Source organism: Mytilus californianus, unplaced genomic scaffold, assembly GCF_021869535.1.
Source record: "Mytilus californianus isolate M0D057914Y unplaced genomic scaffold, xbMytCali1.0.p SCAF_21, whole genome shotgun sequence".
In the NCBI taxonomy this organism is placed as follows: domain Eukaryota; kingdom Metazoa; phylum Mollusca; class Bivalvia; order Mytilida; family Mytilidae; genus Mytilus; species Mytilus californianus.
In genome coordinates, this window is record NW_026262670.1 from 2242179 (window position 1) to 2481677 (window position 239499).

At 33.1% G+C, this 239499-nt stretch overlaps 2 protein-coding genes, 1 long non-coding RNA gene and 1 pseudogene across 11 annotated transcripts; all 4 read right to left on the reverse strand.

Annotated features, from left to right (window-relative positions):
- Positions 1 to 10217: 10217 nt before the first annotated feature.
- Positions 10218 to 15857, reverse strand: LOC127731968 (uncharacterized). Its single transcript, XR_007995920.1, has 2 exons — positions 15642 to 15857; positions 10218 to 11160 (listed from the first exon to the last, which is right to left on the reverse strand). It is a non-coding gene; the product is annotated as an uncharacterized LOC127731968 (long non-coding RNA).
- Positions 15858 to 19142: 3285 nt separating this feature from the next.
- Positions 19143 to 202926, reverse strand: LOC127731964 (furin-like protease kpc-1). 8 transcript variants are annotated; one of them, XM_052240902.1, is made up of 24 exons: positions 202667 to 202926; positions 200718 to 200834; positions 195369 to 195449; positions 193575 to 193703; positions 193216 to 193283; positions 191985 to 192073; positions 190972 to 191156; positions 187075 to 187278; positions 186520 to 186623; positions 184454 to 184563; positions 182846 to 182963; positions 180799 to 181106; positions 177072 to 177128; positions 174628 to 174737; positions 174081 to 174154; positions 172187 to 172362; positions 171550 to 171667; positions 170966 to 170982; positions 169881 to 169991; positions 147846 to 147981; positions 145907 to 146089; positions 143963 to 144133; positions 21639 to 22058; positions 19143 to 19446 (listed from the first exon to the last, which is right to left on the reverse strand). In XM_052240902.1, the coding sequence occupies exons 1-19, from the start codon at positions 202829 to 202831 to the stop codon at positions 169891 to 169893; spliced, it is 2331 nt and encodes a 776-aa protein (XP_052096862.1). In that variant the 5' UTR covers positions 202832 to 202926; the 3' UTR covers positions 19143 to 19446; positions 21639 to 22058; positions 143963 to 144133; positions 145907 to 146089; positions 147846 to 147981; positions 169881 to 169890. The 8 variants fall into 8 exon arrangements, with proteins under 8 accessions (XP_052096862.1, XP_052096861.1, XP_052096860.1 ...); XM_052240901.1 differs by lacking the exon at positions 21639 to 22058 and adding an exon at positions 142904 to 143323; XM_052240906.1 differs by lacking the exons at positions 19143 to 19446; positions 21639 to 22058 and adding exons at positions 137314 to 137849; positions 142946 to 143323.
- Positions 35159 to 49164, reverse strand: LOC127731967 (uncharacterized). Of its 2 annotated transcripts, none has more exons than XM_052240935.1 (7): positions 48941 to 49164; positions 47537 to 47692; positions 43318 to 43459; positions 40666 to 40848; positions 37644 to 37814; positions 36838 to 37239; positions 35159 to 35425 (listed from the first exon to the last, which is right to left on the reverse strand). In XM_052240935.1, the coding sequence occupies exons 2-7, from the start codon at positions 47669 to 47671 to the stop codon at positions 35193 to 35195; spliced, it is 1266 nt and encodes a 421-aa protein (XP_052096895.1). In that variant the 5' UTR covers positions 47672 to 47692; positions 48941 to 49164; the 3' UTR covers positions 35159 to 35192. The 2 variants fall into 2 exon arrangements, with proteins under 2 accessions (XP_052096895.1, XP_052096894.1); XM_052240934.1 differs by lacking the exon at positions 43318 to 43459 and adding an exon at positions 43514 to 43655.
- Positions 73123 to 85547, reverse strand: LOC127731907 (neuroendocrine convertase 2-like; annotated as a pseudogene).
- Positions 202927 to 239499: the final 36573 nt, after the last annotated feature.

Here is a 239499-nt window from a genome sequence, read left to right on the forward strand (position 1 = left end):
TTTTCTGAAACAATAGTGTAACATCACAACATAGAAAGACACACTATAAAATATCAACTGAAATAGCTTAACTCAATCAAAGGACATATTAACACCATTGAACATACACTGAACAAATAAATTTGACCTATGACACAATGTAAATACAAAATAAATAAACTAAGGGAAGAATAATAAAAGTAACATGTTATATCGGTAAGAAATGTTAAACAATTATGGAAAAACAATATACTCGAACAAAAATACTATCCATTTGCAATAACTTTAAACACAGGTAAATGAAAATAATTTTGTTGTAAGGTATACGTGTACAGTACCAATAGAGAAAGGAAATATTTTTACAAAATAAATAATTTTGATACAAAATAAATAAACTAAGGGAAGAATAATAAAAGTAACATGTTACATCGGTAAGAAATGTGAAACAATTAAAGAAAAACAATATGCTCGAACAAAAATACCATCCATTTGCAATAACTTTAAACACAAGGTAAATGAAAATAATTTTGTTGTTAGGTATACGTGTACAGTACAGTCCATTTTTTGTAATATTCTTTTGGCGTGACTCGGTACTTATGCATCCCTCCAATGTGTTGTTGTGCTGTGGTAATTTTTTGTATTCTTGTCTTTCATTTTTGCTTATGTGCTTTGTTTATATGACATTTTGTTTTTCTTTGTTGACAAATTTGTTTGTTTTTATAGTAATTAAGATTATAACACAATGTTGACTGCTGTACCCTTATTTTTAAATGTATTATGTCTGTTTGTTTTGTTCGCACATTGATGTCAATATAATGGAATTATATATGCCTGTCATACAAGTGAGAGGTTTAGCTATCTTAAAAACAAGGTTTAATCCACCATTTTCTACATAAGGAAATACCTGTACCAAGTCAGGAATATGACGGTTGTTTTTGATACGTTTGATGTGTTTGAGCTTTTGATTTCGCCGTTTGATAAGGAACTTTCCGATTTGAATTTTCCTTGGAGTTCGATATTTTTGTTATTGTATTTTTTTTAAATGCATAGGATAGGATCTATGAATGATATTACATTCAAATGTATTTCTGCAACGAGAAACCTTAAACCAAGATGGTTGTATTTCTGCCAAAATTACACAAACTGGATCCTGAACTAATAGAAAAAGTTCAACAAAATCCAGCGCTGTATAACAATGTCCGAATTTAAGGGAGACCTATTGTCTCATTATCTTGAACTGCTTTACAGAGAATAAGAAGTATTTGAATAAATTCAAGCTCTGTAGTTTTAAAACCAAAAACACATTCAAGAGACTTTAGAATTCATTTATCTTCTTCAGAAATTTCTGGTAACATGTGACGCTTACTACGTCAGTTTTAGCATAAAACAAATGAACAATATGTCTCATGTAGAACTGATTGATGCAATAGTCAAACATGCTTGGCCGATGATAATTAGAGGTAAAAATACGATATTACCTTTCCTGAGATATACATTGGAACTTCTAAAGATAGTAAAAGTACTTGAACATAACCAAATTATATTCAATACTTAATTTTACAAAACTACAACTGGAGTTCCACTGAGAAATATCTCCCAATTTACCTATCTGAGAGTTTATGAAGTCTTTAAAAGCACGTAGGGACTTTCAAACACAGACAAAACATATCAAGCCTAGAGGGTTTAGCTACGATTTTTTTTTTTAAATTTAAATTGAAGGTACATACGATGAAATAGCAGACTTTTTAAGCATGTTTACAATTTGCTTGCTTTTGTAGTGATTCACTTGACGTGACTCGGTACTTGTACATCACGTCATTGTGTTGTTGTGCTATGGTTAATTTTTGTATTCTTGTCTTTCGTTTTTGCTAATGTGCTTTGTCTATATGCCTTTTTTGTCTTTGTTGACATATTTGCTTGTTTTTGTAGTTATTAAGATTATAACACAATGTTGACTACTGTAACTCTATTTTTGACATTTTTACCTATTATTTCTGTTTGTTTTGTTCACACATCGTTGTCAATATAATGGAATTTTATGCGACTGTCATACAAGTGAGAGGTTAAGCTTGCTATAAAACCAGGTTTTATCATAAGAAAATGCCTGTACCAAGTCAGGAATATGACAGTTGTTATCCATTCGTTTGATGTGTTTGAGCTTTTGATTTTGCCATTTACCTAAGGACTTTCCGTTTAGAATTTTCCTCGGAGTTCGGTATTTTTGTTATTCTACTATTTTCATCATGCTTTACTAAAATTTGCATACGAGAAATCGAAAACAACTAAACTGCAGTTTTTAGATGTATTGGTATTCAAAGGCCCAAAACAGGTTTCTAAAAACTTCATCACAATCCATAAAATAAACTGAAAATTATCAGTACTTAAAGAGGACCTCGCGCCATCCCTAATCTTCTTTCAAAGGAATGAGTAAAAGGTAAAATGCTAGAAATTATTTTGTAAAATGTATAAACATATTGTATTTAAGGTGGCTGGGGTGTCTTCCTCGATCTTGGATTTTGAAGTAGCAGATAACAATTGTTCAAGGTCTTTAATGAAATGTGCAAATTTTGAGAGTAGTATGTAATTCATGTGTAAGACTTTTCATGTTAACATAGAAAATTACGTTATTTATCATATTAACGGCTGTATTTTCTAAAAAAACACAATGTTTTTGTTTGATTAATTTTTTTTCAACTTTGCCACATAAGGGGAGATAACTCAGATAGAAGGTGAGATAACTCAAATAAAATAATTTTTATAACAGAAAGTGTTGTGAATTTACCTATTTTATTATGTAGCAAGAAAACAAGTCCGGTGACCCTTGTTTTTCTTTTTCTTATCTGAAAGCATGTTCTTCTCACATTTTATCTTAAATTCTATGGTGTGGTTTTCTTTTTATCACACAAAATTGGATTTTCCATGCATAATCTATACAAAATTTGACAATTTTGCACAACCTGTAGCATGAAAAAAAGTCCGGTGACCCATACTTTTTATTATATTTTGGAAAAAAGCCTGATAAAAACTACATTTTGACAAATTATTAAAAATTTTTATGGATTTTAAATAAGACCCCCCCTCCTTGTGATCTTTGGAATTGGGATGCTGGAATAATATAAATGCATGACAATGTGTTATTGAAATATTTGACCTTTTATTACGCTACCAGGCTGAAAATTGTGTAAGTTGACATATTGTTTGCTTTAATGATCTCCTTGTATCACAATGCTGTGATTACCAGGTGCGTTTTGAACATTAAAATTTCCTTAATATGTTAATAATGTTTCTTTTGTAAGTCCGGTTGGATATTGTGTTATGTCTTATCGCGTGTGGTTTGAATACTGTATTTTCGGTACATTTCACATATGTCTTATTTTTTTGTAAATTCGAGTTACTCGTGGTTCGTCTACAGTGTTTTTGTTTTAAGGTGTTTGTTATCAAGTGTGCCTTATATTTACAGCTATTTTATTTTTATTTTTTATATGTATGTAAAACTTAAGATAAATAATCAGCTATTTCATTTTTGTCATTTTTAAGTTTAAAGCAACTATATTCACATGATGTTTTGTTTTTGTTTATACACAGTAATGGTTTAGAAGACAAACCGACATAGTAAGAAAATACAAATAATAACACCATTAGAACTAAACTTAGATCACGGAAAATAAACAGATTGTCTCATAATGGATTTCACCAAGGCATTCACTACAAACAAGTGAAAAGATATAGGAAGATGTGGTATGAGTGCCAATGAGGCACCTCTCCATCCAAGTAACAATTTATAAAAGTAAACCATTATAGCTCAAGGTACGGCCTTCAACACGGAGGCTTGGATCACACCGAAAAGTCTGAAATGGCCTATATCTGTAGTCGACTGTACTGATTTTTACTCAACCAGTCTGAATTGGTCTGAATTTTACTTGATATTACTCGACCCTAATCGTTACCATACTCGACTGTACTGATTTGTATTTGACCCTTATCTTTGCCATTGAAAAAAGTCTGAACTATTACTCGACCAGTCTGAAACAGTCTTAACCCATTCTCGACCTGTACTCGACCAGTTCTTGATCTTTTTTTTTCAGTCTGAACCATACTCGACCAGTCTGAACCATACTTGACCAAATAACTTCTACTTGTTTAAATTTTAACTGTTTAAATAACTTTCTTTTTAACTGACATGACAACAGCCATAATAAAGTAAAGACAAACCGGTAATTTTAAAAACCGATTTTTACATCCTTGCATGATTATCAGATTTTTCAAATAGTCAAATTATCTAATTTTAAAGTCTGAGTCTTAATGTTAAATTATATTTTTCTTTTACATGAAAAACACACCTGTACTGAGGATAATACAAACTTATGAAGGTGCATCTTGTTTTGCATGTGTTTTTTTTTTTGGAAACAAAATTTAATTTACCAAAAATTCTTAAATAAAAACTACATTGGTTTCATGGTTACATACAAAGTGTAGTTATATTAAAACTATCTTTTAAACTGAGGTAACAACAGCCAACAAAAACACTGAAATTGTTAAACCTTACATCAGAAATATATCTTTTTACATATAATTATATCTAAAAGGGATAAAAAATTAAAGAAATGATAAAAATTGTTCTTCTGATTAGGGCCAAAATATAAAGTAATACTTCCTGCTTGGGGCAAACTCTATCACACTCATTAAAAAGATCACACCTGGTCAGAGAGTAATAAATTGTAAATAACATCCATTGAAAATTAAAGTACATCCTGTAAAACTTAAATCACAAGGCCTTTTGAATTCACTAGATATATAATACACGAGTTTAAGAAAAACAGAGTTTACTCTTTACCAGTAAAACACACCTGTACTGAGGTAATTAAACCTTATTAAAGGGGTTCTTGTATGACATGTCTTTTAAATTTGACAAAACTTAATTAATTCATCTAAAGTTTTACTGCAACTTTGGAACACTATTCCTTTGTTAAAAGGTTATCAAGGATTGCAATCGAAGTTCTATAATATTATATTCTTGGTTTTATAAAACAAAGGTGTTATTTTTAAAATTAATTAAGTTGCATTACATATAATAAAAAAAATGTCCACTGCGAAATTAACTTAGCTGTTATTCAATATGTGGGACAGACGGGACGAGAGTATTACAAAAGAAATCAAGAACACCTTTACCGCTTTCGTAGACCCAAAAAATTCAAAATGTATAGTTTTATTGTTGATATTCACCCCATATGTACCAAGTGTTAGATTAGTTTAATTGATATTAAAGAAATTTCTTGGTATTCCTAAACGGAAGATTTTATACACACAGAAGAGAAGAAGTATACTTAATAACAAAATTATTTTCATTTACCTGTGTATAATATGACGCAGGTTTTTTCAAAAGTGATGATTTTCTAAATATTGTTTAACATTTCACAGTGGTATCATACTTTAACTTCGTTTCAACCTGTTTATTTACTTTTGACCTTAGTAATTTATCCCTTATAATTTTTATTAACTATGTATTTGCATTCAGGTATCACAGATCAAAGTTATTCGTTCATTGTGTGTTAATTTACGTTTTTGATTGAGTTAAGCCTTCCAATTGATATTTTATAGCGTGTCTTTCTATGTTGTGATGTTATACTATCGTTTCAGAAAAAGGGAGAAGGTTTGGTACCATTAAAACGTTTAATCCCGCTGCAAATGTTTGCACCTGTTCTTAGTCAGGAATCTAATGTACAGTAGTTGTCGTCTGTTTATGTAGTTCATACGTGTTTCTCGTTTTTATATAGATTAGACCGTTTGTTTTCCCTTTTGAATGGTTTTACACTAGTAATTGTTGGGGCCCTTTATAGCTTGCTGTTCGGTGTGAGCCAATGCTCCGTGTTGAAGGCCGTACCTTAACCTATAATGGTTTACTTTTATAAATTGTTACTTGGATGGAGAGTTGTCTCATTGGCACTCATACCACATCTTCCTATATCTATAAAACAAAAGCTTTATATGTCTCTTCATATTTTATAGAAAAGGTTATATAATTGTGGATCAGAAAGTATACACAAACGAAAATAGTGTGGGATCATTGCTTAAAGCTTGTATAAATTTATTTTGAATACCATTTAAGATATTTGAATAATGGTCGAAAGTTCTAGTATCTTTTATGTACATAATGCAATGTGAACATGATATCATGTATATACAAATTCATCTAACCGAAAACTTTATTTATTTCATAATATTGTTTTCAATCCGACCAGAAATTACTTCCTTTATTCATATTGTTTTATTTTAATTTTAAAAGTGATATAATGTGTAAGTGTTGATAATTATATTATGATTATTGTGAAAGTTTGGTTTCAATGCCATATTAAACTCATTTTGGATTTCAAATTGATGTTCAAATTTCTAGCCAAGGGAAATAGCTGTTGTTAAAAATAAATCCTAAATTGATGAAATACAATAGATAGATACAGAAATAGGTATTATGATAATCTGATGTTCAGTAGTTGTCGTTTGTTGATGTGGTTCATAAGTGTTTCTCGTTTTTTTATATAGATTATACCGTTGGTTTTCCCGTTTGAATGGTTTTAAACTAGTAATTTTTGGGGCCCTTTATAGCTCGCTGTTCGGTGTGAGCCAAGGCTCCGTGTTGAAGACCGTACTTTGACCTATAATGGTTTACTTTTATAAATTTTGACTTGGATGGAGAGTTGTCTCATTGGCACTTTATGGGATAACAGGTAAAACAAATGAGTGGATAAAGAACTTCCTCAGTGATAGAACACAGTCAGTAGTGGTGGAAGGTGAAACATTAATTTCCATACCTGTAGAGTCAGGCGTAACACAAGTATCTGTCTTAAGACCTAGTCTATTTCTATTTTATATAAACGACATGCCCCAGGGAATTCAATCAACTGTACGACTGTTTGCTGATGACACTATTGCCTATGTTACAATCTCATCAATTGCAGATTCAGCAAACCTTCAAAGGAACCTTGACAAACTAGCTGAATGGGAGTCGAAATGGCTCATGAAGTTCCATCCTGATAAATTTAACGTACTCACCATCTCCAAAAAGCGAACTCCAGCTAAATACAGTTAAACACTACATGACCATAACCATGCTAAATACATGGGATGCACCATTGCATTAGACCTAAAATGGGGTAAACATATAAGCACAATCTGCTGCAAAGCAAATAATACCATCAGTTTTCTGCAATGGGCATATCAATACCCACGTTACATCAATTTTGAAAGACCCAAATGTTGCAAAACACTTGTCCTACCTCCATGACAAATATGTTGTTGTCCCCGCAGATAAAGCCCCAAACAACATCGTTTTTGTTTGTAAATATCATTACATAAACTGCTTGATAAATGAATTAGGTATTGACAATTCACTTGGAAACTCAACATATACCCTCACGACACTTACCAAAGAGGAAATCCTGGATAATCATAGGTCTGTTCTATGTTCCTTTGGAATTTCAACCAAAGATGAAGAACTGGATCTTCCATCAATGTATTGGATACCTAAACTACATAAGTGTCCTTACAAACAACGGTATATTGTTGGGTCTTCCAAGTGCTCCACGAAACCTCTTTCTAAATTATTAACATCTATTTTATCAGCAATCAAAGCCGGGCTCCAAAGTTATTGTGAAACTGCCTATTCTAGAGGTGGCGTGAATCAGATGTGGATACTAAAAAATTCCAAAGATATTTTAGAGTACATACAATCTAAGACTCTCTCATCTTGCAATAGTATTAAAACATTTGACTTTTCTACACTTTACACAAGTATTCCCCATTCCAATCTAAAAGACAAATTGAAAGAGTTGGTATTACTTTGTTTCATTAAAAAGAATGGCGAACGTAGATACAAGTATCTTGTCTTGGGGAGGGATGAATCCAACTTTGTAAAGAATCACTCTGATTTTAACAAAAAATTCTCTGAAACTGACATTATCAAGATGCTTGATTTCTTGATTGACAACATATTTGTTATGTTTGAAGGACATGTTTTTCAACAGACTGTCGGAATTCCAATGGGAACCATTTGTGCCCCTCTTCTTGCCTCGACTTGTTTCTTTATTATTATGAGGCTGACTTCATACAGGAACTTCTTAGGAAGAAAGATAAGAAGTTAGCAATATCCTTTAACTCTACGTTCCGCTATATAGATGATGTTCTCTCACTAAATAATACAAAATTTGGTGACTATGTTGAACGAATCTATCCCATCGAACTAGAGATAAAGGATACTACAGATACAGTTAAGTCTGCCTCATATCTTGACTTACATCTAGAAATTGACAATGAGGGTCGGTTGAAAACAAAACTTTACGACAAAAGAGATGATTTCAGCTTCCCTATTGTGAACTTTCCATTTCTATGTAGCAACATTCCAGCAGCGCCTGCATACGGAGTATATATCTCCCAATTGATACGATATTCCCGGGCTTGTGTTTCCTATCATGATTTCCTTGATAGAGGATTGCTGCTCACAAGGAAGCTATTAAGCCAAGAGTTCCAAATGGTGAAGTTGAAATCATCCCTTCGTAAATTTTACGGACGCCATCACGAGTTGGTTGACCGTTATGGAATAACCGTTTCACAGATGATATCGGATATGTTCCTTATGTCGTAACTACAATACCCTTCCCTTTTCACGAATGTGACTTACCGAATTAGACTATTTACCGGATTTGTAATAACATAAGCAACACGACGGGTGCCACATGTGGAGCAGGATCTGCTTACCCTTTCGGAGCACCTGAGATCACCCCCAGTTTTTGGTGGGGTTCGTGTTGCTTAGTCTTTAGTTTTCTATGTTGTGTCATCTGTACTATTATTTGTCTGTTTGTCTTTTTATTTTTGGCCATGGCGTTGTCAGTTTTTTTTTTCGATCTATGAGTTTGACTGTCCCTCTGGTATCTTTCGTCTCCCTTTCTGAAAAGGAACTTAAACATCTCCAATAAGTCTATAAAGGAAAAAGCATATATGTCCCTTGTCAGACCAACATTGGAATATGCCAGTGCAGTATGGGACCCGTACCAACAAAATGATATCCATAGATTGGAAATGGTTCAAAGAAAGGCAGTAAAGTATGTTACTAACAGATATCACAACACTTGATATGTTAGTAACATGCTTGAACATCTAAAATGGACTTCCCTACAAGAACGAAGAAAACAGACCCGATTGTTAATGATATATAAGCTTAATAACAATTATGTGAAAATTGATACATCAAATAAGCTGATACCAAATGAACGCAATTCCACAAATTACAACGAAAAATGCAAAACAACAGTTCAGAAGGAGTCATTCTATCCTAGAACAATCAGAGAGTGGAACATTTAACCCAACTGTAAGGTCTCTACCCCGAGTCCTGAATCTTTCATGGATCAGCTCCGTCAGTAAATTTAATGACATGTTTTTATTTGCACCTGTATATAAATTTCACTCAGTTTTTGTTCTTGTTATTAAATTTCAAATTTGTTTTCATGCTCGCACTCCAAAAAATGTGGCAGGATAGTCAACCAGTTGACGATGGCCACGTGGAAGAAGAAAATCATAAATCCATTTTAATATTCTTGTCATGATTAGAAAAATATAAAATACCACCACTACAAACTCAATCTCAATTTTATACTTTTGTACGTCTAATCTATCTTATTCTTAGAAAATCACCTGTGGTAATTTACAAAACTTACGTCACTTTTTTTTGGGGGGTTGATCCATTCATGTGGCGCGCAGTTTATACTTCGTTTGTGGTGTCCTGGTGTGCTGTCGTAAATTCATGGGAGTGTCCGTTTTTATTCTGCGGTTTACATGTTTTAATGTACTATCATATTATTTACTTATGAATTTCTCTGTGCTGAGTGTTCTTGCGTTTGTTTGTAATGTATTCCTATCACGCATTGTTGTCATTTTAGCGGTATTTTTAATATTGACATATAAGCGGGAGGTTTGACTAGCCATAAAACCAGATTCAACCCACCATTTTTTCCTAAAATGTCCTGTACCAAGTCAGGAATATGACAGTTGTTATCAAATAGTCCGTTTCTATGTATGTTGACGTTTGTTTTTGTTGCAGTCATTGTTTCTGTTGTTCCGTTGTTTTCCTCTTATATATGATGTGTTTCCTTCGGTTTTAGTTTGTAACCTGGAATTGCTTCGTTTAATTGATTTATAACTATCAACCAGCGGTATACTACTTTTGTCCTTATCAATAAACAACAGAAAAATATCTATCACCAGCAATATTGTTAAATACTGGGTTTTCCAAAATCATTTGCAATCTGACACTTTAATGGCAATCCCAACTAAGCTGTCTTAGATTAACACTTAATTTCACAACGTCGTTAGATAAAAGGCTCTAATTCTTATTTCTATTAGAAACTTGATATTATTAGAAATAAACTGTCGGAACAATTCTTAAATGGAATCTTTGCAATGTGTGAGGAACACTACATATGCATGCTGTTCTTCATAACACTTCTTTTGAAAGGTTAGAGAAACAATAGGACGCGGAATTTCAGTTGAGGGTGCACTTCTCCAGAAGTTAACAAACGAAGTTAAAGACGAAAAAAAGATATATGGAATGAACGTTACTTACGAGCAATAATAAATATGTCGGCACCGAGTTTTGTGTGGGAAACAACAGAAATTCGACATTTCTGAATATACAATATAAGGAAAAAGCAGAGATCTTTGAGCATGATTCAATACTACTTTTTGAAATCATCTTAACTTTACAAGTTTAATTTCAGCAGATTATTCGAACAATTATTGGATCTTATACATGTATATGACTATTTTTTTTATGGCAAGAAAAGCCGAAAGGAATATATTATTTTAAGATAATGAATAATTTATATATTGTACTGGTATTAATGAAAAGTTTCCCAGGGAAATAGAAAGTGCGTTGATATTATTGTAAGCGTAAATATTTGATTTTCCGATATTTATAGTTTCTCAGGGAAATGTGTCTTAATGTATGGTTTCCCAGGAAAACAAATTGAAGACAACTTTAGTCAGCTGCACAAGAGCATCCAATATATATTCGTGAACCCTTCAGGATTCACGCAACAGAGAAATGTATTGCAAGCTGTCTTCTGTGGATTTGCTCCGTTCTGTGTAGCATGGGGCATGAGGATTTTGAAAATGTCTATCCTGACCTGGTAATAACTGAAAATAAATTATATAGATTATTTAAGACATGATGAAAATGAGTATTCTGCAAAACAAAATGCATGAAAACATTGTAATCTAAAGTGAAAAAAAGCATGAGTAGCAACAGATGTAAATGAATATTCAATTCGCAAAAACTTCTCCTGTCCACAACATGCACAATCAGAATATCAAATTTCGTCCCCTTGTCTGACTATGTATATCTGTCATAAAGCGTAATATAAATTATGCCGAATGGCGTATTATCAGACTAGTCTTTTTGTTGTACAAAGAGATTATCAAAGATTAGCTTCCATTCTAACTGATTTTAAAAATTAAATAATACTTTATTCTTTTTCACTAACTGATGTACTGTCATGTTTTGTACTTTCGTGTTGATTTGACATGTTGATACAATTTGTAATGTATTTTTGTTATTCAATGTTTACTTATTTTGTGTTATATCTCGTCTTACTATTTTAACTATATACCACTTTTGAAGTATTTAGTATGACGAACAATTTTCACTTCTGTTCTCGTACTATGAGCAACAAATTTATTTATTTTGTAAAAAATATTTCTGTACTCCATGTACTCCTTACAACAAAATTATTATATTTACCTGTGTACGTTATTTTATTTAACCCTTTTGGCCAACGTTATAGTTGTCTTTCTGATATTGTTTTACATCTCACCCCTTTTTTTTTTAATTAATATTGTATATACTATGTGTCATAGATCAAATGTATTCGTTCAGTGTATGTTTACTTGTTTTTGTTAATATGTCTTTTGATTGAGTTAAGCCATTTCAATTGATATTTTATAGTGTGTCTTTCTATGTTGTGATGTTACACTATTATTTCAGGTTAGGGTAAAGGTTTGTGCCTGTAAAAACGTTTAAACCTGCTGCATTTGTTTGCACCTGTCCTAAGTCAGGAACCTATTGTTCAGTGGTTGTCGTTTGTTGATGTGGTTCATAAGTGTTTTTCGTTTCTCATTTCTTATATAGATTAAACCGTTGGTTTTCCTGCTTGCATGGTTATACACTTGTCATTTATGAGACCCATTATAGCTTGCTGTCCGGTGTGAGCCAAGGCTCCATGTTGAAGGCCGTACTTTGACCAATAATGGTTTACTTTTACAAAGTGTGACTTGGATGGAGAGTTGTTTCTTTGCCACTCATACCACATCTTCTTATATCTATGAAACTAATTCTCAATTTATATCAAAATCGAATCTTTAAACTTATAAGGCAGCACAGTTTGTGCTAAAGATCACTTAATATTAAATTGCTAGACGTAATGTAATAAATATTTTGAATATTTCCCAGAAACTTGTGGATAAATTTTAACAAATTCCAACAAAATGCCGAAATATACAAAGATATTTTGGAACGCGGTTTGTACTAAGGTTCATTAAATCCATTATTTGTAAGAAATTTCTAACAAATATATAGCAGAAATCTATGATGTTTCAAAAATTGTTTTTATGTGGTCATAAAGCAACTATAGTTCTACGTATTTATGAATTACTGGCTTAAAACTAAAACTTAGTTTTGGCGTTACTTGTGAATGAAAATCCAAACAAGAGCGTTGAACGCAAAGAATCTATAATGTGTTACTTATAATTTGACCACAAAATGCAGTAATCTACCACCTAATCTAAGGGTTTAATAGTTTGAGGTAAAGTTTAATTTTATGTTATATAATATGAATATGAAAACGATCAAATATTTTTGTTTTCTAAAATCTTTGATTTGTATTCAATTTTTTGGTTTATTTACCCAAAAAAATACAGTTAAATTGAAATTGAAAAATGCCTGTACAAATTCAGGAATATGACAGTTGTGTTCCATTTGTTTGATATGTTTGAGCTTTTAATTTTGCAATTTGAAAAGAAAATTTCCTTTTTTCATTTTATTTGGAGTTCGGTAATTTTTTTTTATTTCCCTAATGAGAAACTTACAACTATTAAGAAATCCCTTGGATAATTTCTTTATTGATGAAACTTTATATTATATAAAATGTTTCTTTAAATTCAATTTTTTAGTAAAAAGACGAACAATGAATGATAACAGATGCTTCATTTATTGTTTTTGACGTTATGAACGTCAGAGCAATTATATATTTTTGTTCCCAAATAATAAAAAAAGATCTCAAGATACCTAGCAGGATCATGATTTAGTACGTCAGAAGGGCGTCGCATCTAAGACTCCTTAGAATCTGTTTCTCTAAACTTTATTAAATACATTTTCATTTTTGATAAACGAAAATCCCGTCGAGTGCCTTCTACATTCCACATGATCCACAAAGATGTCATTTTCATTAACACATGAGATTATCAGCAACCACACGTTGAGTAAATTTGTTTATACATTGGGTCCGGAAAGGGTTTAAATGCCAAAGAATTAGTGTTGAAAAAATCAATTAAACCCCGCTACATGTTTTTGATTCAGTTCAATGTCAATAATGTCGTGCATGTTAAGCTTTAAATTATCATAATTTGTTTTGTAAGTTAAAGTATCTAGTATTGATGATAGGTCTTTGATATTTTCTGGAGGCGATTAAATGATTGACATTTTAAATAGACACATGTAATTTGTTGAAAACATAATTCTGACCTTATTATGTTTTCATTTTTTCATTTTTTTGTATCTTATTGTTGCTTTCTTTGACGTCCATGTATAACAGCACCAGCCTTTTATTCATATTCGCTAGCTGGTGTGTAGAATTTGATAATCCATTTCTTTGATTTGGAACTGTCTGCTTACAGATATCTAGAAGTATTGATCAATGTGAGCCGATAAAGTTATGGAATGTATTGAATAATTTTGACAGACCGAAGGATAGAACACCGGTAAATCTTAATAAATATGATGATTTTTTCGAAAACATTAATACTGACAACGATCGAGACTATTTAGATTTTGAAATATAGGATTGCGATGACGAACGGGTTAATGTAATTTAAAACGGTGAGATCACTGAATATGAAATTTAGGCAGCTGCAAAAACGTTAAAGAACGGAAATATCGCCAGGATATGATATTGTCTTAAATGAATATATCAAAGCAACCATTCATTTCATGATGCTATTGTATCTTAAGTTATACATGTTATATCTAATATAATATTAGATTCTGGAGCCATTCTTAAGACCATGAGTATTATCTTACTCTTTTTAAAAACAAGGGAGACTCTTTTAATCCCATTTAGGTACAGGATCGTGTAAAAGTTTCTAATGTTCGCCATCTTCCGCCAGCTTTTACGAAATCATTCTTGAGCGCCAAGTTCACCAACATTATTTTGTATGTACTGTTCGCAAATTTTGTCTATATCTTTATTATTTGATGTTCTCAAATATTAATTCTAGATTTTAACAAAAAAAGTTTTGACCTTTAATGAAAATATTATTGTGGTGATCCAGGATTTTAAAGGGGAGCGGGGTGAATGCGCTTAAAGCACCTCCCCCCCATGAAATTTCACGTGATATATTAACAATGAATGTGTTATTTATGTGACTTCATCAGGCATGGTGTCCTCTTTTTTTACGTCATAATAGGATTTTTTTGTAAAACAATAGTAAGTTTCTTTATATACAGTAGGACAACCAGAAGCATCTGAGTGAAGATTTCGGTGCTCAGTGATATAAACGGTTAACTAGACGACGTTGTCATCACGTAATAGAGGCCATTGTTTGACGCTGGTTTTGGCATTCCACTCTGTCAAGTTGCATTAATGACATTCGTGGATGCTTTAGCTTTATGCTACACAGCATAAAATATTAAGGCTTATATTATTTTCAAATTAGTGTTCTGTCAAAAAATGATTTCTGGTCAAGTTACAGTAAATGGGCCATGTCACAGATTTTGGTAAAATTTTCCATACAATTTTAGATCATTAAACTATAGCTGAAAATCGAAACATGGTGCTCTTTTATCATTTGAAATATTACTGATTGAATTCTTTCAAAGTAGGTTAACATTGGTATAAAAAGCACATAAAATCGAAAAAATACCTTCTTGAATTTGTCTTAAAATCATCAAATGTCTAATTTCGAATACACAGATTTTTCTTAAAAATCTATACGTTGTTGATACACACATTTCGGTTTAAATGACGTAAAATAAGATAGGGTCACCGACTTCGTTTTTAAACAAATTTTACACAATTTTACGAAATATTCTGAATAGATGGGTTAGGGGATTTGCAACAACAGAGCCCGCGTAATTTTGAAGCTGCCAATAGGTTTTGTAAAATGTAAGTGAAAGGGAAATAATAGCTATGTTTATGTTTGTTGAATGAACAAAAAATAAAAAAACAAAAATACCGAACTCAAAGGGAAATTCAAAACTGAAAGTCATTTATAAAATGGAAATAACCAAAGCTCATCCACATCTTACGAATGGAAAACAACAAAAATATTATGTAACCATGTTTACATACTTACATTCCATCTATATTTAATATGTACAATGATGTATCTATATATCCACCTACCGAATTTCTAATATTATTCTCCTCTCAGAAATATATAAAAGGAGATTGCACTGATCATACTGAATATTCACAGTCACCAACTCATATCTATTTCTATTTTATCACGTCATTCGGTATTTATTCTCTCTGACGAATGTTCTTGTGTTTATCCCATCCAATCAGAACTTCACAATACGTTAATGTGATTGCTTCAGTGAGAAATTATATTGCATGACTGTCATTGTTAACTAAAAGACAACTGGTCATATGATTTAATTTCTAAATATAACTTTCTGTTTTAAATAAACATAAACACTATGACGTATTTAACATATTAAACATTTATCACAGTGGAGGAACAGGTTATCGGCACATTGTCCGTTTAAAGTAAATATACCAAAGGTGTCAACGAATTGAACGTTTAAAGGTCAGTTTTGTTTCTGCATAATGAATTGCCCGTACCTTGTCAGGAATATGACAGTTGGTTTCAATTTGTTTAATGTGTAAAAAGTAAATTATCAAAACTACCGAACTTCGAGGAAAATTAAAAACGAAAAGTCCATAATCCAATGGCAAAATCAAAAGCTCAAACACATCAAAGGTATGGATATATTCCTGTCATATTCCTGACGTGGTACAGGCATTTTCTAATGTAGAAAATGGTGGATTAAACCTGGTTTTATAGCAAGCTGAACATCTCACTTGTATGACATAGAATACCATAATAATGTGTAAACAACACAAACAGACATACTAGTAATAGGTAAAAAAGTCAAAAATAGGGGTACGGCAGTCAACATTTTGTTTTAATCGTAATCACTATGAAAACAAAGAAATATATAAAAAAAATAAAAATAAATAGGCAAAGAGACAAAGCAAACAAGCAAAAACGAAAGACAAGAACACAAAAATGTACCATAGCACAATAACACAGTGACGGAATGTATATAATTACGAGCCACGTTAAATGGACAACACCAACACATAGACTAAAAAGTTAAAATAATGATTTACGTAGACAAATAAAAGAACACTATAACATGTACATAAGATGAAAAACAACGTCAGTACTTAAAATCTATACCATTCTTTGTGAAGTTGATTCGGAAATTTTTATCAACAAGGTCTTGGTATCTTCCGATGAACTTTTTTAGAAAAAGGACGAGACGTTTTTTGACATAACCCTGGTTCGTCAACTTTCTGCTTAGAAACTGGTGACGTTTAACAAAGTCTGAGTAGCAGCTCGTGAATACCGAATGAGTTGGGAAAAGTATAACCCATATGCAAGTGACGTTGTTTATATTGCTTGTTTGAGCTATTGATTTTGCCATTTGAAAATAGAATTTACGTTTTCAATTTTCATTGGAGTTTGGTATGTTTATTCATTAACTTTTTGAAACAGCTTTAAAGAAATTCCTATGATAATTTCTTATTGATGAAATTTTATATAAGATAAACATTTTCTTTAAATTAAAGTTTTTAGTAGTGTTGTCAACGATTAAACGGTTAACCTGTGGAAGGACCGAATATCGAATGCCGTAAACGCTAACCATTGTTCAAGGATTTTGTCATACTTTCAGCAAAATGCCGACACAAAAAAGGTAAAATGCAAATCATGTGAATAGAATTAATGTTTATTTGGTGGTAAAACGCTAAATCATCTCAAATTGAAACATCTGAGACACCAAAGGAAACAATCAACGGTTTTAGACAATGTCAACTCGGCGAGATCAAAAAGATTTTTATATTCTCAATCTGAACTTATAAACTTCATAGTAGATACGGTGTAATTGAATTATTAAAATGAAACTTCACCAGGCACGCTCAAAACCTAGCTTTATTATGCCCAAGGATAAAGTTTAATTTGTCGTATCATAGAAACGTACATATGTAGGGTACTATCAACAAGGTCTTTCAACATCAATTGAACTACCAGTTAACCGGTTAATCGGTCGAAAGATTATCCGAGTAACTGGTCAGGAAAAACTGTTAGATTTGACAACACTATTTTAGAAAAAAGATGAATAATGAATGATAACAAACGCTTCATTTATTCTTTTAGACGTAATGTACGTCAGAGCAATTACATGATTTGTTTCCCAAGTAATAAAAGCATCTCGAGAGACCAAGCAGTCTGATGATTTAGTACGCCAGACTGGCGTTGCATCTACCCAAGACTCGTTAAACTACTCGAATCAAAACCGTCGTATGGCCAAATCAATTACAAAAATTGAAACGATACATTATCAATTTGTAGCGTCCGAAGCGCTTACCTTGAATTACCGTCATCGGGAATGATCATACCCACAAAATTAAAAGCAAAGAATGTTAGGTCTCTAAAGGTGTAATACCACCAAATCATAGTACATCACATCCGGTTGCCTTCAAAAAAGTGTCGAACAAAAAATATTCCCTTGAATTTGACAGTTGTAGGAAATTATTCCTTCATTTCATTGCAGTAAAAAATTTCTGGGTCATAGACATATATCTTGGGTGTTTCAAAGCACCATTCTTTTCTTATTGGTGTTTCTATAAAATATTTTGGGAATTTGAGGTAACATGGTTACCAAAGCTTGTAAACAGGAAAAAAGGGGTGAACATTTGATTCAATATCTTCCAGTGATGGTTCTTATCTTATATGCAATTAAATGTCATGTGAAATTTTGTCTGTAGTCCGGGACAGGATAAAAATTTACTCATGGCAAGTATTTCTTTTTTTGAAACAAAGATAAATTCTGCACAATTATTTTAAAAGTGCAAATTTAACAAAGATTAATAGGGGAATAAAAGAACAGAGTTCCAATGTCCTGCGCGTTGCACATATTTTATAAATCCACAGGGCATAACTCTTTTTTAAAAAGTCGATCGTGCACAATTATAAAACTTGTCCGAGATATTGCTGATATCAACTATAGTTTAAGTTTTATAAAAATCTGAGAAGAATTGTACCCGTGAGAGCGCTAACGAGGCCATTTTCCATAAATTTACTATTTCCAAGGGGCATAACTCTTTTAGTAAAAGTCGACCGTCTACCAATATATAACTTGTCCCAGATACTTCTGATATTAACTTATAGTAGAAGTTTTATACAAATCTTGCAAGAATTGTACATGTGAAAGCGTTAACAAGACCGGACGGACGAATGGACGCCCGAAATTTCCATGTCCTAAGCAACGCGTGACTCGGGGGACAAAAACAATTATGGTATTACACCTAAACACGTGTAGGGCTAAATAACCAAAATGAGCCAAAAAACAATAATCAAATTTATCTATGGTCAACATTCCCTGTCAACTCACCCGGTCATTATCCGTTTGGAATTGATATATTTCTCAACAGTTAAAAGGTATTAACCGTACTCCAAGGAAAATTCAAAAAGCGGGAAGTCCATAAACCTGTCAAAATCAAACGTTCGACTATATCAACCAAAGAAACGAATGGAAAACCACTCTTATATTTCTGACTTGGCACAGACATTTTCCAAGGAACGTGGTGGGTTAAACCTGGTTTTATTGCTAATTAAACATTATACGTGTAAGACAGTTATATATAGTTTATTTATTAAATACAGAAAAGTTTACATTAAGTCATTTAGGGATATGTCCACACTGAATAAACTTCAGAAGTCTTATTGATTCTATTGATTTAAATCCGAATTCTTCCAATGTCGTGTTATTGAACTCTTTTAATATTATTCCATCTACGAGTGCTCCTGCAAAGGAGTCCACATACTCATGAAGATTGAGACGTTCCAAGATTTTCCCAATATCTGTAATGCTCATGTCTGTTATTTGTTTACTATGATCAGCGGCTTGAGTGGTTTCCTCTGGAATTGTAATAATAAGATTTTTAATATAAATTTGAATATATTTCAAAAGTGATAGTTCAAGACCTTTTGTACTAAAAACATAAAAAACACGAAAGATTCAAAAGGGACATTTAAACTCATGAGTCGAACACAATTTGCCAACACCATGGCAAAATAAAAAATACGAAGAAAAAAAGTATACTAAACATTACAAAGAAAATTAAAGACTGACAAACATGAACTCAATTTAGAACCGGTGGGATCTAAGGTGCGCTAGCAGGGCGAGCAGATTATGATAGACATTTGGTGACTGTCGTGCTGCTCATGTTAGTACATATTCGGTGATCAATCTCAGTTGGGGATGAAGCACATTGGCATAATGAGGATTGACTTAAGGATGTTTGCTCCTTTTGTTTTTTAATTTTTTAATATTCGGAATCCTCTGGTTTTATCCATATAGTGCGATTAAAAACATTTCCCCGCTAACCCCTACTTTTCTTTTCATAATTTTATTACATATAGTTTAAAAAAGCCATATTTGAAAATCCTACAAAATCCTTGATATTTTTCATATTTTTTTAAAGAAAAAGTGTGCCAATGTTAAATGTATCAAAAATGTCTAGAGACAATTATTTCCCCAAATTTTCAATGGCTTTTATTTCGAAAACAAGCACACGGACCTTTCATTTTTTTTTCTGCTTTTTTAGTTCCTTTATTTATATACTATCGATATATAACAGTCTTTTAAAAAGCTTGTTATTATGATCAGAGTAGCGAACATCCTTAAGGAAAACATGAGGTATTCGGATCAATCTTTTTATCGATCTAAACGGAAGAGTTGTCTTAAAAAACCTCAAAAGGTCAATGCGATTTATGTGATAAATACTTGCCATTAGTTGTGCGATAGGTGCCACTAGAGAAGCAAGATTTCTTACCCTTCAGCATATTCAGTTGGCATTTGACATAACCTTCGATTATTCGTGGGGTTTCGTGTAACGCAGTACTTGATTTCTGTATTGTGTTTGATGCACCATTGATTGTCTTTTTTTTGTCATGTTCGTTTTTGTTCTTTAGTTTTTGATTGTCCCCCTGGTATCTTCTGTCTCTTTATCAAAAGTGAATTTTAACTAAAATTGGCAAAAAAAAAAAATTACACGATGTTACAACTTCGTATAAAAAAGAATATGGTATATAAATTGACTATGAAAATATGGGTATGTTAACAGTAATATTTAAATGTTAATGACTATCTGGTAGAATTATCGTTTTTACCAAGAAAACGTTCATGTAGTCAGGCTTTCAAGTTGTTTCACGTTTCCTTGTTTGGAAAAATATTGTAAAAATATAAGAACTCCAATCAGAATGATACATGTAAACTGACAGGTGTTGCTTGAAGTCATTGAATATATACCAATGAACACTACAAATATTGGTTCCACTGATGTTATTGATACGAATATTTTGGATTGAGGGTATAATGTTTTTATCCTCACCAAAAAAAGAATAATAATACATAATTAGGAATTTCATCATAGCAAAAATTCTCCTGTGCTGAAACCTTAATAATTTTCAATGAAAAAATGCAAACCCCAAAAAAACGAAAAACGACGAAAACATAAACAAAATACTACATATAATATTGAAAACCGAGCATCAAGAGCCCCACAAAATACAAGGTAGAACACTGAAAACCGAGCATCAAGAACCCCACAAAATACTACATATAACATTGAAAACCGAGCATCAAGAGCCCCACAAAATACAATGTATAACACTGAAAACCGAGCATCAAGAGCCCCACAAAATACAAGGTATAACATTGAAAACCGAGCATAAAGAACCCCACAAAAAATACTACATATAACACTGTAAACCGAGAACAAGAACCTCACAAAATATAAGATATAACACTGAAAACCGAGCATCAAATACCCTACAAAATACTACATATAACACTGAAAACCGAGCTTCAAGAAACCAACAAAATACTACATGTAACACTGAAAACCGAACATAAAGAAACCTTCAGAATACAAAAAATACCACTGAAAACCAAGCATAAAGAAACCAACAAAATACTAGTTATAACACTGAAAACCGAGCATCAAGAACCCCACAAAATTCTACATATAACACTGAAAGCCGAGCATCAAGATCTCCTCAATAAACCCACAATCGAGGAAATATTCTGGCATAGTAAGATATTATACCTGATTCTAAATGTGTTGTGTTCGAAGCATGACACTTCTTACCAAAACCATCATCTGGACATAATTCACCCTTATGTCTGATAGGTTTGCGAGGTAATGGGGGTGGTACTTTTGTTTTTGTTGACGAATTGCTATTCGGTAACTTTTCTGCATTTTGTAATGAACTTCCGGTTGAGTCTGTATCATCTCCTATATTTAACATCTGTTTCCATTCCAAAGATTGAAATGATAAATATTCACAATTATTATCAGGTATGGTATGATAAATATGTTCCTGTGAATTGTGTAAAGGCTTTTGCTGTAAACTGACGTATTCTTCTTTTTGTGCAGTCCCTTGTGAATTCAGGGGATTACAATAAACATATTCATAGGTGTGTAAGGTGTGTGTTTCATCGTCGGCATCCGGAAGTGCAATTATACCTACAATTATACATAAACTTTGTACAATAAATATGCATTGTATCGGAATATCAAACTTTCTTGTTTCATATAAAGATATGTCGATACATTGGACTCCATTTTGAGTTGTTGCGATCAATGATTGTTTATTTGTGCACATTTCAATGTAACCATCGATATTGTTAGAATATCAGACGGATAAATAATCGATATCAAATACAAGGGACGAAATGTGATCTTAAATACACAGGACGGACAAAAAGTGATATCTTTTATGATATGACGGACAAACATAATTTCCTTGCTTTTTATATCTTTATAGATTTTCTCTGATATAAACAAAAAGATTAATAGAAATACTGAACTCCAAGGAAAATTCAAAATTGAAAGTCCATTAACAAATGGCAAAATGTTCATTCCTGACTTGGTACAGGCATCTTCCTATAGTGAACATAGTGGATTAAACCTGGTTGTATAGCTAGCTTAAGGTGGTACCCAACACCTTGACTAATATTAATTTGGCTCGTTTAATTTTCCTAAAATTTTGACAAAATGTTTACTTTAACCCTTTGACAAAAATATAAAAATTTCAAATAATTTGAACCAATCACTTTATCAGAAAATTTTCACTGGTTATATAGCAGTTTGACAAACACTAATTTTGATCATTGAGAAGCTTAATATTTCCTTGACAATACAACGTGATTAAAACGTTTAGTTGATTTTTACAGAGTTATCTCCCTGTAGTGTTAGGTACCACCTTAAACAGAACAGTAACATCCTTTGATATCAGTTTAAGGCTTAACTACTAATGTCACTAACTGTTAGTCTCTTATTTACGTAAAACTAATATAAAAATGTCAATCTAATTTTCACCTTCCGAGAAATTAAAGTTGTCAAAATTTATGTATGTTTGTACTACTTCTACCATATAGGTTTGTAACTTTTTCCACTGTTCTGTGTTCAATCCTTCGATACCATTTACAACAGACAAACGTAGATCTTTTAAATACTCTGGTAAAACTATGATACGATTCAGCAACTCAACTGCAATACATGATTTTGAAAAAATTAACAAATTAAAAACAAATAGTAAACTGGCATTTACAGATATCAAAATTTATCTCTTAACGTTTCCGTTTATCTCTGGTTGAGTTCGAATAACAAATAACGATTTTTTTCCTAAAATATTAGTGTGGCTCGTATTTAAGATAAAATCACGAAAATATCTACTCGCTTAACTTTTATCTTTGAGTTACATTATTATCAGAGTAAAGAATATGAAAAAAAACCCAAACAAGCTGGTATTATCACTTGACATTTAAAACACCTAGCAGTATTTGTTGGTATTTTTCTACAGAAAAAACCTCCTTTGACTGGATTACCGAGAATAAATCGTAGCTCTTCCTGTCTCTAGAGTAGAAGTTGTATTGACTTACCTCCGCTGACAGGATTACCCAGGAGAAAAAGTAGCTCTACTTGTCTCTCGAGTAGAAGTTGTATAGACTTTTGATGAAACAAAGAACTGTCATCATATTTGCTTTGGTGATCATCGTTAGCTAGATACCCTTCACATGGTAGTTGTCCTTTACGTGTTATTTCTCTAAGTGACTTCCGTTTCCCTGTTAAATGATTATTGATACTTTTAATTCTATTTATCGCAAATAAAGGATTGAGGCTTAAGAAAAAATAACATTCTCCCCATTCTTCATATTCATTTAATTGTAATTTAGGTAAGTATATTTGGTTATTAAAAAAGTATAGTTCCTGCTAAATTTTCATTTGTTTACTAGGGGCCATTTAAACTTGTGTAGTATAGTTACTTGTATGTTTATAGATCGTATACTAAATTCTTGATGTCTTTGGTATTTTTTGTTACAAATATTGCTGATGCATTCACATCTACCTAGTGAACTTTAAATAATCTCTTCGACAATTTTATGAACGCCATCATGATTTGACTGTTCTTTGGTATCTATCATATATATATTTAACATGTTGTAGCCACAATATCATCCCTTTGTTCTCCTTTGTGTTGTTTTTGGACATTTGTTTGTCTTGTCGTCGGGTTTCTTAGTTGTAAAGAAATAGTTTCAAACGATTTACTACCTTTCAAAGAAAAGGTTAAAGCTACTGGGATATTAAGTGTGTACGCCAGACACACGTCCTCGTTTATGCAAAATCGTCAGTGATACTCGAATCACGTCAATCAACGATTTTGAGGGCATTGAGAGTAAAGAATTCCGTAAATAAGGCCAATTCTGATTTGGTTCATCTACGCCTATGGATGCTTATTGGCGTCATCACAGGTGTGTAAACTGGCCTATTGATGTTAAAAAGGAGAGAAGTTACCTAAATAGGAATACAATACAATTATAATTAAAGGAAAAACAGACAAAACTATAGCCAAATCAAAACGACAAATACTACCAGCAGTCTACAAAAAGACTGTTTACACAGAAATCACAAAATTGAGTTTTACAAAAGACCGGTGGCGAACAGGTGTGTTCTGGAAGATTAAGTTGTTATTTCTACTTGTGACGACCACCATGCTACTGCTTTTAAAAATCATTGATAAATCATATCCGATGAATATTCGTCATGCACCATCGGATAGGTTAATGTCTCTTGACTAACCCTAAGAAATCAACAAATTAATAAATCATCGATATATGTATATTCTCGAAGCTTCAAATTTAACTGTATGTGAAAGTTTGCAATAAAACAGGGTTTTCTTATAAAAGGGTTAACAAATCAAGGCGACAGGAGTTTACTGATGTTCAAATCTCGTCAATTAATTAAGAAGAGACAAATCAAGGTAACAACCAAAAACTGAGAGAATCGCATGATCACCAAAATGAATTGGACCGGTTGCATCGACAGGGTTAAATGTTGCTGGTAGTAACAACACTGACATGAAATAATAAACAGCACTGAATACGACAGCAAGGTTCTGGAGTAGGATCTATTTTACCAGTCAAGAAAACCTCAGATCATAACCGGTTTTTGGTAGCATTCGTGTTGCTCATTCGTTAATTTTCTATGTTGTGGAATGTAGACTGTTGTTTGTCTTTTGGTTGTTTTTCGCTTTTTGCCCTGGCATTGTCGGTGTGTTTTCAACAAATGAGTGTGACTATCCCTTTGGTTTCTTCCGCCTCTCTTTTATACCGTTACTTCTTATGCCATATTTCATCTTATGTAGAAGAATAAATTTGGTTACCATATAATGTTATTCTAGATGGTATGATACTTTCAAATGTTATTACTTATTGTTTTTATGTTGACCTTGAAAGATCATATCCTTATTTCCAGATGTTCATTTATCGTCATTTGGAAATATGTACGAAAGAAAAAAACCAACGTACGTTTTACGGATGTTTGTTACAGACGTTTGTTAACCGACTTTAAGTTCATTGGAAACCTACTTTGAAAATCATAGGTTTTTCGGAGGAAAGACGTATATTTTATAAACGTAAAATTACAAGTTTTACGGTTGTAAATAATGTGATAACTTACGTTCAATCGTACGTTTTACGGTTTTAAATAATGTGATTACGTACGTTCAATCGTACGTTTTACGGTTGCAAATAATGTGATTACGTACGTTCAATCGTACGTTTTACGAAAGAAAACATGATAATGATAAAACATTAGTTTGATTGATATAAAATACGCATGCAATAGAATTTCACTGCAGATAGGATAACAGCTTAATTGATACCTCTTTTCTCTAATACGTACCATTTTCCATTCATCGTACTAAACGTACGTTAACGAACGTTTGGTTAGGTACGAAAACTGGGCATTACTTTTTACTTGTATACTACAGTTGATAAATTCTAACGTTAGATTTTGTCAGTTTTTATGGATTCCCTTTCTTTTAATTAACCTTGAGGTTCTGTTTCTTTGTTAATACTTTCTTGCATGATTCGAATATTTACGTTGGAGACTATCCTGTTAGATTTCAATGCGTTTTCCTATATTATGGTGTTTTATATCTTGTTCATAGAGTCTGCACATCTATTTACTTATAATAATCATTGAATGGTTGAACTTATTACCTTTACTTGTTTTAATCCAAATCTCTCTGTCCGCTGATAATGGTAAGCTTAAAGCCTTTGTGTTTCGGTAACATCCACTTTTTGCATCTATTTTTCCAATAATTCTTGAAACTGTCTTAACAGAATGTATCCTTAGTACCTAGAACAAAAAGATATCTTCATTTAAACGTTGATGTTACCATCATCATTATCTGATGTCAAATGCATGAACTACGATCTTATTTTTTCGTTCAGCAGCCTGTGCTTCGGTATAGACAAGACTTATGTTACGGATGTTCGCTGATCTTGTTTTTGATATTTTTTCAGATATTCGGAATCCTCTGGTTTTATCCATATATTGCCATTAAAAATTTTACAATATAGTTTACAAAACATTTTTGAAAATCTTATAAAATCATTTTTTTTTTTTTAGTTTTAGAAAGAAAAAAGGTGCCAATCTTAAATTAAAAAAAAAAGCAAAGGAAGAATCATTTCCCGCCACATTTTAAAAGGTTCATATCTCTAAAACAAGGACACGGACCTATCATTTTTTTTAGTTCCGTTATTTATATACTACCAATTTATAACAGCCTTTTATAAAGTTTGTCATTTTCAAACAGAGCAGCGAACTTCCGCAATTTGCTAATGGTTGTGAAATTGACCAACAACGATTGTTGCTGTTCTACTTCGGCTCGTATTGTGCTGTTTAACGTTGTCGTATCTTATAGTTTGAAAACGTTTAGTCTGGCGGAATAGATAGAGGTTATGCTAAAAAAGTGTATATACCTGTTAAACATACCACAAATATCTGGACTTAAACGGTGCTTAACCAAAAATGTCCATAACATATGTTAGGGTAGGCATAAAAAAGTAAAGATAGGTTGGGGGGCAGGAAACACAACTATAATTGATTTTGGTCTTATTCTTGATTACCGCATTGTACGTAAATCATTTCATATGGTGTTTTGTCAACAATTGGCAATTCAGTTAAGAAACATATGACTCAAGTTTTCAAACATAAAGCAATTTATGTACTAGATGATGGCTGGAACGTTCATTTGTAAAATAAAATTTGAAGTTGTTTATTTATAAAAATGATAAACCAAACACTAAGTTTTTTGTTTAACTTGGTGAATTTGCTAACATAATACTGAATAAACATTTTTGTCTATAGTTTGTTACAAAGGTCATTTTCGTGGGTATCAATCTATTTTACGTGAATTAATGAAAAGTTGTATTTTCGATGATACTTGATGTCGTGATTTTGCCAAAGTCAGTATACAAGCGAAAAAGAAATTTGAACTTCGTTGAAAATTTAAATTCGTGGTCTACGTATAGCTACGAAATCCACGCAAATTGGTACCCACGAATAATTATAAATTCACAGTAACAATAGGAAAACAAACTCATAACAAATGGGAAACAAATAAAAAAAAAAACCAATCAAATTCAGAAGAAAAACACTAGGACGCATAAAACAAGAACAAACAAACAAAAAAATAAACAAATCAAATATGACATACATTTATGAAAACATTAACGAGTTACTTATCCATAAAGTTTAAAAAGAAAAGAAGCGCTCTTAGTTGAAGGCTTGAAGTATTTTAGGTGTACATATATTAGTTCCGGGTTACAGATAAAAAAAATTGTTTTCAAAAAGAAGACTATTTTGTGGATTTTTGTTTAACAACAAACCATAAACGCATACAGAATATAAGTGAAGATTATAAAACCTAATCACATTTTATATTCATTACAGACATCTCATATTTATAAATATTGTTATGTATGAACTCGTTATCATTATATTATCTTGAACAGAGATAAATATTTATATGTCTTCATAAAATACAATTTTATTGGAGATTATAAAGTTGAAATATGATTTTGTGGCTGATATCTTCTCACACAAGCTTTATAATGATGTTTACTGTTTTTGAAACACTCCTTGTAATTTATTTGGTATAATGTGAATATGCACGAAAATAACTTATCAATAAAATGATCATAGATACTAGGATTCAAATTTTGTTCGCCAGATGCGCTTATTTTCTACAAAAGACTCATCAGTGACGCTCGAATCCCCCCCCCAAAAAAATGCCAAATAAATTACGATGTTAAAGACCATAATCACGTGTTCTCATGGTGATTCGTATGCTTCGAAAGGCATACCCGAGCAGTTTTGAACCATTCCGATAAGGTGTCCAAGTTAAGTCTACAGTATGTTTTTAATTAACTAAGTCTGATGTCAAGTATAGAACTATTCCCTTTTTATAAAAAGTTTAATGTACTTTCTTAATTAGGATGTGCATTCAAATAGTGTAAGCACAATTTTTGAATGTTTTGGTAAAATCCAGGGAGATTAACCTTTTGATATCCAAAATCCTAGAATAAATATGACATAATTTAAGGATGTTGTTTTTGACTTTTTGTCAGATGTTCCGAATCCTCGGATATTATCATTTAAAATTTTGCCCACTAACATAAACTTTGCTTTTCATAACTTTATTGCATATATAGTTTAGAAACCATTTTTGAAAATCTTATCAAATCATTGTTATTGTTCTAAAGTCTTTAAAAGAAAACAAGTGCCAATATTAAATGTATGGAAAATCATTTCCCGCCAAATTTTCAATGGCTATAGATAAATAAAAAAGAACACGGACATTTAATGATTTTTCTGCTTTTTTAGTGCCATTATTAATATACTATCAATTGATTTGAAAAAGAGCAGTAAACATCATTAAAACAAATAAATAATATGTCTTTGTCGCAATTACTTTTAGGCAAGTCGGAGACATAGTGATATTATTGTGGCGAGAGAGGGAAATGATTGGCAAAGTATATACCAATGAATGATAACATCAAAACAGAATCAAAAATAATCAATAAAGCATATAAAACCGATATAATATGGAAATAAAAATGTGTTTTATTTGATATTGTTATGAATTTCGAAAAGAGGAAATTGTCATTGAACATTGAACATGAATATCCGTATTAATCGACGATGAGTGCAAAGTAACATTTAGGTGATGTTATAAAATTTCGAATTGTCAAATATAAAAATAAACCGTTTAATATGATTGTTTCAATTTTGAAATTTCATTTAACCCTATAAGGTTCTTATCAGTCAAATGACCGATGGGCCAAGTTTTTGGACAAATAGTTCACATATATAAAATGTCATGTACAATATCAAATAGAATCAACTTATTACAAAAGATTCGAAAGTATTTACCTATGCATATACATATTATTTAATTTAATGCTGATATTCTGCTATTGCTTTATTGTTACAAAATATGGAGTAACTGTAATGAAAGTGCAATAGATAAACTCAATAAGTTATTAAGGAAATCTGCTTGAGTTATAGTAGAACATGACATAATAACATCCTTCACTTAATTGTCTAATTAATTGTGGACCAAGATCTGCTTACCATTCCGAAGCACCTGAGATCACACCCAGTTTGTGGTGGGGTTCGTGTTGCTCAGTTTTTAGTTTTCTATGTTGTGTTTTGTGTACTGTTTGGTTTTTTTCTTTTCTCGCCATGGCGTTGTCAGATTATTTTCGATTTATGAGTTTGAATGTCCCTTTGGTATCTGTCGCCTCTCTTTTTGAATAGTTTAATTGGGTGAATGTGGAAAAACGATTTCAATATCAAAAGGCAGGCCTTGTATTTAAATCATCAAATGATACGGTTCCTAACTATTTACGAGAAAACTTTCATTTTACTGATAATCAAAATTATAATTTACGTTCAGCCGGTGAAAAACTATTGAAACTTCCGAAACCCAAAACTATTTTTTTGGGGAAAACTTTTATATATTCTGGTTCTAAAATATGGAACAGTTTACCAAGTGAAATAAAGATGCGTAATACGTTTGTATCTTTATGACAGGCAGATTAATATGCTTTTTCATTAATATCTATATACATTCACATTTGTGTATATATCATTATAATATTGTATATGCTGTATGTATATGCTATTATTATGTTGAGGACTGTCATGGAGATTAGTTCTTACTGATATGGGATTATCTTCTTGAAACAAAAATTGTTTATTTTTTTATTTATTTTTATTTTTTTATTTTATTTCTTTTTTTTTTATTTATTTATCAATTTTTTTTAATATTTATTTATCTTTAACCTTTTTTTGACGTAGAAAGGTTGTATAGGACTCCAATACACACTCGTTACACTATGTGCCTGATACGTCTATATATATATTTAATATGTAATGGCAATTGCAATAAGCCTCTTATTGACAAGAATATTTTCTGCGAAAACTTTTTTTTAAATTTTGAGTAGAACAGTTTCACATAGTATTGTAAAGTAAACCCATGATTTGAAAAAGCAGTAACAAAACATTGTTTCTATAGTGCTTGATTATGTGTATGTTGGAAAACGTGTCGATTAAATGAAGGAATACGCACAATTGACAGTCAGAGTTTTGAAATGCATTTATATTACAAAAGTGTTTTCGTTGTTTTATAAATGACAAAAAAGGTTTACTTTGTCAACATATCCAGTCTGTATACGTACGGGTTACAAATAACCAAATCCATCTAAGGTCAACTTTGCATGAGGAAGTTGAAACTTAGTTTCTAAATTCAAATTTCTTATTTCCAAATTTATTAACGGACAAGGTTTGTTATAAATCATGTCAGTACCAAAGTACTAACTACTGAACTGATGATACCCTCGGGTACTGATAGTGTAAAGTATTTTTCCAAAGTATTTCTCAAATGTTAGTGTCAAAATCAAATTCAAGAGAAGTCCGTAATTGTGCAGAATATTGGCTGATTTATTTTAAATTATTTATCAAACCTAGTACTTTCAACTTTATAAATAAGCCTATGATGACTAACCGTGTTATATATTATGTGTATTTAAAACGTAACACATTAGATGATATATATTATTAATTTATTTATAAAATGTCAACGTTATAATATTTACCTGCCCGGTAGCGAATGTGTCCAAATCACTGCTTCCATGATAACCTTGAGTAACGACTGCTAGGAGTGGAAACTTTGTATGATATTTGGAAATAAAATCTTTCACAGAATATTCTGTCCTGTAATTTCTATACATATTTGTCACGTGATAGATTCAGGAAGTAATTTTGTCGTGGAATACTTTTGTGTTCGAAAAAATCAATATCTATTACTAAACAATTATTAAAAACAATCGAAGAATTTTTGCGACTTCTTGCATTTTTTTTCACTTATACAAATTGTTAACACTATACTTTTGGCAGTAATAAACAGCGTCAAATATGATTGCATCTACAAGTTAAAAAGTATTTTGTGAGTAATATTTTGGCTAATTGTTAGTTCATTAATGTTGAATTTATTCTACTAAGTTTACATATGTTAAACACTTTTTGAAGGGTTCAATGTACTTTAAATCAGTTATTAAATTCCTATGATTCTATCATTTTCTATTTGTATTCACAATGTTTCTTTTGCATTATTCATACCATGAATATCTTTAGAACATTCTCAGCCATACTTGTCCAATGAATAATGAGTGTGTTCCCTTCTACATTTAGTGAGAACCGTTTTGAACTCACAAAAGGATTCATCTTTACGTAATTCTCTTCTCTTTAACAACTGTGAATGGTGACATCAACAGCCACCTAGCCCGTTAATTGAAGTAGCTCTTAAAGGAAACATAGAAAGACAGATGGACTGATGGACAGGGTGATACCTATGATCCCACCAATTGTTTGAACGGGGTATTATAAAGCATTGCTTTTCAGCTACTATAATTACGAATACATACTGAAAACTGCAAAACCTATAATAGTTTAATAACTAATACTCTATTCAATAGTTATTTTAATCACAAAGAAGGAGAGAGCAGATATCAAGAGGACATCAAAATATCATAAGTCCAATAAAACCTGACAATACTAAGGCCAAAACTAAAACAACGAAAGAACAAACATTACATAGAAAACTAAAGACTGAGCAACAAGAACCACAAAAAATCGGGATTGATTTCTGGTGCTCTTGAAGGATAACTTGTTCTTGCACCACATATGGCATCCATCGTGTTACTCAAGCAAGTAAAAAATCCGATAATGAGTCGTTTTCGCTAATTTCTTCATCGAAAAAATTAGAGCAGATATTGGTTAGGACAAGTTTTTGCGGTCTTAGATCTTTAGATATTCGAAAAAGGCGTCTGGTCTGATAGTGTCCTATTCCCTATTGTAACATTATGACTCAATGTGGACTCACAATACAGGAGATGCATACATACGAGGAGAGGTTTACTTTGTCAACATATCCGGTCTGTATACGTACGGGTTTTGCGATTTCCTCCGTTTTTTTTGTTATCTTGATATGCACATTCTTAATTGAGTTACCCGATTTGTACATCAGCAAACTACTGTTGACTTTAACATGTTTTATCTAATTCAACAAAATGTTTACAGTGACAAAACACCGGAGAAATGTACCTTATGATATATTTCCCGACAAATCTTATTCAAGTAGACACGGCCATTTTCACTATCATTGTGAATCAATAACAATTCATACAGAAAAACAAATATATTTACTGAGAGAAGCACCTTAACTCCAAAAAAAGTGAGACCTGGGGTCAGGGTCCTTAAACTTTATTTTGTCTTCGGAGTACACAAATTGTGCTCGAAACACAAAATCCAGTATTTTGATTGGTTGAATTCTGCGTCTCAGTACGATAACCGTACTCCAAGTTTTTATAACCGATAGGCCAGTTTGGTTGACATGATAAGCATCTCCTGCTATAGACAAATTACCCGCCATACACAGTTTATCTCTGAAAATGTCATGATTGATCAACCAGCTTGTTAAGGTAACGGTAAAACATGTATAGTGTCGGTATCACTTGTTCTTCTTCATAACTCTTCTCGAGCAGTTTTTGAATTCAGAGTACAACCCTAATAATAATGCCCGATTATCGATTATATGAACTTGTACGGCCTTAACGAATCAAGTGATATTTATAAACACCATACCATTGACCAGAGTGTATCATTTTTCTGAAAGTAAAAATCTGACAATACGAAACTGAAATCGTCACGTTTGAAGTGATCCTTTTGGAGCGTTGCATGTCTATGTTGTATTTAGGACTTCTTGTAAATCCTTTTTATGTTAAACCCAAAGAATTGATTCTCATTGTACTTCCATCACTGTAGCGACATTACTTGTGTAGTAAGATTGGAACCAGTAATGAGTTTATTATAACTTGGTCGATACCGCTGCTTATGACTGACAGTAGCCAGCATTTTAACACATACGAAGTACTGGCTATGAAAATACGGATATTGTTAGAATTTACAATTATAAAATTTGGAAATCATTTTAATTGCGGTATATATATATATATATATATATATATATATATATCTGTCTTATGCATAACATTGTGTCATACCCGGGCTTGCTTTATGATCCTATTAGCACTTGAGCTTTTGCATTAAATTTTAGATTTTCAAATATTCAAACATCCCCGAAGAGACAATGATTTGGTACAAACAAATTATTACCTTTAATGTTACTATAGAAATAAGTGGACGTGGTATGATTGCCAATGAGGCAACTCTCAACCAAATACCAAATGGCATAGATGTTAACAACTATAGGTCACGCTATTAGAAAACATCAACTGTCTACTTGGTGCACGCTTAACACAATTGCTGCTCCATGAAACCATTTCTCATTTTTCTATTGTTGAAATTTATTTTGACCTGTAAATGAGTTCTTATTTGAATGTGTATTTGGTTTACTGTCTAAATGACTTATGGTCATCACATTCTTTTTTTCAGATTTAATCTTTTAGCTTTGAAACCAAGTTTCAGATTATCATTCGTCAACATTGACTTATTGATTAGAATGTCATCAATTGTACAAATTTCTTGTTTAAGGAAACAGCAAATAATATTGAGGGTAGATCAATTCTAACATTGTGAAAAAAGCAAATCACAAAAATACCGAACTCCGAGGAAAATTCAAAACGGAAAGTCCCTATTCAAATGGCAAAATCAAAAGTTCAAACACATCAAACGAATGGATAACAACTGAGAAAGTTCTCTTAAACTTACATCACCGTTTTATTTTCTATTGACAACATATTGTATACGTTCATTGGCAATGTTTTGCAACTTATATTCCATAGGTACCAACAGATGATCCTCTTTTTTGTCGATTTGTTTGTTTATTCGTATGGGACAAGAACGCTTCATTGATATGGTCATAATAATAAATTAACTGTTTACAAAACTTTACATTTTTGAAATACTAAGGCTTTTCTACCTCAGGAATAGATTACCTTAGCTGTATTTGGCAAAACTTATAGGAATGTTTGGTCCTCAATGCTCTTCAACTTCGTACTTTATTTGACCTTTTTCACATTTTTAATTCGAGCTTTTGTGGACGAAACGCGCGTCTGGAGCAAATACAAAATTTCAAATTGGTATCTATGATGAGTTTATTTCAAAGATCAATGAAATTTGATTTAAATTTTCCTCTTTCTTCACATGATATCCCTTCACTTAATACTACGAAAGTTTTGTGACTATGTTTCATTTTTTTTTCACTATGCACTATTTAGAACTTTATGTATTGTAATACACTGAGTAAGACGGAGCGGTTGAGTTGGCCGAGTTGACCCCTACTGCTTCACAAATGAATTTAGTTTGTTCGTGTGACAATATTTCCCTCATTTTGACGAATGTATATTGGTAATATTTTTGAGAATATTCCTTAAAGTTAAAAACGGTTAAAAATGACTATTATGACTTTCTTACGGGACTTTCAGTTTTGAATTGTCCTTGGACTCGGTAAATTTGTTATATTTTTTTTCGAATGGTTTACGAGTAATTTTTTTTTCGAAATGCTGAAGATTTTCTACTCTAGAAGAGATTACCGTAGCTGTATTTGGCAAAACCTTTCTGAATTGTGGTTCCTCAATGATCTTTAACTTCGTTCTTTATTTGACTTTTTGAACTTTCTTTATTCGAGCGTCACTGTTGAGTCTTTTGTAGACGAAGCAGATGTCTGGCGTATAAAATTTTAAGCCTGGTATCTATGATTAGTTTATTTCACAGTCTATACGCTTACTTTGGGACATGACCGCACTGAATAAATTTCATAAGTCGGATGATTTCCAGCCGTGAAAATCCAAAATCCTTTAGAATTTCCTCGTTGAATTCCTTTAGAATTACTCCATCAACAAGAGAGTCTGCAAACATGTGAACATAACTATCAAGATTCAATCGATGTAAAAGTCTGCCAATGTCTGCTATTGTCATCGTATCAATATCAGGTAACCTTTTTTCAAACATGTCACCTAAAAGTATATATATTAAATCAGGTATCGCCTCACTATCAGGTTACCTTGTTTCAAACGTGTTACCTAAAAGTTTATATATTAAATCAGGTATCGCCTCAATATCAGGTAACCTTGTTTCAAACGTGTCACCTAAAAGTATATATATTAAATCATGTATTGCCTCAATATCAGGTAACCTTGTTTCAAAAGTGTCACCTAAAAGTATATATATTAAACCAGGTATCGCCTCAATATCAGGTAACCTTGTTTCAAACGTGTCTCCTAAAAGTATATAATTTTAAATCAGGTATCGCCTCAATATCAGGTTACCTTGTTTCATACGTGCCGCCTAAAAGTATATGATTTTAAATCAGGTATCACCACAATATCAGGTAACCTTGTTTCAAATTAAACGTGTCACCTAAAAGTATATATATTAAATCAGGTATCGCCTCAATATCAGGTTGCCTTGTTTCAAACGTGTCACCTAAAAGTATATATATTAAACCAGGTATCGCCTCAATATCAGGTAATCTTGTTTCATACGTGCCGCCGAAAAATATATTTATTAAATCTGGTTTGTATATTATGACTTGTAAATATTTAAAGGCTCTGGTTGTCGTCAAGTAATTCAGTATAAACCGGTGAATGTGATGTATATTTTAGATGCCGACGGAAATGTTCCAATTGTCGTTACCACAATCCCGTCCTCTTTTCTCCGAATGTTAGCTGTACAATTAGACTTATATTACTTACATGAGCAACACGAAGGGTGCAATATGTGGAACAAGATCTCCTTACCCTCCCGTTGCACCTGATACCCTCCCCCTCCCCCTTTTCCCCCGCTTTTTGGTGGGGCTCGTTGTTACTCAGTCTTTAGTTTTCTTCGTTGTGTTTTGTGAACTATTGTTTTTTCATATAGTCTATTTCGTTATTTTTTGCTATAGCTTTGTCAGTCTATTTTCGACTTATGAGTTTTAATGTTCCTTTGGTATCTTTGACCTCTCTTTTATATCTTTCATGTTGATTACAAATATTTGATAATATCTTTTAAAACTATTCACAACTTTTTTTGTTTTGTATTTTGTTACAGAATTTAGAGACCTATTGATGTCTTTGAATATTTTAACATTGGGTTGGTATCTCATTTTACTTCTCTTGCTCTTCATAGTTCTTGAATGTCGTCAGTAAGTACACATTTGCTTATTAATTGGCGATTTAAATGGAAAACCGATGGAGCTTATTCTTGAAATACAAAGCTGGGTTTTTGAACGGATAGATGTGAAGAAAATTAATCATAAAATTTAAGTTGTATATATTTAGTGTTTGTGAGTATGTGGATATATATCAACCTTAGAAGAGATAATCTGATCACAAAAGTACTTTTAAATTGTAATATCCCGTAATCATTATGAAATTGAAGAAAATACCTGGATTAGAAATTTGTTTGTCCCGTCTTGGTAACGGTGGTGCTATGTTTTGGGCTACAACTTGTCGCGAAGAAACTTTTGGAGCCTTCTGGTTTAAAACAGACTCGTTGGGCATAGATGCTGCTATTGCTTGATGCCCAGTATATTGAATTTGAACTGGTTCATTTTTAACTGTAATATTAAGTCTTTGTTTCCACTCCCTGGATAGTGTAGATAAGTCAGCATGTCTGTTATCTGGTATCACATCATACACATTTTCACTTGTTGCGTGTTGTTTTAAGGGAATATAAGAACTCAGAGACGATCCTTGCCGTTTGTCATATTCTGACGGTATGCATTGTAAATATTCATTTGTATGGTTAGTATATGTAGAGGTGTCTAACTCGGACAGGGCTATCAGACCTGAAAAATCCAAAATTCTAGGTAAATTTAGATTTTCACTTTACAACACATGACTTGTCGGGCAATATCTTTTGAATGTAAATACATCGAAGAACCTAAAAATATTACGCAAACTAAAAAGTAATAATTAATAAAAAAAACCCATCAAAAACAGAATATTCAATATGACAAAAAAATAAATTACACAAACGAGAAGGCCATATAATATGTTGTTACCTTTTGATAAATCTCATCCATACTTTATTTATGGATTAACGGACACATTTTCGAGACTATTCAATGTAAATTGACAAAATGTTTCGAAAAAATAATTTTCGAGCCCAGATTAATGAAAAACTAGTCTTGGTGCATATTTTGCAAGTTTAAAAGTATTCAATGAAATAAGAGTATTTTTAATTATATACCTCCGAGAAAAGTTTCCTGTTCAAACCTAACATATCTTTTAACAACATCGGACATATATGTTTGGAGCTGTTGCCATTGTTTGTAATCAAATCCTTTGATTCCAATTACCGCTGCTAATTCCAACTCTCGAATGTACTCCGGCAATATAACAGGATAATTTAGTAATTCCACTAAAAAATGTGAAAACATTTCATTGCATAATAGTTTTGCAATTGAAATAAATATTATTGCAATTCAAGAAGACAATACAGTATTTGCATGTGATATTTAGTTCCAAATATTAGTTAGATAAAAAGATAATAATAAAAATAGGAAAAATACAATAAAATCATAAAAGTGACAAAATGAATGTAACAATTATGTAAATAAGAAGTTGGGGTATGACAACACTCCATCAGAGACCAGTTACAACTATAGGTCACCGTACGGTCTTCAACAATGAACGAAAAAACCATACCTCATAGTCAGCTATAAAAGGCCCCGACAAATGTAAAACAATTCAAACGAGAAGACTAACGGCCTGATCTATGTACCAAATAATGAACAAAAAACAAATATGATATAAAGCAACACTCGAAAGCCACTGAATTACAGGCTCCTTACTTGGGACAGGCACATACAGGATGTGGCGGGTTAAACTAGTTTGAAGGCAACAACCCTCCACTAACCTGAGAAAGTGGTGTAACAGTACATACGTACATGACATAAGAACAAACTATAAAAATCAGTTGAAAAGGTCTTAGCTCATCATTTAGATACAAATCAGAAATACATCTAACAAAAACGCAGGCCGGACGTGGCAGGGTACTTATACATCCCCATAACAAAAAATAAACTAAGTACAGATCTGAGCGTACTCGCAGTTATATTACAATGTTGACTGCTGTACTCCAATTGTTGAAGTTTTTACCTATCATGTCTGTTTGTTTTGCTCACATATTGTTGTCAATATAATGGAATTCTATGCGAATATCATACAAGTGAGAGATTTAGCTAGCTATAAAACCAGGTTTAATCCACCATTTAATCTACATAAGGAAATGCCTGTACCAAGTCAGGAATACGACAGTTGTTTTCCATTCGTTAGATGTATTTGAGCTTTTGATTTTGCCATTTTATAAAGCACTTTCCGTTTTAAATTTCCGTTGGAGTTCAGTATTTTTGTTATTTTACTTTTCACTGACAGCTAGTTCAAAGCCAATAAAAACTAATAAAAAAATCATTCATCTAGGACTAAAATATCAATCTGTACACATCCAATATGCAATGGATTTAGTGAAAAGACGTCATTATCAGTAAATTAAAACCATAATAAATATTTACACATATTTACTTTCACGGTACTACAATCTGTCGATACCTATAGTTTGGCATCGAACAAGGTCATGTTTTTCTCTGACTGTTAATGACGTCTTTACACTAAATCCATTGGATGTTGGATGTGTACTGATGTATATTTTAGTCTTAGATACATGATTTTTTTTTATTAGTTGTTATTTGCGTTGAACTAGCTGTCAGTAACTGCGAGTACTCTCAGATCTGTACTAAGTATCTTTTTGTTGTGGGGATGTAGAAGTACCCGTCCACGTCCATTATGTGTTTTTGTTAGATGTATTTCTATTTGTATCCATCTGGTGAGTTAAGCTTTTTACAACTGATGTTTATAGTTTGTTCTTATGTTGTACTATTACACCACTGTTGCAGGTTGGGGAGGGTTGAGCGCTTACAAACATGTTTAACCCCGCCACATTTTTTATGTGCCTGTCCCAAGTCAATAGCCTGTAGTTCAGTGGTTGTCGTTGGTTCATGTCTGTCGTATTTGTTTTTCGTAAATTGTTTTGTTTTAAATTAGGCCGTTAGTTTTCTCAATTGAATTGTTTCATATTTTTCATGTCTAGGCCTTTTATAGCCGACTACTCGGTATGGGTTTTTCTCATTGTTGAAGGCCGTACGGTTGCCTATCAATGCTTACATTGCACTTCATTTGAACTTTGGTGGATAGTTGGCTCATTGGCAATCATACCACATCTACTTATTTTTATAACGAAAAAGAATGATTTTGTGCAATGCCAAGATACAGGTATTGACAAATTATAAAGCCTTGGATGTGCATATGTATATAACAATACCATGAATACTATTTAGTTAGATTTTAATTTACTGATATCAAAATTAATTTTTATACCAATAAAACAATGTACAAATTAATTACAGTGTTGAATTAGTAACCTTTTAGAATAAGTTTATTTAAATAAAGAATCGAAAATCTCCGTAAATATTAGGATGTGCTATCCAGTTTGAAATAAGTTTTCTACAGGTACAACCAAACTCTCAAATCAATTTTTTGTATTATGGAAGAATTTAGTAAAGGTTTTAAGTATTCTGTGGTAACGAAATCCCTGACTTAATAATTTATCAGTAATACGTAGATAACGTTTTCTGAAATCGAAAACGTCACAACAGACACAGGCATAGCGAACGAGTTGTGATATATAAACACCGTAAGATGGTGCCAAAGGAACATCCCCGTTCAAAAAAAGAAAATTAACAATAGGTAACAAAAACTCGTTCCTTTTTTCGTAAATGTAAGTGTAGAGTTTTCCGTGTATAACTGAAATATCGAAATCTAGGAAAGGACAGTTATTACCGTTTATATTTGATTTATTTAAAGTTATTCTCTGTGGGTAAATTTCGGCAGTATATTTAGAAAATTGTGGCTGAATTCATCAATTAAATGCAAATAAGACGGGTCTTATTAGTTGTTTTTCTAGATCTGCTGCCATAAGAAACGCGCAAATATATACATGTATTTAACCACTACGGAACATCAAAAAGATAACTTAGCCATACATTTCTCAGAATTTACAATAATCGTCAAAAAGTGTACACGTAATGATCAATATATAAACAAGAAAAAAAGAAAAAAACTTAGTATCTACAAAGACCACACAAAAAAGATTTAGAGATGGTTTTTTTCTCCAATTTTTGGCAAACAGCAGTCATAGTTGTTGTAAGACTCACCTCCGGTAACCGGATTGCCCAGGAGGTATCGTAAGTCGGCCTGTCCTTCTAACACCAGCGATACAGAGGGATCTATGCGCAAAGAGGTATTATCACGTTGATTGAGATAATATGTGTCTGTTAATGTAATCTTGCAAGGGAATTCCCCTTTCTTACTGATCTCTATCAGGGATTTGGTTTTACCTAAAATCGCAAAAATATAGATATTTATACTCAAATGTCTCATATCTACTCAATAGAGATACAGAAGATAATAATGGAATAATTGAAAATCATAAATCCAATAAAAACCGACAACACTAAAGCTAAAAATAAGCACTTCGACTAACAAACAAATATTTAGGAGCTAAATGCTTCTTTTCATAGTTGTTTTTGGTGTAAAAACGTTGACCGAAGCACGTGGAAGCGCTTCATTCTAAAAATGTACGATTTTACAACTCTATAAAATTATAAAATGAAGCGTTCATTTCCTATAATTACTTTTCTATGCTACAAACATGTAACTAAGATTTATATTAAGCTTTCCGTTTGTTTTTCTATGCATTGTCTTAACATCGTCCCGTAAAGCACGTGCACTCATTAGTGAAAAGTACATGTGCTTATAATGTTTTTCCTACTTAATTTCTTTTACAATTATTCCTTTTTAGGATTCCTGACGTATGAACAACGAAACCAAACCGAGGAAAACGCACAAATACACAATCAAACATAAACGAAATGATAGAGTTACAAAGGGGTCAATCGAAAATCTTTGGTCCAATAAAACCCCATGTCAAAAGAGGACAACAAAAAGACAAACAAAATTAATAAAATATTACACAGAAAATTAAATATTGAGCAATACCAACCCTTTAAACACTTCGGTGAACACAGGTGTTCCTGTAAATGAAGCGCTCCTAGTCTCAAATGTCGCGTTACTTATTCAATATAACAAGCTACATTTGGTAAAGTCACAATTAAAGAAACCAAAGCGGGATTGTGGTAATAACATATGACGTTCATCAGTAGTCATCTGTTTCACAGCTCTTCCATAACGGTTCAATAAAGTCGCCTCAATAACAATCCATAAATATTACTTCATCTTTACAACTCATTACTCTTGGTGCAATAGCTTCCTTGTAAGCAGTACTTTTTCACCAAAAATGCTACAACAGCAAATTTATTTAAATGGCCGTCAATTTCATCAGTTTATTGTTCACTGGAAAAAAGTAAAATCACAAAAATACTGAACTCCGAGGTAAATTCAATCGGAAAGTCCCTAATCACATGGCAAAATCAAATGACAAAACACATCAAACGAATGGACAACAACTGTCATATTCCTGACTTGGTACAGGCATTTTCAAATGTAGAAAATGGTGGATTGAACCTGGTTTTATAGCGCTAAACCTCTCACTTGTACGACAGTCTTATCAAATTCCGTTATATTTACAACGATGCGTGAACAAAACAGACATTATAAATAAAATAGTCAAAATATGGGTACAGCAGTCATCACTGTGTTACAATATCAAAACAAACAATTATTTACAAAAAAGCACAAAAGCATCTATCAAATTAAAAACCACATTCATTGCTTGCTTGTCTGACGTCAGAAAATGTAAACGTCACATAAGAAAAAAGTTTGTCATTCAATGTTTATTCAAAACAATTTTATAATTTCACATGGGGAATGTTGGTATACAGGGTTAAAAAATCAAAAGTTATGTTAGAATTAATTTCAGAAATAGACCGAGATTTAAAATTGTCTAGAAGTACTTTAGAATTTTTAAGAATCCACATGTGGTTAATACCAATACGCGAGTAAAATAAATTTGTCGTTTGTCGTTCAAAGTATTTTCAAATTTATAATAGAACAATAACATAATGACATATAATAGAACAATAACATAATGACATATAATAGAACAATAACATAATGCCGGGATCTTTTAAAGTACAGAGTCACGTTATAAGAACCACAGAAACACAAAAAGTCGCATATACAAAACACACCAGCAAAAATGAAAGATAATACAAACACATTGACGGGATGTATAAGTACCTAGCCACGTCAAATGGATATCACAGAAAACAAACCAAACAGTAAAAGTAATATTAATAATAGAACACAGACAAATGAAAGAACAATATTACACGTTGTTAAGATGATAAACAACGTCAGTATGCAGAATCTATACTTCAAGACCATCATGTATTATTTGTGAAGTTGATACGGAATACTTATCAACAAGGTCTTGGTACCTTCCGATGAACTTTCTTAGAAAAAGGACGAGACGTTCTTTGACATACCCCTGGCTCATCAACTTTCTGCTCAGACACTGGTGACGTTTTACAAAGTAAAAGACTTTAGAAAAGAAAGGCGAACGATAGTAAAGTGTTTTTTTCAAATTCATAAGACGAAAACAAACTGACAATGCCATGGCAAAAAATGAACAACGACCAAAAGACAAACAGTATACAAAACTCAACATACAAAACTAAAGACTGAGCAACACGAACTACACCAAAATTATCTTGTGATGTCATGTGCTCTGGAAGGGTAAGCATATACTGCTCCACATGTGGCACCCGTCGTGTTGCTCATGTAAGTAAAATCCTGGTCTTGATCTTATTGGTGTTTTTATATTTTGTATCAGTATCGTAACAAACCTTTTTTTGTTTGCACATAAATTGGTTGTTTCGAACTCACAGGTAAACTTATAGTTTTTATATTTTGGAAACGTCCTTCCTGGTCATCAACTATTTTAGCTTTGACTCTTGGGATCGTTTGTACACAGTGGATTCGTAGTAACTTGGTCTTGATCTTATTGGTGTTTTTATATTTTTTATCAGTATCGTGACAAACCTTTTTTTGTTCGCACATAAATTGGTTGTTTCGAACTCATAGGTAAACTTATAGTTTTTATATTTTGGAAACGTCCTTCCTGGTCATCAACTATTTTAGCTTTGACTCTTGGGATCGTTTGTACACAGTGGATTCGTAGTAACTGTAAATATATTTTCAAGAAGATGGATTACAAATATCCCTAGAAAGCAAAAGGAAAAAAATTCTTCGGTACATGTTTTAAAGACATATGCTACATAATTATTTGAAAAAACAAGCGTTTTTGTAATAATCTTTATTAGGTAAGTTCCCTTAGAGTGAGATTTAGAATTAAAGTTTGGATGACAATGGTACGTGTTTAAAAAAAAAATAACAGCATCTGAACAGGCAAACATTTTAAGGTCAAATACCGATTTGATTTGAAAATATCTAAAATCCCATCTCCTTTTCCCCGAATGTGATCTGCCGAATGAGAGAACACCGGGTTTGTACTTGCATGAGCAAAACGACGGGTGCCACATGTGGAGAAGGATCTGCTAACCCTTCCAGAGCACCTGAGATCACCCCTAGATTTTGGTGGGTTCGTGTTGCTCAGTCTTTGGTTTTCTATGTTGTATTGTGTGTTTTGTGTACTGTTGTTTGTCTGTTTGTCTTTTCCTTTTCTAGCCATGGCGTTGTCAGTTTTATTTTCGACTTAAAAGTTTGAATGTCCCTTTGATATCCTTCGCCTCTCTTTTAAAGACATATGAAACATAATTATGTGAACAAAACACACGTATTTGGAATAATCTTCATCAGGTAAGCTTCAGAATTAAAGTTTGGATGACAATAGTACGTGTCTTCAGAGCAAACAAAATAATATCATCTGAACAGGCAAACATTCTAAGGTCAAATACCGCATCAAGTTGAAAAATATCTACAATCCCGTCCCCTTTTCACCGAAATTGACTTGCCGAATTAGACATCACCGGATTTGCACTAACATCCGTTTAAACGAAAACTTTTTCAACCGATTTTATTATTTGTTTTATGTTTTTTATTAAATTCCCGGTACAGTCAAAGGGGAGAGTGTAGTACATGCGTTTACAAACATATTTACGTACTTTGCATGCTTTATATGCCTGTCCCAGGTCAAATAAAGGCAACAGTAGTATACCGCTATTCGAAATTTATAAATCGATTGAGAAAAAAATAAATCCGGGTTACAAACTAAAACTGAGGGAAACACATCAAATATAAGAGGAGAACAACGACACAACAGAAACGCAACACTAAAATGCAACACACACAGCAACGAACTATAATATAACAATGGCCATTTTCCTGACTTGGTACAGGACATTTTAAGAAAAAATGGTGGGTTGAACCTGGTTTTGTGGCTGGCCAAACCTCGCACTTTTATGGCAATGTTAAAGGCTGTAGTCTTGTTGTTAACAGGATATATGAGGGCCCATATATCCCGTAAACAAAAATGAAAATCAGAAAGGTTATCAATGTTGAAATCAGGACACTCACATATAATTTAACTGTTATTCGGACTTCACTAGGAACATGACCTCAGGAAATATAAAACACTGACAGGAAATATATGCCCATATCCTCTCTGAAACCCGTATACCATATAATATCGTGTAACAGAGTCAATCATCATAATGTGTTACCGTAAGTTAATTGAAAAGTATTTGGAGTTCAAAAGTCATTAGTAACTAGAATCATACAGAGAAGTATCTCGAGGATCTAAGTCTATAAGAAAGTATCTTTGATAACTGGTGAAAATCAATGACAGATATAACAGCACTTTGCAAGGCCTTTGGCCGTATAATAAAATTAGTATATCAAAACATACCAGCCTCAGTCACAAAGGATAAAGAAAATACCTGTTGAATGTATACTCTAAAAAACCCGATTTGATGATCTTCTGTTTCACACAGTTAGGCTTAAGGTAGCACAATACAAAGATTTTTTCACCTCCAATCAGACAACTTCAAACTGATGTCATTTCTTTCATCCAGCTTTAGATTTTATAAATGAGGTACCAAAAGAAAAAGAAAGATTAATCTTTCAAATGGTGAAAACGTCATAATAATTATTATGTAATTAGTTGCTATATTGAGATGTCCACACTTGAATGAAAATAGCTTCTTTGTTATTCATTGCATCCCAAAATATTTTATAGATTCTTGTATTCTTGTATAACACAGTTTGATCTCCAAAAGGGTGTCTCAGATTTTTCCTATTGTATTTCATTCTATCATAAAACTTCAATGAAGTTTGCAACCTAAATTCATAAGAGATCACTAAATTTAATTGGGTATAAAATTTGTTCTATTGGTGTTTTTGGAAATCTGAGACACCCTTTTGAAGATAACTGGTCAAGGAACAACATGAGTGAAAATCAGACATATAGGGGCACCCATCTAGGAGCTAAATTCATTTAAAACTACATTTTCATGACAAAAATGAATGTGTCACAATTGAATAAATAAGGATTTTCCTACTTGTACCCCTTTAACTTCATTATAATTCACACATGTTCCATGTGGATACTTCAGGATTGGCCTTCAATCATAAATCAGTTAGGTTTTGACCAGTAAGAAAGCATTCAATTTCAGCAATTCTAAATATACAGAGAAAATGCACACCATATGCATCAAAAACCAGATCTGGCGGGAGATGTAATATCATTATTGACCTTGTTGTTAGTCAGTTGCTACTGATATGGTCAAAACTCCGCCCACCATGATAAACCTTTACTACTAATGATCTCAGAAGTTTAATTCCACATTGCATTTACTTTTTAAATATGGATTTTATTCATTCAGTACATAATATAATATATTTTTTGTTTTCTGATTGTTACAAAAAGTAAGTTATGCATGTGTTCACAAAATGATCAGTTGGTCAGTTTAGGGGATCCTTATGGGGGATTTTTAGAATTGTAATTGTATACAAGGACAATATGGTGTTTTACACAAAGTAGATTTTGTTCAATTTTGCAGTTTGAAAATGAAATATTTAATTTGTATTTCCTTTTAAAAAGAATTCACATTTAAACATTCTCCCCCAAGAAATTCCAGTACATTAGTTGTTATACAATTACATTTGTTTAATTTCTGTACATTTATGTTTTGATTCCCTCTATATCTCCAAATTGTTACTTTGTTTTTTTTTCTCCTGGCAGCTCCATTAATGAAGTGTATTTTTTTTTGGAAATCATTATCTTCATTTTTCCATTAATCCCTAATCCACCTCTTTTTCGTAACTGTTATTTGTGTTGCTGGTCAGTGGTCATAAAGCTATCAAATGATTCTATTAATAAACCACAAAGTACTGCCCACATGTTCTTATCTTGTATCAGTCAGACACGTGCATTTGTAAATAAAACTAATTATCATCAAAACTCATTAACAGTTCAAGATATGTAAATGAATTTTTCTTCTGTGGTTTTGAAATATTAAACAGCTGAAAATCAAATTTTGAAAAAATTTTGTTGCTTTTGTATTGTGCTACCTCAAACTCCCTATCACAAATCTATCATTGATTTTAAAGTTTTACCTGCATCTATTTTTGTCAGTCCAGCTAAGCGTTTGAAAGCATAAAGTTATATTACCTGACCGGTGCTGACAGTTATATTACCTGACTGGTGCTGACAGTTATATTACCTGACCGGTACTGACAGTTATATTACCTGACCGGTACTGACAGTGTTATATTACCTGACCGGTACTGAAGGAGTTATATTACCTGACCGGTACTGAGTGTTATAGTACCTGACCGGTACTAACAGTATTATATTACCTAACAAGTGCTGACAATGTTATATTACCTGACCGGTGCTGACAATGTTATATAACCTGACCGGTGCTGACAGTGTAATATTATCTGACCGGTGCTAAAAGTGTTATATTACCTGATCGATGCTGACAATGTTATATAACCTAACCGGTGCTGACAGTGTTATGTTACCTGACCAGTACTGACAGTTATATTACTTGATCGGTGCTGACAGTTATATTACCTGACTGGCGCTGACAGTTATATTACCTGACCGGTGCTGACAGTATCATTTTTAGTTCTTCCAAAGAAACCTTGGATTACCACTGCCATCATAGGAAGTCGCATTTGGTATTTTTCTATGAAATCCGTTATGGAATATCCAAAGTTGTCACTCTCGTACATATTTATGTGTTAATAAAACGCCTAACAGGAAGTGAGAAAAAAGAAAATATTGTAACGATTAATATATAATTTGAAGGCATAGTACGTCCTATTGTCCGTAAACTGTAATATATCAATCGGATTTGATGAATGATCGGTCCTAGTAGATTGCAAAGAAAGTTACTGCAAACTTATCTTACTGCTTCTGTAATAACACAGATCAACATTAGTTTAAATATCAATGTATTTTTAAAATTCAATTTTTGTCAACATTTTTGTTCAGTATCTTTGTGCAGTGTTTCGAAGCTTAGAAGAGTTGTATATTCCAGATGTTTAATTTTTATTATTGACAACAGTTGTTATGGGTGAATGACGTGGGTTTTTTTTACAGATAATTGGCATTCCTGTGAATATGTACTGTGCTACTCTCTAACCGAATTTTTCGTTTGTTGCTTTGACAAAAACTTTGTACAAGAACTTGACTTACATCTCGAAATTATAGTCAGGTTCAGTTTAAACCTAATCATTACGAAAAATAAAAACAAACAGAATTTTTTGTTCACCTGTATTTGAATTTCAGATAACTACAGATGTTTTGTTCTAGTTGTAGTAAAAATTCTGTCCCCTTTTTTTATTGTACCATCTGCTTTCATTTTGTCGCATTTTGACCTGTGGTTAATTACACTACTTTCCTTTTGTTTTTGGTGAGTGTTGTCTTTTGCTCATTGTCTTATATAATTTTTTCTTTTATTCAAGTACATAAAATCAGGCTTCTGCATTCTATCGTGTTTTGTTATCCCAGGCTTGTTAAAGTGAATAAGAGTAATATTTTATTCTAAAGCTGACTGCATGGTATAGGTATTGTAAATTTTGAGGACTCAACGGAAAAACCCTTTCCGTTGTTGACAGCTGTCGCCTTGTTAATCGTACCATATTTCTTTGGTTTTAATTAAATATCAAACACTGACTTCTATATGTATTTTGTGTGTCCGCTGGTCTCATTCAATCACGGAATTTAGTAAAATGTATGATTAGTAAAACTGTTAGTTTCGCGATAACTAGGGAAAAATGATAAAACTATTAATGAAAATATCGAACTCCAAGATAAATTATTAAATTTGGGAAGTCCATAAAACTTGGCAAAATCAAACGCTCGACTATATCAACAAACGGAACGAACAAAAAACAAAAGTCATATTCCTTTCTATAACAGAGTCATTATATTATTGAAATAATATCCGAGTTATTATTCTTCCTTCTACAATGTAATGAAAGATATATGATACTTACGGTGTTTTGAACAGGTGTCCTTTCATCAAATGATTAATTTTATCTACATACGTTTGACAATAAATATAGATAAACACATATTTAAATCTGAGCAATTTCTATAAACACAGTAGATAAGGTGTCCTGTGTAAACATTTTTTTTAATTTTGTTTTTTTTAACGAAAATACTTAGTTTTCACATATATACGCATATCATGCATATTTAAATGCAAAAAGAAATGTATAAAAAATAGATCGCATATCAATTTATTTGTTGGACACGGATATATAAGTTACGATGAGGAACAATATACAATTGACAAGTGTCATAAATAACAAAACGGTTCGAAGAACACCGTACAAAGAACGTAAATCATTCAATCGATTTCATTGTTTTTCCATTTGGTTACCCGTGTTCAGCCCCGCGTTTTAGCGGATAGAAGGATTTACATTAAATGTTTTATCGATTATTTGATTGGTACGGATTAATTAATTTGGCATGATCCACCGTTTTTCTGCTTTCATTTCAAAAACCATATAGATTTGTCTCTTTTGACCAAATCTTGTTAACAAAGTTTTACGAAGACCAATGTTAATAGTTATTTAATTTTCCGTCTTGAAGACTGTCTTGTTTACATTATATTAAAAGTTTCAAGATTATCAATAACCAGAATTCGAAAACTTTCTATTCAAGTGTTTAATATTGTTCTGAGCTATAATTTTACGAGTTGAATATCCATTAATAACTTCATTATATGTATGTTTCATTATAATACGTTATTTTGATTGGCTAACATCAATCTCGCGTCATTCTGAAATTAATCTTCATTTCAAAATGAAATGTAATATTCATGATGACACGGTCTTCCACAATACAGTGCGCAGGTAAATAACAGAAAAACTTGATAGAAATCGTGTTTTCATGATCCTAGCAAACAATGTAATTATAAGTATTGAATGCTTCTTTTAATAATAATATAGGATTGTAAAAGCGTTGACTGTGCGCACATTTTTAGAATGAAACGTGTCCGCGCTTCATACAAAATGTACTTCGGTCAACACTTTTACACCCCAATAAATTTACAAAAAGAAGCATTCAATTCTTAAGTATATTGATCATATTTGGACTTTAAAAAATACTAACTGTGTAAACTATCATTTTTGAGATTTAGTAATTAATATAGAATAAACGTTATTCGTCTGTCTTTCGTCGTTTTTCGATTATTGCCATAGTATTGACAGTTATTCATTGACTTATGAGTTTGAATGTCCCTTTGGTATTTTTCGATTCTCTTTTATTTGCATATATTGAGTTATTTGCTTCCAGAACGATACGTCTTTCTTTTGAAGTAACAAACTGAACGATACCAAGTTCAAATGAAATGGGTTTCCGGGAAAAAATTTTACGTGTGTAAGCTGATTATATTCCTTCCCTGATTAAAATGCAAACTAGAGTTAACTAAATCATTAAATTCATTTGATAGTTATCCTGTGTTGTTGCTTATTGGGGTTTTATTTTTTACTTTTTCCTCTTTTATAAGATGTAGGCAGAACAATCTTTTTCTACCGAAATACTGAAGTTTTTGGACTGAAATACCCGAAAAAGTCGTTAAGGCACATTTTAACTTTCAAAACAAATAATGCGAAGTTTGTAAATTGTTTGTTACAATAAAGGGACATTATGAGAGATATTTTAATAATACAACTCTTTTCATAACACTTTTGAAGATTTATCACATTGTTGACTAAGTAGGATTTTTAAAAAACAAAAGTATTCAAGTTTTTTTATTATAATTGTATTGGAATCGTACTATCACCGATTGATGTCCGTTTTTTCGTGTTACATTCCTGTCAGTTCTCCTTTTACTCATCAAACTTCCAAATATTCTTATTTTCAATAGGAAAACAGTCATGTACTTGTTGGTAGGGGAGTGGGGTTATAATATGTTATCCCAAACATAGTTCCTTAAAAATTGTTGAAAAAATAATCTGCTTTTCCGCGGTAAGATTGGCATGAATGAAGAGAAGAAAAAAAATAGCGTATTATGAATTAATTAAAAAAGAGGCAAAAGATACCAAAGGGACATCCAAACTCATAAGTCGAAAATAAATTGACAACGCCATGACTAAGAAAGAAAAAGACAAAAAGACAAACAATAGTAAACAACACACAGCATAGAAAACTAAAGACTAAGCAACACGAAACCCACCAAAACCTGGGGGTGATCTCAGGTGATCCGGAAGGGTAAACAGATTCTGCTCCACATGTGGCACCCGTCGTGTTGCTCATGTTAGTACAAACCCGGTAATAAGTCTAATTCGGTAGGTCACATTCGTGAATAAGGGACGGGATTGTAGTAACGACATTATGAACATATCCGCTATAATCTACGACGGATATTCCATAACGGTCAACCAACTCCTGATGACGTCCGTAAAATTTACGAAGGGACGATTTCAACTTTACCATTTGGAACTTTTGGTTTAATAGCTTCCTTGTGAGCATCAACCCTTTATCAATAAAATCATGATAGGAAATACAGGCCCGGGAATATCGTATCAATTGGGAGATATATACTTCGTATGCAGGCGCTGAGATGTTGCTACATAGAAATGAAAAGTTCACGATTGGGAAACTGAAATCATCTCTTTTGTCGTAAAGTTTTGTTTTCAACCGACCCTCATTGTCAGTTTCGAGATGTAAGTCAAGATATGAGGCAGAATTAACTGTATCTGTTTTATTCTATATCTCAAGTTCGACGGGATAGATGCGTTCAATAGTCACCAAATTTTGAATTATTTAATGAAAGAACATCATCTATATAGCGGAAAGTAAAGTTAAAAGATATTGCTAACTTCTTTTTTTTTCTTCCCAAGAAGTTCCTGTATGAAGGCAGACTCATAAGAATAAAGGAAAAAGTCGTCAGGAAGAGGGCACAGTTGGTTCCCATGGGAATGCCGACTATTTGTTGAAAAATACGTCCTCCAAACGTAACAAATATGTTGTCAATCAAGAAATCAAGCATATAGATAATGTCAGTTTCAGAGAATTTTTTTTTTTGAATCAGAGTGATTTTTACAAAGTAGGAGTTATCCCTTCCTACGACAAGATACAACAAAGCAATACCAACTCTTTCAATGTGTCTTTTAGTTTCGGATGGGGCAACTTATGTAAAGTGTAGAAAGGTAAAATGTTTTAATACTGTTGCTAGATAGATTAAAGAGTGTTAGATTGTATGTTCTCTAAAATATTGCTGATAAAATTGATGTTAATAATTTATAAAGAGGTTTCGTTGAGCACTTGGGAGACCCAGCAATATACCGTTGTTTGTAAGGACACTTATGTAGTTATCCAATACAGTGATGGAAGATCCAGTTCTTCATCTTTAGTTGAAATTCCAAAGGAACATAGAACAGACCTATGTTTATCCAGGATTTCCTTTTCGGAAGTGTCGTTGGGGTATATATGTTGAGTTTCCAAGTGAATTGTCAATATCTAATTCATTTATCAGGCAGTTTATGTAATGTGATTTACATACAAAAACGATGTTGTTTGGGACTGTATCTGCGGGGATAATACTATATTTGTCATGGAGGTAAGATAGGTATTTTGCAACATTTGGGTCTTTAAAGATTGATGTAGCATGGGTATTGATATACACATTCAGTTTTTTAATTCTGATTTGTATCAATGACCTTACAGCCTTAATCCATTCAAAAAGAGTACCTGCGTCTTCTTTATCGCGTTTAACCTATTGCCTGGCATAATCCTCGACTGAATTCATCAGTATTTTGATTTGTGTTTCCAATTGATTGATTTAGGCTCACGATATTTCGGACCTTTGGATAACACATTTCGCAGGGAAGTGTTATTGACAATGATGAGGTCACCGATAATAACGTGGCCAGCCGGAATATATATGAATGGGGATCTAGCACAGGTGCAAACAGGAGATTTCGACTTGAAGTCGTCAATATTGAGATCCTGCAACACTGTTTATAATTGAAAATTTTAGTTGCAATTGGTTTGGTGAAGGTATAAGAAATGATAGGTACAGACTGATCTTTAAAAAAGGAAGCATTTTCGATTGAACTGATTTATGATGAAGGGTATTGCCCAAGTTGACGGCATTGAGACCTTTGTTGGCAAAGGAAAATTCAAAAAGGATCTTTCCTCTTTTTCATCTTTTCCAATGCAAATGGGTTTAAAAAGTCTGTGACTTGCAATATCCGAAATGATAACTGTAAGTTTGTTGAATGAAGGTTTGTAACAGTGGTTTCCAAACATAAGTTGTACAGAGAATAAAGTTTTGAAAAGAGTAATGACTAAAGCGTCGTGCGAATGTGATGAATGCCTAACGGCTTTTGTATAAATGGCAGCAGGTCATTAATAGAGACATCATGGAGAGTAGGTGATGTACAATGACGATGACCATGACTGCGTCTGCGCCCACGTCAAGGAGTAGAGTTGAAAATGTTCATCACATTCACCGAGCTACAGGAAGGACTAGATAGAATACCTATACTATCAATTTTGTCATTGCCACCATATGGTGTCGCAGTTCCCAATTGTCGAATCCAGTAGTCATCTTTTTGTTTACGGAGAGGCGTTGCAAGATGAGGATTGTTAGTCCTGTGGTATATTTTTTGGAACTTGCATAGAATGGATTGAATGATTAGGCTGGTTGAAATGTTGGTAAAGAATGTCGCTTGCACTACTATTGTTGATATCTGATATATGGCCGCACATACGTTTGTTAAGCCTTCCTTTCGTTTCACCGACGTATACCAATCCACAAAGGTTACACTCTAATCCGTAGACAACATTTGTTGATTTACAATTCAGATTCTGGTAAACTAAGACTTTTTAGTTACATTGCTAGTGAGTAGAGCATCTGTTATTAAAATTCCATAGGTTTTGCAGCCATTTGCTTGACATTTCGAAATGAGACAGTGTTGTTCAGAGTCATCAAAATCCAAAATGTCTTGTAAAAGACCTGAACATGGCTGTGTACGTAGATTATTGCTATTGTCATTGGTATGATGAAAAAGTGACTTGTATTTTTTATACGATACAATTGTTTCTTGCTTCATGCAATTACAGTAATATTTGTATTGTGACTGGACAGTGATTTCTGAAGTTTATATCTAGATTAATTAGTGCGTTTTATTTCACATTATAAAGAAAGGAGTGGATTTATACTTATACGCATAAGAAAAGAATATCCAACTTGATCAGTGAAATAAGAAACAATCCTGCAAATTTTTGCAAATTATAATACTTGTTCATGGTATATAATTTAGGATAGTATAAAATAAAGGAAATGTGGTATAATTCCCAATGAAGCAACTATCCACCAAAGTTCAAATGAAGTGGATGTAAGCAATTATAGGCAACCGTACGGCTTTCAACAATGAGAAAAACCAGTACCGTAAATTGTGCTATATAAGGCCCCGACATGAAAAATATGAAATAATTCAAATGAGAAAAGTATCGGCCTAATTCATAAGAAAAGAATTTACGAAAAGCAAATATGACGGGCATGAACCAAAGACAACCACTGAACTACAGGCTCCTGACTTGGGACATGCGCATAAAAAATATGGCGGAGTTAAACATGTGTATTAGCGCTCAACCCTCCCACTAAGTACAGATCTGAGAGTACTCAGTTACTGAAAGCTACTTCAAAGCCAATAACAACTAATAAAAAAATAATCTATCGAAGAATAAATTTGGTGTCATGTTTGCACAAAGAAAGATCTCCCTGCGGCAGATCTTTCATTTAAAAAATCATGACACCCTCGGTGTTATACGACAAGAAAAACCTATAAATACACAATATCCATAAAAGAATATCATTATCATGGTCTAAACTTTGTATACCAATATTATCTTTGTTCAAAGTTTCACTTTGATCTGCGTTGTGGAATCATTTTGTTTATATGCTGTTTGATTAAGATTTCATATATGTAATGATTCCTACACAAAGGACACGGACGTTATGCAATTAATCTCAATCAGATGAAGAAAAATAACTATGTCAGATGAGAACATCAAAATACATTATACAGGTTTGCGTCCGGACACGGATTAATCTTATCTCTTACATTGAACCATTTATTTATCAGATTTTGAGAAAAAAGGATTAATATGATACTACAGGCAGACGTAACGGATGACTTACAAAAACAAAAACCAAAATTTACGCGCATCATTTTCGTGTCAGAAAAGTTCATTTTGTCAGCAATAAAATGAAGAAATTTCTCCTAACATAAAAATAGAGAAATGCAAAAGTGTAAATTATTATGTAATGTGCAACTGTTCAAATGAAAAATCTCTTGTGATTTATTATATCAATATTTCACTTCTAGGTAAGTAAAGAATTTTTACCTGCCATAGATAAACAAGCCTACTAATGCACTGTAAAAATATTACATCGATCGGTGATTGTTCTGTTTCAGCTCTTAAACTTTGTCACATATAAATCACTCTCGCATATAATACACATAGAAAATTCCCGAGAGAAAAAATTTACAGTGTATTGAAAATATAGCAATTGATATTAAGTAGAATTCAATAAAATGTATCTTGTTTGCTCGTGTGTCAACGTTGTCGTATTGTTGTTCACCGTTTCCTCTTTATTTTTCACATTAACCTTTTTGCAGGATATGACACTCTTTAAGTAACTTCGAATAATTTCAGTATTTATAATTAATGACACTGAATACTTTCAATATTTATCAATAATGACACTGAATAATTTCAGTATTTATAAATAATTAACTGTCCACTTAAATGAAGAAATGTCAAGGCAAGTTTGTTTATAGTTGTTATTTCCTGATTGATGATGATGCAGACATATATTAACTGAGTGTTTTCGGGGTTTTCTGTCTCATATGGTGTTGCACGTTCTCATTCCGTTTGGAATCCAAGCATTTTTCAAGAGTTGTTTTCGCTTTGTAAGAACTATCACTACACATGTTTTTACGGTCATCATCACCGATACGATATGTTGTGTTTTAACTCATGAAAGACCTGTTAAACGGTCCAAGATCTAAAGATACCAGAAGAGTCGCTCTCAGGAAGATAACCGATTGTTTCCAATCCCTTTCTTGATATTTTGACTGCGTCTGGATTCGCATGGCGGATGATGCACCCATAGCTCGACATGTTTTTCTTGTCCATGCCATGCGTCTCTCTACTTTTAGAGTTCATGTGAATCCCTCAAATTTGTCACTTGAATTGTAGGTTAGAATATGAATTGGGGTATTTGAGCATCATGACGATTGGCATATCGGGTGCACAAATAAATAAAAATCGATGATTTTTGTAGGTATGATGCTCGTTCCTTAGTTTACCCTTTATTGTTCTCTTCTTTTCTGACATTTTCCAGTGAAACGATAAAAACTAATTCAAATGATTATTTTGAATTTGGTTATTCTCATTTTTCACCGCCTTTTGAAGAAGCCTTTTCACGTAAAAGGTACAAGAGCATTCAAAATGGTAAATCTGTATCGAGGATAGGGCAGAACTAAATCATTTCATTCCTTTTTGTGTTATCTTCCTGAAAGCCGAAAACATATAAACTATAACAGGTAGGGGAAACCCGAAAACACGGGGATATGTCAATAAATTTGATCGAAATAACTCGACAAATCCTTATGGAAGATAATTCCGCTACAATTCTGCACCGATTTCGTCAAACGTCAACCGTAGGTCAAAGTTCAAACATTCACCATTGGTTATCCTGACACTCTTGAATCACAGGATAAATACTTCACTAGTTTTGACCGAAAAGCTACGACTAATCCGTAAGGGAACAATTCCTAATTGAAGATTCCAGAAATGTCGTAATTGGACTTAACTTGACATCTGGACAGGTCCTACGATTTTCACCCTAAGGCTCCTTAATATTTGAACTTTAAAACGTTGACGATTTAGGTCAATGTGACCCACCCACATCAGAATTTATTTTATCGGATGTCCTCGCAAACCGTAAGAGCTTGTGCAGATGTAAATGGTAGAGAAATGTCTATTTTTTCGAAAGATGAATTATCATTTTTGTGCTTTTAGCGTTCCTGATAAAGGTAAATCCATAAAAGCGCGTTGAAGGCATTAAAATTAGTAAAAAGTTCCTTTCATTTCCTTCAACAATAAGATTCCCGAAAAAAGCTTATTACTTAAGTACACATGTTTTGATGTTTTGAAAATAAAAAAAAATATTGCAGATTCTAAAATACAATTAAAGCTACAAAGGGTGAAAAAGTATCAACAAAATAAAGAACTCCAAGGTAAATAAAAAGATTGTGGAAGTCAAATGTTGTAGCAAAATCAAAGACATATATTGTTCCTTTTTAATATGTAAACACATTAGAAAAACGCATATAATACATCTATCTAAAATATTGAATTGTTGAATCGTTAAATCATTCACAAATGTAACAATGTATGCTACGAATATTATATCGAAATATTGGGTTAAGATGTATTCACTCTTACAAATATCAAATACAAATCATCTATTCAATAGGTATCTTGACTATCAACAGTCATAGATGAAGGTCGTAATGGGGGTACATTCATGACGGATAACGGTAAAAATTCTTGCCAAATGACGTTAACGGTAATTTTTGATGCATGACGATAAAATGTACACTTTCTTTTAAACGATAAAAAAAATTGACTGATTTTGACGCATCATGCTAAATTTTTTCCAAAAACAACGGTAACGATAATTATTTGAGACCTCTGACGAATCACGATAAGGATATTTTGACGAATCACGGTAAAATTTTAACCAATTTGACGCTAACGGTAGCCGAAAATGACCGTTTGACGCCTGACGGTAAAGGGCATTCCTACCCTCATAGATGTATAAACAAAATGGTTTTTTTTTATTCGTATGCTATTCAGTGACGCTTCTTCTCTATCCAAATATCAATAATGCTGATAGATGATTAGCGCTGCTAAAATGAAATTTATCAAAATGAAAAAAAAAGTTTTCTCTAAGGTAAAATGAAAACCTAAATTTGACAAAATTAAGAAAAGAAACATTGTTGTTGTTGCCTCTTTGTTTATGTGTTCAAAGAAACAAAAAGTACATATAACCAATAATTATAATAATGTCGAATAACAGCAAAACGAAAACAACTTTGTCAAACTCAGACACACGACAAATACAAACTATCGTAAGGCTGTCTAGCTTACAGGACATAACAGGAGTGAATTTATTATGTATAAAAAGAGATGTGGTATACGTGAATGGGATAATACAATAAAACTTTTCAAAAAATTAAAACAAATCTATATGAAATGGTCTATACATTGTATTACAGATGAATCAGAGATTGAATCTGAGACTGATGGAATTTTATCCAGAACTTTAAAAGAAGTTTAATTTCGTGAGAAAGTTATAATCTTAACATCTATATCAAGGCTACCTTGTGGTCTTTATTTATTCGATGAATGTCAATATTATAGTTAAGACCTTCTTAAAAACTCCTACAAAATGCTCAAACAGAGTTATGAGGAGGAAAGATTAAAAATTTTATGGACACCATCACGAATTGATTGATCTATACGATGTGTCTGTGTCTAAACTAACTAACGACATTTTTATCACGTCTTGGATTGTGGTTTACCATCTACGTCGTCTGGTCTGCTAAGTACAGAACGTGACCTATTCCCGAATATAACTGTTTTCCCGAGTGTGAATTTGCATTGCTATTAGACGTGTCTCAGTATTCATACATCCAACATTCATGTATTTAGTTATGATTTTTCGTTTGTAATTCCAGTTGGATATTGTGTTATGTCTTATTGTTTGTGGTATGAATTCTATTTTATTTTCTACATGTACGTAAAAGTTAGGATAATTAATCAGCTAGTTCATTAATATAATTTTTAGTTAAAAGCGCATGTATGCACAGGATTTATTTGTTTTTACAGTTTTGATTTAGAAGAAAAACTGGACAGTTCCTAATTCTATTGTGATGTAAATGAGAGGTGTCCGTTGTTATTCTGTGGTTTACATGTTGTAATGTACTATTATATTATTCATTTATGTATGTCACTGTCCTGGTTGTTCTTGCATTTAGTTGTAATGTATTCCTGTCACGAAATGTTGTCGTTTTAGCGGTTTTTTTTACATTGCTATATAAGCGGGAGGTTTGGCTAGCCATAAAACCAGGTGCAACCCACCATTTTTTTCTTAAAATGTCATGTACTAAGTCAGGAATATGGCAGTTGTTATCAAATAGTCCGTTTCTATGTATCTTGGCGTTTGTTTTTGTAACAGTTCAGTGTTTATGTTGTTCCGTTGATTTCCTTATAGTTGATGTGTTTCCCTTGTTTTTTGTTTGTGACCCGGTTTCAGTTAAATCAATTTATGACTATTGAACAGCGGTATACTACAGATGCCTTTTTTTACAGAATCGCAAATTCAAACATCATACCATCTAGATAACATTTATCCCCTTTCACATATGAAAGAGAACATCTTCAAAATTGTTTCCAGTGAGAATAAAAAAAATAAAACTTTATTTTAACATTATTATCAAATAAGGATATGTGGTATGATTGCCAATGATACAACTATCCACCATAAACCAATTGCAATTGACGTAGAAGTTAGCAACTGAAGGTTGAAATACAGCCTTCAACAATGAGCTAAATCCATACCTCATAGCAAGCTATAAAAAGCACTGACACATACCAACATGTAAAATAATTCAAATGAAAAAAATGGTCTGATTTATGTACAAAACAACAAACCAAAAACAAATAAAACATACAGTAACAAACGACAGCCACTGAATTACAGGCTCCTGGCATGGGACAGGCACACATATTATGTCAAGTTTTGAGTACAAGTTATTCATTGTGGATCAAAAGGTAATATAACATATTGACTTTGAAAAAATCGATCGAAAAATATAATTTTGCATAAATGCATAATGTTTTGTTTATTGTTGAAAAATGTTTTATGCTCCAAATGTTAGCAGTGTGACATACAAAATGTAAATACATGTGTTGAAATTAATAGTTTGATTGAAATCAACAATTACATGCATTTTGCAGGAAGAGGTTGCAAATATATATTTTGGATGATGATGTTTCTTCATTTTTATCATTCTTTGTACTACAATTAAAGATAACCTGTTTAAATTATTAAAAAGTAATCAACCATTGACAAATACAATAGATTTAATGAACGTTTTTACAATTCATTTCTGGCTTTCAGGGATTAGAATTGTTGAATACCATGTGAAGAAGGTACTGCACTGTAGAAAGTGTAATGTAATGCCATATGCTATGTATTTAAACACTACTTTTGATTTGATGAATTATGTCGTCATTATATATTGCCTTAAATTTCCCCCTAATGATTCTATAGGGAACTACATTTTGTACATCCTCTTTTAAAAAATGATCAGAAGATACGGACATAAACAACACGTTTCATCAAATTCGTTGAAGCAAATTGTTTTACATCCGATGGGGACTGTTACTACCCTTGGATATCACCAGCCAAGTAGCAAGTACTTCGGTAGTGGCATGAAAATTAAAATATTGTTGTATTGAAATGTACTGTTAGGCAAAAATCATTAGATTGAGGAATGTATATTTTTAGCTCTGGTTCCTGGTCCGGGTTTGACTTTCATTTTAGTTCTGTTTTGTTTTGTTTTATCAGCTTATCAGTGTATTAGGCTTTGACTGATTAAACAGTTGGGCCTTGGGCATCACTGAAGGAGAAATTGATTATCAAAATACGCATGTGGTGCAATAAAAATGATACAGTTATTATCATTACTTTACAATGATAGTATTAAGTCTAAACTTTGCCATTTGGATGTTATTGTGGTTGTGTCTCCAAAATATACTAAAAGACTTGTTTTCGAGCTTTCCTCAATCCTCAAGTTAGACATTTTGAAAAAAAATATTCAGTCAGGGCATAGCCCTCTTAGAAACGTCCGAACTTTCAACATAAGTTATATTTTACCTGCTTATCGGACCAATCTTTCATACTTGCAATGCATCGGTATTGGACGATAGAAAATATGAGTTATTTTATTGTGCAGTTGCGATATTTCTGGCAAACGAAAGATAATCCAAACTGAATACTCTTCCATCGACGAACAAATGCATTAAATGTATGGATTGAAAAGTATGTCTTATGCCGAAAATCCAGACGTCTCTCTCATGTGACTAAACTATTAAACAGATATACTTATGTAATAAGAAACGAGCAAGCGCTTTTCTTAAAACTTATTAGGAATTAAATATGAGTAACTAAACTCGTTCCCTAGCTACATAACAAATCAAATACGTTTATAATACCTTGATTTAACTATTCCCGTCTTTGTTTCCAATGTAGATAGTATGCACCAGCTAATGCTAATGCAGTAGCAATACCTAACACTGAATTATGGTGCCATTATAAAAAAACACATAACAAAACTTTTAGACATGTTATTTAAAACATAAATGCATAAAATATTCCGTTGTGTATCAATTAATCTCTCGGAAAAATAAGTCAAAGAACAAAAGCTTGTTTCCACAAAGATATATTTTGTGTTTAGATAGATTTATACAAGGAGTAATTTGTAAGCCAACTTAAAGATATAGGATCCATTTACAGCAAGTTATAGACTGGTCTGTGTATATTCTCCCCTGAAAATTATTCTTGGTTTTCAAGAATGCTCTTTAGATCGGAGTCGAACGCACCTGCAACGAGTGGGGTTCGAGGTTACAGCCTATTAGCTGGTTAGTAATTGTAGATGATCAAATTATACCACTCTGTTATCGGAACAAGATTATATTCCGGAGCACCTGATATTAATTCCTAGTTGTTGGTGCGGTTTGTGTTGCTCAGTCTGTTTCCTATTTAATGATTCGTTTTGTTGTTTGTCCGTTTGGCGTTATTATTTTTGGCCACGGTATTGTCTGTTTTGATTGTATTTTCGATTGCCCCCTGATATCATTTCTTCATTGTTTGTGCATTGTATATTTGCGAATTATTTACGAATGAACACTCTTCTCAGATAGATGTGGTAAATGTACATACCTGTTGAAGCGGATGACCCAGAGAAAAAAAAATGAAATACCGGTATTTGCTGGAACAACAATATAAATACCTGGACACGTACAAGAAGTGTATTATTATGTGTGGTAATTTCCCAAGATAAGCACGAAATAAGACACAGATTTGCTGGAACTGTAAACGATATTGGTTGAATTTTTTTCAAAGTGCAACAGTAAAAGAAATATAAAAATCCAAATTATAAAAATTGACATTGACAATTATAAGAAAATAAATCAAAATCCGTAACAGATTTTACTATGAGAGAACAATGATACACTGTCATCAAATAATAACATTTAATATTTCAATAAAAAGAAATTGATGAACTTATGGCACTAGAATTGGCGAAAGAGAAATATATGTTTACATGACTACAAAATACAATAGACATTACTACTGTCTTTGCTGATATGATAACTTAGTCAGGAATGTCTCCGATTTTTTCTAATTACTCATTAATAATATATCAGTGGGCCATTTTATGAAATGATGATTGTTTACATCTCAAATTCAGCAACTACTAAATAATATACAAACAATACTTACTTGGAGACACACGATGGGTTGCCATTTAAAATGTTACATTCAAGTTGAGAACTGCATGGTGATAATGTAGTCCGAAATGAACACAGTTCATTTGTCTGTGTCAGGTTTGGTATTTCCACTGAAAAGATCAACCGACGATATGAATAATCCTACAGATTGTTGATATGTTTACCTCTAGATGTATAGATGTATTCCAAGAATTTCTTTTAATAAGTTATATTCACAACAATAAAAATGATCATGTAAAGTACTTTCATCTATAAAAAAAATATAATTCACACGTTCGAGCTCACAAGCAGTAGGAGTCTGGAATAAAAAGCCATCAGCATTTGTGGCGAGGACACTACCAGGAGACAACCGAAGACGTGAGTAAATGATTGTCTTGGGTAAATAGTTGTCTCATTTTATATCAATTAAACGATGGATGTATTTACAAATATTGTCGTATTGTTTAAACATCATTGTTGTGCACTGATTTAGGTTCAAACATCAAATTTGTCAGGATAAGGATTAGGATAAGAGAAGCTATTATTACCGATATGTCATATATTTGGGAAATCTAAGGGTAATAAGTTTACAAATTCAATTATGTGATGTTTAATTTGTATCACCTGGTATTTTAAATCAACACAACTTCAATAATTTTACTTGAACTTGCGATACTTCTAGACCACTTGAGTTCTCTCCGGTTTGCGGAGAATTCGTAATGCGTAATATTAAGTTTTCTATGACGTTGTTCGATGGACTGTTGTTTGTCTGCTCCATTAGACCATTTGACCTTTGTATTGTATTCATTTCTTCAACTGATTGCTTTTGACTACCTTTTGATGTACTCTTTATCCATTAAATTTAATAGTGTTTAATTTCAATTTCCTGTATATATATAAATATAAGGTGATGTTGTATGATTGCAAATGAGACAGCAATCCACCAAAGTTCAAATGCATTGGATGTTAGCAATTATAGGGAACCGTGTACGGCCTTCAACAATGAGAAAAACATATACCGTATAGTCGGCTATCAAGGCCCCGACATGAAAAATATGAAACAATTCAATTAAGAAAACTAACGGCCTAATTTATAACAAAACAATTTACGAAAAAAAAATATGACAAACATGAACCAACGACAACCACTGAACTACAGGCTCAGGACAGACACATAAAGAATGTGGCGGGGTTAAACATGTTTGAGATCTGTCAACCCTCCCCTAACCTTGGATAGTGGTGAAACAGCACAACATAAGTACAAATTATAAAAATCAGTTGAGAAAGGCTTATCACATTAGATCGATATAAAGCAGAAACACATCTAACAAAAACACAGACCGGACGTGGCAGGGTAATTTTCAATTCCTCACCTCTCACAAGATGGTTACAGATCTGAGAGTACTCATAGTTACTGACAACTAGTTCAAAGCCAATAACAACATAAAAAAAATCATGTATCATTGAGTTTGTGTAAAGACGTCATTAACAGTCAGAGAAAAACATGACCTAGTTTGTTTTTTTTTTCACTTGATGAAAAGCATAAATTTGCACAAAGCGCATTTTGTACTGTAAATTCAGAAATATTTCCATGCATTTATTATTTTAATTTTGTCATTTTTAGCTTAAAATGCTATTTTAATTTTTGCGATATTGAGAAAAATTCCTGTTTAATTCATATAAAAAATTCAAAATGCGAGTTTAAGTTATTGCAATAATAACCCTGTCGCATTTTTCGCAATAATAAAAACATCGCAATAATTTATAAACACTTATAAACCACATCAACAAACTACAACTACTGAACATCAGATTCCTGACTTAGGACAGGTGCAAACAATTGCAGCGGGTTTAAACGTTTTAATGGTACCAAACCTTCACCCTTATCTGAAACAATAGTGTAACATCACAACATAGAAAACATGTATATTATGTACAAAAGTTAGATCAAAATTGTTCCGAATTCTTGTAATCAATCAAATAACGATGTGTGCCATAAAATTGGTTATTGCATGCTATACAGTCGGTAAAGAGGGGCGAAAAATACCAGAGGGACAGTCAAACTCATAGATCGAAAAGAAACTGACAACGCCATGGCTAAAAAATAAAAAGACAAACAGACAATTAATAGTACACAAAACACAACATAGAACACTAAAGACTAAGCAACACGAACCCCACCAAAAATTGGGAGTGATCTCAATTGCTCCGGAAAGGTAAGCAGATCCTGCTCTACATGTGGAACCCATCGTGTTGCTCATGTTATTACAAATCCGGTAAATAAATTCGGAAATTAACAGTTGTGTCAGTACTGCCAAATAAATAAAAACACGTTTCGTTTTCATTGTATTCGATTTGAACTTTTTAAACAATCTTCACGGGAACAATCAGAACAGACCTTCGGAGAAGCTAAAAACATATACAAAATATATAGGTTTGTATATAAATGAAGGGTCTATAAAAAAAAAATACATCTTTTGTCAAGTTTACCTGATGAAGAGGTAAATATTATCTTTTATCTAATTAGATTCATAGAGACAAAACTTTCGAAATGTACGTAACGTTAAATTGCAAACGACAGTTGCATATCATTGTTTATAAAGTTTGACGAACACAATCCTTAAACTCCTTCGGGTATTTGAAACGAAGGAAGGTTAAAAACAAAAAGATTTTTCAAACCAAATCAAAATGATAATGTACTTTTAAAGTGTTAAAGATAATACTAATAAGCAGTGTGAAGTTACGGTATATATATGCATTAACATGACTATATTTCGAATATATAATCAACTGATTGAAAAAATGCAGACTGAAGACGCCTTCGGTCCGAGGTTAGGGGGAGGATCTCATCCCAACAAATTGATTAAACCCATCACATTCTGTTTGTTCCTGTCCCAAGTCAGGAGCATGTAATTCAATACTTGTCGTTTGTTGCTGTGTACAATATTTTTGTGTGTGTATTGGTTGTACATAAAACCAGACTGTTGGTTTTCTCGTTTAAATTGTTTTACATTTGTCATTTTCGGGCCTTTTATAGCTGACTTGCGGTATGGGTTTTGTTCATAGTTGAAAGTTGCAGGATGACCTATAGCTGTTAACTTATATGTCATTTGGATTCTGGTGGAGAGTTGTCTCAATGGCAATCATACCACAACTTTTTATTTTTGTGTTAAGGACAGACGAATTCACGGTGCTCATACCTTATATCTATCGGTAGGAGACTAATAAAAAGACATGTACAGTTCAGACCAATGAGATATTACCTTTACAATATGTGATAATTATGATTGATATCCTTATAAGTGATAGTATCGTTACGTACTCAGTTGGTGTTAATCTATTTATAGCTGTACTATAAAAACTTGTTCCAAGCATTGTGGACCAATATCTTTCAAGCTTTGAATATAAGAAATAGAAACAAAAAGTGAATGTACTTTATTTGGAATAATTGAATGTCATGGATATGGTCAGGATTATAGATTAAATGTTTTCGAAATACTATGGATTTTTTACACCAGGAATAGATTACTTTTGCTAGGATCTGGCAAATCCTTTCGAAATTAGAGTCCTTCAACTTCGAACTTAATTTGGTTTTTTAAATATTTTGCTTCACTGATGAATATTTTGTAGACGGCACTCGCGTTTGGCGTACAGAATTTTAATCTTTTTATCTATGAAGGGTTTAATTTACCAATCGCAAAACCGAAAAATTGATGGATCTCATGTGTCACATTTTCTTGTACGGGTTTGTGGAAAGTCTTACGAAGTTGAAAAGTTCGCTTGAACTCTCTTATTGTGGGACTGTCATTTGAAGTAAAAAAAACAAAAAAAAAATCGGGCTCGTTTCGTCAATAATTGAGATAATGAACATTGATAGATATTGGAACTTATTGTTATAGCTCACTTACTTCTGCCTTAATATCTTTGAATTTGTCGGATGATGGATTGTGTAAAGTAGTTATGTCTGAAGATTGATAGGCTGATGTCTCAATAGCAAGAACCACTCTGTAGATAGCAGCTGAAATATAGAGGATCATAAACTAATATATTTTGTTGACATTTTCAAAACAATAAAATTTGACTTCATCACATTTAACATTTATTTTATGATTATTATTTTTCTTTTATATTTAGTTTTTTGATTTTGTGATTTATTTTAGATTTGTTTTCCAAAACAAATTGAGACTAACTTGATTTAAATTTTTTGCATTTTTTATTTGATATTAGTTGCATGAATGACAAAAAGTTCTTGAAAACATCCATTGCATAAGTTAGCATAAAATAAAATTTTTCAATGACACGTATTTAAACGAGACGCTTGTTAGGTTGACAATAGTAAACGCTATGTTCTATTAAAAGATGCTCACGTTTAGGAAATTTCACCCTTCTTGACCCGCTATAAATTGGGGATTTAAGGTAAGAAACAAAAGGCTAAAACAGGCTGAATTGTTCAACCGGAAAATATATGCAGTATTGATATTTGGTAAGTCAGGATACAAAATATGTACAATATCTACCAAGCCTTTCCCTCCCTAATTAATTTTTTATGTGTCTATCTACATGATCTATCTATATAAGTTTTCAGGAAATACATAACCCATAACCACTAAAAGAGAAACATTCTTATATCACAACAATAATTCATATTTGTAGTTTGCTTAAATTTTAATCATATTGGCATGTAGATCATGTATTGCTAATCATTTTAGCTCTTAATATTTTCTATCCATCTATTATAGTTTTCGAAGTGATAGGCAAAATACTTAAATGTGTTAAGACAAACACCGTTATTGAAGTGCAGACAAGCCTATGTTGCTGCCAGTTATTGTTAACCGATAATAGCTTTCATGATAAACTTGCAAAATAAAAGAATGAGTCAACAATCGTCGTTTAAGAAAAACAAAAAACCGTCCATTTATAGTGTCAGTAATAATTACAAGCAATTTTGTAGATAAATGTTTGATTTCATATTGCAGTCCTAAGTATGAAATCGTTCAAATTATAATGGCACATTGTTATTCGAAACTGTTTCCAAAAATTGATCGCCCTGAAGATCATAAAAAACATTTTATTAAAATAAAGTATGCCAATAAAGGTTTTGATTTTGTAAATATTGCCGGTATTTTTAACGACCATTCTGTTAAAGAACAAATTCCTGGATATTTTGATAATACTGAACTCCCTCTTATTTGTTATATTTACAAGAAATCTACCCGAAAATTTGTGTTTAATTATAGCCAAGTCTGTAAAGATGTAAATATCAGTGAAAATACACCTCCGTCATGTAATTGTAGTTGTACGACTTTGCCCCCAGCAGAGCTATAGAAAAACAGTACATTAACGGGTGTTACACGGACACTTTTTAGATGATACACAGACACCTTTTAGTTGTTACACGGACACTTGTTATGAATAGAATCACCCGTGCATGATCTACGAGGTCATTGGGCACTTTAAATTTCAATTAGATTTGAACTTTTTGTTTCACCGACATATTTCCTGTCTTTTTTTATTAAAATATTTACTTTGGCATCAATAACTATATTCTTTTCAAACAATTCCAGTATATTACTATTCATATCAGTACAAAGAGATTGACCATTTAACTTCAAAAGAGGGGTTTTGGTTTTTTCCTAAGAAAATATTCTGATCCCCAATTTTATGAGAAAAATATATTGTGGTCAAGCAGATGACAAATAATGTTCTGATTCTTTATTTTCCGAATATATAATAGTGCTAACTTGGAAAAAAAATATTTGGGTGATAGCGTTGAAAAACTAAATAATTTTCTTACTCAGAAAAAACATACCCCCCTTTTGAAGCTAAATGGTCGGTCCGTAAATGTATTTTTTTCTCTCAATATATGGACATGAATAGTATTCTGGACAATGCTGAAGGTAAAGAAATGCTGGTACCGACGTTTATATTTCAATAAAAAAGATAGGAAATATATATAAAAAAAATCAAATCTAATCAAAAGATAAATCCCTATCAACTCACCAATGCACGATTGATCCTATAAATAAAAAGTGTCCGTGTAATACATGTTCAAATAGGCAGCAAATCTTGAAGAAAATCATTCAACTTATGTCACCAATTTTGGACGGTAAGCTGCGATTGGATCATATTGTGACACGTGTCTAATCCTGATCAACACTATTAGAGACATATAAAAACCTATAAGCATGAAGATTTTTTTTTTAAATCCAAAATATATGCCTATATATATCTAATAACAAGACAAAATTCATTTTTCATAACATTTCATTCACTAATGAAATAGGAAATTCATTCTTTTTATACATTTATATTGTTATTGAATTCATATATATTGAATTCATATATTTGGGAGCAAACGTACGATTTTTATTATTTTTTAAGGGGGAATGGGGGAATGGAATGGCACATCCTGCATTTTTTCAACAAAAAAGGATCAGCCTGTTTATTTTAAATTTATTTTATTCCCCCCTCCCCACCCCAACCCCCTTTTCCCCCAAATAAAAATCAAATGTTAGCTTGCTTACCTCTGAAATGTTTTTCATACATTACTTACTTGCGAAGTTGCATTTTAAAAAGTCTCAAATGTGTACGACATTCATCTTTTACTTGACATGGTTCTTTTTATAAAATTATTGGATTCTTGAATTTCTTGAGAAAAAAACACTCTGCTGAAGGGAAGTGAAAAAAAAGTTTGTTTAAACTGTAACTTACATTAACTGGTATATGGCCATTTAAGTTTCTAATCTGTTTAATTTTGATACCGCTTCTAAATGCAAAATGTACTTCTTCTTTGTTGAAACGTCGTACAAGTCAGATACAAAACAAAGGTAACAAAAAAACAGGCCGGAAACAAACTGCCGTATAGTTCTTCTGCACTTGTAGTCAGCTCAAGGTCCTCGGCTATCGCCTCGGACCTTCACCTGGCTACTCGTGCAGAAAAACTACCCGGCAACGCTTGTTACCGGCCTGTTTCTTTGTTACCTTTGTATTGTATCTAATACTAATTCCGAATACACTTATGGCCCAGTTCCCATATGTTATAACAGGAGACCTTAACATCGTTCGCGACCGAGAGCTAAAATCATTTCTCAGTAAAGGACCTAAATATCGTTCCCCGTCAATTATTAATTGGAATGAGTGTCGTAATATCATCCATGACTCACTTCGTGCTTACTGTTTGAAATGGATAAAACGGGAAAAAGCTGACAAAAAATCTTTGGACTCTTTTTTTAATTCAGTAATGAGGATAGTTGATATACGTATACAACATTTTAAAGAACATTTTACTCTTAACAACAACCATAAAAATCCTATTTCTCGTATCAAACATAAACTAAAAGAACTAGCCAAGGAATTTGTTTTTGTCCCGGCTGATAAAGCTGCTAATAATATTATTATAGTTTGACGTAAATTTTACATTGAGGTTCTGCAAAAGGAAATCACGAATTCACCAACATTCCAACTGACTTCATTTTCAGAAAACGATGTCTGTAACAAACATAAACTATTAGCTACTTCTTTACAAGCAGAACCAAATACAATGAAAGTCCCAACTATGTACTGGCTTCCGAAGCTACACAAATCACCTTACACATATAGATTTATTTCGTCTTCAAGTCATTGTTCCACTACTAAGTTGTCTATTCTACTTACTAGTACACTTGGTACAATCAAAAACCTGATAATAAATTGTTCAAATAAGGCCTTTGAAAATAGTGGAATTAACTACTTTTGGAGTGTCAAAAACTCGTTGGAAGTACGTGATAAATTGCATGCATATATTGGTGATTTTTAATCTGTTCAAAGTTATGATTTTTCTACCCTATATACCAATTTGCCTCATATTCTTATTAAGAAGAAATTCACACACCTAATTAAATGGGCATTTAAAAAGTCGGAATGCGAATACATATGTTCAAACTCTTTTAGGTCATTTTTTTAGTAGCAACAAACAAAAGAGCTATGTCAGTTGGACATGCTTTGATACTATATCTGCCCTTGAATTTTTACTTCATAATATTTTTGTTCGCTTTGGAGATTCCATATATCGTCAAGTTATCGGAATTCCAATGGGGACTAACTGTGCACCACTAATTGCGGACCTGTTTTTGTATTGTTATGAGTTACAATTTATGACTAAAATCAGCAAAGACCCATCGAAAAAACATGATAAAAGAGATGATTTTTCATTTTTAGATGGTGACGTTCCCTTGTTCGATTCGCTCGTGTATGTAACAACGTATTAGATTTTAGCGAGAGAAATTTGTGTATTACTGAAAAATTATTACACCAGGGTTTTCGATATCATAAACTAGTCAAAACATTTACTAAATTGTATCATCGGTATAATGACATCATTCGTAAATATAACTCAACATGCAGACATCTTATACGTTCGGGTATTTCACATCCAATCTTTTATGGTAATATTCTTTACAAAGCACAAAAATGTCAGTATTCACCTCAAAAGCTAACAAAACCTTTAAACAGACTAATTAAGAAGGGATATAGTTACGATACTGTTGTCAGGTCATAAAAGATTGCATATTTTGGCTTTAATATTGATTCACTTATAGGGTCTTTACATCGGAATTAAACATATTTATTCTAAAACCAGTTGTTGGCATGACACGGGTTATGTTCTTCTCATATATTTTATGATGGTATAATACTAAACCCCTAAAAGGAGGGATTGTGCCTGATATTCATATGATGAAGACATAATCTTTCAATCAGTCTAATTGAGGTCTGGAGCTGGCATGTCAGTAACTGCTAGTAGTCTGTTGTTATTTATGTATTATTGTCTTTTTGTTTATTTTCTTTTGTTTCCTATTCTGACATCGGACTCGGACTTCTCTTAAACTGAGTTTTACTGTGCGTACTGTTGTACGTTTGTTTTTTCTACATTGGCTAGAGGTATAGGGGGAGGGTTGAGATCTCAAAAACATGTTTAATCCCGCCGCATTTTTGCGCCTGTCCCAAGTCAGGAGCCTCTGGCCTTTGTTAGTCTTGTATCATTTTAATTTTAGTTTCTTGTGTATAATTTGGAGTTAAGTATGACGTCCATTATCACTGAACTAGTATACATATTTGTTTAGGGGCCAGCTGAAGGACGCCTCCGGGTGCGGGAGTTTCTCGCTGCATTGAAGACCCATTGGTGGCCTTCGGCTGTTGTCTGCTCTATGGTCGGGTTGTTGTCTCTTTGACACATTCCCCATTTCCATTCTCAATTTTATTGATTCTAACAGTTTCTGTCTTTCTATAATAGTTTCAAATATTACAAAAAGGTAAAACTATTTATTTCTCCCACATGTCCTATACTGATTTTTTTTTAATTTTAATTTTGTATTGCTGATCATTTTTGCTCATAACTGCATGAACTGTTTTGGTCTAAACTTTTAAAAATAATAACAAGTAAGGTTTTATTTCTTTAAGGATCACCATTTAATGGTAATTACCCTTATAAAGGGGTAAATCTAAGGTTTTAATCATATTGATTTTTCGTGAATCTTATATTGCTGATCGTGCTTGTGTTTCAAGTTTTTTTCAATGGTTTTCAAGTGAATAGGCTAAAATTCTAAAATTGAAAAATCTCATAAAGAGGCAATAACTCCTGAATTAATTTGGGTACAAATCCAAAGTAGAAAGATCTTGACATTCGGAGCATATTTACCCAGTTGGATTTTCTATGTCTATAATGGTCTTCACGATATCAAACAATAAACTGTTTTTATCCTTAGGTTCTACTTATATTACTGTTCGTTAATGGATTAGAATAAAGTTAAAACTTTTACATGTTTAATCCAGATACTCTAAGGATCAACCATGTTAAATTGTGTTTAAATTCGTTTTGTAGGTTAATATTCTTAAACAAATGAAACAGATAATGGAAGGATGGTATGCAAATATTTCGGTGAGATGAGCACAACATTGCGTAACAAATTTAAACAAAATTGAATGCCAATTCTAACATGATTACTGATTTTTTTTATATTTAACTATCTTGCAATACAACTTACTCTCCCATGGATCTGTTGTAGTACCGTAAAACCTCAGAGACCACCGGATTAATGTTACTTAAAATATACAGAACATCCTCATATTAAACTGTATAAACAAATAATACACTTATACTTTATTGCGATGCTTCTTTTGAGCAGAACATTTCAAAGCATTAGAAATTGTACTCTCGTCATAATGAAAAATGGAAACAAAAGAATTAGACCAAATTGAATGTTTTCATTTGACAACTCATTTAATAGATCAATTTATTTATATACAACTGGAAACACCACTATATTGACAACAATGTGTGAACAAAACAAACAGACATAATGGGTAACCATATCAACAAAAGGGGTACAGCAGTCAATATTGTGTTATAATCTTAATCAATACAAAAACAAACAAATATGTCAATAAAGAAAAACAAAAAGGCATATAGATAAAGGGCATTAGCATAAACAAAAGACAGGAATACAAAAGTAGCACAATGACGGGATGTATAAGTATTATTTATATTTGAATGCAATCATGTATACAATATGTTATGACGCATATGTTTTCTACATTATAATCATCAGTGTCAAACTAACTTAGATACAACATTGTTTACATTCAACATACCTTTAAGTAACAAATTCAATATTGACTAAATCAAAAAGAATTTTAATAGTCGATGATATGTATTAATGTATCTATCGTATTCAGTCTTTACGGAGTCGTCATATAATACAATACGTCGCCATGGTTACGAGAATTTATATGCTTTTGTACCAAGTCAGGAATACGACAGTTGTTATCCATTCGTTTGATGTGTTTTAGCTTTTGATTTTGCCATTTGATTAGGGACTTTCCGTTTTGAATTTTCCTCGGAGTTCGGTATTTTTATTGTTTTACTTTTTGATATGAACAAATAGTTTTACCTCTAACATTATTGACTTTTGGACTTATCTGCAAGGTCCAAATTCCAATTGGAGTTTCTCCCCAAAAATGTACTGACATATAGGTCCAAGTTAATCTCCCAGAAGATGGATAATCCTCTGCATCTTGAGTCCTCTGGTGTAACAGGTTGCTCATTGTACCAGCTTGTGAAATTAGGTACAATTGAGTAACACCTCTCTTTTTTGTATAAGAAAATGTTACATCGGCTTCTACATGTTCCAAATAGTTTATTTCTGAACAATCTAGAACAGTTATATCAATGAAATCCGATGTTGAAGATGGTGTGCTCCTACAAAAACAATCTTGTTCACATTGATTCATTGATCACTTGCACCATTTTAGTTTATAATTCTATTTGCATTTATTCATATTCATCATTTAAAATTGTCAAAAATAAAGAAAATCTGTACACGTCCTTAAAAACAATGATACATAACACACACACAATGTGTATGTATCATCCATTTGTACGAACTGAGAATGGTCGGTAAACGAAAGGACTGACATCAACTAAGAGTCTTAAAGGAGATCGTTCATCTGGCAAAATTATGCCATACTAATATCTGCCTAGAACCAGGATAAAAATATTTACAATAGATTTTAAAGTTGATAGGATTTAGAAGTTTATTTTCTAATTACTAGTACTATACAAATAAGGAGATGTGTTGTAATTGCAAGTGATACAACTATTTAACAGAGACCAATGATGTGGATGTAAGCAAATATAGGTTATTGTACGGCATTTTAGAATAATCCGAACCTATACCACATTGTGTGCTATAAAGGCCAACGATATGACAAAATGAGAAACACTATATACGAGAAAAACAACTGCATGTTTCATTTCAACAAAATAATAATAACAAAAAAATAAAGAGAGGTGTTGTAATTGCAAGTGGTACAACTATACATCAGAGACCAATGATGTGGGTGTAAGCAAATATAGGTCATCGTACAGCTTTCTAGAATTAGCAGAACCTTTACCGCATTGTGTGCTATAAAAGCCAACGAAATGACAAAGTTAGACACACTATATACGGGAAAAACAACGGTCTGATTCAATTTAACAACATAAACAAAAAAACAAGTATGACAGACAGCAACCGATAACCACTGGATTACGGGCTTCTGCCCTAAGAACCAAAATCATCTCCCTGTCACCAACTGGAATATGTTTCTCAATAAACTACCGACTGACATTGTCCTTTTCTCGTCGACTTATGAGTTTGAGTATCTCTTCGGTATCTTCTGCTTCTTTTTACTACAGAAAGTTAATCTTTTCGTAAGTTATGGTCTGTATGGTATTTTCAACGGTTTGGACACGTGACAAATGTTACTTGAAATGCTTACACCGTCAAAGCACTTGACTTCAGTGTTTTTACAGTGCTTGCGATAACTTCAAGATTGTCTATTTGTACTTTGAGTAATTTTAATAGTATATAGAGGCAACAGAACTTTACAGATGTTAAAATCCTTTAAATCCACAAAGACATAAAAAGCACGGCAAACACAAATCTACCGGAATTACATGAACACAGGAAATACTTACATATATGGAAATTTGTTCCTTGAAGCACAAGTCTGATGTTGTGGTACTGATTTCTATTTTGAACCAACAGATACCATAGTCTCAGCATTCATAAGACCGAAGCCTAGAACCTGGCTGACTAATCATAAGAACTATAAATTATACAACATAATAAGAGGAAAATATATCAAAATTATTTTAAAATCATGAATGAACAAGATGCGGAATTATTAACTTTCTTCAAAGTTTCGTGTGAGAACGACAATACCCACATTTGCAACAAAATTTCAGTAGAGTATATGTTTTGATTTTTGTTTTTTTAACATACATTTTCCCTCCAAAAATGCAATATCGGAGATAATAAATGTATATGTACAGAACTGTAACATTAATATAGTCTAATTGCAAGCAAATTCACGCATTTAGGTCTGTTTGAATGAAAAGAGTATTATTATGTGTGTCTTTTATTTTCGTTAAATAGATAAAAAAACAAATGTATTCCTATAAAAGAATAATTTCATGACCATTAGTTGCTCGATTTCAAATGTAGATTTTATCGGGTCTAGGTTTTATCAACCAGAAAATGTAAAGATAGCACCAGTTGTTCATCCATAATTCTAAACTCATTATTTAGTTGTCTTATTCTTGTTATGGTCTTTCCAATGAATTTGAAATAGTACTGACACTTACCGATTGTTGAAGAGCGAACATTGGCCTTTATATTGTTTATGGTTTAAATGTAATGTCATTGGCGTATTCTCCTCATATATTATTTAGAATGATTTTTCGAAAGGTTCTGTGATCCCAATACTCCAGGCTGTGTTTGAGACAAGAAAAACCTTAAAATATGCAACATCTGACGTACATATCGTCAAAAATTGTTTTCTTCAATAATTTGCAGAAAATGGTATCCCATTTTACCCTAACATAAAAGTGGGATATTGTTTTCTTATTTTTGGATTAAAAAATGTCCATCGGATGAATTATATGGTGAAATAAAACTCACTATTCTAGATAAAAACGTTATCGATTACTGTCTAATTAAATTATAATTTTATAGTACAAAGTAAAATCACAAAAATACCGAACGCCAAGGAAAATTCAAAACGGAAAGTTCATAATTAAATGGCAAAATCAAAAGCTCGAACACAGCAAACGAATGGTTAACAACTGTCATATTCCTGACTTGGCACAGGCATTTTCTTATGTAGAAAATGGGTGGATTAAACCTGGTTTTATAGTAAACCTCTCACTTGTATGACAGTCGCATAAAATTCCGTTATATTGACAACGATGTGTGAACAAAACAAAGAATAAAATCACAAAAATACTGAACTCCGAGGAAAATTCAAATCGGAAAGTCCCGTCATATGTAACAAAGAAACATAAAACGGCATATACACAAAGCACATTAGCAAAAAATGAAAAACAAAAACTTACCATAGCACAATAATGGGATGTATAAAAGAGGAACGAAAGATACCAGAGGGACAGTCAAACTCATAGATCGAAAACAAACTGACAACACCATGGCCAAAAATAAAAAGACAAACAGACAAATAATAGTACAGATGACACAACATAGAAAACTAAAGACTAAGCCACACGAACCCCACTAAAAACTGGGGGTGATCGCAGGTTCTCCGGAAGGGTACGCAGATCCTGCTCCACATGTGGCACCCGTCGTGTTGCTTATGTTATTACAAATCCGGTAAATTGTCTAATTCGGTAGGTCACATTCGTGAAAAGGGAAGGGTATTGTAGTTACGACATAAAGAACATATCCGATATCATCTGTGAAACGGTTATTCCATAACTGTCAACCAACTCGTGATGGCGTCCGTAAAATTTACGAAGGGATGATTTCAACTTTATATAAGTACAGAGCCACATCAAATGGATATCACCAAAAACAGACTAAAAAGTAAAAGTAATATTAAGATAAATAAAAGAATACTATAACACGTTATTTAGATGATAAACAACGTCAGTACGCAGAATCTATACTTCAAGACCATCGTATATTATTTGTGAAGTTGATACGGAATATTTATCAACGAGGTATTGGTACCTTTCGATGAACTTGTTATTGTCTGAAGCAAGAAACAAAGCAATTTTTCGGTATATGAATATTACTAGTAATTGTGTAAGTAATCTATTATATTAACTTTTTAAAAAGGGGTTGCTAATTATTTGGCATTTTTACCGCGTAAAAGCAAATCATTTTTTTTCAATAATTTAAAAATAAACCATGAGAATCAGGTTAGAATATCACATGATTTAGATCTTATAACGCCTTTATTAAAGCGATTACCTCACATTTTTTATACGAAAGTTAAAATGTGTTTGAAGACGTTTTCTGGTACTAGTATTTCAATTTAACTTATAAAGGAAACCACGAAATTTTTTTTCTTAAAGCTTTATAAAATATTTACGATGAACATTTAACAGAAAACCACCACTTATCAATAACACACGATTACCACTAAACGAATTAAATGTTTTAGCAAACTGCAGTAGCATTTAATCGGGAAAAATATTGACCTTACACAGGTCATTATTGTATGCATTGAAGTCCTTTTGACTGAAGCTTGGTATCGTTTTGTTTTAAAGAAAAAGCCCTATCGTTCTCAAAGGAAATAGCTCCATATAGGTATATAAATAGTTAATAAACTTACATTCTTGATTTGCTCCATTTATTGACCAATCAGAAAAGGTATCAATGAAATTGTTCCTGTTTGAAGTCAACACAACTAGATGTTGTATATCTCTCCATGTCAGATTTGGACTGCAAATTCAATTTGTTTTTATATTGAAACATAGACTTAGCAAAAACACAACGAACACACAAATATCCATTTTCAACTATTTTCTATTTGCTCCTTGTTGCTCCATGAACTCGTACAAGGACAAACAATGATGGTATTTAGGGCACTACAAAAGCGTTGCAAATCGACTCCACGTCCAAACGTGAAAAAAAGGAAAACAAGAAGACATCCCACAGTCAACAAACAAGTATGAAAATATTGAGCATAGATGCCCTCAACCTAATAAAAAAAACCAGGATAAACCCTGGTGTACCAAAAAAGTAAGAAGTTTTTTTCCTTTTCTAAGGAGAAACACACATTACTAAGATATCCAAGGGAATATTATTTCGACCCTTTTTCGTATGCAACCGGATGTGACGTACTATGATTTGGTGGTATTACACCTATACAGGAAATCAGAAAGTGAATTATGTTAAACACTAAGGATACCGTAATCGTGCGGTATTTCGAATATTTTTAATTTAAAATATTAAAATTTTAAAATTATTTATGCAATATGAACTTGTTAAACTGCACCTGAATATCGAAAAAATATACACTATAAAAAAGAAGATGTGGTATGAGTGCTAATGAGACCAAGTCACAACGTGTAAAAGGTAAACAATTATAGGTAAAAGGCCTGTCCTAAGGCATCATATCAGTCTATAATTTAGAAGTTGTCGTTTGTTGCTGTATCTTATTTTTCCCCTTTAATGTTTTGTACCTTACTCAAGCCGTAGGTTTTCTTGTTTTATATTTGCCATGTCAAGGCCTTTTAAAACTTGATATGCAATATGTGTTTTGCGTATTGTTGAATGCCGTACGGTGACCGTTAGTTGCTAGTATCTACGTCATTTGGTCTGCGATTGATAGTTGTCTCATATGCAAGTGTATTTACATCTTCTTATTTTATCAATATATTTAGCTTTTAGCTCATGTTGTAAGTTTAGAAAGCGTATCACTGGAAGGTTGTATTGCTCTTAGTTTGCGTTGCTCCAAATGTAGGACTAACTTGGCTTCAAGCACAGAACTTACTTTGCTTCAAGCGTACAACTTACTTTGCTTCAGGAGTAAAACTTACTTTGCTTCAAGTGTCATGGCAATAATTGCAGATGCAATAGGCGCCGAAAAAGAAGTCCCCTGAATACCGTCGTTTGTACAACCTGACTTAATTTTTGTTGCTGTCTGAAATATACAAGTCATTACAAGATCAACGGTTTTGTATAATATAATAAAACTATCATTTACCATTCTTTTTATACGAAATAATCAATATATAACCACTTTTACGTAATACAGAGAATCAAAGAAACACATACAGATGTTAATGAAGAACTTGAGTTTATATGAAAACTTAATTACCATAAGATATACAAGTGAGAGGTTAAGCTAGCTTTAAAACCAGGTTTAATCCACCATTTTCTACATAAAAAAATGCCTGTACCAAGTCAGGAATATGATAGTTGGTATTCATTCGTTTGATGTGTTTGAGCTTTTGATTTTGCCATTTGATTAGGGACTTTCCTTTTTGAATTTTCCTCGGAGTTCAGTATTTTTGTGATTTTACTTTTTATATATCAATGATTCACTGTTTTTTTTCAGGATTCGATGGAGAATAAGCAGTGTTTTGACAGTTCTCTGAAACGAGTAATGGCATTCTTATAACATTCTGCCCGGTGGAACTGTATCAAATATAGCTCGTCATCATATGTTTTAACTGTAGGTTAATAGATAAATGAGAGTTATATAATTGTTAGTTAAATGCTTTCAGAATAAATGACACCGTTATCATCCATGGCTTTTTGTTTTTGAAGCGAATCACCTACCAAACATTTATTGTGTATATACTATTTGCATACTCGTCAGCATTACAATTATCATTCAATCCCCATTTCCTGCTGAAATAACGTAAATGGCGCCCTTTCCATTTCTACCCTAGAATTTAAAAAAAATATAAATATGCGTATTAAGAAGCACAAAAAAAAGTTAATTATGTTGCTTCAATAAAAGACTATTATGACTATCGTTATGATTGGGTTTTTTTCGATTAGAAACTTGCTATGCAACGTCAAACCAAAAGATTATGTGAATCATTAAAGCATTTAGATATATAAGAATCATAAAAAACAATAATATCTAGTTTGTCTTATCAAAAACAAAGTGTTGCTCTGAAAGCGGCATTAATGAGTTACTAAATGTAATTAAATCATGGTATTTATGTTTGTTTTTTTTTTTGGAAAGTGTATCTAGAACAATATATTCACATGTTTGGGCCGGGATGGGTGGGGGTAGTTAGCTTCCGTGTTGGCAGAGACCTTCCTGCAGAAATAAGAACGAAGATCACAATTTCGAGTTCAGAAACACGCACTTCATACCAAATCTGATTGAATAGCATTATCGAAAGGGAAAATATGGTAACTGTACAGAAAAAATGCCTGAAGCAATTTCAATTGAAACATATACCGTTTATCGTTTTTTTCGCTCGTGTATAATTTTCGCTTTGTTCGCGGTACATACAGAAACGCGAAAAGTTGACCCCGCGTAAATTTTTCCTGCCTATTCCTAGATTTACAGCTGCTCTTTAAACGTTTCAAAGATAACACTGCTAATTATTGAGTTACATAAAATTTATATGTAAACTCATTTAACCCTAGTGTAAAGGTGAAATTGCATTCTATATAAAATCAGTCTTTTGTGTTGCTCGGTAGATCACAAGTGTTATATTTAATTAAGATATCTGTTTCTATAATAATAAGATTGGCTAATCATACATGTCATACCTTTTGACCACACTGAAGTCAGTGACATGTTCAAAAATGTTAATTACCGATATCTATTGATTGTTGTCATAACCCGAACATTTTACATTTAGTGTAAAAATTACATATTTACACACATATGCTTTCAAAATGCTCTGTTATACCCGCACAAACTTGATTAAAAACTTCAATTTTTACCATATGTGTATTTTAGTTTGTAATACACGTATTTATATGTAATCGATTATCTGTCGTACATTCAAATTTATGTTGTTTACACCTTTAACAGTACAATACGGAGATTGTTTTTCGCGTGTATTTTCCAATTCAGCGAGAATTGAACACATCGAAAATTTTACCTGCTCATTTTGTCATGAAATCGCGAAAAAAAAAACGCGAAAAAAAACGCGAAAAAAATCGATATACGGTATTTGTGTTCTCTTTCTACGAATATTTGAATAGGCATTTGTATTTAGTAACCGAACATTTCTGTCGAAGGTGATATTTCAGCGAAAACAACGAACAAATCTTGGTTAAGACAGTTTCATTTTCCTTTTTGAACAATCATTTTATCATTTGTCTTAAACTGTATTTATAACACTTTAAAGAATATGAGAACATGTAAACACTTTGTTTTACTTACTGCTGATACACTTTGCTTTACTTACTGCTGATACTCCATTGAGGAGTGCTTTCTCTGCTAAATAGCCAAGGCCTTTAAATCCACTACCCAGCTATTTGAATATATATCAACATTTGATAAGTAATGCAGAAAAGCTGTAGCCTCATCTGAATCAACTGTATTATTTATATTATCTTGGGTACCAAGCAACTGAACTCCTGTAAAACAAATTAATTTTAAAGTGTTAGGAAATCGTGGATGAAATATATTCTATTCGGAATTTTGGGGTCCTTAACTTCGTACTTCCGGTTTTTGATTGGGTTCGTGTTGCTCGGTCTTTAGTTTTATATGTTGTGTGTTGTATAATGTTGTTTGTCTTTTTGTCTTTTTTAATTTTTTGCCATGGTGTTGTCAGTTTATATCAAGGAAACATTTTTCGTAATATTCATTTGAAGTGGTTCGGTACTTTTACATCCCGTGGTATGAGTGCCAATGAGACAACTTTCCACCCAAGTCACAATGTGTAAAAAGTAATCAGTTATGGTTCAAAGAAGTGCCTTCTATTTTGTCTGTTTGTTTTGTTCACACATTGTTGTCAATATAATTGAATTTCATGTGACTGTCATACAAGTAAGAGGTTTAGCTAGCTATAAACAAGGTTAAATCCATCATTTTCTATATAAGAAAATGATTGAACCAAGTCAGGAATATGACAGTTGTTATCCATTCGTTTGATGTGTTTGAGCTTTTGAATTTGCCATTTGATTGGGGACTTTACGTTTTGAATTTTCCTCGGAGTTTGATATTTTTGTTATATTACTTTTTATTTCGACTTTTTTGCATATCTTTTGGTATCTTTCGCTTCTCCTTTATTATGGTTTATATAAGACATTTGACCAAACATATTGTTAATTTTAAAAATCATAACGATTTTTCATGGTATAATTCGTTTTTGAAACATTTTACTGACGAGACCTTGTTATGTTGAAGTAGAAATTTCCTTAGTTTCCAAAGATATTCATGGCACCAGTTCCCATGTTATAACAGGAAACCTTAACATCGTCCATCACCGAGAGTTAAAATCATTCGTCAGTAAAGGACCTAATTACCTAAATAACGCTCCCCCCACCGCCCCCCCCCCCACCCCCCACCACCCCCCCCCCACCCCGTCAATTATTAATAAGGGTCCTAACATCATCCACGACTCTCTCCGTTAGAGGATTTACCATGTTTTTCTTGGATACCTATTCTTGAAAAGGCCGGTCTAGACAAAAGGAAGTTGAAAAAGTATCGACCCGTCTCTAATCTTCCGTTTGTATCTAACGTGGTCGAAAAGGTCGTTGAGACTCGCCTTGAAAACCATCATACGTCAAACTCTCTTCACGACAATGTACACTCAGCCTACAGTGCGTGTCATTCGACCGAGACAGCATTACTTCGTGTGCATTATTACATCACTGTTGCACTTGATAACGAACGTTGTGCCGTTTTATCATTGCTAGACCTGTCGGCTGCTTTTGATGTTATCGATCATACTATTCTGATAAAGCGGACAAAATACTCTTGTGGGATAGCCGGTACAGCACTTAGTTGGTTGAAGTCGTATCTCGAGACGCGGACTCAACGAATCGCTATTGGTTCTGTTCTTTCGGATGAGATTCGTCCCCTATTTGGTGTTCCTCACGGATCGGTCCTTGGAACAAAACTTTATTGCATTTCCTCAAGACCAATTGGCGAAATATGTAAACGCCAAAATATGAGCTATCACTGTTATGCCGACGACACACAAGTTTATCTCGTATTCAAACCACTTAATAATTTGACGAACAAATCAAAGTGACTTGAGGCTTGCGTAGCTAACATCAGCATTGGATGTGCTCTAATATGTTAAAATTAAACGAGGATAAAACGCAACTGATAGTATTTGCTCCGAAAAATCCGAGTGAAGGAATTTTCAGAATTGCATCTCAATTTTGGTGGGAACCATGTCAGTAATGCCGAGTGCGTAAAAAACCTAGGCATTTATTTTGATAAAACTTTGGCAATGGACAAACAAATTAGTGCTGTTTCAAAATCATGTTTTATTCAGATCAGAAACATAGGACGAATTCGTCCATTATTACCGAAAAAGCATGGAAACGTTAGTATGCTCTCTTGTTACCTCTCGTTTGGATTATGGGAACGCATTGCTGTATGGGCTCCAGGCAACATCGATGCAAATATTACAGCGAGTCCAAAACACAGCAGCCAGGGTCATTACAAGGAAGAGGAATTACGACCACATCACATCAATCCTGAAGTCTCTCCATTGGCTGCCCGTAACGTATCGGTGCCAATATTAACTTCTTGTGTATGTGTTCAAGGCTTTGCACGAGGAGGCACCGTTCTACCTACAACATCTCGTTCTTTAAACAAACCAATGTGTGCACTTAGATCTGAAAATGCCATGATTTTTAACAACATCACGTGTGAGAACTAAAAACATATGGGAAAAGAAGATTCGACAAAGCGGCAGCCGTTCTGTGGAATGATTTGCCAAGTGATCTACGAAACATCCATTCTGTAGACGTTTTAAAAAAAACCCTGAAAACTCATCTATTCAGACATGCTTTTCATAGTTCTTAAAATATTTCTATATCATTGTAATTTTTGAATTTTTAAGCAATTATTTTTTGAATTTTTAACTTATATTTTATATCTACCTGTTTGACGTCAAACGCGCGAGTCTACGCGCCAGGACTTAAAATCTTTCAATCCTTTATGGGTGGATTTTACATAGATAGATAAAATCGTACAATAAAAAAGCAAAATGAGGATGTTTAATTTGATGTATGCTTTTTTGTGCTTCTTGGTTACATTTGTTTGTTTTAAAGTGATTAAGATGACAACACAATATTGACTGCTGTACCCCTATTTTTGACATTTTTACCTATTGTGATCGTTTGTTTTGTTAATCATCGATGTCAATATAAGGAAATTTGATGCAACGGTCATACAAGTGTGAGAGGTTAAGCTAGCTATAAAACCAGTTTCAATCCACCATTTTCTACATAAGAAAATGCCTGTACCAAGTCAGGAATATGACAGTTGTTATCCATTCTTTGATGTGCCTGAGCTTTTGATTTTGCCATTTGATTAGGGACTTTCCTTTTTGAATTTTCCTCGGAGTTTAGTATTTTTGTGATTTTACTTTTTATTGGTAATTTTAGAATTTTTTAACAAATATTTTTGAAGCTTTAACAATTACTATTATTGGTATAGTTTTTAATATCCTCTTAATTTTAATATGCCCATTTTATATAAATTTTATTGTTTATCAGTAAATTTAATAGTATAGTTTTATAGGCAATATTTTAATACTAATAATAATGAATATGTGCATGAAGAAAAATTATTTTAATATTTTTGCGTGTTTATTTAAGAAAGTCCGCACCATGATATTAACAACAAATGATTGGCCATTGTAGTAGGTTACATAATTATCTGAAAAAATATCATATAAGAATTCGTGTTTTTTTTCAGAAATCATATCAAAGAGAACAGAAATGTGTAAACAGTCTACAGGAATGTCACATCAATCAGAGGAAGCTTGTGTGCAAAACACAGAGATGATCACTCTCCCTGTTACGCTTCCAAAGCAGATATATAAAAGGTCTAATAGTGTTATAATTTGCAAGGGTGAGCTGGACCAACATGAATATGTTCAGTTACGACAAAGTATATCAAATATGAAATCAAGTACGTCACGAATTCGTCTGAAATTGAAACGACAGACGATCACAAATATAGAGGTTTTGTAATCTTCAATGAAGACATAATTATTCGACAGCAAAGCAAAGCCAGGAATTCCGACGAACTTGCAAGAGGAACTTAACACAATCAAAGAAACATTAGACGAAGTGGAAACATTAATAGATGTTTAGTCGGAAAGGAAAGAAAACGTTTGTGCAAAATTTCATAATTACTTAAAATTTGAAGTAGAAACCAATAAAGAATCATCTAAACGTTCCAAAGGTCTGTTCGACTTGTTAGACTACTTATTCATGCTTCAATGGATACCAAAGCAGTATCTAAATATATTGCCAGTGACTTTGAATACTTATTTTGATAGCTTGTCTTCTGGTTGTGCAATATCTACGGACGAATCTATGTCAAATAGTCTTCTACGACTTCATTCATTTAACAATTTCCCTCGATCAGTAGACATTTTTGTAAGTAATCTATCTAAAGCAGGATTTTATTTCACAGGAAACGACGATAACGTACAGTGCTACGCATGTGGAATAACATACCGGACCTGGAAACGTGACGATAATCCATTAGAAATACACAGACGATTCTCACCCTCATGTCCACATCTTCGTAACAGTGATATTGTTGCTATAGATACAAATGGACAGCAACACATGACTTCTGGGGATGCAAGATTAAGTAATATACCAACACAATCTGTTTTCATACAAAGCATTAATTTACAACAATCTATAGGAAAACAAAAAAGTGGTGGTTTGTTTGATGACCGAACTTTAAGCCACATAACGCAAAATTCTACAATTAATTCAAACGGAGCAACAGGTCACAATCAACTAATTGGAAATGATACTATCAAACATGTGGAACAGAAACCAAGCAGGAATGCAGTCAATACCACTTTGGAATATACAGAAAACAAAAAAGAAACATACTCAGAACCGGAAATGAATAACACACTTAGACATGAGCATGTGGCTGTTATGAATCAACAAGTTCAAGCCGAATAAGTAACAATGACACTTCTTCATTTGGTATCGATCTTGATAATCCCAGATACCCAAATAACGCTGTTTTAGGGGGATAGATTTATAAAAGCCGTCCAAGATAAGCATGAACACTTGGTAAGTAAATTAAAGAGGCATGCTATTCAGTTAGGTTAAACCATAACATTCATTTTTCAATATCTTTTTTTGCATCATTTAAATTATTAGAAATTCATTTCACATTAACATGTTAATATTATTTAATTTAAGAATAAAGAAGAAAGTAATAAAAGTGACCAAATTACATTCTTTAAAACGACAGAAACAACTCAAAATGTCCCCCATTTACATTCACACAGCAATCCACAACAAAGTAGCAGTACCAGCTATCTTGATACAGCAGCAGCAAGGAGTGTCCCAGAGATGGGATAAACACAAGAACAGGTGCTTCGAGTTATTCAGCATTTTTTACTGGATAAACCAGGTATATGTATAAACTATAACTCAATTGAGGAGACTATTACAAGCTATAACAACGAATGTCGAGTATTTTACTCTAGATTAGAGTAAGTAAGTAAGTAAGTAAATTTTATGTATAGTCGGGCATGATATGTACAATTCAACAAGGTAAACATGAGCTCTGTAGAGCTCTTAACCGACTTGATATTTAAAAACAAATAACAAATTATAAGCACATTTGACAAACTTCACATACAAATAAAAACACATGCATAATATAAATTAATAGCTAAGCAAACATGCATAAATCAAAGCAAACAATCTAAAAAGAAAAGAAAAGCAAATTTTGCTTTAACTGTCATAAAGACAAAAGCTAAGCAAATAAATAAAACAAAAGCAAGCAATAAACAAAAAACAAAACACAGGGCCAGAAGATTCGAGCTGTGAGACAGCAAATTTATTGTCTACAATTATAGTAATACAAAAGCGGGCCGTAACTCTTTTATTATTTTTTTTTAGTTTTGAGAATGCTTTTAAGTAGTTGCTTATGCAATATAGATATAACTCCCAATAAGGTTTGTATGAAAAAAGTTTGCTGCATTATATATAAGCATACATAATATGGTTAAGAGGCGACAAAAAAAATTTAGCAACTTCAGAAATTATTGTTTGCATTTATGTTAGCGTTTGTTGAACAATCGATGCAATTTGGGCGACATCTATCTTGTCGCAGTTTTCGCAATGATAACGACATCGCAAAAAGTTCTAAATTTACTGTAGTTGCGTTTAGATATACGTTATATTAAAGATAAGCTAGAGTTTTCTTTGTAGTTCTTACGTTTAGATAATTTTCAACATATAAAAATAAGAATCCGTGTTAAAAATAATTTAAAACCTAATTTCTTACTTTGCAAATTTTTAGTTCTTCCCTCGCCAGGATTCGAACTCATGCTACTGAGATATCGTGACACCAAATCGCCGGCACTGTATCCGACGCGCTAGACCACGCGACCACCTAGGCTTCACAATAATAAAGCTTTCGGTGGCCGGGTGTTACCTTTCCTCGTCAGTTTCAATCTAGCGTCGTAATACATTACATGATATATAAGGCATGAAGATGGAATTGTTACAGATCAGCTCAAATATCTATTGTAAAGGATCCTACAAATTAATGCAAGATACAGTCACAGAAATAATTATATTTATATGTACGTCTGAACCAGTGAAAACTCTACAACAGATTTATCCATCGGATCACCAGCAGTGATGGTGATACAAGGCTGTGCACATTCTGTATATACAACTCGTTTAAACATCAGCCCAACAATGTTAGATCTGTAAATTTGTTCGCAAATTTTTAGTTCTTCCCTCGCCGGGATTCGAACTCATGCTACTGAGATATCGTGACACCAAATCGCCTGCACTGTATCCGACGCGCTAGACCACGCGACCACCTAGGCTTCACAATGATAAAGCTTTCGGTGGCCGGGTGTTACCTTTCCTCGTCAGTTTTAATCTAGCGTCGTAATACAGTACATGATATATAAGGCATGAAGATGGAATTGTTACAGATTAGCTCAAATATCTATTGTAAATGATCCTACAAATTAATGCAAGACACAGTCACAGAAATAATTATATTTATAAGTACGTCTGAACCAGTGACAACTCTACAACAGATTTATCCATCGGATCACCAGCAGTGATGGTGATACATGGCTGTGTACATTCTGTATATACAACTCGTCTAAACATCAGCCAAATAATGTTAGATCTGTTAATTTGCTTTCGCAAATTTTTAGTTCTTTCTTCGCCGGGATTCGAACTCATGCTACTGAGATATCGTGACACCAAATCGCCTGCACTGTTACTGATATGGGAACTCATAGAAAAGTAACAAAAATAAAGCTAAATTACAGCAAACATGAGATCACCCTCAATTTTTGGTGAGGTTCGTGTTACAGTCTTTAGTTCTCTATGTTGAGTTTTGTGTACTATTGTTTGTCTGTCTGTCAGTCTGGTTGTCTGTTTCGTTTTTAGCCATTTCATTGTCACTTTATTATCGACTTATGAGTTTGAATATTACATAGAAGATGTGGTATGATTGCCAATGAGACAACTCTCCACAAGAGACCAAATGACACAGAAATTAACAACTATAGGTCACCGTACGGCCTTTAACAATGAGCAAAGCCCGAACCGCATAGTCAGCTATGAAAGGCCCCGAAATGACAAACGTAAAACAATTCAAACGAGAATACTAACGGCCTAATTTATGTACAAAAAAATGAACGAAAAACAAATATGTAACACATCAACAAACGACAACCACTGAATTACAGGCCCCTGACTTGGGACAGGCACATACATACAGAATGTGGTGAGGTTAAACATGTTAGCGGGATCCCAACCCTCCCCCTAACCTGGGACAGTGTTGTAACAGTACAACATAAGAACGAACTATAAAAATAAGTTGAATAAGGCTTAACTCATCAGATGGATACAGATAGAAATACATATAACAAAAACACAGAGTGGACGTGGCCGGGTAAATGTATATCCCAACAACAAAAAAACAATAAGTACTGATCTGAGAGTACTCGCAGTTACTGACAGCTAGTTCAAAACCACTAACATGAATTAAAAAAATAATTATGCATCTAAGACTCAATCAGTACACATTGAATGTCCATTTGGTATCATTCGCCTTTCTTTAACGATTCAAATGTCTGCAACAGTTCACAAGTTGACAATAAATGTCTCTTCAATGGTCTTTGGGTAAAGATACAGTATAAAATTAAAAAAATAAATAAATAACAAAATTGGAGAGCTGATAAAACAAATAAGGGCCATGCATGAGAGATATACATTTCATTAATGAGAAATGATTTTCAATTTTAACAAACGTTTAACGATATATGTATTTTCATGCCACTGCTGAGGGACTATCTACCGGGCTAGCAACACTTTCGGGGACTTACGATCCACCAGCAGAGACGGCGACTGGTTACCGGTCTAGAAACACTTTCAGGGACTTATGGTCCACTAGCAGAGAAGGCGACTGGCTACCGGGCTAGTAACACTTTCGGGGACTTACGGTCAACCAGCAGAGAAGGCGACTGGCTACCGGGCTAGAAACAATTTCGGAGACTTACGGTCCATAAGCAGAGAAGGCGACTGGCTACCGGGCTAGTAACACTTTTGGGAACTTACGGTCCACCAGCAGAGAAGGCGACTTGCTACCGGGCTAGTAACACTTTCGGAGACTTACGGTCCACCAGTAGAGAAGGCGACTGGCTACCGGGCTAGCAACACTTTCGGGGACTTACGATCCACCAGCAGAGAAGGCGACTGGCTTCCGGGCTAGCAACACTTTCGGGGACTTACGGTTCACCAGCAGAGAAGGCAACTGGCTACCGGGCTAGCAACATTTTCGGGGACTTACGGTCCACCAGCAGAGAAGGCCACTGGCTACCGGGATAGCAACACTTTCGGGGACTTACGGTCCACCAGCAGAAAAGGGGACTGGCTACAGGGCTAGTAACACTTTCGGGGACTAACGGTCAACCAGCAGGGAAGGCGACCGGCTACCGTGCAAGCTACACTTTCGGGGACTTTCGGTCCACCAGCAGAGAAGGCGACTGGCTACCGGGCTTGTAACATTTTCGGGGACTTAAGGTCCACCAGCAGAGAATGCGACAGGCTACCGGGCTAGTCTTACTTTCGGGGACTTACGGTCCAACAGCAGAGAATGCGACTGGCTACCGGGCTAGTAACATTTTCGGGGACGTACGGTCCACCAGCAGAGAAGGTGACTTGCTACCGGGCTAGTAACACTTTCGGGGACTTACGGTCCACCAGCAGAGAAGGCGACTGGCTACCAGGCTAGTAACACTTTCGGGGACCTACGGTCCACCAGCAGAGAATCCGACTCAGAAGTAGAGATCATATTAAACTAACTATGACGCAAGTGAAGCAATAGTAATCAACAGGTTTTCATTTCTCTTAAATCAACACAGGAAATAAAAATCAAGATGAAAAAAAAAAGAAACGAGGGAATCACATGAACAAGTTGAATTGTGATGTGTATATCACACATTAATGTTTGTTTTATCGGTCAATCAAATATACAAGAAAAGGTTTTGTTTTACTGTTTCTAACATTGCTGTATGAAATCTATTATGTTGTATTGTACATTGATAGAACACTCAGCAGGATTCCATACCAGCAGGTTCAATACGTAGGACTTGACTTTGGTAGATGCAAACATTTTATCACAGTATATTGTTAATAGCTGCTCCTTTTTCACTGTTAGCTGTTGTCTTTAAATACCTATTACTATAGGGTTCCATACTGAAATTTGTATTGCATGCATTTGTGTAAAAAAAATAAAAAAATGTGTTTTGATTGCCAATGAGAACCTTATCCTTCAGAGATCAAAACGACCTTGGTGTACTCAATTTAAGGTCAGCGATGTGCTTTTTAGTTTCCAATGAGATTAAATGGCGGGTAGGCCTTTTTTCTTTTTAAAACATGGCGTTGTTAGTTAGTTTTCGACGTCTGACTTTAAATATCTCTTTGGTATCGTTCGGCTCTCATTTGAAATATAATAGAAACTACTAACAACTCCGCCAATTGTTGTGTCTGTTGTTATGTTGATGTAATTATTATGATTACTTATCTTGGCCTTTTCGTTTGGTGTGGCCTTATAAGTTGTTTACAAAATAATGTTATAACTGTGCAGTTTGGAAATCACTGGAACAATCATAGATGCTGATGGAATGATTAGAATGTTCTATTTGACTTACTTAACGATTCAGGAGTGATCATAATCTACGATGCGTAATTTAAACTTCTAAAGTGTTCTAGAAGTTTTCGTGACAACTATATCATGTATATATACAGACATCGAAATGAGACTTATCATACATTAATATACTTGGATTTTCAAAAGGTTTCTGAATCTGGAGGTGTTGGATTACCACTTTTATCTACTTTAACGACACCATACTAGATAGTGAACTTATTGGACATATTCTGTTAAACTTACATGTAAGAGAATAATTCCGGATAAAGAGAGACAAGCAAAGGATCGGACATATATGTTAACAGTTATGCTGACATTTCTATTTGAGTTATATTTCTTGTCTTGTGAAATTTCATAATAAACTTTGTTCAATCTTATTATTGATTTGTGTCTTTTGTTGCTACAATTTAAAGAAAAAAGTTAAATAACAAAAATAATGAACTCCGAGGAAAATTCGAAAAGGAAAGCCCCTAATCAAATGGCAAAATCAAAAGCTCAAACACATTAAACGAATGGATAACAACCGTCATATTTTGACTTGAAAATGATTTCTGGCATAAACACTGTTTAAAGTCAGTTTTTGTCTTTTAATTTTTCATACATATTTATTTTTTGTCATTTGAAGAATAATCTTTAATAATCCCTGAATAAATTTGATCAAATGTATTTTAAACTCTGGGTTTACTATAGATTGATATATCGTTAATCATGTCTTTTGTTGAATAATGTTTTTGATTTCTTTTGAATTTATTTTTCATAAAGTTACTGTACCATTGACATATACCCCACATCTTTTATTTGTTTATATTGTTAGATAGTTACAATAATTGTTTAGTACATGCTTTTATTGTATCATCTGTATATGCTTCTTTACTACAGCTATCCATGGATGTTGGCATGATATATACCAAGTCAGGAATATGACAGTTGTTATGCATTCGTTTGATGTGTTAAGCTTTTGATTTCTTTTGCCATTTGATTACGGACTTTCCGTTTTGAATTTTCCTCGGAGTTCGATAATATTTTTATTTTACTTTTTTTCTGTATTACAATAATAAATCAAATGCACAAGACTAAATTTGTCAACTGTAACACGTGATAATGTTGAGGTGTCAACATAAACTCGAAAAGGTAACAATGTATTAATAACTGGGTGCTTTCGTTTAATTATTCTAATATAAAAGGTATTGTGAACATATTTTATTCATGGATACACACTGAAACACAGATTAAGGAAAGTAAATACAATTCTAAATTCAATCGAATATTTTCATATCCCCGACTTTTGACTCCGATGTTTATATGTTTTCGACAGACCTAATTTGCGTTAGGAAATCCTGGTACTCGGTCTAGTAAGAGCAACTTAAAGAAGTAAAATCAAGCTTACAGTCGGTACAATTTGTGGTGATGATGATCTGTTATATGAATATACACGACAAAATCATTAGAAAACAGTAATCTTTTCCCCCAAATTGCAGCGAGTACCAGGATGTCCTACCACAGAGTAGGTACCCTGTCGAACATTTTTTTAATCCGGAGTAAAAGTCGTTAACATGACAAAAGTCTACAATAGATTTTAAAATAAACTAAATAGCTGTATTTAACATATGGTTGATCAACTTCCCTTATACGTACATGTATTTTTTAGCATACGTATGCTCCCGTCAATGCATGTATTTGTGTATATAAACAAATAAAGCATTTGCGATTGACCAATCAACTGAAGGAGTTGAAATTCATGATGTACTGCTATGCGTTTACTATTGTCAATAACTGACTCGATTTTTCACTGATTGCAAGAAAAGAATATGAATTACTTTTTTTTATTTACAGTTTCAGAACACGATATATAATAATATTTAGTTCTATGCTAAACAAGTATGTAGGAACTAAACGCGTAAAAAGTGTTTCATTATATAAGCACCTCGATAAGCGATGAATATGAAAATATTTCAAACAGCAAAAAATGTTCCAATTAAAAATGACAATCCATTTCATGAAGCTCTTATTTGTTGTTCCTAAGAAATATGAGACGAAAATTTCATTCATTGCTTTAATAAAAAAATACATTAGTATTTGATAAAAAGGAAGTTGACCACATCACATGGTATAACTTGTTCATATGAAGACTTATAACAAATTTTAGGAAAATCTGATCTGTAGTTCGTGCGTAAAATTGTGACTTAAATTTCATACGTGGTCATTTTATGTTAAGAATATTAGTAATTGGTAAACAGGAAGTTAACAATCGACAAATTTGAAACCACATTACTTGGAATAGCATATTAAAAAATTCAGCAAGATCAGATTTGTTGTTGAAGATAGCGACGTATTTAAGAGACAGTGGTAAAACAATTGACACCTCCTGCGGAGCGGGCTTATAAAAATAAGTATCGACAAAAGGAAACGGTTGTCCCTTACATACAAAAGTGCTCATACATTACAACAGATCACAGTCGAACTGCTGAAAAGAAATTTTATCAAATTTGCAGCATAGAAAGTTAAATCAATGTACTCGAATAAAATACGTAGTATTGTTGATTCATACATAGATTACGTGTTTTTAATGGTCCTTTGAGTTCGGTTGATTGTTTCGGCTTTTCCACTCTTTACGCTACACTTCCTCACAACCTTATCAAACAAAACTTTTCCTATTAAAATTTGTCCTATTAAAAATCTAAGTGCAATCTTTTTACTTTATCTTATAAAAAGTCCTTTTCTCTAATGAGAAAGATTAATACTAGTGTTCTAAATATACTTACTAGAGGTGTGATGAGATGATAAAACACTACAAATGTTCTCCTTGAAACTCATTCATGTATGTTTCGGCAATAAAATTCATCGACTAGTTGTTGCTATTCTTACGGGTACCAATTGCGCCATTTTAATAGCAGACTAGCCCTTTCACATTGTTTTTTACCGTTTGTTCTTATATTGTAAGTTATGTAAGATGGATGGTTTGTGCCTTCAAACATGTTAAATACTGCCACATTATGTATGTGCCGGAAGCCAGGAGCCTGTACTTCAGTGGTTGTCGGTTTTTGTGGGTGCCATATTTGTTTTTCATAAGGTGTTTTGTTATAAATCAGGCTAATAGTTTTCTCGATTCAATTGTTTCATATTTTTCATGAGCCAGACATCCACATTTTACAATCATCCATTTACCAAATAAAGGTGAGATATTGCTTATCGTATCCAAAAACAAATCTCAGACCAAAACAAAAAACACTAAACATTGATAAATTAACCGTCAAGTCAAGGTCAGATGAAGCCCACACAACTGACATATACACCTTACACTGCTTCCATACACCACATATAGTTGGCCTAATACTTAATTACAGTATCTAAGAAAAGGACCTAATCACCAAACTTTAACCTTGAACTCTGATCCATTAAGTGAGGTCGACGTCATGTAACACTGTCTAACGTACATGTAGATTTTAGAAGGAACCCATTACTAATTTAATTATGCAACCCTTGTATGAAGTCGCGGGCGATATTTTTTTCACTGAGTGTGTTAATCACCATAACAAATTCATCCAAGGGCAGTATGCTTTTTTTATTTCACGGAATGCCTCATGATTCAAATGCATTATATTATTAAACGGACAATTGTAAAAAATAAATTTAAAAATGTAAGATAGTTTACTAATAAAAACAACAACAAAACAACTTAAATGATGTAGAAATAAGAATTAATTAACGTCGGCCGGATCGGCAAACTTCGGGCTCAGTGGATGTTAAATTTAGGCATTAACACCCATTGCTAATATAATCACATCTTGCTATGGGTGGGTGGGGTTTGTCAAAGGTTAGTAAAAACTAGCAAACGACTGGTGTCCAATGAAATGAAGGGAAAATGTAAGAGATTTGAACAAAGTATTATAGATATAGATAACATGTAGTTCTTCATAAGGTGGGAATTCACAATACAAAAAACTTGAACATTTGTTTAATAAGTTTCTTACCCATAAAAATGTGATCAAGGACAATGGACATATAAAAGACGGAACCTTTATAATATAAGGCATCTTTGTTCAAAGTATGAAGCATCAAGGTCTTTTACTCTATCGATATAAAAGCTTAATACCAAAAGTTTACGCCGCCACCGCCATCCTAAAACAAAACTTAGCTCAATTATTTGTCTTTCTCACTGTATAATATTTTCATGAATGATAAAAGACGTTTTGCGCATGAATTAAAAAACTCATATACTAAGGCGAGAATTTTATTCGTGACTAAAATCTTCTTTCTGTTGAACCTGTTATACTTTGTTCATATGTTGAATTGTATCACCACTGTCCCAGGTTAGTTGGAGGATTGTGCGCCCGCTAACATGTTTAAATCTATCACATTCTATATGTGCCTGCCCCTAAGTCAGGAGCCTGTAATTAAGTGGTTGTCGTTTATGGCTGTAATCATATTTGTTTTCTTGTACATAAATCAGGCCGTTGGTTTTCTCGTTTGAATAGTTTTACATTTAGGTCAATATCCCTAATGCGCCTCCAACTGAGGAACACAAAAGTTGTGTGTAAACAAAAAATCTCTGTGTAGTAATATTGGACATGTTTCTATTTTTTACAAGTGATTGAGCTTAACCATTTGTGTTGATTTAGAAAGTAGAGTACCATAGAATGAATGTGTAAAAACAATGGAGTTATTAAATGTATTCAAAGTATTAAATTTTCAAAGAACTTATTGTGTGAAAAATGGGTTTTTTAAGAATGAAGAGCCGCATCACGAAAGAATTTTCGGGGTATGCTAATTTACGGAAAAATGAATTACACTCCAAAAATTTAACCACATATGTGAAAATGTCTCAGCTTCGAAACGAGCCATCATACATATCCAAGTTTACGATACGTACTGAGCTACAGAAGAAAACGTTACCATTACCGCCTATAGAGAAACAATTGCGCATATTGCCCCATTTGTTATTTCAGGGGCCTTGTATAGCTGACTATGCCGTATGGGCGTTGCTCATTGTTAAAGGCTGAACATTGACCTATAGTTGTTAATATCTGTATCATTTGGTCTTGTGGAGAAATGTCTGTATGGCAATCATACCACATCTTATTATGTGTAAAGGTAAATACTCATATAAAGAGTCAACTGACGATGTCAACCATGATTGATTTATTTGTAAATCTTTACTTACTGATCATTTTTTGTTAAGTTTCTATCCACTTTTATTTTCAAGATAATAATCAAAAACTGACAAAAGCGGTTAAAATTGTCATAATAGAGCAATTACTGGAATGAGAAACAAACTGCAATGTTGACTTATATGTGTTTCTTTTCTTGCTGATCATTTTTATCACAACAAGTTTATGTCGAATTATCATAATATTCAATAAAAGCCAAAAATGAAAGGCAATTTCTACACAAAAAGAGGTCTGACAGTTCTGATGTAATACAACAGAATGTAGACCTCATCATTTTAAAAAAAATTGTCTGGTCAAATTATCTCTATTTACAGCAGCCTTTTAAATACACGATATATAAAGGCAACAGTAGTATACAGCTGTTCGAAAGTCATAAATAGATTGACAGAAAACAAATCCGGGTTACACACTAAAACCGAGGGAAACACATCAACTTTAAGAGGAAAACAACGAAACAACAGAAACACTGAAGTGCAACAAAAAACAAACGAGAATGCAACACACAAAGAAACGAATTATACCAACGACGAGTGTGGCTTACTTTGATTAAATTTGGAAGAATGGTTTCAAGGAAGATAATCTTTCTAAAGGGTTTTAAAAGGCAACGCCGGACTACAATAGACGACAGAAGATAAGTGGAGGCAAAGAAGAAAAAATAAATGTATTTTAATTGTTTATTATATTGAAAAATTGCTAGCACAGACAATGACCAAGTTATTGAATATCACATAGTCTTTATGATGACCAAGTGACTGTTATATCTCATGATCAATAAGTTACCAAATTTCACATGATAGTTATTAAGAATGAATAACTGTTAATATTACACCAGCATAATTGAAGGGTTATTCTGTTTTCTGTTTACTTTCTACCTGCTAAAGAAGAGAGAAAAATAAATTTTTCTAATTTCCCCCAATTTTGTTACAGAGAGTTTCTTATATTTGATATACGTCATGTACATACATGATTTATTAACGACTATATGAATCCATGTTCTGTAGTAAGAGAGACAATATTCATTTATGTCGCACCGCGGGTAAATTATCTCGTTGTGATTGGTTTAACGCCGTCACGTGGGGTTCATGACGTTACGTCTACTGTTTATGTATGAATTCGTGTTCTGTAGTAAGACATTTATATATAATGTAAATTATTATGAAGCCTGTGTGTTTTTCTTCTTTATATTATTAACTCTTTCTAATTAAAATACTTATCATGTATTCATACTTTGCTTTCACTAGTCTGACAATCTAGAGTTCTATTTTGTACACAGTATTTTTTTTACAAACATTTGAAGGTGTTTATGATTACGACAAAAACAGATAAAATATATCTACGAGCTACGTACCCAAGAATGAAATATCAATAAGAACACATCCAAAATCGTATGAATTTAGGGTACAAACAGTCAGAGAAATATACAATATATGTCTATTGTCGGAAAATTAAAAATTCATGTGTACGTGTTTTAAGAACAGGACGAAAAACTAGGATCGCCAAGCTTTTCTCACTTTTCGTAGCGAGTATATACTAATTTGATATTTTCGAAAAATGTACAGATAATGTTTTCTCCTGCAATACACACCCGGTACTTGAAGTTTTAGTTGTTTAAATCTAAATAGTTGTCTATGATTTTCAAAATAAAACGCGAATTGCGAAGAGGACCCACAATGAACTGCTACGCAAAAAGTAATATTCACGTCACCAATTGTTCAACATGGAAGTGGGATAACAGGAGATTTTATCTGTATAAGTACATATAAAGCAAACATGTATTTGTGTGCCTGTTATTTGTACAAAAGTATAAAACCATTACCTTGTGTAATGCCAAAATAGAGGTATCAACAGATTGTGAACCGTGAAAATGCATATATGTATAATCAATATTTTTGTAATTTTTTTAATTTACCTGATAACAAAATCAATATTTATAACTTTTCAATAAAAAAAAAATATCGTTTGTTCAAATTATTGTTGAATTGGTAACCATTTAGAATAAGTTTATTTGAAAGATCGTTAAGTTTACCCGGATCGTATCTAAATTTCCAGCCTAAGAAGCAATTTTAGAATTTCCTCACATTTTCAATGTACAAAAATTTTATTCCTGCCAAAGTTGCGTCTATAAAGTGCTTCCCTGGGTACCATGTATATATTGGATTTTGAAATATCTTTTTGAGATACGTATGCTCTGTTATTTGGTTGTTGTCGTTTTTAGATGTGTTGCATCTCTTTATTTATATATATTAGACCGTTGGTTTTCCTTTTTGAATTGTTTTACACTTAGTCTATTCATTTTTAGTCCCTTTATATCGTGCTGTTTGGTCGGCACCAAGGCTCTGTGCGGAAGGCTGTACTTTGACCTATAATTGTTTACTTTTTACATATTGTGACTTTGATAAAGAAGAGTATCATTGGAACTAATGCCACATCTTCTTATTTCTATCTAAATTGGTATTCTTGATGTTAGTATTTATAAAGTACGGGTACGGGATTTTCTCGCTGTGTTGAAGACCCATTGGTGGCTTTCGGCTGTTTTCTGCTCTTTGGTTGGGTTGTTGTCACATTGACACATTCATCATTTCCATTCTCAATTTTATAACCATTCTTCGGAAATAGTTTGTGTTTATTAAATTTTCATGATTATAGAATTTTTTTTTCTTTATATTTTTGTATTATAAAAATAATGATTTCTTCATAAAAAATGGTACAAATCACCTTCATACATAATCAAGCCTAATGTCATTTCTGAGTGGTCCATGAACTTGTTTTCAATTTAATTATTAAAATCAGTCGATAAAGCACCTTTTCTCTATATTTTGCAGTTTGACGTAGAGAAAAATAACGTTTTACGTTCGCGACGTCATTACTTCCTCCTGTAACTGTATCGTATGCCCTTAAAATATCATGATTTAATCAGTGTTTCCATCCTTCGTTAACTGGTTTACTTGTAATCTAAAGTGTTATTGACTGGTGTAATCTTAACCTTAAGTGGAAAATATCTAATGAATATTCATGATGACGACAATAAAAAAGAGACACGTACTATATAAATATTCATGATGACAAAACTAATAACACTTACCACATGACCCAGCAACAAGCAAGATGTCATCAATAGCAATGACAGATTGTACAGAAGAAAGAATAAATCCATCTATGAAGATCTAAAATAATCAAATATTGGCAAATTAAATATTTTTGTGCTTATTTTCCCCTTTTTGTGTTACCGTCAAATAATATAAACATGTATTTTTTGTAAGATGTACTTTCAAGTGTAAGTCATTATTCTTTACTAAGAAATGTATCTGTTTCTGCTCTTTGGTCGGGTTATTGTCTCTTTGAATAAAGACATAAAGGCAACAATAGTATAAATAACACATTCCTCATTTTCATTCTGAATTTTAGTTAATTTTCTGTATCACTCATATGGAGCATTTGTGTTCAAAGAAATGGCAACATGTGTCATTATCTGTTAATGCAGTCCAAATACCATGTTACAAGAATGTGTCAGGTACATAAATTATAAATACGTACATCAAGATTCCTAAATTGTGGTGCGCCAGAAGTACCAGTTTTTTAAAGGTACATACATTATAAATACTTACATCAAAATTCCTCAATTGTGGTGTGTCAGAAGTACCAGTTTGTTATAGGTACATACATTATAAATACTTACATCAAGATTCCTTAATTGTGGTATGTCAGAAGTACCAGTTTTTTATAGGTACATACATTATAAATACTTACATCAAGATTCCTAAATTGTGGTATGTCAGAAGTACCAGTTTGTTATAGATACATACATTATAAATACTTGCATCAAGATTCCTTAATTGTGGTATGTCAGAAGTACCAGTTTTTTTATAGGAACATACATTATAAATACTTAAATTGAGATTTCTAAATTGTGGTGTACCAGAAGTACCAGTTTTTATAGGTACAAACATTATAAATACTAACATCAAGATTCCTAAATTGTGGTGTGTCAGAAGTACCAGTTTTTTATAGATACATACAAAATGATTATAAATACTTACATCAAGATTCCTAAATTATGGTGTGTCAGCAGTACCAGTTTTTTTTTATAGGTACATACATAATAAATACTTAAATAAAGATTCTTAAATCGTGGTGTGTTAGAAGTACCAGTTATTTTATAGGTATATACATTACAAATACTGACATTGAGATTCCTAAATTGTGGTGTGTCAGAAGTACCAGTGTGTTATAGGTACAAACATTATAAATACTTACATCAAGATTCCTAAATTGTGGTGTGTCAGAAGTATCAGTTTTTTTATAGATACACACATTATAAATACTTACATAAATATTCCTTAATTGTGGTGTGTCAGAAGTACTTGCTCTTTTATAGGTACATCAATTATAAATACTTACAAAACGATTTCTAAATTGTGGTGTGCCAGAAGTACCAGATTTTTTCAAGTTACATACATTATAAATACTTACATCAAGATTTCTAAATTGTGATATGTTAGAAGTACAAGTGTTTTTTATAGTTACATACATTATAAATACTTGCATCAAGATTCCCTAATTGTGATATGCAAGATATACCAGTTTTTTTATAGGTACGTATTTCTATGTGTTTCCTTATTCTACATTGGCTAGAGGTATAGAGGGAGGGTTGAGATCTCACAAAACATGTTTAGCCCCGCCGCATTTTTTGCGCCTGTCCCAAGTCAGGAGCCTCTAGCCTTTGTTAGTCTTGTATGTTTTTTTAATTTTAGTTCATTTATATGTTTTGGAGTTTAGTGTGACGTCCATTTTCACTGAACTAGTACACAATTTTATTTAGATGCCAGCTGAGGACCACCTCCGGGTGCGGTATTTTCTCGCTGTGTTGAAGACCCATTGATTGCCTTCGGCTGTTGTCTGCTCTTTGGTCGGGTTGTTGTCTCTTTGACATATTCCCCATTTCCATTCTCAATTTTATTTTACATACATAATAAATACTTACATTAAGATTCCGGAATTGTGATATGCCAGAAGTACCAGTTTTTTTTATAGTTACATACATTATAAATACTTACATCAAGATTCCTAAATAGTGATATACCAGAAGTACCACTTTTTAATAGGTACATACATTATAAATACTTACATCTAGATTTTTAAATTGTGATTTGCCTGAAGTACCAGTTTTTGTACAGTTACATACATTATAAATATTTACATCAAGATTTCTTAAATTGTGATGTGCCAATAGAACCAGTTTTTTATAGGTACATACATTATAAATACTAACATCAAGATACTAAATTGTGATATGCCAGAAGTACCAGTTTTTTTTATAGTTACATACATTATAAATACTTACATCAATATTCTTAAATTATGATATGCAAGAAGTACCAGTTTGTTATAGGTACATACATTATAAATACTTACATCAAGATTCCTTAATTGTGATATGTCATAAGTACCAGTTTTTTATAGGTACACACATTATAAATACTTACAACAAAATTCCTAGATTGTGATATGGCAGAAGTACCAGTTTTTTATAGGTACATACATTATAAATACTTAGAGCAGGATTCCTAAATTGTGGTGTGTATGTTGTACCAGTTTTTTTTATAGTTACATACATTATACATACTTACATCAAGATTCCTAAATTGTTGTGTGTAAGAGGTACCAGTTTTTTAAAGTTACATACTTTATAAATACTAATATCATGATTCCTAAATTGTGATATGCCAGAAGTACCAGTTTTTTATAGTTAAAATTGAAAATGGAACGTGGCAATATTTCAAAGAGAAAACAATCCGACCAAAGAGGAGATAACAGCCAAAGGCCACCAATGGGTCTTCAACGCAGCGAGAAAATCCCGCATCCGGAGGTGGTACTAAAATCGCCCCTAAATAAAATTGTGTACTAGTTCAGTGAAAATGGACGTCACACTAAACACCAAAACATATAAATGAACTAAAATTAAAAAACATATCAGACAAACAATGGCCAGAGGCTCCTGACTTCGGACAGGCGTAAAAACGCCAGAAGTACCAGGTTTCTATAGTAACATTTGCTGATAAATTGTGGTATTTCCTTAGTAGCAGTTTCCCATAGTTACACAATACTTAATACATGATAACTTAATTGATGTATGTCTGTAAAAGCAGTTTTCTATATTTTTAGAATACTCACAACACGATAACCAAATTGTTGTATATTTGAAGTACTAGTATTCTATAGTAACACTATACTGAGAAATTGTGGTACTTTCTTAGTAGCAGTTTTCAATAGGGACACAATATTTACGAAAAGATAATTTAATTGTGGTATGTCTATTGTAGCAGTTTCTATAGTTACAACAGATAACATAAAAACATTATTACAAAAATATCATGTTAAGCAATATGTAATGAAACAAAAACGACAAACGGATTACACACAAGTTTTTCAACTTAGTAACGATTCTCCAAAGCCAGCTGAATGTACAATGAAGTTCAATAATTGTCCGTCACATCTTATTTTAATGAATGCTGATAAATTAGACTTAAAGGTATTAGATTTGCTGATTGGTCAAATATGTATGGTGACCTATAAATGCTTTTATCCATATCAGTGAGACTTTGGTTGATACTTGCCTCATTAGCAACTACATTCAACATCTCCCGATGTTCATGTTAAGGCTGCTTTTTTTCTTAAACATTCTGACGTCAAAATTGTATTGTAAGTTATACTTAACCCTTAATTTATCTTGTTTCTGATAGTTTTATATTGTTGCATCTCATGTGCCAGAAAAACGACAAATGGATGTCTGTGACGTCATATGTCTACCATTGACGTCATTTGATGTATTACGTCAGGCCCTAATGGCGTTACATTGGTGACCCATTAAAGTAAAAATATTTCGCTATTAAATCTTCGGCATTTATTTTGAAAGAGATACAGCGATGATGAGAAACTAGCACAAATTAAAACATTGACATAGATGTTCCTTCAGCAGTAAGAGGTTTAAATTTCATTTTGCATATATTTGTTAAATGAGTCGCAGAATACTTACAATCGGATTACTTAAATATGGTATATCTATAGAAACAGATTTCCACATGAATGGCCCCTCATCTCCTGTTTTGTCCCAGATACCTATATACTGTATAGAAGAGTCTGTATTCACAGCGGACACTCTTATTTTACATGAGCTGCCCCCCTTCATATAGTATTGGAATGATAGACACCAAGAACTTGCTGAAATAATAAAGCTGATAATCAATATATTGTAAAGAGATCATAATTGAGATGTCCGTTGTCAACAATGCAAACCTAACATGGAATGAACCCATTTTTATTTTTGTTTCCTTCTCCAAAATGTAGGCAATTTTTATTTGAAAGATACTATTAAAGCAATTGATAATTCATGAATTAGTCATTTAGATTTTTAAGATTATAAGTAACTACTAACCAGTTCTATTTTTTAAATACTGCTAATGTTTAACGAGGCCGGGATAAGGTACCAGCATTTTCAATTCTTAATTACAATTGTATTTTTTTTGGATAAAGAATTATAATTTAACTCCTATCTAGAAACAGGACAATTTCAGTACAAAATAACATAAACAATATGTTGTTATAAATTCTTGTATAACAGCATGTTACTCTGTATATTTGAAGATTTTCTAAGAATAACGTTATTTATATGACATCACACAACGCTATAATATTGTTCATGTCACGTCCTTAGGAAGTCTCGCTTTTTTTCAATTATCCTAATCAAGCACCTTGCAGTGCTTATAAAGAACACGTTCAGTTTGAAAAAAAACAAACAACACAATGATATTTCAAACTAGTGTTACTTATGCTTAGTGGATTATTTTATATTTATACAATAAATAATTCTTTTGTTTTCTCTATTGCTTCTATTGTGTTTTGAATGTACAAGCAAATGTATTGTCTAAGTATATATGACATATCTTATACAATTTAAGTCGTCTGTTAAATGAGACTTAGAAAGCATAATATTTCATTGGCCCAATCATGATGCAATTAAACCTTTCGTAACGAAGACCTATTTAAGATCAATTAAAATATTTTATAATTATCAAAAAATATATAAATTTCAGAAAGCGGATTTATATAACATTGTGTTCTAATTAAAATCAAGAAATTTCAGGTATACCTGAAGCAGAAGAAAAATCAAATGTTTAAACAAATTATCCATTTTGTTCTCACAAACTATGTCAGTGCTTTTTCATTTCATCCATTGAAATGATTATTACCTATGCTATACTTTCACTTTATTATAAAAAGTGAATTTTTCAGGTTTTAATATTACAATTGGAAAGGATAATTTTTTAAGGTCACTCGAAAGTATGAATATGTTCTAAATTGGTCAGACAATACTTGGTTATGTTTTATGAAGATTTAAAGCCCTCGGCTACGCATTGGGCTTTAAATCGTCATAAAACATGACCAAGTTTTGTTGAACCTATAATTTAAACCCTCGGCAAGACCAACTATTGTCTAACCTATAAATGATCTTCACCCACGCTAATCAATGATGATAATCAATTTTCATTAACAGTTTTAGCTTGGCTACTTTATTTGATCAGTTTTATATTTAATTCTTAATAATTAATAATTATGAAATTAATCAATTTCATATTTGAAATTCTTAAAAAATAAATCGTAAACAGATATCGTCGGGATAAACTATTGATTGTTAATTTATACTAATGATGCACGCGCGCTTTAAGTGAAATAAAAAGGGTACTGCAGTTCTTCATCAATAATCTCTCGTCCAGTGAAACGTCAACGTGTAGAGTTATCACTTAGTGATGAAGTTAAATTGATAAAAGAGCATGACTCAGTACCTAAGCCGTCACAGAGAGAGCTTGCTGAAAAGTAAAAAGTAGGCAAGTCGACAGTTGGCGATATTCCAGGCAAGAAAGAGACCAATCTGCAATAGTTTAAGCTTAACGCTAATTCTTCAAAACAGCGATTTAACACCAACTGCAAATTCTTTGATATCAATGACATTGTATGGAAATGGTTAAAAACTGCCCGTGTCTAGATATACTCATATCCGGACCAATTATCCAATAAGGCTCTTCAGATGAACTCAACATTCCAGACTTCAAAGTGTCAAATGGATGGTTAGATAGATGGAAGTCCCACTAATCCGTACAAGCATTTAAAGTAAATAGAGAAAGTGCCAGCGTAGACATAACAACAGTAGAAGAATATCGCAGCAGGTTACCAAAATGGGGGTACACACCAGCAGACATCTTCAACTGTTATGAGATAGGGTTATTTTATCGGGCCTTGCCAGATTAACGCTAGGCGTAAAAGATCAATTTGCAAAGGTGTCAAAAACGCAAAAGAGAGACTCACCGTCATGTTCGCCTGCAGCTCTACTAGTGAACAGTTGAAACCACTGGTCATAGGGAAGTCGTTTAACCCGCACTTCTCCAAGAACGTCAACAAAAGAAACCTGCCAGTTACCTAGTTATCGAACAAGAAACCCTGGATGACAACAAATTCATTATTCGACTTGTTACGCACAATCAACACAACTATGAGACTACAGCGCCGACACATACTATTGTTCCTGGACAACGCATCTTCTCACTCAAAAGAACTGTACCAGCAATCTAAAACTCCAGTTTCTACCCGTAAACACTACTTCAGTACTAGCTTCGAATTCAGCCACTGAACCAGGGCATCATTAGAGCTTTTAAAGCACGCTCCCGTTGATGATTTCCTCCCTACTCAACATAATAGATAAGACACAATCTGCCGCTGAACTCTGCAGAGAGATTAAAGTGCAAGACGCCATCTACTGGGTTACTAGAGCGTGGAACAAACCAAAGAATCAACAATTAAGAAGTACTTTCGAATGGAAGGCTTTCCATCTTCTTATACAGACACAGTTGATAGCTCAATGCAACAGACGAAAACAACAACGATGACGATGAACCACTGTCTGAACTTGCAAAACAACTTACAAAAGTAAATTTATGGTTTCTACACACGAAACTTGTTTATAGCATAGTACGCGTCAATTGTATATGGTAACTTTACAACATAGAAGAACGACTGTTGTTCCCTTTATGTCCTACTATAGTTAATGTGTTTCCCTCGGTTTTAGTTTGCAACCCGGATTTGTTTTCTCTCAATCGATTTATGACCTTTGAACAGGGGTATACTACTATTGCCTTTATTGGCGGGAATAAAGTAATAGGAAATTAATGCATTCCGTTTAAAACTTAAACCGATTTCAGCAATTGACTATCATACATTTTATCAACTTGTTTACTAAATATATCGCTCGTCATTTTGATGCCGCTTTTATTCGAGTGATTTTTTCATATACCTTTTGAGGTTCAGGAATAGTAAATGGGCTTTGTCGCAGATTTAGGTAACATTTATAATACAATTTGTGAAGGCGTTTATAAAAATGTCCATATTACTGCTATATTCATGTAATTGCAAAGTCAAAAGCCCGCAATTATGGCAATAATCTGCGGAGCGGAAACAATTGTAAACTCGATCTATATCTCATTTAAGTAAAATTACATACTAAAAATCAGCTGAATATGTGAAGGCGTTTACAAAAAAAAAGTCCATTTAACTGTTTGTTGCAGAATGACTAAATGACGGAATGACGGTAAAACTATATGGCCCTTACCACTTTAATAAGGGCCATAAAAATGGGTTCACCATGTTTTTTTCCTGCTATAACATTCAATAGAAAAAAATGGATTTGTAATCAACACCTCCTTCAGTTTTCAATTTAGATCACTGAGACATCACAATAGATTACACATATTTAAAGTTGTGTATCTTTAATAACACAGATACCTACGTAATGGATTTACAGGGGACCTCAATATCGTGCAAGAACGAGTAAAAAAGGACCAAAATATCGTCCACCGTCGAACATAAATTGGAAAGAGTGTCGCCATGTCATTAAAGAGATGTTCTTTTATTATTTAAAACTGTTGTAAAAGGGAGAAATTTGACAAAAAAGTTACTGATTCCTATTCAAACATATGTCTGAATAGTTTTGATATTTGAATATTATACTCCGAAAATAAGTAAGAAATAAACAAAAGAGGAAGTAATATGCTTATTTTCAGGATTAAAAACAAAACTCAAGTTTTCGCAATACGTTTGTTACTGGCCGACAAAGCATCCAACAATGTGGTGATGATATGACGTAATACTTTACTGGAATCAGGTTGAGGTGATGAAAAGTTTAAGTTTTCTTAAATGTACGTTTCGGCAATATTGTTAATTGACTGGTTGTAGATATTCTTATGGACACTAATTACGCCTCTTCAATAACATACTTATTCCTATATTGTTATATTGTTATCAATTACAGATATTACCAACCTCGGTAGAGATCCGTCTAAATCACATTCAATTGATTAGTAAACTTTAAAAACACTTAACGTTACCTTAATGACTTTTTTACTTTGAATAATCAAGAATTTATAATTTACTACGACACATTAACCAGAGAACTTACTTTATATAAATCTAATACATAAGCAATGCTTATCCTTTTATAGATTCAGATTAGTGCCATTTTATAAAGGACTTTCCGTTTTTACATCACTTGGTGTGCGGTATTTTTACAAATCTAAAGACCCTGAACCCAACAATTTCCAAGAAACCTCGAAAGTTGAAAGTCAGAACAAGAAAACTCCTTGTTTCTCACAATAAAGAGAACCAAACTTGGTAATCAGAATCTTCATTTTCATTGATCAAAGATAACTTTGCTAAACATTCTCAAGTCCGGTAATAAGCTTCTTCTAGTTAGTCCGTTATTTCGTGAACGTAAATTGACCAACCATATAAATGTACCTTGTAAGTCAGCAGCTGTAGTTAAAAATAAGGCTCTGCTAGTAGTCGGAACATCTTGCTGTGTATATATGTAGTAATTTCCCTGGGCTGGTGATTGAGGCCAAGTTCCTGTATTACTGGTGGAACTCTAAAACATCAATTGTTAAAACTTGAAATACAATTAGTTTAAATTAATACCTTTAAACATTTTGTATGATATACATTAAACTTATTATGTAAAAACTACCCCCCCCCCCCCTTTTATCATTTCTGGAATAGTAAAAAAAACGTTTTTTTTTTGTAATGATATGGGATGTAAAAGTGTTGTGCAAAGCATCTTCGATTCATACATGTGATAACTATTAACACTACATCAGTAAATGCCTGTACCAAGTCAGGAATATGACAGCTGTTGTCCATTCGTTTGATGTGTTTGAGCTTTTGATTTTGCCATTTGATCAGGGACTTTCCTTTTTGAATTTTCATCGGAATTCGGTATTTTTGTTATTCTACTTTTGACAACTTAATAAAATTACAAAAGGAAGCAATCAAATCATATTCTTACATTGTTGTACCACGACAATAAAATTACGAGTCAAATCAAGCTTCATTTGTTTTTCCGTGCATTGTTTTAATGGTGGAACGTATAAATTTTGCAATCATGTTTTTTGCATATTATACTAAAACAAAAATGAAATTTTGTAATGCCTTAGAAATTCTTATATGTAAGTAATGTAATCAATTTGAATAAAAGGAGAAGAAGGGTATGTTCCACTGAGGCAGCAACCTGATAACAGAAAGAGATCTTGATGTCAAGATAATCATTTTGTAATTTGATAGGTTTTTTTTATGATATTTGTATTCCGTTTATATAAAGCACATATTTTGTTTTTAATCATGTTATAAAGAAGATATAATGAACATTAGTAATTCACATCCTTTCTTTAATTAAGAGTTGAATATTTTTTTCGTAATGATATGGGATGTAAAAGCGTAGTGCAAAGCATCTTTGATTCATACTAAACATGTAATAACTATGAACACTACATTAGAAAATGACTGTACCAGGTCAGGAATATGACAACTGTTCTCCATTCGTTTGATGTGGTTGAACTTTTGATTTTGCCATTTGATTAGGGACTTTCCTTTTTGAACTTTCCTCTGAGTTCGGTGTTTTTGTTAGTTTAATTTTGACCACCCAATAAAATTACAATAGGAAGCAATCAAATCATATTCTTACATTGTTGTACCACGACAATAAAATTACGAGTCAAATCAATCTTCATTTGTTTTTCTATGCATTGTTTTAATGGCGGAACGTATAAATCTTGCAATCATGTTTTTGCAGCAACCTGATAACAGAAATACATACTAGTATTCACGTAAAAAAAGTTTTGCGATAGGAGTTGTTTCAATGTTTAAGTACAATCTTTCACGCCATATTTTCTAAGATCAGCCTACTATATTTCAAAGATGAATTAGGGAAATTGCAATTACTCTAACTGATTTCCACTTGGAAAATTCGACCAAACATTCATTTGCATACCCTCACATAGTTGAATACGGTCAGGTGACATTACTCATTACTAATTATTTTATTCAAACGACGTGTTGTCGATTGGGAATATAATTAAACTGTTTTTATTTGTGAAGTATAAAAACCCTACCACGTCTAGTCTCTGCTTTTATTAGATTTGTTTCTGCTTTGTATCGATCTGATGAGTTAAGCTCTTTTCAACTGTCTCATATTACTCTAAAAAACAAGTAAAACCTCGCCACATTCTGTATGTGCTTTCACAAGTCAGGACCATATAGTTCGGTGGTTTTCGTTGGTTCATATCTGTCACATTTGCTACTCGTAAATTGATTAGTTATAAATTTCAGATTTTTCATGTCAGGGACTTTTTTAGCCGCCTATAAGGTAAGGTGAGAAGGCCAATGGGGTCAAATGATAGCCATTGAACTTAACTGTGCAAAGGCTAATACAATTGTCAATCCATATACCATTAAATATCCATGACAGGTTTATTTCAGCTAACCTATCACATACTTTACAATTGTTCACTATGATGCATTGACCTTGACCTATGACCGCATTGACAAGATAAATAATGGTTTTCATCTTATTGTATCGACAATCCACCCGGGCTGTGATAATTATTTATCGATTTTAAATACAAACTCTTGTTTATTCATTCATTTGTGAATTGAATGACTAAATTCAAATGACAATTTTAGAGAATCTTCAGTTACATATGGCATGTGACCCTTTTATTCTTTTAACTGATTTTTTAGTTTGAATTCCGCTTTACTAAGGTGTGACCACTCAGATCTTGACAACTCAGATCTTGTTTGACTAGGGTTGCAAGTTTTTCCCGCCGAACTTTGCCTCTCTCTATCAATAAAGACTGACTGCCATGCCATAGCCAAGTATAATGAAAGTGGGTGCACTGAGGAGGCATTTATTGTCAAAATTCAAGAGTCTATCCTAAATTGAGGTAAATTATATGGCATTCCAAATATCGTTCCGATTCAAAATGTCACTGAAGAGAAATTTATTGTCGAAATCCGGATAAATCCACCATTTTCTAAATAAGAAAATGCCTGTACCAATTAAGGAATATGACAGTTGTTATCCATTCGTTTGATGTGTTTGAGCTTTTGATTATGCCACTTAATTAGGGACTTTCCTTTTTGAATTTTCCTCGGAGTTTTTTTTTTTTTTTGTGATTTGACTTTTTTTTCAAAAACCAATTATAAATCAATTAATCAATCATATGATTTTGGTATTTGCAAAACACTTTATGCCAAATCTTGTATGTCAAATGTTGGCTCTTTTTCTTGTTAATTCTATTAAAAAGTACTGTTAAAATACCGAACCCCAAGGTAAATTCGATAAGGTAAAGTACATAAAATCTGAAAAAATAAAACCAAGTGAACGAATTGAATACCAGAAGGTCTCTAAACAGTTGTGCGCACTGTCCTTGAATGCAATTATCAGGTTTGTCATAAACATTGTCCCGTTCACAATTACTCAAATATGACATCATCGAATTATAATTTACGTCAAATAAAATTGAGAATAGAAATGTTTACTTGCATCAGAAATCTGACAGAAGCAATACATGGAGCAGAATTTGCTTGCGCTTCTGGAACACATGATATTACCCAGTTGTTGATAGGGGTCGTGTTGCTAAGTTTTTACTTTTCTTTGTTGTGTTTATTAGCTAGACTGTTGCTAATTATTTCGTCTTTACTCGGGTTTTTCGATAGTATTGTGTGTTTGTGTCTGACTTCTGAGTTTGAATACGCCTTTTGTATCTTCTGCATCTCCTTTACAAACTACTCATATCATTTATAACTGGTCGTAAATCGGAGGACATTTTCTGAAAAGCAGAATATGTTTTGGAAGATCTTACAGTAGTATTAGTTCTCGTCCATTGAAAAATGTACCCAACATAATTCTTGAAAATACACGGTTCATCAGACTCAAATCCACATCTGTATCTCGTAACGACTGTTGAATCTGTAAGAAATGTCAAATTTATTTTCTCAAATCTGTGCAATTGTAAATGAATATGATCAATCTTATTTCATTGTGAATCTATATTGGGATAGTTCTCATGATAATAAAATATACAAACTTGCAGGAAAATGACGCTCCTTAGATACATTTTGGCGTAAAATTTTATGCAAATTAATGAAAAATCTCCAAAAAAGTAAAACTGAAAAAACAAACTAAAAAACTTACTTCAAAACATCAGGGACTGATCCGATAGTACTAGCAGTAACTCTTATAAGCTTGTTCAAAGCCAACACCAACGTATAAACAAAATCATGTATCCGAGACTATAATTGTTGATTTCAATGTGATATATGTATTTATAAAAATGAATGTAATCATGTGATGCAAATGATGTTGAAATAAAATAATTAAAAAAATATGGATAAAATACGTTGTGGTTGAAAACTATTAAGTATGAATTATTAAGTATTAAACACATTTCGACTTCATATTATGGTGTGTACATTGGGTCGGCCGCTGGCATATAACCATTAAATAAATGTTTTTAGGACTTTTAACAGTTTAAAAACTTGATTGATCAGTTAACACTACGGCGGGCAACGTTATTAATGGTGACCTAAAAATAACTAATTCCATTTTTCTGCGAAACGTGTATTTCAAAGACCCAACATATTGTGAGCCTTAATACATTAATGTGAATCACATCTTCAAAATTCTGATATATTCAAATGATTATGTCAGACATTGGGGTAAATGTGAGGCAGAACACATATATATCCTTTTTGAATTGCATTAAAACTGTGAGGTCGTTGCTACGAATCATAATTGACAAACTGAATGGGTAAATGAAAACCCATGATACATCAATCTTTAAAGACAAAAATGTTACAAAACAACTTTCCTACCTCTATGACAAATATATTGTTGTCCGCGCAGATAACGGTTCAAACAACATCGTTTAGTGTGTAAATCAAATAACCTAAATTTTACGCCAACAAGATTTTATTGACCGTAGTGCAATATCTGTTTCACAGATGATGACGGGTATGTTTCTGATGTCTTAGCTACAATCCCGTCTCCTTATCCCGAATGTGACCTACCGAATTAGAGTTATAACCGGGTCTGTACAAACTGAGCACATGACGGGTGCCACATGTAGCATGATCTGCTTACCGTTTCGGAGCAATTAAGATCATCCCCAACTATGGTGCGGTTCGTGTTCCTCAGTCTGTCTATGTTGTGTTTTGCGTACTGTAATTTGTCTGTTGGTCTTTTTCTGTTTGAGCAAGGCGATGTCGGTTAATTTTCGACTTATAACTTGTCATTTGGCCTCTCTTTTACACATATTCCTAATATTTCATTTCTATGTATATAATTTTCTGGATTGAGTTATTGGTAATTGTTGTTTGCTTAGTAGATGCCAATAGTTGAAGAATACTCAAAATTAAAACAAATTGAAGATCGAATATATAGGTTTTGCAAAGAAGATAGACCGAGATAAATGGATAAGATATTTGGAATGCACCTGACAAAATAGAACATGCATAAATACGGAGCAACATAACCTATCCTGAAAAATTCAATAAATAATAAATCGAGAAATAATGTCTATCGCGTAGCAGAACAAGCTAGCATGAAGTCATTGTCAGGTTAACGGTCTTATCATATACACTATCCATTAAAATGATACACAGATGCAATATGGTTGCAAATGAGAAAATTCTCCTCCAGGAACCACATGACGTAGAAGCTCACGCATATAGGTCATCGATGAGCAAAACCCATACCACAATAGATAGAAAGCTTCGAAATGATAAATGTAAAACAATTCAAACTTGTATACTAACGGCCTGATTTATGTACAGAACAATAAACGAAAAACAAATATGATAAACAGCTACATATGACAACCACTGAATTACAGGATCCTGACTGGACAGGAACCTGCAGCATGATTGATAGGAACATACAGATTGTGGCGACAATAAACATGTTTGATCCTCCCTAGCCTGTGACAATGGTGTAACAGTAAATCACGAGGCAGGAACATACAGAATGTGGCGACGATAAGCATGTTTGATCCTCCCTAGCCTGTGGCATTGGTGTAACAGCACAACATGAGACAGGAACATACAGAATTTGCGACGATCAACATGATTGATTCCACCCTAGCCTGTGACAATGGTATAACAGTACAACACGAGACAGAAACATACATAATGTGGCGACGATCAACATGATAGATCCCATCCTTGCCTGTGACAATGGCTTAACAGTACAACATGAGACAGGAACATACAGAATGTGGCGACAATTAACATGATTGATCGCCCCTAGCCTTGTGACAATGGCTTAACAGTACAACATGATATCAACATTCAGAACTACCATATAACTCTGGCAGCTATATATGGACCGAATAATGATGACCCAGTCTTTTTTGAGAACATAAAACACAAAATATCCCACTATGGCAATTCGCTTATTGCAGTAATGGGAGATTGGAATGTTGTTCAAGATTATGACATGAAGACATTACATTATAGAAGTGAAAATAACCCCCAGTCAATAGCCAAGATTCATGAGGTAATGCATGAACTAGATTTATTAGATATATGGCGCAAGCAACACCCTTTTGATAAGAGGTACTCATGGCGGGGTCCAAATCACAAACAAATTCGTTTGGACTACTTTATGATTACCTCTGATATAGAGGCATTTGTAATTTCATCAGATATAGGGATAAGTCATAAATCGGATCATTCTCCTGTATTGATTAATTTAAGATTTTCGAGTCAGATAAGAGGGAAGGGTACATGGAAATTGAATAACAGTCTTTTTAGGGAAACTGAATGTATTGAGAAAGTAAAAGGGGACATCAAAACTGTCATTGAAGAATATGAGTCTGATCCATCTGTGGATATTGAGACAGAGGATAAACAGTTTAATATAATGATCAAGATAAAAGTACACATTTTCGTCTTTCCAGAAGAAGGAAGGAAATAAAAAAGAAAAAAATTACTATATAAGATATCATTATTAGATAAAAAAAACTTTTTGAGAATAACTTGCCATCAGTATACCAAGAAAGGGAAGGGATTGAACTAGAATTTAAAATATTGAGGGAAAATATGTCAAATGAATAATAACAAAAGCTAAGGCAAGATGGCAAGTAGAGAGGGGAAAGGGAAGTAACTGTTTTTGTAATTTAGAGAAAAAAAAACATAACACAGAAAAAATTATTCCCAAACTTATTTTGGAGGACGAGACCGAGATAACAGATCCCAGTATTATTAGAAATGAACAAAAACAGTTTTGTAAAAAATATATACTAGTTCTTATCCATTGTTACTTGAAACTCAAAGGGACACCTTATCCTTTTATTACAAAACCTAATTAGGAAGAGGTGGGTTCCTGTGAGGGACCTTTAACAATGCAGGAATGTTTGTCTTCTCCTAAACATATGAAGAATTCTAAATCACCTGGTATAGATGGATTCACTGTTGAATTTTACACATTTTTTTTGAATGATATTAAGATACCAGTGGTAAGATGTTTAAATGAGGGTTTAGAATATGGAACGTTTTCTGTCACTCAAAGACAGGGACTTTTATACCAAAGGAGGGTAAGTCAAAATTTTATCTGAAGAACTGGCGGCCTATCCCACTGTTATGTGTAGAGTATAAGATAGCTACAGCAATGCTAGCAAATAGACTAAAAAGGTACTGGTAAATATAATAAGTCAAACACAAAAAGGGTTTCTTAAAGGTAGGTATATAGGCGAATGTACTAGATTTATTTATGATCTGATTGAAAAGATGGAGGAAGATGACATTCCTGGACTTTTACTTTTAGTTGATTTTGAAAAAGCCTTAAAAACGGTCAAATGGTCTTTTATATTAGAGGCTTTACAGTTTTATGGCTTTGATCATACATTTATAAGTTGGATTAAAGCGTGCTATTGTGATACCTCTAGTGCAGTGTTAAATAACGAATGTATTTCAGAATTTTTTCTTTTAAAAGAGGTTTCGACAAAGGGATCCTCTGTCTCCTTATCTATTTATTTTAGTTCTTTAATTACTCCGTGCAGCTATTAAAATGACCCTGATGTTGCTGGTGTAACAATTAATGACTCTGGGTTTTTGTTGAGTCAATATGCTGACGATTCTTTCCTAGTCCTGGATGGTGACCAGAAGTCCCTAAAACAATGTTTACATTTGTTTGATAAATTTTCAGAATGTGCTGGACTTAGGTGTTATGTTGACAAAACTGAAGCAATATGGATTGGGTCAAAAAAGGGAAGTATGGACAAACTTTTGCAAGACAAAAATCTTGTTTGGAACCTTTCTGGGAGGTTCAAAAATGGGTATATGGTTTGAGCTTGCTAAAGTGAATAAGACTCTATGTATATTTACAGCCAAGACAAACAGTAATAAGTCATTGCTCAATACTTGGGCTTACAGAGAACTAACCTATATTGGAAGGATTGTAGTTATTAAAACTTTAGCACTTCCAATGTTGGTTCAAGTTCTGACTGTCCTTCCTAACCCCCCAGAAGGGGTTCTGAAGGAGACAAAGATAATATTTCTAAATTTTTTATGGAAAGGGAAACCCGATAAAGTGAAAAGAACAGTGATAATGTGCGAACACTGTGATGGCGGTCTTAAGATGCCTAATATTTATTTTTTTTGCTATAGTGTAAAAGTGTCTTGGCTGTATAAATAACTAGACTCACAAAATTACTCCCCTTTGAAAGTTTTGCTGCTTAGTTATATACATAAATTTGGGGGTGACAAAATTGTACACTTATGTCAAGATGGATTGCTTTATTTAGCAAAAAATCCAATCCCTTTTGGCATGACATTCTGGTAAATTTTTCCAAGGTGCAAAATAAGTTGAAAGTTGAAAACAATACTGATATTCTGGCCCAGTCCATATGACTGAACCCAAACATCAAAATAGGTGGAAAGATGATTTTGAAGTTTAAATATATTGAAAATTGTGTATTCTTTATTAATGCATTATTTTCATATGGAAAATTAAAAAAAAAGTATAATATCAATACTGATTTTGTAGAATTTTATGGGATTATAAGTGCTATTCCAAATAGATGGAAAATTATGATAGAAGGAAGCTCTAAATAAGATAATATTGATAATAAATTAAAATTAAAAAGGAACCAAAATCTTGTAAATTTTTCTATAAATTATTTTTGGAGGATAATAAAGTGTTAACTTTATCTTCCCGTAATAAATGTGAAATAAATTCAAATATGCAGATTGAAGATTAACTCCATGCCTTTTATTACAACCAGTAATTTGTTTTTACAAAATTTTCAGTTTAAGACTGTTCATAGGATTTTATCATGTAACTAATTTTTATTGAAATGTAAATTAAAAGAAACTGAACTCTGTACATTTTGTTCGGAAATCAGAGAAAATATTTTTTACATTTTTTGGGGAATGTAATGTTACACAAAATTTCGGGCTATCCATTATAGATTGGATTAGAAATTATGACATTTTCTTGCCTTTCAGCGCAAAAGTAGTAATTTAAGTGTGTCTGAGGATTTTGTCAACAGTAAAACTGTTTATAATATCTTGTTGTCATTTAAATATTATATATACAAATGTAGATGTAAGAACAAATTCCCAAAATAATATGGTGGGATGGAATATTTAAAATATTGGATTAATATAGAAAAATACTCTGTATGTTTCTTAACCCCTACATAAAGAATAAAATATGTGTATAGTCAATATTATTTGTAAGTTTTAATTTAATTCTCCAAAAAAGTATGTATCCGATTACTAATATTGTTGACTTCAATGTGATATATTAATGAAAATGAATGTAATCCTGTGATGCAAATTATGTTGAAATCAATAAAATAATTAAAAATGATGGAAAAATATGTTGTGGTTGAAAACTATTTAGTATGAATTATTAAATATTAAACACATTTCTACTTCATATTATGGTGTGTACATTGGGTCGGCCGCTGGCATATAACCATTAAATAAATGTTTTTAGGATTTTTAACAGTTTACAAACTTGATTGGTCAGTTAACACTACGCCGGGCAACGTTATCACTGGTGACCTAAACATTGTCAATTCCATTTCTCTGCAAAATTTGTATTTCAAAGACACGAAATATTGTGAGCCCTAATACATTAATTTGAATCACAACTTAAAAATTTTGATGGATTCAGATAGGGATTATGTCAGACATTGGATAAAATGTAGGGCAGAAGACGTAGATATCCCTTTTGAATGGATTAAGACTGTGAGGTCGTTGATACAAATCAGAATTAACAAACTGAATGGGTAAATGAAAACCCATGATACATCAATCTTTAAAGACCAAAATGTTACAAAACAAGTTTCCTACCTCTCTGACAAATATATTGTTGTCCGCGCAGATAACGCTCCAAACAACATCATTTAGCGTGTAAATCACATAACCTAAATTTTACGCCAACAAGATTTTATTGACCGTTGTACATTATCTGTTTCACAGATGATGACGGATATGTTCCTGATGTCGTAGCTACAATCCCGTCCCCTTATCCCGAATGTGACCTACCGAATTAGAGTTAATACCGGGTCTGTACAAACATGAGCACACGACGGGTGCCACATGTAGAGCAGGATCTGCTTACCGTTCCGGAGCAACTAAGATCACTCCCAGTTTATAGTGGGGTTCGTGTTGTTCAGTCTGTTTATGTTGTGTTTTGCGTATTGTAATTTGTCTGTCTGTTTGAGCAAGGCGTTGTCGGTTAATTTTCGACTTATAACTTGTCATGTGGCCTCTTTTATACATATTCTTAATAATTCATTTCTCTGTATATAATTTTCTGGATTGAGTTATGTAAAAGTGTTGCTTCCTTAGTATATGCCAATAGTTGAAGAATACTCAAAATGAAAACAAATTTATAATTAATCGAATATGTAGGTTTTGCAAAGACGATCGACCGAGATGAATGGATTAGATATTTGGAATGCACCTGACAAAACAGAACATGCATAGGTACGAAGCAACATAACCTATCTTCAAAACTTCAATAAGTGATGAAGCGAAAATAAAGTTTATCGCGTAGCAAAAAAAAAACAACAAAAAAACAAATGAAAAGTTGGCACGAAGTCATCGTCAAGATCGGTCTTATCATATACACTATCAATTAAAATGATATAAATATGGGGTATAATTGCAAATGAGAAAATTCTTCTCCACGAACCAAATGACGTAGGAGCTCATGCATATAGGTCATCGATGAGCAAAACAAATACCACAAAGTAGTTGATCAAAAGCCTTGAATTGATAAATGTGAAACAATTTTAACGAGATAACTAACGGCCTGATTTATGTACAGAACAATAAACGAAAAACAAATATGATAAACAGCTACATATGACAACAACTGAATTACAGGATCCTGACTGGACAGGAACATGCAGCATGATTGGCAGGAACATACAAATTGTGGCGACGATGAAAATCTTTGATCCTCCCTAGCCTGTGACAATGGTATAACAGTAAATCACGAGGCAGGAACATACAGAATGTGGCGACAATAAACATGTTTGATCCTTCCTAGCCGGTGACAATGGTGTAACAGTTCAACACAAGACAGGAACATACAGAAAGAGGCGACAATAGAAATGTTTCATCCTCCCTAGCCTGTGACAATGGTGTAACAATACAACACGAGACAGGAACATACAGAAAGTGGCGACGATAAAAAAGTTTCATCCTCCCTAGCCTGTGACAATGGTGTAGCAGTACAACACGAGACCGGAACATACAGAAAGTGGCGTAGATAAAAATGTTTGATCCTCCCTAGCCTGTGACAATGGTGTTACAGTACAACACGAGACAGAAACATACAGAATGTAGCGACGGTAAACATGATAAATCCCCCTAGCCTGTGACAGGCTGAACAGTACAACACCAGACAGGAACATACAGAAAGTGGCGACGATAAACATGTTTGATCCTCCCTAGCCTGTGACAATGTTGTATCAGTACAACACGAGCCAGGAACATACAGAATGTGGCGACGATAAACATGTTTGGTCAGCCCTAGCCTGTGACAATGGTGTAAAAGTACAATATGAGACAGGAACATGCAGAATGTGGCGATGATAAACATGTTTGATCAGCCGTAGCCTGTGACAATGGTGTAATAGTACAACATGAGACAGGAACATACAGAAAATGGCGACGAAAAACATATCTGATCCCCCTAAACTGTGACAATAGTGTAACAGTACAACACATAAGAGGAACATACAGAATTTGGCGACGATAAACATGTTTGATCACCCCTAGCCTGTGACAATAGTGTAAAAGTACAACACGAGACAGGAACATGCAGAATGTGGCGACGATAAACATGTTTGATCACCCCTAGCCTGTGACAATAGTGTAACAGTACAACACGAGACAGGAACATACAGAATGTGGCGACGATAAACATGATTGATCCCCTCTAGCCCGTGACAATGGTTTAACGGTACACCACGAGACAGGAACATACAGAATGTGGCGACGATAACCATGTTTGATCCCCTCTAACCTGTGACAATAGTGTAACAGTACACCACGAGACAGGAACATACAGAATGTGGCGAAGATAAACATTTTTTGATCCCCCCTAACCTGTGACAATGGTGTAACAGTACAACACGAGACAAAGTTCATAGTTATACCTATTAAACAATTTTCCAAGACCGAATTACAGTGTTGAATTGGTACATTTGTAACCTTTAATCATAGGCTTATTTAAAGGATGGATCGGTTTACTTTGATCGTATCTAAATTTACATGCTCAGTAAACAATATCACCGTAAAAGTTAAGATGTGCCATCTCGTTTAAAATTTAAAAAATACAAGCAAAACAAAACTTCCACATGTTCCAAATAAAATCTTTGTATCTATCAAAATGGAAGAATTTAGTAAAGGTTTAAGAAATTGTGATAACGAAATCATTGACTCAATTATTTTGCCGTAATACACAGATTGTTTTTATTGAAATCCAAAACGCTACTTCATGCACTGACATAGCGAACTAGTTGATTATTTTGTCATTCACGGCGAACACTACAAATTAAATACAAAATATGTATTTTTCAGTTTGGACACCGTCGTCCGAAAAGTTATTTGTACTAGTCGTATTCATTTGCGTTGTTGACTGTTGTGCAAACATTATTTAATGCACAGGAAGCAAAAACTTATCCATGATTCGTGTCAGAAATATTTTTTAAGTACAATTTTGTTTGAAACATGGTCTTATTTGAACACTTGTCTATACATTTCACTCTATTTGAATAAGAGGGATAATAACTATTGCATCATTTATATGTATAGAAACGTTTGCAACATGCTCTTATTCGAACACTTGTCTTTACATGTCACTCTATTTGAATAAGAGGGATAACAACTTTTGCATCATTTATGTGTACGCTAACATTTGCAACATGGTCTTTTTTTAACACTTGTCTATACATTTGAATAAGAGGGATAATAACCATTGCATCATTTATGTGTATACAAACATTTTTAATATGGTCTTATTCGAACACTTGTCTATACATTTTACTCTATTTGAATAAGAAAGATAATAACCATTGCATCATTTATGTATATACAAACATTTGCAACATGGTCTTATTTGGACACTTGTCTTTACATTTCACTCTATTTGAATAAGAGGGATAACAACTTTTGCATCATTTATGTGTATACAAACATTTGGAACAAGGTCTTATTCGGACACTTGTCTTTACATTTCACTCTATTTGAATAAGAGGGAAAACAACTATTGCATCATGTATGTATATGCTAACATTTGCAATATAGTCTTTTTTTAACACTTGTCTATACATTTGAATAAGAGGGATAATAACCATTGCATCATTTATGTGTATACAAACATTTGCAACATGGTCTTATTCAAAAACTTGTCTATACATTTCACTCTATTTGAAAAAGAGGGATAAAAACTATTGCATTATTTATGTGTATACTTACATTTGCAACATGGTCTTAATCGAACACTTGTCTATACATTTGAATAAGAGGGATAAAAATTATTGCATCATTTATGTGTATACTAAACTTTGCAACATGGTCTTATTCGAACACTTGTTAATACATTTCACTCTATTTGAATAAGAGGGATAATAACTATTGCATCAGTAATGTGTATACTAACCTTTGCAACATGGTCTTTGATTACAGCATCTGCCTATACTTGTCCATCCTGTTCCAAACTTGTCAACACAAGTAACATTTTTAATTCCACATGTACCATTTAAAGCCCGACATTTTCCAGTGAGTCCTGAAAAGTATAGTTCTTCAATATAATATTGCAGGATTCACATTTGATTTTTACGTTATTTAATAAGAAAATATGTTAAAGGCATTTACATGTAATATGTGAACCATTATTGAAAACGAAGTAAAAGGTATACGTAAAAGTGCTAAAAAATATATTAGTCGTAATTCTTGCAAGTAGATAAAAATGAACCTTTCATTTAATCATTTCCGTTGAGCAGATCAAACATAGTATTTCACAGTTTCATGAATACGAGTAAATACACTTTACTTTAGTAACGAGCATCCAAAAAGATAAAAAATTCTTAATTGAAAGACTGATTTATAATCTATAATTTGTTTATTTACATATAAAAAAAAGAAGATGTGGTATGAATTCCAATGAGACAACTCTCCAAAAGAGACCAAATGACACAGAAATTAACAGGTATAAGTCATCGTTCGGCCTTCAACAATGAGCAAAGCCAATACCGCATAGTCAGTTATAAAAGGCCCCGAAATCCCAAATGTAAAACAATTCAAACGAGAAAGCTAACGATTATTATGATTATTCCAAGATTTACAAATCCCAATATTCGACACGAAGAAAAAAGTGTTATGTTTAGGAAAACCGTTCAATTTGTTATGGGATATTTACGATTTCTCAAGAATAAATGTAACTGAATTTTTGAGGTGATTGTAACTGTATATAGATAATTTCGATTGTTCGTATGTTAACCGTTACTCTCCTGGGAATGTGTTAAGAGATAAAAATGAGACAGAAATTAACAACTATAGATCACCGTACGGCCCTCAACAATGAGCGAATCCCGTACCGCAGAGTCAGCTATAAAAAGTCCTGAAAACGTGTAAAATGTAAAACAATTTTAAATGAAAAAACTAGCGGCCTAATTTTTGTACAAAATGATGAACCAAAAACAAATATGATACACAGAAAAAAAAAACAGATAATGAAGGCCTTTTTAAAATTATCACTGACTCAGGGCCTACATACGCAGTTAACTGAAGTACTTCCGTATAATATTGAGAAATACATTTTAAAATGAATGTTTGCCGTTTACTTATTCTCCTGTTTTTATGAATCTCAGGCCACTAGAACTTTTATATCTTTAATCAGGGGGAAAATGCAAAATTAAAACAATCATCAAAAATTCATTTTCACTTGCAGTATGGAAAGCTAATTTTCTACATCTGATTATTTCATAAGCATAGGCAAATCAGCTAAGTAGATGCTGATTTGTTCGTCCAATAAAAGTTTTCAGATACATTGACCTACACAAAAAGCCAACCTAGTTCCCGAAAAGTAAATACTATTGTATCCCTTGTAAAGTTGACCTTGATACCCCAGCAAAGTTGATCCATACTGAAGCGCCATTAAAAGATTTGAAAGTGGATTTTTCTAAAGATACTCCTTATTTACCAGAATTGTTTAATTGAATCCGAATATATCATTTTTTAACATGACGTTTTACTGAACATAAAGACCCAGTACATTCACAATCATTTTCTTGAGGTCACAATACACTTGTTGGAAACGAACGCTAAGTAACAGCACATATGCAGACATAATCGAAAAAGTATATTCAATTTATGTAAATGTATACAGCAATATTAATAATCATGCTTGTTACCTATGAAATACAAATGGTTTTGAAAAGGTGTTTAGTTCATGTTATGGCATTTGTAACTATATTTTCTAACTAAATTCTCAAAAATCTTTGAACGCGATCGATTGTACAGAAATGCGCCCAAATACGTTTAAATAACCTTATTTTTTTATGTAAATATGCAATAAGTGTATGCAAATAACATTTTGTAATACATCATGTTATTAAACTGCGTAGAATCAATGTAAGAAACAAACTAAAGAACATGGTTTACATATTGTGGATATTGTGTTTTTAAAATTTCCTATTTCAAAATTGAAGAAATTATTTCAAAATAAAGAATGTATCATCTCTCATGTAAAGCTCTTATAATTTAACTGACTAGCTGTACAGTAAGGTAAATTATCCGTCTAAACAACATTTTGTCTGACGAAATTTATCAAAATAAAAATGTAATTTGTTTTATTTCACTCATTTGTTGGCATTATTCAATTAGAGGGAAAACCCTTTTCAAGAGTTTCCGTATCCCCTATATAGATATTGCGTGTTTTTCTATGTTGTAATGTTACACTTTTGATGTAGGTAAGTGTGAAGGTTGGTACCTATGAAAACGTTTAAACCCGCTGCATTTGTTTGCACCTGTCCTAAGTCAGGAACTTGATTATGGTTGTCGTTTGTTGATGTGTCCCTTAATAGCTTGTTGTTCGGTGTGAGCCAAGGCTCCGTGTTGAAGACCGTACTTTGACCTATAATGATTTACTTTATACACATTGTGACTTCGATGGAGAGTTGTCTCATTGGCAATCATACCACATCTTCTTATATCTATATTCTGGGAACCTTGGTCTTGCTCAAGCACATTTCTCTAGCGTTCCTTTCGAACTTATACATAATAAGTACTTACCTTCGCAATTAGAAACACCAATTGTACAGAGGATTATTACAATCAAACAGTAAAACTTGGTCATAATGCTGAAAACAAAATTATTTTATTTTAGTTGCATATGCTGTCTATCAAGATTCAAGACTATTAAGAAATACCGTCACTTAAAGTTGAACAATTAACATGTCCAATAGTTTACAAATTTGGTGATATCTTAAAATTAGAAATTTTAAATAACTGATATCATTGTTATGTATTATAAAAAATGTGTGAGGTATCATAAATGCTACTGAGTAGTTTGTATGAAACGAATATTTGACGTTTGCCAGAATTGTGCTTCATATATCAGAAGATTCAAAATATCTAGGAGACACATTCCCGTCTCCATTCTTTATTGTTTAAATAGTTTCGAACATACAAATAACCAATTGAAGGATCAGAAAGTAAGCCGCCTGCTTAAAGGGTATACTTAAATAAGTGAAAAATACCAAGGGGCATCGAAACTCATAAGTCAATCAAACAAAAAAAATCAATTAGGAGGGGATCAAAGAGGTTGAATAGCAGAAAAACAGCAAATCTATTTTGTTTTAAACAGAAAACAGTAAATGAAAATCAATAACAGATAACAGTATAAAAATAGCTCAAAACAGTGAATAGCATTTGTCTTCAATATGTTTGATAAAAAAATTTCAAAGCAAAGCAATTAGAAAGTAAAAGTATGTTGATAACGGAATTTCATCATGTTACACTCCTCCCACTTCTGATGGTAACAGCTGTCATGAAATTTAATGTTGTTGAAGACATTGACTGATCCAACACGAATTGAAGTTACAGTCCTCATCATCTGACTCAGAATCATACTCAGATAATTGTTCGAAGTCCTCATTGACGTCTTTCTTTTAAATTTCAACCTGTTCTGCTCTTTCGTGCTTCTCTACTTTCTAACACTCTTCTTCGTTTTCTACCCGTCCAATTTCTTTCTTGAGACACATAGTGGATATATATTGCATTCAAATGATGTATTTTTCTTGTTGTCACTTGACTCTGTATGTACATGTACACTTTATCTTTGTCTGATACACTCTGCTATTTGTTCATCAACACTCAAGATTTTTTAGTGATAAATGGTCTATCATAGGCATTTACCCCCTTAATCCAACTCTAAAGGTCAGGTGATCAACATAATACTCGGCATTGTACATTTCAAGCACTGATGTCAGAATTAAAGGTTCGGATTCAATCATCTCTCCTGATTGGATTGTTTTGTGAGCGACATTTCCCTCTGGGCCATTTGTGACGTTTGTTCCTCCGTTTATACCATGCATATTCCAAATGTTTCACATGCTTCTCTTACTGAATGTATAGGGACTTGTACGTGCTTAAGGTTTACCGAAAATGCTGAAAACACCAACCAAAATTGTTAAAAAATTCTAATGAATTTTTCACCACATTTGGATAGATATTACAATCAATTACAATACACATTTCCATTGGTTGACTAAATTAAGCATTTTCTATAGGTCCTGAATTATTACCTTCTTGTCGAGTTCTTGCAAAAACGTTGACAAAACCTTGGACTTCCCCATTGTTATTTTTTTTTAACAATGTGGTGTTTTATGTATTCATCATCCATCAGTGCTGAAATTCCGAATACCTCCCTGCATTTATTTGTCTTGTCGGAAATATAACTTGTTTTTCAATTTTTCTCTCGTTGTATGGTCTTATTAAAAAAAAACCACCTTTGTCACCGCCGATTGAAAAAATGCGCCATATTCATATTCATAGAAAGGGACAATATGGTCTTACAAGCAGGAGGAAAGTCAGATAAATCATTAATTACTCACTTCAAACCTACACCATCAGACCGAAAACGGCACGCATAATTTGTTCTGCTTTTATTAGATGCAAAAGAAGGATAACATCTGAGGCTGCAGTTATGCAAGGAGGAATGACATATTCTGATAGTTGTATCTTACTCAAGTCCACATGATTTTATTTGTATATTCATTTTATTATTTACAAGTATCTAGTACTTTTGTTAGTTTATCACGCAGTTGTGAAATGGAACATGCTTCTTTGTTAGGGCGAATCTTAGAAGGAAATATCTTATTTGAAGCACCAAAATAACATAAAAATTCGAATCCGTTTGTATAAGCAAGGTATCTAGCATCTTTGTATTGATGAAACATAATTTCAACTGAACATATACTGTTAAAATGCTACATTACATAGACTGATTGCTATGGGTGTATCTAATAATCTGAGCAAATAAAATACGTTGACAATATTTCAAATAAAACAGTGTTGTGTTACCTTAAGAATTATATTGAAAAGTAAAAAAAAAAAAAATTAGGACTGCAAGGAAAATTCAAATCAGAAAGTCCGTTATCAAATGGCTAAATCAAAAGCTTCAAACACATTAAACAAATTGAACAATTGCAGATTACAACAATTTTTGTTCTTAGTAAAAAAATTTAGAACATACCTTAATGTGTAATATCAGACCTGAAGCTAGAAATATGTCTTTAAAAATGATATGGTTACTCACTTCAAATGCAATTTATAGGCAACCTGTTTACAACTTGCAACAATGGTTAGTGACATATGCTGTTTTTTTCTCTCTTCATCTTTTATTGAACGCGCACCATATGCTTTGAGAGCGTTAAACTTTCATTTATTTTTTCTTGCTTTCTGATTGTTTAGCATAAACAATATTGGACCAATTTTACTCTACTAGTGATCATGTTATTAATCATACGACAATTAAATTTTAAAATCAGTAAATTAAACAACCGTTAATCAGTAAGTTGAAACAGGCGACAGCACAATAAAAACATTTATTTCAACTGAAAAAAATCCCAAAATATTCCATTCCGAGATGTCCTTTACATTCAATCAAATTATCAAAATGGAATTAATTGATGAAGAGCAAGTGCCCATTAAGATTTAAGAAACAGTTGTTTTACACAAAATGTGTAGTTATATCGATTTTTATCTTTCTTACAATCATTAAAATAGCAGTGCGCCTTCAAATGTATACAGGTTGAAGTTACTACAAATTGCGTTATTTCTATCCTTTGTTTATAAAATCTTTTGACATTTCGAAGATATAGGACAGGGCACTGTTCATAGAATTCTGAGGCTGTGATATTTCGTCTATTCATTGACATAATGTTTCGTCCTGAAATTGATAAAGAAAATGCAAGTTATATTTTACTATTTGCAAAAGTATGAATTATTCGACACACTAAGGATTTTCTTATTCCAGGCATAGATTACCTTAGCCGTATTTGGCACAACTTTTTGGAATTTTGGGTCCTTAATGCTCTTCAACTTTATACTTGTTTGGCTTTCTAACTATTTTGATCTAAGCGTCACTTATGAGTCTTATGTAGACGAAACGCGTGTCTGGCGTATCAATTAATAGGTATGCTACCTTTGATAACTAATTAGATAATGTTTTGGTCATAAATTGATAAAGAATGTGACTCAAGGCAAATAGTTATCTTAGTTTACCTATATATGTTAAGATAATGTTTTGTCCTGAAATTGATAAAAGAATGTGGTTCGAAGAAGCTGTTATCTTTAGTTATTTAACAAGACAATGTTTTATGTTGAAATTGATAAAAGAGTGTGGTTCAAAGAAGCTGTCATCTCACATTTATTCATTATGATAATGGTTTACCCTGATATTGATAAACGGTGTGCTACACACTCAATGGAAATTGAAAAAGTAAATATAATCGAGGCCAACCAGAAAAGTATTATTTTTGAAATGCATAGGAAAGGAGCTATGGATAATATCCCATTCAAAGATATTTTTCCCAAAAGAGATCTTAAACCAGGAGGTATGATTCTTCTGCCGAAATTACAGAAAATGGATGCTGAACTAATAGAAAAACTCATAAAAACCAAGCGCTGTGTAGGATTGTCCAATCTAAATGAGATAGATATATTGCCTTGCTAGATGTTGCATGCTCAAGGATGTGTTGTCTGTTCAATGATAAAAAGAAAGAAAAACAACATATGTCACCAATCATAAGGTTGATCAAGGTCGTATGAATACTGGTTGAAATGAGAAAGATTTATTGACCTGCACAATAATGTGGTTTAAAAAAGATGTTTTTTTTTTTTAGAAAACTAGTTTTTCCTAAAATTAATAAAAGAATGTGGTTCAATAAACCTGTTATCTAACATTTATTCATTATAAAAATGTGTTGTCCAAAAATTATTAAAATGGTGTGCTACACAACCTTACACATTGTTGACTGCTGTCCCCCTATTTTTGACATGTTTACATGTTATGTCTGTTTTGTTCACACATCGTTGTCAATAAAATGGAATTTTATGCGAGTCATATTTTATGTCATACAAGTGAGCGGTTAATCTAGCTATACAACCAGGTTAAATCCACCATTTTCTACATACGAAAATGCCTGTACTAAGTCAGGAATATGACAGATGTTATCCGTTCGTTTGATGTGTTTGTACTTTTGATTTTGCCATTTGATTAGGGACTTTTCGTTAAGAATTTTCCTCGGAGTTCGGTTTTTTTTTTGTTATTTTACTTTCTGGACACTCCTCGATAATTGAAAAATTAAATAAATCGAGACCAGCCAGATAATTATTAGTATTATTTTTGAAAATGCATAGGAAATGAGCTATGGATAAATTGCTTTCAAAGATATTTCTGCTAATAGAGATTTCAAACCAGAAAGTGTGTATCTTCTGCCGAAATTACACAAACTGGATGATGACCTAGTATAAAAATTCAACATAATCCAGCGGTGTATGGGATTGTCCGATTCAAATGAGATAGATATCTTGACTTTTAAGAAGTTGCATACTCAAGGATGTGTTGCCCGTTCACGGATAAAAAGAAATAAAAACAACATATGTCACTAATCATAGGTTTGATAAAGGTCGTATGAATACAGATTCAAATCAGATTTAATTAATGACTTGCACAGGAATGTGGTTTAAAAAGATGTCATATTAGGTTTATCTATTGTGGTCTATATAATGGAATTATATGAGATTGTCTCACAATTGAGAGATTTAGTTTACTATAAAACCAGGTTTAATTCACTATTTTCTACACAAGGAGATGCCTGTTCAAAGTCAGGAATGTGACAATTGTTTTCCATTCGTTTGATGTATTTGGAATTTTGACTTTGTCATATTATCAGAGCCTTCCTTTCTGAATTGAATTTTCCTTGGGGTTCCGTTTTGTTTTGGGGGTTATTTTACTTTTTATTAACATACAAGTTTTTCCAACACTTGTTAGAAGAACATGATTCAAGGAATATGTAACCTTTTCCATTATTTATTTAGATGATTTTTTTGTCCTGTAATTGATGAAGGGTGTGGATTAAATTAAATAGTAGCTTAACTTTAGTTATTTAGATAATAATTCGTTCTGAAATTGATAAACGGTTTGTTAATTTCAAGTTATATATACTTCACAAAATACGTCACTGTTAGATTTGTCCTGTGCTGTCGTTAATGGAAGATGTTCGTTGTTATTCTGTGGTTTAGATGTTGCAACGACTATTTTATTATCTATTTGCGTATTTCTCTGTGCTGAGTGTTCTTGCGTTTGTGTGTGCTGTATTCCTGCATATAGTGTTGTCATTTAAGTAATATTGTTCAACATTACCATATAAGCGAGAGTTTTGGCTAGCCATAAAACCAGGTTTAACCCACCATCTTTTCTTAAAATGTCCTGTACTAAGTCACGAATATACCAGTTGTTATCAAAAAGTTAGTTTCTATGTTTGTTGGCGATTGTTTTTGTTGCACTTCAGTGTTTCTGTTGTTCTGTTGTTATCCTCTTAAAGTTGATGTTTACACTCGGTTTAAGTTTGTAACCCGGATTTTTTTTCTCTCAATCGATTTATGATTTTTGAACAGCGGTATACTACTGTCGCCTTTATGTGTTCCACATTTCATGGACATTAAAAAATTAAATTTTAAAATGAAAACATTTCCTTAATATTCAAATGCGTCCTAGGTGTTTTTCTGGATAAACCTTCATCAGGAACGCTCAAAGCTGAATATTTGAAAGCAGAGGATGTAAACGAACCAAAACAATTGAAGAGCGACATAATCAAAAAGTATCCATAACATAGCCAAATCCATTTAAGGTTAACTTAACCTAATGAAACAAAAAGATTAATTGAGTCCAACCAGAAAATCCAAAGTACTCAATTGGTGAAAGATGGTAATCAGAAATACGGCAATACTGTTTACTCGCGTATTGGTATTAACCACATGTAAATTCTAAAAAAAACTGCAATGAACATTTCTATAATTTTGGAGGTAGACTTTTTCAACAAATTGTCGGCATTTCTATGGGAACGAACTGTGCTACTTTCCTTGACGACCTCTTCTTATTTTCTTAGGAGTCAAAGTTCCTTCAGAGACACTTGTCAAAAACAAGAGGACCAATAAGCCAGATCATTTAATTTCACATTCAAATATATTGATGATGTTCTTTTGTACTTTCGATTAAAATCCAAACTTTTCTGACTGATATATTCTCAAGTACTTAAAGTTAAAGAATCAATAGACACGGCTTCCTCTGCTTCATTTTTATACTGAATGTCATCTCACTACCAGAATCTTTGACAAACGAGACGATTTTAATTTTGAATATATCAATTTCCCTCACCTAAGTAACAATATACCAACTTCACCTGCATATGGGATATACATTTCCTAACTTATTCGGTATTTAAGACCTTGCAGCTGCTACCGAGATTTTATAAAACGTTACCAGTATCTGAGCAGAAAGTTGATGAACATAGGTCATGTCAAAGCACGTCTCGTCCTTTTTCTAAAAAAGATTCATCGGAAAATACCTTGTTGATAGATATTCCGTTTCAACTTTACAAATAATACACGATGGTATTGAAGTATAGATGCTAGGTAATGACATTGTTTATCATCTTAATTACGTGTTATAGTGATTTAATATTTGTCTTTGTACTGTTTAGTCCATGTTTGGTAAAATCCTTGCGGCATCTATGCATCCCGCCAATGTGTTATTGTGCTGTGGTAGTTTTTTGGTATTCTTGTCTTTCAGTTTTGCTTATGTGCTTTGTTTATATGACATTTTGTTTTTGTTTGTTAACATGTTTGTTTGTTTTTATAGTAATTAAGATTATAACACAATGTTGACTGCTGTACCCCCCTTATTTTTATATGTATTATGTCTGTTTGTTTTGTTCACACATTGGTGGCACAAAAATGGAATAATATATGACTGTCATAAAAGAAGGAGGTTTAGCTATCTTTAAAACCAGGTTTAGTCCACCATTTTCTATATAAGGAAATACCTGTACCAAGTCAGGAGAATGACAGTTGTTTTTCATATTTTTGAGCTTTTGATTTTGCCATTTGATTAGGGACTTTTCGATTTGAATTTTCCTTGGAGTTCGGTATTTTTGTTATTTTTTTTAATGCATAGGATATGATCTATGAATGATAATACATTTAAATGTATTTCTGAAAACAAAGAGTGTTGTATTTCATTTATAATTATACAAACTGGATTCTCAACTAATAGAAAAAGTTCAACAAAATCCAGCGCTGTATAACAATGTCCGAATTTAAGGGAGACCTATTGTCTAACTGCTTTAGAGAGAATAAGAAGTATTTGAACTCAACAGACTTAAGAATTCCTTAATCATCTTCAAGTAGCATTTGATGACTATTTTCTAATAGAGAAAATGTATATGATTTTTAAATATCTAAATTTTATCCAGATACTCAAGTTTGTCTGTACTAAGAGTAAATGTTAAGGTGAAAATGCAGCCACATGAAACTTATAATTCTTTAGAGAGAATAAGAAGTGTTTACATAAATTCAAGCTTCCTGTAGTTTTAAAACCAAAAACACCTTCAAAAGACTTTGTTATTCATTAATCTTCTTCAGGTAACATTTGACACCTACAACGTCAGTTTTAACATAAACAAATGAACAATATTTCTCACGTTTCTCTGTGATGAGTGGTCTTGCGCGTGTTTGTGCGTGTTTCTGTCACGTAGTGTTGTCATTTTAGTGATACATCTTTTTAGCATTGTCATATAAGCGGGAGGTTTGGATAGCCATAAAACCAGGTTCAACCCAACATTTTTCATAAAATGTCCTTTACCAAGTCAGGAATATGGAAGTCGTTATCAAAAAGTTCGTTTCAATGTTTGTTGGCGTTTGTTTCTGTTATTCTCCTCTTATAGTTGATATGTTTCCCTCAGTTTTAGTTTGTAACCTAAATTTGTTTTCTCTTTACTGATTTATGACTTTTGAATACCGGTATTATTCTGTTGTCTTTGTGTAGAACTGAATGATGCAATAGTCCAACATGCTTGGCTTGATGATAATTAAATGTAATCATACTATATTGCCTTCCCTTAGATATACATTGGAACTTCTAAAGATAGAAGAAGTACTTGAACATAACAACATTATATTCAATACTTAACTTTACAAACTACACCTGGAGTGCCACTGAGAAATAACCATATCTCCCAATTTACATTTTCAAATTGTGACTTGGATGGAGAGTTGTCTCTTTGGCACTCTATCACATCTTCTTATATCTATGAAATTAATTCTCAATTTATATCAGAATCGAATCTTTAAACTTTTAAGGCAGCACAGTTTGTGATAAAGATCATTTAATATAAAATAGATAGACGTAATGTGAATAAATTTTAATAAACTCCCACAAAATGCCACAATTAACAAAGAAATTTTGAAACCCGGTTTGTGCTTAATAGATATAAGAAGATGTGGTATGAGTGCCAATGAGACAACTCTCCATCAAAGTCACAATTTGTAAATGTAAAACTTTATAGGTCAAAATACGGCATTCAATACGGAGCCTTGGCTCACACCGAACAGCAAGCTATTAGGAGCCCCAAAAATGACTAGTGTAAAACCATTTAAACGGGAAAACAAACAGTCTAATCTATATAAAAAACGAGAAACGAGAACACTTATGAACCACATCACCAAACGACAACCCCTGAATATCAGTTTCCTGACTTAAGACAGGTGCAAACAAATGCAGCGGGTTTAAACGTTTTCATAGGCGCAAACCTTCACTCTACCTGAAACAATAGTGTAACATAACAACATAAAAAGAAATGAAAAACACACTATAAAATATCAATTGAAATGGCTTAACTCAATCAAAAGACATATTAACAAAAAAAGTAAACATACAATGAACGAATAAATTTGATCTATGACACAATGTAAATACAAAATTGATAAAACAAGGAATTAGATGTTTAAAAATATCAAAAAGACAACCACAACCTTAGACAAAAGTGCATCAAATTCATTATTTGTAAGAAAATTTCTTACAAATATTTAGCAAAAATCTATGATGTTTCAAAGTATGTTTTTATTTGGTCATAAAGTAACTGTAACGTTCTACGTATTTATGAATTACTGGCCTTAAATGAAAACTCAGTTTGGGCGTTACTTGTGAATGAAAATTCAAACAAGAGCGTTGAACGCAAAGAATTTATAATGTGTTACATATAATTTGAACCCGAAATGCAGTAATAAGGGTTTAATAGTTTGAGGTAAAGTTTAATCTTATTTAAAAAAAAAAAAACGCCGAGTACTGTATATGAAAACGAACAAATATTTTTTGTAAAATCTTTGAAATGTATTTACCAAAACAATACAATTCAATTGTCTGTACAAAGTCAAGAATATGACAGTTGTTTTCCATTTATTTGATGTGTTTGAGCTATTGATTTTGCGATTTGAAACAGAAATTTCCGTTTTTGATTTTATTTGGAGTTCGGTATGTTTTTATTTCCCATTTTGAAACTTACAACTGTAAAGAAATCCTTAGGATGTTTCTTTATTGATGAAACTTTATGTTATATAATATTTTTCTCTAAATTCCATTTTTTAGTAAAAAGACGAACAATGAATGATAGCAGATACTTCATTTATTGTTATTAGCGTTATGATCGTTAGAGCAATTATATACTTTTGTTCCCAAATAATTAAAAAGAATCTCAAGATACCTAGCAGGCTTATGATTTAGTACACCAGAGCGGCGTCGCATCTACTCAAGACTCGTTAGAATCTGTTTCTCTAATGATTATAACATACATTTTCTTTTTGATAAACGAAAATCTACTCGAGTGCCTTCCACATTGCACAAAGATGTCAATTTCATTAAAACATGATATTACCAGCAATCACACGTTGATTACATTTGTTTCTCTAATTCTATGGAAATTTATCCCTTTCCGAACCCATTGTATAAAAACAATTTAATCAACGTGTGGTTGCCAGTGATCTCAGAAGATGATTGGATGAGTTTAAGGGTCATAACCTTTCTCAGCTCTCTGGATGCATCAAAATATGCTAACAGGTGTTAATGAAATTGACAACTTTATGGAAAGTGGAAGGCACTCGAAGGGGATTTTAGTTTAGCAAAAAAGGGAAATTTATTTTTTATTCATTAGAGAAACAGATTCTTACATAGTTACTCGTGGATTATCGGATTTATCCAATCTCGATAGTTAAATTATAAATTTTAAAGTCCTCGCCGAGGCTCGGACTTTAAAATTGATAATTTAACTATCTCGATTGGATAAATCCGATAATCCACTGGTATCAATGTAAGAATCTATATTTATACAATGGGTCTTTTCTTGAAAATACTATATGTTGTTGATAAACACATTTCCGTCTTAATGATGTAAAATAATGATAGGGTCACCGACTTCGTTTTTATACACTTTGTACACGATTTTACGAAAAAAATTCTGAATAAGATAGGCTGTGGGATTTCAACAACAGAACCCGTGAAGCCGCGAATAGGCTCAGACACATCTAACGAATGGAAAACAAACAACCGTATCATATAATAATGTTTACATATTTATATTGATTCCATCTAGATTTTTTTTGTAAAGCAATAGTAAGTGTCGTTATGTACAGTAAGACAACAATATATATATATTTTGGAAAATGTTGTTTGTGCTGTATTTAGACCCCTCTACCAAGAAATTTGTTTTACATGCACACGTATCAAAATTGCGGTTTTTATCCAACGCAATCATAGGTTTGAACGTTTTTTTCAATTTAGACTTGTGTATATATATATATATATATATAATGATGTATCAATATATCCACCTACCGAAATTTTAATATTAAACTATTATATACTATAATATTAAAAAAAAAAAAAAAAAAAAAAAAAAATAAAATAAATATTATACTCCTTTCAAAAACAACAAAAAGGGGATTGCACTGATCATACTGAATATTCACAGTCACCAACTCATCTATATCTATTTTATCGCGAAATCGGTATCTAATCTCTCTGACGAATGCGCTTATTTTTTTTTTCATCCAATCAGAACTTCACAATAAGTTTTTATGATTGCTTCAGAAAGAAAATATTGCATGCCTGTCATTATTTACTTAAAGTATCAAAGACATGGATAACTGGTCATATGATTTTATTTCTAAATGTAATTTCCTGTTTTAAATAAACATAAACAATATGACGTATTCAACATTTTAAAAGTTTATCACGGTGGAGGAACAGATTATCGACAAATTGTCCGGTAAAAAGTTATATACCAAAGTTGCAACGAATTGAACGTTTAAATGATAATATATGGTACTTCTGCATAGGGAAATGCATGTGCCAAGTGAGGAATACGACAGTTGTTTTCCATTCGTTTGATGTGTTTGAGCTTGTGAATTAGCCCTTTGAAATGGAAGTTTCCGTTTTTAATTTTCCTTGGAGCTCGGTCATTTTGCTATTTCTCTTTTCGAAACTTACACCTATATATAAATCCCTATGATTGATTGATTGTTGGTTGCTTAATAAATCCCTATGATAATTCATTAGAGCATATATGTATTAGATAGAAAAATTCTAAAAAGTTCAAGTTTTTAGTTAAAAGATGAACAATGAATGGTAGCGAACGCTGCATTTTTTCTTTTTGACGTAATGTATGCTTTTTTCCTATATATAAAAATCCTTAGATACTTGGTAGGCTCTTTATTTAGAACGCCAGACGGGCTTTGCATAAATAGTCATAAATCGATAAAAGGAAAACAAACTGAGCTGCAAACCAAATTCAATTGAAACACATTAACTATAAGAAGAAAATAACGGAATAACATATCGAAACACTGAACTGCTACTAAACAAACGCCATCATACATAGAAACGGACTCTTTGATAACAACTGCTATATTTCTGACTTGGTACTAGACATGTTAAGAACAATGGTGGGTTTAACCTGATTTTATGGCTAGCCAAACCTCTCGTTTATATTGCAATGTTATCAATACCGCTAAGGTGACAACTTTAAGTGATAGGAATACAGTACAAATAAACGACAGATAAATACAAAAATAAATAATATCATAGTACATTACAGCATGTAAACCACAAAATAACTACGGACACCTTCCACACACATAACACCACAATAGAATTATGAACTGTGTGTCACGCGAATGTATCAACGCCACAAAAAGTGGTTTCACAGGTAAATTTCTAAAAATAGAATATAAAATAGGGATAAAGTTTGTATTGGTGTTATTTTTATGTATTTCCTAACCATTGCAAAAATATAAATATGGAATTATGTTAGTAATGAAAAAAAATAAAAGTAAAGGATAAAAGGCACCTAAACACGCGTAGAGCAACCAAAAGGAGAAAACGTAGTGACGTTATCCAATCAAAATGAACGGTACAAACAATGTTGCATTCGGATATTTAATTGCAGATACCACTAATAATTCGACAGTAAAAAAGGAAGGAACTCCAAAGAAATATTTAAAAATGGGAAACTTCATACAACCTGACAAAATTAAACGTTAGACTATTTCAACCAAAGGAATTCGAATGAATGGAAAACAACTGTTATAATCCTGACTTGGAACAGACATTTTCCAATGAAATTAGTGGGTTAAGCCTGGTTTTATAGCTAACTAAACATCCTGCTTGTATGACAGTTCTTTATAGTTTATTTAGTCAATACAGAAAAGTTTACGTTAAGTCATTTAGGGATATGTCCACACTTGATAAACTTCAGAAGTCTTATTGATTCTATTGATTTAAAACCAAATTCCTCTAATGTCGTACTATTGAACTCTTTTAATATGGTCCCGTCTACGAGTGCGCCTGCAAAGGAGTCCACATATTCATGAAGATTGAGACGTTCCAAGATTTTCCCAATATCTTTAATGCTCATTTCTGTTATTTGTTTTCTTTGATCAGCGGCTTGAGTGGCTTCCTCTGAAATTATAATAATTAGATTTTTAATATAGATTTGGACATATTTCAATAGTGATAGTTCAAGACTTTTTGTACTTAAAACAGAAAAGACACGGAAGATTCAAAAGGGACCTTCAGTCTCATGAGTCAAACACAATTTCCCAACACTACAGCAAAATACAAAAAAAACGACGGAAAAAAGTATACTAAACATTACAAAGAAAATTAAAGACTGACCAACATGACCTCAATTTGGAACCGGTAGGATCTAAGGAACGCTAGCAGGGCGAGCAGATTATGATCGGCGACTGACGTGCTGCTCATGTTAGTAAGTCTCGGTTTAGGATGGAACACATTGATGAGGATTGACTTAACAAAAACATGAGGTATTCAGATCAACCTGGGTATCGATCTAAACGGATGCGCTGTCTCAACAAACCTCAAAAAGTCATATTTAATAGTTTAAGATTGCGTTAAATGTGAAATTCTAATATCACTACCTTTTTTACGCTTCATAAACAAGGCCGTGTTCTAATTAGCACAAAATATGTTTGACACATGCGCACAAATTTGCTGTTTATACTCTTAAATTTACTGTATATTCTCATTATTTTCAAAGACAAAGGTCAAATTATAGAATATCTTAATAGTACTCAATCCGTAACTATAAAATGTGTTACGTAGTATAATACGGTAATGTCTTGCTCATTGCGAAAAGCCATACGGTGACCTATATGTGTTCGCCTTTACGTCCTTATGTCTCTAGTTGCCACTGGTTTCATTTGAAATTGTATCACATTTCCTTATTTACATATTTTGAAAAATTGCAAATTTACTTAATGTGCTTTATGGACGGCCAAAGCTTATGAATAAATTATTAAGAGAACACATTTTGATGTAATTAACTATCCCTATCATCACCATCTTCAATAGAAAAAAAAATTCTTTATAAAGTTCATGCATCAGAAGTGCTTTTCTGATTTTACCTTAAGGATGTACCTTGGTGAGGTTTAGGAATTTTTACCAAAGGTTCAGACTCCTTGGTTTTTTACCCCTTCAATGCAGAGTAAAATATTTTGCCCCATAACGTCCATTTTTCTATCCAAATAAGACTTCAATTGCTCATAAAAGGTCATTTACAAAAATTTAAGCAGATTCTAGTTTTTTTTTCTTTCGATTTGGGACCCAAATAATGCCAGTGCAAATATAAGGTAAAAGACCGAGTCAGCCTTTTCCCGCCATTTTAAAAAATTCAAATATATCGAAAAGGAGCTCCATAACCTATCTTAGGTCTTTATTAGTCTCATAACTCGTCAACTGTTTCGGTTCTCAAACAATCATGGCTTTTAAATATTCGGCGATGAGTGTTCCTCGTGTAGGTGAATACAGAAAAGCATTTATGACGCATAAAATTTATTAAGTTTTGTTTGTATTCCTTTACAGCATTAGGTCGATACCGCTTTTGGTGAATTAATTAACTCTTTGTTATTCCTTAACTACTGCACTTCGGGCTTATACAATGTAGTGTCAATTTCTATTTTTGTATTTTTTTTTAATTTCACCTAAGTACATCCTTTATCAGGCATGTTTAAAGCCAAATATTTGAAAGTCATGGATGTTGAAGAACCGAAACAGTTGAAGAGATATATGACCAAAAAGGACCTACAAATAAAAGCTAATCCATCTAAGGTAAACTCTGCCTGAGAAAGCTGAAAGCTGAAAGCTCAGTATCTCACTAATTTTTCAATTTGATTAATGCCTTTTTTTTATTATGGACCATTTAAAGACATGTTTGTAAAGAATCATGTCAGTACCGAAGTACTGACTACTGATCAGCTGATTATAACCTCTGGAACTGACATTTCACCAAGAGCGGTATCGACCTAGTGCTGTAAAAGAATAAAAACAAAACTTTATAAATTTCATGCGTCATAAATGCTTTTCAGTATTCACCTACAAGAGGAACACTTAGCGCCGAATATTTAAAAGCCATGAATGTTTGAGAATCGAAATAGTTGACGAGTTATGTGACAAATAAGGACCTAAAAAAAAACAAACCCAACATATGTCAACTTTGCCTGAGGGGGATAAACCTGATAAGATAGTGATAGAATGACTTTAAAAATTGGTATGTGCCTTAATCATTTTTTAGATCAATCTAATTAATTCTTCACTGAATGCGATTTATAATACTTGCATGAGTTACACGAAAGGTGCCACTAGAGAAGCAGGATTTCTTACCCTTCAGCATATGCATTTCTGTATTGTGTTTGATGCACCATTGATTGTCATTTTTTTGTCATGTTCGTTTTTGTTCTTTAGTCTTTGATTGTCATCTTCTGTCTCTTTATTGAAAGTGACAATCAGGGAAATTGGCAACAAAAAGTTGCATGATAGTAAAACTTCGTATGAAAAATAATAAAAAGTGACTGAATATAGTTATCAAAGGTACCAGGCTTATAATTTGATACGCCAGACGCGAGTTTCGTCTACATAAAACTCATCAGTGACGCTCAGATCAAAATAGTTAGAAAGCCAAACAAGTATAAAGTTAAAGAGCATTGAGGACCCACAATTTCAGAAAGTTGTGCCAATACGGTTATGGTAATCTATGCCTGGGATAAGAAAATGCTTAGTATTTCGAATAATTGATACTTTTGCCAACAGTAAATTTTAAAAATAAAATTGACTACATAATTGATATTCATGTCAACACCGAAGTGCTGACTACTGGGCTGGTGATACCCCCGGGGACGAAACTTCCACCAGCAGTGGCATCGACCTAGTGGTGTAAATAGTTATCAAAGGTAACAGGCTTTTAATTTGATACGCCAGACGCGTGTTTCGTCTACATTAGACTCATCAATGACGCTCAGATCAAAATAGTTAGAAAGCAAAACAAGTATAAAGTTGAAGAGCATTGAGGACCCAAAATTCCAAAAAGTTGTGACAAATACGGCTATGGTAATCTATGCCTGGGATAGGAAATCCTTAGTGTTTCGATTAATTCATACTTTTGCAAACAGTAAATTTAAAAACAAAATTGACCGTATATATTTGAATGTTAATGACATCTTATATATTTTATCGATGTAATGTTCTGGCATTTATTTGCACTGTATTTCTGTCACGCATTTTAGCGGTATTTTCAACATTGCCATATAAGCTGGAGGTTTTTGCTAGCCAACCAGGTTCAACCCAACATTTTTTTTCTTAAAATGTCATGTACTAAGTCAGGTATATGGCAGTTGTTATCACCTAGTTCGTTTCTATGTATATTTGCGTTTGGTTGTAGCAGTTCAGTGTTTCTGTTGTTCCGTTTTGTTTCCTCTTATTGTTGATGTGGCTCCCTCAGTTTTGGTTGGTGACCCGGATTTGTTTCAGTTAAATCGGTTTATGAAAAAAGTGGAAAAATATTGTAAATATATAAGAACTCCAATCAGAATGATACCGATCGTTGACAGGAGTTGCTTGAAGCCATTGAATATACCAATAAACACTACAAATGTTGGTTCCACTGGTGTTATTGATACGAATACATTGTTGTATTTTGGATTGAGTGTATAATTATTTTTTATTATTACCAAAAATAAAAACAATAATATGTATTTAGGATGATATTCATCATAGTGAAAACTTTCCTGTGCTGAAACATTTATACTTACTTGTACAATGAAAAATTAACCCCTCCCCCCCAAAAAAAAGGATGAAAAGATGAACAACATCCCACAAAATACTCCATATAACACTGAAAACCAAGCATCTAGAACCCCAGGAAATACTAAATATAACACCGAAAACGAGCATCAAGAATCCCACACAATTACATATAGCACTAAAAACCGAGCATCAAGAACCCCACAAAATACTACACATAGCACTAAAAACCGAGCATCAAGAACCCCACAAAATACTACACATAGCACTGAAAATGAGCATCAAGACCCCATAAAATACTAGATATAACACTGAAAATGAGCATCAAGACCCCATAAAATACTAAATATAACATGTAAAACACTGAAAACCGAGCATCAAGAATCTCACAAAATACTACATATAACACTGAAAACCGACATCAAGAACCCAACAAAATACTAATTATAACACAGAAAACCGAACATCAAGAACCCATAAAATACTAGATATAACACTGAAAACGAGCATCAGGACCCCATCAAATACTAGATATAACACGGAAAACGAGCATCATGAATCTAACAAAATACTAAATATAACACTGAAAGCCGAGCATCAAGACCCCACAAAATTCTAAATATAACACTGAAAGACGAGCATCAAGACCCCACAAAATACTACATATAGCACTGAAAACCAAGCATCAACAATCTCACAAAATACTACGTATAACACTGAAAACCGAGCATCAAGAACCCCCAAAAATACTACATATAACACTAAAAACCGAACATCAAGAACCCAACAAAATACTACATATCACACTGAAATCCAAGCATCAAGACCCCACAAAATACTACATATATCACTGAAAATCGAGCATCAAGAACCCCACAAATTACTGCATATAACACTGAAAACCGAGCATCAAGAACCTTTAAAAATACTACATATAAGACTGAAAACCGAGCATCAAGAACCCCACAAAATACTACATATAGTACTAAAAACCAAGCATCAAGAATCTCACAAAATACTACATATAACACTGACAACCGAGCATCAAGAACCCCAAAAATATACCAGATATAACACTAAAAACCGAACATCAAAAACACCACAAAATACTACAAATAACACTGAAAACCGAGCATCAAAAACCCCCAAAAATACTAGATATAACACTGAAAACCGAACATCAGGAACCCCACAAAATACTACATATAACACTGAAAACCGAGCATCAAGAACCCCAAAAATACTACATATAACATTGAAAACCGAACATCAAGAACCCCACAAAATACTACATATAACACTGAAATCCGAGCATAAAGAACCCCAAAAATACTACATATAACATTGAAAGCCGAGCATCAAGAACCCCACATAAACCCACAATCGAGGAAATATTCTGGAATAGTGAGATACTATACCTGATTCTAAATGTGTTGTGTTCGAAGCATGACTTTTCTTACCAAAACCATCATCTGGACATAATTCACCCGTATGTCTGATAGGTTTGTGAGGTAATGTGGGTGGTACTTTTTTTGTTGTTGACGAATTGCTTTTCGGTAACTTTTCCACATTTTGTAGTGAACTTCCAAATGAGTCTTTATCATCTCCCATATGCAACATCTGTTTCCACTCAAAAGGTTGACATGAAAGATATTCACAATTATTATCAGGTATGGTATGATAAATATGTTCCTGTGAATTGTTCAAAGGCTTTTGCTGTAAGCTGACGTATTCTTCTTTTTGTGCAGTCCCTTTTGAATTTTGGGGATTACAGTAAACATATTCATAGGTGTGTAAGGTGTGTGTTTCATCGTCCGCATCCGGAAGTGCAATTATACCTATAATTATACATAAACATTGTACCATAAATATTCATTGTATTGGAATATCAAGCGTACTTGTTTCATATAAAGATATGTCGATACATTGAACTCCGTATTGAATTTTTGCGATCTATGATTGTTAATTTGTGCACACTCCAATAAAGCCATCGATTTAGTTACATGTAGGATATCAGATGGCTAAATAATCGATATCAAATACACGGGACGAAATGTGATCTGACATACACATGACGGACAAATAAGTCATATCTAATATGATATGACGGACAAACATAATTTCCTTGCTTTGTATATCTTTATGGATTTTATCTGATGTGAAAAATAATAGATTAATAAAAATACTGAACTCCAAGGAAAATTCTAAATGGAAAGTCTATTAACAAATAGCAATATCAAAAGCTCACATACAGCAAACGATTGGAAAGCAACTTTCACATTTCTGACTTGTAAAGGTATGTCCCTATATTGAAAATGGTGGTTTATTTCTGGTTTTATAGCTAGAAAGTAGAAAAGTCGCATCTTTTGATATCAGTATAATACTGGAAGTCATCATACAGAAAGTTTTTACGACTGATATAATGTTAATTTCTTAGTTACTTAAAACTAATGTAAAAATGTCAGTATCATTTTTACCTTCCGAGAAATTAAAGTTGTCAAAATTTATGTATGTTTGTACAACTTCTACCATATAGGTTTGTAACTTGTTCCACTGTTCTGTGTTCAATCCTTCGATACCATTTACAACAGACAAACGTAGATCTTGTAAATACTCTGGTAAAACTATGATACGATTCAGCAACTCAACTACAATACATGATTTGAGGAAATCAAAAACAAATAGTAAAATGGAATTATAGATATCTAATGTTATCTAATGTTATCTAATGTTATCTAATGTTATCTCTTAATGTTTAATTTTCAGAATCTAAAGGACTATAAGTACTGTGGATTCATTTATTTTCGTGGGTACCAATTTTCGTGGATAGAGGAAAACTTGCATATTCGTGGATATTTAAATTCGTGGTTTTGACAAAGTTCACATGCATTCCTTTAAACAATTTGCATTTCGTTGAACATTAAAATTCGTTGTTTCCTTGTACCCACGAAATCCACGAAAATTGGTATCCAACGAATATTAATGAATCCACAGTAATCTAATTGTTCGTACACCAAAAGGGAAAATAACGTTACGTCATTGGTTGAATTATAATTGTTTAGAACGTTTTTAACCGATCACAACGTTTTGGTGTACGCTTTTGAAAATATTACCCAAAATGCATTAGTTTCTAAAACTGCGAATTCCGTCTATCGTAAAGTTCAGATAACAAATAACGATATTTTTTTCTAAAATAATAATGAGGCTTGTATTTAAGACAAAATCACGAAACTTTTTACTGGCTTAACTTTCATCTTTGAAAAACATTATCATCACAGTAAAGAATATGAAATAAACAAACCAAACAAGCAGGCATATCACATTACATTTAAATGTAGTTCATAAGTGCTTCTCGTTTCTCGATTTTTTCAATAGATTAGCCCGTTGGTTTTCCTGTTTGAATGGTTTTACATTAGTCGTTTTTTGGGCCCTTTATAGCTTGTTGTTCGGTGTGAGCCATGGATCCGTGTTGAATGCTGTACTTTGACCAATATATAATGGTTTACTTTTACAAATGTGACTTGGATTGAGAGTTGTCTCATTGGCACTCATACCACATCTTCTTATATCTATAAGAATATATCAGAAGTTATCTGTTAACGCTTCCGTCTTTCGATGAGTTCAAATTACAACGAAATATTTTTTTCTAAAAATAATAATGTGGCTTCTATTTAAGATAACGCTTCCATCTTTCGGTGAGTTCAAATTATAACAAACGATTTTGTTCTTAAAATAAAAATGTGACTTGTATTTAAGATGAAATCACGAATTTTCAACATGCCTATTCGCGAACTTTTTTAAAGTAATATTATCTTCAGAGTAATGAAAACAAAACAAAAAACACATACAAGCAGGCATTATCACGTGACATTTAAAATACCTAACAGTATTTGTTGGTTGTTTTCTACAGAAATAACCTCCGCTGACTGGATTACCCAGGAGAAATCGTAGTTTTACCTGTCACTCTATTAGAAGTTGTATTGACATACCTCCGCTAACAGGATTACCCAGGAGAAATCGTAGTTTTACCTGTCACTCTATTAGAAGTTGTGTTGACATACCTCCGCAAACATGATTGCCCAGGATAAATCGTAGTTTTACCTGTCTCTCTATTAGAAATTGTATTGACATACCTCCGCAAACAGGATTGCCCAGGAGAAATCGTAGTTTTACCTGTCACTCTATTAGAATTTGTATTGACATACCTCCGCAAACAGGATTGCCCAGGAGAAATCGTAGTTTTACCTGTCACTCTACTAGAAATTGTATTGACATACCTCCGCTAACAGGATTGCCCAGGAGAAATCGTAGTTTTACCTGTCACTCTATTAGAAGTTGTATTGACATACCTCCGCTAACAGGATTGCCCAGGAGAAATCGTAGTTTTACCTGTCACTCTATTAGAAGTTCTATTGACATACCTCCGCAAACAGGATTGCCCAGGAGAAATCGTAGCTCTACTTGTCTCTCGAGTAGGAGTTTTATTGACTTTTGATGAAACAAAGAAGTGTCATTATATTTGCTTAGCTGATCATCGTTAGTTAGATAACCTTCGCACGGTAGTAGTCCTTTACTTGTTATTTTTCTGAGTGACTTCCGTTTCCCTGTTAAATGATTATTGATAGCTATTCATTATATAATTCTATCTATTGCAAAAAAGAGATTGATGTTTCAGAAAACTAAGGCTTACACCTAATTCTATATTGAATTCATTTGATTGTAATTGAAGTTAGTATATTTTGATGTTTAAATAGTATAGTCCCTGGATAATTTTCCTTTGTTTACTAGGGGCCAGTAAAACTTTTGCATTGTGGTAACTTGATTGTTATTGGTCGTATACTGAATTATGTATGACCACCATGATTCTGTTTTTAATGCATTGATAACCATATCCATTGATTATTCGCCATGCACTAGCGGATCAGCAAATGTTTCTTGCCTTCCTATAAGACATCAAGAAATTAATAAATCATCGATAATTGTATAGTCTTTAATTGAATGTGAAAGTTTGCAATTAAACATGATTTTCCAACTTAAGGATAGACACAGTACATTAATAAAGGCAACAGTAGTATACCGATGTTCAAAAGTCATAAATCGATTGAGAGAAAACAAATCCGGGTTACAAACTAAAACAGAGGGAAACACATCAACTGTAAGAGGAAAACAACGAAACAACTGAAAAACTGAAGTGCAACAAATACAAACGTCAGTGCAACATTCGTAGAAACGAACTTTTAGATAACAACTGTCATATTCCTGACTTGTTACAGGACCTTGTAAGAAAAAATGGTGGGTTGAACCTGATTTTGTGGCCACCGATGTTAAAATCAATTAAGAAGCGACAAATCAAGGTAACAATACAAAATGAGGTAATTGCATGAACTCCAAAACCGAGTTTGTCGACAGGGTTATCTGTAACTGGTCGAAATAACACTGACATTATATAACACTCAGTACTGAATTCTGCAGCAAGGTACTTGAGATGTATCTGATTGTCCGTCAGGAGCACCTGAGATTACACAAGGAAAACACAAACGTACGTTGTGAAATTCATTGAAGTTTGGTATTTTTGCTATTTTCCTTTTTATGGATGTTTGTATCAAACAGTTGTAAACCGACGTTAAGTATTCTGCATTAAAAGCATACTTTAAATATGATAGGTTTTTCAGCGGATAAATGTATATCTTACGACGTTTATTGCGTATAAATCATGTGATCACGTACGTTTAAAAGTATGTTTTACGGACGATAACTTGATAATGATAAAACATTCGTTTAAGCGATTTAAGATACATATTGCAGACGAAACGCGCGTCTGACGTATACAATTTCAATTCTGCTGTCTATGATTAGATAATATCAACAAGAAAATCCCTGCAGATAAGTTACTAAATTAATTGATACCGCTATTCTCTAGTACGTTCATTTTACGCAAATTTTAGGAATGTTTACCAAGCGACATCATTCTTTTCATAATGTACTTTTTTCCATTTATCGTTCAAAAAAGTAAAATAACAAAAATGTCGAAGTTCGAGGAAAATTCAAAACGGAAAGTCCGTAATCAAATGGCAAAATCAAAAGCTTAAACACATCAAACGAATGGATAACAACTGTCATATTCCTGACTAAACGTACGTTAACGAATGTTTGATTACGTACGAAACTTCAGTGTGCTAATTTACCTGTATAGTAGTCTAACGTTTGATTTTGTCAGTTGTTATGGATTTCAATCTTTTTGAATTAAGCTAAGAGTACAGTATTTTTGTAAATAATTTTTGTTTTATATCTTGTCGTTAGAATCTGCGCATTTTATTGTTTATGATATTCATTGGATGGTTGAACTTTGAAAATAGTTACCTTTTGTTTTTATCCAAATTTCTCTGTCCGATGATAACGGTAAGCTTAAAGCCTTTGTGTTACCGGAACATCCATTTTTTGCATCTATTATTCCAATAACTCGTCGAACTGTCTTCACAGAATGTATCCTTATTACCTTAAACAAAAAGATATGTTCATTCATATTTGTAACGGAAAAAAAAGTTAAATCACAAAAACGAATTCGTTTGTGTACCCTAGTTTTATGTATGTCTGTCCCAAGTTAGAAGCCTATATTAGGTTGTTGTTGTTGGTTGCCGTCTGTCATTTTTGTTTTTGTTTTCTGTTTTGTAAGAAAACAGGCCTTTGTTTTTCTTTTTCGTTCGAATTGTATCTCGTTTTGTAAGGTCGGGGCTTTTTATAGATGACTATACCATGTAGACAGCATACGTTTTATTCGTTTTTGAATACCGTATGGCAATTTTTAGTTTTATAAGGTAAATTCACTGTATACCGTCATCTTGGATTGCAAATAGCAGTACCCAAAAGGTCTAGTTCTTTGCCTAAATCTGAAATTTTTGAGACAGATTTGCAGTTTATGTGAAACACTGCTTATTTATATAAAGAAAAATGGTGATTGATTGCATAATAACATAAACGGTACCAATTTTTCTGCACCAGATGCGCATTTCGACAATCAATGTCTCTTCAGTGATGCTTGAGGCCAAAATATTTAAAAATCCAAAGCCTTTTAAAAATATGAAGAGCTATAAACAAAAAAAGGCCAAAAAGTATAGCCAAAGCTGGGAAAGGAATCAGAGCTTTGCGTGAGGGAGATACATTCCTCAATTTTAAATAATTTCCAAAATTTTGTAACAGCAAATTTTAATAACATAAAATCCATATTTTCATGCCTGTACCAAAGTACAGGCTACTGGGCTTGTGAAACTCTCGGGGACTATCAGCCCACCAGCAGAGGCATCGACCCAGTGGTAATAATAACATAAACGGTACCAATTTTTCTGCACCAGAAGCGCATTTCGACAATCAATGACTCTTCAGTGATGCTCGAGGCCAAAATATTTGAAAATCCAAAGCTTGTTTAACATATGAAGAGCTATGAACAGTATCTTAGAACTCCTGATGGTCCAAGATCAACAACAATGTATTCCACTATTAAACCATTCTTATCAAATAAAAGCATTAAATCAAACAATAACATAATTTTATATGAAAATGATAAAATTCTAAGCGATCCTAAAGAGGTATCAGAAATGTTCAATAAATTTTTCATAAATGTAGCTGAAGTTATAGGAGATAAAAACATCAGAATAGACAGAAATCACCCAAGTATAATTACAATTGAAGAAAATAAAACTGATTATAATGAGTTGAATTTTAAACCTGTAACAGAAGAGTTTGTGAGTAAACAAATAAATAGGTTAAATATAAGAAAAGCTACTGGTTATGACAATAACTCACCAAAAATTATAAAAATGGCACAGCCAGTAATATCAAATCCTATTAAAAGTTTAGTTAATAAATTAACTGAAAGCTCAATTTTTCCAGATAATCTTAAAGCTGCTCAGGTATCACCACTTTTTAAAAAGAATAACTCTCTAGATAAAGAAAACTATAGACCTGTAAGTGTGTTGCCATGTATTTCCAAAATTTATGAAAGAGCTATACATGATCAATTAATGGAATTCTTAAATAAACATGTTTATCCTCTTCTTTCGGCATTTAGGTCAGGTTTTGGTTGCCAAACAGCACTTATTAAAATAATAGAAGACTGGAAAAAAGCTCTGGACGAGAAAAAATTTATTGCTGCAATTTTGATGGATCTATCTAAAGCATTTGATTGTTTACCTCACGATTTACTTTTACTTAAATTGGAAGCATATGGTTTGTCTTAAAACTATTACAAAGTTATTTAGAAAACAGAAAACAACGTATTAAAATTGGAAGTTCTTACAGTGAATGGGATCGTATGTTTAAAGGTGTACCATGAGGGTCAATTCTTGGTCTAGTTCTTTTCAATGTCTTCATAAATGAAATATTTCATTTTGTACAAAATAGCACCATTTATAATTATGCTGGTGATAACACTGTATCATATAGTGATCACGATTTAGATAAAGTTGTTGAAAGTTTAGAAACTGATAGTTTAAATCTAATAAACTGGTTTTCTATAAATTTAATGAAGGCTAATCTTGACAAATTCAAGGCTATAGCCATTGGAAACAAACAAATAAACATAATTTGATATCTAATTTAAATGGAAACAAAATTTATTGTGAGAAAATGTTAAACTTCTTGGAATAACTATAGATTCGGACTTAAACTTTAACAATCATATATCTGAAATATGTAAAAAGGCATCAAGACAATTCAATATTCTAAAACGTATGGATAAATATTTAAACAGGCTAGGTAGGTTAACAGAATACTACTCATTCATTCTTTCGAATTTTAACTATTGTCCAGTAATTTGGCACTACTTAGCGAAAAAAATCTTTTAAAATGAAAAACATTCAAGAACGAGCTCTAAGATTCATCTATGAAGATTATGATAGTTTATACGAAAAACTGCTAGAAAAATCAAAATTACCATCTTTAAAAATAAGAAAAATAAAAACATTTGCAATAGAAACATTTAAAATAATTCACAAAAAAGATCACAGGAAACAGCAGTACTCCCGAGAGTCAGAACTACTAGGTATGGCTTAAGATCGTTTCGCTATAATGCTGCACAAATCTGGGATGAGCTGCCGAACCATTGTCGAATGGAAACATCTTTTCACCAATTCAAAAAATTGGTACAAACATGGGATCCAAATAACAGCTCATGCCAGTGCAATGCATGCATATAGTGTTTAGGCCTGTGTTTCTTTTATTTTTTAACTTTTGTGTGACTATTTGATTTGTGCTATCTTATTATTAACTTGTGCTATGTTTTAAGTGCATACTATGCTTTTAACTTTTATATGTCATCTATGGTTTTACTATGCACTGTATGTTTAACATTGTGTTGTTTTCATGACTTTTGTATGTGTGTATATATTTTGTTATTCAGTCGATTTCAAAAGCTCACTAGAGCTTGTGTTTATGTAGTTTATTGGATATCGACTCCAAATAAAACTCTGAATCTTGAATCTTGAATCTTAGATGTCTAACTAAAACCAAATATTTATGTTTTTAGAATAACAAAAATTTTACTTGGGTCATTTAAGGGGAGATAACTCTCATAGTATTAATTTAATTCTCGAATGAAAGTGAAATTTACATTTTTACTTGTAGCAAGAAAACAAGTTCGGAGACACCATTTTTCTTTTAATTTTCTTAAAGCATATTATACAAACTATCGTCTCATATTATATTTAAAAATTCTATCTCATATATTTATTTTTATTCACAAATTTGTGTTTTTTTTTTATGAACAATCTATACATGTTTGGGTCATTTTTTAATAATTGTAGCGTTAAAATTAGCACGGTGACCTTTACCTTTAAATATATTTTTGAAAAATTATTAAAAAATCTTCGTTTTGGCAAAGTATAAAAAAAACATTATCTGAGGGAATATATACCGAAGATCCATCTTAAATCATCTTTAGTTTGAGTAGTTGTCTCATTGGCATTCTATCAACCTCCTTATTGTATATCACATGTATTTGACTATCATTCAACAGATTGTCGTTCGTTATGTAACCCGAACTTCGGTATATGCTTGACCTATATGGAATTGAGCTTAAGGTTGCGAAGTTGGCCTTAAACAATAGGCTACCACCACAGTTAGTATAGAAACATTACTTCCCAAGCAGTAACCACCAAGCTTAAACCAATAAATGTTCTAGACAATAGCTTTATGTTGGATTTAAAAAACAATATCTCTCTGAAGTTTTGTTTCAATATATAAGGTTGCTGACTAAATAGATCCAATTTGACGTTGCTAACACAATAGAGTGAAATATAACAAGATTATAGACAAAACACGCCAACAAATAAAGGATAAAAAAAACAAGAATAGAGAAGAATTGGCTCAATAGGGAAAAAGCTAGAGATTAATTACACTCTATTTAAAAGAATAGACAGTAATGGACCAAAATATAAAGAATAGAGAGGAGAGTTCTTCATTGTTGTATTCTTTATGTTTATGCTATTTGTCTATATATATACTGTTTATTTGTACCTTCGTTTTTGTCGGGTTACCGTAAATACGAAGACGATATTAGGTTCTTCGCTGTCCATTCGTTTGGTGTAGTTGAGCTTTTCATTTTTCCATTTAGTAGGGGTTTACCGTTTTGAATCTTCCCCTGAGTTCGGTATTTTTATGATTTTACTTTTTAATCACCCAACCATGAACGTAAGCAGAATATTAATGATGGCTATGACACCTAAAAATGGTCTATTATCTATTAAGGAAATATGTTGTTTTTATGAACTTGTAATCATTATATGAACAACGATAAAAATATATATGACACTTAAGCCTGAGATTGTAAACTTCAAATATGAGTAGGCGATATCTTTCTACACATTGTGAAGCTTAATCATGATTTTATTAACTTTTTGAAATCTCTTCTTAGTAAAATCCATATCATGGACACATACACGAGCATAACGCATTAAAAAAACTATTATTAGGCATTTAATATTTTTACGCCAGACACGAGTTTCGTCTACAAAAGACTCACCAGTGACGCTTGAAAAACAAATACAAAATGACCAAATAAAGTACGAAGTTGGATATCATTAGAGGACCTACAATTTCGAGGGATGATAGTGATGTATTAATAAGAGATGGAAATTTGACAACTAGATCTTGCAAACGTCACATTTACAATAGATCCTATTTTGTAATGTTCCTAAAAAAATATTCAAATAGAACTGTAAAATCATGATTAAAAACTAGTAGTGGCTGTTTCAGTGGAAAACACTTTACCTTCTTTTATCTATTGCTTGTAGCCTTTCGAGCAAAATTTATAAAGCAGAAACAAGATGTTCAAATTGAAATTAAATATATACGTTAGCGGCAATAAGTGAAACAAGGCATTTAGCTTAAATCCTAGCAAATAGGCTGACGCCTATACTTCCTGAAATCGAATTAAGATTATTCAACCTATTGCCGAACATCATTTCACGCAATAAGTTAAACTTGCGATTTTTGTTTACATTCCAAATAAATGTATATTCGGTGAAATATTCTATATGTTTAATATTTTAAAAATCGTATTCATTTAAAAGATCTTTAATTGTTCGTATTCCAACCAGAACTTATTTGTATTTCTTTGTGGTATAGCAAAAATAGTTGTTTTAAACAAGTAATTGTGTCTATTAGAAAAAAGGGTAATTGAAGATTCTATCTGAAAGTTTTTTCAAGAAAATTCGCTCTAAACTAATTGACCCAGTTTGAACTGGTCACCTATAGACAACTGTAAATTAAATATTGCCAGTCACATTATCTTTCCATCGATTTTGTTGAATGTGTAAATTTTCTTAAATACCCATTTAATATTTTTCAATTCTAAATCTGGATTATTAGCATTTAATCGAGTACAAATTTCTCGAACCTTTGCGGAATATTGATTTTAATCTGGGGAAACAAGGATCATATTCCTAAGGCAAAAGTACAATGATCATTTGGCAAATATTAAACTTTTGGCACAAGAAAAGAATGCAGCTATCGACTATTACAACTAAAAATAGTATGACATTTTTACCATTAGAGTTTTGAAAGACTGGTTACCATAGTTACTAAAGTAAACAAGAATGATGAGGCAAATTCTAAAGTTTATGATTGTTCTGGAGAAACTGTATGGTAATTTGGGAAACCACATAAAGAAAAAGGTCATAGTGACCTATTATTATTGTAGATCGTATAATAAAGAAAACAACTAACAATGGCTTTGCAAACCATTCAATGATTCCATTGTACTATTTCTTTCATTTTGTTAAAATTATAACACGTTAAAAAGCGCAAAGGGAAGGGGTAGCAGTAAAAAGACCATTTTATCTAAAGAGTTATTTATAATCCAGATACCTTTGATAACTATATACAAAAGAGGACGGGTTGATTTAATGGATTTTTAATCAAAGTCAGATGGAAACTATATTGGGTTTTGGTGAACCAAGATCACACAACAAAATTTTATGTTGTTAGAGCTCTTACGTCAAAAAAAGAGCTTTTCAAAGGTGCTTTTTAATCTAATTGTTTTTTCCACAATATTTGGTATGCAACATAAACATCAAAGTGATAAAGGTCGTGAATTTACAGCTTTGGTTATATCCGAATTAATGCTAATAACAAATAAATTTCAATACAATTTTCTATCAATATTAAAATAATTGGTAATGAAACACTTATCCAACAAATTAACAATATATTTTAAGAGGTTTATTCTATGAAGTTTGTTGTCAATATTTTTCTAATGAATTTTTTTCAAGTAATTAACATTTAAAAAGTTCCGTTCTTATTATTCTATTATGTACCAAATGTATTTAAACTTTGAATACATTTCTTTTTATTTACTCTCGTTTTCATCTTAGGCATTAACATTAATGCCTGGACATAATTTTCAGGATTTAAGTTTAAATCCTAGGATTTAAGACTAATGCCTAACATTGTTTAGGCAATTAGAAAAAAGTAAAATCACAAAAATACTGAACTCCGATGAAAATTCAAAACGGAAAGCCCCTTATCAAATGGCAAAATAAAATGATAATACACATCAAATGATAAAACACAGCCTACTGCCTGTGCGTTAGTTTATTGCCTAGGGTTTAAGCTTAATGCCTAATTTCACTTAACCTTATAGCCGCTAACATACACATGTGTATATAAATAGTTTGTAAGTGGTTAAAATTTTAACAGAAATAGAGATATTGTAACTATTTATGATATAATACGAACAAGAACAAAAAATTGTGGTTTATTGGAAAATTCTTAACATATCAGTTCAGAGTAACATCTTAAAGGGTTAGAGATTTGAGCAAAATTTGATATATTTTGCAATTTACTTGAGAAGTATATTAAATGTCAATTCCATTGGGATATAGGAGATCCAAGAGCTCATAGAAAATATAGGTCATTGCGAGGAAGGACAGCATCACTATATCTAAAAATATAACTCGGAAAAATACTTTTTCTTTTGTTTTTGATAAAGTTAAATGAATATAAAAAAGAAATCGACTAGTAGGAATGCACACTTGTTTCCGATGTAAATACCGACTATTTGTAGTTATCAAAAAAAATTTCTACCAAACTAAATAAATATGAAGGCGATCATTCAAATGACTCACATTTTGATGATAACGTTATCGGTGTATTTCTTGTTGCAATCATGGGGGTTTATCTTATGAATTTTTGTGACTTCTTCTTAAAAACGTGTTAATGTATTTAATATTCCCATTAATGTGAAGAAAAAAAAACAAAAACCAAAGTGGCACACTTTTAGGAAAGTGAAGAGTAAAAACAGAGTTAATTAACATTGCAAAATTGTCCTGAATGTCTATGAACTTTTTTAGTTGATATTAAGACTTTTTGAGAATGCTCATCTGCTTGCCACCAGTGGTTGGTTTAACCTCATCACAATTCTTTTGGAGGCCATTTTTGAAGGTACAAAAGTATGATTGTAAGTATTGAAAATTGTTTCGATGAACAACGTCTAACTTTTGACGTTTTATTAGACGATATAAAGAATTGAGATTTTCATAGCCTTTTGTGTGTTAATATTTTTTAACACTTTCATAAAGCAGGATGCTTGTCTAGCCATTAAACCAGTTTCAACCCACCATTTGTTCTTAAATTGTCTTTTACCAAGTCAGGAATATGGCAGTTATTTTCAAATAGTTCGTTTCCATACACTCTAAAAAAATTATATTTGGAATTACCAAAAATAAGTAATTCAATTACTTGATTTAAGTAATTGCATTTGTAAAAATTATTGATCATTGATAGTAATTATTGGTATTGTTAAGTCATTTCAAGTAAATTCAAGTAATTTACTAATTAAGTAATTCTAAGTAATCCAATTAAGTAAACAAAATAATCAACATGAGTAATATTTTAAGTAATTCTAAGTATTTATAACAAGTACATACTAGTAATATAACAAGTAATTGTAAGTAATTCTCAATACTAATGCAAGCAATTCTTAGTAATATCTTTAGTAATTGTCAGTAAAAAATTAGTAATTACAAGTAATGCATAGAAATAATTTTAAGTAATTGCAAGTATTCCACAGTAATTGCTTTAAGTGATTCTAAGTAATAATTTTAGTATTTCTAAGTAATAATTTTAGTAATTCTAAGTAATCATTTCAGTAATCATATGTAATGTATTTCAACAAACTCAGTATACTTTGTGTCAAATTGATATCTAATGGGTTCCAGCCATTTTTCAAAAATTGCTTACCAAAGTCAAATGAAAGCTTAATTCTGATTGGATGAATATTTTTTCAGTCTCAAATCAAAAACCACTTCTTAAACACAGGAAATATAATAAGATTTTGTACATTTATCGATAGTCAATATGTATCAATTTTAGTATGACCAAGTTTATATTTTTAAGATTATATAAAAAAAATACAAATGATAGCTTGAAGATATTTGATATGAAATTATTTAAGTAATGACTAGTAATTTAAAGTTATCCGTTCTAGTAATTTGAAGTAAAATTCTAAGTAATACTAAAAAGTAAAATCACAAAAATACTGAACTCCGAGGAAAATTCAAAACGGAAAGTCCCTAATCAAACGGCAAAATCAAATGATAAAACACATCAAACAAATGGATAACAACTGTCATATTCCTGACTTAGTACAGGCATTTTCAAATGTAGAAAATGGTTGATTGAATCTGGTTTTAATGATCCAAAGCAAAATGTTTAAGTATTTCAAAGTATTATCCAAATAAAATGGCTAGCTATCCAAACTTATGCAATTTTCAGACTGTGCAACCTACATATGTTGAAATGGTATAATTAGGAACCATTTATCATCAAAAATTATTAAACCTCATGCAAGTAAACGACATTATAAAGTGCCTAAGCCTACTTAGTAATAAGAAGTTTCATTTAGGAAGAAAAATTGATATGTGTAGTTAACGTTCTATACATATTTTACTAAATTCAAGTATCTTCTTTTTACTTAAAGCAGGAAGTTATTACTTAATATTTGTGTAAAAACATGGGAAAAACTTTTATCTGTATAACTTGCAGTGTTCATATATAAGTTTCAAATTTAACTTTTAACTATATTGACAATTTCATCTAAAAAGTGATCAAGCAAAACATATTTTTATTCATATCAGCTTTTAATATTTATTGTTAAATTAGTTAATGCCAGTGTCATGTTTTTATTCACATCATCAAATACTGCAGACAAAATATATGTATAAATGGCTGGCAAAGCTATATTAATAAGATCAGTTTAGTTATGAAAAAAAACTGAAATTACTTTACCAGCAAGCTTCCTTTTATACAAAACCAAACATGCATTATGTCCTGCGAGTTATGTTACATATACACTTGTTTTAAATGTTTGTAAATTGAGTTTAAAGTTTCCATGCAATTAGAAATATAACAGTATGATTATAAAAAAAAATTAGATAAACAAATATATATAAAGTAAAATTTACCTAATCCTACCTAGAAATGAGAAGTAATTTTAGTAAATCATTTACTGCATTTAGGTAAAAATAAATTACTAAGTAACTTTTGGAATAGTTTTACTTAATTCAAGTAATCGGTTTTTAGTGAAAACTATTTGGATTACTTAAATCAAGTACAAAAATAAATTAGGTTATTTGAAGTAATTTCTTCTGAATGTTTAGTAAAACTAAGTAAAACCAAGAAATAGAAAGTAAATCTGTAAGTAATAAAATTACTCAAAATGAGTAAAGAAAAATTGCTAAGTAATTTCTTTTTAGAGTGTATGTGTGTTGGCGTTTGTGTTTTTTGCACTTCGGTGTTCCTGTTGTTCCTTTGTTTTCCTCTTATAGTTGATGTGTGTCCCTCGGATTTGTTTTTTACCCGGGTTTGTTTACTCTCGTTCAATTTTTACTTTTGAACACCGGCATACTACTGTTACCTTTATTTAATACAGAAATAAGAATTTATTCGTAAATCATGTAGGTACATATCTGGGATACTACAAGATTCTCTGTAGATGCCACAGTTCTTGTCCTAAGCTATTTCTATTATCAAAAGGGGTTCAAGCATCAACAAGGGCTTTTTGAAAAAGTTATAAGTAAACTTATCACAATTACCAGAGTTCAACTTTTGTACGCAAGACGGTTGTTTTGTCTACAAAAGACTCATGAGTGACACTCGAATCAAAGAATTTTGTTAATTTGAATGTACATTCCAACAGTGTGAGCAGCAATTTAAAGTGTTGTAGTAAAATCCATAGACATCAATATTTTGATATCCGAAATCAAAGAATAAATACATATTAGTTCAAAAATGTTTGTTGACTGTTTTATTTTTGTTTTTTTTTTTTTTTGCTTTTTGTCAAACATTTGGAATCTGATTTTATACACGTGGTGACATTAAACATTTTACCATCTAACCTCTTCCTTTCTTTTCATGAATTTATTACATATAGTTTAAAAGCCATATTTGAAACTCATATAAACCCTTGTTATTGAATTATAGTTTTAAAAGCCTTGCCAATCTTATACATGTTAAATGTATAAAAATAATCTAGAGGGAATCATGTTTCGACAAATTTCCGGTTATAGCTGTTAAACAAATGCACAAACCTTTATTTTTTCCTGCTTTTGTAATTCCATAATTTATGTACTATCAATTTACAATTGTTTTTTTCAAATTTGATACTTAAAAAAAAGAGCAGCTAACATCCCAAATATAGAAAGATTATATGACTTTGTCGAAATTAGTTTTATGCAAGTCGGAGACATAGCGATATTATGTTGGCGAGAGAGGGAAATGATTGGCAAAGTATATACAAATGAATGATCACTCAAAATCACGCGGTTGGCGTAAATAAAAGATTTTTAAAATTTCAATCCTAGTATCTATATGATGAGTTTATTTATTCACATGGAAAATAATGAATAAAGCTAAAACAAATTGTTGTTTGTTCTATTGTTATGAATTTTGAAAAGAGGAAATCGTCATGGAACATTGGACATGAATATCCGTATCCATCGACGATGAGTGTTAATGTACCATAATATCATGTTATATAGCTTTGCAAATATTAAAAAAAAATTAAATATGATTGTTTCAATTTTAAAATTTCAGTTTTTGGACAAAATGTTTGCATGAATTCTTATATCGCTGGTTTTTTTTAACGTACTGATGTGGTAAGTGTTCAAATGCACCCTTGACATGCCACCAAGGAGATTCAATGTGTCTGAAACCTCTTTGATTAAGTGTGTAATGTAAATTGCCCTCTTATTGACAAGAATATTTTCTGTGAAAACTATGAGTTTTAAATTTTGAGTACAACATTTTCACAGAATATTGTTAAGTTAACCATTGATTTGAAGAAACATGGGACTATTCTTGTTAACTGTGTCGTGGGATTTACAAGGTTATTAGTAAAACTACAATTAAAAAACCGATCAATGTGATGAATATTTGATTGATAGAGTGTCATCGTATTGACAAACCTAACTAGAGGCTCTAAAGATCTTGTGTAGCTCACCTTGGTCTATGTGCATTGTCAACAAATGTCACTCTCCAACATTGTAGACCCCAAAAAAATCCATGACAAAACTCTCTGTTTTCTTGATTTTGTATTGCTGATAATTTTTTCTGTTTAGTTTCTCGCTATCTTCTTTAGTATTGCTCAAAACACAAAAGAGGGTAAAACTAAATCCTTATTTAAGGGGCTGGACAATCACTCCTATAAAGAGTGACAATCTACTACTATATTTGCAAAATATTGATATTTTTTGTGATTTAAAGTGTCTTTATACATGTATCTTTTTCCTCTAGTTTAAATATATTCTATTGTTCAATTTCGCAATAAGATCAGACACAAGTTTTGCAACTTAGAACGTCTTCTCCATTACATATGAATAATAACTATCTGAACAAATTAAAAAACATATAAATATAAATATAAATGACATCATATACAATTTAGATATGGAGACATGAAATGAACAAGAATTTTAACGACATGGCTCATCGATTTTTAAAAGTCGAGTTGACCGTTTTTATGATATACCAAGTAGGCTGTTTTAATTTGGGAATAAATATTCACTCTAAAGGTAAGGTTTTATTTTTAAAGCAATTAAATAAATTGGATAATTCATGTCTTTGGATATATTGAACAATTTCATTCGAAGTCAACAAAAAGTAATTACACTATAACTGTTTATCTAACTAGCCATAATGTCCATACACTATGAAAAGCGACTGGTCTCTTTAATATAATGCTGCACCTTTGTGAAATTTAACGTGTTTATTTCCATAGTATACATGTTTTTACCGTAATTTTAAAGTTTCCATATCAGTACGAATATTTTCTTTTCTAAGTTAAAAACATAAGGTATTCCTTTGAGCTGTATAAGTCTATGTAGGTCAGCAAGCGGGTCATTGGACATATTGTTTAACTACTTACCCCAATAATTATTGTGGCCAAGATTGGTTAAATTTGGCCCAGTAGTTTCAGCGGAGAAAATTTTTGTAAAAGTTAACTAAAAGACAAATTGAAAGAGCTGGTAGTACTCTGTTTCATTAAAAAGAATGGCGAACGTAGATACAAGTATCTTGTCTTGGGGAGGGATACATCCTACTTTGTAAAGAATCACTCTGATTCAAACAAAAAATTCTCTGAAACTGGCATTATCAAGATGCTTGATTTCTTGATTGACAACATATTTGTTACGTTTGGAGGACGTGTTTTTCGACAGACTGTCGGAATTTCAATGGAAACCAATTGTGCCCCTCTTCTTGCCGACTTGTTTCTTTATTATTATGAGGCTGACTTCATACAGGAACTTTTTAGGAAGAAAGATTAGAAATTAGCAATATCCTTTAACTTTACGTTCCGCTATACAGATGATGTTCCCTTACTAAATAATACAAAATTTGGTGACTATGTTGAACGAATCTTTCCCATTGAACTAGAGATAAAGGATACTACAGATACAGTTAAGTCTGCCTCATATCTTGACTTACATCTAGAAATTGAGAATGAGGGTCGGTTGAAAACAAAACTTTACGACAAAATAATGATTTCAGCTTCTCGATTGTGAACTTTCCATTTCTATGTAGCAACATTCCAGCGGCTCCTGTATACGGAGTATATATCTTCCAATTGACACGATATTCCCGGGCTTGTATTTCCTATCATGATTTCCTTGATAGATGATTGCTGCTCACAAGGAAGCTATTAAACCAAGAGTTTCAAATGGTGAAGTTGAAATCATCCCTTCGTAAATTTTACGGACGCCATCACGAGTTGGTTGACCGTTATGGAATAACCGTTTCACAGATGATATCGGATATGTTCCTTATGTCGTAACTACAAAACCCTTCCCTGTTCACGAATGTGACCTACCGAATTAGACTTTTTACCGGATTTGTAATAACATAAGCAACACGACGGGTGCAACATGTGGAGCAGGATCTGTTTACCCTTCCGGAGCACCTGAGATCAGCCCTAGTTTTTGGTGGGGTTCGTGTTGCTTAGTCTTTAGTTTTCTATGTTGTGTCATCTGTAATATTATTTGTCTGTTTGTCTTTTTATTTTTGGCCATGGCGTTTTCAGTTTGTTTTCGATCTATGAGTTTGACTGTCCCTCTGGTATCTTTAGTCCCTCTTTTAACGGCAACGACGGACGTATGACGCCTAATGATGAGAAAAGCTCACTTGGCCCATTCGGCCAGATGAGCTAAAAAGGACTCAACATTCGTATTCCATTATGTCACATTTGTTTACCAATCAAATTCAAAAAAATCAAAATGTCCTGAAAATAGTTAGCGGAGCTGAACCAGCAGGAGCAAAACTTTGTGTCGTAAGTGGCATTTTATGATTATGTTGGCAACCTATCATTTAAAAGAAGGATAATCTTCACTTTCTCGTATATTTAATGTATTTCCTGAAAAATCAAAGGATTTGAAAAACAACCGCTAAAGAGAAAAGAAATTGGATTATGTTCTTTCTTCAATAAATTCTTTTCCTGAAAATTGACTGAAATTCATCAGTCTCATACTATATCAATCATTTCAATGGCTCAGCAGAAACGCGAACAAACTGATCAGATACTACATTTTCAAACCTATTTGCTTGGGGTTAAATATACTATTTAGATTTAACTTAAATTAACTTTACTTTAAATTTAAAAAAAAAACAAATGAAGGTTGCACTTTGTAAATACAGCTATTTCTCAGACCACGCCTGTTTTGGGGTGATATATAATACTCATAGATAATTCATTTTGTTTATGTACTGGTTCCAAGTCATGATCTCTATGTTTTGTCTCGTAGAATCATAACTTGGGAATGTTACCAGTAAATATGCCTATGCTTATAAGTCATATCGAAATCTGTGGAAATCCTAAAGTCAAGGTAGGGGTAGTATAGAATTTATGTGTAAGTTTAAACTCTTAGAAGTTCGGGTCATATAAACGTTGAAAATATGCCGCACATCCCTATATTTTGACCTTTGAAAAAAATAATAGTGCATATGAACCTTCCATTCTTGGATATAATTTTTTTCAAATTCATAGTAAAAGTGGTACAGTTTTAGCCGTAAAAGGAGTTCCTATGAGAACTTGCATTGTCGATAATTGCAGAAATGCAACATAAAAGCATGATAAAAGGTAAAATCACAAAAATGCTGAACTCCGAGGAAAATTCAAAAAGGAAAGTCTCTAATCAAATGGCAAAATCAAAAGCTCAAACACATCAAACGAATGGATAACAACTGTCATTTTTGAATAGGAAAAAAAAAGCCTCTGGATAAATATGTTTAACAAGCACAAATTGTGAATCAATTACTAAATTATTTTCGTTGATTTTTTTTATGGTTTGAAACGGCATAAACATTAAACCATATTTAGTTTAAGGTAAGTACACAGTTGTGCAAAATATTGGTTTATATTGATTTTTTTAAATTATTTAATAAACAACTGTCACAAAATTTATATATAAGTCTTTACTGACACACCGAGTTTTGTAAAATCTGCATTTAAAACTTAAAAAATAGAATGATAGATAACTGATATTTCAAACGTTATAATATTTACCTGTCCGGTAGCAAATGTGTCCAAATCACTATTCCCATGATAACCTTGAGTAACAACTGCTAGGAGGGGAAACTTTGTACGATATGTTGAAATAAAATCTTTCACAGAATATTCTATCCTGTAAATTCTATACATATTTGTCACGTGAACAATTCAGGAAGTAACTATTTTGTTAAATAATTTTGCGTCGAATAAATCAATAATGTTTATCACATATACTTCGTTTTATAAATTTTGTAAGTATGATGTGGTTTATATGTTTGTTTATATATAAGACAGGTGTTAGTTGTCTCTTTTATGAACACCGGTATACTACTGTTGCCTTTATTTATGTATATACTCATGTGGTATTATAAGTCCGTTTTAGCTGTGATGTATTAAAGTATACTGTAGTTAATTCACGAATAGTTCCTGTTACTTAAATTTGACAGTTCCCACAAAACCTTAACGGAACATTGAGATTTAAGGAAAATAAACATAAGAATGTATGGTATGATTGGCAATGAGACAACTATCCATCAAAGTTCAAATGAAGTGAGTGCAAGTAATTATAGGCAACCATAAGGCCTTCAACAATAAATCCATACTGTATCGACTATAAAAGGTCCCGATATGAAAAATATGAATCTATTCAATCGAGAAAACTTACGGCTAACAAACCAATTAATGAAAAAGAAATATGACAGACAGGAATCAACAGCAACCACTGAACTATTGGCTCCCGATTTGGGATAGACACATAGCGATTTCACCTCAAAAGCTAACCAAACCTTTAAACAAAATTATCCAGAAGAGATAAAGTTACGATACTGTTGTTAGGTCATTAAGGATGGCATTGTTTTGTATTGATATTGATTCACTCATGTGTCTTTGCATCGGAATAAACACATTTATTCAAAAACCAGTTGTTATCATGATACGGGTTATGTTCTTCTCGTATACTTTATGATGTATCGTATTTACTTGACGATATCGGGTTAAACTTATTTAGTCGAATCTTAATAGGAAATTGTAAAAATATAAAAAAATCAAAACGGATGGAAATAATAAACAGTATCAAAATGTTCGGGCTTAAATAAAATTTGTATTTGGGTAAGTTGATGCAAGCATACGATCTCTATCGCGTCTTGTACTATGAGAGGCAAATACTATTTTGCTATTATATTACTGTGTAAACACGTGAATTATGAGCCATGAAAGTCAAGTAGTTCAAGTATTTTACTGAGTAAGTTTAACAAACTTTCAAACAAATATTCTTTAATGTTATGTCGATTAGCATTTATTAGTCGTCACTATCCTATAGTTAACAACATATGGTTATATTGGTACTTTAGAATCTTCATTGAAGGTGGAGCACGAATGATGTGTCATTTGTATGCAAGCGTGACATTCCTTTTTACTATGTTCCAATTCGAAAAAGTCAATAAAAGCTATGCGAGTATTGTCTCCCTTGGACAGGTTCATGATTTTATATTTACGTACAGTTATTTGCTGTAGATATACCGATCCAATTCTGCACCAATTTTGTCAATGTCAATACCAAAACACTATAGGGCGAAGGTCGAATATTCACCAATGAAACTCATGACACTTGGGCCACAGGAAAATACTGAATCAGATTTGATCGAAAAGCTATGGCCAATTAGTAAGGGAATAACTCCTAATTGAAGGTTAAAAAAATGTTGGAACTGGACTAGATTAAAACCTATATATATTTCCCAACGTATTCGCTATTCAAGAGCTTGTAGTTGCTACCCAGACTTTGTAAATCGTCACCATTGTCTGAGTAGAAAGTTGATAAACCACGGGTATGTCAAAGAACGTCTCGTCCTTTTTCTTAAAAAAAGATCATCGGACGGTACCAAGACCTTGTTGATAATTATTCCGTATCAACTTCATAAATAATACACGATGGTCTTGAAGTATAGATTCTGCTGGGTACTGACGTTGTTTATCATCTTAATAACGTGTTATAGTATTCTTTTATCTTTATCAATATTACTTTTACTTTTTAGTCTGTTTTGGTTATATCCATTTGACGTGGCTCTGTACTTATACATCCCGCCATTGTGTTATTGTGCATTGGTAAAAAAAAACTGTATTCTTATCTTTCATTTTTACTAATGTGCTTTGTCTTTTTGCGTTTCTTTGCTACATATTTTTTGTTATTATAGTGATTAAGATATAACAATGTTGACTGCTGTACCACAATGTTTGACATTTTTACCTTTTATGTCTGCTTGTTTTGTTCACACATCGTTGTCAATAAAAAGGAATTTTATGCGACTGTCATACAAGTCAGAGGTTAAGCTAGCTATAACACCATTTTTTACACAAGAAAATGCCTGAACCGAGTCAGGAATATGACAGTTGTTATTCATTCGTTTGATGTGTCTGAGCTTTGGATTTTGCCATTTGATTAGGGAATTTCCGTTTTGAATTTTCCTCGGCGTTAGTATTTTTGTGATTTTACTTTTTTTCTAGACGGGTTCACCTTTATACTCCTAGATTTAAGAACTTTAAAACGTTGACGTTTAAGATTAATGTGACCCATCCACCTCAGAATTTGTTCATTGTTTGAATATACTCGAAAACTGTAAAAGCTTGTGCAAAAGTAAATGGTATAGAAATATTTGGGATATCAAGCACTTTTGTAATGTGTTTCTGATCAGCTACAATCACCCCATAAAACAGTTAATCCTAATCAAAGCAAAAAGCCGTAGAGACTAAATTCAAGTCAGTGAAAATGATTGTCGGAGATAGAAGCTTTTAGATTGAGTAAATATGTATACCTCGGAAAAAAATATGTAACTTGAAGTGACGTTTGTTTTTTTTTTTTTAGAAAGATGACTTGACATTTTTGTGCTTTTAGCGGTCGTAATGAAGTTGAATCAAGAAAAGATCTTTAAAGACATTAAAATTAGTATAAAGTCCCTTTCATTTTCTGCGACAATAAGATTCCCGCTAAGAGCTTTTTACTGAAGTTGATGTGATTTGGTGTTTTGAAAATAAACAATGAATTGCATATTCTAAAATACAATTAACGCAACAAAGGTTGCAAAAGTATTAACAAAACGAACTTCAAGGTGAAAAACAGAAGGTGGAAGTCAAATATTGTAACTAAAACAAAGACATATAATTTCAAATATGTAAACACATTAGTTAAAAAACACATACAATACACATTTCAAATATGTAAACACAATTTAGGAAAACACATATAATACATCTATCTAAAAATATTGAATTGTTGAATTGTTAATAAATTCACAAAAGTTACAATGTATTCTACGAATATATATACAATATTATATCAATGTCAGAAAAATAAAAACTTTTTTGTATGAGACTGAGAAACTGGGGAAGGGTGGGGTTTTACCGAGCCCATCTCCATTTTTGTGCCGAATACAAAAAAAGTTTATATTTTTTAACATTGACCTAATATTGTTTTTATACTGCAAATTAAATTAATACATCATTGGCTTTTAAATCGTAACAAAAATCTCAAACTTATTTTCACCCCTTAATGAACCCCTGATTGTGGAGAAAGTGTTCTAAGATGAAATTGACATTGCACAAAATATAGATGTGTTACTATATTTAGGTAATAAACATAACTAGTTGCAGTATAAATCCAGATATTAGGTAAGGATGTATTCACTTTCACAAATCAAAAATATAAAATACAAAGTTCAAAAGGCAGCTTGACTAACAACAGTCAAATGTTTTTTTTTTTAATTGAAATACGATTCAGTGACGCTACTTCTCTATTCCGATATAAAAACGCTGCTAAAATAAAATTAATCAAAACCAAACAACAACAGAACAAAAATAAATTTTATCAAACTCTGACACACGACAAATAAAAACTATCTGAAGTCGAGCTATCTTATAGGACATAACAGGAGTGAATTCATTATATATAAAAAGAGAAATGGCATACGTGACAAGGATTATACACTTAAACTTAAAATATCAAAACAGATCTTTATAAAACAGTCTATACATTGTAATAATGATGCATGAGAAATAGAATATGAAATTGATGGAAAAAAAGTAAAATCACAAAAATACTGAACTCCGAGGAAAATTCAAAAAAGGGAAGTCCCTAATCAAATGGCAAAATCAAAAGCTCAAACACATCAAACGAATTTTCCTATTACCTTTCACTAAATGAAGTTTAAATTCGTGACAAAGGTGAACAATTATGATCTAAACACTTTTATTAAGGCTAGCTTGTGGTCTAATTATTTCGACAAATTTCTATTTTATAGTTAAGACCTACTTAAAATCTCTTACATGATCTCAGGTTCAAACAACATACTATCTAAGTAATATATATCACCTTTCAAAAATATGATCTGTTAAATTGATTATAATGAAAAATAATATTTAAAACTTTATTTTAACATCATCATCAAATAAGATGTGGTATGATTACCAATGATAAAAATACACCAGTGACGATAGCGTAGATGTTAACAACTATAGGTTACCATAGGGCCTTCAATAATGAGCAAGAACCCATACCACAGAGAAAGCTATAAAAAGCCCCGACACATAATAAAATGTAAAACAATTCAAAAACGAAACCAATAGTCTGATTTATGTGCAAAACAACAAACGAAAAACAAATTTTATATACAGTAACAAACGCCAACCACTGAGTTACAGGCTCCTTACTTCGAACAAGAACATATTTTATTTCAGTTTTAAAGTACAAGTTCGTCATTATGGATTAAATGGTAATATAACATATTTGATTTTTTTTAAATAAATCGATCGAAAAATTGCATATTTTTTGGTTTATTGTTGTTAAGGATGTTCCTTTCTCTGTTTCAAAGTAACAAGCTTTTTAAAAGACTGTTATAAAAGTTAAAATCACAAAAATACCGAACTCCGAGGAAAATTCAAAACGGAAAGTCAAGAAACTAAAAGAGCAGAAAAAAATGAAGGGTCCGTGTGATTGTTTTTGAGATATAAGCCATTGTAAATTTGGAGTGAAATATTTCTCCCTCGATTTTTCATACATTTAACATAGGCACCTTTTTTCTTTCAAAAACGATGAAAAAATAACAAGGATTTTTTAAGCTTTTCTAAGATGACATTTTAAACTATATGTAATCAAATTATAGAAAGAAAAGTAGGGGTTAGAGGGCAAAATGTTTAATGGCACTACATGGATAAAACCAGAGGATTCCGAATATTTGGCAAAAATTCAAAAACATGAGGAGCGAACATCCTTAAATGTCTTATGCTACAAATGTTAGCAGTGTGATATAAATACATGTGTTAAAATCATAAGTTTGATTAAGATTAACAATTACATGCATTTTGCAGGGAGAGGTTGTAAATATCTTTTGTTCTGATCATTTTTCTTCATTTTCACCATTTTTTAAACTACAATTAAAGATAACTTGTTTAAATTATAAAAGAAATATATCAAACATTGACACAACAACAGATTTAAATGGACGTTTTTACAATTCATTTCTGGCTTTCAGGAATTAGAATTTGTTGATTACTATGTGAAGAAGGTATTGCACATGCTGTAGAAAGTGTAGTGTAATGCCATATGCTATGTACTAAAACACTACCTTTGATTAGATAGATAATGTCGTTATTTCCACCGTTGACGTTTGAAGTCATTGGCAATCTGGTTGCTAAAGCACAGTCGGCGTTTCGGAAATAATTCGAATATTTGATTTTGTTCATTTAAAAAGCATTGCATTGGGAAAAAGAGTAATTTAACTGTGTTAGAAGAGTTGCCACTGTCAGTTGAGGATTTGACGGTTGAAAATGGAGTTTTACTACGGATGCGGATCACAACTACTAAAACAGATGTGTTTGACCGTCGCATCCTTAAGGGTGGCACTCAGTACTTTTATTCTTAAAATATGTATCATTTTGCCTTAAGTTTCCCCCTTAAGATTCTATATCAAACTACAGCCTCTTTTTAAAAAAATTTAAGAAGATACGGACAAAAACAACACGTTTCATCAAATTCGTTGAAGCAGATTGTTATGCATCTGATGGTGAACGGTTACTTCCCTTGGATCTATGAAAATTGAGATATTGTTGTATTGAAATGTACTGTTAAGCAAATCATCTGAACATATTTAGATTGAGTAATGTATCTTCATAGCTCTGATTCCTGGTCCGGGTTTGACTTTCATTTTAGTTCTGTTTTGTTTTGTTTTATCAGCTCATCCGTGTATTAGGCTTTGATTGATTCAATAGTTGGGCCTTGGGCATCACTGAACGATAAATTAAATAACAAAATGCACATGTGGTGCAATAAAAATGATACAGTTATTGTCATAACTATACAATTATACAATGAAAACAATGTCATGTTTAAACTTTGCCTGATTGAACTTAATGTTATTTTGTTTCCAAAATATACTAAAAAACGTGTTTCCGAGCTTTTTCTCAATTCTCAAGTAAGACATTTAAAAAAAAATCAGTCAGGGCATAGCCCGAAAAGAAAAGTCCGAATTTTTAACATACATTATATTTCATCTGCATATCGGACTAAACTGTCATACTTATAATGCATTGGTATTGGACGATTGAACATACGAGTTATTTTTTTTTTCGGTTGCGATATATCTGGTAAACGAAAGATAATCCAAACTGAATCTACTTCCATCGACTTACAAATTCATTAAATGTATGGATTGAAAAGTATGTAATGATGACAATCTCTCATGTGACTAAACTATTTAACAAATATACTTTTGTAATAAGAAACGAGCAAGCAATTTTCTTAAAACTTGTTAGAAATAAAATATCAGTAACTGAACTCGTTCCCTAGCTACATAACAATATCAATACGTTTGTTTTACCTTGATTCAACTATTCCCGTCTTTGTTTCCAATATAGATAGAATGCACCAGCCAACGCTAATGCAGTAGCGATACTACCGAGCACCCCTCCAATTATAGCACCTTTATTAACTAAGATAATTAAATCTTTTATGCAATTAAACCTGACACTGAATTATGGTACTACCATAATAAAATACATATTGAACATTTAGGAATGTTAATTGAGACTAAAATATTCCGTTGTGTATCCATTAATATCTAGAAAAAAAGTCGAAGAGCAAAAGCTTGTTTCCAACAAAGATATATTTTGTGTTTAGATATAGATACAATGAGTAATTTGTATGATTGTTCAAAACCAACTTTAAGATATAGTGTATATATGCAGAATTTAAAAGCCTGATCTGTGTAAAAGTAAATTATTCATGGTTTTCTCTTAAATCTTTAGATCGGAGTCGAATGCACCTACAAAGAGAGATGTTCGAACTTTCAACCTCAGTGTTGACAGGCTAGTAATTGCTGTAGATGATCAACCTAGAACACTCGGCCATCGAGGCTGCGTGATGAGTTAGAACATAATGTGCTATGTTATTTGGACATCACAAATCGAGGTTATCTGCTAACACCCATGAAAAAAACAGCGAATAGTTTGCAGCAAAAACAAATGTAAATGTTCTAATATTTTTCCTTTTGCCTTTTTCTTGTTCACTGTATCGACTTTTAAAGTCTATAATTTTCATTTACTTGCATATAGTCATCCGTTAATCTTTTTTTCACAAATGACAATTTATCACCCGATCTAGATATTCTAAACCAACACGACGCGTTCTACATATGCAACATGAATTGCGTTTTATTCCGGGGTACCTGAGTTCACTTCTTGTTTTTGGTGCGGTTCGTGTTGATTAGTCTTTTGTTTCCTATGTAATGATTCGTTATTGTTGTTTGTCTGATCGTCGTATTGATCTATGTTCACGGTCTTGTCTGTTTTGATTGAATTTTCGATTGATCCCTTGGTATTTTTTCTCCATTGTTTACGCCATGTATATTTGCGGATGAATTACGAATGAATACACAACTTAGATAAATGTAGTACATATACATACCTGTTGAAGCGGATGACCTGCAGAAAAAATTGATTACCAGTATTTGCTGGAGCAAACAATACAAATAAGTGGACACGTACAAGAAATGTATTATTGGGGGTAGTAATTTCATATGATAAGCACAAAAAGCCACATATTTGCATGCATTGTAAAATATATTGGTTGAATGTTTTGCAACGTGCAACAGTACTAGTAAAAGGAATATAAACATCATTATTATAAAAATTGACGTTGACAATTACAAGAATATAAAACAAAATCTGTAACAGATTCAACTATGAAAGAAAAAATATACTCTGTCATTAAATAATCACATCAAATATTGCAATGAAAAGGAATTGCTCAATGTATCGCACTAGCATAGGCTAAAGGAAGATACATGCTCACATGACTACGAAACAAAATAAACATTTGTACCGTTTTTGCTTATATAAAAACTGAGTCAAGAATTCCCAGGATTTTCTAATTTCTTATTAATAATATAGCAGTAGGGCATTTGGTGACATGATAATTGTTAACATCTCAAAGATTCATAATTCAGTTCTGCAACTACTTTGTTCAGTAATATACAAATCTATACTTACTTGGAGACACACGATGGCTTGCCATTTAAAACTTTACATTTAAGTTTAGAACTGCATGGTGATAATGTTGTGCGGATGGAACACAGTTCGTTTGTCTGTGTCAGATTTGATATTTCCACTGAAAAGGTCAACCAAAGATATGAAAATCTTACAAATTGTTTATATGTTGAACTCTAGATGTATCGATTAATACGCTCTATTGTCTTTCAAAAAGATATATTCAGAATAATTTAATGATGATGAAAATGAAAATACTCTCATTTATAAAAATACTAAATCCAAATCACACGTTCGAGTTCACAAGCAGTAGGACTTTGGGACAAAAACGATCTGCGTTGGCGGCGAGGGCGCTAACAGGAGACAACCAAAGACGTGCGTAAATAATTGACTTTATTATATTATGGCCTATGGTTTTAACTCAAACTACCTGTCGCTCAGTTCCACAAGTAATGTTATAAAATAGTTTTGTGTCATATTTCTTCATATTTTATATTTTCAATGAAAATGTAGATGTCTTCAAATGGTGTTCATGGAAAACCGCATATTTCTTATGTTGCTTTTAGCAAAATTTGTGTAAGTTCAGTTAATTTTGTGTAAATATTAATTATTCATTTCAAAACAAGCTTAGCAGTTTTACCTGTACTGTCAGGTACTTCATAGTTTGTAATATTAATAGTGGATACTTTTAAGGACAAAAAACGTCCAAATCTAAGCGATTCTTCACTATTCACCAAGTCGTAACAAGATTTTATCAATGATCCCACACTGTTTTCGTTTGTGTATACTTTCTGATCCACAATAATATAACCTTTTCTAAAAAAATATGAAGAGACATATAAAGCTTATGTTTTATGTATAGTATGTACAAAAGTTAGGAGAAACAAATTGATCCAATATCTTGTAATCAAAAAAATAACGATGTGTTCGAAACAATTGGTTATTGCATGCAGTCGGAAACTAACAGTTGTTTCAGTACTAACAAATAAAAAAAAAGTTTTCATTTTATTCGATTTGAACTTTTTAAACTACCTTCACGGGAATAATCAGAACAGACCTTCGGAGAAGCTAAAAACATATACAAAATATATAGGTTTGTATATATATTAAGGGTTAATAAAAATACATCTTTTGTCAAGTTGCATGATGAAGAGGAAAATATTATCTTTTATCTAATTATATTCATAGAGACAAACCTTTTGAAATGTACGTAACGTTAAATTGCATACGAAAATTGCATATCATTGTTTATAATATTTGACGAACACAAACCTTAAACTCCTTCAGATATTTGAAACGAAGGAAAATAAAAAAAATAATTTCAAACCAAATCAAAATGATAATGTATTTTTAAAGTGTTAAAAGATTATACTAATAAGCAGTGTGAAGTTGAGGTATATGCCTTAACATGACTTTATTCCGAATGTATAATAAACTGATTAAAAATACAGACTGAAGACTCATTCTATTCCCAGGTGAGGGGGAGGATCTTCCCCTTAACAAATTGATTTAATCCCGTCACATTTTGTATTTTCCTGTCCCAAGTGCGGTGCATGTAATTCAATACTTGTCGTTTTTTTTGTGTATATATATATGTGTTGTGTGTATTGTTTGTACTAAAATCAGACCGTTTAAATTGTTATAAAGGAATAGGTCTGGTAAGGGCCGATTTTGGCCTCAAAATTCAGGTTCATCTGATGAAAGATTTTGGACACTTTTTAAACACTTAAGTGTCTACCTCAGTCGATTCAATTAGTTTATGCGAAAGATTTGAACTGATTAAGTCATTAAAGACTCTCAAATTTAAGATTAAATATGACAAATCTATCAAATATGGCATAATATGTCACTTTTAAATTGGTTTTTGTCAAAAATGAAAGTGGCCGCATCCGTGTTAATTCTCAACCTTTAATTATGTTATGTATTATCATCGAATACAACTTACATTTAAATATTAAGAATGAACACAAATGCGGCCACTTCCATTTCAGACGGAAACCGTCTAAAAATTACCCAAAATGCTAAAATTTCGAAGATTTCAGTAATTTAGCATGACTTAATGATGCAAGTACCCGATACATGTGCATTGTATTGTCAAAAACAGCCCATATTTATGTAACAGAAGTATTCTTCTTTCCAATAAATAGCTAAAAATTTACATTTTAACAATTTTGTAAAACTGCTATATTTTGGGGCCAAAAAGGGGTCTTACTGGGCCTACTCCTTTGTCATTTCCAGGCCTTTTATAGCTGACTTGCAGTATGGGTTTTGTTCATAGTTGAAAGCCGCAGGATGACCTTTAGCTGTTAACTTATATGTCATTTGGTCTCTGGTGGAGAGTTGTCTCAATGGCAATCATACCACAACTTCTTATTTTTGTATTAAGGACAGACGAATGCACGGTGCTCATACCTTATATTTATCGGTAGGAGACTAATTAAAAGACATGTACAGTTCAGACCAATAAGACAGCAACTTTACAATATGTGATAATTATGATTGATATCTTTATAAGTGATAGTATCGTTACGTACTCAGTTGGTGTTAATCTATTTATAGCTGTACTATAAAAACTTGTTCCAAGCATGGTGGACCAATATCTTCCAAGCTGTTAATATAAGAAATAGAAACAAAAGGTGAATGTACTTTATTTTGAATAATTGAATGTCATGAATATGGTTAGGATAATAGATTAAATGTTTACAAAATTTTTCAAAACTGTTTTCGAAATACTGTGGATTTTTTAACCAGGAATAGATTACTTTTGCTAGGATCTGGCAAATCCTTTCGAAATTAGAGTCTTTCAACTTCGAACTTAATAGTTTTGTTGTTTGTTTTTTTTTTAATTTTGGCATCACTGATGAATATTTTGTAGACGGCATTCGCGTTTGCCGTACAAAATTTTAATCTTTCTATCTAAAGGGTCACATTTTCTTGTACGATTGTTGAAAGTTGAAAAGTCCGCTGATCCAACTTTTTGTGTGACTGTCATTTGAAGTAAAAAAACAATCGAGTTCGTTTCGTCATAATTGAGATAATGGATATTGTAGATATTGGAAGTTATTGTTATAGTGTACATACTCCTGCCTTAACATCTTTGAATTGGTCGGATGATGGATTGTTTAAAGTAGTTATGTCTGAAGATTGATAGGCTGATGTCTCAATTACAAGAACCACTCTGTAGATAGCAGCTGAAATATACAAGAATATAAACTAAGCATATTTTTGCTGCCTAAACATTAAACTAGGTTCAACATGTTCAACCCGCCATTTTTTCTTAAAAAGTCCTGTACCAAGTCAGGAATTTGGATGTTGTTATCAAATAGTTCTTTTCTATGCATGTATGTTTGGTTTTTTTTGCACTTCAGTGTTCCTGTTGTTCCTTTGTTGTCTTCTTATAGTTGATGTGTTTCCCTCGGTACTAGTTTGTAACCGGGATTTGTTTTCTCTCAATCGATTTATGACTGTTGAACACCGAAAAACTACTGTTGACTTTATTTTGTTGACATTTTCAATACAATATATTTTGACTTCATCACATTTTACATTTATTCTATGATTATTATTTTTCTTTATATTTATATATTTTTTTTTATTTTGTAATCGATTTTAGATTTGTTTCTTAACAAATTGAGACCAACTTGATTTGAATTTTGCGAAATTCTTCACTGATATAATGATAAAAGTTCACGTTGAGGAAATTTCACCCTTCTTAACCGTGGACCAGCAATGAATTTGGAATTTATCGTAAGAAACAATACTAAAAAAGGCTGAATTGTTCAACCGGGAAAAAATATGCACTATTGATTGTTGGTAAGTCAGGATACAAAATATGTACAATATCTACCAAGTCTTGACCATGTTGACCTCCCTAATTACTTTTTGATGTTTCTTTTTACATAATATATCTATCAAAGTTTTCAGGAAATACATAACGCATAACCACCAAAAGAGAAACAATCTAACATTACAACAATAATTCATTTTTGTAGTTTACTTAAATTTTAATCATATTGGCATGTAGATCATGTATTGCTTATCATTTAGCTCTAAATACTTTCTATCCATCTGTGATAGTTTTTGAAGTGAAAGGCAAAATACTTAAATGTGTACAAATGTAAAGACAAACACCGTAATTGAAGTGCAGACAAGGCTATTGAAAGTGGATGAACTGTTTACATCGTTTTAACATTATTGTAGATCTGGTATTGCTGGTCGTTTTTGTTGCTGCCAGTTGCTGCCAGTTTCTGTTAATCTATAATAGTTTTCATGATAAAATGGCAAATTTAAAAAATGAGTCAACAATTGTCCTTTAAGAAGAACAGAAAACTATAAACCGTCCATTTATAGTGTCAGTAATGATTTTCAGCAATTTTGTAGATAAATATTTGATGTTAACAGTTTATGTCTTTCTATAATAATTTCAAAAATTACAAAAAGTTAAAATGAGTAAAACTATTCATTTCTCTCATATTGATTTTTTTTAAATTATAATTTTGTATTGCTGATAATTTTTGCTGAAAACTGTTTGGTCTAAACTTTTCAAAATAATAACAAGTAAGATTTAATTTCTTTAAGGGTCACTATTTATTGGTAACTACCCTAATAAGGGGGTAAATCTAAGGTTTTAATCATAATGATATTTTTGTGAATGTGCTGATCGTGCTTGTGTTTCAAGTTTCTCTATTTTTTGTGCTTTTTTCACATTTCTTGATCGGTATGAGAAAAATATTTCTCCTCACTAGTGAAATATCTGTTCTCGGCAAAAGATTGGTCGAAATTTAATTATGACGTCTAATTTTCTTTGGTTTCTTCTGAATTTTCTATTGTGACGTCATGAAAAAAGGCGACCATGCCTGATCACGTCACATATAAAGAACACAACTTTCTGCAAATCTTGAAAAGGAAGGATAAAAATCATCAGAGAAACAGATTCCACCACTATAACCCGTGTATTACGATATTTCTCCCATCTCTACAGTTAAATTCTACTTATTTAAAAAGCTCGGCAATCCTCGCGCTTTAAATATTTAAATTTAAACAGTTTCGAGTGGAGAAATATCGTAACATACTTGTTGCAGTGGTGGAATCTATATTTCTACAATGGTTTTCAAGTGAATAGGCAAAACTTCTTCAATTGAAAAAAACTCTCCTTTAAAGGCAATAACTCCTGAGTTTATTTGGGTAAAAATCCAAAGTAGAAAGATCTGATTATTTGGAGCATATTCACCCAGTCGGACTTTCTATGTCTATAAGGGTGTTCACGCTATCAAACAATAATCTGCATTTTATCCCTAGGTTGTGCTTACTGTTTGTTAATGTATTGAATATTGTTTTAATTTATTTTGGAAAAGAATATTTTGATAACAAATGTTACAGACAATGGAAGAAGAGTAATCAAACGAATTTGGTGAGAGGAGAACAACCTTGCATAAGAAATACAACCAAAACTTTAATGCCAATTCTAACATGATTATTGATTTTTATTTTTTTTGTAAATAAAGCTCTTTTGCAATACAACTTACTCTGCCAAGGATCTGTTGTAGTACCGTAAAACCTCAGGGACCACCTATCTAATCTTACTGAAAAAATACAGAACGTCCTTACAATGAACTGTACAAATATCGTAACAAAACATGCCATACGCTTATGTCTTTTTTTACTATATAACTAAAAACATTCTCGTTCTAATTTCATTGGCTTAGAGCATATATAGTCGTCTTGAAGAAACGTTATATTTATCACTGAAAAATCACGAGAGGTTAAAGGGGCACTAGCTGTCAATTTCACGTTCACCGATTTGATTCAAATTCTAATATTAGATTTATAACAATGTAAAACATTTATCCAAATAAAAAAAAGTCTAAAATAAACAGTTAACAGGGCTTAGGCTCGATAATATGTAGCTTTGTTTCGTGTGTATTTAAGTCTAGACGCCATCTTATCAACTATCAAGATGACCCCCAAAACAACCGACTGTCACATAGCACGTTTTAAACACAAAAATAAATATAAGTAGATATATGGATCTCGTGGAAATGGATTTTTCTATGTCCACTTTTTTTTCAATTTTAAGGTTAAAAAATAAGTTAATTTTCTATTTTACCTGTATAAGAATGATTTTTTTTTGGATCGAGTTAGTCATTCAAATGATTTAACTTTGTTTCACCTTCAAAGTTGACATTCTTTTCTTTTTATAGCCTAACACGCATCAATCATGCATAATCAATCTCTAATTAAGGGGTTAAAATGAAGTTCAAATGAATACGGATTTAATGAGGTTGAATTATTCACTTGCAAGTGAATAGTTCATTATCGATGTTTCTTAGCTTATTTTGACAAAATTGGACCATATACTGCTTGCTAATAGCGAATTATTATTTCATTAATGATTGAACAAATAAAAATTATAATTTAATGTATTTTATGTATCTCGTAGCTAGTGCCCCATTAATATAGCATTTGGAACAGCTAACTTGTACCTAAATATGAATATTCCAAGGCAACGTCAATGATGTCGATTTATGACGCCATGCAAATTCTTGATATATTTTTCCTTCTTATTTTCGGTATATTTTTTCTGATCTTCTTTTTTCATGTACTTTTTCAGTAATTTTTATTGAAAATTTCAACTTTTGAAAGTTAACAACTGCTAAAGCTGATGATATATTTAGTATAAAAAAGCAGCAGTTTGAAAAATATCATGAGCAAATACTAGAAAATTGGAGAAGGATAAAAAGTCATTAATCAACCCCAGAGATATGACATTCACTCTCGGCCGTTTGCCTCCGCCGTGAATATCATATCTTTGTGGTTGATTTTTGTATCAACCTCATCAAAAGTCAATAATTGTAAAGTAATGCTTCTTTTGAGCAGAACATTTCAAAGTATTAAAGATTGTAATCTCGTCATAATGACAAATGGTAGCATTAAAATTAGACTAAATGTTTTCATTTTGATAATTCATTTAATAGATAGATTGATTTATATACAATTGGAAACACCACTTCAATTTCGTTATTTTTTTTTAATTCAACTGTCTTTTTAATGTCTTAAAAGAGGGACGAAAGATACCAGAGGGACAGTCAAACTCACAGATCGAAAACAAACTGACAACGCCATGGCCAAAAATAAAAAGACAAACAGACAAATAATAGTACAGATGACACAACATAGAAAACTAAAGACTAAGACATTTTCTTGTGTTATTTTTTATTGTTTTTAGAAATAAGAAGATGTGGTATAAGTGTCAATGAGACAACTCTCCGTCCAAGTAACAATGTGTAAATAGTAAACAATTATAGGTCAAAGTACGGCCTTCAGCACGGAGCCTTGGCCCTCACCGACCAGCAAGCTATATCGGGCTCCAAAATTACTAGTGTAAAACAATTTAAACAGGAAAATCAACGGTCTTATCTATATAAAAAAACGAGAAACGAGAAGAACGTATTCAAAACATCAAAAAAACGACAAACACTGAACAACAGGACCCTCTCTTAAGTTAATTGCACATTTTAATAAGCGTTAACCTTCACCTTAACCTGAAAAGTAGTGTAACATTATAACATAAAAAACACCTTAAAAGAGGGCCGAAAGATACCAGAGGGACAGTCAAACTCATATATCGAAATTAAACTGACAACGCCATGGCTAAAAAAGAAAAAGACAAACAGACAAATAATGGTACACAAAACACAACATAGAAAACTAAAGAGTAAGCAACACGAAGCCCACCAAAAACTTAAGGTGATCTTAGGTGCTCCGGAAGGGTAAGCAGATCTTGTTCCACATGTGGCACCAGTCGTGTTGCTCATGTTATTATAATATCGGTAAATAGTCTAATTCGATAGGCCACATTCGTAAAAAGGGAAAGGGATTGTGGTTACGTTATAAGGAACATAACCGATATAATCTGTGAAACATATATTTCATAACGGTCAACCAACTCGTTTTAACTTCACCATTGGGAACTCTTGGTTTAATAGTTTCCTTGTGAGCAGCAACCCTCTATTAAGGAAATCATGATAGGCTATTCAAGCCCGAGAATATCGTATCAATTGGGAGATATATATATTTCGTATGCAGGCGCTGTGGGAATGTTGCTACATAGAAATGGAAAGTTCACAATTGGGAAGCTGAAATCATCTCTTTCGTCGTAAAGTTTTGTTTTCAACCGACCCTCATTGTCAATTTCTAGATGTAAGTCAAGATATGAGGCAGACTTAACCTGTATCCTTTATCTCTAGTTCGATGAATAGAATGTCAATTGAAATGGCTTAACCTGATTAAAAAGACAAATAAACAAAAACAATTAAATATAAACTGAACGAATGCATGTTATTTATGACACAATATAAATACAATATTAATACAAAAATAAAGATGTAAAACAATGTCAGAAGACAATTATAGATTGCATTTCTGTAAATATGAACAATGCAATTTCCCAAAGGAACTCCTTTCAGGGCTAAAACTTTTACCATGAAATTTTGAAAAAAGTTATATCCCAGAATGGAAAGTTCATATTCACTACTATTTTTTTCAAAGGTCAAAATATAGGACGCTGTGGCATATTTTCAACGTTTATATGCCCCGCACTTCGAAGAGTTTTATCTTACATTAAAATTTTATACTACCCCAACCTGAAATAAAGATTTCCACAGACTTCAACTTGATCGATATGAATATGTATATTTACTGGTAACATTCCCAAGTTATGTCTTTAAGAGATGAAATATAGAGATCATATCCGGGAACAGTTCTATTAATTATTTATGAATATTATATATCTCCCCAAAAGAGGCGTGGTTTTAGAAACAGCTGTATTTACAAAGTGCAAAGTGTAAAGTTGGTATATAATTTGCCATAAGATATAGTTGGTATAGAATTTGCCATAAGATGTAGTCACGTCTCCAGATTTGTTTATGTTGTTGTCTGTCATGTGTGAACTTTATCAAAACGCATCAACTCTTTGTAATTTACATTTGTATAAAATCATGTATACAATATGTTATGAAGCATATTTTGTTCTGCATTATACTCATCAGTATCAAATTAATGTAACAAATTTTTCACATAACACAACTTTAGATAGATAATTCAATAATGACCAAATAAAAAAAAAGAATTTTAATATTCGATGTTATGTATTATTGAATCTATCGTATTCAGTCTTTTCGAAGTCGTCATAAAATACAATGTGACGCCATGGATACGGGAAATATATTTATTGGATATAAATAAAGGTTTTACCTCTAACGGAATGGATTGTTGAACTTATCTGCAAGGTCCAATTTCCAATCGGAGATTCTCCCCAAAAATGAACTGACATATAAGTCCAATTTAGATTCCCAGCAGATAAATTATCCTCTGCATCTTCCTTCCTGTGGTGTAACAGGTTGCTCTTTGTACCAGCAGGTGAAATTAAATACAATTGAGTACCACCTCTATATCTTGTATACGAAAATGTTACAATGACCTGTACATGTTCCAAATAATTTATTGCTGAACATTGTTGAACAGTAATATCAATTAAATCCGATTTTGTAGATGTTGTAGTCCTTAAAAAAACAATATTGTTCACATTGACTCATTTGTACGATTTTAATTTATTATTTTATTTGCATTTAATCATATTCATCATTTAAAATTGTCATGTCCCTTTAAAATGATACATAAAACACTTAAATGTATGCATTATCCATTTATACGAACTGGTAATAGTCGGTAAACGAAAGAACAGATAAAAAAAACTCAGTCTTAAAGGAGATCGTACATCTGTCAAAAAGTATGCCATAATAATTTTTGCCTAGAACCAGGATAAAATATTTACAGCAGATTTAAAGTTGATAGGATTTAGTTTGTTTTGTAATTACTACAGTACTATAAAAATAAGGAGATGTGTTGTAATTTCAAGTGTTAGAACTATTCATTAGAGATCATTAATGTAGATGTAAGCAATTATATGTCATCGTACACTGTCGTACAGCTTTCTAGAATGAGCAGAACCTTAATTGCATTGCGTGCTATAAAATCCAACGAGATGACAAAATGAGAAACATTATATACAAGAAAACCAACAATCTGATTCAATTTGATAACATAAAAAAACAAGTATGACAGACAGCAACCGACAACCACTGGGTTTCGGGCCAATGCCTTGCGGCAAACACATAGATAATATCAGTAGTAAATTGGTTTTAGTCATAAAATCTTCTGAAGTCTTTCGAGCAATGTTCAGACCTAGCCATACCTGATAATTCAGTTCTATTCAGAAAATCAACATGTATTCTATTCAGTACTGTTCAGTAGTTTTTAGACAATTCAATATGGTGTTAATGTGAACAGGCAAGTAACAACTTCTGAACACTCATAACGATAATGAATTTACCGTAGTAGATACGTTTTGTAATAACAGAAAGACCGAAAATTACTTAATCATTTATTGTTCAGTTTTTTAATAGCTGTTAAGATCATTATGACCGTTTCATCAAAATTGGTTTACTAATGTTTGATTGGTTTAGATATGTTTCTGAGCGCGCAAGTGGTGTAACAACACAACATAAGAACAAACTATAAGAATTAGTTGAAAAATACTAGTAATCAGATCGGCACGAAGCATAAAACATAAATAACAAAACGACACAAAGCACCAATATAAGAAAACTCATTGAGGTGAGTTTAAAAGAAGTTTTCTCTCAACGCAAAAGAACATTAAGTAAGGCGACAAGGAAAAACTAAAACCATCTCTCTGTCACCATCTGGAATAAGTTTCTCAATTAGCTACCGACTGGAATTGTCCGTATTTCGTCGACTTATGAGTTTGTATGTGCGTTCGGTATCTTCTGCGTCTTTTTACTAAATATATTTATGTTTTTTGTAATATCTTATAAGCCCACTATTGTCTATGCGACATTATCAATGGTTTGGTCACTTGACAAATGATACTTGAAATGCTAACCATATCAAAGTTTTAGTGTGTTTACAGTTCATGCGATAACTCCAACAATTGTCTGTCTGTACATTGACTAATGCATATTTGTAGTTTATAGACGCAACATAAGTTTACAGATGTTCAAATCCAATAACATCAATAAGACCATAAAAAGCAAGGTAAACAAAATATACCTGAATTACATGAACTCCAAACGGATCATCGGGATCAGGTTTGTCGACACTGTAAGGGTCTCCTTCTGTGCACGCATTACCCACAATGCAAGGCATACTTGTATGTGCATTTTTATACAGAAATGCAATATTCATAAACAAAAAAGGATATAACACCACAGGAAATACTTACATATATGGAAATTTGTTCCTTGAAGCACAAGTATGTTGTTGTGGCACTGATTTCCATTGAGAACCAACAGATACCATAGTCTCAGCATTCATAAGACCGAAGCCCAAAACCTGACTAACTAACCATAACAATTACAAATTATACAACATAAAAAGAGGAAAATATATCAAAATAAATTTTAAATCATGAATGAACAAGATTCAGAATTATTTACTATCTACAAAGTTTCGTCTGCATGTTTTTAAAATTGAGAACTACAATACCTAAATTTGCAACCAAACGTTCTGTAGAAGATATATTTTGATTTTTACTTTAAAGTACGTTTTACCTCCAAAAGTGCAATATCGAACATAATAAATGTACATGCACAGACCTGTAACATTAATATAGTCTAATAACAAACACATTCACGCATTTAGGTCTATTTGAATGAAAAGAGTAATATTATGTTTGTCTTTAATTTTCGTTTAAATAGATAAAACAAATGTATTCCTATAAAAAAATAATCTAATGACCATTAGTTCCTCGATTTCAAATGTAGATTTTATCGGGTCTAGGTTTTATCAACCAAAAAATGCAAAAATAGCACAATTTGTTCATCCATAATTCTAAACTCGTTATTTAGTTGTGTTATTATGGTTATGGTCTTTAAAACGAATTTAAATAGTACTGGTACTTACCAATTGTTGAAGAGCGCACATTGACCTTTATATTGTTTATTGTTTAAATGTAAAGTCATTGACGTATTTTCCTCATATATTATTCAGAATGTGTTTTTGAAAGGTTCTGTTATTCTTATACTCCAGGTTATGTTTGCCAAAAGAAAAACCTTAAAGTATGCATTATCTAACGGAAATATCGTACAAAAATATTTTCTTCAATATTTGCTGGGAATGACGTCCAAGTTTATCCTCACATCAGATTGGGATATTCTTTTCTTATGCATTTTGGTATAAAAATGTCTAACGGATCAATTGTATGGTGAAACAAAACTATTCTAGATTAATACGTTATCGATTAGTGTCCAATTAAATTAGAATCTTATAGTAATTGAAGCAAGAAACAAAGTGTTTTTTTTTCGGTATATGAATATTACAGGTAATTTTGTAAGTAATCTATAATATTAACTTTATATTATAGGGGTTGTTAAACATTTGTCATATTTTTTACCGCGTAAAAGCAAATAATTTTTTTCAACAATTTCGAAAAAAAAAGGTTTTTTTCCTGGAGGTACAATCTATCTTTTAACAAATGAGAATCATGTTAGAATATTATATGGTTTATATTTATAACAATAAGAAAACCGCAATTTTTTTCTAAAAGCTTTATAAAATATTTACGATGAACATTTAACAGAAAACCACAACTTATCAATAACAATCGATTACAACTGAAAGTATTAAATGTTTTAACAAACTGTAGTAGCATTTGATCAGGGGAAAAATGACATTAAACAGGTCATTATTGTATGCATTGGAGCCCTTTTCATTGAAGCTTTGTATCGTACGGGTGTTGTTTTTTTTAATTTTTTTTTAAAGGAAATGCCCTATCGTTCGGAAAGGACATAGCTCCCTATAGGATAGGTATATAGATAGTTATTGAACTTACATTCTTGATTAGCTCCATTTGTTGACCAATCAGAAAAGGTATCAATGAAATTTTTCCTGTTTGAAGTCAACACAACTAGATGTTGTATATCTCTCCATGTCAGATTTGGACTGCAAATTCAATTTGTTTTTATTATTGAAACATTCGTTCAGTGTATGTTCACTTGTACTAATATGTCTTTTGAGTTAAGTCAATTGATATATTATAGTGGGTCTTTCTATGTTGTGATGTTACACTATTGTTTCAGATAAGGGTGAAGATTGGTACCTATTAAAACGTTTAAAACGTTTAAACCCGCTGCATTTGATTGCACCTGTCCCAAGTCAGGAATCTGTTGTTTGTCGTTTGTTGATGTAGTTCATAAGTGTTTCTCGTTTCTCGTTTTTTATATAGTTTTGACCGTTGGTTTTCCCGTTTGAATGGTTTTACACTTGTCATTTTTTGGGCCCTTTATAGCTTGCTGTTCGGTGTGAGCAAAAGCTCCGTGTGGAAGACCGTACTGCGACCTATAATGGTTTACCTTTACTAATTTTAACTTGGATGGAGAGTTGTCTCATTGGCACTCATACCACATTTTCTTATATCTATTAGCAAAAAGAAACTAACACACAATTATATCCATGTTCAACTTTTTTTTCAATTTCCACCTTGTCCCACCATGAAATCGTACAAAGACAAACAATTATGGTACTCAGAGCAACGCAAAAGCGTTGAAATCGACCCCACGTCATAACGTGAAAAAAGGAAAACTAGAAGACATCCTCATTCATCAAATATATATGAAGATATCGAACAAGTTGACCCAAACTTAAGAAAAAACCGGAAACAACCCTGGTGTACCGATAGAGTTAGAAGTTTCTCCTTTTGTAAGGAGAAACACACATTAGTAAGATATTTATCAATGATGAGTCAAACCCTTTTTCATCTGATTTTTGTAGTTTGTTCTAATGTTGTCCCAAGTTAGAAGAGAATATGGCATCCAAAAACATGATTAGCTACGCCACATTCTATATATGCCTGTCCATAAGCATCAACCTATAATTCAGAAGTTGTCGTTTGTTACTGTATCTCATTTCCCCCTCAAATGTGTCGTTTCTTACTCAAGCCATAGGTTTTCTTGTTTTGTATTTGCCTTGTCAAGGCTTTTTATAACTTGCTAAGCAATATATGTTTTGTATATTGTTGAAGGCCTTATGATGACCTTTATTTGCTAGTATCTTAGTCATTTGGTCTGCAGTGATAGTTTTCTCCTATGCAATTATATCCACGTCTTCTAATTTAATTAATATTTTAAGATTTTGGCTCATGTGGTAAGTTTCGAAGGCGTTTCACTGGAAGGTTGTATAGCACTTAATTAACGGGGTTCGATATTTATCCAGCTATATAAACATATGATACTTTTTCTCTGTTCCCCCAATGTGAAATCATCGAGTGAGACTAATAACCAAATTACATAAGAAAATGCCTGTACCAAGTGAGGAATATAACAGTTGTTATCCATTCGTTTGATGTGTTTGAGCTTTTGATTTTGCCATTTGATTAGGGACTTTGCTTTTTGAATTTTCCTCGGAGTTCAGTATTTTTGTGATTTTACTTTTCACATGTGCAAAACACTGGACGCCACGTGTTTATTAGGAGTTGCCTATCTTTCCGAAGTACTTGAAATCACCTCCATTTTTGGCTGAGTTCTTGTTGGTCAATGTTTTGTTTTCTTTGAAGACGTATTGTCCTCTCGAAGTTTTTAGGTTTTTTATTGTCATGGCGTTGATTAATTCTTTTTCGAATTATCAATTTAAAATTCCTTTGGTATCTTCCGTTGCTTTTTTTAGACATTATGATAAGAAAGAAAGAAAAGTTTATAAATTCAAATAAGACGACGTAAGATAGGTGTTCATTATCTTAAATGGTTATTCAAAACTATTATGTGTGTCATTTTTATTTCATTTACTACGGGAACTACTTTGAAATGATAACGATGAAGATACTCATAATAATCAACAATTCTATAGAGATTATATTCGATAATAGAAATGTTGAAGTTACTTTGCTTCAAGTGTAGAACTTACTTTGCTTCAAGTGTCATGGCAATAATTGCAGATGCAATAGGTGCTGAAAAAGAAGTTCCCTGAATACCTTCGTTTGTACAACCTGACTTAATTTTTGTTGTTGTCTGAAATATACAAGTCATTACAAGATCAACGGTTTTGTATAATATTATAAAATATCATTTCCAATATTTATTATACAAAAGCACAATATATAACCGCTTTTATGCAATACAGAAGATCACAGACATCGCTTTTTTGAATATAAATATATAAATGGAAAATTTGAATTTATATGAATACTTTTTAACCCTAAAATGTATCAATGTTTTAATGCTCTTTTCTGAATTCCATGGAGAATAAAACAGTGTTTTCACAGTTCTCTGCAACAAATAATGGCATCACAGTACCCTATAACATTTTGTCTGCTCTTTGTGTTCAAATACGACATATTGCTCCGTTGATGATCAATAGATAAATAAAAATAGGTGTAGGTTAATTATAAACGCGTACAGAATAATGACGCCGTTAGCATCCACGGTTTTTATTTTTTCTTTCAAAAATTAAATCACCTACCAAATATTGATCCTGTTTACTGCCACCATATGTCGCTGCTAATGCAGGCGCACACACTTCAGAGTACCATGCATTTTCGTCAATTTGTACACTGGTAATAGCTATTGTGTATATACTATTTGCATAACCGTCAGCATTACAATTATCATCCAATCCCCCATTACCAGCTGAAAAAATGTAAATGGCGCCCTTTCCGTTTCTTCCCTGGAATTAAAAAAGAAATGTGCGTATCAAGAAGCACAAAAAAGTTGATTAAAAACCAATTGTTCTGAGAACAATTGAAGGTCTGTCCACATCAATTTTCAAGGTTACTGAAAAGAAGCTAGTTCCCGATTACTCAAAGTTAAAATAGGCATCCTATCATCAGTTTCTTTATGCTGATGCAATAAATAAATGGTTTATATATATTTTTGAGTGAAATAAGGGAGAGAATATGCTACTTCCGGTGAAGTAAATGTCACTTTCGGTCTTATATGATAGCTTCTTTCACACTGATTCCAAAAATATATAGTTTCTATATATTTTTGCCTGTGAAACAGGAGATTATTGGCCTTTTCCGATTTATCGAAAGTCACTTCTGGTCTTTAGTGATAAGTTTATGTATTCATATTACAAAATATATGGATTCCGAGTATTTTGCAACGAAAAAAGTGCAAACATGACTACTTCCGGTTTCTCAAGGTCTCTTCCGGTTGACATTTTTCAAGGTCATATGTCACCCAACCTTTTGTAAAAGGTCATATGGCTTTATAATGAACCAAGTTGAAGTAATAATCAATTCATCTTATATTAAGACATTTCAGGGGAACTAACTCCTATAAGATGTCATTAGATTGTTTCAGACCAAATGTAACATATCTTCATTACAATAAATCAAACATTTTGCACTTGTTCTTTTAAATATATTTTTTAAAGTATCGGAGAAAATGCAAAAACAAGGAATAGTCAAAATTGATAACTTGAACTTGACCTTTGACCTTGACCTCAATTTCTAAGTTAGGACCTATGGGCCTCAAATAAAAGAATCCGGGGTTATACGGTTAACGGTTTAAGATTTTATAAAACATACCGACAAATTTATTTGGTAAAGGTAAATAACTCCTATAAAATTTCATCGAATTCGTTCGATCCAAATTAGCCAAAAATTTCTAAGGATGTAACAAACAACTTAGAAGAATAATTTTTTCGATGTCTTTTTTTTGTTACGAAGGAGATGCACACACAAGATAAACATTGAATAGGGGGATAACTCTTACAAAGGAAATTCTTCGGCTTAGCAGGTTGAAATTTAAAAGCGCATAAACTATACGATACAATTTGAGAAATATCTAAGCGACATATTGTGAAACAAAAATTTATCGCAAGAACAAAATTTGGCAGAAGAAAAAAAAAATTAAAAACCAATTGTTCAGAAAACAATTGAAGGTCTTTCCACATCAATTTTCAAAGTTATTGAAAAGAAGCTAGTTCCGGTTTACTCAAAGTTTAAATTGGTATCCAATCATAAGTTTCTACAAACTGATGCGATAAATGAATGGTTTCTATATACTTTTTAGTGAAATAAGGGATATAATGTGCTACTTCCGGTGAAGTAAACGTCACTTTCGGTCTCATATGATAGCTACTTTTACACTGATTCCAAAAATATATAGTTTCTATATATTTTTGCATGTAAAACAGGAGATAATCGGCCACTTCCGGTTTATCGAAAGTCACTTCTGGTCTTTAATGATAAGTTTATGTATTTATATTACAAAATATATGGATTCTGAGTACTTTTCCATGGAAAAAGTGCACAAATGGCTACTTCCGGTTTTCTCAAGGTACCTCCCGATTGATATTTTTCAAGGTCATATGTGACCAAACCTTTTGTAAAAGGTCATATGGCTTAATGATGAACCAAGTTGAAGTAAAAATCAATTAACCTTATAATTAGACATTTCAGGGGCACTAACTCCTATAAGATTGATTGATTGATTGATTGTTGGTTGCTTTACGCCGCATTAGCACAACAAGGCTATATCGCGGCGACAACTCCTATAAGATGCCATTAGATTGTTTCAAACCAAATGTAACATATCTTCATTACAATAAAGCAAACATTGTGCACTTGTTCTTTCATATATATCTTTAAAAGTGTTGGAGAAAATGCAAAAAAAAGGAAATGTCAAAATTGAGAACTTGACCTTGACCTTTGACCTTGACTTCATTTTCTATGTCAGATGTAACGAACAATTTAGAAAAAGAATTTAGTTGATATCTTTTTTTGTTTCGAAGGAGATGCACACACTTGATAAACAGTGAATAGGGGGATAACTCTTACACAGAAAATTGTTCGGGTTAGAATGTGTGAAAATAAAAAGCGCATAAACTGTATGATACTATATAAGAAATATCTTAGCGACATATTGCGAAACAAAAATTTTACGCGAGAACAAAATTTGGCGAAAGAAAAAAATTATAATAATTATCAGAACAAATACAATAGGTCTTTCCACAGAAAAGTTAAATTCAGAGAACAATTAAAGGTCTTTCCACTTCTAAAGATTCATTTTGATATGAAAATATTAAAATCCGGTTTAAAATGTCATTACCAGTGTCAAACGATAGCTATTTGTTTGCTGATTCCAAAAATATATGGTTTCTATACAATTTTGTTTGAAATAAGGGAGGTAATTTGATACTTCCGGTCTTAAAAATGTCATTTCCGGTATTATTTGATAGTTTATTTGAAACTGCTTTCAAAAATATATTGTTCTATATACTTTTACATGAAATAAGTACCAAAAATAGCCACTTCCGGTTTACCCAAGGTCACTTTCGGTTTGCTTTTTCAAAGTCATATGGCTTGAAAACTAATGCACTATGGCTTAATGATGTATAAATATGAATTTAAAGCAAAGGTCAAAATCTAGAACGTCAAATTTACCTATGACCTTGACCTCAATTTCAAGGTCATGAACCAAGGACTTCAAATCAAAAGACCCTAGGTCCTTATTATATATGGTTGATGAATTATATCATCATACGCGTAATATTAAATATAAGAGGGGAGAAAACTCCCATTAAATGTCAGCGTACCCTTTTAACCAAAATGTATGTGTAACGACAAGTCTCAACTAACAATTTAGTAAAAATATGTTGTCTATATCTTATACGGTTTTTGAAAAGAAGTGAAAATAAGCCAAAATAAAATTTTAAAATATGACTTTGACCTTAGACCTTCACCTAATTATCTTTTTTTTTTTGGACCAAGGACCTCAAACAAAAGACCCTAGGTCTCTATCACTTACGGTTTACCAGTTTCACATGAATATCACTTATATCAAATGCATAAGGGAAAATAACTCTCATATGGAATCTCTATACCGCTTCGGTCAAAATTAATCAAAACATTCTGAGGATATAACGAGCAATTTGGTAAAATAAATTTGTCGTTATCTTTTATGGTTGCGAAGGAGAAGTACACACACGAAAAACAGTGTTCGGGGAGATAACTCTTACAAAATAAGATATTTGGTTTAGCGGTGTCAGTTTTAAAAGCGTATAATCTGTTTGATATCATATACCAAAAATCTAATCGACATCTTTTAAAACAACAATACAGCAGAAGAAAAAAATTAGGCGGAAGAAAAAATAAAAATAATCTGAACAAAAGCAAAAGGTCTTTCCACGGAAAAGTGGAGAGACCTAATAATCAGAACAAATATAATAGGTCTTTCCACAGAAAAGTATTTAGTAACCGAAAATTTCTTTCGAAGGTGACTTTTCAGCGAAATCTTTTTTTTAAATTTGTTTCATTTTCTTTTTCAAACAATCAATTTATCATTTGCCTTAAACTATATTTATAAAACTTTAAAGAAAATGAGAACATACAAACACTGTGCTTTTACTTACTGTTGTTACTCCATTGCGGAGCGCTTTCTTCGCTAAATAGCCAGGACCAGAAAATCCACTACCCTCTATGGGTCCCCAGCTATTAGAATATATATCAACATTTGATACGTAATGCAGAAAAGCAGTAGCAGCATCCGAATCCACTGTATTATTTATGTTATCGTGGGTACCAAGCAACTGAACTCCTGTAAAACAAATTATTTTAAAGTGATTAAAAATTTGCAAGAAAAGACATGGATACTAGTGTTGCGGGTTACATACCATACTTCATAGAAGTCGTAATCACTAGCTTGTCAACCTTGAGGTTGTAAGTCCAAACCCCACTCTAGGCAAGTGTGCTCGACTCTTAATTGACTAGGCTAGCTTGATTTATTGCCGATGACCGATAGTTCAATCCAGTTCAATCCAGGCTCTCCGATTACATGTCTCTACTAATAGAAACTGGTCGCCACAATATAGCAAAGTAGGATGAAAGTGGCGTTAAACATCAATTAAGCAATCAAAGACAGTCATTACGGTAAATCTAACGTTCAATCACTTGTGTCTTTTTCTCTCATTCATTGCTTTTTTTAGATTTTTTTTTTGCACGGCGTTGTTTTTATCTCTTAGACGTATTAGTTAATAAACTCATCATAGATACCAGAATTGCAATTTTATATTTGCGCCAGAGGCACGTTTCGTGTACAAAAGACTCATCAGTGACACTAGAATAAAAAAATGTTAAAGGCCAAATAAAGTACGAAGTCGAAGAGCATTGAGGACCAAAAATTCCTAAACGTTTTGCCAAATACAGCTAAGGTAATCTATTCCTCTTTTTTGTTACGTTTGTTAGTGAGTCGTTTGTGTGTGTGTGTTTTCCGCCTTGCTGACTGATAGATTTTTTTTTAATTTGACTAAAAAAAAGACGCTGACTAAGGTATCCTTTCAGGTTTAATTTTGTTGTTAAATATTGATTTCTCATTAATGACTATATTTGTATCAGGTACATGTGTAAGTAAACATATGTTACTCACCTATGACGGTTGAATTATAGGCTACGCCTGGAATACATATATTGTTGTCCCTGACGGCTGCAATTAATCCAGTAACACTTGTACCGTGGCTGAAATCAACTGTTATTTAACAAAGCTTTGTCACACATAGAGTCATCAGTAATATTTGAAAAAAAAAACCTTATGAAGTATCATTGTTAATGAGATCAAGTGTTATTAATTGGAGAATATATTTTTGTTGCAGTGGTAATTGGGCAGTTTTCTGATTTTTATGAAATTTAGTATGCATTCCGAACTCGTTTGAACGCATCTTAATATCGAGTTAATGTAATGATATGATAATCATATAGAGTCATAGAATTAATTGTTTCCATAGAAACAAATGTGTCGATATGAAGAGTAAAAACCCGTCAAAAGGGTCAAGTACGCATAACTATACGGTTTCGGGTTTCCTAATTGTCAAAAACTGTATGGTTGCCTATAATGTCATTAATCCACTTCATTTGAACTCTGGTGTATAAATCTCTCATTTGAAATCATACCACATCTCTTTTTCTGATTTCCTGAATCATTTGTCATGCCATTTCTTCTGTTTTCTTCTTTCTCCTATACATCGTAAATTTTTATCTGCTTTGATCTTTTTTTTGTCTTCAGATTAACATTTTCTTAAATCTTTTTTCCTTCTTTCCTGTTAAAGATATTTGGCCACCACCGTCGCCATTATTGGACAAGAAGGAAACATTGCATTAAATAGAATAAAAAAAACTTGTCAGGAATATGACAGTTGTTTTTCATTCGTTTGGTGTGTTTGAGCTTAAGATTTTGCCATTTGATAAGGGATTTGCCAATTTAAATATTCCTTGTAGTTCAGTATTTCTGATATTTTAATTTGTGTACGAAATAACTGAAGTATGTTGACAATGTATGGCTCGTCTAAAACTTCATCACAAATATATAAGAATTAAAAACAATGAATAAGAAACTGAAAATATTTTAATAACATTTCTATGAAATTAAAGGAAACATCTTAATGCATAGCTAGAGTTGGAAAAAAGCCAAATGAGTAACAAAGCTGGACGTTTGAGCGAGAATAATGGAAAAAGCAGGCAGTACGTTGGACTCTACATATCTTATAGGGTTTCTGTGTTTTTTGGTTGGGTTCTGATTCATGTATATTACTATTTTTTGTTTGTTTTGATAATGATAAATGCATTCATTTAATCTGTATATTATGTTTTTTTTTCTTATTTACTCGTCTTTATCTGACTTTGGTTTTGGATCTGTGGCTCCATCGCGAAAACTGATACCATGTTCTGCATCCTAAAATATCAAATAAAATAAAAATGTATATATGTATAAATCTTTATCCAAGATATCATGACTATTTAGGAATATTTGACTTTGTATATCAGTCCATGGAATATTTCTTTTATATCAGCTTTCTCTCTAAGACAATAAATATTAAATATTGACAACTGTCACAAATTATGGAAGATGATTTTTTTGGGCAAAATAACAAAGTTATGGAAGGAAAATAAAAGATGATAGAGTAAAAAAAAAACTAACAAACCTTACAAAAATCGTATTCAATGTTTTACATAAAATACCTACGACGTTTGCAGAGATATCAGGATGGTCTGTCTCTAAGCCATCATCAACAACAGCGATTATAACCCCTTTGCCGGAGTAGCCAGCATTCCATGCTGCGGACACTTTAAGTGATGGAGAAACCTCATCATTCTGAAATTGGAACTGTTCCTTTACGTTCGATACAAAAAAGTATAAATACCAATTTCCAATGTGAATCCAAAAGGGGATAAGTCCATAAAACCTGACAAAATCAAAAGTTAGAATATATCCATCAGAACGAAAGGAAACCCCTGTCATTTTCCTGACTTGGTACAGGCATTTTCAGGAGACATTGATGAGTTATTGTCTTGAACCTTATCAGTGTTATAATAAGAACTAAACGATCAACGACTACCACAAATCTGGTTTAGTGATACCCTCGGGGCCGAAACGCCCACCAGAAGTGACATAGACCCATTGGTTGTAAAAGAGACAACAGAGGTACAAGTTTGTCTAAATGTGACTATTCAGAGGTGCTCAAATCAAAACAGTGAGAAAACAAAATTTATTCGGAAATTGACAACCCTTTATACAAAAAATCCTATTTGCGCCATCCATGATTTTTTTTATTTTGAATGATTTTATGATTTTATGTTTTTAACCTTCGCAAAATTTACAAAATATAAAGTATCAATGATTTTAAAGTCAGAAATGTAGTACTGACTACAGAGCTGCTGATACCTTTGGAGAAGAATTGTCCATCAGCAGCGTTAACACCGTGTTGCTCATGGCAAAGGGAATTCGGTGTTAAGTGGCATTCGGTTATGTCCCAAACTAGGTTAAAAGGAATATATTAGTGTAATATGTGAAATGTAAAGAAATATGATATTAACTGGTAAATGGGTTGTTGCATGAACTTGAAAGCAAACAATCGGCTTTCTTTATGACACTCAATGTGCTCCTCTTCTTACCGACGTATTCCTTTGCGCATCTGACTTCTGGTTTTCAGGAAAAATGAATATGAGGGTCGATTGAAAATAAAACTGTACAACAAAAAAGGATGATTCTAGATTCCGTATTGTGAACTTTCAATTTCTATGTAGCAAAATTCTAGCAGCGGGAATATATCTCTCATGTGATGTTATATTCCAGTGCATGCATTTTCTATCACGTTTACTTTATAAGGAGTTGTTACTTACAAGGACGTTACTGAACAAAGGGTTTCAAGTGTTAAATTTGAAGTTGACCATCGATGTGTTCCAATTGCCGTAACCACAATCTCTTTTAATCAAATGTCAATTTCTCTTCGACTTTTGAATGTCTCTTTTTATCTTTCGCCTTTTTTCAGAACCCAAATAAGCGGGAGTTGTGGCTAGCCATAAAACCAGGGTCAACCCATCATTTTTTCTTAAAATGTCCTGTACCAAGTCAGGAATATGGCAGTTGTTATCAAATAGTCCGTTTCCTATGTATATTGGCGTTTGTTTTTGTTGTTCCATTATTTTCCTCTTATAGTTGATGTGTTTCTCTGGATTTTAGTTTGTAACCCAGTTTTGTTTTGTCTTAATCGATTTATGACTTTTGAACAGCGGTATACTACTGTTGCTTTATTGATCGTAGTTGGTAAAGAAAATAATGACGTCATTGGTTTAATAACCATTTCTTATAACGTGTTTAACCAAACACAACGGTTAGGCGTGTTCTTTTGAAAATATAAGCCACATTGCATTCGATTCTATCACATTTTATCTGATTTTTAAAATGTTAACTATATCGTAGATCCCACGTCAATGATGTGGATACTTACAACCAATCGTCATTTAAACTGTTACTTACCAAGTACCACAGATTAGGCCATTCTGGATCTAATGTCCTTCTCATTCTCGTTTGGAATTTTTCTTGTTCTACCCATGATATCTATAAAAGATATAAAATAGTATATGAGATAAGTAAAATAACTTGATTTTAAGATGTGAAAATAGTTTTCCTTAAGAACACAAGGTTAATAACGGATTTTTTACAACTAAAGAGTCGCATACAATTATGGTTGTGAACGACCAATAACATGCAGATAAGCTTTTTAAAGCTCCAAAATTATAACATGTTAATGTTATAATTGTATTATAATACCAAAGGCTATATAATCGAGTAGGTGTCATTTATTCCACCTCGTAATAGACAAACAGAGAACCATTGTAATTTTTAGTGGAATTTAAATACAATAAACACAAAACCTTGAACACATCAGTGCTGTGATATAAAATTTATTTGATCGAAAATCAAAGAAACATTTGGGTATTTCTCATATTTACTTGCTCTATAAATACTATGACCTTACTTCAAAAATATTTTCTAAAAAGACTGAATGTTAGAATATGCTTGTACTAAGTGACAATGCAGACAATGATTTTGTCGTGATGTAAAACAAAAAAAAATAATTAAGATTAAAAAATCCTAGAACGTTTATATAACTCATTATTGATACCATCAACAAAATGTTTATACGCCAGAAGACTCAACAGTGACGCTCAAACAAACAAAAATGCACCGAAGAAAAGATGGTGAATGAACAAGTTTCAAGATCGCCTTTTTGACAGTTTCTTCTAAACATTTCAGAATCACCACCATATATTGTATCTCTACATAAGTCAAGAAGCCTCTCAAGTTTTATATCTGCGTACATTAAAAATAGCAAGAGTGCATTTAATAAATATAAATGTAAGAGAGACAGACAACACCAATGTTTCGATGTGTTCATTTTTGCAGTGACGTAATACATGTTATACTTTAATCATTTGAGAATTTAAAAACATAATGGATTTGTTTTAAACCAATACTTAATTTTGTCATAAACAATGATTTCTTTTGAAAGTATAATTCTGCTGGTGGGTATTTGACAAAAAATAGTATTTTATATCTAAATCAAGATAAATGTTTCCTTTACAAACTGATTTTTGGCAACGCCAAAATGGTATCCAAAAGAAAGTGTTTTCGTGCACTGTTCATAACTGTGATGTATGAGATGTATCCAAACATTTGCCAAAGGTAGAGTGCCCGATATAAGTATTTTGACCTTATGATTACTTTGTCAGCCAATAAAGTGTCTTGAGCTATCTCTCAGTAGCTGCTTGCATTCTAAAAGACAAATTAAAAGAGTTGGTATTGCTTTTTTTATAAAAAAAGAATGGTCAACGTAGATACAAGTATTTTCTCTTAGGGAGGGATAAATCCTACTTTGTAAAGAATCACTCTGATTCAAACAAAAAATTCCTTGAAACTGACATTATCAAGATGCTTGATTTCTTGATTGACAACATATTTGTTACGTTTAGAAGACGTGTTTTTCAACAAACTATCGGCATTCCCATGTGAAACCAACTGTGCCCCTCTTCTTGACGACGTGTTCCTTTATTCTTATGAGGCGGACTTCATACAAAAACTTCTTAGTAAGAAAGAAAAGAAGTTAGCAATATCTTTTAACTTTACTTCCCGCTTTATAGATGATGTTCTTTCTCTAAATAATTCAAAATTTGGTGCCTATGTTGAACTCGTCTATCCCATCGAACTAGAGATAAAGGATACAACAGTCACAGTAAAGTCTGCCTCATATCTTGACTAACATCTAGAAATGGACAATGAGGGTCGGTTGAAAACAAAACTATCCGACAAAAGTGATGATTTCAGCTTCCCAATTGTGAACTTTCCATTTCTATGTAGCAACATTCCAGCGTTTTTACTTCCTATCATGATTTCCTTGATAGATGATTGCTGCTCAAAAGGAAGCTATAAAACCAAGAGTTTCAAATGGTGAAGTTGAAATCATCCCTTCGTAAATTTTACGGACGCCATCACGAGTTGGTTGACCGTTACGGAATATCCGTTTCACAGATGATATCGGATATGTTCCTTATGTCGTAACTACATTTCAAGTACAATCCCGTTCCCTTTCCACGAATGTGACCTACCGAATTAGACTATTTACTGGGTTTGTAATAAAATGAGCAACACGACGGGTGCCACATGTAGAGCAGGATCTGCTTACCCTTCCTGAGCACCTGAGATCACACCCAGTTTTGGTGGGGTTCGTGTTGCTTAGTCTTTAGTTTTCTATGTTGTGTCTTGTGTACTATTATTTGTCTGTTTGTCTTTTTTTTTTAGCCATGGCGTTGTCAGTTCATTTTCGATCTATGAGTTTGAATATCTCTCTGGGATCTTTCGTTCCTCTGAGACTGATGGGTCTTATGTAGACGAAACGCGCGTCTGGCGTATTAAATTATAAGCCTGGTACCTTTTGATAGCTATTATTTGTGTGTGTCTCTGTCCTGTATGGTCTCCCATTTATTTGTATTGTAGTCCTGTCATGTAATCTTGTCATTTTAATGTTATATTTAACATTGCCATAAAAGCGGGAGGTTTGGCTAGTCACAAAACCAGGTTTAACCCACCATTTTTTTCAAAATGTCCTGTACCAAGTCAGGAAAATGGTCATTGTTATATTATAGTTTGTTTCTGTGTGTGTTGCATTTTAGTGTTGAGTTTCTGTTGTGTTGTTTTTCTCCTCTTATATTTGATGTGTTTCCCAAAGTTTTAATTTGTAACCCGGATTTGTTTTTTTTCTCAATCGATTTAAGAATTTCGAATAGCGGTATACTACTGTTGCCTTTATTTATATTCGATATTACAAAGTATTGTTTAACATTTATTTGTTTTTTGATTTCGAATTATGTGTTTTCTTGAAATATTCTATTTATTCTATTTGTTTTATTTTTGTTCTTGTTATTTTATTGATTGTAATATAAGATAACGAATTGAGTTTAGAGCAAATAGGAAACCCTCCGCATCTTCATTGTGCCTGTTAGAAGTTATGTAATATCCGTTTTTTTCTTGTTAATTGCAGACATGTTACCTTTTCACAACTTGTCTGGGTGATACAGACCTTGAAATATGCTTGACATATAGATGTCTGTTACATTTACAAGTATGTTGTTTGGTAATTACAACATACATGTACTTAAAAACTCTGTTTGTTCACACGTGAAGGGTATATTCTATATAAAGGAACATACGAGACATCAGCATTAGGGAAATTGAAATATGGAAAGCAAACGTCGTTTGAATGTAAAAAGTATTAATTTTGAAAAGACTTTTAGAATTTGCATATTCTATTATAGTTCTATCAATGTTTTCTTCTTCCTTCTTTTATCATTATTATTATATTCATTTGTTTTGTCAATGTGCTTATCATACTGTTGGCGCAGAATATCAAAACTACAGATGGATTTAATCTTGAAACTAATAATTGGATCCTTTATATTTTCTATGCATAAACTATTGTTTGGAACTTTGCATTTTGACACTACATTAATAAAGGCAACAGTAGTATACCGCTGTTCGAAATTCATAAATCGATTGAGAAAAAAACAAATCCGGGTTACAAACTAAAACTGAGGGAAACACATCAAATATAAGAGGAGAACTACGACATGGTGGGTTGAACCTGGTTTTGTGGCTAGCCAATCCTTCCGCTTTTATGGCAATGTTAAATATAACATTAAAATGACAAGATTACATGACAGGACTACAATACAAATAAATTGGAGAACATATAGGATAGAGAAACATACGAATAATAGCTAACAAAAGGTACTAGGTTTAAAATTTAATACGCAAGACGCACGTTTCGTCCACACAAGACTAACCAGCGACGCTCAGATCAAAACAGTACGAAAGCCAAAAACAAGTACACAGTTGAAGAGCATTGAGGACCAAAAGTTCCAAAAAGTTGTGCCACATACGGCTAAGGTTATATGTCTGGGATAAGAAAATCCTTAGTATTTAGAATAATTCATACTTTTGCAAACAGTAAATTTATAAAAATGACTATATAATAGTTATACATGATAACACCGAAGTGGTGACTAACTACAGAATAAAAACGGATACATAAAACAACATAAACCAACACATAAAAATTCACAGCCGAGTAAGCCAAAGAGATCAACGCAAAAAAAGTGACGTCACATTTAAATTTCTGAAATTTCCCCAATATAGGATAGAATTAGGATAGAATTCAAGATTTGGTTTATATACTCATATAACATTTATTAATAGCAATGAAAATTACAATACTAATTAATATAAAATGTGGTAGTAATTAGATAATTAATAGTATTATCTAGCTATGTCGGTGTTTCTTCTAAATCAAACTGTAAACCAAATATATCGTATAAATTTAGTTGACCCAAACTAAAATCTAATTAATGAACTGGGTGATTAATTATCTTTACCATAACACACGAATACAACAGAAAAAAATAAGATTTACAACTACAAACGATGAGACATTTGACAAAATCCGATTAGAATAACAAATATAATATCAAAACTAAATACATGAATTTTGGATAGAAAAGTACCGTGACACGTCTTATAGCAATGCAAATTCACACTCAGCAAAACAGTCACAATCGGGAATAAGTCACGTTCGGTAATTAAAAGATCAGACGACGTAATGTCAAACCACAATCTAACACGTGGTAAAAATGTCCTTAGTTAGTTTGGACAAAGACACATCGTATGGATCGACCAATTCGTGATGGTGTCCGTAAAATTTACGGAGTGTTATTTTTACACTCCTGTATATGAAGTCCGTATAGTGTGAACATGCACGAGCATAACGTATCAACTTAGATATGTAAACACCATACGAAGGGGCAGAGGGTATGTTACTGCTGAGAAATGGGAAATTGATAATTGGGAAGTTGAAATAGTCCCGTTTATCATAGATTTTCGTGTGAAGTCGACCATCTGTGTCAATATTGAGGAAAACATCAAGGTATGAAGCAGTCCTTCTGGTATCAGTAGTATCCTTAATTTCAAGTTTACTGGGATATATGAGATGTAACTATTGGCTGAAATATGGGTTATTCAATGATAGGACATCATCAATATATCGGAAAGTAAAATTAAAGAATTTCGCAAGGTGCTTTTTCTTTTTGTCTTTTAGAAGGTTCTGAATGAATTCTGCTTCATAAAGACGAAAATGACAGAATTCACTTATGTTTAGAATGGATACACAAGATATTCAATAAGCATTTTCAATTTAAATGTTCATACAATTGTAATTATGTTAAAATAATTTCGATTCTCATACACGTTTGATAACTTCTCAATTTCTTATCTTACCTCTTGTTTTCGTCTAAGAATTTCAACATCCGGGTCTTCGCTTAAAAAGCTTATCTTTTCTTTAGTATTTGTTTGTCGTATTTTGGCTTTGATATATCTGGTTTCACCTATCCACAACTAATTAAAAGATTTACGAGAAAACACTTAAGTATTTGGATGTAGATTCTATTTATGTATAATATGGTGGTTCCCTAGCTACTTTAATTCAAATTAAATCCAGAATTTGATTTGTATTAGGAAAACATGTCTACACCAAAAAAAAAAACAACAACTAGACAAAACAATCGATTACTTTTGAAGGGAACCTTTGTTCAGCATATACGTATTGATTGTATACGTTTAATCAGCCAAACATTTTTCCACTGATGTTACATATGTATATAAATGTTCAAGTTGGCTTTGGGTTTGACATGTAATATATAGATGTGCTTCTCTATAGTTGAATGCCCATATGCTCTATGGATGTATTTATGTGTGCTGTTATTGTGCAAGTGATGTATACATGTACTAATTGTCTTCTTTTATTTACACTCACGTGATACTAACCAGACTGTCTGAATAAACCTAAATATAGTGTTGGTCTAAGAACACTAACCCATAAAATCTTGTTTGTCAAGTTTCCCACTGATGCCATGTGTGATATGATTGTTATGATTGTTACCTTCTACTCTTTTTTTAGGATTGGTGCCTTCTCATACAGATGGCAATGGATATTTACATTTTACTAATATTACGTATTGAACGAATCAGACAAAAATGTATATGGGATTACTTCACATTTTGATTATATAATTTCACATTTTGATTATCCAATTACTTGGTATAGTATGTGGCACTTATTTTAAGTCATATGAAACTTCAATTAAAAAAATGATGCATATGGTTTTTTTTTATAACCTAATGGTTAGTTTTTATTATAAAACTTATGTACATATACTTTTTTCACTAGAAAATTCTTTAATTTGACCAAATTTAGAAGAAATTTCCTTCTTTTTTTAATTGTTTGTTTACAGTCAACAATTCGCCGATATGTTTTCCGTATGCAGTGAACTCAGTGTGACTTTTCTCGCAAAAATCCGGTGATCGCAATACGCATGGATCTGTCATTGAATAACTATTATCTTATTGTATATATTATACACGTGCTCAATATCCATGCTTCTTTGTTGATTGTTTACTATAGAGGTGACAATCGGTAAACTACGGCTTCAAAACACGACAATTAATTAGCTGCCATATTTTCACATCAAAACAGACCGAGAAATTTTTTTATTTGACGATTATACGATATGGATGCGTAAAAATTTTTTAAAAAATCGTGTACAGAAGACAAAGTTTATTATATATGCATGCATTGGTTCAAGAATTTGATAAACATTATTTTTCACCAGTCACTCGTTTCATATGACTTTAAAATATGTTTCTTTACCCATTATGCATTTAAAGGTCCAATTTTTACGTTGAATACGAGTAATTTCAACTCCACGGATATCTATATTAATATGACATAAGAGAGGTGGAAGATATCGAAAGGAACATTCAAACTCACACATCTAAAACGAACTTCCAATGACATTACAAAAAACGATAAACGGACAAACGACAAACAACAGTATACAAAACACAATATAGAAAACTAAAGACTGATCAACACTAACCCAAACACCAACCTAAAAGAGTAATTAACCAGATCTTGCCCCACATGTGGTATGATATTTGGTACTATAAATGTTTAAAAAGTTCTAACAAACCACTAATGTCACCTTGACTCTCATTTACATTTCCTGGTCAGAACTTAAGTATCAAACAGTAACAAGGAAGTTAAACCTGTTACGTAAATCATTGAAAAATACAAATATTGGTCTACAATCAATTAAAACAAACTGAGATTGCTCTGTTTTGTTTCTTAATGAACATTTTTATAATTATTGCTTTATAGATGTACTTACCTGTCCAATGTATTGAAACTGTGGATTTTCCTTATCAAACCATTTGTCGGGATCATCTTCCCGGATTGAGGTTAACACAACTCTATTTGAAAAGACTTCAATGTCACTTAAAGTTACATACTTAGGAACGTTAAAGAGTAAAAACACGATGAAAATATTTTTCATCTTGTTAAATATTTTGGCAAATTCCGATATAAACTGTTTTGATTATGTAAATAATATCAGCAGTCATCGATTGATATCAGGTGATTTAAGTTTGTCTTTTGTGTAACCGGATATTTTATCTTGAAAAAAAGATTAAAGGCCGTTTTCATTGCTTGAACATTGATATAAATATAAGGTGATTTGCCTTTGTATTTTTTTATTCTCGAATATTTCATTTTGAATATCTTTAAAATTATTTTCCATTGTTCGCTGTGTAATTTGTAATCAAATTCTATATATCTGATTATATCTGTAAATGTCATTAAAAATTTGAGGTTTATATTTTGTTATATAAGAGAAGCGTATCGTTTACTTAAGACTCATCAGTGTCGCTCGAATCAAAACAGTTGGAATGTCAAAACAATTACAAAATTGAAGGGCATTGAAAACATCCAATTCCGAACTGCTGAACGAAACTTGTTAACGCTAGAGTGCTGACTACTAGGCTGGTGATGTCTTCGGGGACGAAATGTTCATCAGCAGAAGTTGTAAAAAATCATCAAAGTTTCTAGGCTTATAATTTGTTATCCCAGACGCGCGTTTGGTCTAAATAAGACTCATCGGTGGAGCTCAAATCAAAACAGTCAGAAGGCCAGATCAAATACCAAAGTTGAAACCTAATAAAGACAATTATTGAAATAAAATCAGATTTTTCATAAGAAGGATTAGGTCTGAAATGAGATCACTAAGCATCTCAAACTTAGATTTAAACTGGTTATGAATCAATACGGCGTTTACAACATAATAACAGTGTTACTACTTTCTGTGGAAATTTGTTACAATCGGATTCATGTAAACTAAAGACCACGATATCATTGTAGATTTCTATTTTATCTACAGGACCGGTGACTTGAAAATGAAAGACAACCCAATAATTTCCATCTTTTTCAAATAAAATTCCTCATGAGCGAATACAATCTACAGATTTGTCGTCTTATATATGACCACACACTTTTGTCTTGTATTAACGCAAGAAACGAGGGAATAATTCGTTAAAGCCGCTTTCGTTGTTTGTCAGAAGAAATGATTCAAGGACTCAACAGGGGAATGCTTGGTAGCTACAAAGATGTATAATTGGTTTTGCGATTTAATTTGATTATTCGTTGATAAATTCAGAAATTGTTTATATTAAATAAGTTTCTAACACCATCGGGCAAAGTTTACCTTTTTTGGTTTTGTCTATTCTATTTTTAATGTTCCTGATGAAAACAATCACTTAGGACGAATCAAAATGTTATGGTAGACCTTTTATTTGAGGTTATGATATATGAAAACAGACGACAAATTAAACACCATACAAATAACATTAAAAAGTAGCAGCAACAGTTATTACACTTTTACAAGGAGTAATATATTTCTCCTGCAGAAGAAGCAGTAATATCTTTAATGGTTTGTTTATACATGTACTGTGATCGAGTCTTGTGGAAAGGTTTATGTTTTGCAATCAGTAAGAAGGTTGTGCAATCATTTTTCAAAATTGATTTGTTTTAAAAGGCTGGAATCCGAATGCGAAAGGACGCAAAAATCTGATTACTATATACTTATAATTACATTAGATGTATAAAGTAAAATCACAAAAATACTGAACTCCGAGGAAAATTCAAAAAGGAAAGTCCCTAATCAAATGGCAAAATCAAAAGCTCAAACACATCAAACGAATGGATAACAACTGTCATATTCCTGACTTGGTACGGGCATTTTCTTATGAAGAAAATGGTGGATTGAACCTATTTTATAGCTAGCTAAACCTCTCACTTGTATGACAGTCGCATCAAATTCCATTATATTGACAACGATGCGTGAACAAACAAACAGACACAATAGGTAAAAATGTCACAAATAGGGGTACAGCAGTCAACATTGTGTTATAATCTTAATCACTATAAAAACGAATAAATGTAACAAAGAAGCACAAAAAGGCATACATCAAATTTAACATCCTCATTTTGCTTTTTTTATTATACGATTTTATTTATCTATGTAAAATCCACCCATAAAGGATGGAAGGTTTTAAGTACAGACGTAGAATCGCGCGTTTGACGTCAGACAGGTAGATATAAATTAATTTTGTCGTTCAAAGTATGACGGGATACATAAGTACAGAGTCACGTCAAATGGATATCACAAAAAATAGACTCAACAGTAAAAGTAATATTAATAAAATAAAAATAATTTTGTCGTTCAAAGTATGACGGGATACATAAGTACAGAGTCACGTCAAATGGATATCACAAAAAACAGACTTAACAGTAAAAGTAATATTAATAAAGACAAATAAAAGAATAATATAACACGTTATTAAGATGATAAACAACGTCAGTACGCAGAATCTATACTTCAAGACCATCGTGTAATATTTGTGAAGTTTATACGGAATATTTATCAACAAGGTGTTGGTACCTTCCGATGAACTTTTTTAGAAAAAGGACGAGACGTTCTTTGACATACCCCTGGTTCATCAACTTTCTGCTCAGAAACTGGAGACGTTTTACAAAGTCTGAGTAGGAGCTGCAAGCTCTTGATTACCGAATAAGTTGGAAAATATATATCCCATATGCAGGTGAAGTTGGTATATTGCTACTAAGGTGGGGGAAATTGATAATTTCAAAATTAAAATCGTCTCGTTTGTCATAGATTCTGGTACTGAGATGACTGTGTATGTCAAATTGGAGTCTAAAAATGAGGCGGAGGAAGCCGTGTCTGTTGTTTCTTTAATTTCTAGTTCAGGGGGATATATTAATGGAACCCAATCAGAAAAGTTCGGATTGTTAATGGAAAGAACATCATCAATATATCTGAAAGTGAAATTCAATAACCTAGCTTCTTTGTTCTTCTTGTTTTTGACAAGTGTCTGAAGCAACTCCGATTTATATGAAAATAAGAAGAGATCGGCAAGGAGAGGCGCACAGTTCATTCCCATAGGAATGCCGACAATTTGTTGAAAAAGTCTACCTCCAAATTCAACAAATATGTTGTCAATAAGAAACTTCAGCATACTGATCACTTGTTCCTCTGTGTAGCATGTTTTACCCTTTTGTTCACTATTGTATGTTTCATTATAATACGCATAGATGTATGTTTCATTATCATACGTTATTTTGATTGGCTAACAGCAATCTCGCGTCATTTTGAAATTAACATTCATTTCGAAATAAATTGTAACATCCATGAACGATCACACACGTTTCCACAATAAAGTGCACAGGTAAATAAAAAAAAAACTTGATAGTAATCGAGTTTTCATGATCATAGAGAAAAAATATAATTATAAGTTTTGAATGCTTCTTTAAGTAAAATCATAGGGTTGTAAAAGCGTTGACCGTGCGCATATTTTTAGAATGGAGCGCTTCCGCGCTTCATACAAAATGTACTCCGGTCAACGCTTTTACATCCCAATGAAATATTATACAAAAAAGAAGCATTCAATTCTTATTAGTTTTATCAGTTCTTGGTATGAATTTCTGTCTTAAGGTAGGGACGAAGAACGCGATCATATTAAACGATATGATGTCGACACCGGCATAATATTCCAAATTTAATTATCTGTTTATGGTACGTGTTTATCTAAGAATTTTATTTGAAGGTGCATTAATATTAAAATAATATAATTCAGGGTCTGAGTATACTGGGTCTGTGTTATAATCAGCATAGTGATAGAGCGCACTTTTTCTTAAAGAAATAGAAATATCATTACGGAAAATGTTAAACAATACAAGTCCCAGAATGCATTTCTGTGGAACTCCTTTATATGTATTTTTCTACGAACTATAATTTACATCTACTCTGACATATTGTTTTCTATCAGATAGAGCATTTTCTGACAAACCAGAAGTTTTTATTTTATGAATAACAGGTCATGGGATAGGCAGTTGGATGCATTTGAAAGGCAAATGATTTTTGATACATTGCATGCGTCCGAAGCGCTTTTCTTGATTTACCTTCATCGGGAAGGCTCAAACCCAAACATTTGAAAGCCCCGGATGTATAAATACGTAGAAACGCTACATATTTACTTTGTACTCAAAGGGGACCTATAAAAGGAATAGTCAAATTCGTCAACTCTATGGTTAACTTTGTGACGTGTGCATGAGGAAGTTGAACCTTAGTTTTTCAGCAATTTCTTACCATGAGTCATCAACGTGGAATTTTAGAAATGATATGCTATTAACATAATTATTTGATACACTATATAATAATTTTTATCGACTGCTTTTTTTGTGTCCTCTATGATTTTTAGCAAAGTATTGTTTATTTTGAAATATTGTAAGCTCATATCAACATTGTATTGTTATATACTGTAATTCGGAGCAGACTCCATACGTATGATATACTTGTGTCTAATCTATTTTACACAATAGAGCAAATAACATATATTTAACAAAAACTAAACTAAATTAAAAACCAATTGTTCAGAGAACAATTGAAGGTCTTTCCACCCGAAAAGATCTATTTTGATACAAAAAATTCGGTATAAAATGTTATTTCCAGCTTCAAATGATAGCTTATTGTACGCTGTTTTAAAAAAATATATGGTTTCTAGACATTTTTTTTAAATAAGAAGATAATTTGTTACTTCCGGTTTTAAAAATGTCGCTTCCGGTATTATTTGATAGTTTACCTGACACTGATTCCAAAAATATATGGTTCTATATACTTGTACATTACACAAGTACAAAAAATAGCTACTGCCGGTTTACACAAGGTCACTTCCGGTTGGCTTTTTCAAGGTCATATGGCTTGCAACCTAATGCATAAAGGCCCATGGCTTTATCATGTATACATATAAATTGAAAGCAAAGGTCAAAATCTAGAACGTCAAATTTACCAATGACCTTGACCTCAATTTGAAGGTCATAAATCAGGACCTAAAATCAAAAGACACTAGGTCTTTATTATATATGGTGAATGAGTTATATCACCATACGCGTAATTTTAAATCTAAGACGGGAGAAAACTGTTAGCGTACATTTTCAACCAAAATGTATGTGTTATGACATGTCGCAACTAACAATTTAGTATGTTGTAGATATCTGATACGGTTTTTGAAAGAAGAGAAATTAAGCCAAAATCTAAATTAAGAATATGACCTTGACCTCTGATCTTGACCTAATTTTCTTTTTTTTTTTTTGGACCAAGGACCTCAAATCAAATGACCTTAAGTCTCTATCACTTATGGTTTACCAGTTAGAAATGCATATCACTTATATCAAATGCATAAGGGGGAATAACTCTCATATGTAGTCTCCGATTAGCTTCGGTCAAAATAAAACGTAACGTCCTGAGGATATAATGAGCATTTTAGAAAAATAAATTTGTCGCTTTCTTTTACGGTTACGAAGGAAATCTCATAACAAGAAAAACAGTGTTCGGGGAGATAACTCTTACACAGAAAAGTGTTCGGTTAAACAGGGTCAGTTTCAAAAGCGTATAGACTGTATGATATTATATACAAAAAAACTAAGCGACATCTTTTGAAACAAAAATTCAGCGCAAGAAAAAAATTTGGCGGAAGAAAAAAAAATCAGAACAAAACCAATAGGTCTTTCCACGGAAAAGTGGAAAGACCTAACTATCATTTTTAGGAATGCTGTTTTAATGCCATACCCTGATCTAAAGCAAAATGTTTAATTACTGGCCGTGAAAAAAATAATAGAAATAGAATCTAATTTAATTCACACTCGCCCCGGTTAATGGAAAGGAGTCCTATGTTTCTGATGAATCATATGTTTACAATGTGCAGTTTATTATCCATATCCATAAACTGAAAAATCCCTAGTTTCACTATTAGGTGATTGGCAGTTTGTTTGTTTTTTTTTTTTTTTTTTTGTTCTTTTGGTGTTTCCAAGTCAAATCGTCTCCTGGTAAATTCGGCACCTATAGAAAAAGTCAAATCGGCATTTGGTCAAATCGACACCTATTTAAAGTCAATTCGGCATCCGATAATACTGCTATTTTTAATTAATTAAAAATACATAATTGGCGACTGGAGATTAAAGAAATAGACTTTATACTGTTCGAATTATTTCGGTTCTTTACATTTAGCTAATGATACAACATGTTATGAATTTTATAACATAACAGTGAATTTTGATTGGTTCCTTTATAGACTTGTGATTTAAAGGAATTAAAGTTTTTCATTCTGCCGTTGATAGCCGAAAACTATCAAGTCCTTTGTTGCAAGAATTGATTATTTTTTTGAGTTGCCGTGTCTTACACAGGGGGCTTATCATGCCTGTAACCCGAAATAAAACAAGAAAAAATCATAAATTAATAAGTGAATTTGGTTTTGGTCACGAAGACGTACTCGGTGTGTCGGACCCGACATCTGATATTTATGATCATGCGACTACACCTGACGATGAAGTAGATAGGTTGGAACATCGGATCCATAATTTAGAAGTAAGCATTACCGAAAAAGAAAGAAAGCTTAAAAAAGACGATTATGAAAAACAGGGGGCAATTCCAAAAACGCGCTTGAAAAGTAAATATGTGGAGTCGAGTAAACTTAATGATTTAGTCAAGGAGAAAGGTGTAGGCGAGAAGTCTAGAGACCGCGCCAGCTCCAGTCGAGTGCACCTCAAGTAAAGTCCACTGAAACAGACGGTAAAAAGACAAAACCAGCTAAATTGAAAGACACCAGGGACTCAAAAAGTTTTAAAGGAAGGGTGAAATTAATTTACAAAAATTAAGAAAAAAGGAAGTTTTGACCAAATTAGTAGAAAAACAATTATCAGATATTTTAAAAAAGAATAATTTAATAGATTTAGTCGATTCTATTGAAATTGCTCAAGATAGTTCTGATAGTGAGCTTGATTTTTCTTCGCATTTACGCAAACGTTCAAAAAATCTTTAAAAAGGCACAAAAGAGTACAAAAGAGTACAAAAGTTCAATTACAATATTCAGATTCCGATTCGGACGACAGTATTCATGTCCCGAAGGTTAAATCGGTTAAGACCAAAAAGTTGAAAAAGTCGGGTAGCTCTAGGGTGACAAAACACAAGTCACGAGTAATATCAGAATCATCTGATAGTTCTGATTATGATTCATCCGAGTCTAGTACTGATGATGTTACTTCTAGTACGTCAGGTAAAAATTCGTCATGTAAAAAGAAATCACTTAAAAAGCGAAAGGTTAAATCGGGTATGGTTGCTAAAGCTAGCGATGACGTTCAGAATCCACAAACTTGGCCCCATACTACACTTCAGTACGGATATATAAATCTGTTTCATTTCAAGATTTAGATTTAAAGCTGTTTGTTGCGGGAGAATTAGAAATAATTGGGGTCTAGCAAAATTAAAACTGACGAGAGAAATACTAATACTCTGGTGTGAGATTCCATAGACAAGCATGTTAAAACTATTAGAAGGTGTCACTTCCAAGCCTTTCCTGGAGCAAATATTTAGGACATAATAAATTTGCTTAATTGTGGAACAATTCAGGTAAATTATGATATAATTATGATGCATGTAGGAACCAATAATATTGATACCTATGAGGTTGCTGATTTTGATATAGCCTATAACGTGCTTATCTCTGTAATGAGAAATTAGTTAAGCCACATACTGTAATAGTTATGTCAGCAATTATTCCACGTTTACTTGATTTTCAGAATACATGTTATTTTGTCACCACTATTAATTCTAGATTAAGAAGTTTATGCTTTAAACGTGGTGTTCAGTTTGTAGCTACTTATAAACCTTTATTGAAGTTTGGGATGCCAGTTTGTGAACTTTGTTCACCCATCTGTAAGTTACATTTGAATTATTTTGGTAATTTAAAGTTGACAAATTTTTTTGTTCAAGTATTGGCTCATTGTTAAACAAGAGGATGTTTAGTCTCATCTTGTTACTGTTAAACAGAAGGAGCAATCTTATTCTGTATCAATTTTGTTTAATTGTGCTTACAGTAGTGGGTGATTTGTATATATCCTTTATGGGTTATTTTGTTTTCTGACCATTCTTGTCAGAAAGATCTGACCATTCATGTCAGTAATATTTTTTTATATCTGACCATTCATGTCGGTATTATCATATTTTTGTTAGAAATATCTGATCATTCATGTCAGTGATATTTTCTGATTTCTGACCATTCATATCAGTATTATTATTATTTTTGTTTTCATTCTGATCTTTGTATAAGGTGAAACAAGGCTTTAAATGGGCCTTGTAACTAAAATAGCTTTCAAATTTTGTTTAGTATCAATCAATGTGCTGTGTTTACTGTTTGGCCGTTAGTTTTGGGGTGCTGAACATTGATTGAATTAACTTTAACGTCTATTATTGTTTTTTCATATGAAATTGTAATAATTTGCCAAAATTAAATGTTTTATTTTAATTCGCCTTTATCATTTCTTAGCATTTAATTAGTATTGCTTTGCATCCAGTCGTCTCATGGTTTATATATCTGCGTCCATTTACTTCGAAAGAGCAAATTGATATAATATATGTAAATTATTCTTAATATGTATAAATGATCTTTCAATTTTCAATTATTTAAAAAAAACTTTGGGGTTGGATTTGATTTTATTCATTATGTACATCGTTAATTTCATCACGTTATGTAATAGTAACAGTTCAATAATAAGTTAATATTGATATTAAAAGACCTTCGAAAAAAAAGGGATTTTTGGGCGAGGGGATTTGAACAGCCTTTTTTGTGAGGAGGTCTTTTAATGTCAATATCAACTTAATCATTGAACTTTTACTGACTTACAACCAGTTAAAAACATAAGTAAAGTACGCAAAAAAAAACTTGCAGAATCCTTATTCCTCTGAATTGGACGAGTCTAAATATATTCAACTTAAACAGTACTGACACTGACATATACCAACAGTTACCTAATTGCATTGAAAACGGACCGATTAGATTGCAGTACATCATTTTATTATCTATTTATTATTAATGTTTTAGCATTAAAATAATACAATAGGATAGTTTTATAAAATTAACAGGTATATTTATATTTTTGAATTCCAACTTTCAAGAATAACGATTTTTTTATTTAATAAATGAATAAATCAAAACCCTATACAAACCTCATTTACAACTGACCAGTAACTGTTCTGTACAAAAACTTCTTGTTATATATATATTTGAAGTTTTTAATCTGTCAAAAGACTAAAGACCAGACCATATGAAAACAGTAAGTAAAAACTCTTCCAACAATTAGTTATTTAAACATCTTGTTCAACAACATCGAACAGACCTAGATGCATAAGCTCCTTCACAATATACGTCAGGTAAATGCACATTTTGGTTTTTCCTACACTACATTACACGCAAATGCAAAATAGCTAGTGCTGTCTGTACAGTCCAATTAAGTAATAAATATTGTTTTGTTTTGTTTTTGTTTTTGTTTTAATCAAAAACTATGCCTCTAAACTTCAATGAATAAAACTATATTAAAAAGCCTAAATGTAACATCTTTAGCATCAAGTTATGTAGGTTTGATTGGCCCGATCAACACGTGTATAGTTGAGATATTTTCATCCTTCTTTAAATACAATGTATTATATGAAAACAAACAATTTTATTTTAGTCACATGGTCTAGTTACCAAAGGAAATACCACTTGCTTTCTATCTTTAATGATTTTACAAAAAAAATGATTTCAAATGTATTTTCGCTCTTACCTTTACTTTTATACATGTGGCTAGAGATAAGAATAACGTCATTGGCCATTGGTCTTGTCTTAGTGGAATTCATACCAAAGCTCGGTTTTTTTCCTGGGAGATGCAGATTGAGTTCGTTTTACAACTATACACATGAAATAAACATTTGCCTGTACTAATTACGGTATGTTTTCAGTTCCATAATGGTACTAGTAAATGAGTAATCCAGAAAACGGGTTTAAAGGTTGTTTCCAAACATTTATTTCAGGAAAATGATGAAAGTTAAACGGAAGATGTGCAGAACCTTTCTGTTATACCGTCAATTCACGACGACAGAGACATTTTCAATATCCCCCAACTAAGTCAAAGAAAACTGAAAAAAGAAGTACTCTGTTATCACCTGTGAAGAGGCATATAAGGAAAAAGTAAAGGTTGTCTGGAGCAAGAAGAGAAAAAAGAAAAGGTAGCACAAAAATTAGCAAGAAAAGAGAAGAGAGAAAGAAACAAGCAGAGATGAATATCATAATTATAAACAGATGTGAATGAAAACAATATCCTTAAATCTGACCACTCGATATTATTTTGGTTGAAAACGTTGATAAATGGAACTTAAATATGTTATAAAACCAATATGATAAGTATAATAAACAAACTGTTAAATATAACTGATTACATATATATTACTGGCTCACTTTTATTTTTATCCTGTACCTGTCTTTCTAAATGTAATATCAGAGGAGTACGCTATTTTCAAAAGTAATTCGAATACAGATGTAAAAAAGAAAGGATATGATAGTAAGGGGGTGATACAGTGGTAGTAGAGGGAGGGGCCAAAACCTGGACCCGAACGGAGAAATGAAAAGACCTGAACGGACCTAAAAACTTAAAAATCTATGGTCGGACTTATTCAAACTTCAAGACGTTTTTAAATGTTCAATGGATTTCCTTCAACTTGAGATTTGTAAAATAAGAAATATAACATTTAATTAAAATTAAAAATTAAATAATGAAAAATATGATTTGGGTGACAACACTCGGACCTGAACGTAGAATTTAAAATCTGAATGGACCTGAGATTCCACTTATATATTTTTTTTCAAAGAATTTCCTTGAAATCTAGATTTTGTTAAAGTATGAATTTAATATTTTATCAAAACGAGAAAGAAAAAAACATTACACAGTATTTTGGTAACAAGTCTTGGACCTGAATAAACTTGAAAATATATATTAGAAGGCCGTACGGTGACCTATAGTTGTAAAACTTCTAATAGGTTCTATGTCATTTGGTCTCTTATGGAGATTTGTCTCATTGGGATCAAACCACATCTTTTTTTTTCTAATATTTTATCAAAAGAAAATCAAATATCAAAACTGACGGGAGATACCAATAGCATAATCAAAACTTATAAGTCAAAGAGACAGGAGATACCAAAGGATACCATTGACATTAATAAACCTGAAAAAAACTGTAATTAAGTGCTTGTCGTTATGTGCCCTTAAGAATGATGGACGTGTTAAATTATCAGAGTACAAAATATTGAAAATGTTGCAAAATCGAAGCTGCTATGGAGATATGTGATATATGATTGGAATCGATATCGAACGGACTTTATTTTCGGATGAAGAAAGCCAAAGAAAAGTAACACTTTATCTATTTTCACAGCAATTGTTTATCCTTCATAGACATCACCAAAATAGTACATAACACCTACACGTAACGAGTACAACTCACTAAGATTGAACAATATAACGTATTAGAAAGCGCTACTGGCCAGTTCATCAAAGTTGGACTTTGGACCTTAATATTCAACTATGCCTTTTAGTGTTTACACACATCCGCAATACACATAATGGCTTTAAGCGAGACTCGTAAACTAATGGGAGATAGTAGGTCAATTATTGAAGGCAATGGAGACGATCTAAGCGTACCTTTACTATTGAACACTTTTATTAGCTTGGTATCGAGTATTGATAAAAGATTGCAAGTTGTTGAAAAGGGGATTGAAAATTTCGGTGAATTTAAAAATATAATAACATCCTTGACCAGCAGGGTTATAACTAACGAGCAGGGACTAAAAACATGTCAAACCAAAGTAACGGAACTTGAAACCAATGTCCAAGGGATAGGGAACCTATTTGACGATGTTAAAGCTCGATGCCACAGAAACAAAATCGTCACCGAGAAAAACTCAAAGGAACTCGAACAAGCAAAAGCCTGTATAAATAAACTATTCAAAAATTTATCAGAGTTGTGTGACCAGCGACAAGAATGCAACTGCCAAACAGAGCTTAAAAACATGAAGGAAAAAGTGCTCGACCTTCAGTGCCGCTCCATGAAGAACAATCTTAACGTTTTTACCGGGCTTTATAACGTCAGAGATGAAAACACCTAAGAACTTCTCCGGTGTTTTCTTAACAACCAACTTACTAGGCATTGACTATAAAATAGAGTTCGGGAACGTTCACAGGTTTGGACGATATCAAGGTGGCGGAAGACCCAAATTAGCACGTTTCCTATATCATTGTGACCTACAGTACGTTTTAGGTAATGCATACAGGCTACGGAACATAAGATACGGCATTAAGTAACAATTCCCCAAAGAAATAGAGGACAGGAGACGAAAGCTATATCCTATTATGAAAGAGGCAAAGCGAAACAGGAAAATTGCAACACTCGTACGAGACCGCCTCTTTATAGACAATGAGCTTTACCATATCCCCGACGATGCCGAGATAGCAGATATCCCATACCAAGATGGCAGTCTACCGACACGCCAAGGTGGATCTTCGTCGCTACGCCAAAGTGATGCCACACCACAGCGTCTTAGTTACGCCTCACCACAGCGCCAAAGTGACGCCACACCACCGCGTATTGAACGACCAAAAGCAACCCCCTCATCTGATAGCAACCCCAAGAAACGATCCCGCACAGGTGTAACTCCGAAGGCTCATTACTAGGATTGCCGAGGATTGCAACATATTGACAGTTCGACACAAATTGATAAACCCGATAATAAATATGTAGACATTGCTGAAAATAATGTAAATAGTAATTGTAATGAAACTTTGTGTAATGATGAAACATTTGAACAGATTAATTGTATTTTTGGAAATTTAAACTTTCTTGTAGATATTGATGCTGATGAAAATATTACTATAAATAATGAAGACATAAGTGCGTCTTTATCAGGTGAATTTGCCTATTTGTCAAAAAATAGTATTACAGACAAAAAAGCTATAGATCTTTTATATGTTAATTGTTGTGGCCTAAAACAGACTACAATATCCAGAATTTGAAAGTTTGATCCGAAAACATGATGTTGTTTGCTTTGATGAATCAAAAACTGACGATATGGATGATATTCATTTATCTGGTTACACATTAAAATTCAAAAATAGACGTAAAATATCAAGAGTTAAATCAGGTGGCATTGTAATCGGGTATAGAGAAAATCTGAATAACTCTATAGAAGTGATTGGAACAAATAGTAAATTTGTTCTATGGTGTAAAATTTCTAAATTTTTAAATAACGAGGATATACTTTTCGGAGTGGTCTATATCCCACCAGATTATACATCATACTCTTCCCCTGATGCATTCAATGAAATTGAAAATGAATACTTGGAATTTTCTACAACATTTGAACATATTTTTATTATTGGTGATTTTAACGCACGTACCTCAAATGAGAAAGATTATGTATGTATTGATGACAAAGATATTAGTATTGATTTGGAGGGTGTACCTATAAATGATGTATGTAACTTAGAATTGTATAATATACCCAGAGATCGTATTAGTATGGATAAAGGGAAAACACGTTACGGTAATAATCTGCTTGACTTATGTAAATGTAACAACTTATTCATTGAATATTGATTTTTTTTTTATTTGCAAAAGCATACAGAACATGATATGGCAATACATAATATATACACAATGTGACAAAAGACTGAGAACAATACAATAATAACATAACTAACCAATGATATCAGATCTAGCTTTCCATGCATTCTTTAAATAGTTACAGAGCTTAATTGTAAGCGATCTAGAATTAGCTTTCAACAAACAAGATAGTTTAAAAATATTAGGCTATGAACAATAATAGCGAGGCAGAAAAAAAATTCTAATTGCCCTATATGCTGGACATACCAATACAAAATGGAATTCATTCTCAACACATTGCATTTTACAACAGACACATAAACGCATTTCTCTTTGTATATCAGAGAAGCGACCAACTTCAACATTTAGTTTCAAAGTACCACTTCGTAGTTTCGTAAGAATGTGAACATTATTAATGTAGCTTACATAATTCTCAAGTCAAAAATCAAACTTTATACTTCTATATACACTTAATTTCTCACAGTCACATATATCTGCTGACCATTTTTGTAGATATTGGTCTTTAATGCGTGTCTTTATAACATCAAACGATATATTAATATTATTTTGGTCAATCCAAATATGATTCATTCCAAGACTAAATAAAAAATCACGTACATTAGACGCCCAATTAATTTTACCTTGATTTGCATCGTCATATAAAATTTTATATACATCATATACAAAAGCTGGTTTATATATAACAATACGTAACCAATATTTTAAGATTAATTGTTTTCTCAAAACATACATAGGTAGATGACCAAGCTCGCCACACAGAAAACTAATAGGAGCACGTTTACCTAATTTTAAAACAAACCTACAAAAACGATTATGAATATTATCTATGTCGTTGGCGCGGTGAAAACCCCATATTTCGGAAGAATAGTTCAGTACTGATCCAACCATACTGTCGTAAAGAAGACATTGTTGATGTGTAGAAATGTAGATATTATTCAAACAATTTAAGAGTGACGAGAGAGCTCTTGATCCTTGTTGGGACAGTCGTTTTTGTGTGTGTAAGAATTTCCCGTTAAAGTGTAGCAACATTCCAAGGTAAACGTAGGAATTTACGATTTGAAGTTCTTGGTTATTATATATGAAACGATTATTTACAGGTTGCCATCCATTTCTGAACACAACTACTTTAGTTTTATCAGTGTTAACTTCTATGTTCCATTTTCTACAATATTTGGATAATTTGTCAAGTAACTGTTGAAGAAGTTCGGCAGATTTGTCAAATAAGACAGTATCGTCTGCAAAAAGTATCAAATAGATTAAAAGTCCATTCAGGTTCACTACATCTTCATTATTTGTAACAGTTATATCTTCAATAATATCATTAATAAAATAGAGGAATAATAAAGGAGAAAAATATGACGCTCTGATTTACACTTTTCATCAAACCAATCATTGTTTTTTCTTTCTGTATTTCTATTGTCTTCTTTAATTAGAACTGATCGACCAAAAATTTTAAAAGCACTGTCATATAATATACGAGTGATCTCCCCTACAGCTGTATTCAGATCGTTTTTTGAAGAGATGTTGTCCACCAATGAGAACAACGCACTACGCTGTGTTTGTAAAACTTCCATGTAATCATTATTCTTATTAGAATCCCATTTTATATACTTGTGTAGTTTTGGAAATTTGTTCTGTGGACGATTGTTTGGGAAATTAAGTTGAAAAATTAATGGCGAATGATCGGAGAATTCATTAAATTGCAGAACATTAAAGTAACTAATTAGTTTATAGTCGATTGGCGATACCAGTAAGTAATCGTTCACGCTTCGTCCTCTACTTGTACAAAAGGTAAACTTTCCATCTAAATCGTCCCCAAGTCTACCATTAGCGACAGTAAGTCCAGTATTATTGCAAAGTTGTATAAGTTTACGACCAAAAGCGTTCACAAATGTGTCCATGGAACGTCTACTAGAAATATTGGGGTTTTCTACATGCTCAACGCTCTCGACATATTTATCTAAATTATCATCACACAAAACATCACTAAGTTCACCTACTCGACTATTCAGATCCCCACATACAAATACTGATCCCCTCTCATTATATTCAATAATTTCATGAAAATCGTTGTCACAGATCTGATAATATTTAGATTTTTCGTGTGGAATATAGGAAAAGCATATATATATATATCATTGGCAATGGTGAAAAATTGTTTATTTAATTTGATAAGGACAATACCACAGTGCAATTTTCTTTCTATAGAGATACAACTACATAAAAAATGTCTACAATAAATGGCAATACCACCTTCATTTCTTGTACCTATATTAGTGCTACGATTAATGCAAGATATATTTACAAAACCATCTATTTCTACTATGTTATTATCATTTAACCAAGTTTCACAAATAAAAAGAACATCATAGCTGTTTACTAAATTCAAAAAATCGTTGTCAATATATATCGAGTTGAGTCCATGAACATTCCAGCGCAAACATTTCAAGTTTTCAAATTGTTCTCTGAACGAATCCTATGGAACGTACTCTTTTCCTCCGACGTTAATTTTATCCCTCACAAAATATGCTTTAACATATTCATCGCGTAGTCGCTTCAGTGTCGGTAGTTTTTCTTTTCTGCGTTTTTGGATCTCTACTGGCAACTGCTCTGAAATTCCGTAATTAGATCCTTTCAAAATTTTAGCACTTTTTTTCACCAGATCTCGACTATCAAATGAAGCAAATTTTACAAGATGAATGGTAGACTGGGAAATGATAAGACTGGGAAATTTACCTGCAGAAATGCTAGTGTTGTAGACTATTGTTTGAGTAATGTTAACTTAATGAAAAACTTATTGATTTTGATGTACTAGAATTTTCACACTTGTATTCAGATGTTCATTGTCCATTGTATTTACGCTTAGAAAGCAACTCATTGATTACAGTTTGTAATTAACAGAACAGTCCTAATGATCAGTCAAGACAAAAGATTAATAAATGGGATCTTAAATGGTACCTGAATTTAGAGCTAATATAAATGTTGATAAATTAGACAGGTTGTTACGTAATTTGAAAAATGTGAATTTAGAAAAAGTTGATGATAAAAATGTCAACGCATTTGTAAATGAGATTGGATTAGTTGTTTTGGAGTCTGCTAAGACAACGTTTGGAACACGAACTGGTAAACCAAAAAAGCGAGCCCCTAAAAAGAAGGGAGACAAGCCATGGTTTAATTATGACTGCAAATTTGCGAGGCAAAACTTTAGAAAGCTTAAGCGCAGGCTCAAATTTTCACCTTTGCTTTTATTATATAACGAAGTTAAAGATGCTGAGAGAAAATATAAAAAAGTTATGGACCAAGCCATAAAAACTCATAAACATGATATGACTAAAAAATTAAAAAACCTCAGATCTCAAAATTCAAAAGAGTATTGGAATATTTTAAATAAGCGGGAACACACGAAACAACCGGACATAAATTTTGATAATTTACTAAATTTTTTCAGAGATCTAAATTCAGGCACAACCGATCCTATTGAGTTACCAAATGTAGACCAAGATGCTTTAAATGATTTAAACGGTACACTTAATGGTCCAATTACAAAGGACGAGATTATGAATTGTATTAAGAAACTAAAAAGTAACAAAGCCTGTGGCGACGATATGATTATAAATGAATATATTAAATCTTCTAGTGATTTTTTAATTGATGTATATGTTGAATTGTTTAACTTAGTTTTTAGAACTGGGATTGTACCAGAATCTTGGGTAATTGGCACGATCAAACCATTTTATAAGAATAAGGGAAACAAATTTGATCCAAAAAACTATAGACCTATCACAATTGTCAGTTGTGTTGGGAAATTATTCATTTCGATTTTATGTCATAGATTATCAAATTTTTCCGATGAATTTTTATTAATAAATGAAAATCAGTTTGGATTTAGAAGTGGATATTCAACGGTCGATTGTATATTTATACTGCACTCTTTCTTTGAAATTTTGAAATTAAAAAAGAAAAAAATGTTTTGTGCATTTGTGGATTTTGAAAAAAACGTTTTTGACACAGTCAGAAGAGACGCTTTATGGTATAAGATGTTATTGAATAACATGAATGGTCATATGTATTACATAATTCATAAGATGTATGAAAATATTAAGTCATGTTTATCTTATAATGGCAATATATCAGATTATTTTTCATGCAATATTGGCCTACGTCAAGGGGAAAACTTATCTCCTTTTCTGTTCTCACTTTTCTTAAATGATTTGGAAAACTTTTTTATCAACGATCTCAGTTTTACATATGATAACTCTGTTATAGATATCGTTCAAGAATTCAACTATCTTCGGATCTATTTTTCCCGAAATGGCACATTTAAACACTGTAGAAAACACTTAGCAGAAAAAGCTACAAAGGCAATGTATGAGGTGATCAAAAAGGGGAGAAAACATGGCTTATCTATTAGTTGTCAATTAGATTTATTTGACAAATTAGTGAAACCGGTCTTATTGTACGGTTGTGAAAATTGGGGGTTTGGGAATAACGACATTCTGGAGAGAGTTCAATTAAAATTCCGTAAGCTTCTTCTGCACCTAAAGTCTTCTACCCCAAATTGTGTAATATATGGTGAACTTGGACGATATCCCATCAATTTAAATATTAAAGTCCGTATGGTATCATTTTGGGTGAAATTAGTATGTGGTAAACCGACTAAATTATCAGCGACCATTTATAAACTACTGTTTAAGCTGTCAAATGAAAACGATGTAAAGTTTAGTTGGTTAAACCATGTTGAATCCATTTTTAATGAAACGGGATTATCTTTTGTGTGGTTATCTCAAACATGTATTAGTGACATTTGGTTAAAGAATACAATCAGAACATCACTCCAAGATCAGTTTCAACAAACATGGTTTTCAAATGTGCAAGCATGTTCGAAGACATTAAATTATCGAATTTTTAAGGATACTTTTGGGTTTGAGAACTATTTTGATATTTTAGAATTTCGTGATATTTATACTTTATGCAAATTTAGAACCATCAACCATAAATTACCCATTGAGATAGGGAGATGGACAAATATTCAGAGAGATAGACGAAATTGTAAATTATGTAACTCTAAAGATCTTGGAGATGAGTATCATTATATTATGATGTGCACAGAGATGTCAGTAAAAAGAAACGAATGTATTGATAAAAAATATGTAAATCGTCCAAATATAATTATGTTTAAGAAAATTATGAATTTAAATATAAAATCTAAATTGAGAAAGCTGTGTACTTTCATTAGATTTATAAATTCCCATGTGTGCCCTCCTGGCTAAATACTATCAGTATAATTGTAAATAGTGTACATATTTTGCTCTGTGTATTCATGTATTTATGTCAGTAGTGTCAAAAGGCCGATTCTGCGGCACTTGCCATTTTAAGCACAGATTCAGCATAGGAACCCCAACCCCAAACATAAAATGCAAACGCAATACGTTTCAATTAGTCTAAGGGTAAAAACAAGAATGTCTTTCAGTTTAGCACAAAACCCAAACACCTTAGAAGGATGTAATCCTAGGGTAAATACAAATATGTCTTTTACACAAAACCCAAACACCTTAGAAGGATGTAATCCTAGGGTAAATACAAATATGTCTTTTACACAAAATGTCAGAGATACCCCAGCCCCAAATACCTTAGAAGGAAGCATTCCCCAAATTGAAATAAATAAAGAGATGGCATCCAATAGTGTTGATATGAATATGGATCAGTTCAAAGAGAATGAAGAACTCAAAACTTGTGGTGCTCCACTAAAAAGAAAGAAGGGGCAGTTTTGTAAGAATAAACCAGGGAAAGATGGGCTTTGCTGGAGACACAGTAAAGAACCACGCCAGCAGGAGGATACCCAAGTTGTAGGGAATATTGTGGTGAAAACCACCATGAAAGAACTTCGAAAAATCGCAAAGAAGGAGGGTCTTAAGGGATATAGTAGGAAACCCAAGGGGGAATTGGTTAAGTTAATTGAGACCAATACTGCCCACAAATTTACTCGCGAAGAGGTTTTTACCAAAAAGGAACTGAAGACCATTGCCAAAAGACGGGGAATTACCAACTATTCCCGACTAGGGAGAGCTGACCTGACTGAACTGGTGAAAAAGAACATTGAAAATGCCCACGTTGAAGAGGAAATCAAAATTGTTAACCGACGCGATGCATTGAAAGGTGTATTTGGCACAATCACCATTGAACCCTTGAAACAGCATGATATGCTAACGTTTTTTAATGTAAGTCAAAGCACTATCGCCAGCACAATTTCAGATGCACTCACCAAAAAGAAGGCCCTAAAAGTGCAATAAGTACTACAGGTGGAGATGGTAAAAACAAACCCAGCGACCGGAGAAAATATCTACGTCATTCCCCACTTTAGATCAACCCTTACCACCATCACCGAATCCACAGACCTTGAGTTGGAAATAGCATTTATGGTCGAGAAGGTCAAAGAAAATATGGCTAAATACATGCGTGAAGGTAGTGGGTGGACATTTGGTCATATTGAAAAGCTAGAAATCCACTTAAACAAGTTTAAACCTCTCAAGGGCAGTTCCTACATAGCATTGCCAAAACCGCTCGCTCTAATGAAAGCTATCATCAATGTGCAGAATACTGATCAGGAATGCTTACGCTGGGCCATTCTTTCAGCCCTACATCATGAGGAAGTTGACAAAAACTGTACCAAACGGGTGGGTCAGTACAAAAAGTGGGCTGATGAGTTCAATTTTGATGGCATTGAGTTTCCAGTCTCTCTAAAGGCCATTGACAAATTCGAGAGGCAGAACACCGACTTAAACATTAACGTCTTTGGCTTTGATGGTGTAAAGAAGGGTGAAGATGAAGAAGAGGACCTCCAAATATATCCCCTCAGAATATCTAAGAATACAGGTTCGAGACATGTGGATCTTCTGTTCCTGACCAATGAGAGCAAGCAGCATTATTGCTGGATTAAGAGCCTATCTCGACTTTTGAGCTGTCAAATCTCAGAGCATGATCATGAACTGTTCTTTTGCCGCAGGTGTTTGTCTCACTTCTCAAGACAGGATATCCTGGATGAGCATATGGAGTATTGCAGTCAGAAGGATGCAGTAAGGATCGAGATGCCAGAGGAAGGAACCCACATAGCCTTCCATAACCACAAAAAGTTGATGAGGGTTCCATTCGTCATTTATGCGGATTTCGAGTGTTTTACGGAGAAGGTCGACACTTGCCAGCCATATCCATCACAGGCCTACACAAAGGCATATCAACAACATCGACCATCAGGTTTTTGCTATAGGGTGAAATATGCTCACGGTGATTACAAAGACTCAGTCATCTACTGTGGAGAGGATGCAGCTAAAAAGTTTGTACAGTGCATGGAGCAGGAAGTTAGGGAGATTGCTAAGCTTTACAAGGAAAACAAACCTATAGAGATGACCGACGCTGATAAGGAGATTTTTGAAGCAACCACAAACTGTCACATTTGCGGTGGTGAATTAGCTGGTGACAAGGTTCGCGACCACGATCACCTCACAGGTAAGTATCGCGGCGCAGCACACAACCAGTGCAACTTGGACTTCCAACTTCCAAGACATGTACCCATTGTTTTCCACAACTTGAGTGGATACGACGCCCATCTTTTTGTGAACGAATTAGGAGTTGGAGAAGGTAAGATAAACTGCATCCCTAACACCGATGAGAAATACATCAGCTTCTCGAAAGAAGTAGATGGAGCATTGGAGATGAGATTCATAGATTCATACAGGTTTCTACCGAACTCCCTGGAAACCTTGGCAGGGAATCTTACAAAGGAACAATTCGGGGCAATAAAGAAGTGCTTTGGCGATCGATATGAACTGATGATCAGGAAGGGAGTATATCCCTATGATTACATGGATGGACCTGCCAAGCTAGAGGAAACACAACTACCACCCAAGGAGGAATTCTTCAGCAAACTCTACGGCACACACATCAGCGACGAGGACTATGCACATGCTCAGCAGGTGTTTAAGGAATTTAGGTGTAAGACTTTGCGGGACTACCACAATCTATACCTGGAAAGTGATGTAGCCATATTGGAGGATATTTTTGAGGACTTCAGGAATATATGTATGGTTAACTATAAACTCGACCCTGCACACTATTTCACATCTCCAGGACTATCCTACGATGCAATGCTAAAATGTACAGGAGTGAGACTAGAACTCCTCTCGGACCCTGATATGCTGATGATGTTTGAGAATGCAACCAGAGGAGGTGTCGCCATGATCTCTCATCGACATGGCAAGGCTAACAATCCCTACATGAAGAATTTTGATAGCTCCCAGCCAACTAAGTATTTGACCTATCTTGACGCCAACAACCTCTACGGATGGGCGATGGTACAATCTCTGCCCACGGGAGACTTTGAGTGGGTAGAGCCAGAGGAGATTGAGGAGATTCTAGAGTACCCCGATGACCATGAATATGGTGCCATAGTGGAGTGTGATTTGGAGTACCCGTAAAAGCTTCATGATGCCCACAATGACTATCCACTAGCTCCAGAGAATGTAGATAAATAAGGTGCGAAAGCTAGTGCCTCACCTAGGTAAGCGCGAAAAGTATACTCTCCACTACGGAAATCTCAAAATGTACCTGACGATGGGCATGAAACTCACCAAAACACGTCGGATTATCAGGTTTAGACAATCCCCATGGCTCAAACACTACATCGATCTTAACACCGCTCTCCGCACCAAAGCTAAGACCGATTCTGAGAAAGACTTTTTCAAACTTATGAATGTCCCAGTTTTCGGAAAGACCATGGAGAACATCCGCAAGAGGGTGGACGTCAAACTAGTCAATAGTGAAAAGCAGGCACTTAAGCTTGTGGCCAAACCCAACTTCGATCGTCGGGTCGTCTTTACCAACAACTTAGCAGCCGTCCACATGAAAAAGACCAAGCTTAAGTTTGATAAGCCTGTGTATTTGGGAGCCTGCATTCTGGACATCTCAAAGACCCTGATGTATAACTTTCACTACGGTTTCATCAGGAAGATGTACGGTGACAACGCCCAGCTGCTCTTTACCGACACTGACAGCTTGGCCTATGAGATTAAGACCGAGGACTTTTACAAGGACATTACACCACACGTCCAAGAAAAATTCGATACCTCCAGCTACCCTACCGAACATCCTTCAGGCATTCCCACCGGTGTAAACAAAAAGGTAGTTGGAATGTTTAAGGACGAGTGTGGTGGTAAAGTGATGACAGAGTTTGTAGGTCTCCGGGCAAAGTTATACTCCTACAAGATGAACGACCACACTACCACCAAGAGAGCAAAAGGAGTAACAAAGTCTGTCATCAAACAAAACATCACCTTTGCTGAGTACAAACAATGCCTAGACACTCAGCTGGAAATATGTAAGCCGATGACCATCATCCGCAGCCGCCTTCACCAGATCTACACCGAGGAAATCAACAAAATAGCACTCTCGGCCAAGGATGACAAGCGACATATTCTGGAGGATGGGATCAGTACTCTTGCCCATGGACATTACAAAATCGAAAAGGATATCTAAAGGTCACTTTTGATTCATATAAATAAAGTAATGGGTAAAAGTAAACGCAACAATTATACAAAATTCACCAGGTATGCTGGTTCGGGTCAAGAATGTATTAATGAATATCGCCAGAAGATGGAACTCTATGAAAAACAAGATAAACTCAGAGACCGTTTGGAGAAGAGAAAGGCTGAAGAGATTAAAGAACAAGAAGCTGAAAAGATCTTAGCGATGATGGAATTCACCAAAAATTATTACAGGATTTTACAACACCTCAGCAAGCTAGGATTAAATAAATGAGCAGCATACGTGTGCACAACATAACCCTTCCCAATAAACCTCTTTCGAATGTAGACCTTGTGAAAGCCACCAAGGACCTAGGAATCCCATGTTTCAGAGGGGTGTTCATGCGAGATACCCTACCACCCAGCCCGCGCCGCATCGAATGTGGAATCTTGAATCACGATAGCTGGGAAGGTCCTGGAACGCATTGGACCTGCTGGTATAACCGTGGGCCGGTAAAGTATTACTTTGACTCCTATGGATTGCCACCACCTGACGAGATGGTGAACTACTTACAGCCTGAAATTCGATATAGCACCGATGAATTACAGCAGCGAGGCTCGGTGGTGTGTGGCCACTTTTGTTTGTACGTGTTGAATATGCTGTCGGCGGGGAAGTCGCTAGAGGACGCGGTCTTCTCACTCTATAAATAAATGGATAAGTTTGGATCTCATGCAAGAAAGCGCGCATCCCTTTGGCGAATGCTGCAGGATTTGGATATGAACGACAATCGCATTACTAGCCTAGGACAACCCAAGGACAGCTCTGATGCTGTGACAAAACGGTGGGTGACCCAACAGTTGAAAGATGGTATGAAAGATCTTGACGAGCTAGAATCGGTGTGCAAACAGATTCAGATGACCATCAAGCGACTGGAAAGGGACTTTGAATCATCGAGCAAAGAACTCACCAAAAAGCTTATGGCTGTAGAAAATGGTAAAGTCGACAAATCAGAATGCGTCTCAACCAACGGTGGTAAGGTGAAAATAGACTTGGACATGCAAAAGTTTCACGTGCTGAATCTCCCACTCCCACGAACTGACAACGAACCCATCACCAAAGCCCTTTACGATCGTCTACAGTCGGATTTGGATGCATTGAGGGTTTTTGTCGAATTGAAGCATGCTTAGTTTTCCAAATCTTTCCAGTCTCAAGGTTGAGACCGGAAAGGTTGTTGAGGATTATTGTAGATCTGATTGTGGGACCCACGAGTTAAAATTCTTAGGATAACCCTTCCACTTCACAAACACCTCATTAATCCCGTTCTTGGTTCGCCTGCGGAGGATCTTCTCTATGCGGTAGACGTCCTGATCAGTCTTTTGAAGTTCGGGCTCATAGAAGGATCCCTGAATTTCCTCGCCACTAAAATCCTTGAGGCGATAGGTGGGCGGCTGAGTATTCAACACTAGGGAAATGGTGAATACTTCCTCAGTCCAGCGGGGTGTGTATCCCTTTTCGAATGTACCTTTCTTTTTGGTGATTCGAACTTTATCGCCAGCACGAAATCGTGGTGGTTTCATGGGAGGTATGCTGCCATAAAGGTTCCAAAACACCTTGTTTTCATGCTCCTTGTGACTTGCGGCGACAGGGGTCATTTTGATGGATCGGTGCTTGGTGGTATTGTACTGGCGAACAAGATTATCCAAAACATTGATGTAGGTGCGTGTAGAGTTGGCCGAGAAATATTTGAACATTTTCTCTTTCATGGTGCGATTCCAGCGCTCAACCACACTCGACTTCTACTCATTTTCGGTGGAGTAGAGCTCAATATCATGCTTTTGAAGCAACTGATTTACATCCTTGTTGTAAAACTCAGTGCCTTTGTCTGTCCAAAGCTTCTTGGGCATACGCTCCTTGAACACCCCTTGAAAGGCATCCCGCACCGTCACCCCCTTCTTGTTTTTGAGTGGTATCAACCAGCCATATTTGGAGAAGACATCGATGATGCTCAGGATGAACTTATTTCCCTTGTTGTCCCTGGAAAAGGCACTCATATCAACAAGGTCGGCCGCCCAGGTCTCATCCACACCACCCACTACCACACGGCGTTTCTGAAACTTACGTCGAACTGGTTTGTGCAACTCCTCAGCTAAATCATCGGTCCAGCGAACTTTTTTTTTTAACACCCAGACCGAATCGAGCTTTGGTACCTATGATGGGTCCGACGATGCTGCGGTCCATGCGTTCGCGTGTGGTAGGGTTGGGAATGGTGTTAAGCGAGGCTAGCATAGCTTTGTAACAGATGGAGTTGCGTGCGGTTGTATCCTTATGCTGGGCATAACAAATATCGTGGTGATATGCAGCTTGGTCCACTCGATTAATGGGTTTGTACCAAGCCTTCGGGGTGCCATCGGGGAGTAGTCGCTTGCTAAGTTTAGTCCCTGGCCCGGTGAAGTTGTGTCCGGGGAGATGCATTTCCATGGGTAATCGGTTGATTAGTTTGTTCATGAACCCTGCACCGGTTGTAGCAACAAACTGAGACTTCTTGGCACCGCACACCTTGCAGTTGCCAACCTTCCTACGTCGCCCGTTGCTGGTAATTGTTTCACCAGGGTTAACTGTGTCCGTCTTCCTACGACATTTTACGCAGAAGATCATCGTTATTTTATTTAAATAAATGAACGTTGAAGACATTTCCTACAGTGCCAACGCCCCCAAGAGGAGCAATCACTACCTCCTACCGCAGCGGTCGATCAGAGGGTTGATCATTGGGAAGTCGGACTGTGGTAAGACAACGCTGTTGAACAACCTACTCCTGCGCGATGGATGGCTCGACTACGATCGATTGTACGTCTTCGGAAAATCGCTTCACCAGCCCATCTACCAGCTGTTGCAGCAAGCGCTGGGAAAAGGCTTCCCTAAGGAAGATATTCGAGACCTCCTACAGTGTAAGAGCAATTCACCCTACTCGTTGATCGATGTGGTCGACGCCTTACCACCACCACGACACCCGAATGGTATCGACACTTTTTTCTTCGAGCAAGGGAGCGATGTACCAGACCCCCGGGAACTCGATCCCAGCCGAAAAAACCTCATGGTGTTCGACGACTTGATGCTGAGCAAACAGAACACGTGTGAAGACTACTACGTGCGCGGTCGTCACAACAACGTCGATTGTTTCTACCTGTGTCAGAACTACTTCAAACTACCCCGACAATCGATCCGAGAAAATGCAAACTTCCTCTGCCTCTTCCAGCAGGACGCAAAGAATCTCGACCATATTCGGCGCGATCACTGCAACGATCTTACCAAGGAACAATTTGACGCTCTGTGTAAGCATTGCTGGTCCCAACCCTATAGATTTGTAACCATTGATCTTACAAGCCCCAAGTCAGCAGGGAAATACCGATGCAAATTAGAAGAGTTCTATGAGGTATAAAATAAAAAAAATGGATCACTTGCAGGAATTTTTCCTGGAGAATCAACGGGACTTGGATCGGGAGTTTGAGAATGCTCCCAAGCCCTCACGACCACCCCCTGAATGCAAGCACGAGTGGGACTCGGTCGATATGACAAGTATGTGTTGGAAATGCGGTCGCACGATCATCCGCCCGATCGATAGCAGTAGAGGTGATTTCGACGCATGGAACTCTGGCCGTCTGTATGGTAAGGTGCAGCGTCCCCCACAACCCCAATGCCCTGCCAAGACGATTCGAGGCCACCAGTGCACAAACCCATGCCAACCGCGTAAAGACCTCTGCCTAAGACACTTGAATCTTCCGAAGAAAAGGGATCCGTATCAGCTGTGTAATACCTTCATGTGCAATTTATCGCGTATGGACGTTCGAACCAACGCTTCGGGGCGTTCACACCAACGCTTAGGGGCGTTCACACCAACGCTTAAGGGCGTTCACACCAACGCTTAAGGGCGTTCACACCAACGCTTAGGGGCGTTCACACCAACGCTTAGGGGCGTTCACACCAACGCTTAAGGGCGTTCAACAGCGTTCGCTCCTATAAATAAATGACGTTTATCAAGATTACCGACCCTAAGCAGCGTGAGGCGCTCGCAAAGGAGTTGCATGAAACTAAGCGGAGCATTCAAGCCAGCAACATGCAACATCGTCTCGACAAGATTGGACTCAGCCGAGATCTTTCCAGGGTGTTCAAGCCTGTGGTTGAGGCTCAGCGGGAAGCAGCTTCAAAAATCACCAAAACAATCGAAGATTTACCTGCAGCAGTGCCAGCCCTCCCTCCTCCACCGCCCGAGTTTGCTGATCCACTACCCATCGCACCACCTACAGACACCGTCCTCGGACCTCGAGCACAGCAGTATTTGCAGCTCAGTATGACTCCTTCCGCCGACCACACCTTTGGATTGCGATCTGAAAACGATGGTATCTTCATCGGAAGCTCACCAGTTACTTTTGACGATGATGATATTTTCGTGGATGGTGTGAGGTACAAAGGAACCCTTGGCCTCTGGGAACTCATGGTGAATAAGAAACCAGAATCGTTTGAGCCCGACGACCTTTACGACTATGCAGAGATCCTGAAAAGTTCCGGTGCCATGTATCAAGGCAATTCCACCCTCTCGAGAACCCCGAAGGCGAATAAGAGTTACAAGTGGAAGGAAATCGTATCCCACATCTACAAGAAGGATAAGTTTGGCAGTGGGCTGCAAACCGTGTTTCTTCCTTCCAACTTCAAGCAGCTTCTCGATCGCTTGGAACTGTGTGCTGCAGCATACCGAGCAGGAAACAATGGTGTGCGCAACGAAATTGTGTCGATTATCGATGCTATGAAAAGGGGTAGACATATCAGCATCGAGGAATATAAGGCACTGCATCGTAGCATCCTATAAATAAATGTTGCAAATCAAGAAAGGTTACGCTCGAAATTACGCCTACGGTGGTAAAGGACTGTTTGACACAATCGCCAGTTTGGCTGGACGCATGTTTACTTCCTCTGCCGCCCAAACCCTAGGAAGTAAGGCCATGAATGCTGCCACCAATGCAGCCTTGAAAGGTGTTGAAAAGGGTGCTCCCAAAGCCGTCGACCATGTGGTTGATAAAGTGACCCGCCCCAGGAAACGTATTAAAACCCCTCAACAGCCTAGTGTTCAACGCAAGAAGCCAGAGCAAGTTCGGTTAAACAATCTAATCTCCGGCTCTGGTATCAAAACCATCCACGACTTCGTCCAACGCTATAAATAAATACATTATGTCTAACATTCTTACAATCACCGAAGGGTTGACCTTCGACGAAAGTCTCCAGGAATATCAGGTTCGAGAATACGAACCACAAGCCGGTGCCCAGCTGAACAATCCCGGTGCTGAAATCCGAATCAACATCGAAACCCAGGATTTGTTCCTACACCCCGCCGAAAGTTATCTCGTGGTAGAAGGTCGACTTCTCAAGAATGATGACACAGCATATGCCGATGGCGATCTTGTGTCGCTCACCCATAATGGTATCATGTATCTCTTCAAGAGCATCAGTTACCGGCTTTCCGGTCAGCAGATCGAACATATTAACGACCCCGGCATTGCCACCACTATGCTGGGAATGTTAACCTACCCCGACGACTTCTCCAAATCGCAGGGTCTCAACCAACTGTGGTATAAGGATTCTTCCATCGATGCTGAGGCTGAGAACACTGGATTTGCAGCCCGCCATGGATACATTATCACCAAGCCCACCAACAAAGGATCGTTTTCGTTTGCCATCCCCCTAAAACATATTTTTGGATTCGCAGATGATTACAACAAAATAGTGTACGGGTTCAGACACGAACTCTCACTCGTTCGCGATTCAAATGCTAATGCCATTTTGAGAGCAGCTGCCGTCAACGATCCGGCAAAGATCGTCCTGAATAAACTATCGTGGTTCGTCCCTCACATCACCCCCTCAGACGAAAATAAGATGCAACTGTACAAAACCATCCAAATTAATCCAAGATCCACTGTGGATTTCGCATGAGACAGTGTGATTCCATAGCCGTTCCCCAAGCCTCACAGTTTAACTGGCGCCTAGCTGCCAAGAGTGGTCGCGAAAAGCCTAGATATATCATTGTTGCCTTCCAAACCGACAAAAGTGGTGACCAAACCCATAATGCTGCCGTGTTCGATCACTGTCGATTGCGAAATATCCATGTCACCCTCAACGCTGAACGTTATCCAGCAGTCGACTATAATGCAGCTTTCAACGAAAATAGGATCGCCAGAGTGTTCAAAGAGGCCTCCGACTTCAGAAAGAAATTCCATAACATGGACAGTCTCCTCAGTAATGGTGGGATTAATCCCTCCGATTTCATCGACTTGTACCCCTTGTTTGTGATTGATGTGAGTCATCAGTCTGAGCGTCTCAAAGAATCCACGGTGGATATTCAGATCCGAGCAGAATTCGCCCGCAATGTTCCAGCCAACACCGAGGCGTTTGCACTTGTCATTTCCGACAGAATCCTACAGTTTGAATCCGATGGTCAAAAGATGAACGTTGTGTACTAAAAGTAAATGGATAAAATTCACCTACAACTCCTCTTTGCCAGTCACCCCGCCGAAGTCTATGCGATCGTAGTGAAGGCTAGTAAACAACTCAAGGAGCAGTATGACGGTATCGAAGAGTGGAAGCAAAAATATGTGACAATGGTCTACCATAAATAAATGGACAACACATTGTTGCAGCAAATTGTCGATAATACCGACCCAAAGCATGGGTTTTCCTTCATCATCTCTGGAAACGATAGCCAAATCCTTACCCGGTTGAACCCCCCACTACAACTCAAGGAATCTAAGACCTACGAAATGGCATTAGTAAACCTGGAAACCTATAACTCCATCCCCAACATTCATACAGGTAACAATTCCTTCCGCTACTCCCCCGACGATGGTGCCAACTGGTTTCCCATCGCACTAAGCACAGGTTCCTATGACATCGAAGACTCAACAATGAGATCCAGCGGCGGCTGCGGCTCAACAAACACAAAACGAAGATCATCATCGATGCCAACCGGGCGACCCTAAGAGCAACGCTGACCCTCGCCAGACACTATCAAGTAGACTTCAACGTTGTCAATAGCATCAACACCGTCTTGGGATTCGAGCGGCAGATTTACACGTTCGATATGATCACAAACGGCTATACGGAAGGGGAACACATTGTAAATATCATCAGCATCAACAGCATTCTGGTGAATAGTGATATCATCCATGGAAGTTATGTAAATGGTACACAGCAGTCTACCATCTACAGCTTTTTTCCCGCAGACGGTCCTGGTATGAAGATCATTCAAACCCCAAAGAATCTAGTATACTTGCCGGTGACCTTGCGAACCATCAATCGCATGCAAACGTATCTCACCGATCAAGATGGTAGGCCCATCGATTTCAGGGGTGAACATCTCACCATCCGCTTTCATCTTCGTGAGGTATAAATAAATGACTTATCACGAACATGGTTTGAGTTTGACAAAAGGTCAAGCTGATAAACTACAACGGGCTGCCAAAAAAGGTTGTCCGGTCTCCATTCGTTTGTCCCACGCAAACCTGCAAGGTGAACACAAGATGTTGCTCACCACCCGCCAGGTTCAAAAGATCGCCAAGCTCCTACAAAAGGGTACTGGTGGTATGGTCCTAGAGTTGAGTGCGACCCAATTAAAGGAAAACATGCAGAAGGTGGGTGGCTTCCTACCCATGTTGGCGGGGCTGGCAATGAGGGCACTCCCCATGTTAGCAAAAACCATTCTACCCGCCTTGAGTGTTGGAGCCTTGAGTGGTCTTGGTGGTGTAGCCGTCAACAAGGCCTTAGGGTCTGGATTGTACCTGAAACGTGGTGGATGCGTTTGCACCGTGAAACCTAGTGGCAACGGTCTCTACCTCAAACCTTCAATTAAACGCCCGGATCACCTATGGTGATGGACTCTACTTGAAGCGTGGTCAGCAATTCCACGACGGAGCTGGTCTAATCTTAGGTGCTAACAGCCCCTTCAAAAATATTCCCCTCCTCGGTATGCTCCTATAAATAAATGGATGATTTAGATTCTGGATACCGACAGACCGGAGTCGAATGTATGGAAGATCAACTCAACGCGGATATACATAAGTATCAACATACCTTGAAGATCTACAAACGTCTGGACAAAGTTGTATCTGTAGCACTGGGTGTTTGTTCTGTGGGCAGTTTGGTGTTAACCAGCTGCACCATGGGTTCAGCTTTGACCGGTATAGGTATTATAGCCTCCCTTCCCCTAGGATCCCTTGCGTGCTTGAGTGCCACTGGCGTGATGGTACTCACACTAATCTCAAGGCGTATCATGAAAAAGAAGAAAAAACATAGCGACACCTTGCAATTGGCACAGTCCACAAAATTTTTGGTTGAACAATATATTAGTACTTCTTTGGCTGACGATGAACAGATCGATAATGCTGAGTTTGGGAAGATCGTTACCTGCCTCAAGAACTACTACAATGAGAAAGATCAGCTGCGACAACCCCTATCCAGTTTCAGTGAGGAGCTTTCGAAGTGTGCTTCCTAATCCCCAAAAAAGGCTTTCCAATGGGTAAAAGTCTCACGCCGTAATACTACTTTCACGCTATAAAACGTCTCACGCCGTAATACTACTTTCCCGCTATAAAAAGTCTCACGCTGTAATACTATTTTCCCGCCGTAAAAGTCTCACGCCGTTATACTCTTTTCCCGCTATAAAAAGTCTCACGCCGTTATACTCTTTTCCCGCCGTAAAAGTCTCACGCCGTAATACTCTTTTCCCGCTATAAAAAGTCTCACGCCGTTATACTCTTTTCCCGCCGTAAAAGTCTCACGCCGTAATACTCTTTTCCCGCTATAAAAAGTCTCACGCCGTAATACTCTTTTGCCGCCATAAAAAGTCTCACGCCGTTATACTCTTTTCCCGCTGTAAAAGTCTCACGCCGTAATACTACTTTCCCGCCATAAAAAGTCTCACACCGTAATACTATTTTCACGCTGTAAAAAAAAAAAACCTGTGATACAAGATTTAGACTCTTTTTTAATAATGTGGGTGGTCCTTAAAAGGACCAAGATATTCGTGTATTGATTTAATCAAAAGTCACCATTCAAGTTCAATACATATTTCATGTAACATGTCGAGATGTTTGAAAATGTCTCTTACTGGTAAGTTACATTTCAATATTTTCTGATGTAGATCAGCAATCTGGTAAAATTTGACCAGTTTATAAATATAACTAGCAGAATACACAAGTTCGTGCTTTGCGAAGTAGGGACACAACTCATCCTTATGTAGCTTCAATTTTTGTTTCAAAACAAAAATAGTTTCTCCTTGTCCGAACGTATAGAACAGTACATTTCGTCTTGTGTGATCGATTTTCTTCTGTAGATTTTTAATTCTAGTGATACAGTCCTTTTCATTTCGCAAATCAGGCGGTAATTCTGTTAAATCATCATCTTCTTGTTCTTCTTCTTTCTGTTTTCAGTAGTCCTTCAATATCTGAAGATTATATACTGTTTTGCGCTGCGTGGTCTATATATATATTTACAAAAACACAAAAATAATTGAAAATGAGTTTGGAGTGCGTAAGAATTTTAAATTGTGATTAAAACTATGTACATAGGCTAATAATGAGTTAAATGAATTTGTGGAGAACAGTTGGTGTAAGCTGTTCTCTGAAAGTGTCGACTGTGGTTACAGCGACTGTGTGGACTGGTAGTAAATTCCACTGAGTAATGGTGTACGGAAAAAATGAAAATTTATATGTATCTTTTTTAGTAGAAATGTGTCTGAAAGTGAAACTATGGTTTTTGCGGGTTCTACTGTCTGATGGTATGAGAATAGCAGATGGGATTGCTACGATTTGATGTACTATTTTGTAGAACATTATCAATCTTGTGCGTAGTCTTCTTTCTTGTAGCGTGGGCCAGTTTAGTGAGTTTATCATGTCTGTAGGACTACTGATGTTATATTACCTGTTACAGACATATCTGGCAGCTCGTCTTTGGACCATCTCAATTTTAGAGGTTTGTTCAGCTGTGTGAGGGTCCCATACTGAACATGAATATTCAAGCTTAGGACGAACTAGTGCCAGATATGCCTGGGTTTTGATGTTCTGACATGATGTTTTTAAATTTCTTTTTAAGAAGCCCAAAGATTTGTTTCCATTAGCTATGATGTTGTCAGTATGTTTTGACCATTTTAAGTTTGCTTGAAGTGTAATGCCCAGATATTTAGCTGAAGAGACTAGTTCAAGTTTGTGATTGTGAAGGATATAGTCATGTTTAAACTGTTTTTTCTTTTGTGATACTGTGAGGACTGTGCATTTGTCTGGATGGAAAGCCATCAACCAGTCTTGTTCCCACCTAGCAGCTGCATCTAAATCTAACTGGAGTTCATCACAGTTACTTTGAGATTTAATGGTTTTGTAGATGATACTGTCATCGGCAAACAGTCTGAGCTTACTGGATTGTAAGTATTCTGGTAGGTCGTTGATGTATACCAAGAATAATACTGGGCCCAGAACTGTGCCTTGAGGGACACCTGAGGTGACTGGAGCCAGGTCAGATGACTCTCCATCCAGGACAACTGTTTGTGTTCTGTCATTTAAGAAGGCAGAGACCCAGTTTAGTGTTTCATTTTGAATACCATAGTAGTTCAGTTTATAGAGAAGTCTTTTATGAGGGACTTTGTCAAATGCTTTGGCAAAGTCCATTATAATTAAGTCTGTTTGTGTGTTGTTGTTGTTATTTGCTGCAAGCTCTTGGATGAATGAAATGAGTTGGGTTTCACATGATCGTGACTGACGGAAGCCATGCTGGAGGTCATACAGTATATTGTTCTTTTCAAGGTGGTTGATGATGTGTTTGGTGATGATATGCTCCATAAGTTTACAGGAAATACATGTCAATGATATTGGGCGGTAATTTTCTGGCTTGTATTTTTCCCCTTTTTTAAATACTGGTGCCACATTGGCATGTTTCCAGTCTGTTGGTGTTATGCCAGTTTCAAGTGATGTTTTGAAGATTAGTGTAAGAATTGGAGCTGTTTGATCTTTGAGTTCTTTTAATATTCTGCCACTGATGTTATCTGGGCCAGTTGCCTTATGTGGGTTTATGTTGAGTAGAAGTTTCTTGACACCTGGTAGTGATATTTCTAGTGGTGTTATTGTGGGGGTGAGCTTGGACCTTTGTCTGGAATGCTGTTATTTGATTCGGTTGTAAACACTGATTGGAACTGTGTGTTGAGGATGTCTGCCTTTTGCTTTGTGTCAGCTATTAACTGTCCTTCTTTTTTCAGAGGAGCTACACCGGTGTTATCTGTGCGCAGTGATTTTATAAAGGAGAACAGTTTTTTAGGTTTTGACTGATTGTTACATGGTTGGTCCGGTTCATTTATGGGTAGATCCAATATCATTTTTTCAATATAACCCCAATATGCTTCCCTCTGTTCTTTTTGGTCACATGATATTTGGCGGTATCTGTCAAAATGTATTTCAAAAAGTGAAATCTGCTTTTAAAGGTGTATTTTAGTTATGTATTGATTATACCTATGTACATTGAGTAAATATATAATAATATTCAAGATTTAGGGTGGTAACGAACGTTTGTAAATACCAATTTTCACAATTTTTTAAGAGCCTAAAGAAGATCGTCTTTTCAGGTCCACGCATGCGCACATTGCCAACTTGTAACTTTCCATCAATTTTCGTTTGAACATTTCCCTTTCTTCCTGCTTCGTTCGTTTCTGTGCAATTTTTTTCCTCTCTTTTTCACATTTCGATATTTTCGCTGATTGCTCAGCAAAGCGCTCGAGTTTTGTCCAGTACTCGTTCAATTCCTGATCGCTAGGATAAGCGTTGCATAAGTAGTTTCTGAAATCATCCATGATTGTACAAAATACCTTCCAGTCTTCTCCGTTCATTTCTGTATAATCCAAACAAAACAACGTCACAAAGGCAGTTAGCAACACTGCAAAACGATAACGTCTTAAAGCCCGCGTAAAAAGGACTATTGACGTACTGGCTATACAATAAGGGCATTACTAAAATCTTGTGCGTATCAAATGCGCATGCGCCGTAAAAAACGTCACACATCGTTCCGTTACGCTTCACTACACACATCGTTTCACGATGTGATCCATTCCGCTTCACTTCATGATGTGCTCCGTTTCAAGCATAAAAAAAAACTTTTCCAATCCGGCAGAAATGTCGGATCGGAAAAATTTTTTGTACCCCACCCGGCCCATTATTTTTTTTTTGGACTTAATTTCTCACAAGGTCGTAAGAGAAGTACTCCTGCTTGGTCTTTTTGCTGACTTTAAAGCCTGTACTTCTCACGAAGGCTCCTACCATGGGTCCTGTCTCTCTGTTCAGTCCACTGCAGGCCCACACCCTATTCGTTTCTCCTTCTCTGTTTTTCAAGGTGAGGATCTTACTCTTTCCAAACTTACCATCTACTTCCACCACTTCCAGGATTTTATAGATCACACCGGTTGAGAGTTCCTTCCATTTCAGGGTTTCCATGCTCTGATCCTTTGCCTTTTCCTCGAAAACATTATCGTTCATAAAATCGTTGTCTACGATTTGTGGACTTCTGAGTTCCTCCATCTTTTGTACGAAAGACATATTTGTATTTACCCTAGGATTACATCCTTCTAAGGTGTTTGGGTTTTGTGCTAAACTGAAAGACATTCTTGTTTTTACCCTTAGGTTAATTGAAACGTATTGCGTTTGCATTTTATGTTTGGGGTTGGGGTTCCTATGCTGAATTTGTGCTTAAAATGGCAAGTGCCGCAGAATCGGCCTTTTGACACTACTTATGTCTGTATTATTGATGTCATGTAGTGTCTGTATACCATTGTAATTGCAAAGGTTTGACAGAATAAAGATATATACAGTTCGTTTGTTGCTGTATATCATATTTGATTTATATATACATTTGTGTAACAAGATTAAATGATAATCCAATTAAAATATTAAAATGAAATGTTTATGTACACTAATGATCCAATTATCACCTAATATCAATACAAGGTGTGACTTACAGCCGGCACACGTTCATGTAATTCAAACATTCCAATCGACGAACACACGTCTTTAGAATACATGGTTTATGTGCAAATGATACTTTTATTTTCAATATATGAATAAAACAGTTTAAGACCTGATTATATAAATACAATTTAAATGAGTTAATTAGTTTGAATAAGTCTGATCGTAGAATTTTAGGTCCGTTCAAGTCTTTTCATTTCTCCGTTCAGTTCCACGTTTTGGCATCTTCTTCTTCTTCTTCTTCTTCTTCTTCTTCTTCTTCTTCTTCTTCTTCAGGATGTCCACCCTATTTGCAGGCACCGCATTTTTTTTTATGTTTTAGTTAAAATTTAAATAATAATAGTAACCGCAGAGTTAGAATACTCAAAAAATTGGTTTTTATTTAAAACATTTTATTTTTGATAAAGAGTGGATCTTTACATTTAATAAAATTCTATCTTGAAGAAAATCCTTTCAAAAATAAAGAAGTTATTGTAATTTGAATAATTTTAGTCTCATATCTTCAAGTCTATTCGGGTCTTTTCAGGTCTACTTTCAGGTCTTTAGTGTAACCCCTAG

Bases quoted from the DNA above. Each gene is read 5' to 3' on its own strand.
- LOC127731967 (XM_052240935.1), bottom strand. From the start codon at position 47,671: ATGTACGAGAGTGACAACTTTGGATATTCCATAACGGATTTCATAGAA. The intron at 37,240-37,643 runs GTATATAATTAA...TGGATTTTTCAG, and splicing joins ACAGGAAACTTTTCTCGGAG to GTCTGATAGCCCTGTCCGAG. The intron at 35,426-36,837 runs GTATTTTCTTCA...ATATACTTTTAG, and splicing joins CAAACAAATTTCTAATCCAG to GTGACATGTTTGAAAAAAGG.
- LOC127731964 (XM_052240902.1), bottom strand. From the start codon at position 202,831: ATGAAAAATATTTTCATCGTGTTTTTACTCTTTAACGTTCCTAAGTAT. The intron at 200,835-202,666 runs GTAAGTACATCT...TCTTTTAATTAG, and splicing joins AGTTTCAATACATTGGACAG to TTGTGGATAGGTGAAACCAG. The intron at 192,074-193,215 runs GTAAATAAGAAA...AGTTGATTTCAG, and splicing joins CCAAAGTCAGATAAAGACGA to CCACGGTACAAGTGTTACTG.